Genomic DNA, 231,738 nt, shown 5'->3' with positions numbered 1-231,738 from the left:
GTGGTGTAAATATTCTTTTCAAATTGGCACAAATATACTTTCAAAATTCTGATAAATATTGTATAAGCTTTCATTCAGAATGAATACTGTAACTAGTATAATAAATGAATGCTGTAACCGGTATTGTCCTGGATTTAATATGAAATTGGGCTGAAAAAGTGGGATGTATATTTCATGTAAGATCATTTGTTAAAATCTGACAAATACAGGGTAGTAATAATATAATAATAATAATAATAATAATAATAATAATAATAATAATAATAATAATAAGTTGCACAACATTTAATTCTAAATGTGATATTAACCCTATTTTCTAATTTAATGCATGTAAAGGGTGATATTATAAAAAAAAATCTAACTCCAGAGCAACACCTGCTGCAGTAGCTTGTGAAGTTACAGCAGTGCCGTCCTGGCTGTCCGAGCAGATCTACACCCTATCGACAGCGTTTATAATTTGCATGACAAATTATTCTGTCATATGGCTCTTCCCTTCCAAAAGTGTCCCATAGTAAAAGCATAGCTAAGTGTAAACTTAGTGAAAGCATGGCAGAGCACAGAGAATTATGGTAAACCATATTTAAAAACATGGCAAAGCATGGTAAGCTATGGTAGATGCAAAGTATAACTATAGGAAAGCATAGGCAACTGCCAAAATAGTTTGCAAGGTTACTGTGGTAAACTTTTATAAGGGACTAATCCCCCAGTAGGATGTGGGTAGTCTCTCAGTCTGCTGGCACTTTGTTTATTTAAAAGATATTCTGAAGTTGCTAATAGCTGCCTTTACCAGCATGGGGTCTCCCCAGTCTCATTGTTAATGTAAATATTTCGTTTTGTTTATGCTTTGTGAGAGAAGGTTTTGTCACTCCTGTAAGCTGTAGGAACAGTTTGTGAAGCAGGCTGTGCAGCCTTGAGACAAGTGCTCAAAGCACTGACTCAAAATGACAGCATATGGACATCTAAAGAGAGTCCCATGAGAGAGAGCTCACTTAGTGAGCACAAACCTCATGGTTGATTATTGAGACGCGTACAAACAGATTCATCGCCACGTCCATACAACGAGTCAGTCGGTAATTTAGAGGCTGCAAAAAATCTTAACTGGCAGCTACAGTGCTTACAGTGGGTTCAATCTTAATGTTAATTACACCATGTGGGTACTTGATCCAGAAAATCAACTAAGCAGATTGCTTTCAGTGTGCCCTCACCCGGCTGTGTGCAGTCCTTTGTCATGGGTCAGGACAAAATCCTTGTTAACAAGAAAGAAGGAAAATGAAGTGGACATGTTAAATATTTGCATTGCTGTTTTATGTTTTAGTTAATTTCTCAATAAAAGGGCATAAATCTAAAAATTGTTTTTTTGGTGTCAACAAATGTATTTATTTCATTTGGCGAGCGGGAAAAAAACATTTTGCACCACAGCTTTTTTCCAGTGGTGTCCCAGATTCAGTACTGATGCCATGCTATTGCTAATACTATGGCAGGTATAGTGCAATGATTTGATCTGGGCTTCAGCAGAGAACTCTCTTGGAATCTGCTTGGTGTTTGCAGTAAACATTAGCAATCAGACTAGTTACTGCATGTTCTTGCTGCCAAGGAAGGACCACATGGCCTTACTAATTCAGCGTAACAAATGAAAAAGGTAGAATTTGATTGTCGATTAGTTTAGCTGATTTATTGGCCTTAATATTGAATACAGGAGTTCACAGATGCATACTAGGACTGTAAACAGTGGCTTTAATTGTGTGCTGGTCTTTATACTGATCTTAATTGTGAGATGGTCTTTATACTGATCTTAATTGTGTGGTAGTCGTTATACTGATCTTAATTGTAAGGTGGTCGTTATACTGATCTTAATTGTGAGGCAGTCTTTATACTGATCTTGTATCTTGCTGTGAGTCAATTTCTCCATTGGTGGTGTGTTTCTGAAAGCTTCACAACCACCACAGGTATAAAAACACATGGGGATTACATCAGGTTCTAGAGCCACCTGCAAACAACGAATGCCTCAAAACCCTCACATTTTCAAAACTATTTTGTGCTGTGCTAATTATTAGCTAGCAACAACAAAAAAATCCCTACAGTCTGATCTGTGGGTCTGGCTAAACATTTTATTCAGTTTTCCATGGGGGTTTTTTGTACTAATTTCTTATTTCTTATTTTGTTCTGGCATTGCTTCTGTGACACGTCTACTGTATACAGTATATGGACAGTGTTTGCATATGAATCAAGTTGCAAAACGATATACCCAGTTAAAAAATGAAGAAGCCTCGCAAAATACACTCAAGTTTGTCTAATAGTTTCAATTAATTACTATCAATTATTATGATCAAACATTATTTAAGGGCTCTTTAAAATGTTCATATGTCTCTGTACATTTTTTGGTAACACTTTATATTAAGGTGCTGCTTATTAATGTTTTATAAATATATAATATATACTTAATAACTGTGTTATAGAGTGTTAATAAGGCATTATAGACTGTTTATAACCATACAATAGCCATAGATGGGATTACGTTTACACATCCCAAAGTACAATTAGTGGCTAAAAACTGTCCCCTTTATAACACTGTCATTCTGTCTATGGGTATTACATGGTTATAAACCATCTATAATGCTTTATTAACACTATATAATATAGTTATTAAGCATATATTATATATTTATAAAACAATAATAAAACATTAATAATCAGCTCCTTAATATAAAGTGTTACTACAATTTACCCTTTTTTCCATATATCTGGAGAACTGCTTATCCATTTGTGATGAAACTTTGAACCAATAGAAATAAGTTATTGAGAGTACTCTCATAATATGGATTATATATATATATATATATATATATATATATATATATATATATATGGAGGTGTGTGTCTGTGTGTCACAATTACCTTTTTACTTGTATCTTGAGAACACAAGAATGCACAGACTTTAAATCAGACATTTTAACACACTTTACCATGATACTAAAAGCTCACTTCATTACCTAATGACATCTAGATCCTGACTACCACTTATCCATATTTTCAACAAACATTTCATTGCTAATTCTTATTCTATACTATTCTGTAATATAGAATATTCTGTACACACTGTTGATATACAACACCGTCATTAACTTGTTCATCACACTGAGAGCTCAGATTTTGAATTGAATGTTGAAACGTCTTGAATCAATACAATGCCATTAATAAAGGCAACATTCTACCTTAACTGTATCATAGATAGTGGTAATGGTAGTATGGGTTAGTGGTTTAGGAGATATTGCAAACAGCTGACTGCTGGTGTAGTCCTGTTAATGAGTTGGGGGTAATTGGCAGTTTTTAATTTCTTTCTTGCTAACTGGTCCTTTGAGAGAAAGAGATAGGTTTGTGTGAGAAACTGGAATCCCCTTTTCTCTGTACACAGCAGCTGTGCACACCTGCTGACACAAGGTTAACAGCTTTTTAACACACAATGCCAGCTTTTATTGTACAATGCAAAACAAAAAAACCCCAACATAAATCTACCTTTAAATTCCAAGAAACATTTACATGAAGAAAACACGCAAATTATCTTGTAGTTATACAGTTAGGGCTAGATTGAGTCTGTTCCAGACACTTATAAATGTGTTTTAATTTGTAATGTTTTTTATATATATACTTGATTACATTGGGGTGCTTGAATCTAAGCCACTGTTACACTTGTATGTTTGAAGATTGTAAGTCAGTCAACCAGTTTATTAATGAATCTCTTGATTGGCGGGTTCATGAGGTTTATAGCCTAAAATTTGCTTTTCTTTAAGAACTTGGACTTGAGTATGTGCTTACATGCATCTCAGATGTATTTTAATTTTAAAATATTGAACTGAATGCAATTGTAGCTTACATAATACTTCCATTAATCATAAGAACATAAGAACATAAGAACATAAGAAAGTTTACAAACGAGAGGAGGCCATTCGGCCCATCTTGCTCGTTTGGTTGTTAGTAGCTTATTGATCCCAGAATCTCATCAAGCAGCTTCTTGAAGGATCCCAGGGTGTCAGCTTCAACAACATTACTGGGGAGTTGATTCCAGACCCTCACAATTCTCTGTGTAAAAAAGTGTCTCCTATTTTCTGTTCTGAATGCCCCTTTTTCTAAACTCCATTTGTGACCCCTGGTCCTTGTTTCTTTTTTCAGGCTGAAAAAGTCCCTTGCGTCGACACTGTCAATACCTTTTAGAATTTTGAATGCTTGAATTAGGTCGCCACGTAGTCTTCTTTGTTCAAGACTGAACAGATTCAATTCTTTTAGCCTGTCTGCATATGACATGCCTTTTAAGCCCGGAATAATTCTGGTCGCTCTTCTTTGCACTCTTTCTAGAGCAGCAATATCTTTTTTATAGCGAGGTGACCAGAACTGCACACAATATTCAAGATGAGGTCTTACAAGTGCATTGTACAGTTTTAACATTACTTCCCTTGATTTAAATTCAACACTTTTCACAATGTATCCGAGTATCTTGTTAGCCTTTTTTATAGCTTCCCCACATTGCCTAGATGAAGACATTTCTGAGTCAACAAAAACTCCTAGGTCTTTTTCATAGATTCCTTCTCCAATTTCAATATCTCCCATATGATATTTATAATGTACATTTTTATTTCCTGCGTGCAGTACCTTACACTTTTCTCTATTAAATGTCATTTGCCATGTATCTGCCCAGTTCTGAATCTTGTCTAGATCATTTTGAATGACCTTTGCTGCTGCAACAGTGTTTGCCACTCCTCCTACTTTTGTGTCGTCTGCAAATTTAACAAGTTTGCTTACTATACCAGAATCTAAATCATTAATGTAGATTAGGAATAGCAGAGGACCTAATACTGATCCCTGTGGTACACCGCTGGTTACCACACTCCATTCTGAGGTTTTTCCTCTAATCAGTACTTTCTGTTTTCTACATGTTAACCACTCCCTAATCCATGTACATGTGTTTCCTTGAATCCCAACTGCGTTCAGTTTGAGAATTAATCTTTTGTGCGGGACTTTGTCAAAAGCTTTCTGGAAATCTAAATAAACCATGTCATATGCTTTGCAATTATCCATTATCGATGTTGCATCCTCAAAAAAATCAAGCAAGTTAGTTAGGCACGATCTCCCTTTCCTAAAACCATGTTGACTGTCTCCCAGTACCCTGTTACCATATAGGTAATTTTCCATTTTGGCTCTTATTATAGTTTCCATAAGTTTGCATATAATAGAAGTCAGGCTTACTGGTCTGTAGTTACCTGGTTCAGTTTTGTTTCCCTTTTTGTGGATCGGTATTACGTTTGCAATTTTCCAGTCTGTCGGTACCACCCCTGTGTCAAGAGACTGCTGCATGATCTTGGTTAGCGGTTTGTAAATTACTTCTTTCATTTCTTTGAGTACTACTGGGAGGATCTCATCCGGCCCAGGGGATTTGTTTATTTTAAGAGCTCCTAGTCCCTTTAACACTTCTGCCTCAGTTATGCTAAAGTTATTTAAAACTGGATAGGAACTGGATGACATGTGGGGCATGTTGTCAGTATCTTCCTTTGTAAAAACTTGTGAAAAGTAATCATTTAACATATTTGCTATTTTTTTTTCTTCCTCTACGATTTTGCCATTTGTATCTCTTAAACATTTAATCTCCTCTTTGAATGTTCTCTTGCTGTTGTAATATTGGAAAAACATTTTGGAATTGGTTTTAGCTCCCTTAGCAATGTTCATTTCTATTTCTCTCTTGGCCTTTCTAACTTCCTTTTTGACTTGCATTTGCAGTTCCGTGTACTCTTTCTGTGTACTTTCTTTTTGGTCCTTTTTTAATGCTCTGTAAAGTGCCTTTTTTCGCTGAATATTTTTTTTAATTGATCTATTAAACCATTTTGGCAATTTAGTTTTACATTTAGATTTGTCTACTTTAGGGATATAATTGTTTTGCGCCTCTAGTACTACGTTTTTGAAGAACAACCATCCTTCTTCTGTGGGTGTTTTCTCTATTTTACTCCAATCTACTTCTGTTAGTCTCTGTTTCATGCCTTCATAGTTTGCTTTTCTAAAATTGTAAACCTTAGCTTTAGTCTTTACTTTTGAGGATTTAAAAAACACTTCAAATGAGACCATGTTGTGGTCTGAGTTTGCCAGTGGTTCTCTGACCTCTGTTTTAGTTATTCTATCTTCGTTATTTGAAAAGACTAAATCAAGGCATGCCTCCCCTCTAGTGGGTGCCTTCACAAATTGTGTTAGGAAGCAGTCATTTGTCATTTCCACCATTTCTATTTCATCCTTCGCGCTACCCACCGGGTTTTCCCATTTTATTTGGGGGAAGTTGAAATCCCCCATTAGTATGGCTTCTCCTTTGCTACACACATTTCTAATGTCATTGTATAACAGATTATTGTGCTCACCGTCTGAATCTGGCGGTCTATAGCATGCTCCTATTATTATGCCTTTTGAATTTTTGTCTGTTATTCTGACCCATATTGATTCGGTTTTATTTTCTTTGTCCAGGTTTAACACCTGGGCTTCAAGACTGTTTCTTATGTATAGCGCTACCCCTCCTCCTCTTCTGTCCTGCCTGTCTTTCCTATACAGTGTATACCCACAAATATTATATTCGTCCCCATCACTCTCAGATAACCACGTTTCTGTAACACCTATCACATCATAGTTACCTGTTAGTGCAGTAGCTTCAAGTTCATACCCGTTTTGCACTTCCATGATCTCAGATGTGCAGTTTTTGAAAGAAACACATGTTATAGCACACATGCATTTACATTTATAAACATCTGGTACTACACTAAGATCTCAGTTTGCTTTCCTTGCCTTCCAGGAAGTTTGTTTTACTTCCTTTTCCATTTCACTCCTGCAGTGTCTTCTGCATCAAGTTACTGGCTGAAAGCAATAGTCTAAGCAGATGATTGGCTATTGAGAGGAAAGAAGCCAGTAAAGGGGTGGGGACAGTCCCCCTCCCCTCAGGATGGCATGACCCAGGAAGTGCAAGACAGTCTAAAAGCATGCCTTGCAAACAGAGATTTCTTAATTTCTCTAAAAACAGAAACGTTTTTAAAATCAAAACTGCACATTTGGAAGAGAAAACTGGAACTCTTTTGTTAGCTACAGTTATGTTAAAGGCTAGGTAGTTTTTATTCATTTATTTTTCATCTGCCTCTTCCCTTTTTATGGTTTGAAACCATTGGTGGTTCAGGTGTAATGAATGAAAATCCCAGCCTATCTAATTGAATGGAGAGGCATTCAAAGACAAATGTTTTACTATGCAACTGAAGAGCAAGCTGTGTAGTGGAGGGGCAAGTACAGGTCTTCTACTAATGTCAGCGTTATTAACTCTGCTAGCAGGAGATCCATTCCCTTGGGTGCTGATGAGTTAGTACCATTGTGCTCTCTATCTCTCTTTGCCTGTCTGTAAGCCTGTCTGAATCTGCCTAGGACTAAACATGCTTCCTCATTCTATTCAAATCAAGTGACAAAAGGGCCTTCCAACTTGGCTGGTCCCACTTACTATACAGTATAGGGAGTAGGTTGTATTTGATCAGATCAGACTGATGGAATACATTCAGAACACATTCAAGATGTAAAAGATTTTAGAAGGCAATCGTCAAAACAAGTAACTGTGTGTGTTTATTTTGCGCCCCCTGCAGGTCACCCCTCGTGCCTGCAGTTCACAGTGAACATGACGGCGGCTGTGCGGACGTACCGCTGGCAGTGCATTGAGTGCAAGTCCTGCAGCCTGTGCGGCACCTCCGAGAACGACGTGAGTAACACAGCACACCCCACACTGCCATTCACAAACCCACGCTCCACCTCCTCCGAGAACGACGTGAGTAACACAGCACACCCCACACTGCCATTCACAAACCCACGCTCCACCTCCTCCGAGAACGACGTGAGTAACACAGCACACCCCACACTGCCATTCACAAACCCACGCTCCACCTCCTCCGAGAACGACGTGAGTAACACAGCACACACCACACTGCCATTCACAAACCCCCGCTCCACCTCCTCCGAGAACGACGTGAGTAACACAGCACACACCACACTGCCATTCACAAACCCACGCTCCACCTCCTCCGAGAACGACATGAGTAACACAGCACACACCACACTGCCATTCACAAACCCACGCTCCACCACCTCCGAGAACGACGTGAGTAACACAGCACACCCCACACTGCCATTCACAAACCCCCGCTCCACCTCCTCCGAGAACGACGTGAGTAACACAGCACACAAGAAGCCGTAATAGTAGTACAGTATTTCATGTTAGATTTTGAAATGTCACATTTTTCAATTTTTGACAGTTTTTTGTTAAGTATATGGAAAACTACAAAGCAATATGTTTCGTTAGACATTATGAAGCAAAATTAGTTATTTTTACAGGGTGATTGAAAGCTTTTGTCTGCAGCAGTGTGTATCCCATGTGTGCTACTGCTTGTGCTGGTGTTGCACAGTATGAAGGAGGGGTAAGAGCTGAGCCTTGTTGTTGTGTACAGGATCAGCTGCTGTTCTGTGATGACTGTGACCGGGGATACCACATGTACTGCCTGAGCCCCCCCATGGCCGAGCCCCCGGAAGGTGAGTGCTTCGGTAGAGTTCATCATCTTCACTGAGACAAACAGGAGGGCTGTCTGAAAAGAGCACTGAGACAAAACATCAAAGGGGGAAAAAGAATAAGCATTTAGGAACAGAGCAAGATGTGCACTAATACACGAACGTCATAAAACGATGCATACCGCAAAACACAGACACAGTGCGAGATGAATCAACATGTGATGGTCATGACGGGCTTGTATGAGAAGAGATCCTTCACTAAGGGGCTCATTAAAAAACTGACCCCAAAATATAATAGTAAGAGTAGGTATTCATACCAACTGTGAAACACATCACCATTTGGGCTGCAATGAGCTATGTTGCAATCCAAGGAAATTAAGACATGATTTAAGATAATTGTGATTATTTTTAGGTGCATAGGTAACTGAAAATGTCATTGTCATCCCTATAAACTTATACGACCATCAAATTCTTTGGAGGTTGACCAAACAAGACCAGATTTAAATACTTGATTTTAAAATTGACTTTTTATCGAATTGTGAAATTGCTTTCACCTCTGGACCCCAAGAGTATTCAACCTCAAGTGGAACTGACCCGCCACACCAGCATGGGGAATTAGAAGGCTTCGTTGTCCAATCAAATTAAATAAAGATTTTTATTATTGACGAAGCTATTGTGGGGACTTATACAAGACTTCGCGCTTACCAATTTGTGATGAAACTTCGGTATAAACATTAATAAGAGTACATAAGAACTTAACAAGATTTACTAACAAGAGGAGGCCATTCTGCCCATCTAAGCTTGTCCGGTACCTAGTAGCTGATCTTAGGACTTTGTCAAGTCCGGTCTTAAAGGATCCAAAAGTGATTCTGCCTCAACAACATGACTAGGCAGCCCATTCCATCCCCTCACCACTGTTTGTGTGAAGAAGAGTCTCCTTCCCTCTGTCCTGAGAATATCACCACTTAATTTCCAAGGGTCTCCTCTTGTCCTGGTTTCTGTATTGCACTTAAAGTATTAGTTTGGGATAACAATATCAACTCCTTTGAAGATGTTAAAGACTTCGATCATGTCTCTCCTGATTCTTCTTTGCTCCAGGCTAACAGATTCACGTCTCATCTTCGTAGCTCAGTCCTTTAATCCTGGCATTAGCCTGGTTGCTCTTCTTTGCTCTCTCCAGGGCCACAATGCCCCTTTGGTGCTGTGGTTGAACAGTTTTGGACTTGGGGCTATATAGGGGTGTCTGTCTGTCTGTCTGTACATTGTCCATCTATATGTCAGGCTTACATTTATCTGAAGCATTGTTTTGGGGAGTATCAAATTATTCTGGAGTTGTCTCTCTGAAAATCTGTCCATCTGAATGTCAGATTTTTACATGCATCTTCAGCGCACAAGTTATTCTACATACTAAACCAGTCATTTTATTATACCATGATACTAACATCTCATTCGCTTACCTAATGACATCTCGGTCTTACCACTTATCCAATATGCATTATTCATTGGCGATTCTTATTTTATATTATTCTCTACACACTGTGGCTATGTGTCACGGTCACCACCTAGTTCATCACACTGATAGCTCTGATCTTTGATCCACAGCTATGGCGAGCGATGGCTGGATGTTACTGACTCACCTGTATCTTTTCCCTGCTTGTAGGTAGCTGGAGTTGCCACCTCTGTCTGCGGCAGCTAAAGGAAAAGGCATCGGCTTACATCACCCTGACTTAAGCCCCGCACACACCGCATCACTGCCATCAGACATGCGTGTTTTCCTGGGTCTTTTTAAACAAACAAACATTCTAACAGGTTATTCACATTCCAAAATTGCAAGACAGAGGTACAGATTTACTGATGTTCCAGTGGAAAGTTTGCAGGCCTTTTTATAAACACAAGAAGTGTTATTCCAAGCGTGCTAGAGACAAACTTTGTGCAAACTTCACTGGAGTAACGGAAATCTGGTTTAGAAAGGGCTGTATTCAAAAAGCAAGAATAGGCTGGTAAATACATGGGACATTTTAAGTTAATGCAATGTACTTATTACCCATGCTCTACTGCTTTGTGAATACAGCTCTGTACACTTCCAGAGTTTTTTCCATTTAATAAAATAAAACATTTCTCAGCATTGGAACAATTTGTAGATATAAGTTCATTTGTCTTGGCATGGGTTTCTCGTAGCCATACCCAGAGAATCCTATTTGCTGCTTTCACATGCTCTGTTTAACCATTAGCCTGGCTTATCCAATGCAACATTAGTCAATCCAAGATTAATGCTAATCAGGGTCTGTGAAACCAGCCTTTGTAAAAAGTTGAAAACTGGCATCCGAGTGAAATTTCAGACTTTTTTCATAATCCTCAGATATAACCGCTAGGCTAGATTGACCATCTTTCTGTCCCTAAAACACTTGTGTACAAATTACTCTTCATTTTTTATATCTACCATTAAACAGACTATATTTGCTGAGAAAAAAAAAAACCACACACACACTACACCAATCACTATGGATGAGCAGTGACATTGTCACACACTTTAAAGTGGTAACTGGTTATCTTTGATTCTGATGGGAATCCCAATAATTTATATCTTTGAATCCTCCCCTCCCCCTGGTCCCTGCACATACTGCCCATTCAAATGCATACACTCTTGCACAAACCAAGGGAAGTTAGATGCAGGAAGTTTTGCAAATTGATGACATTTTAGTGATGCTGGACAGCTTTGTCAGAAAGGGTTAGGTACAGCAAACTTCTCATCAAATAACAATCCACACATGCAGTTAAGCTGAAACTACTTATCCTATCTTTACTAGTCTCTAGGGGTTGATTTGATCAATCACAAACCAGTCAGTTGAAATCACAGTTGGATTTTTTAAAGATAATTTTACAGCACTAGTGAATCGCACTGTATTGCAACAACTCTGGTGCTGGAAAATACTCTGTAAACTTGTTATTATTATTCATTTAAAAAATGTCTGTTTCTTCTAATTAATCTACAAATAAATAATAAATAATAAATGGGGAAAGATTGACACTTTTTATTAATAAAGTCCTGAGTTTATTACTTCCCATTTCAGCTTATTACAGTGAAGAATTATATAATCCTCCTTGAGACTCAGTGCCTGTGTTTAACATAAAGCGTTCAGGAAGACGCCAACGTACAAGATGCCACGTTGTATTGTTTTGTTTTGCCAGCTGACACAACACACGCTTAGCTAGACGAGTGGATTAGCACACACGTGATGATCCATTTAGAATTGAATTTCCAGGGTAACCAGTAACACCTTAAAGAGAAGTGTTCAGATTTGTGCACATTCCTGGCTGTCATAGCTAGTATTATAATCAGTATTATCCGTCTATGTGCTGTAGTACAACATTATATAGCCAATATTGCAGTGCTGAGAAGTGGGTTGAAATTGATGTTCTGTAAATGTATTTCTGTACATAAGAACTTAATTATGCTTGGTTTTAAAAACTGAGTTCATTTCTGTATGTTGCTTTGCATGTTGTTTCTAAAGAAGAAAAGCACACTTAATTTGCAATAATTTATTTATACACACCCAAGATTTTTGTACCTTTTTTTATTTTTTATTATAAAATGTAAATTATAAAATGATCTTCAGAAAAAAAAAAGAAGAGAAAGTTTACATGGACTGCCAGTACAGTATGCTCGCTGCAAGCTGATGAAGAATATTTGTGTTGTACAGGTCAAGGTTTAAACTAGCTTGCAGTTAGTTTGCAATCCTATAAGAGATTATTTCTGTGTGTGCATCGTGTGCTGATCTGAGGAATGAAAGGAAGCATGCATTGAGTGCTGGCCAGAACCACACCATCCTTGTTGTGTTTCACATCTCTGAGAAATCTGGTCCCTTTACACATTCTCAGAAAGTAGGGTGGATCAAGGTATTCTGGCATTGCAACTGGCCCCCTTTTCACCCCAAAAACACCCCTATTCACAATGGTTTACCCAAGGCCTGTGCAGCGGCTGTCTCTTGCTGTCTCACTGAGCTCCACAATGCGGCTCTCTTGCTGTAGAAATGAAGGCTGGACATTCAGTAGTTTTAGATGCAAAAACAAATGATCTGAAAATGTTTAAACATGTACTGTAGCCTGTTTAATGAACAGAAAAATATTGAAACGGTGTGCAGTCAAGTTGAACGTTTGGGATTTTTATTGCTTTGAATGGTTCTTTCAGGTAAAAAAGGCTGGACAGTTCTAGTTTTCCCCAATTAAAAATGACATTTGGAAGTTGCTGTTCTCATTACATGCCAGAATATTTTGGTCTGAATTTTTTTTGATCAGGCACTTGAAGGAGGCAGCTATAGGACAGATGCCAGGCCTCGTTAGAGGGACGGCGGTTTGTAAGATGTGTTCTCTTAATTATCTAGGGTTTTGTTAATATTCAAAGTGTCCATGTTAGAGTTTGATCTTCTATTTTGTTTTGGTTAAAGCCAATTCTGAAAGCTGGAAAGGGAGAGGGGTGTAGCTTGTCGTTCGATTTAAGCTGAATTTCCAGACACATGTAAAAATTGGTTCATTAAGTCTTGCAACTGTATTTGGAGATATCTGTAATGCTCTTCTGTTTGAGTATTGCTGGTAAGACAAGGCAGTACGATATCTCTCTTAAAGTTCCTGAGAACAGGATGCTTGCTTGGGAATGGCTGCTGGCCTCAGTGTGAGATATAAGCACAGGTCCTTTATAGTCACCTCTTTATAGTCATCTCTTTTCATACTAAATTTGGCCGACTCAAGTCAACATGCTGTATGAGATGATAGATTCAAACATCAGGGGGCCTGGTGCCATTTAGGCAGCCACACTTCTGACGTTGTACGGTATAGCTCCATTTGTTCTCTCCATTTGTACTTTTGAAGGCAAATATTGTAGTATATTAGACCTGTTTAATAACACTCCTGCTAATGTCCTCTTATCACCATATTAAAATGTCCCAGACATTAATGGGGGTCAATTGGTACAATGGGGGTAAATTGGTCCAATGGGGGTCAATGGGTCCAATGGGAGTCAGTGGGTACAAGCTCCTGATAGTATCACTTCGGTTATTAATCACACTCTGCTTAATATCAATCACATTTAGTTACCATACAGCTAATTTCCAGGCCACTTGATGTTACTTAATGAAAGCATACTATTAGAAAGCTTATGAAATTGCAGTTCAGAACTGAAATGTTGCAAATATAAAGTGTGATAGCGTATCAATAGCAATGCGTGTGTTTATAGCTTTCATTTGTTTTTATATTAAAACGTTGTAAATTTAGTGTAGACTGCATGTAGAATAAAAAATATGAAACAGCACCTAGTACTATATTTTGCATTTCACAGCAAAAGAGGAATCTTTGTTGTATTTGTTAGAGTTAGGGTTTGTACAATAGGATTCTGTTCATTTGGGTTAGAGATTACGTTAGCGTTACTGTTTGTACATTAAAGTTAGGGTTAAGGTTAGTGTTTGCATGTTAGGATTAGAGTTATAGTTATAGTTATGGTTAGTGTTTGCATGTTAGAGATAGAGTTAGGATTAAGGTTAGTGTTTGCATGTTAGAGTTAGAGACAGAGTTAGGGTTAAGGTTAGTTTTTGCATGTTAGGCTTAGAGATAGAGTTAGGGTTATGTTTGCACGTTAGGGTTGTGTGCTAGATTGTGGAGCGTGCATTAAGGTTAGAGTTAGGGATGTGTGCATTAGGGTTAGGATTTGCATATTGTGGATAGGGTTAGGGTTAATTGCATTTTCTTTGGTTATTGGTGAACTCCTGATAAAGTGTGTATTGTCACAATTTTGCAGTGACATTAAAAGGACTGTAGATGGTTATCTGTATGGTACCTACATGATATATACAAACTATGTGGCAATTAACCTGTTTGCACTGATTGTCACGTGGGCATTCTAACATTCACAGGCCTAATAAGGTATATTTGCTAGCCTTTTATTTCTGACTCCTTTTAAAGGGGTCAAATGCCATATTAATGTGATTGTATTACCTTAGCGTCTGACCTTTGAGGATCTCTGAAGTAATTTGGTTTGCTTTTCTTGTTTCTCCAATGCTTAGTTCTGTTTGTGTTTCCCTATATCTATTCAAACTGTAGCCTGGTGTTGATGTAAAATCCAAAATATTCCTGGTCTTTGATAGCATCATTCCAGAATTGTGGGGCTGCTTTCTGGGTGAGGACTTCAAAGACCAAAGACACCTAACTTTCCACTGCAGCACAGAATTCACTGAACGTTGATGTCTATTTAGCTCAATATTGGAGAATTAGAAATACTCTGAAAGGTAGCAAACATCATGAAACAGTAGCAGTATTAAATATCTAAGTATGCTGCCAGCAGATATTACGAAGGGTTAGCTGTGGCTCTTTTACAAGTACTAACTTTTCAAGACATTGAAAAAGAATTCTAGTGGAAATGTTTGTCATGGAACAATGTATTTTAGTCTTTGAATTGAGCATAGTTGAGTGTTTAATAGTTTTGGATGATAGCTACAGCCCTTTACTCATTACCCCTTTACCACCCTGAGCTTTCTTATTTCATACCAAAGTGTTTTCTCATCACTGTTGTAAATAGTATAATAGGCTTTTTTTTATTGGCATTGCTAAAATAATACCCAGTATAGGAATACTGTTATTTATTCTCATGAGCTGAATCTTTAATCACACAAAGGTTTTTACCAACAGTATTGTAGGGAGAACGCAGTTTTTTTTTTAAATCTCAGCATTGTCATTGAGCATAATAAATATAGCACCTAGCAAAAATTGATTCAGAGATCCTGAGGTGCTATTGATGTAATTATGATCCTTAATTTTTCATAAAAGCCCCCCCCCCCCCCCCCCCCCCCCCCCCCCCCCCCCCCCCCCCCGTAAATGAATTAAAACATTATGATTTGCACTACAATGTATTGTAATGTAATAGGTGTTAGGGAATCTTGCTTAAGCTGCCATGTTTTGCACCACACATACCTCTTCTTGTCAACTGGATCCTCCTCCCTTATAAAAGTTCACCGCAGTAAATGTGCACAATATTTCTGCAGTTCCCATGCTTTTCCTGTGATTATATTCTGCATTTACCATAGTGTACCCTGGTCTGCAATGTTCTTTAATATGCTTTACCATACCTCTCTGTGCTTTACAATGCACTTAGCTGTATTAAATGTCAGCACCCACCAAGCATGATTACAAACAGCATGACAGAGTAAGGGAAAAATGTAAGAAAGCAATTTCCATTTGAAACGCTAAACAGTCTTTCCCTGTATTACTCATGAGCTTTGTGAAGAGGTCTCACGGCACCTTCCCCATGTGTCTCTTGAGTTAGCTCTCATGGTGTGTGTATCTGAAGCAGGTGGATCTGTGCATACTGGGTTACTATGTGCTGTTCTATTATTCTAATTTTAAAGCTGGTGCTTCCCCAATCTCTCTCCCTTTTTTGCATTCTGAGTCTTTTTTTTAAGACTTTGCACAGAGAGTATTTGGTTTTAAAAGGTTCTGTAACAATTGTGAGTGCAAAAAAAAAAAAAACTGTTTATACTGTGGGACCTAAAAATATTCAACCGTCATGTGTGGCGGTTTATGTAAAGTCTAGAGCGATATAGCATGACCTTGTAATGGAATTGAGTCCACGGTTAGTATGAACCCTTAATGACCGTTATTAGCCAAACAAACCAGCACTACTACAGTCAAGCTCAGCACAGTGGATTCTTTGAAGGATCCACCTCTTACAGCAGCCTGGCATGGCCTTGGAATTCTGTTTAACACATTATCAAGGGGATGTCTTTCTGAAATAGCACTCTGAAAGTCTGTTGGAGTGCTGTTCTTCTTGTGTTAATGCATTGATTTATGATGTAACAAGTTTTCAATTTCTAAATGTGATTTTAGAGAGATACAGTTGAGTGACTATTAAAACATCATGCCCACGTTCGTTATGTGTGCCACTTCCTACATTTTGGGGTTATTCCTGGCTTACAGCAGGCAAATCCTCATGAAGTGGTGCTGATGTCCTGGTATTGTTGGAGCTCACAGTAGCGGTAATACTCAAACCCTGAGTGTATGTCTGCTGATTGGAGGATTAGTGTGAGAGGCAGTCCATTTCGCTGGATCAAGTAATCCTGGATTAAAGGCTCAGTTTTCAAGTTTGCACACCACTTTTAGCTCACAGTTGTCAACTGAAAATTATTTTACCGATAAGCCAGTAAAAATCATAGAGTAATTATAAAGCAGGAAAAAATAGCATGTCTTTTTTCTATGTTGGTGATTGACTGCTGGCACACACAGTAGCTGCCACACATAGTACCAACTCATTGTGGTTCCAAATGACTACTGCAAATTTTGCTTTGTACTAACTAAATCAAACCTGTTACCCACAGATACAGAACTATTAGACACTAAAACAGTAAATTATACTATTTGCATTGACGAAAACTAAAATAAATACTGTAAAAACCTTTGTATAAGTCTATTTTCTAGGTATTTTTAGGAGGTCCTAAAAAGGGGGAGTGACTTATACACCGGTGTGACCGATAGGCTTTTTCCTGAAATTGTTGTCGCAAAAAGAAGGGGGAGGGCAACTTATACACCGGTGTGACGTATACACAGGTTTTTACGGTAGCTTCATAGTAAAATTCTTACTGTTTAACTTTAATAATGCCACCTCCCTATTAAGGCCACAGTTTGTTGGTCCCTGGACTGCCGTTAATATTGAGGTTGTACTGTATTCCCAAACACCCCAGATTTCATGTAGTCCTGCAACATTTCACCCTCCTCAGCCAATCTGGACTGCCTTGAATTCTTGCTTTTCTATTTAGACCTTTGTATTGAGGACTGAAACGCGATGCCTGTAACATACGCTTTTGTATTTAATCAATTCTGTTCTTTCCTCTGTGGTCTCCCAGCCAGTGCGGTTCAATAGGGGGACGCCTTGTTATTGCAAACAAGGTTCTTCTTGTATATTAGCGTGCTGTCTTCTTGCTTGCAATGTGTATGTTTTTTTTTGTTTGTTTCTTTTTGTAATTGTGTGTTGGAAAACGAAGTGAATCTGTTTAAGAGATCAAATCTCTTTAATTTGTCCTTAATGGAATGAAGAAAAAAATGATAATAAGCATAATAATAATATATAAAAACTTTCAACTTTTAAGGTTAGGTTTTAATGATTCTTTGTGTTCATTTCAGAGAAATAAAAGTTGCTCCCTTCTTTTGGGTGTTGTTTTCTTCTTGTGTGTCTGAACCGCTTAATAAAACTATTTTTTCTGTTTTGTATTATAACCCAGCATTCATCAATTAATCAATCAATCAATCAATCAATATTTATTTATTTTATATAGCACCTTTCAAAGTGGCCCACCATTACAAAGCGCTTTAAAGGGATGATGCACAATACATTAAATAAAGTGAAATACAGGGCAAAGTACATTAAATACAAGCATAATACATTAAATAAAAGGCTAGGATGTGAATTCTAAACATTGTGAATGTGTGTGTAGCTGAAGGTGCGGGAACATTAACATTGGCAGATATTAAGAAACGATCAGAGATATATACATCTGAGATACATATCTGAGAATGAGAGCTATCAAGACCCCAGGTGTGAGTAGGAACGTTGATAGATTGAGAGTCCAAGACAGTCCAGGAGAGTGACAAAGTCGGTCACTAGAAGGGAAGAAACCCAACCGACATGTATGTTGAAAAATCACCTAGAAATATAAGGAAACATGTTTATTCAATTTGTTTTCAACCAGCCCTTGCTTTTTCCCCATCGTTGAGATCTATTGAAGGGTAGTGTTGTGATGGACTAGGCTGGCAAGGGGCATTGTTGAACAGGCTTCACAATACAAAAGGAAAGCCATCACAGTGAAAAGGTCCAAGAGCACAAGCACCTGTGAGTCCTGAGTCCTGAACTGAATTAGGAGACGGGGTGCTCTTATACACATATACACACGCGGTCAGACCTAACTGCCAATCAGGTATCAGCCTGACCACATTTTCACCAGGTGTTGAAGTGCCCCTCCATGCAGGTGAGGCTTCTAACTTGAGGGAAGTGATGCAGTGCTAGGAAAGTGGCGTAGCCCTGAGACTGCTTCTCCTCCCAAACTGTGCTTAACAACCCCCATGTAAAATACCCCAAATTGGAGCCTGTACTCAGTAGGTGCCAGCATTGAACTTAACTACTAAATCTCTATTCTTTTTACAGTTGGCAAAATCATGTATTTTTATAGCTGACTAATTCATTCGTTTACTACCTAGCAACACATTAGAAAGCCAGCTGTTGGATCAATTCTTATGGAGCAGCACTGTACTTGACATTACATTTCCTCCCTGCTGGCTGCTCGCTATCCTTGAAAGTTAATAAGCACTACTTTCATAACAACACACCTTTATTATAATGAAATGCAGGATGATGCCAGGGAAAACAAACTCAATAAGGCCATTATGGTACACCTCCCCTTGGAGACCGGAGTCTCCATGGCAACCCAGTAGTGACATTAGCACCCTGCTTCCACGCACTTGAACCATCACGACTCCCTGGCCACGCGCTGAGAACTGGATGTTTTTTTTTTTCAGGGCTGCTCTCAAGATGATTACGGGAAGTCCTTCTCAGCCTGTGGCAGCTTGGATGTTGGATAACACATTGTTTTCTGCTTTGTGTGGTCTAAAGAGCTTCATTTCCTTCTGAAACAGTTCAGTGCAGTTGTGTTGTTTCAGTTAGCTGGGACTCTGCTTCTGAGCGCATTCTACAACCCTCCCATTGGTATAGCCTGGCGTTGGCCCTGGTTTGATGAACTTGGTGGTTGCAGCTTAGAAATTATTTTCATAAATGTCACATTCGGTCCACTTCCATTATCTGTATAGGTCTCAAATGTGCTGTTTCAAAGAAACCTACAGTACGCTATTGTGTATTTCCATTCTAAAGCATCTGGGACTACACAAGGTGAAATATAGTTCTCATTTTGCTTGCATTGTCTTCCTGATAACTCAATATTAGAACCCCACGCAGAAATATTACAAATATCTTTCAATAGTAAAGGCATGTAAAACCAACAATGCAATTCAGAAAGAGGACATCCATTCAGTAGTAAAACTAGCAGTTGGTTGTGAAAGATATGTCTGATGGCACATGAACAATTGGCAAACAGATATACCCGACATGAACATGATACCCAAAAGATACAGAATACATTCACATTACAATTGGCCCATGGCTTTATCTATTGGAGCTTGATAGCCGCCCCTATGCTGGCCGAGCTGAGATGAATGCAATACAGTGATTAAGAATGGCTCGGCCAGTGGGCAGGACAAGTGGCACTTGGGGCCACCTTCCCCCTAGACAAGGCACGCTTCAGGGTGGAGGTAGGGAGGAAGAGGACCAAACAAAGAAACGACAGGGGTTTGTGGGCAGTGAGACCTATTTAACTGGTCAAACTGGTAATGTATGAGATTGATGGGTGGGGTCTCCTTTCGGAAAGACAAGAAGTTTCCAGTTCTACTTTGTTATGAACTAAATAGAAAAAGGGTTGAACCGCTTGCTCAACTAACCTTAGGGCAGTTAGCTGGTAACACAACAATCTGGACAAAAACATAACAGAAACACAACCATCTGGACAAAAAATTGTTTCAGTAAACAAGACAAGTTTGAGGCAAACTTTTCCCTGGTGAAGTTCATCTCAACCCCCACAGAACTGGCGAGTTTCACATCATCAACAAAGAGAACAATCACTTTTTGCCTGCCTGTCTCTCTCGCTGTTGAAGGCATTAAAAAAACTTCTTTCAGTATTTCTAAAACAGTGCCTAGGAATATATGCAGGTTGATTTTTACCAAAGGACCCAACTTTGTAATAAACTGACAACACCCTGTAGATACTTGTGTGTGTGTGTGTGTGTGTGTAAAAATGTGACACTTAGAGAGACCTACAGTATGTCACCACACATGGATAGGAATTCCAATAGAATGGTATTAATAATAATTGAGAATCATTTTAAATATTTAATCATAGGGGATCCCTTAATGGCTCACCTGTTAAAAGCATGGCTGTATGTATGGTGTGCAGAAGGAATCATACAGCCAGGGGAGTTCACATCCTGGCTGTGCAAAGTCACCAGTCTTCGCTGGGGATTTTGAAGGGAGAGTCGCATTGGCTCTGGCGCTCCTTTCCCCCATTTCCCTCCCTGTTTCCCCTCATCACAGCAGACCCTACCGGCCAGGCACCTAGTGAGCTCAGAGCAGACACCTGCAGAGCTGGCCTTTATCCTGCAGGGGGCGGTAACTTGCTGACATTTTCTCTTGAGTTCCTGGGTGTAGAAGAGGAAGCTGGCTCTGTTGTTGGATCAGAGGACATACACTGAACCTTCAGTTCTCCTTAGCTGTGTCAGGCATTGCTGTGGTGCGTAGAAAAAAAACTGGACATTCTAAATTGGGGAGAAAATCAGGCGTAAAATAATTAATAAATAAACTACTTAGCCATTATTTGAAAGACACCATTACAATTCAGAAACTAATTATTTTAGTGTTACAGAATACAGCTTCCAATTTTATAATGATGATCCCCTGTGGGGATGAAACATTGCATCATCCTAGATGTTGTTATATTATTAACCCTCTATAGTGGGGGCTGTTTTGTCGCACTAGGGAAAATGAACACAGTTCAGGTTCTGTCAAAAATGGTTCCCTTCCTTTACAGAGGAAGACTCTCAGGGACCCCCTATGGCCAACACAAGAATTCATTGTGCTCCCAGGGTGCACGTCTTGTTGTCTCTGAGAATTTTATTCTGAAATGATTAGACATTGTAAACACAAAAGCAGGGAAAATGCACTCAAGTTCTATATCTTCCAATACTTGGGTGGTAATTAGAAACACAGAGAATAATTTTAGAGTTCGGGAATGGTTTGGAATGGTTAATGACTTATAACCTGCGCCTCTCTTGCCTGACTGGTGACTTTCAATGTATGGCCTGCTTCTTCTTTCCTCTTAAAGAGTAGTCACACCCCATATATTTCAATATCAACAATCAAATAAATACAGGCCTCAACCAGCCCTCTAACAATTCAAATAATATAAGTCTGCCCGCCAGGCCTCCACCGCTCTCTGCAATCATCTGGAGTGTTCATTACTGTGACCTTAGACGGCCCTTCATCCCCAAAGCAGGGAAATCAGATGAAAAAGGCACAGAAATCTAAGCAAAACGAGATGAGTACATTAAACCATCTGCCAGACAGAGCCAATCACAGAGAAGCAGCGCTCTCGGCTGGAAAGGGTTGCCGTGACAACAAGGTTGTTAATCTGTGTGAAGCGCCAGAAATGATAACTGTTGACCGACAACAGATCAGGAAACCAGAGAACATAAGAAGAGAATAAGATTTGGAGTTTTGTGACAAAAATATTCCGGCAAGGAAAAATAAAAAAGTTATATTTTGGGGGCTGGAAGCGTAATATAATTCTCTCATCGAAGTGGAAGAAATGGAAGTTATTTAAAAAAAAAAAAAAAAAAATTATTATAGGATAATATCTTCAGGAACCTGCGTTGGGTACTGTCTTGAAATGCATGATAAATAGAGCTATTCATTCTAAGACCAGACCATGAAGATGGAAATGAAGGTTTCATTTAAATATGTATCCCTAAGGTTTCCCATTTCCTCCTATAATTAACTTCTTCCTTTCCACTCGCTGTACCAGGAGGATTTTATACGGAACCTCCTATTTCCACTGATGCTCTTATCGTTATTTATCCCTTGGATTGGGTGGTTGTGACGGAGGGCAGGGGGGTACCCGGGTTATGTAGTCCATGGAAACGTGGTATAAATTTGTCTGAAGCACAAATCTACGTCTCAGACAAATCTGTATAAACAGATTCAGGTCTTTAGACCTTCCCTTATAAAACCGTAATGGTAAAGCATATAAAAAACATTCAAAGGCATGCTAACTATGTTAAATACATAGTATAATCATGTGAATCAAATTGTAAAATTAGCATGAAAATATATTGTGTTAAACTTTTATAAGGGTTACTCAATAGGCAAAAGCAACGTGTACTGTACATTTCGTAATTTAGCATTTTAAAACCATAAAAAAGAAGGCATTGAAAAAGTGTTCTAATGTAAACGCTTGTCGTTGGACTATTCACTGTTAGAATAATGAATGCTGTCTTAAAGTGCTGACAGTCACTTGTTTTTAAATAATGGTACAACACATACTGTAGAATACTGACTGAAGTTGACTGACTCCTCTCCATGGATATTTTATTAAAATCTGGCATTCCTGTAAACATTTGTACTGTATGAAAGTACATTACTAGCAGGAGTCCTATTGAGATAACAGCAGTTTTTGAGACATCCAACTGCACAGACTGAACTGCTCCCCTCTCCTCCCTCACCCCCCTAAGAGAAAGGGGGATCCCTCCAGTCCAGGGCGGGCTTGAAGCATGGAGACTGAACAGCTGTCTCGCTCACCCCCCTAAGAGAAAGGGTGTTCCCTCCAGTCCAGGGCAGGCTGGAGGCATGGAGACTGAACTGCTCCCTCACCCCCTAAGAGAAAGGGGACTCCCTCCAGTCCAGGGCAGCTTGTGGAGTGGAGACTGAACTACTCCCTCACTCCCTAAGCAAAAGGGGGCTCTCTTCGGTCCAGGGCAACTTGCCTATGGGTGCTGAATCATTACATTACATTGCTACTGCTTGTGCGACCTTTGCTGTGTAATAATCTGCCAATCCTATATCTTAAATGGATGCCAAAATAAAAATAAATGAGTAAAAGAAGAAAAAAAGTATCTTTTAGAAATCTGTAAGACAAAGGCATTGCATTAAGCACCTCCACCCTCATAAGAAAAGGGAATGTGAAACAGTATGAGCCAATCTCAGATAGAGATTAATGAGGTCTGGGGCTCCACAGAGACACTATAACCCCGGCTTCATTCCAGATAGATATCCTCCTGTCTGCCCCGTCTCGTTTCCAATCCGGTGACATCGCTTTGTGTCTCCCTTCATTAGCCACCCCGACCCATCCTGCTGGGACGAGCCACACTCAGCTGAGACCTCCTAGTGGCAGCGGCACAGCACAATAAGAACTGTTACTGCTGCATGTATGCCAGCCTGCCAACTAGAAGAGGGGGTTTCATATCAAATATGCATTGTTTTTTTTTTTTTGTATTGCAAAATTGATGAAACTGAAACTAGCCACACATACAGATCTAACATCAGCACTGAGAGACATTAGAAACACAAAACACAGCATACTGTTTTATTATAACAGCATGCATAGAATCAGTGCAATTCTTGGTGCATGACTGGTTTGAAAAATGGAAATGTATTATATTTAGATCATTAAAGTAATACAATCAAAACAGACAAGCAAAACCCTGCCTTAAAATCCACAGGGGAACTTACTACAGAGACAGAGTATTTGTGTTGATATTATTATTATTTAAACAAGCTGTGGGAAAATGAGAAAAGGGGAAAACAAACCATAGGGTTTCAATGTATACATGAATGTATGTCTACACATATGTGTTCGCTTGTATCAGTACTGTTTTTGGTTACAGAATGTAGACGAATTTACAATTTATTAATTAGTTATTTTTTTCATCCACAAACAGAAGAAAATGTTTCTTTATCATAGTCCTAATAAATAAAACTGCATCTGCTTCCCATTGTAATATATTTCTATTAAATACAGCCAGCTTACAAAAGAAACCTTTACCATTGGTAATGAGAAAGTCCTTTACTTAACTACACAACATTAATGGAAGCATCTTCATAACTCAATTTATTCAACACATTTCTGGGTGAAATCGGGTTTAACTCTTTAATTTAAAAAATCAATCTTAATCATCCGAATCAGAACCTTTACTGATTGCAACAGAAAACAGGCAAGTTTGAAATGCAAAATGATTGAGTTTAATCGACTCCCCTCTAAAATAAACTAAGTGCAAAAATGGTGAGCTTTTTGAAAAGACAAGTGCTCACTTGAGCCTGTGCAATTATTAATTAATTACCTGCTGTTAACTTTGTTAGCATGGTATTCCCAGCTGAATTGTATGTGGAGTATCTGAATATCAGAGAGGTACTCTTTATACAAGACATACTCAGTCAGTCAGGCACTGACTCCAACAACTTCCATGAAAATACTTCAGAGAAGAATTCACAAAGTCCATGTAGAGGAGCAGATAAATAAGCTGTACAAAATTAAACCATTCTTCACCTAAGTATTAATTATATTTCGTTTCCAATTCTTGTTTTGTTTTTGTTTTAAGTTTGAGCACGGTTCATTGCAACATGTCCTCTACTGAAGACCAAGAGGATTCTAGTTAGTTTGCCACAAGGGCCTTTTGCATCATCAGTGTGAGAATAAAGGTAAAGGACTGATTATTAATCCCACTTTCAAAACCCGTGTGAGCTTCTCTGTAATGATAAAGAAAAACGGACTCATTGCCTCTTATTAGCAGCAACAATGAACTTAACCAGCACACCACAACGAACTGTCAGCAGAGAGGCTCAAACAAGGGGAGAACGCAAACTAATAATCCCACCTCCCACATTAATGACAAAAAAGTTCCTTGTGAGAGCTAATGGTCTTTAAATGGAGAAATTACTGCCGTGAACCTTCCTGAGCTCAAACTTTAAAAAAAAATTCAAGGATGTGATGAAAAAGAATTGGAACCCAAATGTCATGAATGACACGAGGGGGAGACTTTGTACACGTTGTTTATTCTACCTTTCAGAGTGCCTCGTTCCATTTTCTGTCTTTAGTGAAAATAAATCTCCCAACATTAGTAAAGTATACCCAGAACAGCAGTCAGGATGAAAGCAGACACAGATACCTGAGAATTGACTGAGACAAGTTACTGGCCAGCGGGACAGAAGTGATAGAAACACACACAGACTGGGAAGATCGCGGGAACGCTATTACAAAGAGAGGTGCAATAAAAACTGGACATGTTCAGTGCAAAGAACGTTAAACTGCTTGTCAGAGTGTTTAATGTCAAGATGTACGGGCACGGTGCCAAGAAGAATCTACTGCAAACATCCCGAGAGCCAATGCAGATGTGAGCCACAGCTTTGGGGATCAATGAGCAGGGCGGAGCTGTGGAGAGGATTCAAGATTACAAATGCTAAAACGGACTGCTTTGTATATTCCAAGACAACATTAAGAAAGACTTTTTTTGTCGAAACATTTCATTAGTTCTGATACTTGCTAGTTCACTAAATCCCACTCTGTTCAGCAGAAGGGCCTGGTCCTTCTCAAGGACTTCAGGGAAAGCCATGCAGTACACAGTAGGGGAGGCGATGACCCCCTGTTCTAACAGACATCTCTACACAGAGAGCCACTCGGATTATCCATGGAGGACAGTTGGAAATCTCCACCTGTTTTTCCCATATAACCAATTAAACTGAATGTAGCTGACTCCATTAATCCTGCCTGCCTTGCACTTCTATTGCTTATGTATCTAATGTGCAGTTTTGAACAAAGCACATGTCTAGTAGCACATGTATTTTTAAACATCATACCTCGCACTACACTACAGCCAAAAGTTTTGCGTCACCTAGAATTCTACGATTAAAAAACTGCATCTTTTGTTAAATACTGTTAATACAAAGTTTCATGACAATTAGAAAAGTGATTATACATAAATGACAGTGTGACATGCAGAGGGAAGGATGCTGTCAGGGATTTCATTACCCAGGTGGTATACATAAAGCTGATCTAATCAACAGCTGTATAGAAATCCCTGCCCAATATGAATTGACATAAAAAATAATTCAGAAATTGAATTTTTCAAACCAGCTGTGGGCCAAAAAAACTGACACTTATTCTTTGTCCCAGATCCTTCAAAGATGTTTAATTTCTTAGCCTGCGTGGACAAAAGCATGAATGACTAATGCAATCTGTACTGCAAGAGAAACATAATACACAATATGATAATGGAAATAAAAAGTATTCAAGCACATCTTATTATGCAATCTTTACAATGTTTCCTCTTTACAAATACAACAGCTGTACCATCCTATTAATCCAGTGTGCTTATACCGTGCGACACAGAGGCATCTATGGTGAAAGCAATACAGATATTCAATCTACACACTGCTGTGCGGAAATCTTCAAACACACAGGAGCTGATTCAAAATGCTGCAAAATCTTTTGAGATTAAAATAAGTTGTTTTGTTACTAATACGCTATTCTCCTTACCAATAGTCCTTTAACTAGCCTAGACTGTGAAGAAATCAGACATGTTCCAAACAGCAGCCCTGGTTGTTACAGTTTTCTCATTCTCATTCATATTGACTAGGAATTCAATTTAAGCCTGAAATTGCAAAATCAAGTGGTGTACTTGCAAACTATATTTGAGCTCCACTGAGTGATGTATCTTTTCCTTTGTATCAGATGTGTGGTGGAAATAAATTGGGATTACAGCCCTTTTCCTGCAGATTACAATTGAACAAATGAATTCCTGAACAACCACTGAGACAGAGAGGGCTGTGAACTAAGAGCTCAGATATCTGCCCTTCACAATTAGAGTAGTCAGAGCAATACTGCTGAAACTGTCTGGGGTGAAGACATTGCAGTATTTCGGGGCGCATAACAGCTGAAGCCCCTTTGTTAAGATGTGGTTAATAAGGAGATGAGGCTATACATGTCCATTACAAGACAAATGTTTACCATTCAACTAAAGAGCTTCTCTGCAGGGTCTTATGCTGATGTCAGTCTTATTAACTCATCAGCCACTAGGTGGGCATTCATTGCAACATGATAATTACATGTTATTTAGGTAGTGTGGATAGACTACATAAAAAATAAAAAAAATAAAAAAAATCTTAAATCTTGATTTAATCAAAACAATCTTGAACATGTCGGGAAAATGGCCTGTCCATTCAAATGTACAAGAATGTAAATTATGCAATGTCCTAATTTGTATTTAAGTTTTAGTGACCCAGGAATCTGTGTGGGTCTCTCTTTGAGTCAGACCTGGCTATAAGGGAGGATATTCTGGAATCACATTGTTATAATAATAAAAACACATTCCTACCAGCCCTTATATAGTGGACTGCCTAGTCTTACCTTAGGTAAGGTAGTGCAAGATTAGTGCTAATTAGGTCAGTGAAACCAGAAGATGAATAGGTCAACTCCAATTAAACACAGGTGATTAAAAAGCATGAAAATCAGACATTTCAGTTATTGTATCAGATGTTCTACCATTCATTTTATACTCAATATCTATCTATCTATCCTGTATAGATAGATAGCTAGATAGATAGATTTTATTGCCATGTTAATCAATGTGACTGTGATAATACATTTGAAGAGTTGATATTTTTAATTTAAATTAACCGTGTGATATACTAATGCTAATTTTAAAGACCTCAAAAGTCTATTTTTCAGGTCTACGTGGAAGTTTAAAGAAACAGGTGTTGTCAGACAATTAAACCCCACACCTGTTTCTTAAAAGGCCCACTTCTACCTGAATAAGAGACTGTGAAGTGGCACAGAGGACACAGCTGGAAACTAAGTGGAGACAGACTAACACAGGGAGGAGGAGACGCTTCTTTACACAGAGTGGGGAGGCTGTGCAATGGCTGATCTAGTCATGTTGTTGATACTGAATCACTGGGATCCTTTAAGACCCGACTTGACATATTTCTAAGATCAATCAGCTGCTAGGAACTGGATGAGCTTAGATCTGCGGAATGGCCGCCTCTCATTCAAAAATGTTCTTAAATTCTTATTGGAGGATAGTATTTATATATCACAGTGTCAGTTCTTCAAACCTGCTATTACACGTACATAGATTTACTCCCTTCCATTGACTGCACACAGCTGCACAGAAAAGCTTGATATAAATGACAAATGCAGTTTTCAGAGGGTTGCAGTGGAAATGTGGTCATTTACATTGAAAAGATTGCTGCATCACGTGTCCATGGTCAAAATGAAAACTCATTACTTTACAATAGGGCTGCATGTGGACATTATTTATAGCCAAACTTATTGTCTATACTAGAGAAAACCACAGTCATCCCAGAGAATGCACTGTTTCATATCAGCACACAAGTGAGTAAATACAGTGAACTACCCCATCTAGTGGCCAATTTGGAAACCCTTTCCTGTAGGTCACACGGTCTGTTGGCAGCTAGAACATTTGAACGACAACAAAGGGACTGATTAACCAAAGCAGCAGCAGCACCTGTTTCACCTGCAGCGCTGTCTTCTACCTGTATGGAAAATACAAGAACCCCCATCGTGAGAAATGGGAGACCAATGATACCATCACTAATGCCTGCAAGAGTTTAAAACCTTAGGCATGATCTGTGTAAGGTTCTATCCTGGTTGTTTAAATCAGACGTTACTAAATCAATGTCAAACTAACCAGACAGTCAAGGTGGTTTGCGATCTATACACAGGAGTTTAGTTTGAGTTACTCTGATAAATGCATGCTGGATATGTGTGACCATACTCACAGCACATTCCTCACTAGCCTATTTGCACCTCAGTTTGTAACAAGAACAACAAACTGCTAATGTTACAGAACCAGCAAGAAACAGAGTTTACGCTGAGATTCACTGATCGAGTAAGCCGATTTCTCTAAAGATGTCTGGAGAGCCATCGATCGAGTAAACGGATTTCTCCGAAAATGTCCGGAGCCCAGGAATGGGTAATTGGGTCAATAAACATATTCAACACAAGACACCGTTGAAAACCAAGAGCATGTGGCTTGTTAACCGAAGAAAGACAAAGTGAGCTTGCTAGTTGTATCGTTGCTATGGGCCACATTTACTGCAAATATTCGGGGGGGGCAAATATTCTATCTTCATGAGAGGCTGTGGCAGATTGTGGTTAGTGGATGGTGGCAGTGAGAAGGGCAATCTCCCTTGGAATACAAGCAGTCCTTCAGGGGGCTACGAAGACCAGATCTGGGGCCTCTGTATGTGCGCTGGAGGAATCCGTTTACCCGACATGAATCCCAAATACCACGTGAAAGAGGCAATGTGGGCACAGCACCCCAGCGCCTGGCTGCAGACCTGGACCTGCAGTACCAGCTGCATGGCATCAGTGGTGGCATCATGCAACACAAATAATCAGTGCAGACTCTGCAAGCCCGGATTGGAGTTTCCCACGCAGCAGGGCATCCCGTGCCACGAGGTTCTTACATTCACTGAGGGGCTCTGCAGTGTACCTGGCATAGGGTTGGCGTTTTAAGCATTTTCAGACAAATCCAACACTTACTGCAAGCCAAACTTTAAAGACTGTACAGCCCCGATTTTGAAGCTGTATCATCCTGGCTGCACATGGGGGCCCTACTGACACTGTTATGGCAGGTTTTGCCAAATCCTTGTGCAATGATCTCTTGTTAATACGTGGCCCTTTCTAATGCAGAACTGGTGGCCCTTTCTAATGCAGAACTGGCTTTAATGTGGTATAGTCACGGCTCCCATTAGCCCCACGATGCAACTCAGGTAGCACTTATATTCTTGAAAAAACATAGTGCAGGAGTCTCTTAGTTATTACTACAGCGTGGTAAAGGGGGCGCAGTGTTACAATGCACAGCTGAACACAGTGCATTAAAAACCATTTCAAACAAGACAAGCACGTTTGTAGGAAACATCTATTTTATTGTCCTCCTCCTTGTATTTGCCCATACAACTAAAGATGTGAAAAAACATTTTTTTTTTATTTATCAAACAGATAGAATCAAAACAAACACAAAATTAAATAGAGGCATGAATTTGTTTTTTATAAAGTACACTTTGACATGTTGTGTTACAGAGAATGCATAAAAAACAACTACTTTATACAACAAGGACAATGGTTTAAAATAACAACAAACTTAAATAGGATGACACGCCCCCTTTGTAAAAGTTGCCATTTTCAAATAAATAAAAAACTGTAATATTACACATTTTTCAGCATCAACTTCAATTGAATTGGTTCCTTTTAAACCACACTTTGCATGGTGAAGATGTAAGATTTGTTTAACACACTTTGCATGGTGAAGATGTAAGATTTGTTTAACACACTTTTAAAACAATGCAAACTTAATTTCCATTGATTGGCACCCAGTTGTAAAGGTTTTTTTTTTGTTTTTAAATCAGCGCATTAATGAATAGATTTATTTATTACTTGCTGATTAATAGTTCTGAAAGGCAATTAGGAGGATCAACACACCCCTAATTACTAGTGTAATCAATGCAGATAAATTACAAATAAAAACTGCTTTATTAGAGATTGGCCTGTCCGGGGTGTAGCCTACCCTTCCAATCTTCCTATTTTTGGGTCTGCTTACCCAGCATTATACAGGAGGGAATTATTAAGGAGCTCTGTAGCAAAATGTTACAGATTTGCATAGAGTTGCTACAAAATATATACATTGTCTCTCTCAAATATATCAAATGTGTAAATATTCAATTGTGGCAACTGGCTATTGCAAGTTTCCATTAATTCCAAACATCACCAAAATATTCACCTGAATCTGGTTGTTTCAGCGATACTGACACCAGGTATGTCATCATAAACTGATAAGGCCAGCAATAAGCAATGCATCATAACCGTGCTGTGCATGTGTCTGTTAGGTACTGTACATTTCTGGATAGTGTTTAACGTTAAATTTAGCGCAACACTGTCAAGCAAACTTTTAATTAAAATCATGCATGATGATTGGAATATGTAAGTAGTGCAATATCATAAAAGTACGCCTATATTAAGCCTGTGCTATGGAATGCAGGAATGCAGTTCAGTACCAGTCCTCTCCACAGCTGGCATGGCTCTTGTTTAGCAAAGGAAACCGGACTCTAATATCTGTGAGCCATACTGGAGAGGGCTGACCTGCTGCACTGCTGGGACACGTTGCTGGAACGATTGCTTTTTAAGAGATTACACCCTGGGTTTAGAGCACAAAACACTGGCTCACAGTGTAGTACACAGGTAATCGTGGATACAGAAGAGAAAACGGTTAAAGGCTGTACATACAGAGCAGATGTTCTTGGGTACTGCGTTTGCAGTGTCTGTTTTTTTTTTTTTTAACAGAATTTAGTTTGTAGAAATCCATGTGCTGTGGGTTATGGATTAACTGAGGGAACCCCCTAAACTATGACACTAGGTCAAAATGCCACATTTTTCTGTGAGCAGAAGCGAAAAGCTTTGCAGTTGTAGCAGGAGGTCTTTAAATGTTTAATAAGACAATGGGAAAATATTTACATGAAGAGAAGGCTGTCATTACTGAAGGTACAAATAAACATGATTTAAAAAAAAAGGGGGGACAGCAACTTCTACTAGAACCAAACTACCCAGGCTTCTACTTACAGAGCTTTAAGTCATGAGCGATTCAAATTCTGTTTTTATGAATACAAATCAAGTTTGATATTCCTGAAACCGTTCTGGACTACTGATGGTTTCATTAACATCCAACTAGTCAGGGTTCAAATAATATTAACTAAAAACAATAATAAGAAAAAAATATTAAGACAATAACAATGCAGCTTACGACAAAATAGTCATGTCACAGATTTATACAGAAACACACACACAGGATAGACGTTTAAGTGTGAGATCTATAGAGGTTTCCTATAAAAATTATTTCTCATTCTCTTTAAAATTCCAGTTTTTTTTTCCTTATTGTTATGATATTTTTATACAGCATAAATTATAATAATAATAGCAACAATGAAACGCTGTTGACAAAAACAGAAGGATCACATTCTTTGGAGAAAAAAATAAACCCAGTCCCAGAAGCACCCTTTGGCTTCCCTTTGTTCAGTGAGATTTCCCTGGATCCTGTATCGTCCTACAGATGCCCAGGACTGCATAGGCTGTGTATTACACTGCAGAAGAAAGCCTTACACATTTCACACCTCATGATTTCAAGCATTCATTTTAATCATGTCCAATATATATATATATATATATATATATATATATATATATATATATATATATATATATATATATATATATATATATATATATAGATATATATATATATATATATACACACATTTTTTTTTCTTTCTAATAAAATAGAATTGGAAAGCAGTTTGGAAGATACACATTATCTAAATAACAACAGATTATAAATACAGGCACAATGTCAAGCTGTCCAAACGTTTTTAGCTAACAGCCATGCCAATTACAAGAGTCTGAACGTATGAATCAGGTTGCAAACGGAAACAGGCGTAAGTTTACTAAAGCTAGAGATGCTGGTGATAACGGTAGCTAAAAAAATCAATAAAACACTTTCCCAGCCTTCATCAGGATAGCTGTAAATCATAAGATCCGTATTTCGGTTATCAATGGCCTGCATACGACTCAAGAGCCCCGAGCTGGACCCCACTGGGTCCGCTGTGGCGCAGTGACAGCGTGGTCCCCTCCCAAACCTGCAGAACCACAGCCAATGAAACGCTCCCTCTGGAATTAGAGGAATCTTTTAAGGAATGTTTTGTGAAGGACTGATTTGTTTTAAAGCCTGTTTTTATTGATTAAAGTTTGCTGTACATGAAAACCTTTTCAGTTTTTTTTTTCCCCCGAGTGGGTGTGAAGTTTATTACCATTTAAAACTATCCTTAAAGTTTTATGAAGAGGGGTGCAAAAGTATTCATATCTGCTGTTATTTGGAACCTTAGCAAATCGTGAACATCCTGTGAGAACCGGCCTTTACAAAACCAGATGGGCCAACCTTATCTCATTCATAAAAAAAAAAAAAAAACACTGACAGCATATTTACTGACTTTTGTTTTTTACACAGGACTCAAACAGGCCAATTAGACTAAGTGTGCATTACAACACAGGGATGATGAAAAGGCAACGCGAACGGGAACAGGGGGGAAGCCACAAGATGCGCCGCTGGTCTGCGACTGGTTTTAATTGAAAGATTTCAAACAAAAGCTCAAATAACTGGCTACCCTATAAACTGAATGACAAAAGTAGCACAATCATGAGAACAGCTCTTAGAGCGGCCACAATGTACACAAGCAACACGCACCAGCTTACTGCAATACATCCACTCCTCTCTGTCCCAGTCAGAGATGCGATGCACTGGGTACAGTAAACGCCTGCCGGTTTTATCAAAGTTTGTCCACCGCGTAATGACTATTGTACGTATTTCTAACATCTGCAGTACACCCCGCATGTAAAAATATACAAAAATATATCTAACCAGGGTTTTAATGAGTATCCGCAACACGTTTCTGACTGTGTGCAAGACACATGGTTAAGACTGAGGACGAGATTTTGTTTTCAGTAAATCCTTCCTAAATGTTTTGTGACTGTAACCATCATTTCTAATTTTTTTTTTTTTTTTTTTTTTAATCCCACAAAGTCCATTTTTAAAGTCGGTATAAAATCAAAACCACAAACAGTTGTTTCTGTGCTTTTACATTTTTTTTTCATGTGTTTTAAGGATATATTTTGGACTTGATCGCTTATGTAACTTGAAATTGATGTCTGCGTTTAAAATCGAGTTTCAGGTCCCGCTGGCTTTTAGAGGTCATCCACTGTAATAAGAATCTGTGAGGTTCAGAATCCTACCTGAAATCTTTAACAAACTCCACACTTAGCGGATTTAAAAAAAAAAAAAAGCATCTCACGTATATATTTTCTGTTGTTTGTTGCTTGTTATTCACTGCACTGCATTTCATTTCTGACGACTGCCTCCCAATTCTACACGTCTATTATTGATTTTTTTTTTTACATCTCTAAGTAGAGTCGAACATGTGCACGGTTTGTGGTGTCAATTTTGACTGGCATTCTTTTTTCACTTTCTCAAAAAAAAATCTTCAGAAATTCACCTAAAAAAAGGACGACAAACAATGAACCGTTTTATACAAATATAGTGTTTTCTAAAGAACATTTACAATTAAACATATACTTTTTGATTCTGTGTCTTCCTGAGCCATTCTCAATCACTGAACTAAGCCTCATGATAAGAATTTCAACCATGCAGGAGAAAGTGCAGATTTCACTGTCTGTTGGTTTAGTTTTAAAAGCAATTAGAAGTGAACTCATTATCGCTGTATACAAACTCTCCAGCCTCATCCCTGCCTATCGTAGCGAAGGGAAAAGGGGTCAGCTGTTAGAACTAACAGTCATTACATGACTATTTTGATATCAAACATACAAAAACTGGCTTTCTGCAGTTTTTAGCTCTTTTAGTGCAGTTTTGAAACTATTGCAATGTCATTTTTAAATGACATATAATGCTTTAGTTTTTGTATTATTATTATTCAAACCACCCTATTATACTATAGCCCAAGTCTAGACCACAGCATGACATATATATATATATATATATATATATATATATATATATATATATATATATATATATATATATATATATATAGTATTTTGGAAATGGATACATTGCTGCAGAAGCCAATGACTCTTATTGGGGTTACTGCATCTCAGAATACCTGAACTACCACGAAAATAAACTGAAATAAATAACTAATTCATCATAGACAACCAACTACTGAGAGTCCCAGCGATGCCTTGACTGAGTCTCAAGGTGTGCTACTGCTGTATGAGCTAACAGTGCCTCTCATTTAGAGCCCGCACAGCTGCACCAGTGCAATTCCAGAGAGTCCCACTGAGACGTCTCTGCGTGCCCTCCACTTGGCAATGAAGCTGGTTTTTTGCTTTAAACGGTACAGCAGTCAGTAGATCCTCCCTCGAGTCTGTGCGACCCGCTGGAATATACAGGTCTTTCAATTCCATTACAGGGTGTGACGGATTTCAAAAGCAGCTGCTGCAATTGAAATTATTTTGGATGCCGTTGTAACCTGCAAGCAAATAAGATCAGCGACTTCAAGCGGACCCTGCCGTACCCAGAAAAAGTCACGATCATAGTGAGTCGCAGTGTGGCTTTCTTTCAGCAAATCACCCTCATTCACTTGCCATAGCTTATTCAAGTTGTAGTGTTTTCTAAGGATCCTGGTACATGAATGGGTCAGGATCAGGCTTGTAGCTCAACAGTGGCATCTAGAGGTTACCCAGCTCTGACAGGAGTACAATGTGTGTATGCAATGTGTTAGAGCAATACCCTGTGAGGTTTACACTACAGTACCATTAAAAAAAAAAAAAAAACTGAAATTAAATATGCAAACATGAAGTAGTTATGATATTGGACTGTTTAGAAATGATGCACAAAACAACAAAAACACTCACGCTTCACTTGGAAGCAAATTTAAGGTTTCAAAAAAGAAAGAAAGTCTGTTTCACAGACTTAAGACTGACTATAAAAATAAAAGTCCCTGCTCCAAGAACACCTTACTGGGTATTTATTTTTTTCGTACTTCCTTGCTTTTTCAAATCCCAGATGCAAACTGTTTGACGTCAGGACACCACTCTGCTCCAAGTCAGTCTACAGCCTGCCGCTGCAAACCTGTTAACCACAATAGTCAAACCGGTCTTTCGAAATGCTGTTTTAAGAAGATTGATGAAAGCTGTCAATTTCCAGATTAAATCGGAGAAGTTTTTGAGGAGATCCGCACTCCATTCAAATTTTGATGCCCGTTCCTGAAGCTGCTTTTTCTGATTTTTTTCGAGCGATGACTTGGTACCTGTGGTGAGAGAACTGAACCACAAAATAAATCTTCTGTTATTCTCACCCGCTAATAAATATGTCGAGCTGCACAGATATTAAGAGGTTTAAACTTTAAGTTCTGAAGTTCAAATGTTAAACCGCCTTCCCCTCTCTTTTATTGTTTTATTTGTGACACTTGTCTCGTTATTAAGTGCTCTGACACTGTATTAAGACAGGAGCATCTCAGTGCAGTAAACCGGACTGGCTTCAAACACGAAGTAAAGAGCCGCTTCCTGTGTGTGGACTGACTCTCGCAGCTGCTGCTACTTCCTCTCCATGGAGTAGATGTGGCTGAACTTTTTCAGCTGCTCATTGGCCGACACAGATTCCTTCTGAAGACGCTGGTTGTTTTCTCTCAGGTTCGACACTTCTGTCAACAGGACGACCTTGTCTTGCTTCTCCTGAAGTACAAATACAAACAGAGATTGTGTCTGATGTAAAAGAAAAGCCTCAACCATATTTCCTGTCACAACAAAGAGAAGGGAGTCATGCTGGATACCAACAGCTCTCGCTGGATCGGGACACACGACTCTACTTTGTTCTGGGCGCAGTCCATTCACATTTGGTTGAATGAACTGAATCTATTTAGCCTTGAACAAAGAAGAAATATAACTGACTACTATAGATGGGAACCAGCTTGAACACCCATTTAATAAAATAAGTGTAGAGTGCAGTATGTCTGGACCAGCCTGTACACTAGATAGCAAACAGCTCCAGTAAAATAGGGTTCATAAAGTTAACCCAAGCCAATATTTTAATTGCAGCACAGAAACCAAGAACGGAGGAGCTGGAAATGAAGTGGAGATACATGTAGGACAGAGAGAAGGAGACACTTCTTCACACAGAGAGTGGTGAGGGGATGGAATGGGCTGCCTAGTCATGTTGTTGAAGGAGACTCTTCTTCACACAGAGAATGGGGAGGGGATGGAATGGGCTGCCTAGTCATGTTGTTGGAGGAGACTCTTCTTCACACAGAGAGTGGTGAGGGGATGGAATGGGCTGCCTAGTCATGTTGTTGAAGGAGACTCTTCTTCACACAGAGAGTGGTGAGGGGATGGAATGGGCTGCCTAGTCATGTTGTTGAAGGAGACTCTTCTTCACACAGAGAGTGGTGAGGGGATGGAATGGGCTGCCTAGTCATGTTGTTGAAGGAGACTCTTCTTCACACAGAGAGTGGTGAGGGGATGGAATGGGCTGCCTAGTCATGTTGTTGAAGGAGACTCTTCTTCACACAGAGAGTGGGGAGGGGATGGAATGGGCTGCCTAGTCATGTTGTTGAAGGAGACTCTTCTTCACACAGAGAGTGGGGAGGGGATGGAATGGGCTGCCTAGTCATGTTGTTGAAGGAGACTCTTCATACAGAGAGTGGTGAGGGGATGGAATGGGTTACCTGGCCATGCTGTTGCTGAATGATTTCCTCTTATTCAGAACATTTCTTATGTTAATTGGATCACAGTAATGGACCAGGAATTGATTATTGAGGACAGCAGTATTTTATTTCTAATGATCTCATAGCATTTACTATCACGTGCAAATCCTAACAGTTACAGTCGCTTACCTTCTCCAGGTCGCTATGGAGCTGTTTCAGCATGACCTCTAACTGATAAAGCCGCCCCTTCAGGTCACCTGGAATCTCCTCACTGAAGGAAACACAAAGATACAATTACTAGCCATGGAGAGAACTCATCTATATCACAGAGCAGAGTTTCCTGTCCTATCCCTTGTATAGTCAGGGTGAGTCTCCACATCAACCCTGTGAAGCTTCACAACTGTTACAGAAGAAACCCATTGCACGGACGGAAAGGAGACTCCTGCTGCAGAGCAGTTTCACCCATTCCAGGTTTTACTAAGCCACAGTGTACAGGTAACAAGCTCAGGTGTGTCTTTTTAAAACACAGAGTAAAACCAGGAAAAGGATCACACTGCTATTCAGTGGGAGTCTTATTTCCATCCCCGAATAACATATGCTATTTGCAGGTACCTGGCTAGTAGACTCCAGGATGACACTATTGCCGTAGTAGAATTAACTGGGACTGGACACATGAGCGCCCAGCAGACCTTTCATGGATACAACCCATAACCCAAAGTGTGTTTAGAAATGGCACTCCCATTGCATGCATAGCAAGAGACACGAACAAGTGTTACGAAAATGAACTGCTTTCACAGGACACAGAGCACGTGCATTAAAAAACCCAGCTGCTAGCTCTCCTTGCACCATCACTGGACCGATATCTGCCACAGGCTACATTTACCGATTCCTGCACATCACTGTCACTGACACCTAGACCCATCCTCTGACACACTGAGCTAGACTCCTTTATCCTTGTTTGAAAGGTGCAGTGTCTGGCTGGAAAGAACCCAGCTGGTACAGCAGATGTTACTTTTTACAAAAGACTGACCAGCTGTTCCACGCTTCTCGTTCAACTGAGCAGTGTGGAATCTTTGTTACATTGTGTCCGACATTATTACAGCTCCAATAAATATGAAACGATCAATTTTTTATTTATTTCGTTTTTTATACGACTTACAAAATACATCGTTACGCTAACCCCCCCCCCCCCCCCCCCCCCCCCCCGATGGCAACCCCCTTCCCACCCCAAGAAGGATCCCAGAGGCTGAATTCATTCAATAACAGGTGAAGGTCTGTCCAGTAAGGTCTTAATAGAATCTGAGAATGAATCAATCAAGTTAACATACACTTTCTGGTGTCTGTTAATGATTTGTTTTGTATAGCCATCAGAGGCAGGCTTAGTTCACTTTGTTCCCCAAAGGCAGTTTTAACAGACAGCATGCCCTTATAAAAGCTTCCCATAGCAAAAGCAAAGAGTAATAAAGCATAGAGAAAGCATGGTATAGATAAGCATTGTAAAGCATATTAATAAGCATACTATACTAAACTATGGTAAATGCATAGTAGTACACAGGGAAAGCAAAGGAGAACTGCAAACTTACTGTCGGAAACTTTAAATTGGGCATTTTAGTAAATAATGTTTTGCTCCCATTATCTATTCCCTTAAGGGTGACCGATCCCATGAGACCAAGCCCACTTGCTGTTTTGCATGTTTGTAAAGAGAACTGTCTGAACAAAACAAAAACAGCCACACAGCACTTATTACCCTGTGACAGATTATACCCAGTGATTCCTCTCACTACTGTGCCATGTGACACCAGCAACGATGAAGCTTAACTAATAAAAAGATATTCTGTTTAACGTTTCCTAAAACACTCAGATGTTTAGGGTTTGTACTTCTGTTTACAGGGTTAAAGACTTGGATCCTTAAATGCATTCTACTGCATTGAAATGCTTGCCTCGCCAATGTTTACTCAGTTCATCTTAGTAATAACAATCATAGTTTGTGAGCTGGGAATGGCTGGACAATGCAAGGCGATGCAGTATTTCTGGTCACCACTATGAACGAAGCTTTCTGCAGTGTGGTTGTTTGGTGTTGACAAAGCCTGAGGCGAGGATGGATAGGGCGAGGGGAGGAAAGCTAGACACACAGGAGGGGAACAGGATGAAAACCATCGCACCTTGAGGGGAGCTAATGGCAACTCTGCTTCAGGCAAGGACGAGGCCAGAGACTCCAGGGAACAGTGAAACAAACAGAGAGCTTGTTAAAAGCATGTCTGAGCTACAGACCATTTAACACGTTCTGTACTCTCTAACCCGGAAGGCTGCCAGATCCATGGTGTGTCATACATATTACATGGCTTTACATCTCTCAGTCATTACTAACTGGTATCCAACACCAAAAAACAGCCCAGCGGTTTCAATCACTTTCAAGCTGAGCAGAATAAGAAAGCAATCGATTCACCATCGCTGTCAGCAACCAGACAGTGTGAGGAGGTCAAACAGAATGCTAGCTTACACAGTCCAGCGTGCAAATCAAACAACGTTATAATGAGGCTGTATAACACACTCGCTCCACCACTCTTAAAATACATCCATTCTGGTCTCCACAGCACCAAAAGGACATTGTAGCCCTGGAAACAGTCCAGCGAAGAGCAAACACACTAATTAGGAGGGACTTGATTGAAGTCTTTAACACATTAAAAGGTGTTGACAGAGTTAGAAATAAAATAGTGTTTTAAGTTGATTCATTGACTCTTTTTTCCTGGATAACATCTGCTGTTGGACCTCCGCACAAAACCTCTGATCAATACAACAACAAAACAAGGCAACAGGGGGGTACAAAGACAACCCCGCGTTAATAATCCTAGTCTAAATGAACATTTGTTTGCTCCCTTGTTATTTGATGCTCTGATCGTTAAAAGCTAAGCCAAGTCAATTTCTACACTGTAAAAGGGCCCGCCGCTAAGTCACCGTGTTCAGTATTTTACAGGCTTTTGACGTGCAAGTCAGACAGATAGGGAGCGCTGCACTTTTCTCATCTCGCACACTAGTTACACGTTTCCATTTCTACAAACCAGCTTTTATATCTTAGTGTTTCAAATGTTACAATGAAAACCACATTTTTTTCACAATTTCTGTTTTATTAAATTCTATATTAGGCTGTCTTTAATGTAATGGTTTAATTGTTCATTTTGTGTGTGTGTGTGTGTGTGTGAAGCGCTGTGGGATCCCTGTGATGAAAGGCACTTTAGCAATGTAAGGGCTTCTTGTGGTGTTGTTTGTCAGTGCTGCCACAGTACCTGATGGGGGATGTGATCCTGGGAGTGGCCAGCCTCTCAGGGGCTGCGAGCGTGTGCACCGGGCTGAGCGATGACATCACCTCACATCCCAGGGAGGGATCATTGAGGGAAAACAGCGACACTGTCCTCTGAACTGCAAGACAACACAGGGAGTGCCATTATCATACAAGACAAGACAAGGGGTTCCACTATCATACAAGACAACATGGGGGGTGTCATTATCATACAAGACAACACAAGGGGTGCCATTATCATACAAGACAACACAGGGGGTGTCATTATCATACAAAACACACACAAAGGGAGGGGCGGGTCTATTGGGAACTTGGCCTCAGTTTACACATCCAACCTTTAGCCTTGCATCATGATGATGATGATGATGATGATGAGGATGATGATGATGATCATCATTTTTATTATTATTATAAACTCACAGTTTTAAAGTCGTACTATCTTTCAGCAAGGACTGTACTTCATTACTCTCTGATAATAAGGCAGCATGGGCCCCTTGTAGTTAATATGACTGGAAACCTCCAGTTATCTGATGTCTGCTTTTTTAAATTGTTCATCTCTTTGAAGAAACCATGGTCCCACCAGGGCAGGCTTGAGGCTCACAGTATAATATAGTGAGGCTCACATTAGTACCCTCGGAACAGAATGGATTTTAAAAGCTCCTGGAATTTAAAGAGCTCAGATTGAGTGTGCAAGGTAAATCAGGCAGCAGGGCCCCTCTCACAGACCGAGAGCTCCGATTGAGTGTGCAAGGTAAATCAGGCAGCAGGGTCCCTCTCACAGACCGAGAGCTCCGATTGAGTGTGCAAGGTAAATCAGGCAGCAGGGCCCCTCTCACAGACCGAGAGCTCCGATTGAGTGTGCAAGGTAAATCAGGCAGCAGGGTCCCTCTCACAGACCGAGAGCTCTGATTGAGTGTGCAAGGTAAATCAGGCAGCAGGGCCCCTCTCACAGACCGAGAGCTCCGATTGAGTGTGCAAGGTAAATCAGGCAGCAGGGTCCCTCTCACAGACCGAGAGCTCCGATTGAGTGTGCAAGGTAAATCAGGCAGCAGGGCCCCTCTCACAGACCGAGAGCTCCGATTGAGTGTGCAAGGTAAATCAGGCAGCAGGGCCCCTCTCACAGACCGAGAGCTCCGATTGAGTGTGCAAGGTAAATCAGGCAGCAGGGCCCCTCTCACAGACCGAGAGCTCCGATTGAGTGTGCAAGGTAAATCAGGCAGCAGGGTCCCTCTCACAGACCGAGAGCTCCGATTGAGTGTGCAAGGTAAATCAGGCAGCAGGGTCCCTCTCACAGACCGAGAGCTCCGATTGAGTGTGCAAGGTAAATCAGGCAGCAGGGTCCCTCTCACAGACCGAGAGCTCCGATTGAGTGTGCAAGGTAAATCAGGCAGCAGGGTCCCTCTCACAGACCGAGAGCTCCGATTGAGTGTGCAAGGTAAATCAGGCAGCAGGGTCCCTCTCACAGACCGAGAGCTCCGATTGAGTGTGCAAGGTAAATCAGGCAGCAGGGTCCCTCTCACAGACCGAGAGCTCCGATTGAGTGTGCAAGGTAAATCAGGCAGCAGGGTCCCTCTCACAGACCGAGAGCTCCGATTGAGTGTGCAAGGTAAATCAGGCAGCAGGGTCCCTCTCACAGACCGAGAGCTCCGATTGAGTGTGCAAGGTAAATCAGGCAGCAGGGTCCCTCTCACAGACCGAGAGCTCCGATTGAGTGTGCAAGGTAAATCAGGCAGCAGGGTCCCTCTCACAGACCGAGAGCTCCGATTGAGTGTGCAAGGTAAATCAGGCAGCAGGGTCCCTCTCACAGACCGAGAGCTCCGATTGAGTGTGCAAGGTAAAAATCAGGCAGCAGGGTCCCTCTCACAGACCGAGAGCTCCGATTGAGTGTGCAAGGTAAATCAGGCAGCAGGGTCCCTCTCACAGACCGAGAGCTCCGATTGAGTGTGCAAGGTAAATCAGGCAGCAGGGTCCCTCTCACAGACCGAGAGCTCCGATTGAGTGTGCAAGGTAAATCAGGCAGCAGGGTCCCTCTCACAGACCGAGAGCTCCGATTGAGTGTGCAAGGTAAAATCAGGCAGCAGGGTCCCTCTCACAGACCGAGAGCTCCGATTGAGTGTCAGCGCACCACAATCACACGACCCCTGGGTATCTCCTGGGATTCCAGAGACTCTGCATTGTAGGGAGAGAGGGACGCGGTTCAGGTGTCAAGAGTGTCAGGTGTTTGAGATGAGAGGAGCCTCTGTGTGCCTGACAATAGCTGCTTCATAGCATCTCTCCCAACCTCCAGCCTGCACTGACTGCAAGTCACAAACTGACCAGTAATCAAAAGCAAAGTTTTTCAATAGAGGGGACAAAGAGGTAATACAATACCAATCTGATCAAAAGATTACCCCCACCAAAATATTGTATTGTTTCTTACTAAAAAGTTTAAACACGTAAATGTTATCCAAACAGTAAAATGCATTTTGTTTAAACGTTTTCAGAAATATGGTTTATGACCTATATAGCAATACCTTCTTACAGAATGTAATGTTATTCAGAATTCATTCCTCGTCTATTCCATATGCCCATTAGTGTTGTACACACACATTATGATTGTATTGGAGGGCTTCTTGCTCTGGGTTATTTCAGTGGTTACCAGCAACCCAGGGATGTCAAAGTTTTAGCATTTAAACATGTTTAAAATGTTTAGGAAATTAAACAGATTATAACACACCTTTTAAAATGGGAAAGAATATTTGCAAAATACGTTTGTCAAATTTTATAACTTAAGTTTTTTTTGTTTACATATTTTTTTCCGAATCTCACTTCCACATCTAGCCTGACTATAGCAGATCTGCTGTGCAGGTACTCTGCGCACTGCAGCCTGTAGTTGTATTAATACAGCATGTCATTAACACACACCCTCTGCCAATGCAAAATTTAAGTAACAACATGACCTATATCAACAGCATGTACAGAAAAGTACAGAATAAGAAATGAAAATGGAAAATGTAATGAAAATTGGATAAATGGTATTGTCGCTGGGTGCCTGCTTGTTCACTGATCACTTTACAGAGCTGGCCCTATCCTGGGCGTCTCCTCCCTACCTTCATATGCTTTGGCGGCGTTGACCAGGCTGGACCACTCCAGGCCGGAGGCAGTGTCCGGAAGGGGCATCATGCCGGGGTCAGGGCGTCGGAGCGGGGTCTTGTCTCGCACCTCCGTCAGAGACAGCTCCGACGCGGAGATATTCACTGTGGGAAACCACCTGTCACCTTGGTGAACACCAGGAAACTTCCTGCAATGCTTAGTGCAGCCTGTGCAAAACATCTACACTCAATCTATTATCAGTTCGACTTACTGTCATCATGTTCTAACTGTGAATAAACCAAATTAGTGAAATATAAAATATTGCTGTATAAGGCTTAAATATACGCAGAAAACTTACGCATTGTCGTAGAAAACATAGGGGCAACAGCACTTAAAATATGCAACCTTCCTTATATTAATTTAGGATTTCAGCTTAAAACAAATGCTGTATGACTGTATGCAAGAATGTCCTAAAACCAAGCACCATTTAAGGACAATGACAACCGTGACAAAATGTGGTTTCTACTGGAAAAGAACACCCCTCCCCAACCCTAACGCTAACTCAACCCTAACCCTAACCCAGAACACACAACAGCAGGTGATGCATGCATTTCTAAAGTACGGTGCTTTTAGAAACAGCTGGCAGTCCTTACACTTCTTCTCGGGCAGGTTGGCAACCACTTGAGGCTGGTGCTGCCTGCGGCTGGGCAGAGTGCTGGTGAACAGGAAGTCGCTGGGCAGCGGCGGGTCAAACAGCTGGGCGCTGGCGTAGCTCGGGTCCCTGCGGCCGCTGCAAATACTCTCATCAGAGAACGTGCGCTGCAGAGGCTTTCTCTGGGACTGCAGACAACCAAACAGAACAGAAAACACGATCAGCATGACGAGAACTACAACACGCACCTCAGCACGGGCCTCTGGGTGCAACTGCAGAGTAGTGTTTAAAGTTATATAAACGTAATCTCATACCAAATGCGTTTAGGCAGCATTGCCCGAACCTAAAACATTTCTGTGACAATTTTTTCACTAAATTCATTTTTCAGTTGTGGCAAAATACAGAGAACTGTGAACTCACAATAAGAAACCCCAGTCTCTCTGAAAGTCCTTGCATGACTATCATCTGAAATGTTTTACGTGGAATGAACACAGGGTTTTCAGATCTGAATAGTTTCAAAATGTAAACTCATATTCCAACATTTCATTTTAGAATTAGCTACCAACATTTTTCATAGTTTATTGCTGTATTAAAAATCTGTCTGGAGTAAAATAATCCTGGCACCCAATCACCTGTTCAAGAAAGGCGAGAAACACTCTTCTGTACGGTACATTTCAAGCAGTGTTTGTTTGAATATCTGTCCCAGGCCTACTTGAAACGCACTGTTGTTTATCACTTACAGACAAACCTCAGAAATGGTCCCCTTATCAAGCAATAACCATACTATCATACCGTAATTACTATTTTTAAAAAGAAAGGATCATTTTTAATAAATAATGCCACTGCGTTAAAATGAACTATAGGAGTCAGCTTCTATGTATCTCAAACCAACAAGGTAAAAGACTGTTCTTGTCTCTATTGGCAGCATCATACAATAGTGTTATTGTCCCTGAGTTTACTCACAAACCAGTACTTCTGGCTCCAGTTATTCACGGGGTGTACTTGGCAGGCATACTGGCACATGATCAGACAGCCAAGAGAACCATTAAAGAATCATTAACCTCAGAGCTCCACACACAGGGAAGACATCACCAGGCCACCACACACAGCGCACCACTGCCAGCCCCTCCCGAACTGAACACAGCACAGAGCTGCACATGCAGAGAAGCCACTGCCAGCCCCCACCCCCCCCAAATAGAACACAGCGCAGCCACTGCCAGCCGCTCCCGAACTGAACACAGCACAGAGCTGCACATGCAGAGAAGCCACTGCCAGCCCCCACCCCCCCCCCCCCCCCCACAGCACAGCCACTGCCAGCCCCCCCCCCCCCCGAATCGAACGGGGGGGGGGGGGCTGCTTATCTTGTGCGTAAGAGAGTGCACTGGCATTAAAATGGTACCATAATACAAATGATTATTGCTGAGCAGTTCTGTTTGGCAGGGACTTTGGCACGACTTCATCTCATTTTCAGTCTGCAGTCCTGACTAAAAGTAAGCTCCTTGGCTTTTAGCGCCACTTTATTGTCATACTTCAATGTTTCTTGTTTTAAAGGTTCACTGTTACATAAGCTTGTTAGACAGTGCTCCATCACTATTTCACTCGTTCGCGGTTAGGCCATGTCGACTGTACACGGCCATGTACTATATCTTACAGTGTGAAGGCCTCCCACGAACTCACTGTTTTCAATATGATTTTTGATGTGCGCGTCATCCTGTAAAATAAAAGAGGGGGGCACTGTGGTTGACTTTTAAGTTTATTAAAGTAGTTAAAAGCTCACAAAATAATATCTGGAAACTTCCATCCACTCTACGGGTCTCCCATGTGCAGTTTAAAACAGTAAACACGCACATTTTCATTTTGAATTTCTGGTTAAAGAACGCACGTGTCCTTAGTTATTCCACCTGGAGAGAGAACATGTCCACGTCCCTTTAAACACCTTCTTTCCTGTCAATAACCAACCAGGGCAGGCTGTTTTTAAAATGATAATGCATGGCTTCTATAGCACATGTTTATTTTGAATTTCGCCACACACATTTACAATGGAAGTGCACCACAGATAATATTATGGCATTATTGGTTAGCTGCAACCCCTCGAACTAAGTGTGTCAGGGCAGAAACTCTGCATGTGGAACAGTGTGATTTTGGTGTTGGGTTTAGACTACAGATTTATTATCTTGAATTTAAGTTATGCAGGGAATGGGGTTAATGTCATCTCTGTCAGAATCCACGTGGGGAATGTAGCTCTGGCCTTGACTCAGTAACTGAAGGAAAACCAGTCTAGTCTACCCCCCCCCCCCCCCGGGAAACATGCTACAGAGTATTCCAGTTGATAGTATTAGTAGAATTACTTAGACAAACTGTGTAAAATGAAAAGGGAAAACAAACCACATGGTTTCAATCACACACATATACATATATATTTACATCTATTCATATCTATATCTGTATATGAGTGAGCATATGTATGCATAAACACACACACATGTAAAAACATAGCATCAAATGCAGGCCAGGTATACAGAATGGAAAAAAAAAAAACAACAACAACATTATAACTCCTGAGCTAAGATAAAAGTGTGACTCCTACCCTGTCCTGTAGCCTTGCTGGGAGTGTGACTCTTACCCTGTCCTGTAGCCTTGCTGGGAGTGTGACTCTAACCCTTGCTGTAGCCTTGCTGGGAGTGTGACTCTTACCCTCGCTGTAGCCTTGCTGGGAGTGTGACTCTTACCCTGTCCTGTAGCCTTGCTGGGAGTGTGACTCTTACCCTGTACTGTAGCCTTGCTGGGAGTGTGACTCTTACCCTGTCCTGTAGCCTTGCTGGGAGTGTGACTCTTACCCTCGCTGTAGCCTTGCTGGGAGTGTGACTCTTACCCTGTCCTGTAGCCTTGCTGGGAGTGTGACTCTTACCCTGTCCTGTAGCCTTGCTGGGAGTGTGACTCTTACCCTGTCCGGTAGCCTTGCTGGGAGTGTGACTCTTACCATGTCTCTGTCTTGATCAGATCCTGGACAGTCCATGACGATGAGCTTCTTCAGGTCGTCTTCGATGGTTGACTTGTAGGTTTTCCGTGGGGATCTCAAATCCCGCAGAGAAGCTCTCAACCTTGGCTGGCCAAAAACGTTCTTGGAGTTCACTTCAACTTTCCTGGAAAAAGAATACAAAATACGAAGACGTTTGTGGGGACAGAGGACCTGGACAACCACACTTCTTCTGCCACTCACTCCTGTGCCTCTGAGAAGAGAGGGTCTATGGAATCAACTGCAGAGCAGCAGTCCTTGTCAAATAACCCAGATTGAACAGAGACCTTCAGAGACTACAGCACTGACAGGCTCAGGTATTTTCAGCATTCATTACTGTTTGTAAAGATTTCTTTTTGTAGACCTACAGTAACATGCTGTTTCTCATTGCTTAGCTTCCTTCAGTGTCTGGCCACAAATACACACCCCTTTGTCTGTGACCCTGCACTTACTAAGATATGATCCCTTTCATTGCTTCAGGAAATGAAAGCCTTAAAAAAACAAATCCTTTGAAGAAGCAGCAGTATATAAAATTCAGAGCGACTTCTGCCGAGGTTCAGACAACAACAGGCCCTGCAGCTCAACCTCGGTCTGGTTTCAATTTGAATTATTTGAATTCAGACCCATAAAAGAGAAGAGGGATCTGGTTCAAATTCCTCTCTCAAGAACTGATTTTAATTTAGCAAATTGCAAACTGCAATCAAACTGCCTGAACTGACTCTGAAGCCACAGCTCCATGTCAGCTGTTACTAATTACTGATGGGCACATTCGCAGGCATGAATGGCTCCAATCGAGACTCAGAGCTGTTTACGAAAAGCTGGTCTTCACTGTAACTCAGCCATCCTCATGCAAAACTGGGATCTGTGTGAAAGGAGTTCTGCTCCTCATAACAGTTCCCTAAACCATCACAACTGGCACTAATGTACACCTTTCAGAAAGGGCTCCTTCACCCCCTAAGAGAGAGGGTGCTCCCTCCAGTCCAGGGCAGGCTTGAGGCATGGAGACTGAACTGCTCCCTCCCTCCTCAGAGAAAGGGTGCTCCCTCCAGTCCAGGGCAGCCTTGAGGCATGGAGACTGAACTGCTCCTTCCCTCACCCCCTAAGAGAAAGGGTGCTCCCTCCAGTCCAGGACAGACTTGAGGCATGGAGACTGAACTGCTCCCTCCCTCCTCAGAGAAAGGGTGCTCCCTCCAGTCCAGGGCAGGCTTGAGGCATGGAGACTGAACTGCTCCTTCCCTCACCCCCTAAGAGAAAGGGTGCTCCCTCCAGTCCAGGACAGACTTGAGGCATGGAGACTGAACTGCTCCCTCCCTCCTCAGAGAAAGGGTGCTCCCTCCAGTCCAGGACAGACTTGAGGCATGGAGACTGAACTGCTCCCTCCCTCCTCAGAGAAAGGGTGCTCCCTCCAGTCCAGTGTAGGTTTGAAGCATGGAGACTAAATCGCTCCCACTGACAGTGAAGTGTGGGATTGTTTTCTGTTGCTTTCTGAGGTTGTATTAGTCCTTAAAAGGACAAAAGTCTATAACTCTACAGGTGAGGGCCAAGAATGAAATCCAGTGGACCCTGTCCTATCCGATCCTGTAAGACACCACCCTCTACAACTGATGGACCTCTGGCACGTGCCATTGAACGATACAGATGGAAACTGATCAATGCACATTTTATTATGGATCTAAAACACTAAATTCAGATTCACTTTGTACATGCTGTCACTTCATGTAACTGCTCAGTTTAACAGCGTTCAATAAAAGGAAACAAGAAAGCAAGGGATTACAGTGCTTTGCTTTGTAATCATGTTCATTGATTTTCTTTGCATACGAGCAGCATTGTACTGTGGTGTTTTAGACACACTGACATTATTCATTTACAATGCCTTGAGGTTAATAAAGCAATGTAACGACTCTCTCCGAGATTCAATATAACACAGCCGGTTCACCACTGAAACCAATGAAATGAGAGAGAAGTGGCTTCACCTTTAATGGAACTACCACAGGGTCTATTTGGTCTTTAACAAGCTAACGAGTAAAGACGTTTTATTTCTACGAGTATAATCTATTCACTACTTCATCCTTTTGCCCGAAAAGTATCCTTCACTATTTGTTAAACAAATATACATGTATGGTGTTAATTAATAGGAAAGTCCTGAGGCTCGAGCATATATATATATATATATATATATATATATATATATATATATATATATATATATATATATATATATATATATATATATATATATATATATATATATATATATATATATTATCAGTAATAAGGAAAAAAAAAACGTACCTGATACATTAAGTTCATGAAATAGTATTTGCTTATGTCCACTAATTTCTTGATATTTTTAAATCTTGTAAAACCATACATATTAAAACACATAAAGACAGAATACATATTCTAATAAAGTTATAAGTGAGCGCATCAGTCCCTCCCCCATCCACTGATGTGTGTTTCAAGCCTGTACGGCAAAGTACAGTGGCTCTGCAAGTCAAAACTAAGTGCTTTTTTATCGTGTTCACACGATCACAGTCCTAGAAGCCCACTTCACTATGATCGTGTTAACATGATCCCAGGCCTTATAGTGTTAAAGGTAAAGCAACTTCCATAGCAAATGCTTTATTTTTGGCTGTCCCTTTTAGGAAAAATTCCCATCTTCTACACCCTTGTCCTTTAAATTTCATACAGCAATCTTAAACAAAGAGCACTACATTTGAAGCGTTACAAAACCCATGCATTTCAAAGCATGTTAGATTTAACTCAATCTTCAATCTAATGCAATAATTCACTTACTGCATCAGGATACGGTCTTCGATATCCACTACACCAACTATTCTGTCCAAGTCAGTTTCCTGACATTGTTTTTACTCCTCTGAATCATTCTAACCACATTTACATGATAAAACGTTTTGTTGAAACACAAATATGTCAAGAATAACTGGTAAATGTGAAGCGATTGCCCTTTGCTTCCTCTGCAGATAGCATCAGCAAGGATGAATTAGCAGGAGTTGAGGGCATTTTATCTTGATAGATTGTCAAATTAGTGTCAGACTCCAGGGACTGAGCGCTTTCACAACCGCACATAACTTTCCCTTTCTGGCTCATCTCCCCTGAGTGACTGTTTGGGCCCAGTTTCCTTGATGAGATTCCTGGCCAAAAAACATTCCTCACGGTTTTCCTGAGTTAGATGGGATGACAAAGCCTAACTCACTTCCTTAGGAAGTGTGCATAATATTGCTCAGGATTCCCAGACCACTGCATTGTATGATTCCCCTGCCCCACATGGACCAGAATCTGAATTTTATTAAATCAAGTATTTATTGCAACTCTTCCTTATAATCTAAAGAGTGAGTATCTTCAAATATTGAGGTGCTACGGCAGTTCAGGTCATACAAGCTTGTCCTGTTCCTAGTAGCCTTAGGAATGACCAAGGAATGATTCAGCATCAACATTGTGGCTAGATAACCCATTCCTCAGCCTCACCATTCTGTAAAGAAGTGTCTCCTTCAGTCTTAAACAAAGAAGAATTTAGAGGGACATAACAAGTCTTAAAAGGAATTCACATATTAAACCCGAACCAATACTTTAAGCACAACACAGAAACCAGGACCAGAGAAGAGACAGTTGGAAATGAAGTAGAGACAAACTTGGGACGGAGAGTAGGAGACAATTCTTCACACAGAATGGTAAGAGGATGGAATGGGTTGCCTAGTCATGTTGTTGAAGGAGACAATTCGTCACACAGAGAGTGGTGAATGGATGGAATCGGCTGCCTAGTCATGTTGTTGAAGGAGACGATTCTTCCCAGAGTGGTGAGGGGATGGATTGGGCTACCTAGTCATGTTGTTGAGGCAGAATTATTGGGATCAGCTCACCACTTTAAGATCAACTGCTAGGAACCGAAAGAGCTTAGATGGGCCAAATGGCCTCCTCTTGTTCATAAATTCTCTTGTGTTTTTATGTTCGATGTCTGTCTCCTCTAGTCCTATAATGCCATCGAGACTAGCCAGCTTGCCTATTACTAACATCAGTGCACTGCAGAGAATACCCAGCAAAACTAAAGGAAGCTTTGCAGTGGCAAATTACTAGGTGGCACTGACTTACTTCTGTAGACATTGTTTGATCTCAAATATGATTCACAAGTCAACGGCAGGCAACTCAAAAACTGCTCACGGACTCACCTCGCGGATGTGCCTTTACATAGACTAGAAACACAGGATTCCAAGTAATTGCAACTGGTACCACTCCTAAAACACACATCACGTTTTACCTAGACAGTGAAAAGGTTAGCCTAAACAATGTGAACACAAACGTGAAATACAAGTTCTTCCACTCTGGTGCCCACAGTAAGAAACTGAAACAGCAAGACTGTTTGCATGTGGGTACCAGTACTAGGGAAGTTTAGTAAGTGATGATCAGAGAATTAGTGATCTGCTTTAGTATTAGCTATTTATTACCTGGAAAAGATTGATAAGTGACAGTGAGTGCTCAAGCCTAGTGTCTAGGTTGCTTTCTTACTTCTTGTGGTCGGTGAACGTGATGGGCCGGGCCAGGGCGTCCTCACTCTTCTTCCAGCCTGTGACGTGCTTATTCTTGGAGTAGAAGGACTTGGGTATCGAGGTAGAGAGCTGGTGGCACCCAGACTGGGATCCCTTCGTGGGCTTGGGATTGTCCAGCACTGGCGTCTTGTAGCCTTGAGGGGTGAAGCCAACCCTGCAATTCACAACAGCGCCACACAGGGAACCGTTAAGCACGACCCCACATGAGGTGGTGAGTGCACATATCTTTCATGTGGAGCAGACTAAAGAACTGTGAGTAGCAGCATGCAGTGATGAGGGAAAGAAGCCCAGCATCTCGGCCGGACGCCTGATTAAAAAAGAAAAGCTTTTAATCTGCCTTTAAAGCTTTCTAATGATTCCCATTCCCGGTGTCACTTGCCAGCAGGACCCACAGGCACGGAGCAAAGCAAACAGACTCAGCACTCAGTATTGTAAAATGAAACAAAGAGATTCATACGAAAGAGGGCTTTAAGCATATTGTAATTATTCTTAATCATTTTGTAATTATATCACCTTGGGTTTTCTCCCCAATTTTGAATGTCCAATTATGTTCCCTCACCACAGCATCCCCTCCACCATCTGCAAAGTTCAGGGAAAATGAAGGTCAGAGGGCGCCTCCAATCCCATTGCATTAACACCCTGGAGGTCAGGCGATGGTGAGACCAGGCTACCTGGTCAATAGGGGCTGCTGTGGTGAGGTGAAACAGGCTAGGAGTGTTTTACACCAAGCTAAGATCTGCACCTAGCACAGCCGGGACCTGTGCTAACTGACTGACTTGTCCAGGAAACCATGCAGCAGTGCCCTGTTCCAGAAACATTCAATACATCTTAATAGAACTGGAGGTACAGATCAGCACCACACTGTACACTAACACGCTACATCACAGCTGATTAATCTGAAAATCAGATTAATCTGCACGGAAAATACAGCACTTGTTTGAATGGGGAAAATGTGTCAAATGTCCAGAGATACGGTCGGTATAGCGATTAAAGTTTGTCAGCAGTGTCAGCAATGGTCCTGCCTTTTTTTGTATTTGTTTTAAAACAGCATAATAAGTTTAACATGTTATAGTTACATTTCTTGCATTCCCCAGGCCTGGAAAATTGACAAAAAGCAGCAGGTTCTGCTGCTCTATAAACACACAGGCTTCACACAGAAAAATACAACCTGAACGTTACTTTCCATGACTGGTCACCACCATCCTCACACAGCACAGAGGAATTGTTTATAGGATTATTGGGGAAAACCGTACATACAAGAAAAATATAGGTCAATCCTTCCAAATATAGGGATTTATAGGGATTATAGTGAATTTATTTCAAGCGCAATGGCTGAGGACACATAAAATATCAGTTGGATGGTCTGGATCTATAATGGTATATGTGCATCAAGGTCCAAATTATCTCAGTGATAGTGGTTGATTAGGGGTATACTGCTAACATAAGAACATAAAAACATTTACGAAACAGCAGGCCATTCGGCCCATCAACACTCGTTCCAGTTCCCAGTAACTGATTGATCTCAGAACTTTGTCAAGTTGGGTCTTAAAGGATGTGTGTGTGTGTGTGTGTGTGTGTGTGTGTGTGTGTGTAGGTAGCCCATAGCCCATTTCAAACCCTTGATATGCAGGACACTAGCTCCTTGGAGACAGCCCCAATCTCTTAAAGGAGAGTTAAAGGTTAAAAAATTCATTTCTGTTTTGCTGGTCTGCCTCCCCAGCACTCATCCATGTGGCTTTTCCTTGTTTCTTTACATGTTTAAAATGCAGTGAATGCTGACTGGAGGGAAGAAAATTCACCTTTTAAGATTTTACAGACTTCAATCTTGTCCACCCTTCTAGTTATTTGATCTAGGCTAAACAAATTCAGGTTTACGTTACTTTAACTAGTCTCTCTTCATCCAATGGCAATGAATTGAGCCAAGTATTCTATATGCGGTCTCACCAGTGTGTTATACACGCTCATCATGACCTCACTTGGCTACATGACTCATGAATCAACAGGCAGGAATAAAATCACAGGCTGTAATAAACCCCTTTAGTGCCGGGTCTTGACTGCTTTACCTGGCCTGTTTAAATCCTTGGCTGGTGGTCAGGGCTGGGGTGCTGCTGGCGCCTGGAAGGGCGTAGGCCTGTGTCCGGTAGCCCTTGACCTGCGGGGAGATGCCGATAGCTGGGGACGACTCCCTCCTCTTGTCCCTCTCCGCAGCGCGAATGGCATGCTCCTCGAGACTGCTGTAGGTGGCCGAGGCCGGGATGGGTTTCTGGGGTTGGTCTCGCTGGTGTGTGGTTGGCAGGGGGCGGCTCGGCTTCACCCCTGTGGAGTTGGGGCTGGGCGTGTACAGGGTGCTGGCGTCGATCCCGCTGTCGCTAGAGCCCCCCTTGGCCATGGGGTCCTGGTCGGCCTCCACGGGGTCCCCCGAGTGGAACCAGCGCTCGTCACTGTGGCTGCTCGACGCGTTGCTGGACAGAGTGTTGCTGCTGGAATGGCTGGAGTACTGGGCTTCACCCTGGGAATCAGAAACGAGAAGCTCAGATACTGACCCCATGGCTGGGGTTTGAAAATATATACTGTACATTCAAACTGGGATCTTGACTGGGAAACTTTGTCAATTCAATGATAAGCACTTCTTCTAGTCAAAAAGTTTGTCACTGAATTTATTAGGTTTAATTTGGTATTTATAAATTTAACACTATACAGTGTTGGTTATGGATTGGTTATTAACGAACTGGAACAAATACAAATAAAAAAGATTTGTGGATGATGATGCAGAGACAGGCAGGACTTGCCAAACATAGCCTCAAGTGCTATTCTAAAAAGAACTGACCCAATTATGTGATTGAAATATTAATTATCAACCATGTGCCTGATCTTCTCTATGATGCATTCTAAGTCACTGTTGTTTTAAATGTACAGTATAAAAAAAAGAACAATGCGATAACAGTTTGACTCAAGCGCTTCTTTTTGTTCAAAGTCAGTTAAAAGGAAATAAAGATATATGACACATTCCGAAAATATGTGGGTAAAAGCAATGTTTGCAAAAAGCTGCTTCAGAAAAGATGACTAGATAATTAGTGAGTCGTTGTGGAGACGAGAACACTCTCGTTCAAAAAATCTAATATAATTTTATCAGCCAGAGAAAACTACATCATTATCCTCTTAACAATAACATACAGTCAGCACCAATTTTTATACTTTGCTAGGGAACTGGTAAATGATGACGACACTTGGTCAGGACATTCTTTGGCTGCGTTCTTCTAATGCTAAATAAAAGCCATCAAAAAACTTTCTGTTTGGCTTTTTGGAGTTTTTTTAAGCCCAGCTGCTGCATTGTGTGGGGTGGGGGTTGTTGGGTGTGGATTTGAAGAATAGCAGCTCCAAGTTTAATCTTCAAATCACAGCAAAATGGAGGCACGTCAATCAAAAAGCATTCATTCAAGATTCATTTTTTGCATTCAATTTGGATTCAAAATGAATGTGAAAGGGATTATTGCGGCATTCAAGAGAATGTTGGGGACTTGGTCCCAGTGTTTTAGACGGTGCTACTTCACCTGCTAAGCTATTCATTTTGAACTCACTCTGTAAAAATTGCTTCCTGCCTTGTGTTCTAAATGTATTTTTGTCTCCATCATCGCTCATGCTAAATCTGAAATAGCGACTTGGGTTACCTATTTATTTAATAGTCAACTTATATTACATTTAAGAATCTTCTCTGAATTGGATATTATTTTTTGCTAAATAATTTTCATTTTACACTAAATTTACAGTATAAGGTTTCACAAAGACTGTAAAAACACTGCCTCTAAGTTAATTCGCTGTGTGTAGGGTGTCTTATTATTACAAGGGGTGTCATCTTGTGCAGTTTGTTCAGTTCTGTCTGTTCAAACTGTGTGAAATGATTCTGTTATAATAAGAGTCACGCTGCACTATTATATTATTACAAATTATGAAGTACTCATGAACTACTATTAAACATGTTGGACTATGTTCTATGTATAGGATGAAATCTATACAGTGGAGAATGCTCGAGGGGAGTGACTCACTCTGGAATTTCTGCTGGGAGAGTCCTTGGCTGGCATCTCCTGTTTGTTGCCACATTTCGGGGCGCTGCTCATGCCCGGGACCCGTGACAGCGGTGGCACGTGCCACAGAGGCTCTGCAATTAAAGAAAGCATCGAACCGTCACGTTAAAGAAACTGAATCACCAGAAAACTCAAAACCACTTCAACACAGCTCTTATTGTCTGTGGCTGTGTGCTTCGCTTCCAAAAACACTGTAAAACAAACAGAAACACAGTAAATAATGCTGGCCTCCCTACGGCTAAAACAAAAAGGGAGGAGCTTTTAGATTCTGCAGCGCTGAGTCACTCAATGCTTTTACAGTTTCTGTGTCTAATTGTAATCTTCTTCTTCTTCTGCTTCTGCTTCTTCTTGTCTCATTCTTATTTCCTTTTATGACTGATTTTAGATAATAATTTGAAATAAAATGTACATTATTAAAAACAAAACAACAGCATATGCCCTGTACCCTATATAACAAGCACTTGTGACACAAATGATTCTGATCAGTTTCTAATAAAATGGGCTTGATAATTAGTGCCCTGTTATTATACCGCCTGTATCTAATTACACTCTGTCACCGCAGCACTTCCCCTACAACAGGCTGGGTGTGTCCGATGAGGAGAAACAGTTGCTTTGACTCCCCAACCAGCTAGAACGCCAAAACCAATGCGACGCTCCAATCACAGACTGGAGACTTTGCACAGCCAGCATGTGAATCTGGACTCCCTGACCACGACCCTGCACACCACAGCCATGACTTTACCAGGTCCTGGGCTTTACCGAGTTAATATGATAGCAGAAGATAAACCAGGTATTCTGAACAAGCAAAGAAGAAATAAATACAGTCTTCAAATTGTCAAGTTTAATTAATTTTACGCATGTATTATGAGGCTGCTTTGGTTTCGATGGAAGTACAATTTCTTGTGAGCTGAAGGTCATGCTTCCACAGGTGAAGGCTGGTTCAATAAAACACTGCATCGTCAAGCCTCAGCTTCACTGCAAAGTGCAAAGCCTCCCTTTTAATCCCCAGCTAGCTTGCACGGTCCAGTAGATAAACAGCTTTCCCTGTCTCGCTGCTTTTACCAGGTCAGCAGCATAGTCTAATTGCAGCTGTGTGCACAGTGTGCGCTTCTGTGGTGCAGTGTAAGATGATTCAACTTTGAACTTTTACAAAAACAAGATATGTTCTGGGAAATCGACACATGAAAATGATCAATAAAAAACAACATTTTCCATGAGCAAAGCATTGTAACACTAGTGCTATTGTTGGCCTCTAACTAGCCTGGTTTCATTAAAAAGAAAAAAATCATGCTATACCATTTTAAGCAACCAACTCATTCTATGCACAATAGGTTTGCTCTTATCTACTGTAGTATGATACCGATAGCACTACCCCATTAGTAACCAACTGTACTCCCCTATATGCCTGGGCTTTGAGGGTGCTGAATTCAACCCATTTGGAATGACAGAGAATTAAAGAAGTTCATAATTAGATTAATAGTAATAATAATAATAATAATAATAATAATAATAATAATAATAATAAATCACATTTTTTTTAAGCCTGGCAATGGTACCTTTAATTTCACATAATATTGTTTGATTTAAATATATATCTATAAATCAAAGATGACTACAGCATTGGGGTAAAGTTTCGCCCACTGAATGGTGTTCAGGGGTATACTGTTTTTCTTGCAATAGCATAGAATCTAATAACATTTGAAACACGTTTACTTGTTCTTTTGCAATACAAAAATGTTCTCAATGCATCGATTATCTATCGATTACGACCTTTCCCGTGTTTGATCAGGAAATGGACGTGCATTGGTGAAATGTTGTGTTATATTACTTTAAAAAAAGAAAAAGGCACAGTCTAGCACATGCCCCTCGGCATAAGAAAAGTTTGAGAACGAGAAAAGGCCATTTGGCCCATCGAGGCTCGTCTTTTGTTAGCAAACCATTTCACCCCACTGGAATGTAAAGTCATGAGCACTGAGCCCTGAGTGTCCTGTGCCTTCTTTAGTTCTCTTCATGAGTCTGTGGAGCCCTGCCTGCACTGTGCCTTCTTTAGTTCTCTTCATGAGTCTTTGGAGCCCTGCCTGCACTGTGCCTGCTTTAGTTCTCTTCATGAGTCTGTGGAGCCCTGCCTGCACAGTACCTGGTTTGGTCCTCTCCATGGTGCTCTCCTGGCTGGTAAAGCCAGATGAAGAGTCTCCACTTGACATCACTTCATGGCTGGTGTGCTGGTCATAGCCGATCACAGGCCGTTGTGGAGTGCCGTACCTGCAGACACACACAAAACAAGACACTCAGTCAAATACACCAACGACGTCTATAATATCAGTTGATCACTATTCCTAATGGTAATAGATAAATTAACATTGAAATGCAGGACTACATGCTTGTGACAGGGTGAGCGGACCCTGGCTCTGTATAGAAGCCAGCCCCAAACTAAGCCTGTGAATATTGCATGGTGTTGTCTTGCATTACATTGTTTTGTCTATATGGGGTACATTTCAGATGGGGATTGCTGGAAACAATAAACACAATAATCAAAAACATGAAGGCGAAAATACTGCTACTAAAAACTCATCTGAAAGCACCTTTAAGAATGAAGCCTACATTTTGAATACATGCAGGTTCAGACTGGAGTCTTTGTCTTGAAGAAACGGAGGTGCTTCACAACTATGATAAATGAGTCGAGTGGTGCACCATTAATATGCAAATCAACAGCGTTTCTTAAAACATGAATTAGCAATCCCCTTAAGAGTTAGGCTTCAATTATCTTTACTAAAGGATAAAATAGACGCTTCCAAATTGCCTGTTAACATTCGTAAATACAATTAACACACAGCGAGAAGCAATCTGCAACATTCAGAGACGATCCAGCACTGAAACCAGGACTAAGAAACTGACAGAGAAGAGGGGACACTTACACAGGTTGATGCTGAATCACTGGGATCCTTTACAACCCAAATTGGTTTTGAGATTAATCCTCTACGAGCCACAGCAGCAGCTCTGATGTGCTAAACTGCCTCCTTCTTGTTTGTAAATGTTCTTATGTTCTAACAGAGCTGCAGGTCTGCTCAGATCATTAAAACAGAGCCCAAGGTGTTGTGAACCATCTGTGTTACTTTACTCCCCCACGAAGAGAAAGCAGCTACGGAAGTGTGTATTTAAACTTGATCACAGTTACTATATGGTTTCATCCAGTCTTTGGATGTAATGCCACTGAAAAGCATGCTCTGTGTTTGAGAAAATACTCTGCAAGAACATAACCTGCAGCAATAGTTTTTGGTAGGTCACACAGTCCACTGATGAGTATACATGCTTTCAGTGCTGTACCTCTAGTGCCACATTCAAAAGAATCATTGCAAGGGAAAGAAAAATAGGATTCACAAACTGCCATGCTGACTTTACCATTTATTGAAAGTGACAGCAGCCTTTGTAAAGCATAAATATTACATAGAGTTTACTCCACTACATATTTAAATAAACGCACAAAAATTCTGGAGAAAAACAAGTGAACGAAAAAATTCTCTTTGCGTACAGAAGAGCTGCAGATGCCTTTCTCTAATATAATACGATCTTCCATTGGGGAGGTGCCCAGGCAGAGATAAGAGGACGGGCTAAAAGGACAGGATATTTGATCTGGGTATAAAAAAAGCCCTCAGAGGTCCATATGCAGGCTAGTAAATTATACAGTATGTTATTAGAATCATATTTAAAATCCTTTTAGTCAAATCTATAAAAATGATACACAGGGTAAATGCACAAGTCTTATTGGTTAAAAGAGATAATACAAAAAGATATATTACTTGCAGGAAAAAAAGAAAAATGTTTTTTTTTACCAAACCTAAATACTGATTGAATAGCAGCCATCATTTAAATTTTTTTTTAAAGAGATTAAAATAGGTATATTGGAGCCTATTAACCATGTTTAAACACTTCCATGTTGCTGTAGTTTGACAGGCTTCTGCCAAAGACAACCCTTAGTGGTTGCCTTTACAGACTTTTCAAACCCTTCAATTCAATACTCCACTTTAGAGGGCAGTCAGTCCTGGGCAGGACTGAGGCAGGATTTGGAGTTCCAGCCCACTCAACTACTGGTGCGTCACTATTCTGAGAATCAACAGAAAGGACTTGACAGTGCCCCTGAGCAGCATAGCTGATCGCTGTTCCCTTGTACAGATTATTTCTGAGACAGAAAACACCAGTTCTGTTACAGACAACAGCAGCACAGGTCATGAGTTGAAAAGCAGAGCAACCTGTTTTAAATTGTATACGCTACATAGTGTGCCACTGCAATACTAAGTTGTTTTTCACATACATATGCAGGAGGCGAGACTGAACTTGAACTGATGGAGGGAAATCTGCATTGACTAACCGGTCTGACTATGCTCAGAGCAATCTTGTGCAAAACAATAGGACGGCACACAAACACACACACAGTAAAAAGACACCGCAAATACAATCTGCTACATTAACACTACCCTAATTAGGGTAGTGTTAATGTAGGTGTGTTATAAGTGCGTGTACTGTAGTGGCTGTTCTGTATGAGTTTCAGAAGCACGTTGACAGTGAATGTGGCACTAGGACACAGTGCAATGCAAATATCAGGGGTCACCACAAGGAGCTCTAGCACTACTAAGGCGTCATCGGACCATGATATGCCTGCAAAATGCCATCTGAAATGGACTCAGATGCACCAATAGTGTACTAGTGCACCAGTGTGGAGCTCTGACAACACATAGTCCACACTTTACTGCAAATTTTCTATCACCTATATACAACTGTCATAGTACTGCTGGGGGTAATAAATATTGGTAATACTTTTATAAGTTCTCATAAATACTAACAGCTGCTTACTCTCAGAACTTTGTCATGTCGGGTCTTAAAGGATTGCAGTGATTCAGCATCGACAACATGACTAGGCAACCCATTCCAAACCCTCACCACTGAAGAAGTTTCACCTACCCAAAGTCTGTCGAACATTAAGATATACAACAAGTGCAAACATGGTTCCTGTTCATTTTCAAGCATATGCATTAAACAGTAGTCAGTCACGCCAGCTAGTTTTCACAAGACACTGCAAATGCTGGGATGATGTTGCAGTAACATGGTCTGATACTTGGACACAGTTATTTAAGTCTCTTATTTGCAAGATGAGACGCACTGCACGGATGGCTTCAATTGTGACATATTCCATAGTAACTTGGTTGAAACAAAAACGATACAGGGTTTGGTGAGCCAGTGGAAGTGCATCCCTAACACGCTGGAGTCTCTTTGCGATGCAGACACTATGTAAAGACACACCTGTCGGCAGACTGTTTGTAGCGGGTGACCGGTGCCCCTGCGCCAGAGCCCGGGGTCGAGAAGCTGCCCGAGGGGTTCCTGTAGGGCTGCCCTCTGTCGCCCCCTCCTGGGGATGTGTTGCTATAGGGGGTTTCAGGGAAACTCACAGGCCTGAAAGACAAGTCAGTCAGTTACCAGCTTGGACACAAATATCTTCAGGTAGAAAAGGAACGGCCACGTCTACTACAGCTGCTTTCACTTTTCTGAAAATTAGAATCCTAATCTGTTAATTTAGGTGCAAATTAAAACATTCCCATTTTACTGAGGTAAACAAAGACATTCACAATATAGTTCACTCTGGGGTCAGTTTCACAAAGCACTGCCAGCACTTAGCAGGTTGCTAGCTAATAAACTAACTTATTGTTTCCCTGTTTCAAAAAATATATTTTAAGATAGAAGGATAAAGTTTAGTAGAAATCCACTCAGCAAGTCTATATGATTAAAGGATTTTCAAACGTAATTTTTTCTTAATGGAAATAAATTGGATTTAGCATTAGAACTGCTTTGTTAAACTAGCCCCAGATGGACAACTTCATATGATTAATACTAATATAACAGGACTATACAGTAAAATGAATGCACATGACAAATCCGTTTTCAAGTTCCAAGACAGTATTTTAAAATTCAAAGCAAGAATGCTGGATTACAAAATTGAATTAGCTGCATTTTTGCATCACAATATAAGAGACGTCAGCCAAGAGGCAGAATTACACAAAAGCATACTCAAAACCCCATGAAGCTTGGTTCTTGCAGAAAGAGTATAATTCCAGAACTGCTAAAGGGTAAAACAGACAAATAGGATTTATTCTTCCAGTTTTTCAAAGTAAAAACACACTTCAGCGCTGTAAAGCTGGAATGACTAAATCCTTTCTTTGACCTTAATAATCAATCAATCAATCAATCAATCAATCTTTACATAGCACCTTTCATAGTGGACCGCTATCACAAAGCGCTTTGCAAGATAGTGAGGAACAATGCATAACACATTAAACACAGTGAAATACAGGGAACAGTACATTAAATACAAACAGGCTTTGTATGCACTGGACCGTACAGGACTTTCAGCTGATAGAGAATGGAAAGAGCAACAAACAAAAGCAACAGAACTCCAATACACTGTTTAGCAGACTGATCCTGTTTTCAGAAGAGACCCCTTTTGGCAAAGAGTCTTTAGGTAAGACTATTGAGAGGACTGCAGTCTTCCTGGCCGGGTCTCACACGTGAAGATTTAGTGCACCATGTTTAGAATTTAAAGCACTCTGCACCTTCCCGACAACAGAAGAATTGTATAAAAATGTAGGCCTCAAGTCTGCCCTGAGATAGAGGCACCATTCCTTTCCTTGAGGGGTGAGGGTCAGGTTACCATATGACTCAATGTACACTGGAACAGTTTGGGACAGTTCAGGCTTTCCAACTTACTTTCCAATGCATTCTGGTACGTCTTACCTGTCTCAGGTACCTTTCACAGAACTTATAAATAAACTATGTTTACTAGAATGCATTGTGATGCAAATTAAAAAGCCTGAACTGTCCCAAACTGTCTTAGCATAACCCTAGATGAAGGAGCAGTTCAGTCTCCACGCCTCAAGCCTGCCCTGGACTGGGGGGAGCACCGTTTTTCTTAGGGGGTGAGGTTCCTATGCCCATACAATCCTTGGAATGTTTGAGATGGTACACGAAGCTGATCTACGCCAGTAATGCTGAAGTGTGGGGTGGGCCAAATTGAGATTATATCCCTTATTTCACTTGTGACAGAGATGGAGGGCGGGTGAATTAACCAACTGCACCACTCTGCTTACCGTTTACTCTGCACTGGCTGTGGTTCTCTGTATGGGATCGGTGCCCCTGGCTTCTGCGGCCGGCCCATGGGCTGCTGTGGCCTCCCCGGCGACGCCCATCTCTGGGGCTGCAAGGCATTCTGGGAGGAGGGGCTTGACCACTGCCAGGCAGGGCTGCGGTACGCCACCCTGTACCCAGCGGGCACGCTCTCCGGCTCAGACTTCTGCTCCATCGTCTTCATCTCATACTCTTCACAGAAGCCCCTGGAACACACGACATCTCTGAGACCTGGGCTTAGTGTTGCACTCAACCGAACGAGATTCTATCGAGATCTGGAGTCCCACTAAAAGTCGTGTGATCTTCAGGGGCTACCTAACAATACGGCCGTACACAAGCGTAAAGGTTATTATTTTGTATTTAGAATCTGTATGTTCCCTCTATATTTAACACACGGTTAGGCCATGTTGACAATGCAATACTAGCATTATATTTTACTGTATAAGAGCCCATTATTAATTCAGTCCCTATTTTTTGAGGTGCAAGTCAGAAAATTAAAGTGTGTACTGTACTAGGATTGTATTAAGGGGAGTCCAGGCTTCAATGCTGCATTGCTTCACCACACTGGGGCGTGGAGAGCATGTGAAGCCACTGTGGTTCTTATCGAATACTGAGACTCTCTGGAAATCAACGGCATGGAACAGATCCCTAACACATCTAAATGAAAACATTGCAGTCTGAAACTGATTACATGAAAAACATTATATAAAATTGAAATGAAATTCAGTTTGTCAGTTGCACACAGTAACTATGTTTTGCACATGCATATACTTTCTGTTCCAGGTCTGGCCAGCTATTTGATTTGATTTGAATTGAAATGTTTAGAATCCATAAACTCTTTTTTGACTGTGTACAACTACTCAGAACTCGAAGATGCTACTCAGCCAGGTATTTCTTGCCAGTTGCACAGCTATCTACACTAACAGCTGTTTCAATTGCTTTTGCTAGAGTGTTAAACTAATTCTATAAAACCAGAGGCGACTCCCAACCGAATGAACTAGATACTCCTGCAAACAGATGCAATGATTTATATAATCTCAACAAAACCTTGGCTTGTGGGCATAGCCTGTGGTAAGTATCTCCCTGTTGCTGTCCGCTAGCCAGGATTGCTTATTATGGGCTGGTAAGTAAACAGTGGAGTGCCAGTCATGTCCTAGGATGGGGATCTCTGCTACTTCCATTCTAGGTTATTCTTGAAGGCAGCACACGTAACCATGGTTACTCGTATTGCTACAGCAGGTCGTGTTTGAAGGTGGCTATGGATAGACCAGTTCATTCTTACTAGTAGGCTGTACAACCATCCATGCTCACTTTAACAGTTAGACCCCGTTCACACTACTGTGGGATTTAGAATGCAGGAAATAGCAATTTGCTAGCGTTCACAGGTATAAATATTTATTTTTGGAACGAATACCTCACTCAGATTGCAAATGACTAACAGGCTGTACATACAAGGACTGACGTTCATAAGACAAGCTCAAGACTGACCACCTGATACGACTGGAATAAACAGTTACACCTGGAATCATTTTATACACAAGTGATTTAACATTCATTCCATTTACAATATGCATTCATCTGTTACATGTCTCTTATCATTTACACACAATTTGGTTAACCTGCATGAGTAAACATGATCGTTAAACTATTTTTTGCTTGTTACTATCATTACCGTCCTTCTATTCTCTATCCCTAACCATTACCAGTAAAGACTGAACATTAGCATTACCCCTTCTATTGGAAGATTACCGAACATATGGCTATAACAAAACCCTCACCCTAACCTAAATACAACAACACACCGTCATATATCAAATACACTGCTCAACAACGTGCACCATAGATAATAAAACACGGCTCTATCGCCAGTAGAATAACATTAACAATAATAAATCGCGATAACAGGCATTGAAATATTACAGTGAAAATACTAATTGCTACACTTCCAGATTCTAAGTAAGTTACAAGCTTGCCAGTGCCATTAATCAATAAAACAAACCATACGGTTTCTTCAAATATTACAAATAGTTCCCACATCGTTGAGACGCTGGCGTTGAGCACAAACAAGAATCCCGAGTCTGCTGCTGTTTACATTTTGTTTCATTCAATTTATATTTAGCACTTCCCATTAGTCAATGGTCTGTCTATGAGTGTAATCTACAGCCTTTCTGCTTGAAGTACAAAATGGCACATTACCATCAGCGTGAAATTCGTCCTTGCCAAACTAGCTGGTCCGATCTTTAGGGGTGACTCTTATTGTTTTCGGCATCTTTGAACAGCTCTGGATACTGATTGAAGTAAATTGAAGCAACACTGAACTTTTATTAGACAGGTATGTTTAGGTAAATTTAAAGCAAAGTTGCCTGTGTTATTATCAAACAGCCTTAGACTGTTCTAGAATCCTCCACTTAACTTTTTCTGAGCCTTAACACAAAGTTACAAAAAGAACAGCTCATCATTGTACTCATCATATAGAGGTCACCACTGAACCAGGCTACACAGCCGCTCACTGTGCTTAGCTTTAGGTTTAAAAAAAAAAAAAAACCTGCAGCTCAAAGCACATTTTTTCAGACATGCCTTGAATCTAATAAATGGTGATTTAAAAAAAAAAAAAGGAATAGCTCTCCTTCCACTCTTCATTAAAACTGCCCTTCACTGTTTTGGACAATGCAGCCCCAGGGTGCGACAAAAAATTCCATACTCTACATCACCAGACGAACATTCCCATAACTTGATTATAATACAGCACGCAATGGAGTTTCAAAACAACTTCCGGGGACATACATAATCCAGGACCGGTGTCAGATAAAGGAGGCCACCATGACCTACATCAACAGCATGTGGAGGAAACTAGCCTGACATGAAACAGGACAAGCAGTCACTGAGATGTATCCTACAGCAGATCAGGTGCAGCGTGGGTCCCCATGCCCTGCATTCTGTGGCAGTGGAATAACTCTTTGTAACAAATATCCATGCAAAGCTCCATCAAATTCAGAGGAGAAGATCTGCAGCTATATTGTAGACATCATAAGCCAACCAGAGTCTGGAAATCCTTTCTGAGAAAACGTTTAGAAGGAGGTCATTCGGCCCATCAGTGCTCGTCCGGTTCCCAGCAGCTGGTTGATCTCCAAACTTTGCCAATTCAGGTTTTAAAGCATTTCAGCGATTCAGAGGAAACATAAGGGTTCTGTCGCTCCAGCTCGGAGCTGTTACCATAGTTCTCTGCCTCTTCTTTGCCTGGAGAAAGGTCAGACTGTCACATGGTTTGAATGGAACATGGAAGGAAGTGCCTGCATTGAGGATTCTCCAGACAAGCTCAAATCCAAGTAGCGGAAGATTTAAAAAAAAAACAACATTGTAAGCACATACATAGGGTCCTCATAATAAGCACAAGGTTAGAGTGAAATGTATTGTGAAAGTTACCCGAATGTAACTCGAAGGACCTCTGACCACTCTCCAGTCTCTGCATTATGCTCCGCGTGTATCCAGCATGTAATGCTTTTGGACTGCTTAAAGAAAGAAAGTGAATGGGTGCATGTAGAGGTTAAAAATATTAATAGAAAAAGAAGATTATAGCCAAATGCAATATAGGAAGCTAGAATTGTTTGACGAAAGTTTGGTGGAGAAAGATGCTCCCCCTGTATGGTGTGACAGACAGATGACGACCGCAATTAGAGGAACAATAACAAGAATGATTGCACCTCTTAAGCAGCTAACTCTGAGGGAGAACGCTTTGGATGAAACACAACAGGGGTTCATATTTATTTTATAAAATGAAGAAACTATTTGTGGTTTAAACAGAGTAACATTTACTTGGCAGCTGACCCATTAAATAACAATTTTCAAACTAGAACTTCTGATAAGAACGCTTTAAGCCGTTGCCTTCTCACACCTCGCTTAGTGAAACATTTGACACTTATTCTTTATTTTAAATCTCTAGAGTGCCTTGGTTCCTTGCTTGACAGCCTGGTATGAGCACACAATACAACACTGGCCTACTTCTTCACCGAACCACATTAGCGTTGCTTGCACTGCCAATGAAGACAGACAATAATAGAATCGCATCAGGAGGTCTTGCACATATTCCAAGAAATGGAAAATCACAGAAAAAACAGAAAAACCACTTGGGTTTTATTATTAAATCTTTGCCACATTTCAGAAACAGAGCGCTCTTAAATTCCATCTTCTCCCAGTGACACAGTAACACATACTGTTATAGCAAAACAATAAACCGCAATACTATTCAGAGATCATCATGAATATATATATATACACACACACACAGCATATTGCAAACAAACAACTTAATAAGCAGCTGCTACTATACCTGAAAATCGCACTGTTCGATCACTAAAGCCAGACACTTGCAGAACCACAACACAGCATCTGACAGCAAAACTGAGTACATGCACTGCATCCACCTCTGAAATAAAACGCGCTCCCGTTTGTAGCTGCTACTTATACTCACAGCTCACACCTCAGAAATGTTCCAACATGTCCTCTACATTCAAGAAGAAGGCGTGTTCATGACAAAACAACAGCTCACCGCCTCAAAACACTCCTAGAACATTTAAAGAAGCACTTCTTCAGGCTCAATCTGTTCTGGCAGATTTTTTTTAAAACATGCAAGATTCCTAACGAGCGAAGCTGCTTGCAACCATTTCAGCTCAACGCGCTGGGATAACTCTTCTCTCATTAAGTGCGAGAATTAAAACCTTTTCCTCCAAGGAGATTTCGGACAGCATTCCAAGGTACACTTGAGCTCAGCTGTTTGTCTATTCGAAATAGGCGTGTTCCTTTTCAACACTCGCCTTTTATTATACTGTATTTATTACTGAGCTGACTTGACGGGTTGCAGGGGCTTTGCTAATGATATTCTTTGCTTGAGACTAGCAGCTGAAATGGGTGTCAGTCACACCGGACACTTTCCTATTGTTGACAAACAGCTGCTGTATAATTAACAGGTTTCACGGTGTTCCAATAAAGAACCTGGTCAAACACTACAAAATGTATCTGCCTATTATTAACCACCCATGTACCACCAAGCCCATTGAGTGAATACTCAAACCAGGACTTGAATTCTCCTCCTAAGGCACTACAGCTCACTACTCTGCCTGAGCTTCCGGGAGCCTGCAGCCTGGGAGCATCAGTCCACATGAACTCTAACTTCTGAATGACTCTCTGCTGGAGTTCTACAAAGAAACCTGGTATTCTTCCTGGAAACAATGACATGGATGGTGGTTTTTGACCGCTGGATCCCATCAGTTCATCAGTACCAATTTAGTTATCTTCTGCAAGTAGGAGTATCACATTTATCATACAGATTTTATTTATTTTTTTTTTTTTTAAAGAATAGAAGAGGTGTCACTACTCCAGTTGGTCATGTTGTGCGTGGTCAAGTGGGAACTGCCTGGGTTTGAATCCCAGTTTGGTTTCTCACACTGGAGCCTGCTTTTCAAGGATGAGGGAATCAAGGGGGGCATTTAACAGTTCTGCACACCTGTGTTCCAACATTTATTTGGGAGACAACAGTACGTCTGCACAACATGTATGTGTATATGGAAAAGACGCTGAATAAATATTAGAGCAATAACCTGACACTGCACACATCCCACATGTATAAACACTACAGCTGACCGATATTTGACATTTAGATATTTCACAACGATAAAAGATTAAAAAACTGAAACTTAGAAATGTGCTGGCAGTACATGTTGTTCTTTAAAAATATATAAAAAATGAATATCTAAAAACATTAATAATACATTACGTAATATTGTACTGGGTCTAATTTTTCTCCCATTGAAACCATAAAGAATACAGAATCTGCACAGATGCCAACACAGTATGCTAGTTTTATCTTTTTGATATATGTAAGATATTTCAGTTGGCTTCCATTATGAAGGTTATCCTAGCAACAACATAGCAAAGTGTAATAAAGCACAGTGCAAGCATGGTAAAGCACAGTTAAGCACTGTAAAGCACATAAAAATCATGGAAAACCACAATAAACTACAGTATGCACAGTATAACCATGGGCCAAGCATGGGAGAACCACAAAATTTCCATACCGTCGTGGTAAACTTTTCTAAGGGTTATACCAAACAAATCAGTAAGAGACCAGTAAACCCCAAAGCTACCTGCGTGGCGTGCCGTCGTCAAGGGGCGGGATGATAACCACCTTGACGGTGACGGAGGTCCTCAGGAGGTCGATCATCTGGTCGTGTGTCAGCGTCACCACGGCGACCTTGCAGATTTCCACCAATCGGCTGCCCTGCCGCAGCCCGGCCTGCCAGGCGAACCCGTACTCCTCCACCTCGGCCACCGTGCCGTCGAACTTCACGTGGAAGCCCAGCTGGCCCAGCCCGTTCCGCCGCAGCGTCATGTCCACCGTCTCGCAACCAGTCGTCATGACCTGCGCAACACGAGCAGAGTGAGGGGCGGGAATCAACATGAGCACGTACAGTCACAGCAACCTGAGCACGTACAGTCACAGCAACCTGAGCACGTACAGTCAGAGCAACCTGAGCACGTACAGCCAGAGCAACCTGAGCACGTACAGCCAGAGCAACCTGAGCACGTACAGCCAGAGCAACCTGAGCACGTACAGTCAGAGCAACCTGAGCACGTACAGTCAGAGCAACCTGAGCACGTACAGCAACCTGAGCACGAGCAACCTGAGCACGTACAGCACAGCAACCTACAGCAACCTGAGCAGAGCAACCTGAGCACGTACAGTACAGCCACAGCAACCTGTACAGCCACAGCAACCTGAGCACGTACAGCCACAGCAACCTGAGCACGTACAGTCACAGCAACCTGAGCACGTACAGTCACAGCAACCTGAGCACGTACAGTCACAGCAACCTGAGCACGTACAGTCACAGCAACCTGAGCACGTACAGCCACAGCAACCTGAGCACGTACAGCCACAGCAACCTGAGCACGTACAGTCACAGCAACCTGAGCACGTACAGCCACAGCAACCTGAGCACGTACACCAGCAACCTGAGCACGTACAGTCACAGCAACCTGAGCACGTACAGTCACAGCAACCTGAGCACGTACAGTCACAGCAACCTGAGCACGTACAGTCACAGCAACCTGAGCACGTACAGTCACAGCAACCTGAGCACATTCATGAATTTCCTTATGTTCTCTTGTTCCTGAAATGGTTTTCATACATATGTACATGAGTTTGGTTTGGTTATGAAAAAGCCTTCTCACCTTGAGCCTCTGCACCATCTCCCTGATGTCCTCTGCTTTGTCCTCGGGCACTCTGATGAAGATGTGGTCTCCGCGGCCGTAGAAGATCTTGATGGCGAGTCGATCAGGGGTCCAGCCGATGACGTCTCCGCAGAAGCAGTTGAAGACCACCTCCTTGGTGTCCTGGTCGATCAGCACCACAAACTCATTGGAGATGCCCAGGGTGCAGTCAATCTCCTCCGCGCGGCTGAAGTCCTGAGAGGAGACGCGCCAGGTGATGGCGGCCAGACTGCCCAGCTCTGCACCCTCCCGCGCCCGGGTCTTCTCCTTTTTCTTGGAGGTCAGAGAGATGAGGTTGAACTTCCCTGTTGAGTCAATGGGGGTGTTGGAGACACAGTTCTCTGCCAGGTCTTTGAGGTACTCCTGGCGCGTGCGAGTCGCCATGGTGTGGAACTTCTCCGACTTGTGCGCTGCGTTCTCAGCGTTAATCACCTTGGCCAGCAGAAAGTCCCTGAATACCTCGGAACTGCGGAACATCACTCCGCATGGGATCGGGGGCCCAAACGGGGGCACATCTTTCGATCTTGTTACCGCGACACTGCGGGGAAAAAAAAAAGGAAAAGTGCAGTATTTTTTATTTTTATTTTTATAAATGTAGTCATCGGCAATGGTTTTTACCCCAATTTGGAATGCCCAATTATTATTGTTATCCCAGTTCACCACTGCAACCCCTTGGCGACTCAGGAAACAGAGGGCAAAAAGAGATTCTGCCAATCCATCTGGTGCGAGGTGAACTGTGGATTGTCCTGCCGACCTAAGTCCTCCCTACCCAGGCAGTGCTCAGCCCCTAGGAACCCAAGGTCACGGTCGGCAATGGCATAGCCTGGATTCGAACCTGTGCCATTCAGGAGCCCTGAAGTGCAGTATTTTTAAATCAGATAACTAGAGGACACACAACGTGCATTCGCTGAGTACTGTCGTTATTTCCAGAATGAGCAGTGACTGGGGAAGAGTGGGTTGTTTACAGCCATCCTCACAGCATAACTGCATTCCATAAACGTTCAGAGAGTACTTGGTTTACAGAGATGGCCCCACCTGTAGCAGACGTTCTCCGTGCAAGGGCTGTGCACTCGCACGATGACAAACACGTGCTGGAAGTGGGAGCGGATGTTCTGGGGTGTGAAAGGCAGGGCGCCGGGCTCCTGGAAGATGATCGTGACAATGTCGTTCCCTATGTGCCTTTTACGGAGGAGCTGAAATACAAAACAGGGGTGCTCCACTTAACTTCCTAAACTTTGAAAAAAGTGAAGTTTAATTTCAGGACCCAAAGTTTTACCTACATCATGTGAGACTAGTAATATTATATAATATATATTATTATATATAATGGCTTAAACATGGCGTTGCTGTGACATGCTCCGAATTAAATTCTTGGCTGCTACTGTCACCTCAATAAACTGGCCAACAAAGGTGAAAAATAAACATGCCTTGGAACACCCTCACACATAAATGCCCTGGACATAGTGGATAAGATTTACTAGGATTGCTTGGTTAAATCTATGGACTTTATTTATGTAGAGTATAGCCTAGATTAAAGAACAAATTAGGGAAGGACAAGATTGAAGTTTTTTTTTTTAATCTTAAAGTTAACCTGACCAAAAAATGTAAGCACAGTACATACACTAGACAGACTTAGGACAGAGGGTAGGAGACACTTGTTCACACAGAGATGAGGGGATGGAACGGGCTGCCTCCTGTCCTCATGTTGTTAAGGCAGAACCGCTGGTGTCTTTTAAAACCCGACTTGACCACTTTCGAGAGAAATCAGCAGTAAGGAACCAGAGTAGCTCAGATGACCTCATCTCATTCGTACACTTTCTTCTGTTCTTATATTCTTAACATAAGTTACGAAGCTAAATCAACCCCAAAATTTACAATAAACTAATTTCAATAGCGGTGAAAGGTTAGTGCATTAGCCCACTGTGCCATCTACAGTATCTTTCATTTACTAAATAGCCTTTAAAAGAAAGGGACAAAGTGAAGGAAACAAATATCCTTGGGAAACAGAACATACTGAAGCTGAACTATCATCCAGATCTACTCATTTAAAAGAGTACTAGCCCATCTGTTTTGTCTGGCACTTTTAATATGTGAATACCTACTGTACTAATATGTATAAGGATGACTTCTTATCTGTAAAGTCTGATGGACTATACAAACAGCATGTCATCTGTCCCTGTGTCAAAGCTGTTCTTTGGTGGCGTTGCAGCACTGCAATGAAAAGAGGCTGAGTTCTCCGTTTCAATTTCACTGACTACAGGGAAAACACAGGCAGGTATGATTTTGTTCCCAACAACAAGTGATTAGTGTGGCTGACAGTCTGGTTTATTAATGTTTGATGATGGAGGATTGATGACAGCTATGCCGTTTCTCACCCTGCCTCAGCTGAGTCCCCTCTCTCATTAGCACAGCAGCCTCAAACAAGCACGAGGCGACACTAAGAGACGGCTATTAATAGCAGGTTAGCAACCAAAGCCTACAGCATGCAAGCTAGCCCCAGAGAGTACGCAGAGTGGATCAAGTCATACTGTGACAAAGTCTTCCTGAAATCTGCAGCTGTGAGCCTCCCCAGCTTCTCACATGCAGCCAGGAATGGCATCAGTGACATCTGCAGTGGGGTGTCTTCTAAATGATGAGCCAATTTCAGCTTAAAAACATATACTTTCAAATAGCAGTTAGAATTATTTTGCACTCAGTAGTGGATAACCTTTAATTTTCCAACAATCCCTAACATTTTACTCCTTTTCACTCTGCAGGCTTACCATGCAGTCACCTCACAGCTACAGCGTCGGAGGACCACGCAGCTCTGGGCAGCTTACAGGCAGGCCCAAAGGCGCCCAGCCAGTCTGCAGGGGTCGCTGGTGCGCGGTGAGCCAAGGACACCCTGGCCGACCTAAGCCCTCCCCATCCGGACAATTGTGCGCCGCCCCCTGGGAGCTCCTGTCCACAGTCGGCAGTGGAATAGCCTGGACTCAAACCTGCAATCTCCAGGACGTAGGGCGCATCCTGCACTCCACGCGGAGCACCTTTACCGGATGCACCACTGGAGAGCCCAGCACCAGAGAATTCTGGCGAGTTACAGATTGATCATATCACCCCTTAGCCTTATCAGCTCAATCGTACAGCTACGATCTTCATTTGCAATGCCCATGCCAACAGTGTGTACAGTTATATAAGAAAAGGGGAGGGATGCTCGGAGAGCAAAATGTCCCACTGGGGTTGGGAATGGGTGGGGGTCCTCTGGTGTCAGGATGCCTAATGTGAGTCATGAAAGTTGGGGAACCCCTGGAACTGAACACTGCAGCTGTGTTACATTCTCACAGCCGGAGCTACGTCTCCTGTCCTGCATTACTATCGCAATGGACAAGGGTCTGTAAGATGGTCAAACAGCCAACAATATACATGTCCTATGTTGTTAGGAACTACTATAGGGTATATTATCAGAAATGAACTTGTCTTTTATCACATTCTTATTTTGTCCATGTGTATCTAATCCTATGCAGGCCTGTGCAGACTCGTTTTAAGGTCATTTTTCCTTCTTTAAATCCATTTTTATGGGGGTTTCACTAATTCAATCTCACAACGCTAAGCAGCATAATGAAGACTAAATTTGTTTGAAGATGGCGCTCATGTCAAGACAATGGATGCAAAGAAGGAAAGATTGCACAAGTGGGTTGACACAGGATTTGATAAACAGGGAAAAAAGACGACCGCTTAGTTACAAAGCAGCATGCAGAAACATTCAGACAGAGAAACCAGCAGGACACCAACACAAGTAACAGACAAACACAAAGTCTATAAAACACTCCGATTCACACGACAAGCCTGTGAGCAAGCAGGGGAACACGCGGCTGTCATTGGAGCAGGAGGTCTGCAGACAGAGACTATTCCTTCAATTCTGCAGCAATTCCTTCTACACTTGTATGGGAATATGGGAACGTCATGCTAAGCTTCAGGTCACAATGTGACACTTGTTTGACGTAAAATACAAGAGAATGAAAGGCTGTAATTTTATGAATATATATATATATATATATATATATATATATATATATATATATATATATATATATATATATATATATATATATATATATATATATTATATATATAGTATATATATATATATATTTAAATAAATATATATATATATATAAAAAAAAAAAAAAAAAAAAATAAAAAAAAAAAAAAAATTAAATTAAATCCTTTAAAACAATCCTCACAGTTTTGGTAAGGGCTTAAATGGTGACTTCTGGTATCATTAAAAGCTGATGAAAGCAAAGCAAAAAATGCGTGATATTTACCCTGGGTGTCACATTTCGTTGCATAGTTCTCTGAAACATTGCATTTCAACTATACCTGCAGTGCTTTAGGTATTCAAATAGGACATGCTGCAGCATTACTCACTGGCATGAGTTCACTGCTAATATGGCTGGGACACACCTCCTGTTTAATGTGGGTGAGGGAGGGAGGAATCAGAGTGTAAATTAGCCAGAAGCTACTGATTTAGATGCAGCAGTGCTCTCTACACTACCTTATTGTACATTGCTCAGCATGTAGAGATACAACAGTTCAGTGATTAATCGATTACAGATTACCATGGCTTTTATTTTGCGAGCCTCAATGACACACCAACAGCTGGATGACTGGCCCTGGAGCTCCCAGCCTCACACATGCATTATTTTATCAGCACAGGCAGTGCTCAGTTACATACTGGAATGCTCACATAACGTTTTTGCTCACCATGCATATATAAACCATAACTATTAAACACTAATACTAGAAATACCAAATGAAGTAATGACACCTGTCTTGAGACATTGCAAAAGAAACACTGATCACTGAATGAATAAGGTTTCTTTTTGTAGTTTTCAATGCCTGTACTGTATTACTAGGTATACTAATATGCACATGAATGCTTTCAGTTACATTTGAAGGATTTTGTACATTATGTTTGCTTCATGCTTTTCAAAGCTAGAGAGCGTTCTAATGCTCTGATTGTTATCTGTGTGATATTCAATTAGACTGCACCTATTCAGCTGGTTCATATTCACAGCCTCAGAGCTATTCTGAGAATTCAGTGATAAGCATTCAGAATAAAGCCATACAGTGCTGCTTTAGGGTACAATGTCAAGAGATTCCGCTGTGCTTACCTGCTGACGGTTGTTTGGCGTGTACGGAAGCATTGTGGAGACGTGAAACATGATCTCGTAATCCTGATAGGATGTGTACAGAGAGTGAGTCCCAGTCGAATCCGCTAAAAAAAAATATATATATACGCATTTCAAACAGTGTTTGAAAACTGTTCAGTAAATATCCAAACAAATATATTCCTTTTGTTTAGAATCACTTTGCATTTAATGTCCTGCTTCAGTCAAAACACCCCTGTTGCCTCCACACAGCTATCAGCAGACTTGTCTAGCTTGTAAACACACCTCAGTTTACTTTCAAATGAACTAAAAGCATTTTATAATTTTGCACATTTTACATGAAATTCCCACTCTGTTTTCAGCCCCGTGCTGTACCAGACTTCCTGGTAACCAAAGTACATAAAGCTAATAAAATTATTCCAGTAAATCTCATCTAATAAGTGTGACCATCCCTCCGTAGATATCAGTTTCTTATATGAAAGAAGAGGCACACATTATGTCCAACGTGTATTGGATTTTTAATGGAATTTTATCGCATTTGTAAATGATAAAACTGGTGAACGTCTCCTGCACTCTCTTCCACACAGCACCTCCTGTTGAAGGAATGCATCCGACACACCAGCAACGAAGATGCATCCTCACACGTGCGTTGCTTCTAGAGTTTGAGCCCTCGCAGAAAAGTCTTCGAAAGTTTCCGTTATGCAAATGAACTCTACGTGAAAAATTTTTTTTTTATACGAATGAAAAAAATATTTATAATATATATATATATATGTTTCTTTCCCATATATATATATATATATATATATATACATAGAAATCCCATAATGTTCTTTCCCATAATGTGTGCGCTTTTCATTCAGGCAGACCTACGAAATGACGGTGATACACATTAGTTAAGATTCACTTGATTGTTTTGTTAGCAGCGTGTACTTTAACAGACACAGAGGTAGCTCCAGGGGCAGGATTCAATGGGTTGAAATGCCCCTGAGCCAGGGCTGTGCACAGCATGTCTAATGGAAAGGGAAGCCCAGGTGTTTAATGACAGCAGGGGAGCGTGATGCACTCACTCTTGGTATCCAGCTGGGCAGCATACTTGGGGAAGCCCTTCAGGCACACCTTCTCCCCCAGCAGGGACAGGAAATCCTCAAAGCCAGGACTCGCCTCCTCGTTACTGTACATCTCCTCCTCTGTGCTCTGAGCGGCTTTGCAGAACAGGATCCCCACTTTGTGCTTCTTACTGAGCTGTAACCCACAGACAAGGGTCAGAAGAGCCCAACCTGGCCCTCTTACAGCAACTGCAGCTAACAAAACAGTACCACACGCTGTCTCCACCATGCACATCCACTGCCAACATGAGCTCAAGTGTGCAGTTTGGAAAGAAACACATGTATTTTCATTTTAACTACAGTGCTCCCTCGCTATAGCGCGGGTCTCAGGGGACACACAAAATGAGCGCTGTAACCGAAGAGCGTTATAAAAGGGGGAAGGGGTGGGGGGGGGGGCACAACACACATCTGACTAAAATACAAAATAAAATAACTCTCTATAATGCACATATAGTGAAGCAAAAATGTGAATTTCCATGAATTAACCCTGCATAAAGCACCATGTAATCAACGCTACATTTTTTACAAAAAATAAAGGTGACATTCCCACTCGTGGATCATTACAATGAGCAGTTTTTAAACTATAAATAGCCTGGCTAAAGGGCGGTCGGGAGTTCAGTTCAAAGCGATAGACAAGCAAGTGTGAGGAGGAGAGCGGGTCAGGAGAGGGGAAGAGGGAATGGGCTCGCCCCAGGTTTGGCTGCCAGAGCGGGGATGAAGCGATATAAAACGAATGCTATGTTATAAAGTGCCAGCGCAGCTTTTCCTCAGATAATGTATCAAAAGGGAGAGACAGACACAGAAGTTAGACGAGAAGTTTGAACACCAGTAGTGGATTAACTGTAAAAATACTGCATGAATCACTAGTATAGAGAATTGTGGGACATGTTGTACGAGCATTATATCTGAGGTGCGTTATAGCAAGGGAGCACTGTACTTATATCTGGTGCTACACTAAAAGGAATTTCTACTTACAAGCCATACTTTTACTGTCTTGCACTTCCTAGGGAATTTGACCTGTCAATAACCAATCACTTGCCATTCCTACTGACTGACATGCGTTCAGTTAGAAGACACTGCTGAGGTGAAATGAGCCTGGGGCTGCAAGAACAAACATAACCCAAGAATAAGGCGCAGATACTGAGAGCTTTCTCTAAGCTGAAGTAGCACCAGGGATCATGTTTTTCAATGAAAATGCATGTGTGCAATAGCATGCATTTATTAACAAATTGCACACCTGGGACCTAATTACAGTAGCTCACGCAAGTGCAAAATGGCTAAGATTCATGGAATTCTTTTGTTAGCTACAATTATAGTAAAAGGTTATAGCTATTAGAATAAATATACAATTTTATGTGCAGGTAGTTTTTAAAGAAACACATGTTATTACATCTCCCTGTTTATAAGGAGCCCTTTTATGTTGCAGGATCGGTTAGGAGATGGCATTCTCCTGGCGCCCGTTTGCCCCACAGTGCCGTTACAGGGGCACTTTCATAATCGTTGTAAGGCAGAACACTAAGAGCTCAGTCTTTCAGCGCTATAAAGGAGCACTTTAAAAGCATGCATTTATATATTTTTTAAAAACTGATCAAGGTTAAAGAAAGTTGTTGTCTTCTGAAGTCTTTTCACCTGGAGAAAGAAACTCTCTCAGTGCCGCGTTCCTGTCCTTAACCAACATGCTTTGAACCCAAAGCCAAGGTGACATGATCTTAAGGCAAGCAAATTGAGAACTTTCTTTTAACCAGCGTAATAGTGTAGAGATGTTTTAAAATGAAGACTATATATAGCAAAACAGATGGGCATGGCAGGTACACTTTATTGGATCATTCCATTAGCTAGAACTCCTCTAATTAAAGTGATTCACATTTTCATTCCCTGTTTCGTTATCACGCAGTTGACTTATTCTTTGCTAATAGATTTTCCTGTACAGTACAGACCCCAGGTGCCCCTCACCCCTTGCTCGTCGAGTTTCAGCAGCTGCTCCGTCACTTTGGGAGTGTTGAGTGCCAGCCGCAGGCAGGGGGTGCTCAGCTCAGGGATGACGTACTCCAGCACATCCTTGAGGGGCAGCCCCCTCACTGTGCCATGCTTCGAGGTGGAGGGCACTGCGTCCTCCAGGATCGCCCCTCGAAGAGTCAGCAGCTGCAAAGCACACTTGTTACTGGATATTTAAAAAGGTCAAACTACTAAAAGTTATACAATTCCATTCAATAACAATAAAACCAATAAACTAAACATTGGTGTTATGTTTCACTAGACAGGAGGAGTCACGCAGTTAAGTGATAGTAATCGACAGCGACAACGATAGCTGATAGACCACAGCGATTAAGCTAATAGACACAAAGCATGATGATGCATAACCTTTACAGACTGGAGTATACAATTGTAAGTCGCCCTTGGTAAGTGCGCCTGCTAAGAAATAAATAATAAATTTACACAGGTATATAGTTATGTGTTTTATTTAAAGACTAAGTAACGGGGTTCCGATGAATAAAGCATTACACGACCCCCACATGTCGCTACAACTGTTTAAATAACGTTCCTGTCAACTTTTTTACACTTACAACTTTAAAAGTCCGTTTCAAAGCTCTTTTCAAAACGGCTGCTCTAGTGCACTGATAGCATAAGGATTATTGCCCACGTTGTCAAACAGTTAACATGGCGATAACGATCCGTGATGTGGTATGGGACAGAAAAGCCGGAGCACTTGTTATGTTTTTTTCCTGCGGCGATTTAGAGGACAGATCTCAAACCTCAGTGCACTAAAGCGGACATTTTGAAAAGAGCTTTGAAACAGACTTTAAAGTGTAAAAAAGTTGTCCAGATATTAATGATATAAAGAAAAACTACAGATACATTATTTAAACAGTTATAGCAACACATGGGGATGTGTCACTTTATATTTTTTTGGAACCCTTCTACTTACCCTAACATTAAAAAGAATGACAATCGTGTTGTTTAGTTGTAAAACTCTTAAACAAAAATATTGTAAATGACTGGAGTTTTTATCATGGCACTAAGAATCAGACTACAGCTGTGTACGAAATATGAAGACACCATCTGAAAGTGTTCCATCTTACAGAAACCTATAAAGTAATACGATATCCTTATTCGGCATGCCAAGCTCAGAAAGGTGAAACGTTCATTCATCTTTGTTTCAAGTTGAATTCTGCAAGAATAACTGTTTGTTTCACTCTGCACATCTGTGATGTACGGTCGGCAAGACAGCGACTTGTCTAGCAATGTTGCAGACAGCAGGCCCCCTAACTTTAACAGTGTACTACTGCATCACACTTGGGTGCTGGAAAATGAAGATGTTTTTAAAGCGGCTTTTAAGGTTACCGTGTGGAATACAGGCAGCTGTACTCACAGTCGAATTGGAAATGAATAACCTAGCTTTATGACTTTGTGATTCAATCCTAACAAAACAGGACATTCAATTAAACACTGAACAACTCATTACCTTTGGCTTGCCACAGATCAGTTTAAACCCTTTTTGTCCCCAGATACTTGCTAAACTTACTGAATTACCCACTGCCTCCAGATTTCTGTTGCAACTGCATGCTAAGACCTAAGCAGGAAATGTGTAGTCTCAGTGGTGTCAAACCACAATTTTCCAAACTAACAAAAGAGTGAGTGTGTGAGAATGGGCCTGGGTAATACCCTGGGTTTAGTGGAATAACAACACGCCCTGCCACGGTATTAGCAGCAGCAGCAAAAAATACCTTCAATATTGCATTCCACACATGTCTGAAATGAACTAGCTCCCCTCAGATATAGAGTGGCAGGGTTTATGTTTCTTTCCGGGGAATTACTTTTCTAGTCCTGTAAGACTGATACTACCTTCATTAGCTCAACCCAGCTGAATGCTCCCTCACCTCGCTAGTTCTGAAGATGAGAAGGTATTGATCTGGGATGTGTGTCCTCTCACCTCGCTAGTTCTGAAGATGAGTTGGTATTGATCTGGGATGTGTGTCCTCTCTCACCTCGCTAGTTCTGAAGATGAGCCGTTATTGATCTGGGATGTGTGTCCTCTCACCTCGCTAGTTCTGAAGATGAGCTGTTATTGATCTGGGATGTGTGTCCTCTCTCACCTCGCTAGTTCTGAAGATGAGTCGTTATTGATTTGGGATGTGTGTCCTCTCTTACCTCGCTAGTTCTAAAGATGAGCCGGTATTGATACTGGTCCTTGTGCTCCTTCGTATCCTCCAGTTTCTCCCTCTTAATGCTGATCGCTACGGGACCCAGCTTCTCATCCGTTCCAAAATAGTTAAAATGCTCTGAAAACAATAAGAGCAACTGATGAGCTGGGTGAAAAAATAAAGCAATTTATCACACTGTACTGCAGAGGAATGGGCATTTTCTTTAAGCAAAAAACACCTCCAAACTTCATGAAGCCAATGCATTTCAATATTAATGGACTGTAGAGGACCTTGTGCAGTATGTTTCCATACAACACTTAAGTAAGGAAAGTTAACATATGCATGTACATTTACAACTGGTTAACTGAAAAATGATTAATAAAAATATATACTGAGGAACGAGACAAGCACTAGTGGGCCTAATGGAGTCTCCGTTTGTACATTTTCTTTTGTTCCTGTTCTTATGGTAATGATTCAGGTAGTTTTGAACAGCTCCACGTTCCTTAGCAAATGTCATTTTACCATGTTAATGGTACAGACTTGGAGGCTATGTTAGCTATATTGTGATCACTCTGATTAATAAGGTCACTTGGCTGTGAAACAACCATTCCTAACCAATTTGAAGGATGCAGCTGTTCAGAGCATGTACTGACCCTGCTGTAATGCTCTCTTGATAATGGAACAATTCCTTAAGACAAGCTAAAACTTGACAAGGTTCCAGTTTCTTATTGCTCCCACAAAATCAAGCCATAGTAGTACAGTAGTACTACACCCCTATGTGCTCTTACCCTTGCTGTGGAAGTAGCCCTGGTAGTACTGCGCTCCCATGTCCACGTGCTCCATGCTGTAGTGCTTCAGCCTCTCCTGCCGGCAGCTCTGCAGCTCGCTGGGAATTTCCAGCACGCAGATGCTGGCATTGGTGCAGCGCATGTTGAGAGATGGCTCGATGAAGCCCCTGTCGCTGCCTCTGGAGAATCCTGCCGACGACTTCAAAAAGCTGACGTTGCGTTCCCCCGCCCCGCCGATCTCGTTTCGGAAGTGAGGGCAGCTGAGCAGGAGGTCGTTGCTTTGACAGTCCCCCAGATCAGGCTCCAGGTTCTCCTTATAGCTCAAGTCCTCCGTGCTCATGAATGTGGGCTCCAGGCCCCCTAGTCCAAGAGCTCTGTTGACAGCCAGGGAAACAGCAGAAGCAGCCGAGGCTCCTGTTGTGGTATTCCTCCTCTGAGCCACACAGTCGCGGTTTGCTGCCACTTGAAGCACGTCAAAGAGGATGCTCTGTACGTCGTAGTGGGCAAAGCTTTTTGGGCACACCCAGGGTTTGCACGCAGGCTCCTGGATCCTGCCTTCTTCCTGGTCAAAGCCAGCTTTACCTGGTGAGTCTGTCTCGCCACGGCTAAGCAGTTTCCTGAAGATTGAGGAATCGTTGCTGCCACTCCCGTCAGACTTCCCGCTTCTCTTCCTTGCCCGCTCGCGCTCTGTCTTCTGCAGGGGCCTGGCTTCCTCTTTGGGTTGGCCGTTCCTCAGGTCAGTTTTGGAGGCAGTGCTGCTAAGATTAAGGCTGGAGTCTGCTGCAATGGCATCTGCCTGCAGAAGCTCGTGGAGTTTGTCCGGCGCGGCACTCCGCTGGTCCGGCAGTTCCTGGCGGAATTCATTGAGCATCTCGAAGAAGCTCTGCTCTGAGAGTCCCTGCACGTCGATGGAGGAGGTGCTGCCGTACTCCCTGAACAGAGGCATTCCTGTCGTCATGTGCTTGGTCCCCCTGGCTGGCTCAGGGGCCTCTGTGTCGTGTTCACTGAGAGTGATCTCACTGTTACTCCGATTCCACAGAGGGGCAAATCGCTTCCCAGGGGAACGCGGACAGCCATCCTGAAACTCCACGTCTTTAGATCGGTGCCGGGGAAGCCTCTGGAGACCCCTAAACGCTCCGGACGTGGGGTCCCCCAAAGGGCTCTGTCTGTTGTGGCTGCGGGGAGCAAGGTCCCAGACCCGCTGCAACCCTTGGTCCGCTTCATGTAAGGGACTGGACAGAAGAGACTCTTTGGAGAGCTCTCTCCTGGGGGGCCAGTCTTTAATCCGGGCCCGCACCCCCATTTTGGGCACGGCCGGAGTGCCACTGCTGAGCCGCGGCAGTCCAGCGTCATGTTGCATCTGTGGAGCGTTTCCATTACGGAAATGAGGCGGGCAGTAATCGCCCCCCGAAATCTCCACACACCCTCCTAATGCTGGGCCCACCATGAGGTCATTCTGAACAGCTCGATAACTGGTCATAGTCTGCATGAATTCAAAAGCTCTGCTAGTGCCGAGAAAGTGCCACTCATCTCTGTTTAAACGCCCCCTCAACGTGCTCTGCTTTCAAGGAACGTGAAGAACTGATTGTGTTGAAGAAACAGCAGCTGCAAAACACAATATCTGGGAGTGAAGTCTCTCCTTCTACTGCCCAGGATGATATTAACCCTTTAATCCTTGGGTCGCATCGTCCAGCTGCTAACCCACAGTTTAAGAGGTATTTTGTAAAGTCCTGTAAAAAAAAACAAACAAAAAAAAAAAAAACATTAATAAATACAGTATCTTGAGAAAAGCACAGCTGACAAAATATATGCGTTGTAGATGCCAACATACAAGAAACACAAGCTCAAAGGCAGGGCGTGGCAACACTCCTGCCAGATAAAACTGTTAGAAATGCTGTAATTGACACAATGGTGTTCCATGTCATACACTCCTCAGTCAGTAAGACGTATGCATTTTATAAGCGTTACAACTCGAGGCACCAATACAAATCATAACTGCACTTAAATCAAAGGTAGTATGTAGGTTCCTGGAGGACAGCAACTCAATAACAGCCATGATACTCATGTATATTTTTTCTTAGGCATGTTACGAAGACAAATCTGGCAGTGCTGTTAATATATATTAAAGAAGCAGTAAGATGACTATTTGAATATTTTTAGTAGCATTTCATACACAAGCCATTGCGTAGTGGGGGTTGGTTTTGTCATGTACAGTGTTTAGCAGCTGGGACTGCCAGAACTCCACTGGATGGGTAAATTTGAACACAGGCCTCCTGAGGTGAAGACAGTCAGACCCCCAGTCTTGAGATACCCATCAGGACCCCAGACGCCCTTAACAACCTCTCTCTATCGCACTGGGTGATAATACAAGAATTATGTTTCTACCAGGAAAATGCCACTGAGAATGAACATCTCCTTTCCAAGGGTCTACCGGTTTTCAATAGAGTCATTCCAGCCCAAGACACCACCTGAATTTATCCTAGGAGAACTCTCCAAACATGCTTCAAGATTAGTCAAGGTTACCGCTGTCAAATGGGCATTTTTACCATCTCCTTCGCATGCGCACACCACCTGCCTGGCACCATTTTATCAATCAAATATGATTTGGAGTACCATTAATCACTTGTGCTGGGATGACCCAACCTAAAGAATGAAAAGAAAGGAGAAACTTACAGGAAAAAAAGAAATGAACCACAAACACTTAGAAAACAGCAGCATTGATGAGTGCCTAATAAAAAGAAAAGCAAACTCGACTCACACTTCAGTTCAAAGCAGCACAACTGTGTCACAAGGGAATGAAGCCAAGTTGACATGTCTGTGTGCATTCCACTAGTGTGGGGTAGAACAGCAATTCAGTCTTTGCTTGTTTGCCTGATTGATTGTTTCTGCTCATCCCTTGAGATTTTGCATGCCAATTGGGGGGGAGGCATTGGGAGATGTCGGTACGCACACACACACACACACACACACACACACACACACACACACACACACACACACACACACACACACAGTTTGAGTGGTCTTAATGGCTCAGCTGATCTTTTTGTGGAGTTACCCATGATCAGTGGGTTTGCTGTATGACAAAAATACAATAACAAAGAATTGTATTACTTTCCATGTGAAAATGGAAAATAAAAATCCACACCATGTGTAGCTTCTAGGCCTGGGAAATTCTAGTACTCTACTTTGTGTGGGCATGGCTTGCTGCCAAATCAAGTGAATGAGTGGGTGGAGCACCCTCTGCTGTGACTCTCCGGTGAGAGACAAGTTACATCACGTGCATCTTTGCATAGAAATCCTGCAGTTTCAATACACCGTGAACAAGTTCCTGACTCACCCTCGTCATGTCAGGAATACAACAACACTGATTAACTGCAACTGCCAAAACCAAACAGCTTTATAGAAACCAGGACGCTTTCATGTGTGGTTTCAAAGTGTTTGTGGAGAGTTGAAAAGCATAGTAAATACACATTGCATATGGGAGCACAATGTTTTTCAATTTCACAACTTGTTAAATTCACTTGAGCCAAGCTAGGATTTGCTAGGATTCCTTTTCTGAAAAACAGCTTTGAAAATAAGTGCCCCAGGCTCCCTTGCTCAGTCATGGATCGCTGTGGAGTGTTTCACTGGCTGTAAATGTCCCAGGCTCTCTTGCTCAGTCATGGATCACTGCAGAGTGTTTCACTGGCACAGGAGACCTCTGTCAAGCTTCCCTGGAGGCATGAGTTTGAATCTGCTTCAAGTCTGGTAGTCTAGCTGAGAGGATGGATGGGCATGGAGAATTAACTGCTCTCACACTGCCTAGGAGAAAGACTGGGCCCTCCAGGACTGGCTTGTAAAATACTCAAAATTACAACATATACGACAAGTCTACGCTACCAATGTAGCACCTTTCAGGAGTGCTCCTTAAACACACACACAAAGCACCTCTTCCCAGGCTTGTGCAAGCTAAAACAAGGCCCCGAAAGGCTGGGTGTTGGGAATGCACACAGCAGCTGTGCAAGAAAATCATTAAAACAATATTCCGACACACTAGAGCAGAAACATGACCCTGACTGGAGACCAACACTGCAAGGGTCTTCCTGTGCTCACTGGGCACTTAGCCAGTAGGGGCCGCTGTAGCACAGTGAGGGGACAGTCCTGTGGATTTGGGCCACAGCCAATACAGTGCTCCATTTGGAATTTCTAGAGAAGACCGGCAACTTCCCCAAACCAGAACGCAAACCTGCACACCCCTGCCTGTACGACTCTCCCTGCTCCCCACAAGGCTTTACCAGGTGAGCCACTCAGGAAACACAACCAATATTTTTTTTTAACAGTGTTGGATCTCTTTCACTCAGCTCTATTAATACCAGCAATCGATCTGTACGTTATCACCTGTACAGTATTTGCAACATTTTATGAAAATAAATGATGGATGCCCCGTTCTAAAAATTGCAACAGTAACAATGTGGGTGATCCTCTACCAAAACCTAAAATCCAGGGTTTCCATATAAAGGGGTTATTTGTCGACTTTTGACACGATGTCATTTAATCAATGCAATAATATTTAATAATTTAGTAGCTGCTCAGTATCTTATCAGTAGCTCTAAATGTGTTACTCCTGCTAGTTTCGATGACTTTTTTTCCCCCAAGGACATCGATGTACCGGCTGTTTTGGATGTACTGTGTGAGTAGTTGTACAGTGTTTCCCAGCTTGTCTTCTTCTCTTGTTAATGCCTCCCTATCCCTGCGGAGAGGATATAAGCCCCCCTGGTTAATGACTAGCTCGCTCACATCCTGTCTCTGCCAGACAGACTTGGCCCTGAAGGACGGTTTCAATGCACACAGCTGCAGGTGCAGGACAAGGACACCCTCTCTGCTCTGTAGAACAGGGGGTTCTGTTCTTGGGGGACGGAAGGGGGAGGTCGTTTTTTTAAATATCATTTTTGGTGCCCCACATAAAAGGTGCTGCTCTACCAATTAATGTGTTGAATATGTCTACAGATCTATCTTCACTGACAACTTACAATCATTGTGTGAATAAAGAGGACATTTAAATATAAACATTTCAATATATACTTTGGTGAGAATGTGTTTTTTATTTTTTTTTAAGCTTTGTGGTTAAGTCTTTGCGATGTTAAAATGTTATTTGCTTATTTAAGGTTTTTTTTGCTTAGAAAACACTAACTAGGGCTGTCAGTATACATCAGATTGCAATACAAAGAGTGTGCGTATGTAGAGATGGTTTAAACGCTGATGCTGCACAGCATTTAAACGTTCATACAATTGTACCTAAATGCACATCTACAATCCAAACACACAGAGACAAGGACAGCTGTCCAGTGTGATCCAAACACACAGACACAAGGACAGCTGACCAGTGTGATCCAAACACACAGAGACAAGGACAGCTGACCAGTGTGATCCAAACACACAGACACAAGGACAGCTGATCAGTATGATCCAAACACACAGAGACAAGGACAGCTGACCAGTGTGATCCAAACACACAGAGACAAGGACAGCTGACCAGTGTGATCCAAACACACAAAGACAAGGACACCTGATCAGTATGATCCAAACATACAAAATACTATTTCTGTAGCTGTTCATTGCACTAGCAGAGTCCTAAACGGAGTCAAATAAAGATCAATCAATTGAGTCGTCATTCAGTAAAACATAACAGAAAACTATAATGCAATCATAACACCAAAGCCACACAGCTGGTAATGCATTCACTGTAAATAGTGCTGAGATAGTTTTGTAACACTTACACATGGAGCAAACCTAAACCCATTTTTTTCCCCAATCCAAATGATTGCCTTCCTTCTTCAAAAAGCAAAAACAAATAGCTATACTGGCAGTTACTATCTTACAAGCACAGGAAAAGCTTTTAGAAACGAGGTCTATGTTTGAATACTATCAATCCTGGCACTTACTTTTAAAGACTAAAATGTGTTCGATATTCACACGCACTGTTTCTCACATGTTCCCCTTTAAGATGAATAGACTCCATTCTCCAAATCGGAAAACATTATCTAACACAGGAAGCCTATAAAAGAAATCTGCTTCAACATGGGAACTCTGCCAGAAAAAAGGCTAATCTTCCAAGAAAGCAAATTTCCAAATGTTTTGATTGCGCTCGTGACCCCAGTGCAGTGTGAACTCAGCTCTGTGTGTGTGTTTGTGTGTGTGTGTGCGTTCGGGTCGATGTCGAGAGTCACAGCAAAGCTGCTTTAAATTTTATCCCTTTCTGACAAGTAGATTAAAAGCTCATGTAAACAGATCTACTCAATCATAGTCGCTGCTTAGCACTAATTTGGGACACGGTAACATTAGGTACTGTAGTGCTTCCAGGGTGGAACCAGCCAGCAGTGTACTACTGCAGTTTCCTGTTTTACTGCTCAGCTGGCACTGGTTCATTTTGTGAGCATGACCCCCGTGTACAGCACAGCAAGGCTTGCCAAGACATACGACATCTTGAGTTTGCATTTTAAACCCATGTTCTCGTGTCATCCTGCAAGCCTGGACATACTCGGAACCGTGGACGACACTGCAGCCACAGAACCACAACAAGAGGTGTCCTCCAAGTTCAGGACTCTGTTGTGGAATTCGCCTGCAAATCGTGCCAATAAAAATCGGCAATTATCAAACTGAGCAAGAACTGGAGAAATGACTGAGATACATGTAAAAAGAAAGTGTGACTGCCAAACAGAAAGACACAGCCAGCCCATACTGTAATAAGCACGACCAAGATTGTAGTGCTCCACAGTACACAAGAACATACTGTAAGAGTATTAATGAAAGACAGGAGGCCATTTGGCAAGCTCATCCAGTTCCTACTGTATGTAAAACCCCAGAGTGTAAGATACATACTGTACAGTACGTACACTCCACCATACCATTAGGGAAATAATACGTTTAACAAAACATAGGTGTACGAAAGACCAAGCTGCTGCTACTGAAGCACGAGCAATACAGCCATATACACAGCGTGCCATCGTCAATACCTTCAGTAGAGAAAAGGAAGCTGTGATATCAGCTATGCAGACTGCATACTGCCTCGCCAATAACAGGCTTTGGGGATTTAATTCTGTTCCAGCGAAGTCAGGCAGGAAACATTCAATTCATGCATATAAAGTAAGATCTCACTTAACAGCCATGTCAGAGGTTACCGTGAAATCAAAAAGCCGGATTAGCCCCGATTTGCTTTCATTGACTTCATAGCTCTCCAATAAAGTCAACATTACTTGCAGCCCCAAACCAAAACCTGTTAATTAGTACCAGTGCCACACGCATAACTAGAGTTGCCTCCGTTGTAAATGTAGTAACGCTGTGAACAGTCGACTGCAAGCCTGGTTTCAGCCGCTACAGCGTAAGAAAAACAGATCCAGTCAGTCAGTTCAAAGTGACAAGTGCAAACCTGCAGATGTCTGTGGAGACGCCCAATCTTGAGAACATTTCAGAATTTGCCTTTGAGAAGGCTTTTCAATACCAGTGCACAGACAAAGAGCGCAGGGTTATGGTTTGAATGGATCGCATTGCTGCTGAAAATCCTCTTCAGTGTTGATGTTCAAGTGCAGTGTTCAAAACTAACGTTACTGAAATTTTAATTGTATCAATTGAAGTGTCTTGTTTCTAGATTTTTTTTTATTATTGGAAAGAAATTAGAAAGGAATGGAATGTTAGTCTATACCACTCGCCTATATATATATATTTTTAAATAGGATTTTGAGTTACTGCCTGTAATATATTGCACTACACCTTTTATTTAGAGAAAAAAACCTAAAATAAATAGGATTTATTTTGGCTTTACAAACGATACTGGAATCGTTCTGTTTAAATGCAATGTTGTGTGTTTTATTGCCATGTTATAGTGCAAAACAATTGCGAAAGTTGCAAAATAAACAAGGAAGCAAAATACATTCTTTTTATGATGCACAAGTAATGCATTACACAATGGTTTATAAAACTGTCTAACTATATTATAGCCATTTAATGTACAGGTGAAATAAAAACAAGATGTGTAACACCCCTGCAGGACTGGAGTTTTGTACCAGTAGTGACTACTGACTTTCTCCAGTGACTAGTTTAATGAAAGAATTAGTCACTTGTAACTAAAACAACAGAAAAGCCAGGGAAACCCTGAGTACATGTAAACTATGCTAAAAGACGTTAGCTTGTTATAATGTAACTTTCAAGTATTTGTTACAAAAAAAAGTCAAATATTATACTACAGCATAAAATACATTAACACTGCAAGCATTACAGAACGCGCAGTTAAGTCCCATAAAAGAATGAAGCTAAAACTCTAGTACTGTATTACACTAAACCGACACAGTGGCTCCACTTCAACACCTACCAAACTGCTTTCAAATCGTTGGAACATTCCAGAAGTGAATTCTATTTTATTAGTTCTGTGGGGTTTACTGAAAAAACGTCATCAGCACAGTCAGCACTGGGATATGTTACCTAGATACACGTCAGTCGCGTTTTACCGCCCTTGTGTTAAGAATAAATCTTTTTTTAATTATCTGACGCTAAATCAGTCTGTATATATTGTGCAGTTTCACAGGGCTTCCTCCAGTTTCACCTGACGAAAATGCAGCCAAAACAAAGTGAACGAGACAAGCTATAGGTGTAACAGTGAACCATTAAACAGTTTGAGATACTGTGATGTATTTAAATTTTTTATTAGTTGTTTTGTGCATTTTCATTCGCAAGTGAACTGTGACATTAGGAGCCTTATCGAGCACTATATTCTGCAATTTTGAATACTGACTTGGGATTCTGTTAATTTTGGAAACAGTTTTTTTTTTTTTTTTTTTTTTTTTTTTTTTTAATCTTTTGGTTTTGCTAAATTGCATTGCCTTTTATGTTTCAAGCAGTTCTGTGCAAGGATAACATTTAGATTTAATTTCGCTATTGGGTCGTTCATGGGAAATTTAACATACCACTACAATGGATTTAAAAGTATGCACTGTATTACAGTTAACATGTCTTCTCTTTAGTTTTGGCAAGTGATATTTTCAGAATCCGATAGTTCTGAATTAAAATACCTTGTGTTGAAAATATAGTACTGAACCAACAAAACCAACAGTACATCTAAATGGAAGACTACTTATTTTTAAACACAGTTTAAAATAAAGTTAAATTCAAGTCTTCAGCACAACTTTAAGGAATCATTTAAGGACTGTTTTTTGGAGAATCGAGGTCCATATTTTCAAAGCCTTTCCACCAACTCCTGTTGTTTTTCAAAGGGGTAAAACGCTAAAACTAGAACCAAACCACAGAGTAATACAGTCCAAGTTCTCTTCAGCATTCAAAAGGCGTGTGTGTTCCTCATTTTGTTACACTGATTTTTTTTCTCCTTTCAGAAAAAGTTTAAGACTGGAGGAAACACTTTGAAACTATGGCCCTACATCTCAGGTTCAACAGTGCTTTGAATCTTGTGAATAAACTATAAACCCTCTCTATAACAGCTGAAAAGAGTAAACAGAAACATTTATTTAATAAAAAAACAAAACAGTCCTTAACACTTTGGGAATAAACAGTAAGACCGCTATTACTAAAATAAATAGTTGCAGTGTCTATTTATTTGATTAACTGGACATTTCATAGGTAGTGTACCTTGAATCAAATAAAATCATTTTCCATAATCATTTAAAAAAAGAAAGAAAAAACAAAAAAGGCATTTTTTGTGTTTTACTGCAGAACTGGTCTTCATTATGCGATACTGCCTGCACTGCACTGAAAAGTAATCAAGAGAGTTGAAAAGAAGAAATGGTCCCAGTGCTAGTCTATAGATGCGTGTGCCCCAGGCCACTCTGCTGTGAATAGACAGACGGCTTCAAGAGAAGACTGAAGCATAAACAGCTCCACTGTACTGCACTGTAATGAAAGCACTGGATAACTGACTATTGGAATTATTCATGCACATCCTGCAATTCCCTTCTTTGTGTCTGCAAATGGAAATTACCCCCGGAGGAAAAAAATAAAAAAACAGTAACGATTTCATTTTTTTTTGGAATTTTTGGAATTTCTGAAATGTATGCTTGAGCAGCATGACAACCGGCAGTCTTTTGAGTTTAGAAGAAAAAGTATATCGCCAAGTTTACATTTCTAGTGGGTGCCCAAAGAACACAAGTATAAAAATATACCTATTATAATTTGTATATTAATTTAATACATCTAAAGGATCCTTATCTCTTAAATTATATATATATATATAGATAATGTTAGTTTTATCTTGGGGTAGTCACTGAAATAATTTATTATAATTCACGGGACCAAGACTCTGGCCCTTGGAAGAGCCACTCTCTCTATGTCATTATGAGTCTCCATTAGCCTCCCCTGGACTGGAAGGAGCACCCTTTTCTCTTAGGGGGGTGAGGGAGGGAGCATTTCAGTCTCCATGCCTCAAGCCTGCCCTGGACTGGACTGGAGGGAGCACCCTTTCTCTTAGGGGGGTGAGAGAGATACAGGTGCAGTTCAGTCTCCATGCCTCAAGCCTGCCCTGGACTGGAGGGAGCACCCTTTCTCTTAGGGGGTGAGAGAGATACAGGTGCAGTTCAGTCTCCATGCCTCAAGCCTGCCCTGGACTGGAGGGAGCACCCTTTCTCTTAGGGGGTGAGAGAGATACAGGTGCAGTTCAGTCTCCATGCCTCAAGCCTGCCCTGGACTGGAGGGAGCACCCTTTCTCTTAGGGGGTGAGAGAGATACAGGTGCAGTTCAGTCTCCATGCCTCAAGCCTGCCCTGGACTGGAGGGAGCACCCTTTCTCTTAGGGGGTGAGAGAGGGAGCAGTGCAGTCTCCATGACTCAAGCCTGCCCTGGACTGGAGGGAGCACCCTTTCTCTTAGGGGGGGTGAGGGACAGGTGCAGTTCAGTCTCCATGACTCAAGCCTGCCCTGGACTGGAGGGAGCACCCTTTCTCTTAGGGGGTGAGAGAGATACAGGAGCAGTGCAGTCTCCATGCCTCAAGCCTGCCCTGGACTGGAGGGAGCACCCTTTCTCTTAGGGGGTGAGAGAGATACAGGTGCAGTTCAGTCTCCATGCCTCAAGCCTGCCCTGGACTGGAGGGAGCACCCTTTCTCTTAGGGGGTGAGAGAGATACAGGTGCAGTTCAGTCTCCATGCCTCAAGCCTGCCCTGGACTGGAGGGAGCACCCTTTCTCTTAGGGGGTGAGGGAGGGAGCAGTGCAGTCTCCATGACTCAAGCCTGCCCTGGACTGGAGGGAGCACCCTTTCTCTTAGGGGGTGTGAGGGAGCAGTTCAGTCTCCATGCCTCAAGCCTGCCCTGGACTGGAGGGAGCACCCTTTCTCTTAGGGGGTGAGAGAGAGGGAGGGAGCAGTTCAGTCTCCATGCCTCAAGCCTGCCCTGGACTGGAGGGAGCACCCTTTCTCTTAGGGGGTGAGAGAGGGAGGGAGCAGTTCAGTCTCCATGCCTCAAGCCTGCCCTGGACTGGAGGGAGCACCCTTTCTCTTAGGGGGTGAGGGAGATACGGTGCAGTTCAGTCTCCATGCCTCAAGCCTGCCCTGGACTGGAGGGAGCACCCTTTCTCTTAGGGGGTGAGGGAGGAGGGAGCAGTGCAGTCTCCATGACTCAAGCCTGCCCTGGACTGGAGGGAGCACCCTTTCTCTTAGGGGGTGAGGGAGGGAGGGAGCAGTGCAGTCTCCATGACTCAAGCCTGCCCTGGACTGGAGGGAGCACCCTTTCTCTTAGGGGGTGAGAGGAGGGAGCAGTGCAGTCTCCATGACTCAAGCCTGCCCTGGACTGGAGGGAGCACCCTTTCTCTTAGGGGGTGAGAGAGATACAGGTGCAGTTCAGTCTCCATGCCTCAAGCCTGCCCTGGACTGGAGGGAGCACCCTTTCTCTTAGGGGGTGAGTGAGGGAGCAGTGCAGTCTCCATGCCTCAAGCCTGCCCTGGACTGGAGGGAGCACCCTTTCTCTTAGGGGGTGAGAGAGGAGGGAGCAGTGCAGTCTCCATGACTCAAGCCTGCCCTGGACTGGAGGGAGCACCCTTTCTCTTAGGGGGTGAGAGAGGTACAGGTGCAGTTCAGTCTCCATGCCTCAAGCCTGCCCTGGACTGGGGGGAGCACCCTTTCTCTTAGGGGGTGAGAGAGGGAGCAGTGCAGTCTCCATGACTCAAGCCTGCCCTGGACTGGAGGGAGCACCCTTTCTCTTAGGGGGGTGAGGGAGGGAGCAGTGCAGTCTCCATGACTCAAGCCTGCCCTGGACTGGAGGGAGCACCCTTTCTCTTAGGGGGTGAGAGAGATACAGGTGCAGTTCAGTCTCCATGCCTCAAGCCTGCCCTGGACTGGAGGGAGCACCCTTTCTCTTAGGGGGGTGAGAGGGGAGCAGTTCAGTCTCCATGCCTCAAGCCTGCCCTGGACTGGAGGGAGCACCCTTTCTCTTAGGGGGGTGAGAGAGATACAGGTGCAGTTCAGTCTCCATGCCTCAAGCCTGCCCTGGACTGGAGGGAGCACCCTTTCTCTTAGGGGGTGTGAGGGGGCAGTTCAGTTCCAGCCTCAAGCCTGCCCTGGACTGGAGGGAGCACCCTTTCTCTTAGGGGGGTGAGGGAGCAGTTCAGTCTCCATGCCTCAAGCCTGCCCTGGACTGGAGGGAGCACCCTTTCTCTTAGGGGGTGAGAGAGATACAGGTGCAGTTCAGTCTCCATGCCTCAAGCCTGCCCTGGACTGGAGGGAGCACCCTTTCTCTTAGGGGGTGGTGAGGGAGGGAGCAGTTCAGTCTCCATGCCTCAAGCCTGCCCTGGACTGGAGGGAGCACCCTTTCTCTTAGGGGGTGAGAGAGATACAGGTGCAGTTCAGTCTCCATGCCTCAAGCCTGCCCTGGACTGGAGGGAGCACCCTTTCTCTTAGGGGGTGAGAGATACAGGAGCAGTTCAGTCTCCATGCCTCAAGCCTGCCCTGGACTGGAGGGAGCACCCTTTCTCTTAGGGGGTGAGGGAGACCCTTTACAGGAGCAGTTCAGTCTCCATGCCTCAAGCCTGCCCTGGACTGGAGGGAGCACCCTTTCTCTTAGGGGGTGAGAGAGATACAGGTGCAGTTCAGTCTCCATGCCTCAAGCCTGCCCTGGACTGGAGGGAGCACCCTTTCTCTTAGGGGGGGAGAGAGCAGTTCAGGAGCAGTTCAGTCTCCATGCCTCAAGCCTGCCCTGGACTGGAGGGCAGTTCAGTCTCCATGCCTTTCTCTGGAGGGAGCACCCTTTCTCTTAGGGGGTGAGAGAGAGGGAGCAGTTCAGTCTCCATGCCTCAAGCCTGCCCTGGACTGGAGGGAGCACCCTTTCTCTTAGGGGGTGAGAGAGAGGGAGGTGCAGTTCAGTCTCCATGCCTCAAGCCTGCCCTGGACTGGAGGGAGCACCCTTTCTCTTAGGGGGTGAGAGAGGGACAGGAGCAGTTCAGTCTCCATGCCTCAAGCCTGCCCTGGACTGGAGGGAGCACCCTTTCTCTTAGGGGGTGAGGGAGGGAGCAGTTCAGTCTCCATGCCTCAAGCCTGCCCTGGACTGGAGGGAGCACCCTTTCTCTTAGGGGGTGAGAGAGATAGGGAGCAGTTCAGTCTCCATGCCTCAAGCCTGCCCTGGACTGGAGGGAGCACCCTTTCTCTTAGGGGGGAGCAGTTCAGTCTCCATGCCTCAAGCCTGCCCTGGACTGGAGGGAGCACCCTTTCTCTTAGGGGGTGAGAGAGAGGGAGCAGTGCAGTCTCCATGCCTCAAGCCTGCCCTGGACTGGAGGGAGCACCCTTTCTCTTAGGGGGTGAGGGAGCAGTTCAGTCTCCATGCCTCAAGCCTGCCCTGGACTGGAGGGAGCACCCTTTCTCTTAGGGGGTGAGGGACAGGTGCAGTTCAGTCTCCATGCCTCAAGCCTGCCCTGGACTGGAGGGAGCACCCTTTCTCTTAGGGGGTGAGAGAGATACAGGTGCAGTTCAGTCTCCATGCCTCAAGCCTGCCCTGGACTGGAGGGAGCACCCTTTCTCTTAGGGGGTGAGGGGAGGGAGCAGTGCAGTCTCCATGACTCAAGCCTGCCCTGGACTGGAGGGAGCACCCTTTCTCTTAGGGGGTGAGAGAGATACAGGTGCAGTTCAGTCTCCATGCCTCAAGCCTGCCCTGGACTGGAGGGAGCACCCTTTCTCTTAGGGGGTGAGGAGGGAGCAGTGCAGTCTCCATGCCTCAAGCCTGCCCTGGACTGGAGGGAGCACCCTTTCTCTTAGGGGGTGAGGAGGGAGCAGTGCAGTCTCCATGACTCAAGCCTGCCCTGGACTGGAGGGAGCACCCTTTCTCTTAGGGGGTGAGGGAGGGAGCAGTGCAGTCTCCATGCCTCTGGCCTGCCCTGGACTGGAGATCGCTACTGAGTTCAGTCTCCATGACTCAAGCCTGCCCTGCCCTGGACTGGAGGGAGCACCCTTTCTCTTAGGGGTGAGGGAGGGAGCAGTGCAGTCTCCGTGCTCATCAAATAACTGATCGCTACTGAGTGGAATTACCTTCACAGGTGCCCAGTGCGTAGTGTGCTAAATTAGATGGTTGTTCTGTAATGTCAATGACACTTGCCCAGGCGGCCAAGGGAAGTGAATTAGCCTAACACCACCACTTAGAACTCTTGTGCCATAAATTAAAGAGAATTACAAGAAGCTTCATTCAGCTAAAAATAAAAGCTAATTAACAAATAAAGCCACTTGCTAATTAAAGTACAAGCTGCCTTTTTACGAGCAGGGCCCACTGTCACTCATTACAAAGTGTTGAGCTTTGTTTTATAAATCGGACGACTTCCTCCCTTGTCTGCTCCTGTACTAATTAAACGCTTCTTGATTGATGCGTTTCAGACAAGGTGTTTGCTAACAGTTTTCCAAACGTCCGCTCAGAGGATTCCGGATTCATTCCAGAGCTTTTACAGCCACCCTGGAGGGTGATTGGTCTTCATAAATGAAGAAAGGAGTAACACTTCCAATACCATCTCTTACTGAATAGGAGACTGCACACTCATTTGCAGATTTCAAGGCAAAATGCCTCAGCAACAGATAAGAATTAAGGAACTGAATTTCACTGTTATAAGATGTCACTGACCACTTCATGTACAGTTAGCATGCAGAAAATGAAAATAAATTTAAAAAAAAATGTTAATGAAACGTTTGGTCCTCATTGGTTTATAGCAGGGGTGGCCAACCATGGTCCTGGAGAGCCTCAGGGTGTCCTGGTTTTTGTTTTACCCCAGCTGCTTAATGATGTAATTGACTTAATGATTGGGCTTAATTTGTCAGAATTACTGTTTGTTCCAGGTATTTAGCGATTGATGAATTGGAGCTACCTACAAAACCTGCAGGATTGAGGCTCTCCAGGAACATTGGTTGGCTACTCCTGGTTTATAGTATACAGCTTTGCTGCTTCTCTTGGAATCAAAAAACGTGGGGTGGAACAATAAACAATTATTGTGATATTAATCGATAACACTGTGTAACAAATTTTATTTATTTTTTTGTTCCTGGGCAGTAAGTTTTATTTCCGAATTGCTTATGCCTCAAAAGTATAGAAAATGGCTATTATTCCCCACAAACTTTTGTGACCAGGACAGTGATATTTCAAAATATCACTATTTCCAATGGGAAAACGGGCAAATGTGTGCTTTTCGTTCACATAAAGTCAGAAAAAAACAACATATGAATCCAAATTAACATGTATTTATACTAAAGTAATACAAAAATGACTACAAAAGATTAAGAAGTGAGTAGTTTTTTGAGATTTACGATTATACTGTAAATACACAATACGATTCCCTTATGAATTTACTGCAGGCAAAGCACGGAATTGCAGGACTGCAAGTCTGTTCTTTGCTAGCAACTGAGAAACACAAAACATAGGGTAAAAAAGAATTAGCTGAAGAGAAAGCCTGATAATTGAAGATGCCTGTGAAGGCCTGTGATTTAGTGTTAGACCATGCAGATAATTTAATGTTCACACAGTCCTGTGATCTTCTCAGAACTGCAGGGTTTCGCAGCCAGGTCTCACTCAAGCTCTTTAAAGGGCAAAGAGTCAAAAGGCATACATCAAAATGGAAACCTCTGTACCTGAAATGCCTATAGCAGCTTGAGTGCATAGTGAAGAGGCTGAGGATCAAGGCAGTTACTGTAATGTGTTCACCGTGTACTAACTGATAGACAAGGCATTTTTTCGACGAGGACTATAACAACATGTCAGAAAGCTTACGACATTAAAAATAAGAAAAACGTTCAAGATCACAATATAAATTAAGAAAAGTTTACAGCCAGACTTCAAATGGTTCCAGAACGCGTGTGACATCATGATATCAATCCTGTTTTGTGTTAATTTGCTTGATCTATAATCCACTGCACTGCTTCTGGTGCCCAGATGACACAGATGCAACTGCCTGAGTGATGCACTATATATTACACGGGCTATACCAGGGCGCCTCAAAGCCACGGCCACAGTTGTATATGACACTGAAATGACATTAAAACCCAGATTTAGACTGAGAGCACAGGCCAGTAAATTGCAATGTCTTAATTTCTCACCAGAGCGCCAGCGTTGCAGTGTTAATGTTAGCTGCAATGGCAAGCATTCCCTGCTTTCACGACTACACTGTACACACAGTGTATTACACGACTCTGCACAGCTGTGTTTAATTTAAGGAAAACCCATCCCTAGTTTTAAATTCTACAGTAACATACTCCACTTGAGGTAACTTTTAGTATCAATATGTTAATTAATTACTCTAGACACACAGATACATTTACAAAGAGTTTTATTACTGAAGGGCCGTGAATCTCAGCCTAGCATCTGTCCAACTGCAGTGGTTAAAGAAAGGGGCTTATTACCAGAAGGTTGCCGGTTCAGTCCTAGCTACTGACTGTGTGTGACTCTGAGCGAGTCACTGAACCTCCTCGTGCTCCGTCCTTCAGATAAGATGGAAAACAAACAAGGTCCTATTGGAAGTGAATCTGCAGCAGCAGCAGTTGAGGGGCTCTTGAGATGTGTGACAAACTGCAGCGAGGACAGCTTGGTTAAGCAGGTTCACGGGTTAACACTTAATCACAAACCGCTTCCCTCTCAAACCGTTTAACAACAAAGATCAGAGGAGTGGAACAGGACCCCCCTATGAAAGTGGAGCAGTGAGAGAGCCAGCACGCTAAGCAGGTAATTAAGGCTTTAACACCTGGAGAAACCCACGGTCTGCGTGGCACCTGCAGCAAAGGGAGGAGAGCTGCTGGGCTCCACTCAATCAGCACTGCCACAGCTACACCCTTCACATTACTGTACAATTACCACGGTGCCTTTCTTTCTGTATATTAGTAGGGTTGTGCTGATTCATTCTGTACCGTGACACTTACATAATATCCTAATAGAGCTACTGTACGTACCGTCTGCAATAATGATACCCAAAGCACAACATAGATCACTGTAGTTTAGAAATGGTCCATCACTAAATGATCATCAGATATTATGATGCACCATACAAGTAACCCATCAGGACCCTCACATGCATTGTCATACATGCATTTGCATGTGGTTTGCATGTGGTTTCCAGGGGCAACCAAATATGTAAAATTCTGTAAAACAATGCACGTATGTTTGTCTAAAATCCTTCAAATGCAGACAAATGCATTCATGTCTGTAAAATATGAAATGGATGTCATCCTTTCAACAGAAGGATTGTGTCAGCTAGGAGATGTCTTGATGCAACAGTGGCAGATCTTAAGACCTACGCTCCTTAACTCTGTGCAAATCCTTCCCGTGCCACAAAACAGACATTTAGATAGCAAGACTAAAACTAAAAATAGAGACTCCAAATTAAAAAAACGACCCCAGAAGCTCAGCTTGTATATCTCCATCTCTTTTATTTTAATTTTTAAAAATGTTTTTAAAACTGTTTGTGTGATCTCTATAGGGTTTGAGAAGGACTTTGAAAAAAAAAAACAAAAAAAAAACAGCAAGGCAATAGACACAGACAGGAAAATGAACACACAGTGACCGAAGGAGTTTTTGTTGGAATATTAAACACAAACTTTTGACACTACCACCAGGAATTTTCAGAGGATTTTCACTGGATTCTAAAGGTTAAACTACCAATGACAGCATGAAACTCTCTGGTGAAAGTCCACACTGTTTTTACAAAGGGCAGTATCACTGTTTGCTTTGCATTCTCTGCTTATTTAAACAAACCAGTACAGAATTCACAGGGGAAATCTGCAGTACTGTACAAGCGTTTATTCAGTGATCAGAGGCAGAATACTTGTCAAACTGGTTTATTCAGTTGATCAGAGGCAGTTGCATCAGGTTCACATCAATTGAATAAACCCCACATATTCTAGAATATATTTCTTACTGGACACTGTAAATGAACGGTATAATGAAAAAGACGCATCTCTATATTTTGCATGCTCATAATTGTAAATGTAAAGATTGTACATAAAGTCATACTTCATGACGCTGCCCTATGGGCAGATGGCTGCTATAACAAGCACAGTACAGGAGAAGAACACATTAAAAAATAAGCAAATAACATGCATGCAAGCTGCAATCCAAAATAAGAGCCGCCGGAAACTAGAGCAACAGTACACGGTACAGAATTAAAAAATGCCAATGCAATGTTAATCACAATTTAATAAGTGGTTCTCTACATGAGTGGAAAAATGTCAGCGTGACATACAGATAGCTGGATGTATCCCCAGATTGCACAGGCATGAGAAAGGGTTTTAAGAGCAAGAAAAGGAAAACAATTATAATTTGCTGATATACAAGGCTTAAGCTAATCCTCACAAATGTGTGTCTGCAAACATCATAAAAATGTGAAGGGCACTTCTGTCCCACTCTGGCACCCCCTGTGGCAGGATAGCATCACTGGCAATGGTGTTTAGACCAAGAAGGGAGACTGGCACAGAAGAGCTGCAGTAAGGCACAAATGTGCATGTTTATTTACAAACACAAAACATTGAACAAAACACAGGAACAAAACAGAAAGGCACAGTGGCCAAAAGAAACAGATTCAACAAAAACGTAAATAAACTCAGACTGGCGTAAAAACAACATGGATATAGAACACAAACCTCCACCTCTAACACAGACATCAATCTTATCCTTACTGGCTAACAACCATGACCACCCTATTTATACACCTGGGGCGGCATCCTTAATTAATCATTAATTAATCATTAATTAATTCATTATTCTCCACACCAATCTGGACATAACATTACCACAAGAAACAGCGTGCACGATCCGTTAATCCGAATGTGCGTCAATCCATTCCAGCAGCCATTCCAGGGGGCCACTCAGCCCTACATATTGTAAAGATCCTCCAGGATATATGAAAACTGTTTAATGTACCATAGTAGAGGATCCAGGGAATACAGTCAACTGCCATTCAAGAAGGTTTTGTGGTCCAGAACAAACTACAGTAGCATTTGTTTGTTTGTTTTTAAATGTCAAGCATAAGCCTGGCACACCCGGGATCTGCTCTGCACACTCACCTGAGAGCCCTGCCAGCCGCGGGGGAGGCAAGCGGGGCGTTGGCCAACTCCTTACTGGCAAAGAGACCCGTGATACAAAACAAGCACAGCGATCAAAAACAACAAATCCATTCTCAAAGAGAGAGACTGTGCGGTCCATCCAGTTGGGAGTCACAACGAAGCCTGTCTCTCAAGAGCACCGACTGTGCTGTAGCACCACACAGCAAGACGATCCCCTGGACACTTGAATGACTGCGAGTGAATGCAATCAGTGAGGAGCTGGAGGATCATGGTTGTAAATGATTTCTGGCTAAGAAGCATGAAGGGTTAAACTGATCTCATGCAACTTTCAAAAGATGTGCAGAGCTTCAAATGACCTCTTCATATCTAATAATCACCCCATAAGACACAGAATGACATCACCTACATCCCAACATTCAACAGACACGGTTAATGCAAACAGGACTAATGGATGCTCCGTTCTTTTTGGAATTTAAGCAAATACCCTAAAGAGCCAGGCACACACTCTGTCAACCTTCTCTTTCTCTGTGTAAAGCTTTCGTTGGTACGTGGTAATCATTGCGAGTTCATGATACTGTTTTGTTTAAAGTGGTTTATTGTGTATCGATGAATCAGTATATATTTACATTATATATTGTATTGTAATAGAGGTACCGGTACAGTATGTATCATCAACTGATACAAGATCAAAAGCACAGCTCAAAGCAATCAACCTTTTTTTTTATTCAGAAAGAAAGCAGCAATGTGTAGACACTTCAAAAGCACCTTCAAATCCAAATGGAAAACAGCAGGTGTGTAAACGTGCATTGAGAAAACTTGAAATCAAGCAGATGCCTCACCACAAGACCTATCCAAAGGGAAGAGGTGTTTAACCCTCCCTTTATGTTCAGAATTTATGTACATCTGTTTTGGATCATATTGATGCAATTTCAAACTAATTTAAACAGCCTTAAATTGATTAACTGTTTTTATTTGCAAAGATGTTACTCTTTTATGCTCTTTTAGTCCAGGAGCTGTGATAAAACTTATTTGACTGCCAACCTGGGAGCTCCGCATTTTGGAATGTCTTTACCAGTGAGATGCTGTTGTAATGCTGACAGAGAAAATTAGGCTCTGCCTTGTAGATATATATTGTTTGTTTTTATAAATATCTCCAGGGACAGGTGCAGCCATTTCCAGAGATAATAATACAAACATAACAATAATAAAATAACAAATTGAAGAAGTTTATTTTATTCCTGCACACAAATCCACATTGACGAACGCCACGGGTCACAGTGACCCGAAACATCTTATTTGCACACATGACCGGTTCTAAAAAAAATAAACATCTCAAAGGTTCTGTTTTCCGTCTATAAGTTCATGACCAAAACTTAGGAAAAGTCATAAAATATTTTACAGAAAATGAAAAGAAAAATAGCATTTCATAGACCCAAAACCTAATAGGAGGCTTAATGTAGTAATATCCCTGGGTAGCTGGCTGCGGGAGGCTGGAATAGGGCATCAGGGTGATTAATAGAGCAAAGAATGTTTAATCGACACCCATGCTGATCAATAATGGAATAGTCAAATAACTGATGCATCTCCAAATACTGTGTTTTACTATTACTACCTAATCTAACACAATGTCTAGAGTTCTGGATGATATCAAGCTGACGTCGTGGTTTGACTCCAGTGAAAACTAGAAGCTGCCTCTCAGCCGTCTGGATAATGAAGGGTTTACAGTCAAGTCAGACAGCACTCTGCACAGAGCTCTGGAGACAGTACAATAATTAGTGGGCTTGTGGACTCTCCTATTCTATAGACTGAATGACAGAAGAAATCCGTTTTACTCAGTTCGCCTGCCCAGATTGAAAACCAACCAAGCTTATGACCGACATGCATAACAGCACAGTGAAGAGCGTCATTCAAATGGACAGTCGTTCAGCGTGCTGCTCGGAACTCAGTTTCAGGTTGTTTCGCTATGGTTAACATGCCTGTCTCAAGGGAGGGTGTGCTTGAAAGCAAACAGTGGAAGCAAGTAGATGTTATGGAAAAAGGGTTTCCCAAGATAAGGAAGGAATGCATGTTCATATTTTATTACAGTGACTTTTGTACTGAACTATCGGTTGTCTTGTTTGAGTAGACATTTAATTAATTAAATAATTCATTAGACAATGGGGCAGAGGGTCTTTACTCCAAAGTCGTTTTTTTTTGTGTGTGTGTGTGTGTGTGTGAGGAAATTCAACCTGTAATGTACGAAAAATAGCAACAAGTGGATACTTAGGACCGAGAGCAGGAAATACTTCTTCACACAGAAGGGCGAGGGTGTGGAATGGGTTACTGATATCACTAGGATCCTCAAAAGACACACCTTGACAACGTTCTGAGATCAATCAGCTACTAGGAACCGGACGAGCACTGATGGGCCGAATGACCTCTTGTTTCATTTTTAAATTGCAAAATTGTAAAAACCTTCACAAACCTGTCTGAAGAAAAGCGCTCCGGCATCTCTCTATGAAGAATGTGCTCATCTACAGAAACAACACTGGTGACAGCAGTGGCGCGGACCCTTTGAGCTTTATACCCCTTTCACACAGACAAGTCATGACAGCTCAGAACCTCACTGATTCAGCATTTTAGTCTGTGTGAACTGCCTATGCCATCAGAGAGTCCTATTTTATGTTGTCTCTGGACCACCTCGTCTTAACTTCTGTGTGAAATGCTTTTTTTTTGTAGCTGTTGACAGTATATACAACAGGTATGCATTTTCTTTGTAGCTGTTTACAGTATACACAAAGGCACCTTTTTGTTTTGTGATTGTGTTTGGTTTCTGTTGCCATGAAAACGATCTGTTGATTGACAGGTTTGAAAGTTGTGCTCGCGTGATCTCTTTGGCTGTGTGAAAGGGTGATGACGGTACCACAGGAGAAGCATAGCAATGTGGAACAAAGCATTGCAAAGACCAGCAAGGTATGGGAAAGCATAGCTTGCTGTAGTGTGCCGTGGTTTGCAATGTTGATTAATATGTTTTACCATTCCTCTCTGCATATTACAATATTTATCTATGGTTTAACATGCTTCCACTATACTTGTTATATTAGATTGCCCAATCATATTACCCTGATTCTCTCCCCAGTTTAGGAGGTACAGTTATGATCCCTCACCTCAGCAATTCCCCACACAGCTGAGGAGAATTGAAGGTCCAGCGGGCGTCCTCCAATCCCACGACTGAGCTAGGTTCCTCTTTTACACCACGGAACCGGAGAGCGGATGTCAGAAAGCTACCGGACAAAGGCCAGCCCTGCAGGTGTCCATCTGAGCTTATTAGGCGCCTGGATGGTAGGGTCCACTACAGCGAGATGAGGAGAAACAGTCCTGCTGGTGTTGACTCCCTAACCAATGACAGGAGCTCCAGAGCCAATGCAACACTCCCTCTGAAAATCCCCCGCAAAGAACATCGACTTTGCACAGTCAGGACAGGAACCTGCGCTCCCCTGACTGACTCCCCCTGCACACCGCGCGGCCGTGGCTTTAACAGATGAGACACTCGGAAACACCAGCTGACCTCGTTGAATGGACGGTACTGTGGTGAGGACAATCATAGAGCTAAAACTGCACCTTACAAGCAATAACTGGAATTCAAATGGTCTGGAAATCCCAAGAGGAACATTATTCTTTTCAGTTGGTTTCACACTGCCGCCTTAAACATATGCAGATTTCTAAATGAAAATGGCCAATGTACTGTGACCAACACCAGAAATATTATTTCCAATTAATATGTATAACTGCTGCTGCCTAATATGTTTAATTACCAGCAATGTTATTGAATCTGCTGTAGTAGCAAAGGCTTGTATTAACCAAAATAAGAACATAATGAAAGTTTGGGAACGCAAAGAGCCCATCAACACCATTCACCCACATGCCCTAGGGGATCCTACATCTCTAATGCAATAGGACAGAATAGACTTGTTTTTTTATTGCCCTAGCGTTCACTTAGGCTATTCCATACAAATACAACTGTGTAAAGTGGGTTAAACTTCCTTTCCCCATGTCCTCCTCTCTGTGCTAGATCTGAAAGGTTAACTATCAAAACCATTTAGGTTTTGATTACACATTAAAGTGACTGTAGCTTACAAAACAGTTCCATACATTGTCTCTGTCATGCGCATCCACTCACTGTATAGGCCTCAAATGTGCAGCTTTGAAAGAAACACATAGATTATCTACGTTAAAGAAATCTGCTTACAAGCCATGCTTTTAGACTGTCTTGCACTCCCTGGTTCATTTCCCTTCCCTCCCCTCCCCTGCACCTGTCTTCTTTCCTGTCAATAACCAATCAGCTGCTTCCCCTGTTGACTGACAGGCATTAAACCAGTAACATGCTTTGACCCACCGCTGAGGTGAAATGACCCACTGCAGATACCCTGAGAAGAAGGCATAGAAACTGAGAGCTTCCTTTAACTGAAAGTGCTACCAGGTTTCTCAGGAGAGACTGAATTCTTGTAACCATCTCTCCTGGCTCATGCCATTGAGTCCCGTGATCAGCCTAGTCGACCTCTCTGTACCTTCAAGTATAATAATGATGCAAACTGGGCACAATGTGTTGCAGTGCAGCACAATCACATTTACAAAAAATAGAATTCCTAGGCACCTGTTTCCAACACACTTGTCACAATAGACTTCAAACTGTCACAACAGGACTGCGTAGCGAGATTGCGGTTCTGCCAGTCTTTCTAGATTTTTGTTCCATTTCGAACAACCACAACACATACAATCCCTGCCTGTTAGTGTGTGTGTGTGCCATGCATTTCTCTTTAGGTTTGCAATACCTGTTTAAATGGATTTAGTGTTTTATTCTGCACTTCAGGAGGAGGACGAATGGAAATCTGGCATGTGAAACGGACTCGTGTTTCCCTGCAGATGAATGATAACAGACAGTGAAATGTGATGTCCTTCGCTCTTTCTGGGCATGCAAGAAGAGCTGGAGCAGTCTTATTACTGCAGTGCAGCCTGGAATCTGTAGTTTTTATAGCAATTTTAAACAGTACAGATTTCAACAAATGACTACTGCTCCCATAATGCAAGGTGAAACATCTGATCACCCACTAACCCTTTTTTTTTTTTTTTTAAACAAATATATTTTAAAACAGCAGAATCTGCTTTCTGTATCGTTCTAATTTATACAAATAGAAAGGGAATGTACACTGGACATTTACTAAATGTTTGAACTTTAACTGAAACTGCCCAGGAAGGTCCCACAATGCTGGTTTGAACCAGGGACACCAGAGGTAAAAGGCTATGCATGAATCCACTCTTGTTCTTCTTCCTCGCTATGTAGTTTAATCCTTACTTGCAAAGAGGTCTAATTACTTGGCATAAAAGTCAATACTCTACGTTGGCTACAATTACCCCCAGTGTCCTTTGTGCATTGTGCTGTGCAGTGTAACATCACTAGGCTTTCGAATCAACAGCTCTTATTGTGGCAGTTCCCTTTGAAGAGGGATTTGTTAATCTCATGTAAATAAGCCACTATACTAAAACATGCAAACAGCTCCTGAATAAAGAACAAACCTCTTTCTCTCAGAGAAAACCCACAGTTGAAGTTTACGACAATTTTTTGCGTTCATTTTTCAATGCAAGCGCTACGCAAACAAGGCTAAAAACCACTGCTGATGTTTTTACGCTCCAGATACATTTAGAAATATTTTCGATAATGCAGTTGAGACAGGAGGAGGAAAGAACATTCAGTTTAAAGTATAAGGAGCTGCCATTGGTCAATGGGTTTTAAAACTTGTATTTCCCCCACTGAGCACCGTAGACAAGGAGAGAAAACAGACAGACAGAGCCTAGGTTTTGGTGCGCTGAGGTCTCTAATTATATGGAAATGTAAAAGTGTGGCATGACTGTATCCCTAGAAAGGGAGAGGAGCTGTTCTAAATATTACACTGGGTTTTAGAAATACAGACAAAGACAGAAGAGAAGACCATTAATCCCATTAATCGCTGTTACTACGACAAAGCTAGCCGGTCCCCCAATCCAGATCATCTGTTGTTTCTGGAGAATGAATCTAATGCTCCCTGCAGCTGTGCTTGCCCACGTTGTGTTCAGCCCAGACTGAGAGGCTGGCTTGTACGGGCCATGGAATCGCAAACAAAACACGTTTTTTCTTGCTCCTTTGTTTCACTTTACATAACAAAACGTTCCCCAAGACTACCATGCTGTCCAAGCTGATGAAGATCCAGTGATGCTCCAGCATGCTGTCTGCTGTATGGGTGGATCTGCCCCAGATGAGCTGCTACACTGAGGTCCTGGTAGCTCTGTGGACAGAGTGCCTCTGGCCTTGCCGAATACCCCCTGAGTGCAACTCCTCCATCACTCGAAGTAAGGATTGTCATCCTTGTAAAAAATATGTTGCAAAATAAATTAATCTTCAGCTTTTTCAAGTTCCAACAGAGGAGCACACAGACACACACAACTTCAGTTTTAGGATCAGCACAAAAAAAAATAAATACCATCAGAAAGCCACCAGCAACCCAACCTTCATGCCATCTCTACCAGTGCCACCTCTACACCAGCGAGGTTTGCTTTGATGCACTGGTACATTACCCTTGGTTACTGTTAATTTGCTTACCAGTTTTCAGTGCAGTCATTCTTCTCTAGTGATGTATACAACTCTGACAGCATTTTGCACAACCTAAACAAAGCATAAGAGAGAGGGTCAGCTTTGGCACCTCACAAGATCAATTCATATTGGACCTTTATCACAGTGCTGATCTCATAACACTGCAATGGAAACTGCATTTTTCTACAGTCATTAAACTTTACATTTTAAACATTTGAAATCTTTGGAAAGTCTGTTTTAAGATTACCGCTGTGACAAATATTCAAACAAACATTGCCTAAAATGTACTCGTTGGCAAAGACCTTGTTATAAAATGTGTCAAATTTATCATGCAAACCATCACTGATATTGAAAATTAAGATTTCTTTTTTTTTTATTCATACATCATAAGTAAATAAACTAGGCAGCTGCTTTTCTCAAGTTTCTCTGCAACACTCGCCAAAATAAATCGATTTTTCTTCTAAAGATTGCACTGTATCCAGTTCCACGCTCCCTCCTACAACAATGCTGGCGATTCAAATGAGTGGCGTATTGTGTGAACAGAAAACCAGCATTATTGCAGGAGGGAGCATGATCTGGGTACACTGTGATCCTTAGAAGACACTGTAGGATTTGATACACTTGGAAAGCATAAGAATGTGGCAATAAATATGGTCATTTCTGTAAATCGACAAACTGACTGCCACGTGTAGGCAAAATTCCCATTTAATAAACCCTTGTCCTTAGGTTTAAGGCTGAAAAGTGCCCGGTTCAGCCTCTGGGGTGAACATCGGCGGGCAGTGATGTGGATTAATGCTGCTGAAAGAGAGCCTGTGTGTGTCTGCCTCGACCCTGACTAAGACAAAGCAGAGAGCCACGAGTATGAGAACACAGTGGAGTCACTGCAGGGCCGGCAACGTGATGAGAGCTGACCTGACACATTGGCACCTGCCTTCAGACTGTTAAAATAACACATCCAGCACTGCACTGCCCAGAGACCTGAACTCTCCTACACACATCCAGCACTGCACTGCCCAGAGACCTGAACTCTCCTACACACACCCAACACTGCACTGCCCACAGACCTGAACTCTCCTACACACACCCACATAAACACCAAGCACTGCATTGCCCACAGACCTGAACTCTCCTACACACACCCAGCACTGCACAGCCCACAGACCTGAACTCTCCTACACACACCCAACACTGCACTGCCCACAGATCTGGACTCTCCTATACACACCCAGCACTGCACTGCCCACAGACCTGAACTCTCCTACACACACCCAACACTGCACTGCCCACAGACCTGAACTCTCCTACACACACCCAACACTGCACTGCCCACAGACCTGAACTCTCCTACACACACCCAGCACTGCACTGCCCACAGACTTGGACTCTCCTACACACACCCAGCACCGCACTGCCCACAGACCTGAACTCTCCTACACACACCCAACAGACCTGGACTCTCCTACACACACACACACCCACACACACCCACACCCCCCCACACACACACACACACACACACACACCCAGCACTGCACTGCCCACAGACCTGGACTCTCCTACACACACACACACACACACACACACACACAGCACTGCACTGCCCACAGACCCGGACTCTCCTACACACACCCCTACACTTTTGATAATAAGAATGATTACCGTATTTAAATCGACTGGTCACCCTGGTGGTCGTTTTGGAGCCTCGCTGATATATGACATTATAAGCATGGGCGTGCTTGCAGCTGTATTAGAAAGCTTTCATGCAAAGCTTATTGTTTTGTGCTTCTTGCTTTGACAATAACAGGTTGTCAATGCACTGTTGTGAAGAGTCTACACATTTTGCTTTTCAATACTAAAGAGTTCTCGATGCATCAGTTCTTTACAATTACAACCTGTCCAATATTCAATTAGGGAAATTACTGTACAGTACCTCTACATTTATCCGATCTTCTCTTTACTATATGACAACTTTATATTTTAAAATGTATTTTAGTATCTCATTACACACACGCACGCTATGTCAATATACATCTCATCAATCTCTAAGAAAGTGCTATGCTTCCTACAGTGCTTATAAAAACAACTTTGTATTAGTTACTGTAATGTGATGTTCCTTATTTCAAACTGGAAAGCTGCGCTTAATATAAGAGAGAACCAATAGAGAACTAAGGTTCTGTTTTGGGCCACATTTTAACCTTGCACAGTTATAAAAAAAAAAATCATTGCTGTAGTTAGCACAACAGCACTGCAAATGTTTTGCAAAGGTGTATGTTTTTCCCCGTAATATTCGTATATCTCTGGCACAAGAAGAATCTATAGGCTATACTGAAGGATACTTACTGCATGAGCTTGTCCTCGAAACCTGCCCTTCAGTCCTGAGCCTCCCCCTGCCCTTTGCAGGTGATCTTTGAGATGTGAGTTATATGACTGAAGAAGAGCTCTAAACCTCAACGTCCAGCATGAGAACCAAAGTGAAGTGCGTAAAAACTGGGTTCAAATAAAAATACTACATGAAACGCGCGCCATAAAGTAATTCAAGAATATGTTTGCTGTAGCTCGCTCTACCCATCATTTACACCCCTACCCAAATATGTTCACCCTGTAGTTATTCTCAGGTTTTTAATACAATAAAGGTTAATACACAAGCCTACTTTGGAGACCCGATACACAAAACATGACCTTTCTGCCAGCAAACTTGAATTAAATATTTTTTTTAAAAAAAAAACCTACCTACCTACTTTATCTACCCTGAAACAGGTTACAGCAAACCAACACTAAGGGGGGGCTGAGTAAAATCCTTTGACAAATGTAAAGATTTCTAGCCAACAAGTCTGCACAGTAGTCAAAAATGTTTTCACATTTCACTGGTACCATACAACAGACAGTAACTGTTTGATAAAAACACATTCATATATTGATGACTGAATCACTAATAAACTTGATAAGACCATGGCAGGATGCGAGTGGTGAGGGTAACTATCTAATGTCCACAACGACAACAGGTGCACTTATAAAAAAGTCCTTAATTAAATATAACACTCCCCTCTTCCCAGCGATGGTACTGGAGAACCTGCAGTTAGTTTGAGGTCCCAGAACCAATAAAACAATAAATATAGTTCAAGTGTGCAGTGCAGGTGCTCCCAGTGCTGGGGCAGGCTGCAGTGCAGGTGCTCCCAGTGCTGGGGCAGGCTGCAGTGCAGGTGCTCCCAGTGCTGGGGCAGGCTGCAGTGCAGGTGCATCTCCGTCCGCTCACACAAACATAGTGCTCCGCTTTGGTAACGTCAGCGTAAGAGGCCATACTCCCTGTGAAGGCGTACCACCAACCTTACATAGCGCCCTCCCAGGTTGAGAGTTAGATTTACAGTGGGGATTCAATCTATCCCGTTCACAGACCATTCCAGTACACGTTGATGAAATCCCAGGTGGCTATACTCCAAGCAGTCTTCAAAACTCTTAAAACCAAACCCATCCAAAACACCCCAAGATAAGTAACTATATTTTAAACTAACGTTTCGTTCCTGACTTGCTGTCTTCAAGTATGCAGTGCAGCATCAGCAGCAGCAGCAGACACAGGCACAGTCAGCAAGGGCAGGCCATGTCGTTGCGCTTCGGGTCAGGTGTCGTCATTCTCAGTATCGGAGCTTACGAAGATCAGGCTGCTGAACCAGTTTATTCTAAACCATGACTGGTTTTACTTCAATAACAGGGTTAGGAAAGAAAGCTTAGCTGCTTGAAGAATATGCCGCTGCATGAACTGAACGAACCCAAGAGTTCTCTCTTTTCACCCGGCTGGAAGCAGACTTGCTTGCTTGTATCCTTGCATTTTAAACTTTGTTGCTTAATGTTGATTAATCAGCACTGCAGACTAAGAAAAGCCCTGCCTATCTTTCCACAGAGTAACACAAGCAGAGTCTTATACCCCTTCTCCACTTGCACATCTAACCCGCGAGAGCTCGGTATGGCACATGGATGGGTGGTTCTCCACTGGCTATTTTCGCCGAGCGAATAAAGTCTGCACTTTGGGAGCGAAGCAAACGACACGAATACAAAAAAAAAATACTGTAGCTAGTCATGAAAAAAAAAAAGATGGTCTCCTTTTGTGAAGACTAAGTAAAATTAATAAAACACAGAAACAGCGTATGGGTACACCACACACTAAAAAAAGAAAACCGTTCGGGGAATACCACCGGCTTTGTGTCAGCTGTGTCATTTTACAGAAATACAAAACCAGTGTGGCGTTCACCCCTCACTTTGACTGAAACTAAATTAAAGTGAAATACAAGAGAGATGATGTGCCATCAATTTCCAATTGTTCTGCTATTTCTTGCCAAGTGGCGTCCTTCTTTGTATTGTCTTTATAACCACAGACACTGGCATCATAAAGAACATTATATGTTTCTACTTTAATAAGTGGTTTCTAAATTCTCATTGATGTCCTTTTTTTTCCCCAGTCACAGCCTGACTGGCACTACCTTATTCCTCTAGCTCTGATTGGTCCATTGCAACGCAAATAGCTTGTGGCAATTTGGCAATTTACAAAACAGCACTCTAGTTTTTACTGTGCTTTCTCACCGAGACAAAACGGTGTTTAAAAAAAATATAAAAGAGCACGCAAAAACACAAACTGTCTTTGAAACCACCGGCTGTGCACATTTTACAAAAATAAATACCAATCTTGTTTCAGCTCACTTTGACATGAAATGAAATGTTTTTAAGAGATGATTACATTTCCAATTGTTCTGCTATTTCTAGACAGGGCTTTTAGTTTATTGTCTTTTTATTAACCCTTAAAGAACATTAATAGTTGTTAATAAGTAAATTCTCATTGATGTCCTTTTTTTTCCCCAGTCACAGCCTGACTGGCACTACCTTATTTCTGATTGGTCCATTGCAACGCAAATAGCTTGTGGCAATTTGGCAATTTACAAAACAGCACTCTAGTTTTTACTGTGCTTTCTCACCGAGACAAAACGGTGTTTAAAAAAAATATAAAAGAGCACGCAAAAACACAAACTGTCTTTGAAAACTGGCACAAAAAAATAAATAAATCTTGTTTCAGCTTTTTGACATGTGTGAAATGTTTTTAAGCACTTACATGCAATGTTGTTATTTATAGACAGGGCTTTTAGTTTTTGTTTTTTATTAACCCTTAATTAATAGTTGTTAAGCCTTAACTGAATACCAGATGGTTTAAATTAGCGGCTGTCACAAAGACGGCTGCAGCGGGTGACGTCAGACCAGAGCCAGAAACCAACACAGAATAAACAGAGAGGTGGAGTTTGGCGAAGCTGAGCGATTGTTTGCGCTCAGCATTTAATTACGAAACAAACAAAAGGTTGTAAAGACAAACAAAACCCAAGACACGGCACTTGGATCCAAAACAATGAGGCAAACAAAATGTGCAATCCTCGCGCCTAAATACAAATATGCATTTTAAACAAGTCGTGTTCCACAGAACTATTTATATCCCGTGTACCAATGACTATACACCAACATTAACACACTACACATAACATACAACACAGAAATACACACAGGGGCGGGGCAACATTGCCATAGCGACGCACTACTAGAAACTAACGCAGTGGAAATCAATAAGCTGAATTTGGCAATCAGAGCCAGAACGAAATTCAGGTTCAAATAGAATCAGATGAGATCAACGCACGTCGTTTGTGAATCACGTGATCAAAAATAAAACCCAAAAACTAGAAGCCCTAATTATAAAAATAAATGACATGAAAACGAAACAAAACAAAAACTAAACTCACACAAGTTAAGTTCTAACTACACTTTTTTTCCCCAATCCCTGACCAGCACATCGGACAGCTAAACCGTTTACCAATTTAAACAAAATAATCTTAAACACACACAAACAAAATGGTTTTACACACTGCAACTAACAGCCTCTCCCCCTCTCTTCACACAGACTGGAGACTACCCAGAACAGAGCTACTCAACCCTGGTCCTGGAGGGACGCTGTCCCTCCTGGTTTCTGATCCAGCCGTACCCTAAATTACTTAATTGAACCAATTAAGTGCTTTAGAAGCTTAATTGGTCAAATTAATCAATTTAGTGTACAGTTAGAACAAAACCCAGGAGGGACAGCGGCCCTCCAGGACAAGGGTTGAGTAGCCCTGACCTAGAACAAACTTTTTGTCCTACCTAGACACACCCTAGTCTCATATCTTGTAAAGCACTTTGTGATGGTGGTCCACTATGAAAGGCACTGTATAAAATAAATATTAAAAATAAATATTATCATTAAATATTATCATTATCATCATCATCATTTCCAGGCAGGTGACACTAATTAAATCAATTAGAATAAATAACTACACCTGTGGCAGCGCAAACACAACATCACACACACACATCTCTGGCAGGGACAATGGGTCAATGACAGCTTCATATTCTACTTTACTACAGTAACTTAGAGAAGCCCTCGGTTCCACCCTTGTACTGACACACAATGCACCCCCACGTGCTGCACCCCTGTCCTCTCGTGACAAAACCTGCAAATAGAAACAGACAGAGGAAGAAAACAGCTGTGGAATATTTATGGAGTCTCGCGGTCAGGGTGAAATGAATGCTGAAACAACTCACAGAAGTTTTACTTTACTCCTGGTCTCCTGAATACCAGCATTCAAGGCAGATCCATAAGAAACAAAGTCCTGCATGGCCGGCATCACAGCCCTATATCTGAAACCCCTCCCAGCCCAAGCATGCTCACCGCAGCCTGCACTTCCAGCCTGCACGAGGATAGCTCTGGGTAACTGATCTGTGAGCAGCACACCGGCTTCAAGCAATCAGCCACTCTGCCAGAGAAGTCAGAAAAATTACTGTTAATGAATCATTAAAAACAGGACAATCAGCAATGAATTTCCTAATCGAATATCTAACAGGCATTAAAATCAACAACAACCGAAGCTTTGGGAATGCTTTAGCAATAAGAAAAATACACACACAACGAAAAAACAAGCATGTGCATATTAATATTAGTATGACTATAACAGATGCATTAGGACAATGTTATTATTAAAAAGCAAGAAGAAAAATATAGTAATATTAGTAATTATTAGTAATACAACAGTGGTCTTTGATTTTTATAGTGCCTGTAACCGTCATGGCCATCTCAATATGCTTTACATGTTAGAAGAGCGAAATTAAAAGAAATTCCTTCTCAGTTTGGACTGCAGGGAGCCCCCTTTCTCTTAGGGGTGAGGGAGGAAGGGAGCAGTTCAGTCTCCGTGCCTCAAGCCTGCCCTGGACTGCAGGGAGCCCCCTTTCTCTTAGGGGTGAGGGAGGAAGGGAGCAGTTCAGTCTCCGTGCCTCAAGCCTGCCCTGGACTGGAGGGAGCCCCCTTTCTCTTGGGGGGGTGAGGAAGCAGTTCTGTCTCAATGCCTCAAGCCTGCCCTGGACTGGAGGGAGCCCCCTTTCTCTTGGGGGGTGAGGAAGCAGTTCTGTCTCAATGCCTCAAGCCTGCCCTGGACTGAAGGGAGCCCCCGTTCTCTAGGGGGGTGAGGGAGCAGTTCAGTCTCAATGTCTCAAGCCTGTCCTGTTATTTCTGTAAAGCTGACTGCAAGCCCATGACAGGGTTAGCAGGGTCCGCTAATCATTGACATTAAAGAGAGTAATTGCACAGGCAGAGCAGTCTGTTACAGTGACACTGTGACCTGCAGAACAAGCACAAGTTGAATGAAGATTCATCTTCATTGGACACGTTAAGCCCTGCCTCATCAAAGGGTTCAGCGGTCAAATAAGCAACATGCTGCCTGGTTTTCCGTGCTGTCTGAGGACCGTGTGGACTGCTTCCTAAATCATGTGGCAGTGAACAGATTCTCCTTCAGAGCAGACCTAAATTACACTGCATTGAAATTGAGTATTTCACTCTTCTCAGTCCTATTAGTGACAACACAGGGACATTAACGTGACCCGTTTGATAAACAAACTCACACCAGTTTGAACTGAGGCTGTAATTGGAGACGAGTTAGATGCTAGATGGTTAGAGACCCGGCACACAGTCTGTACGCAACTCTATTGTTAAGCAGAGACATTTCCGGCAAATAAAAAATAAATCCGTATTATTATTTATTTATTTATTTTTTTTACAAGTTATTTTTAATAAGTCAATTTGAATTAAAAGTTGTAAGTATTCAGAATGGATTTTAGATGTTGTTACAATCAAACCAGATTAAACGCAATGGGTTGCGTTCTGATCACAACGCGAGGACGCTTGCCCCCGATTCTGTGACATGTAAATGGCCGAAGATGTAAAAAAAAAAACCAACCAACTGCGCTGAGATGGTATTCTGAAGACATACATGTCTTGCCCCGTTATAGAGCGCTTTCCCCATCAATAACATATTCACCGAAGCGATTCTGATGACAATGGGGTCCCAAATAGACAACCCCTCTGAGGGGTCCTGAGTGGCGCATCCAGCCAGTAAATGCGCTCAGCGGCGACATGCCCTATAGCCTGGAGGTCGCAACTGGCCCAGCGTCACCTGGAGGGAGAGGGAGCTAGGTCAGCCAGCTTGTCCTCGGCTCACCGCGCACCAGCGACCCGTGTGCCCAGAGCTGCGCTGTCCTCCGACGCTGCAGCTCCGAGGTGGCCGCACGGTGAGTCCGCAGGGTGTAAAGAAGCGGGCGGCTGGACGGCACACGCTTCAGAGGACAGCGAGTGTTCGTCTTCACCCCTCCCGAGTCAGCGCAGGGGTGGCAGCGGTGACCTGTGCCTAAAAATAATTGGGCACAACTAAACTGGGGAGAAAATAATACAAAAAAAAATAATAATGGGCGACGACTAAATTTATATATATATAAAAAAAAAGCCTCTGAAACCAGGTTTATTTAGTGGCGCAATCAGTATCACACTATAAAAAGCAGAGTAGTCCTGAATTCATTAATAATAAACAAATACATTAATTAAAATCTATTCTGGAGATACATTAGAGTACTACATGGACTTTCACGGCAAGTTTTCACGGCAATTATTACAAGTGAAAATATTTACGTGCAGTATATGGAGTGCAGCATAACATGTATGTGCATGTCTGTCCTCCCTTTCACTGGTTGCTGCTAGTGCTGTGTGTGTGTGTGTGTGTGTGTGTGTGTGTGTGTGTGTGTGTGTGTGTGTGTGCAGTGTGTGTGTGTGTGTGTGTGTGTGTGTGTGTGTGTGTGCTGTGTGTGTGTGTGTGTGTGTGTGTGTGTGTGTGTGTGTGTGTGTGTGTGTGTGTGTGTGTGTGTGTGTGTGTGTGTGTGTGTGTGTGTGTGTGTGTGTGTGTGTGTGTGTGTGTGTGTGTGTGTGTGTGTGTGTGTGTGTGTGTGTGTGTGTGTGTGTGTGTGCAGTGTGTGTGTGTGTGTGTGTGTGTGTGTGTGTGTGTGTGTGTGTGTGTGTGTGTGTGTGTGTGTGTGTGTGTGTGACACAATGTATTTGCTTTGTTTCCGTGATGTCCGTCACTACTAGCCTCAGACCTGAAACAAGACATCGGTTTCGCTGCCTGATAAGATATGATCTTAACTCATTTGAAACATTATAACGAAGTAGAAAATGGATCGGAGATTTCCTTTAACCTGATTGGTCGATACGAGGGCTTAAATCTCTGATGACGGAACTCAAATGTCACCTTTCAAACTATGTTTTATCTCTGTTCCAAATCAAGTCCGTCCGAAAATACGTAAATGAGTTATTCGTGTATTTTGCTGCACTCTGAATGTTGTCTGTCAATGTCAGATACTCTGCTTCCTCGCTGTCCTATCTATTTATTTAAATTTACAATAGCTAATTAAGATAATAAAATAAATCGAGAAAGTGTTTGCTGTCAACGGCAACAGAGTAACCACAACACTATAGCAACGTGTCTCCATTTTGAGTTACCTGTTGAAATCAAACAACTGCACGCAGGCTTGTTAGCGGGGTTGAAAGCTGTATTACAGCTGTGTACAAAAAATGCCTCCACACAAAAACCCCAGAAGAACGTGCCCGTGACCAGGGGGGTTTCACTGTGGAAGGCAGCAAAGTACAACTAAGTGTGCGAGTACTGTCCAGTTACTACTATACATATTTTGAAAGAAAAAAATCGCTCAAGCATTTTGGAAAGTAACCGAAAACACTAAAATTGCATACAGTATATCAAAATCGAAAGCCCCGAAAAAAACAGATTTACATAAAACACGGAAAAAACTACCTGAAAAACAGAAGCCCTAAATATAAGGTTGAATATAAACACAAATAAGCCCAGAATTGATTAACTGGTGTTTTTTTGTTTTTGTTTTTTTTTCGCTCTACATCCCCCTCAAGCACAGCTGGTGTTGAAAGAAAGGACACAGCCACGTACTGGAGATGAATTACACAGAAGCATGCTTCAGGAGGAAATCGGCATAAAGGACAGCACCACTCTCAGAGCAGCCCCCAGGTGATTAATGATCCAGCAAGGCGTGGTTATGAATGAGGTAACTGAATCTGTTCAGCCTAGACCACAGAGGAACTGACAGCAACACTGAGCACAGAAACCAGGGACAGAGGACACAGTAAGTGGACAGACAGGACAGAGGGCATGCCATGTTCTTAGATGTCACATTACAGGATGCATATTTATCCTTTCAGTGAGTTTCTGAGCAAGTCTGAGCAAGGTAGAATTTCTGTTTGGATGTCTGTATTAAAATATAAAGCCACTAGGAAGTGCACTGGTAATTTCTTCCCACCTGTAATGCAGAAATAACAGGTGCACACCCCCAGTGTTTCCCTGCTGGTCATTTGTATAGAAGCCCTTGGTTGTGCATTGACTCTGAGGTAAAATATGCTGGTGACTTTATAAAATATGCACAAGTGCTGACAGAGTATTCAATAATGAATAAGAGGACAGGGGATCAAGGGATGATAAACGCTACAAAATGAAATACAATAACAGCACGTGGGATATAAAGAATTCTCTTAAAAGCTCAGCAGATAAAAAAAAAAGGTAAATCTGTCCTGCACAAAGTAGTTGGTTACAATCACTTCACTGATAAAATCACAAAACCAACTGCATTACGATTCAAGCAATCTACTTCTATTTTCACGTTCCGTTTTATCTAAAAGGTCAAACCTTTCAATGAATACTCCCTTGTTTTGGGCCACTCCTAGATTTATTTCATGTTAGTAACAATAACGAAGGATAAGTTACCTTTCAGTGGAGGGATACATGTGTGTTTAACTCAAATCTCTGTACAGCAGGTTCATTCCCTAGCATTTCACAGGACAACTACATCTGATCTGATTTAGGTCTTCAGTGCCACATGCTCTTTTTATTATATGTGTTTATATAGTGCAAATACAGTATGCAATCATTGTAGTACATTGACTGGAGCCTTCATTAGTTGAACTGCTTTGATCAGCCTATACCCCCAATGCTGGGGAATCACCCAGGACTGCATCAGTCATCTATCCTTGACAATACTCAGTTCAACCCCTTGGTTTTATATAAGGCTTCCCTTACAATTTATAATTGCCAGTGTTTGAAGTTATGGATGAAATATATTTGGTACGCCTTGCTAAACAGTCCAGGCTGATACAGCAGTCCTATTTGAAGTGACCAGGCCAGACAACAGCAGTGTGGGGGCAAAAACGATGACACTAACCTGGAACAGGAGCCCCTCTGAAGAGCTTTTGGGAATCACATGCAATCTTTTTAGCTACATCATCATGTTTACTGTACAGCCTTGACGCTTAAGTCATTAATTCATAAAATACTAATCATTTTACCATTTTGTGATCCGAGTTTTTGTAACAATATAAAACCAGTTAATTTTCTCTACCGTGGCAAGGAATATTTATAACATGTTAAGGACTTAAAAAAGGGTACAGATAATGACAGTTTCATCTTGTTATGAAGATGATGTGCATTAACTCTGCAGCACGTGTGACATGGCTCTGTACTGTCTTGTATCATGAATGCTTTTACATGTGTGACCCCGAAGGAGGATTTTACAATTAAACAGATTATCAAAACAATTTATGATGCAAGTTGGGTGGTCTGTAATCCCCGCTCTGCTTCTGTATTCAGAGCGTTCAATCCCGACACTGCAATATATCAGCTCAAAGCTGCCGAGCTGAGTGAAGGGTGTAGGCTTGCTTGATCTTTGATGCACTGAGCCCAACACAGCAGATAATGTGAGTGGCAATCATATCGTGCCTGAGGATGCAATTATGTATTGCAGGGATCAGAAACAGCATTCATTTTAATGCCCAGCTTTAAAGTGGCTTCCTCAAAACAAAGCTAACCCCGTCCTCTTTGAAACTCCCCTTCACCTTCTTTAGATATTAGATAGCACCACCTGAAAGAGTTCAAAGCAAAATTATACTTTGAAATGAAACTGTAAATAGCCTCCTAACATCACAAGCCATACAGACACCTGGATACAGGTTGTAAAAGCCTCATTTTACCCCAGTGAATGAACTACAATACAAAGGATCAGTTCATTAAGTAGACAATGCATTTTTATATAATCCCTGCCAGTGTTGTATCTTCACAATAAGCAAAGTGGCCATTGACACATTCTCGTGAAGTAATAACCTTTAACTTGAATAAACACATACAATAGAAGTGTTGCTTGTGCATCCTCAGCTGGGTACGTTATACATTTCTTCACTTCCCTCAACAGTTTCTCTCATTGTAAAATAACCCCGCAGCCCTCTATTCTGGCTTCCGTTTTTGTTCCAGAGTCAAGAGGAATTAGGAGGACTTTATTGAAGTCTAAAAAATATTAATGGAGTTATAAGCCTAGCCTGGCACAGCACAGAAACCAGGACGACACTTCTTCCACAGAGAGTGGTGAGGGGATGGAATGGGTTACCTAGTCATGCTGCTGATGCTGAATCACTGGGATTCAGGAAAGTTCTTACCAGGAAAGTTTTAAGATTATCCAGCTACTACAGTAAGTACCGGTCAAGTACAGATGGTTCGAATGGCTTCCTCTCGTTTGTATGTTCTAGTTTAACACGCGTCTAGCTTCCTCTAGAACAGACTATCAGATCAGTGTCCTACAGTATTGAGCCCCAGTGGCTGATGGGAACAGACATATCCGGGACACCCAACAAACCCAGGTGGGCGTTTACTAGGGCACAAAATTCAGGAGGTAAAAAAGTTTAACGATCATTGCCAGCGAACAATTATTGGAGATTGTGTCTGCCTGTGTCAGCCTCCATGCAGCTAATAAAAGAAGAAAACTTCAATGCTTGGGCTCCATAATCAGATGAATCTGATCCAGGTCACGCTCTCTGTTACAGCAGCACAGAAGGAAGGCTTCTCTCCAAACCACACGCAAGAGCAACCAGGGCCGAGCAGAAGCAGCAGGGAGACCAGGGTACCATTCATCAAGCAGAGTCTGGGCACTCTTTACAAAGAGGTAGGCTAGTGCCCACGTGCACCGGGCACGTTGCCCTAACAGCTATGCTCAACACTGTAGCGCAATACACATTACGGTACAAGGCCTAGATTAATAATGCATGGGGTGCATGTATTGTCAGGGGTTCTCAAACTGAGGTTCAGGACACCCTGGTGGGGGGCTCAGTCTATTGCAGTGAATATTTGGTAATGTTATGAAAGACTATCTGCTTAAAATAATTTAAATGTACATGCATTTCCAGAATAAAAGGTGTAGAAGAAAAAAACGGACCAACCACAAATGGAGGAAACTCTCCAGATTTCATAAGAACATAAGAACATAAGAAAGTTTACAAACGAGAGGAGGCCATTCGGCCCATCTTGCTCGTTTGGTTGTTAGTAGCTTATTGATCCCAAAATCTGTCCACTTGAGAGGAGTTACCCATTGTTAAAACAGGTGCTCCACATTTTGTTAGTAGAATGTACTAACATAACAGAAAAGCAAATGAATAATGTGTGATTAAATCAAATGACTACTGCTTGATTTACCAAGGAAGCTGGGGGGGTTAAGCAGAAAGCCTTTCATGCTGTTCAGGTGAAAATGAAGTGCAGACTAATCAACAACACAGCTGTGGAATGCAAGACTTCCAACACAATTCTCAGAATCCAGTACAAGGTTCAGCATTCCCCGAGGCACAGTGAGGAGGGTGAGATGTTTCTCATTCATTCTCCCGCAATCAGACTCATATGAATTCTGTTGGTTTACAGGACCACATCCTTGCACAGTGTAGCCTTCTGTGCACCATCTCAGAGAAAGCTTGACGGCGACCCATTCTGTTTATTACAAAAGCAGCTTCCATCACATCTTGAACTCTGCTTCTCGCGACTAACCAAACAGTTTGTTATTTAGCACCGCTTGCAGCAGCAGGCGGTTATTATGACACACTCAAGCTAGGCTGCGCTGTTCAGCTCAGGAGGACAAACAGAATTTAAAGTTACTTTTGCCCCCTCAGACATTTTTCATGGCAGTGAATCAGAGCTGACATTTTAAACATGGATAAGAGGTTGCCTTTATAAACCCTGTGTTATTGTCTTTATACTGTGTGAAAAGTACAGCTAAATATTTCTAAAAAGGAGATGTATAATGACCTCAGACTGACACCTTTCCTCTCCAACCCACTATACTCACAAATGCTGCTCCCCGTCTGAGACACCGTCCTTCAATCAAACAAAATGAAGCTGGCCCCGCCCTTCAAACAGATGTACGGTAAATTGTCCTCTAAAGTAAGTTAGCGTTGAAAGAGTTAATATACAGTTTACCTCAATGCGTATGGTCCTTTCCAACAAAAGGAATCATGTTACAGTATACACTTAGGACCAGTGCTGGGACAAATATCCGAATATTCGAAAGAATAATTTTTGACATGTATTCGCATACTAAAATCAGATGTGCCCAACTTGCTGGAAATACAGATTGTACACATTTTGTTGCAACTTTCTGTTATGTGGAATGTAATGTAAACAAGAACCAAAAACGGTGAGTTTTTTCCCCCCCCCTTCATTTTACAACGCCATTTCCACATTTGTTTTTTATTTGAAGTGTTTTGTGTTTGCTTGTTCAGCTACAAAAAGGCACAAGTAAATCTCATGTTATTACTTTATAAAATGTGTCTACAGCCACTGCTTACTGTGAAGAAACGGCAATGGCAAGGCATGAAAAAAAAAAAGTAAAAAATAAATTAAATGTGTCGTCAAAATGATGTGCTATTTATTTCGGGAATAAACAAAGCAATGTTTAACTTGAACTGCTATTTGGCATCATTTGTTTTGTAGTTAATTCACTGGGGTAAAGTAAGACCTACACAATGTATTCTTTACTCCTGGGGTGTTGTTTTACTTTAATGTGTTATACATTGTAACGTCTTGCTGTAAAATAATGGCACACACACACAGGGGCCACGCCCCCCCTGCTGTTATGCTCTGTCTGCCTGTGTACTGAGCAAATATCCGAGCGAATATTTAAATGATCAAAATCCCGTTCGTCCCAATACTACTTAGCATGAATCATCACAGGGGAATAAACAAACTGGGGTGTTCACAAGGGCTGCTTCCCGATAAAGTAGCACACAAAGGGAAACGGTGATAGACTGTGGTGAGGAGGCAACAAAACAGAATTAGGATTCAATGCAAAATGAAATCTGATTGTGTAAATCTGACTGCTGATTTGAAAACGGACCCAGCCCCAAGGTCACTGAATGTGCTTTCGTGGTGTAAATGATTAGCCAAGCGAACAGCGGGCCAAGTGCACCAAGGCTACACAGAGAGTGGAGAGCACGTTACATTTCATGGCATTTAATTCAGCAACAGGCTAAAAAATGTTTTAAAAACTATTCATCAAGGCAAAGCACACATTATCCCCCCAGCAGAAAGAAGATTTACCCAGACTTGCTGTGACAGGACGACGGGAATAAACTAGACTATGATCTTGTCATCAAGAGCTCAGTTGTGGAGTAATTTAAGAGAATTCTAGGGCTCATAAAGGTTGACGGACAATGTCAACGATCCCCCACAATGCATCTGAGTAATCCTCACCTGAACAGCCACTCCTCTCTGCCATTCAGTCCTGGCCGCAGTCATCTGTCAAGGTGTCAGACTGTGACCATTAAAGAATTAGCAAGAGCCCATCTGATCAATGCTCGTCCGCTTCTTCGTAGGTGATTGATCCAAAAACATAGTCAACTCAGGTCTTCAAGAAAGTCATTGATTCAGCATCAGCACTGGGGCTTGGTAGCCCATTCCTCATCACTCTCTCTGGGTTTCCTGCCCTGTCTATCTCCACTTGACTTCCAGCTGGTCCTGAGTTGTGCGATTCCCTGCTCTGGACTAATCTACTGTAGGGTCAGAGCACGCTATCCCAATGTATGCATGAAACTGCTGTGCCAAGAGCTGTCAATACAGCAAACTAGCAGATCAAGATGCAGTCTGTCCCAATAGCTTTTTAAATACTGAAGTTGACAATTGGAGGAAGTAACTGAAACAAATCTAAACACATTGAGGCTTGTTGGCAACAAACCTGTCGACTAATTTCGCAGCTTACTTGCATTAAAAATCCATCAGGCAGACTACTCAAGCAAGTGCTATTGTATTTGTGTTAGTAAACTTTATTTGAAGCAGACATTGTTCTGCAAACACAAGCAGACGGTCCTTTATTTGTTACATGCTTGCTGATAGAAACTTTACAGTCTCAGTTTGGTTCTGGTGTATTGCTAAAGGCTCTTCTGCTTTCAGAGCAGATAACAATGCCTACCAAGACAGATGAAGTGGAAATTAAGCCCTGCAGTGTACGCTTATCAGACGAGAAGACGATGAAACTAGTCTGGACTCAGCTGTGTAACAACCAATCCCTTTTGAACCTCAGACTGTGGTAGCAGAACAGGAGATAGAAATGATCCAGTCACACCAGATTAGAAATTATTAGACGACAAACCAACTGTTAAGAGTCTTTCATAATCCCACTATATAGATCTTGCGGATTGATGTAATAGAACATATAAAAAAAAAAAACACACACACGTTTATGTCCCACAGAGCAAACTGTTTTTTTTCTGTGATTTATAAATAGCTCAAACGTAGCGTGTAGCTTTCTCTTATAACAGAAATCTTATTGAGCTTCACTTTGCAGTCACCCAAACTGCACGAGATGACTTCTAACAGTAAGCAGAGACCCTGCACACAATTTATAGCACAGATAGAATTGAACTGATTAACCTGACATTGACTTCTTACCAAATAAGTAGGATTAATAACACCAAACACTCACTCAATCAGTACAGCTGTATTTCAATGAGTCCGGTTGTATTCTAGAGATAGGAGACCATGGGTATCGGGTGGTTTTCGGTTTGAGAAAGTCAGAACCACTGCATGTTTCATAACATGTTTCAACATGTTAGAAAAGGGAGTCGTTCAGCTGCTGAGTCACCAAGTGCTGGTGACTCATTCAGAAAATATGGTATTGACGAAAATTTCCTTTCAGATGATTTCCATACCACATAATTACAGTCTCCCAAAATAAAACGTGCTATTCTTGTTTTACAAGACCAGGCCAGACAAACACTAGTACATCGGCCAGCGCACTGGATCAGGCCTCGCATCACACTGCAATGTGTTTCTAAGAGTTAGCAGGAAGCCCTGAGGCACTGAAGAGCATCTCAAACTACAGGTCCGACATGCTGGCTTGGAGATACACAAACAAAGGCTGATTTGTACTATGAACCATGTCTTCAGGCACAGAGATAAGAAATGCAAGCCTGCCAATTCAGAGATTCTTTACATTTTAGTGCAATTACTGTACTATTCCTCAATTCATTTTTCATGGTTGGGTTTTTCAACAGACCGCCCCCTCCCCATTTAATCTTTGGGGGTGGGGGGGGGGGGGGGGGGGGGTAACACGGCTCCACTGTGATTGGGTAACTTGCAGGTAAGGTGGCACAGTTTGCAGACTGTTTCCATGTCCTAACCATTTCATCACAACAAAACTCAGACACACAGGGACTATACTGTAACAGCTGGGTGTATGCTGTACATCTTCCAACATGCAACAGGTATTGATTAATCGATTGATCACCACTGTTGATTGTTGATTGATTAACTTGTCCTGGTGCCCTATTTGGAGTCTTAGAAGTATAATATAACTAGCACGTGCACATTTATATTTGAAGGCTTTCGTGACCAGTCTACATATTATTGCCGAGCATTTTAACATTTTAAGGCAAGTATTTCATTACTATTTACAATAACACACACAAGCATATTTTAAGTTTATTTAGCTTTTGTATTTTTTCTTCCTGCCGATGAAGAATACAGCACGTAGGGCATTGATTATAGCCGATTACTACCTGTCTGATATGCCAGCAGGGCATTTCTGAGAACACCTCTGATAATTAGTACCTGGATTAGTCAATAAAATTAGATAAAAACCCCAAAAGGACCCACAATGATGAAGAAAATGAGACAAAAAGAAAACATCGGCTTACTTCTGTGCTATCTGGACCGAGCAGCTGGCAACACAGGGTTAAACTTCCAGTCTGAACGGGTATCAGGTTGTGAAAACATGAAAGTGATGATTTCCTTCAATGCCTAGTACTTTGTAAGCAGCCAGCGACTGTGGAAACATGCCTGTACAGCCATGGCAGTCACATGGTGCTTTGCTGCCTGGCTGGATCTCATTCTTTCCCTGAGAACAGAAGCAGACTACAGAGAGAGACACAGTCCCCTGCTGTACCACAGGCATTCATAACCCCGCCGTGCATGGTGTAGACTTGCAGCCCCAATCAGGCCTGAGAAAGCCAGGCAGGGTTTCAGAGAGGCATGGGGCTTGTACTGTGAGCTGGTTACAAGAACAAGCATATTCATTACTGGTTGAGTCGTACAAATTACCATAACGCAAACTCTAGCATGCCTTCTCCTTTGAGCTAAAGAGGAAGCTTTGCATTCTGGGTTTACATACATTTGGTGTTCGTGACGAATGTTGGTGCTCAGGAAAGTTGCTGAGGGTGCAGCTTAGTCTGACATTATACTGCACTCTCCTTTCCTAATAGGTATTTTACTGGGGTGCCAGATTTATTTTACTCAGGATATAATTATACGTTCGTCTTCCATCTAATTCAAAATATTGGAATATCCATTTAAATTCTAAAAGAATGTTCAAGCTCGTTCATCCCAACGCTATCCAGTAAAGTGTCTTTGGATTGTTGAATGATTTCGCCTGCACAGTGTTGTACAAACAGCTGTTAAAAGCGTAGGCTGAAATTCGGGGGAGGGATTACTGAATGATTGCTCTCATCAGATCACTTCCTTGCATGCTTTATAAATCACAGCTACACTCACCTGGGTGTGAATCCCAGTTATAATCCTACCATCCACCTCCCCAACTTCCATCTTAATGCATGCAGACACCCTTGAGGGTGGAGTGACTTCATCACGGTCCACCCTGCTGACCTGGTATCGCCAGATCAGTGCCTCGTTCAGGGGGTAGCGGCTGCTTCTTCTCCCCTTAACAGGCAGAATCAGTGGCCAAATAGTCCATGATCCCTACTCTCACCATACCCATACAAGCAGTTGTGATCCTGACATTGAATTCTCAATGGCATTTAGCCTGGTCAAACAAAGGATGCAATAAATCCTGCTTGCTGTAGGGCGGCGTTCTCAGCAGGATCAATGAGTGCTGCTCTACACCCACAGCTCAGACAGCCGTCCCTCCCATTCACAAGCAGCAAGCAGCACCCTTTTTTCCGGGCCACAGCCAGGTGCATGATCAACTGCTGGACTGCTCTACGGGAGGCAGAAACCAGCGTGGAAACACAGGAATACACTGTGCCCCGCCACGCTGTACACGCAAAACAGTACAATCAAAAAGCTGACACATACCAGCAACAGTATTGTATGAAGAACTGGCAACCAAATATTTGCAATTTAATAATTCCCCAAATATATGCAGACGCCTGGATGTACAGACCTACAAACGCCTACATACATCCCCAGAATCTGATGCTCTCAATAACTTAAGCTAATGACTGTTAATACCAGGTTTCATGACAACTGGATAAGTGGTTCACCAGATATATAACTGTGTGACACACTGAGCGATCCTGATCTCCTATTTACTTCTGGCTGTGAAAAAACATTTTAGAGTCCAGATTAGGCTGAGCATGCACTAGCTGCCAAACAGTGATCTCTACAGGCATGTGAAGCTGCCGGTACTGCTTCAGATTCGGGGTCAATCAGGGTCTGGTTCTGTCTGCTGCTAGATGATACAGAAGGAGGCACAATGCTTCACATTTTCCAACACTGGCCCAACTTGCAAAAGAAACGTCTTGCATAGCGATCAACGTTTTGTTTAGCTTTTTTCATATGTTGCGATCCTAGTTCTTGTTATGTGGAATGTAAGAAGAGAATTAAAATAGCAGGGGTTATTAAAAAAAAGAATAACCTAAAATACACTCAAGAGAACCATGTTTAACCGTAACTACTGTATGTCATCCTTGGTGCTGTAGTTAACTGAAGGGTAAAGGAAGGTCTTTCTTACTTCTGGAATATTTTTCACATATCAGGGATTTGAGAATGTTTTGCAAATGAACGACCACTGGAATTCTTGTCTGAATCTACTGTCGTTTGTACAAAGCTGACATGGCTAACCGTTTCTCTCCAGGTTTGGTTCTGTGTTGGTTTGTTGTTGGTAGACAAGCTTCTTTCCTACCTTGCTTGACAACTAAACCACACGGCTGGGTTCCAACAGACTGCTGTGCGAGGAGAAATACAAATACGCCTTCTGTGCTGTTAATGGGGAAGGAAGATCACTCCGATTACCGCTTAGCACGTCCAAACGCTAGGACTGTAATGTCACTGAACTGCTGGAGAAAAAAAATAAAAACCTGCAACACCTTAATCTTTAACCAATACTAGCAACCAAGTTCTCAAGCAGACAGTATCACTATAATTGCATTGCTCTGTGTGCAGAGCTGCTTCAGCTACAGCCTCTACCAGACCAAACGACTCCCCACGCTCAAGAAAGCCTCTAAATTGAAAACAGCACCAAATGGGAAAATGCAAGCCATCTTGACTGTCTTTCTAAACAGGTTTTTGAAATTAAACTATTTTCTCACAAAGCAGAGGGCAAGCCCGCTTCATTTTTTCCCAGGTAGTTAATGCGTCAGATGTGGCCACCCAGAAAACCACAATATCTGCTGTTCCCAGTTTACTTCTGAGATTAGTAGATAGAGATTATTTCTTGTAACCCTTGCAGTGTATCCAGTTCGTGCTCCCTCCTGCAACAATTGCGTATTTTGTGGTTACAGAAAACCGGCACTGTTGCAGGAGGGAGCGTGATCTGCACACACCAAGGTCTTTAATCAGAGAAATTATTTTTCAATGTTGAGAAATGTATTCCCCAGTTTGATTCAAAATATCAAAAGAGCCTGCAATGTGTTTAACAATATAACCCTACAATATAAACAGCACAGGACATGGCAAAGGTAACGCAGTGAGTTTCTTGTAAACACTGGAGGGGTTCTGGAACACCTGCAACCATGTTTGCAATCCCTTCCACTGCGACTTCCCCCCTAGTTAGCACCATATACTCTTTCTTTTGTTGCACTTTCTCATCTTGAGACTGTGTGCCCAGCCGAATGCACAGACGAGTCAGACTGCAGCATCTGCTCGATATGCCTGGGAGAGCCTGGGCCACACACACACACACACACACACACACAACACCTGGGGTAGGAATGAGACACATGCTCCAAACCGCTTCAATCAAATCAAAAAGGCAAAACAATAATAATACAGGTACACCGAAAGAACGGCCATGGAAGCTGGCGCTGTGCCGAAAAACAAAACAGAATTCCAATTCCAATGTTCTAATCTGAAGCTCCTTTGGTGCAGTGTTGGCCAATACAGTGTCCGTGCCCCTCCCAAGGACAGAGGCCAGCCAGCCCCAAGTTAAACCATTACAGACTCGAGGGAGGCCAGCATTCAGGCTCCCGGAGCAGGCAGGCACGGAGACAGAGTAGTTACACTCTGCAGCAATCACAATGCAATCGTTTAAAAATACAGCGCAAGTACCTCCCATATCACAGAACCCATGTTTTCATCGTCCTGCTTGAATTGAATGTCTATGGAAAAGAATCACTAATGGGCATATTCAAACAATACAGTATTACATTGACCACCAAGTTTGCACCCTTTTTTTAAAACAAGAACTACCTTTCCCATCATCCTCTGCTCACTGGTAAACATAATTAAATTGAAACAATACACACACACCTTACGTAAACAGTTTAAAAAGCTTTGCGTGTATTATACCAAAACAGAAAACAAACCAAAAAAAAAAAAAACTGCCTTTGGATATCCTGTTTGTCTGAGAAACGTTTCACAGGGCTTCTGTTTGATTTCTGCTTACTCTGAGAATAAGCCAAATGCTTTAAAAATCACTACTTAAAAGTCGCTGTCAAAAATAACCCAAATTTTTACAGTTTTTTTTTTTTGTGGTTATAAATAAATAAAGAATAAATCACACACACTAGCAGATGGTTATGCTTTCAGGTTGAACGCGTCCCAGTTTCAAACAGCGCCCAAGCCAGCAAACGGTGCCAAACACCTACTGCTTCTCACAAAACAAGCGTGGTCTGGGCACCAACAATCAAACCCTTTTATTTTCATTTATTTTAGACTTCACAGCAATACAATGAACTCCTTGCTGTATTGTTTTGCAGTCAGTTGGAAGGACAGCACTGCGTAAACTGTCCCCCTCAGCTGCAACAACCACATGAAATGTTAAATGTGATCTGAATTTATTATGATTTGAACATGGAGGAAACTCCTGCGCCTCACCGGAGGGGAGGCATCGCATTGCGTCAGTCTGCTTAAAGGGTTACTTATTAATCTTTCTGTTTTTACAACAGAGCCTGCAGCTGAGCCACTGAGATGTGAGACATGTTCAGGAGGGAGTCATGTGCTCTGGAAAGACAAACAGAAAGAAAATGGATGCAGGAGTGTGTTGAAGCCCGCACGGATACCAATCTAGATTCTGATGTCACTGCGCTGTGATGTCATAGCCACTCTCCCTGTGGGTGGTTCTGCTTTTCAAACTACTGTACATTAAGTTCAGTGCGTCAACCTGTTGAAGCGTTTCTACTGCAAGTGCTGTTTATGGAGAAAATCATTCCGATTCATTACTTGACTTTGGTTACAGCTAGAAAAAAAGGCACACATACAAAAATCAGTAAAGCCAGTATTAATCCAGTTAAAAAAAAAAAAAAAGAAAAAGGTTTTGCTTGGTATTTAAAACCGTAAACCTGTGCAGGCTTAAGCATTATTCATTTTGTTTTGATTAATAAACCACTGATCGGGTTTTTAAGCTGTCTGCTGCTTCCCCCCTCCCCCCCCCCACTCCCCCCCCCCCACTCCCCCCCCCAACAATTTCTCACGGTCCCGTCTTGTCTGGTTAATCCTACACAAACAAACAGAGACCTTGCAATATGTGGGCTGTGCTGTATTGCTGCTGCAGAGGGGTGTTTCTAGAGAATGGCTGGGACTGGAATCGTTTTAAGGGGGTTCACATGTACTTTAAACAATGGTGGCACAGTACTGTGAGGCCGTGGTCAAAAAACAAGAAATTCAGTAGTGAAAACAAACATTTTTATTGCTAATGGAAACTGACAATATCACTGATCTTTAAGCACGGTTCAGTCAGAGGATTAAGAATAGTAACCCTTAGCAAACGTCCCAGATATGTGGTTTCATTTGGTTAAAGTCTGCCCTGCTTTAGTCTTCTGTTAGTGGACAGAGTCTCACATGTCTTATTATTAGTGCTACTGTACTCTGAACACGTCATCGCCCTGGAGGCGTGACTCAGTGAAATCCTCTACTGTGTTTCCTGTATGGCAAAACCTTTGTACCCAGGGTTAAGCATTATTGTTATTCAGATGGCTTCTAACTGCCAAAAATAATATGTAACACGGTAATCACACCCCTCAATTGATCCATAGAATTCTACAGAGACTGGTGAGGCTTTAATATTTAAAATGTAAACTAATAGCATTTAATTTTGAATTAGCTGGAAAACAATCATTTATACCAAAAATAAATAAATAAATAAAGCAAATGAGGCTGGTCATTTAATCACAATCAAATGACATGTAAAACATCTTTCTGTCATTGATGGATTCTGTTATGTGAACGAATGTGAGCGTGGTCATTTTTGCCACCATATACATTTCAAACAGTGTTTGTTTAACATTCGAATAGGAGAGACGGACGTGTTTCACAGATCAGGTTAACAGTGAAAACTGTGTTTTTACTAAGTGTTCCAGAACCTCCAGCGGTGTTTTAAGAAACGCACTACATTACCTTTGTTTTATCCTGTGTTGTCACACAAACATAGACTTTTACAAAACTTCTGCAAGAGGATTGCAGAGATGAAATAAAAAAAAAAAGTATAGCTTAACAGCACAGCGAGAGAGGCTTCAGGGTAATCTCGCACAAAACTAAGCTTGCCCGAGTTTAACACAGGGGCTAGCTGGCTAGCACCCGCAAGTGTTCACCATGTGCTGTGGTCTAAGGAGCGATCTGCAGCTTAAAAGATCAGCAAAACTAAAGAAACTTTGAACTGTAAGGTAACCAGTGGTACAGAAAAGAACGCAGTATATTGAACTGGAAAGGCCCATTTTGATGACAAAGTCAATATTTACCTTAAATATGTACGCCTAATACTTTCACATGAGAATTAGTCACTATTTAAAGGTAAAAACATAAATTAAAAAGTGCAATACTGTATTGTCAGAAGGACGGTTTCCAATACAATTATAGCGAAGAGCCCATGCAGTATCTCCTCCAGCAGTTAAATGTTTTGTCTTAAACATTTAGAGGTTTTCCTAAACCTTTAACCATTGTTAATGATATGCGTGTCTAGAGGCCAGCTGTAGTGTTGATGCCATAGGTAAGACGATGTCATTTCTTCTGTCTTTTTGCCACATGAATGTTGTACACGTGCAGTATTATTCACATCATGCATTAACAAAGCCACTCTACTGATAGGCTTCTAACAATGCTATTTAATGTGTTTAACCCTGAAGTTGAACCGTTTTGGAAATGAAACAGAATCTATCCTTCCTTCTCTGCTTCTAGCGCTCATGCTGCAGTGCAGTGTTAGGTAACCTGCCCGTGTCAGATCTGCATGGGAGGGCAGAGGCTCCAGGCTTCCAACACAGCTTGGATCACTTTCAGGTCATTCAGATAGCCTGCCTTGCCACTCGCCGAGTGCTTCCTTCATCAGTGTTGTTTAAAATGAGTAAGTCAGTCTCCGTTTTCTAGCAGGTGACCTGGCATATGAAACGATGCATGGAGTAGACATGCAAGTTCAACAGTGGGAGGAATTCCACCAATGCTGCTAAGTTAGTGAGCACTGTTGATTCAACAGCACATCATATGCCAGGTGAACAATGCCTGCTCCGGCGAAGATCAGACCAATTGGAGGCATTCCACTTACCCGCTGGGTAAAGGAGATCAGAATGCTACGTTTTAAAAAAGAGCTTCCCTGGCAGTGAGGTTTAACCTGACAAACTCATTTCAAGTACCTGGAGCCCCCTGGTAGGGGAGCAGATAGTTCAGAGTTTTAACACAATCTAGATATTGAATCGTTGTCAGACCTGACAAAACCACAAACCCTTCTAAAAGAAACTACAAGTCACGAAATCTAAATAGGAAACATTTAAACATACACTGGATGCTTATAGGTTATCCGAGTGGTAAGCAACATTCAAAATGTAAATCTTTTCAATGTGTTTAATCTTTCAGTTTCAACATTATTAAATTAATCTAACCCCCGACCCTCCTGCACTTGTATAAGAGTGTGACCATGTGATGTAGCTGCTGTGAAGGAGGACCGAGACATTGCATTCTCTGTGAGACTCCGCCTCCTCGCGTTCTCTGCGACTCCGCCTCCTCTGTATGACTCCGCCACCTGCAACTCCAAGGTGGGTACAGGTCTTCTTCTCACAGTGAAGCCGGCTGCAGCACAGCACCTGGCTCCAATCTGTTCTCTTAATGGGGAGGGTGACAGGGGCTAAGGACAGCAATGAATATGTCAGCACCCTCTCTTCCCCTCTCTCTCTCTCTCTCTCTCTCAGCATTGAACAGCTCCTCTCCACACGAAGGGAATTGGTTAGGCGATTATCCGACAGGCTCTCCTGCCCCCAACGCTGTAAATAACCCCACCTCTTGCCTTTCGGAGCTCCCTGCTACCCAGCTGTCGTTCACTCAGAGCCAGCATTTCTTCCAGGCAAGTGAACGTGCCAGCGCGCCAACGTCTTCCTGCCATGTCCGCAGGCACAGCTGCAGTAGAGCGTCTTTCATTAAAACCTTCCCTTTCATCAGGAGGTGCCGCCGCTAACAAGATAGACCTGCCCATTATTAGTACATCTTTATAGAAACGTTCCCAGCATTGCAGGGTTGTACAACGATGGTAAACACGGAGAGACATTTCCAAAACTAAATCATCAATATGAATATCACAAACTAGCGTTTCCACATTGAACGATAACTACAGGAAACCCCTTAGAAACATTTGGCACAGTAAAGGCACAGTGTAATAAAGCACAGCGAAGGCATTGTAAAGTATATGCATTGTAAAGCCCAGAGGGGTATGGTAAAGCACATTTAAAAAAAAAAAAAAACATGGCAAACTAGGGTACACTCTGGGAAATGCACAGTATAATCATGGGAAAATTGCAAAACTACAAAGCAACTTACCGGAGTCAACTTGCGTAAAGGAAGAAACATCACAGAAAACTCAATTAAAACTTCCTAATTAGGCAGTAGATCCAACCCGTTTGTAACCAATACAGAATGCAGTAAAATAAACTGGGAACAGCAAAGCAAGTTAATGGCATACTGAACGAGTTTAGTGGTTGGTATCTCTGAGTTTAGTGTAAAGGTTCAGTGAACAGCTAGTTAGCAAAGCTAGCTGAAGCATGCACCCAGCACCTAGGACAGGATTATAAAATGCACTAGGGCTGGAATGTTGCGATATGTATCGCGATAGTTCTGATGGCCTACTTGTATGATGCATCATGATTGCATGATGCATCATGTATGTATCATAACAACCACATACACCTCAATTACGATATGATATATGTTGCAAAGATGGTATCACGATTCATCGATACATGAATTGTGACACCACTAGTGAACACCTAATCACCAAGCACTGACACTGGCTAACACTCAATTAGATACTAACATACGGACTCAAAGTTATAACTAAACCTGCATTTCTCCTTGTGCTAGGGACCTTTCTTCAAATACCCCATCACTCATATTCTGCCAACACTTCACTGTTTAGCCAGGGGCTTGTTCATTATGGTAATGAAATGTGTCTAGCTAAACCAACAGATTACACTTACAGTAAATATTGTATGTGTGTTAGACAGAGGTTTAAAAAAATAAAAATAAAAAAATTGTTGAATCTTTCCACCTTTCATAAATCGTTCTGTCCCAAAAGAGAAACTCGATCCCCACACCCAGTAGAGTCAATTCAACTGCAAACTCTGGAATGTAAAGTTATAACAATCTAATCTGGTCATTAAAGTACAGGGCTGATAGAATTACCATGGGGGCACAGAAACTGTACTGGAATTAGAGACAAGCACGCGTAGCCTGGCGACATACACATTGTTAACGCTGGCATTTTTTAATACGAATTCTGCTGGCTATTATGGATCAGACATTCATTTTGTAATCATCTAGTCAGACTTTATTGGAGTTCTTCTTGCTATAGGATATGTGTACTGAAAGGCATTCCCGGCTCAATGCACACAGGTTTCCAAGAGGAAATTAATCATTCCAAGCACCACGGGAGCTCAAATTAACGTAAACAAATTAAGTAACTGTTTCAAAGTGTTTTAGTTTGTTTTTTTAAATTATTATTGAATTGTCAACGCCCTGTGACGGTCATTTGAACACTTGCTTAAAAAAAAGTTGAACTCTGTTATACGTGTCTGTACCGTTTCATCCCTGTTAAAATGTCTTATAAGAACATAAGAACATAAGAAAGTTTACAAACGAGAGGAGGCCATTCGGCCCATCTTGCTCGTTTGGTTGTTAGTAGCTTATTGATCCCAAAATCTCATCAAGCAGCTTCTTGAAGGATCCCAGGGTGTCAGCTTCAACAACATTACTGGGGAGTTGATTCCAGACCCTCACAATTCTCTGTGTAAAAACGTGTCTCCTATTTTCTGTTCTGAATGCCCCTTTTTCTAAACTCCATTTGTGACCCCTGGTCCTTGTTTCTTTTTTCAGGCTGAAAAAGTCCCTTGGGTCGACACTGTCAATACCTTTTAGAATTTTGAATGCTTGAATTAGGTCGCCACGTAGTCTTCTTTGTTCAAGACTGAACAGATTCAATTCTTTTAGCCTGTCTGCATATGACATGCCTTTTAAGCCCGGAATAATTCTGGTCGCTCTTCTTTGCACTCTTTCTAGAGCAGCAATATCTTTTTTTTGTAGCGAGGTGACCAGAACTGAACACAATATTCAAGATGAGGTCTTACTAGTGCATTGTACAGTTTTAACATTACTTCCCTTGATTTAAATTCAACACTTTTCACAATGTATCCGAGCATCTTGTTAGCCTTTTTTATAGCTTCCCCACATTGTCTAGATGAAGACATTTCTGAGTCAACAAAAACTCCTAGGTCTTTTTCATAGATTCCTTCTCCAATTTCAATCTCCCATATGATATTTATAATGTACATTTTTATTTCCTGCGTGCAGTACCTTACACTTTTCTCTATTAAATGTCATTTGCCATGTGTCTGCCCAGTTCTGAATCTTGTCAAGATCATTTTGAATGACCTTTGCTGCTGCAACAGTGTTTGCCACTCCTCCTACTTTTGTGTCGTCTGCAAATTTAACAAGTTTGCTTACTATACCAGAATCTAAATCATTAATGTAGATTAGGAATAGCAGAGGACCTAATACTGATCCCTGTGGTACACCGCTGGTTACCATACTCCATTCTGAGGTTTTTCCTCTAATCAGTACTTTCTGTTTTCTACATGTTAACCACTCCCTAATCCATGTACATGTGTTTCCTTGAATCCCAACTGCGTTCAGTTTGAGAATTAATCTTTTGTGCGGGACTTTGTCAAAAGCTTTCTGGAAATCTAAATAAACCATGTCATATGCTTTGCAATTATCCATTATCGATGTTGCATCCTCAAAAAAATCAAGCAAGTTAGTTAGGCACGATCTCCCTTTCCTAAAACCATGTTGACTGACTATACTGTAGACTCAAAATATAATTTAGCTGCACAGTTTGTTTAGCAAAAAATACACACAGATTTACCCCCAAACAAACTGAAAAAAAAAAAAAAAACACAATACCGATAAGCAACGTGAAATTCCCCACATGTAAACACTGTTAGAAAAAGGCAGCTATATTTATACATGCTTAACTAGCTGTGACCAGATCTCTATACTCGGAACCCCGAACCTCAACGCTTGCAGTTTGATGATGACAGTTGTGTTTGGTTGGGGAGGAAGGTCTTCGTTTTTTTACCATTAAATTATGACATAATTTCACTTTTTTTTATTTTCAATACATGGGATTAAGAGTCTTTAAAATTCACAGCGCTTACAATGTAGTTTGTATATTGGATCTTTACAGTGTTAACATTATTAACGCTTTGTAATAAAACTAGTACCAGCTGAATTACTACTAGCAACCAGCCGATCGCCTGTAGCATGTTGCTATATCAACCACATGAAATATGAAAATCCGGCTTCTGTGATTTCAGTTCGGCATACACTGCAATGATCTGTATTAATTATAACTGGAAAGTATTCCTGGCTTCTCGGGCAGTGAATGCACAACTTTCTCGAACACGGGGTGTTTCTCCTCAAACTGCTCTCCAACTGGGCACAATCCCACAAGTAGTTATTTACTTTGCTATTTGGAATGACATCTGGCAAGCCAATGCAATGATCACTGGGACCTCCTGTAGTATTATTGGGGGGCTCGGCTAATTGAACGCAATGTTGCACCTGCCTTTGGAAAACTCAAAACCCCACAGTGCCGTGCAAAGTTCGAGTCTGCGCACTGTGATAAAACAGATCAGGAAGGGCTTTCGTATATTGTAATAAAACACACATACAAAAAGAACCGACAATTGAAATCGAATGAAACTAAGAAAAAAGGAGACCACAAAGAAACGATTATGCAAGCATGCGATTACTTTGTGCCAAGCCTAACGTGAAAGACACATCCGAGCCTGAAACATATTCATGGTTTAACAGTGCTACAGTAACTAGTAATTATACTGGCTGTGCTATCGTATCAGTTAAAAAGCTACATTTACCAAGTTTGAAAGCGCTCCGATTTCTCAGTGCTTACCTGTTTCGTTTCCCATAGTCACAACATATGTAGATCGTTGCAGTGCAGGTGAATTGTGCAGAACAGAATTCCGATTCCTCGGGTTAAACGAGACGGTGCACCGCAGCGCACACAGCTGCTCTCTCGGTCGAGCCAGCTAGCCTCCTCTCTCCAGCAAGACAGCGGCAGCGCGGCCCCGATCCGCGGTCACACGGCGCGGCCCCGGTGCCTCGGCGAACGCGCATTTCGGCCGCCTTCGGTGTCCGCTAGGGGGCGACACTTTCGCTCTTCGTTTCACTTCATAGGCCCAGGAACAATTAAGAATGTCCCTTTGCACCCTCAAGGTTTTATGAAACTAAATAGAGGAGAGTGAGTTCTCAGCGTAACTGGCTGGTTTGTCTGTGAAATATTTTACTGCAATGTAATGTTTTAATACAGCTTAATGACTATTGATCACAATCTGTACCATACTAAAATGTCTCGTCTAGTCTGTCTATCTATCTATCTATTTAAATAAACAAATATAAACTAATCTGGATCCTTGTGTCGACGTGAAAATGATTTAATTCTGAAAATAAAGTGTGACGTTGGGGGTGAGGGGGTGTCGGTTTTGACAACAGATCTGTGCTTGTTAACTGTACAGGTTTCTAACATCCATAAATCCACAAAACACTTAACACTCTTGTCCCATTAGGATGAAACTTCCCAAGGATCTTCCTCACAGACTGAGTGCCTCGTATCGTCTGGGTATTTGTCCCTATAGGGACGTGAGTATCCGGCGACAGACAGGAGCGAGACTGGCGGTTGTGGTCTACAAGGGGCGCAGGTTTTAGTTAAATATTCCAAAACATTCACAAATAAAACACTAAGCAAACACATCTAGTAAAACAAAAGTTGGTCTAAAAAGCGGCCGAGCGCTGCTCCCGCTGCAGGAAACTTCTCCCAACCTCAGACTTTGAGTCGGATCGGAACCTGCTCTGCACACGGTGGGAACACCCCACCCCTTCACACATCCATCTCCAGAGGCAAAATAAAAAAAAAAGAAAAAACAAAGAAACTGGCTCTCAGCTCCTCTTCTAGCAGGTGGCCAGGGTTAATTGGCACTCCATAAATCAGTTAGCACCTGGCCACCTTCCACAGCTTTTCCATTATACAGGGATTCTAACTCTCAGCCCTGCCATATCTAGCACACACTTAAATATAAATACAAATTCCCAGGTCCCGTGTGCAGGGCTTCTGCCCTGTCACAGTCACACACACACACATTTGAATCGCTTATCCAGTCACTGTGAAACCTGCTCAAAACATTTGTTAGAATGTGGGGGTCAACAGAGGGTCACACTTGTGTTTAGCACCGTTAATAAATACAAGATCTAGTGTATTACTACACTTCTGCTGTTTCTAAGCTAGTCTTACCAGGTTGTTGGTGACCTGATAAAGTCAAACTCCACTTGTTGTCACATGATCAGTCCCTATTAAAGTAATTGAAGCCAACAAAATATTTGCATAAAATGTCTCTGTCATGCACATCCATTCTATAGAGTCTCGGACGTGCAGTTTTGAAAGAAACGCATGCTATGTATTTTCATTTCAGTGGTACTACACTGGGTTAAGGAAATCTCTGTTTGCAAGCCATGCTTTTAGACTGCCTTGCACTTCCTGGGTCATTTCACCTGGAGAATGAAATTGTCCCCACCCCTTCACTGGGTTCTTTCCTGTCAATAACCAATCAGCTGCTTCCCCTGTTGACTGACAAGATTTCAGCCAGTAACGTGATCCAAAAGACACTGTGGGTTGAAATTACCCTGGGAGTGCAAACAGGTAACCCAAAAATAAGGCAGAGAGACTAAGAGCTTCCTTTAACCTAGAGCAGCACAACAGTTATTAAATGTGTGCTCTAACGTGCTTATTTTAAAACTGCACAATTCAGACCTAAGTAGCTCATGGAAGTGCAAAATAGCTATGATTGATGGAATTGTTCTGCTAGCTACAATGACTTTAAGTGATATTAAAACAGGTTCAAACAAATTCCAGTCAGTTATTTTAACAAACTTGTTGTCAAATTTATTTTTGCCTACATCCAAAATGAGGTTTCTGAGCAAGAGAGCACAGAGGCACAAAAGGTCACAAGACACAGCAGCTGTCAGCTCGATTCGACTCTTTTCTTTTTTAATCTAAAATAAACATGGCTTTGTCATGACAGTGAAAAGCACTTCTACCCAAAATGGAAGATCTAATGGCAGCAATTAGCATCAGTGCATGGAGCGTAGCTGACGCTGTATTCCCTGGATAATTACCCCCAGCTTTGAGAATGCTGCTTTATTTGAAGTTTACTCGATGCATTTAGGAGACCTGCTTGGTTATGCTGCAGCTCTGACAGATCCACCTGCTCTATATTATTCAATTAGAGATTTTGTTCCCTTTTCAGTTTGTTTCAACATTTATTCTATGAAGCTAATCTGAGTCCAAGTGCTGCACTATTAACACTGTAAACCCTGCAGCACCCTCTCGCATACATTAAACCTGAGACAATTTTCACAATGCTCACAAACTACTGAATCTCTATCTGGTATACAGGACGTCCCTCTTGTTTGCAATCACTGTGCCCTTCGTTTTCATTGCCAGTCATCACCCCCTTGGTTTTTATTAAGCTCTCAGGCATGTCTTTCCTCTTAGCTGGTACAGTGTAAGAGTGTCGCACTCTGCCCCTAGTGGAAATAAGAAATACTGCACAGTGCTGTGGTATTTATCCACAGCCTGCAAAGTGAGGTGAAGAATGAAAAAACGATGCTGTCCATCCATCCATCTTTCACGCTCCATAACTCAAACCAAGTAGGTTATGGAAGTCATTGTCACACAGGTAGACTACAGCATTTACAAAGATTGTAGGAATCAACCTTTGACTTTTGACTCAGGTGAAATTCACAGAATAGCAAGCAGAGTCTCTGTTTTTGACTTTCTCACTATAGGAGTAAAAACAATGGTCCGATTTGGACCATCGATCAAGAACCATTGATCAAGAACCAAAAACCACTGATCGAACAATGTCCAGCTAAGGATTCAGATATTTTGGACAGGAGTTCATTGTCAAAATGTTTTTATTTGTTGGATGTTGGTGGGGGGCAGACTCCAGCTGCTTTTGTACCAGAAAAGCACCTTCCTGATCAGACTCGAGCTGCTCCTCAGAGAAGCACCCTCCTGATCAGACTTGAGATGCTTCTGTACCAGAGAAGCACCCTCCTGATCAGACTTGAGATGCTTCTGTACCAGAGAAGCACCCTCCTGATCAGACTCGAGCTGCTTCTGTACCAGAGAAGCACCCTCCTGATCAGACTCGAGCTGCTTCTGTACCAGAGAAGCACCCTCCTGATCAGACTTGAGATGCTTCTGTACCAGAGAAGCACCCTCCTGATCAGACTCGAGCTGCTTCTGTACCAGAGAAGCACCCTCCTGATCAGACTTGAGATGCTTCTGTACCAGAGAAGCACTTGAGCTGCCCTACCAGAGAAGCACCCTCCTGATCAGACTCCTGAGCTGCTTCTGTACCAGAGAAGCACCCTCCTGATCAGACTTGAGATGCTTCTGTACCAGAAAAGCACCCTCCTGGTCAGACTCAAGCTGCTTCTGTACCGCAGAAGCACCCTCCTGATTAGACTCGAGCTGCTTTTGTACCAGGATGCCACGTGTAGCAACAACACGCCTGGGGCAGCCACAAAGAGGTGTGAAGGTCAGTCACTCCCAGCTTATTATCAGACTGCTGTTTATAGATTCCATATGGCCAAGCTGCACATCCAGCTGTTCTGAACATGTGCGTAATGCAGGAGCAGGCTGCCTCAAGGGGTCAGACTGACTAAGCTGCTAAGCTGTTTCACCTCCAGCGGAAACCCTGCTTAAATTAAACTGCAAAGCTACAGACGCTCGATGCTCAATATTTAAGAAGAAAAATGACTTTTTTTTCTATCACCTTATCTTAGTATGGCTTTTGTGATCATTTTGAATACATCTTGCTGATATTATTCAGTTACTGCATTTCTTTTAATTTTTTGATAAGTCACCTGTGTTGAGGAGCTCCTCTTTGACACATGCAAGTGAAAAGGTGGCGATGGCTTTTACTGTTATAAAGACACCCTCCCCTAGTAAAAGCATAGTAAAGTGTGATCGAGCTGTTAAAGCACAGTTAAGCATAGGCAAGCATTGAAAAGCCCAGAAAAGGCAAAGCATATTAAAAGATGTGGCAAACCAAGGTGAACTATAGTGAAAGCAAAGAATAACCGCAGGTAAAGCATGGGACAGCAGCAGATTTCTGCAGTGAACGTTTATTAGGTCACACACGGGTGGGTTTGATAGCTGGATCTTCAAAGAATATTTTGATCCGCAGCCAAACCAAAATGAAAACTGTGCCTCAGAAGTAACTATCTGTAATAAGTTACATTTTTTTTGTTTAAGTAACTGCAAATATGGATATTATCGAAAAGAACACATTCACAGAGCTTTTTTTTTTAAGTTTCCACCTGTTTCTCTAAAATATGCATCTAAGTTTGTTTCCCGCAAGAAAAAACTTTTAACAACAACAAAAAAAGAAAAGATGGCAACTTTGCTTGGGAGCAAAACATTTTGTAAATCTGACCCAACTCCTTCAATATTTCGCTTTCTTGCTCTTTCTTGAATCTCGTGTGCAGAGCGCACGACGTTTGTGAGGATACAGTTATCCATTTTGAGCTGTGCTTTTCTTACTTCTTTATGCCTAGTGCCAGAGGAAGAGGTCATTTAAACTCCCCCCCTGCCACATTCTGCACAGCAAGACCATCCTTGAAAACCTCAGTTGCTGGGGAAGATGCTGCCTTGTGCCTTTCAAGTTTCTAAGTGCCCTGGGACTAAAGTTCATATCTAACTCCTGGTACTTTGCTCTTAATAAGCAGACACAGAGAAGCCTTCAGCAGTGGAAGCTCGTATTTCAGCTTCATGGTCACACTAAAGAATTTTGGAGTGACCCTTCTGAAAGTTTGAACTTTTATTAACGTTTTGTTAAATAAATTAAGCTGCTAATATTGATCACATCTCATAATGACAAATCCTTACAATGAGTGCTGGAGATGCACGCAGAGTAGGAAAAATGACCCCTGTGATTGTGCCATTAAAAGTGAAACAATAAATCATTCATTTGCAGAAGTCAGAACAGAAAATCAGAACAGAAAATAGGAGACACTTTTTTACACAGAGAATTGTGAGGGTCTGGAATCAACTCCCCAGTAATGTTGTTGAAGCTGACACCCTGGGATCCTTCAAGAAGCTGCTTGATGAGATTTTGGGATCAATAAGCTACTAACAACCAAACGAGCAAGATGGGCCGAATGGCCTCCTCTCGTTTGTAAACTTTCTTATGTTCTTATGTTCTTATTTGCATCACTCGATTTTAATATAAGCTTGACAGAAACCAGCTAGCGGGAAAGTGCAGGGCGTATTGTTCTGAGGAGTTGCTGGCTAATCTACTGTTCGAATTATTTGTATTCGTCTTGCTTTGTGTTTTTCTCTTAATTTTGTTTTCATAAATAAATATAGTTTTAAATTCATCAAGCTGTGTTTTCGGCTCCTCTAAGCATGCTCTAAAACTAGCAGTACCATCGCTATAGAAATGACTGTGCAAATATACAAATGTGCAGTTCTACTATGGTAATAGTATGCATGTACCACAGTTTATCCTGATTAATTATGCGCTTTACCATACCTGCTAAAATGCTTACCTTTGCTTTATTACATGCTTGAATTATCACTGGACCATTGTGCAGCTCTATATGAATAATGACCACACCCTGATCACTATGAAACCGAGACACGCCTAGAGCTAAACCCTTTCCCCACACGTGAAAGAGCACGCCGTCCCAGCAATGGGCGCCCGAGACAAGAAGGCACACCAAGACTGTTCATTGTTACACACTGGCACCACAACAGGAGCTCCCTGTCTAGTAGAGCACAACTAAGTCAGCTGATGAACAATAGTACACATACAGCTGGCTGCAAAAGGAACATATTACTCTAGTCCACTTTACTACAAAAACAATGTCTACATAAGATAGAATCTGCATTTTATATAGAGGGCAATGACCATTAGTTATGTTACTTTTAAACACTTTGCTCTTCCTTTTTTTTAAACCAATAAACGTGAAAACCAAATTCTAAATGTATTTTTTAGTTTAAATATTAATCTGCACAGATAAAACTGGTGCAGGGCGCCCTCTTGTGGTTGATTTGTGTAACTGTGGCAATTGCATTTAGCATATCGGTAATCTTATTACAGTACCTAGTTCGTATAGCTGTTGTCCTAGTTAACATAGTAATCCACACCAGTATCTTTATTCCCATCTTTTTGACTGAAAATTTTCATCCATTGACAAACGGTTACCTGGAATTTGTATAAATACACAGATAGATAGATAGATAGATAGATAGCTATATTTCATTTCTATAACTCGCTTCTGAATTTGATTATATTCAACTGACTGTTTTTATTTTCTTATAGTTGTGCAACTAAATGTCATCATATTTTAATATTTGGTGTGTTTTCATCTTTCCAGTATTGCAGATGACAATGCAATTCTAAGTTGTGTCTCTAAATAGATATTTGTAGTTGCTCTCGTTATAATGCTAATTAAGGACATGGTGTTATTTAAACGTTAATAATATTTGAAATATGCGTGACAGGACAGAAACTAGACAATTAACCCACCAAATGGAAACAATTTTTAAAAATGTCAGTAATGTAAACTATTTATGTTTTGACAACCATCCCTCTTGAGATAGCCTAATGAGAGATAATGAAATACATCGAAGGCGTGTCACTTTTATTTTGAACGGGTGAAAATAATTGCAGAAACTGCTGACTGGCAATTGTAGAGGTGATTTACACACATAGCGGCGTTATCTTTGTATCAAACGAGAAACACCGATGCAGTGGTATACTGTACTGTGATAATATAGCAGATACGAGCGGGATAGAATTAGTGCAGTTGTCCGGTGATTTTGCCTGCCTGCCTGAGGTTTCAGTTACGATGGGAAAGACAGCAGGTCTGCTAAAGCGCTGGTAATGAAACTGTAAGATCGCATTTTTGTTTCAACAGGAACCTGCGGACTGTTCGGGAGAACAAACCCAGGGGTTCAACATTATCGAGGAACATAAAAAAAAAACATAAAACGAGATTTAAAGCTGTATTACAGCACTACGGGTAGTATTTACACGCTCCTGGGATTTAAAACAGAAATGACAATTGTGGCGAAATGTCAAGAAAATGCCTACACACACAAAAACCCCATATGTGCCAGTGACCAGAAGGATTTCGTTGTGGAAGACAGCGAAGGAAAGAAGGTACAGTTGAAGGGTGCAGGTACTGTCGACTTACTGTTCATAGGCCTATTGTAACACAAATAAAAACAGAAGTAACCGAAAACAATCATTTCAGACAGTAAATAGCGAAATACAAGAAAAAAAAAAAAAACACATTTACATAAAACTCGAAAATATCTATAAAAAAGCACCGAAAAATTAAATTAATAGAAACAGAACAACAGAAACCCTAATTATATGCAACCCACAATGATAATGTTTTTTTGTTTGTTTGTTTGTTTGTTTTTAAACCTATGAATTGCTCCCGCCTCGTTTTATGACAGTTGTTGTGCTTTTGTTTCTAGCAATACGGTAATGGTTTTAATCTCCTGCACTGAATTCAGAACACAATGCCAAGCGACAGGTGGCACACAGGACTATGTGGCTGCCTTATTTCTGTGCAAATAAGCATGTATTTATTTATTTCTGCGTCCCCCGCTATCTGATCAACGGCTTCTCACGTGCAATTTAAGCAATACTGCTGCGTTTCTTTAAAATAGTGTTTATATTTGTTATATGTTGATCATTAAAAAAAAACTATTCATATAATAAATTATATGGGTAGTGCACAGGGGAAGCAGGGATGGTAAGCTCCTCTTTTGTACAGCGGTACTGGCAGTGATCCAGTATTCAAGGTCCATTCTTCTTAAGGTGTAAAATTGAATCACACAGACAACCGACTTGGATGTTGAGGAATGTATAATATAGTTATATATATATATATATATATATATATATATATATATATATATATATATATATATATATATAGATATAGATATATATATAGATATATAACTTGTCAGGATGTTAACAATGAAAAGAGAAATTACAGGTACGTTATTTAAACAGTTGTAATAACACATGGGGACCTAGAGCCCCTCTCATTAAATATTGTTGTTAATACCAGGTTGACTCATGTGTACCATACATGTGTACTGTATGGTTCAAGTTCTTTTGAAACAGAAAAAAATCATAAAACAAAGACATCAGATGAAAGTGGATATAAGAAAAAAAGAGCTTTAGTGACATTTATATAATAATAAAATATTTAATATGTTATAGAATATTTATAAAAGTTATAGAATAAAACATCACAATGGACTAAATGCTAGGAAACATCTAACAAAACTCAAATAAAACTGAAGCAATGGTGCTGCCCTGTTTTTTTTTTGTTTTGTTTTGTTTTTTTTTTTACCATTGTAAATTTGCACAGTAATTTTGCAGTTTAACTCTGTGTTGGCGAACAAAAAAGTCCTCGAAGGGTTAAGCTAACCAAATACTTTCTGATTAGCTGTAACTTTGACAAACACAAAACCACTACCTCCTCTTGTTTAATCCACCGTGTCCTCTCTGCTTCCCTGTGTACCCACAGATGAAAGCTCTTTGTGTGCTCATAATACCTGTCCTCATCTCTACAAGATCACTTCCATTGGCATCTGCCAGGCACCTATCCAACAACAGCCTTTGAATATGTTAGCCTCCCTGTGACAGATGGCTGACAATGGGAGGTTTAGCACCTGTCAATATTATACTGTATAAAACCCGTCATCACACTCAGCTGCCTGGAGAAAGAATCTCCCTAATTGATTTTAGCACCTTTTTTTTTTTAAGCACCTTTCAGGCTATTTATTTTTTGGTGAAGTGTATTCTGGGAGTTGTAGTTTCCTTCTGGGCATCTTATTTTAAAAAAAAATATTTACTGCAGTCCTTGTTCATCAAAAGTCACTGATATATTTAGATTCTTGTCTTGGCAATGCACTAAGCAGAAACAAAATGACGGATTTGAACTAATCATATCTACTGACCGCCCAGCGTAACAATGGTGGTACTTTTTTGCTAAGCAATAGAAAAGCAAGACTCATTTAAGTAACTTCAAAAGACACCTTGCTGCTTTATTGAACACAGAGAATAGCTGTCAACATGTCTATCAGAACCGGATACTTTCCCCTCTTGTACATATCATAAGGTCCTGTTACGCAGCTCAGTCTGGTTCAAGCTCTCAGGAGCGGGATACAGACAGCCAGACCTAGCTATCAATGGCAGCTCTTTCATCTAGAACTATAGAAATGTATGCAAGGAAAGTGATGTCACTATCATGGGGGATAACTTACAGCCCTTCCCAAGGTGTGTACTGTGAAAACCACACTTATTTTGGAGTACCAGAATTAGAAATGTCAATTTGTGAATGCCCCTAGTAAGTCCTTGTCTTGACGTAGTATTCAAACAAGACATGGTGCTGAAGGTGGAAATAGTGGAACCACCGGGACCAAGTAATCACCACAAGATGCAATTTAAAAGTCTTACTGAAAGGTTTGTTGCGGTACAGGATGAATAGCACATTTATTGAATTAATATTTTATACTGGTTTTCACCAGTGAGGATGTGAAGAACATCATGAAGACAGCCCAAACGATATACTAGCAGCATTCAGTATAAATCAAGACCACCAGACCCCCTGGACTGGACAGCATCCATAAGAACATACATAAGAAAATGTACGAATGAGAGGAAGCCATTCAGCCCATCAGAGCTCGTCCAGTTAATAGCAGATGATTGACCTCAGAACTTTTGTCGAAATTGGGTGTTAAAAGATAAAAGAGGCAAGTGATTCTACCACAACAGCATGACTAGATAACCAATCCCTATATCTCTATTGTGTGACACCTAGCATGGATTCAGAAACGATCCTAACAACATTCTTAAGACTTTTTTGAGAAACTGCAAGGGTCTATACAAACAGATGTAATAGATATTATGACATAATCTGGGCTTTAACAAAATGCTACACAAAAGATAATCCTTAAACTAAAAGGGGACACCTGGTCACACAGGGAGTGGTGACGGTATGAAATGGACGGGTTAGGGCTAGGGCTAGGGTCATCAGCAAGGTTCTGGCTTCAATCAGCTACAAGGGCTGGATAAATAGGTCCCAAGAACAAAGCAGTGACATTATAATTGTGAAACTTATTCGCTAGACTCCGAGAAATGAACGAAAAACAAACCGAGCGAGAGACTTCGCAGAGCCTTCCTGTTGCGTCTCTCTCACCTGCCGGCTTTCCCCCAGGCTAGACGCCAGCCAATGAGAGGCCGCGGACTGACAGCACCTCGGCCAACCAGAGCTCGCATCGCCCTCAGAAAATGGAGCAAACACCGCGCCCTCCTTTATCAGCTCTGAAAGACAAGCATCTTTGCAGATTTTCTTTCATGAAGTATTTAAGTGATGCCTTTCCTAAATATCAGACACAGCAATACTATTGCCAATAACCGAGCAGCCACGGGAAGCTTGCGCACCACGGGCCATTAGGACCACGGCTATCCCGTTTCATTTTCGGAAATGCTTGATGGGCTACAGCAGGTGCTCCGACATCCGGGAAAGCAGGAAATTGACAGGAGAGCGAGCATATGCAGCAGGTGTAGCGCATGCCTGCACATCAAAACACTGTCAGAGTGCAACGCGCGAATTGCATTGTACATTGCATGCATAGGGTTGGGCATTGAGCTACTGTATTAGGGCATTGAGCTATTGTATTCGAGCCCCGCCTGTCACTTTCCAGCTGTACGCTTTTCTTCACGACCACGGCATCCAGGAAGCGTGTGTTTGCTTGTTTCTCTCCCCTGGTCCCTTGTTGGCTTGGTCTGCACTGCTAGCATGCATTGCGAGAGCCGGTGTATTTGGATACACGGTGCCAGCGGCAGCCGCTGACAGTGTAGAGTGAGTGGAGCATTGGAATAACGCTGCGCCCAGTCCAGGAGGCTGCTTGTAAACGAACTACAGCACACACATACACAGAAAGCATCGTATTGAAAACTGCAAGTACAAGTGTGCGATAGGCAGGTGTAAGAACGTGAGTGCGCGATAGGAGGTTTTATTTATTTTTTTCTTGCAACAACAGCGTTGCTAATCGAAGCAGCGGGGGACCTGGCGACAGAGCCAGCGGTAATTAGTTGAATTATTGTCATGAAGATGGTGGAGTCGTGGCATGCCTGCTGGTTAACGCAAGGAATAAACACGCCGCTGCCGATGGGTTGTATTTTAACTTCGCCAAGGAAACAAACGGTCCACCTTTCGGATTCCTGTCTGGGTTGCGGCAACCAATAAACGGGCAATACGGACTGCAGATTTCCGTGTAGCGAAAGGCGTTTGGGAAGGAAAATGCTATTTTAATCTTATCATAATCCTACAGTATAGGAATGCTTAGCTGTAGTGAAGTGAGGGGAAGGAAAGCCGGTAACATACTGCAGAAACACTGGTATGGTGATATACTGTATATAGATGTATTTATTTATTTATTTATTTATTTTATCTTCCACGCCAGGACCAAATGAAGCAGGTACGCGATCTCAGGGACAGATTGGAGGTATGAAAAAAAAACTGAAAATGGCAATATTTCTTCTTGTAGTTGCAACGCACAAAACATAAAAAAAGGGCAATGCAGGGAAGGTATATCTACAGTTTTGAGTAGGGCTGCTTTTATTTTTATTTTTAAAAGAAATTTCGCTAAAATAACAATAATTCATTATTGCATTAACCCATTGAAGCAATGACGTAGCAGGGAGAAATCTTTTGAATTGAGAATTTGTAGATGGCTGCTGCAGTTAATATTATAGAATGCTGTGGACATCGGATAGCTTTGTACAGCGCAAAGGCAAACTGAAGACCGCATTAGCTTCTTAATGTTGTTTTTTAAGACTAGATGATTATGTCTGGCCTCATCCTGCCAGAGAAGGTACTGTTAGTAAACTGCTGAATATTGTAAGCTTGTATTTGTAGTACATTATAGATTGTAATTTAGTATTTGTAAACAATTGTATCTGTCAATAAGTCCAGTATCATATTGTTTTCCTTTGTGTAAAGAGTAGCTTTAAACATCTGCTTTTAAATACAGCCTAACATATGTAATTTCTTTTTGAACAATACACCAAGGATTGAGCCTGCAGGCATGAATGGAATACTGTGTGTTCCTTGTTTAACCCCTTGAGTTCGTCCTGCAGATGGCAGAAGGGAACCTAGTGGATACTTTCAGTTGATACCAACCACACCAAAGACAACTGAACACAAAACAAACTTCAATAGGAACTTGTGAACATAGAACGATTTCTAACGTGCGTCTGTTATTTCTGCTGAAATCCCCTCGCTGGATTCTCAAAGACATGAGCAATCTAATTTATTTGCACCCTAACCCAGCAGGCTCATTGTCACGATGGCTAATAAAATGAGCTGCCCGTACTCTCTATCGCCTTCCTGTAATAGCGGGGGGAGCATTAAAGGGCACGATCAACAGCATGGGGATGGGACTTTGAGTACGACGGAAAATGGCAGTTGTAATTCGTCCACGTTTTCCTCCAGTTCACCAGACCACCCCCTGCACACCGGCCCCACCCCGCTCTGGACTGCGGTGTTCGACTACGAAGCAACTGCCGATGAAGAGCTAACCCTCTGCAGAGGGGACCTGCTGGAGGTCCTGTCCAGAGACTCCAATGTGTCCGGGGACGAGGGCTGGTGGACGGGCAAAATCAAGGACAAAGTCGGCATCTTCCCCAGCAACTACGTCATCTGGGACCCCAACTACACCAAAATCCATGGCAGTTTAATGAAAGAGTGCCCCTTACCTCTGGAGATTGATTTCCAAGAGCTGCGGTTGGAAGAGATTATCGGGGCTGGCGGCTTTGGGAAGGTTTATAAAGGCGTCTGGCGAAGTGAGGAGGTGGCGGTGAAAGCAGCCAGGCAAGATCCCGACGAGGACATCAGTGTCACCGCGGAGAACGTCCGGCAGGAGGCCAAGCTGTTCTGGATGCTCCGGCACCCCAACATCATTGCGCTGAAAGGGGTGTGCCTGAAGGAACCCAATCTGTGCCTGGTGATGGAGTATGCCCGTGGAGGGGGCCTTAACCGAGCCCTCTCTGGCAAGAAGGTGCCCCCGCGGGTGTTGGTGAACTGGGCTGTGCAGATAGCCAAAGGGATGAGCTACCTTCACAATGAGACCATCGTGCCCATCATTCACAGAGACCTCAAGTCCAGCAACAGTAAGTACATAATAATCATCATTCATTAAATGGCAACTGTTTTATTTATTCTCTGGCCTTGGGAGAGGACAGCCATTGGGTGCCAATGGAGATTATCCATGAAAACCCTATCTTGACCTGTTCCGTGATGTTGAAAGATCTTGATCTCCAAATACAGGGCCTGACCTTTCCTCTTGGGGACTTTTTAAGGCAATGCTATGTTTGGAAAAGCAAGGTTGTGGTGTGACAGGCCTTTAAAAGGCTGTAGGTCCTGAATAAATTCAGTTCTGATGGTGTTTTCTGAGATGTGTCCACCACGATGTCATTTCACATCGTCACCAGGGCAGCCACCACATTGAAATGACCTTTGATCCCTTTCCTAAGTGTTTCTTAAGTGAGCAAGAAAGTGGGAATGGACAGCTCCTAAAATGTTCTTTCAACACCATTGCTCCGATAGAAGCGAAGGGTGTGTTAGCTTGTCTGGTTTTATTGTTTGCATACAGTAGTGGTATTCTGCTGTGATCCCAACCACCCTGTAAAAAGGACACTGATAATCTGTAACAGGATTGGTGTCTGTGAGATCTCACGCATCATATAAACATAAAAATCCCCCCCCCCCCCCCCCCCCCCCCCCTTATATCCTATTTCCTTTTCAGGCTGGGGATGTATTGGAGGCGTCCAAGCAGCCATGGGTCACAGTTCCATTTCTGTATCCGGAGAGCCCTTCTCTAAAAGCAGCTGGTAGAGACTTGAAATAGGTCTGTTATAGGCCTGCTGTGTAGGCAGGGTGCACAAGCAAGCCCTATTACTGTGTGGGCTTCCACATCTCTTCCAATGCATCTCAGCACTGCAACTTATTCCTGCTGTTCACCACTGCAGTGTGATTATTCTTACATGCCTGTGAATTGTATTTATCGGAGTAACAGCTGTTGTATGAACCTGTTAATGTCATTATGAATTATTCTGAAAACCTGTACAGAATTAGTCCTCTGTGGTTAACTTATTCGTTGTGTTTCATTTCTTTCAAAGATTCTGACGACGGATTCCAACGTTGCATAAAACAGCAAGAACAATGTATTGGCAAACTTGTTGATGTCATTGAAGCTGTGTTACACTAAAGACATTTCTGGGGCGGATTTTGTTTGGTTTTACAATTTGACTTTTTCTTTTGATGGTCTGAAGGATCTGAAAAGTGAATTGCAGAGCAAGGTGCAGTTTAATTAAACAAATATTTAAAGCAATTGATTGTTCAAGTTTCATAGAAATTCAAACTTTGGTGATAATGGGAACAAAACTAGCACTAGCAGGGCTAGTGATGGGAGTGTTTACTCTAGCCGTGCCCTAGAAACATGAAACACAGTCTCAGATTGCAATGGTAATGCATTCCACATCTCCTTCTAGGCTGTAACCAAACATGGCGAATGATGTGGGACACGTGACACAATAAGAAAACAGCAATTACTGTAAAGGTCCTAAGAATCACCTGAGCCACTAAAATACTTTCGTAATAGACACCTTGGCTAGCCACAGCCCTCCCTGTTCCTGTTTTGTTTCCAGTACATTTCTACAGAAACTGGATTTCAAATATATGGAGCAGTATTCCACGAAGGACCTCTGAAGGATGGGTGTACAGGTTTTCATGGTTCTTCCAGTACTGTATACCACTTTGGAATTCATTTTGCAATAATGCACACTGGTCTCTTTCAAAGCAAAGGCATGCTGCCTGTCGTTACTCTGAAACGCGGCGTAGTGCAGCGCTTTGGAGACTGGCATGAAGTTCTGTTGTAACAGATACTGTAAGACTCTCGCTGCGTGGAAGTTTCAGCACAGAATTTTTGAGATTTCTAAGTGAACACATTGCAGAGGCACAAGCTCAGGTAAACAGTCCATACAGTACACTCGAATAAGGGTAATGTAAAGCTAACACTGTAGGTGCCAGTCTTTTTCCACCTTATTGCTCCCTTTTCCTGGGTTTTTCCATCACTGTCCTTTTTAGTACAGTAATCCGTTGCATGTCCGACTGTCACATATCCTCCCTAACCGTTTATCCGCAATGTTCAGTCTCTTCTGCAGCGTTAGTTTATTACTGAACAGAGAAGAGATCCTAGCAAAGTTTCCATACACTGTGTTGCATGTGCTCCGTGCGCTGCCGTTGCTGGTAGAGTCATATGAACTGTTCAGTGTGTTAATATTGGAGCACGGGGATAGCTGATTTGCAAGACAATGTGGGAGTGGACCTGATTATGGACTTGGAGTGCTCTGTAAATAATGTGTTTGTAAACTGTGTTATTCTTCAGATCTGTTGGCGTTCTCTGTGTTTTGGTGCTTGTGTGACTGACAGCTGTGAGACTGCCTGTGTGTGAGTGTGTCACTCAGGGGGGTGGGAGCAGGTCTGACACCACCACTCAGAGCTAGGGAGTGTTGGAGCAATGAGTGAGGAAGGGGGAGGGACTTGGTTGTGTGTGAGGAGATGACAGTTTGAAAGAGAGAAGCGGGATCTGGCGGCGGGAGAATGGAGAGAGAGCTAAGAGAGGTTGAGTTTGAAAGTGAGAGGAGAGGAATGAGAGCCATTGTTCACTAAAAGCAAAATAAATAAATAAATACAGTGGTTTCCTACTGCTCTGAACCCCAACTTGTCTGTCTCATTATATCCTGGAAACCACACAGCCCAGCGCTACAATATGTAAATGAATCCTGTTCGCCTGCAGGGGGCGTAACAACTCCAACCTCCATCTCGATCTCCTGCCTGTCACTCAGCAGTGAACGCACGCACCCACGCGGCAGACGCCTAGCCTGTCACAAGCATTAATACCCTGTATCTTTCTAAACAAGGGATTTAGGGGAGCTCCCTAATAAAAGCTGAATCACAAAACAATAATAATGTAGTGCAGTAACTGTTACAGCTGTGTGTAATGGGATTTAAAACAAGATTAATTGATCTACCTTTTTACATATCCACATAGTCACATCGCGTTCGGATACCTGACGGATTACTACATACAACCTGTAATATAAAAAGCATGTTCATTAAGCAACATGAATCAGAAATGGAGACTACACCACAGCCCAAACTCCTCTGGGACACAGCTTGCCAATAGCCAGCTGTGGTTTGTGGGTCAGCGGGGAGGACAGTAATATACAGCACTGTGAAAGAATCACCTCCCAGCACTGCTCAAGTGCATCTCAGACATTCTCTAGCAGCTGTGCTCATGTGTGCTGAGGAGACCTGCTAGTTTTGTTATATTTGGTTACTCTCCTCTAGGCCGTAGCCACACTTTCCCAGATGCGGGAATACCTAGTCTAGTGCAGTTACCCACTAGCCTCTCCAGGATGGTTGCTAAACCTGAGTCTGCGGTTTTTATGTCCCTCAAACAGGGTAGCGCTCCAGGCGTGCCATCCTGGATGGGGTGTAAAGGTGCTTTGTACTCCTGAGGTTGGCACTGGGGGTGTGTGGAGAGCTCCTGTAGATCACCTGCTGAAGGCAGCAGTTATATTGTTTAAGACAAGGCAGGTGCAGATTTTGCTCTGGCTGTGAAAGTGAGGTTTGGCAAGATCAGTCAATGCCTGTTTGCAAGACGGTTTCCCCTTCGCATTTAGGAATTATCGTCCAGATCACGGGACCCCCGCACATGGAATTTCTGCCGCAGACTGCAAACCAAACGGTTACAGCTCCACCGACTACAGCTCCACTGTTTCTACAGACAGCACCATGTGTTTCAGTTCTAGCAATGATTGATTAATTGTGGAATGAGAAATATGTCATTGTCTCTTACACTGAAAAACAGTAAGATGTTGTTCGGATGCACAGAGCTTGTTTGTTGGCACCATTGTCATTGTTTCTTGTTAACAAGGCTAACATGGCCCTCATGTATCTGCTTTATGTGTGATGGCATGCCTGCCCTGGCTCAATGCCACCACTCAGGCCTCTGCCCTCAAGTGGTGTATATATATATATATATATATATATATATATATATATATATATATATATATATATATATCATATTTGTCCATAATTGGGGAGAAGATCTTTTGCTCACTGGGTTTAGCAATGCTGGTATTTATTTATTTTAGTCCCTGTGAGGTTCTAGCAGACAGTACAGTCTCAGAACACTGAGTCTCTGAAAATACCAGCTTTGCAAGCTGTGTTGTCCGAGTCAATTCTAAATATTGGTCTGGGTTTGAAAATATGAAGCAGATGACTATAGTGTTTGGTTGCAATCAAAGCAAATAATCAATAAGAGGCTTTCACGTTATAGACAGGTTCATTGATTTTTCTCGTACTTCAGTACTTTGCAACTTAAAATGCATTATGAAATAATCATTCTAGTTTCAAACTGATTACACCTCTGATCCTTATTTGAGCCATTTGCTCAGATTGATTTTTCATTATTGTTACCTCTGCAGGATTTTAGCTCTGTATGTGTGTGACTCTGAGCATGTGACTGTTTGTTTGTGTCTGTATGTTTATTTGTCTTCCGCTTCTTGAAGATTTTCTTTTGGATGGTATCCTGTGACAGGGCAGGCAGTAGTGGTGAAGTCAGGCCAGAAGCAGGAACATAAACAAGCAGGCAGGTAGTGAGGGGGACAGGAAGTGGCGTGCGCCGTTTGTTTAAATACAAAAAAATAAAAGAAAATATCTTAACAAAGACACTGCTGACAGAGCGAAATAAAAGTTTAAACAAAATAATCACGAACACAAACAAAAATGCAATCCTAGGCCACGCTGGGCTGTTGCTGCCACTGTTCCTAGAGTGTTTGCTTTATTTTTGACTTCCTTCCTCCTCTCGCTCTCCCATACTCTCCTCTGTACTCCCATCCTGAGTGCAGAGAGCTGCAGGCTTTTATGAAGGTAACCACCTCCCGATTATCAACAAATTAAATCACTTAATTCAAGAGATGGCCACTTTCTGCACAAGTTTTTTTTTTTAAATTTGTGGATGGGGCTTCCCATCCACGCTACCAAACATAAAATATCCAGGGCTCTTTTACATAATAAATCATAACAATAATAATAATACAAAACAAATATACTTTCTAGGAGCTGGGCTTTGCCCTGCCCCCTTCTCCTGTACAGGGCTCCTAGCCCTGTTACAGACCCTTATAAAAGTTTGGTGGTAAAGTAATACAAAAGGTCTGTAAGAGAACGCTCCTTGTCATAGTTTCATTGTATGGTTTTAGCTTGAAGCAGTTTCTATCAGTTAACCAGGGTTTCAGATCAGCCAGCAACTGCTTCTGATATTGTGATCATGGTTTCATAGTTTCTCACTGGTTTAAACTCACACTAGTCCTGCACTCAGGTCAGGGTTTCAGAACTGTCCTCAATGAACTGTATTATTTCCTTGATCAATCATTTTCATGCAGTCAGACCCTGTTCAATAATTAGCTCCTCTCTATCTGCATGAACAACTCCTGTTAGTAAAGTGACTCACGCAGGACTTGTTCATCTGTGATGAGAAGTGTGATTGTACCTTCATTTCACTAACATACCTAAACAAGGGGTTCTGAAATCCAGGACTGGGTGAAGGTCAACTGTGAGTTTCTAACCCTGTTGTGCGATGGAAGTGCAGTGCTGTAAAAATCCATTGCAAGTCCATTATACTGTGATGAGGCTGGCTGTAATTTGGGTTCGTGCCCCTTTAAAAATGTGACCCAGAGATTAAAAAAAAACAAAACTTTGATTTTAGCGCTTTTGCGCACCTTTATTCAAATTACGAATCAAACAAACAAACACCTAGCTCACATTGAGCACTAACTAACCCTATGCAGGTCTCTGACTAACGCGCTGGACAGCTAAGCTGTTTACCTGACCTATAACATGAAACAAAACACTAACTTCTAAACAACCTTTAAACATTCCTTACGACTTCCAGTCGGGCTCCCTACTCCACAGCAGCAGCAGCAGCAGCACAGAACAACCTGGCTGCACGCTTTAAATACCCTGCACCTGGTTCTAATTTACACTTACCTCCAGGTGCAGGGGATAGTTAGCACTTAACAAAAGCAATTCAATTAAACAAAATGTGCATTTTCGCATGTTTCTTTTAGGCAGGGAGGATTCCTCCCCCTGCCACCTTACAATACCCAGAGCTGAGCATATTACTGCAAAAAAGTGACTTATCACTCACCATTCGTTTGTTAAATATATATATATATATATATAGAGAGAGAGAGAGAGAGAGAGAGAGAGAGAGTAGCATGTTATCTTATTTTATTTTTTAACTACTGTATGCATCTGGTAATTCATTTATTAAATGTTTTACAATTTTCGTAGCATAAATGCATTTCATTTTTGGCATATTTGGGAGCAACAGATCCCAGAACCCCTCAGAAAAATTGCACACACTTTATAAAAAAGTGCGTGCACATTTCCAGCAGACTGTCGCCTCTATATCCCTAGAGTCTCATATTCTTAGTAGCTTTGTGCTAAATAATATTAATATCAAGGTTAATGACACTTTGGATATAAGTGGTTATCCAGATATATGGAAAAATTTTAAACTTCAGGCATATCTTCTATTTTGTTGGCTGTCTCCACATTGCCGGATTACCAGTTACTTAGTTGTCTCCTGAAGTATTGTAGCCATTCAGATCTTCTCCAAACATGCGCACACACACACAAACAAATGCTGGGTAGCTGACCCTAACAATGACAGCAAAGCTGCTGGCAGCGTCTGTGGCTGAACCCATTGTCCATGCTGCAGCTGCACATTGTCACTGCCTGTCCCTCAGAGCTTTCACTGAAGTCTGCAGAGCAGTTTCTCACACCAGCAAGGCTTGTCAGCTGGGTACTCCTGCCTGTACAGAAACACAAACACTGGACCAGTGGAGACCCCGCGCTCGCGAGCGCAGCTGTCTCTGGGAAGGGAAAGCCAGGGGGCAGCTCTGTTTCGTACAGAGCTGTCCAGCCTTGTTGGTAAAGATGCATATCAATGGCCAGAGTGTTCTTAATGAGCTATACAAGAATGTATATATTACCACAGTGCTGCCCCTTATAAGGCATCCTTTTATACTGCTGAACAGGATGTAAGTCGTTCATGGCTCCCATAATGCCATTACACTAGCACTTATAAGGAAGAACAGAAAGCACAGTCTCTTAACTGTGGCTCCTGACTGCAGCATTATAATAAAGAGGGATCACTGTGACAGGGCAAAAAAGAAAGATTATAACAAAGTACATCTAATTTGCTATTAATGAGTTGTTTAGCAGACACGTTCACTCAAACTGACTTGCAGAGACTAGGGAGTGAACTATACATCGCTTACTGCTGCTGCAGTCTCTTGCAATAGGACCTCGGATTTACATCTCATCTGAAAGACAGACTAAAAGCTGATAGCTTCCTCGATAGTCGAGAGTTTATTTTATGAAAAGAGACTCAATAATATAGATACGGTTTAAATATTAATTTTAGCAGAAGATGGTCTGTTGATATAACATGCCATCAGCTAGTTCATCACGCTGATCATTTTGAATTTACAGCTGTGGCAGGGGATTTATCTTACTGTACTTGTTAGATGTGAAATCTTGAACTGAGCTTTGCTGAAGGGGACAGAAAAAAGGGACTGCACCTTTAAGAGGTTTAGCAGCCTAGCGCTGCGTGTTGGAGTTCCTTCCCCTCCAGTTTGCCTGCGTGACCTCACCTGAGAGGGTCGCTCAGCCTGGCTGTGTCTCAGTCAAGTCTGCCTGCCGCTGGGACGCGTTTCCCACATGATTGAGTATCACACTGATAGGCACCTCCGGGGATACATCTCCCTCTGAAGCACAGCGATTAGGAAAAGACTTAGTGAGCCTGTTTAGCCAAGCCTAGAAACTCCCACTAAATTACTGCCCAGTGAACTACTTTACTACTTTATACAGTCAATAAAATGCATAGTAAGTAAATCAAACAGGGCATTTTTAGTACCCATTATTATCTGGAGCTGCCCATAAGTACATACTGTACATATATTTAGAGAACCGATAAGGCTATTGTGATTACAACAACATTCTGCAGAGTGCACTGACATTAATAGGTGTGCAAACTGGGGGGGTCCTGTACTGTAGTGCAGTAGATCTTTGTCTTCATGATGTTAATAGCTGTGTATTCACAGCCCTGGCTGAGTGGTACTACTGCAGCACACTGCTGTCTTGTGGCTTAGGTGCCATGAAGGCACTTTGGTGCAGCTGAATGACGTTGGCTTATTATTGAAGTACTGCTAATAAATAATTGACTTCTTGGTGTTTGGCTGTCTGGTAACCTCAGTTGGGAGAAGTAGTAACAAGGACCACGCTACGTCATAAAGTAGAACTCCGAACAACCGTATGTCCAATCAGCTGTGCAGATCCTCACGTGGTTTTCTTTGTCCATGGTTACCGTTTTCACGGCAACAATACAAGCATAAATAAAGCACTGGAGTCAAACAAGTGCAGGAGAAAACGAATTGTTCTTTATGTTGATACAAAGAAAAATATAATACAAAGTCTTGAGAAGGGAGAACAAGCAGCAAAACTGGCCCATGAATATAATATGGGCATCCACACGATCTGCGACATCAAGAAATCCAAGAATAATCTGTGCACACTTACAGGAACGCAGGCAGTAATGCACCATCCAAAGTCAAGATAATTAGCTTGTTTACATTTGCCCTAAATGACCCAAAACATTATTATTTCTAACATCAGAAAATAACACTGTGCTGTATTGAATCTTTTGAGTTTTTTGTTATAAAAAACGTTTGCATTCATTTACATGCACAGGTGACTTTTTAAAACCCATGTGACCAATAAAATGATCTCCTACACCAACGCTCTGCCTCTAGCTCTAATTTATACATTCGTAAAAATACCACATAGAACGAATGCAGTGTACGTTACATACACTTGCAATATGTTAATGGCAGGGGGGCAGGTTAATGGTTATACAGTTCCACCTGGACTGAGAGAGAAGACATGTTTGAGAGCTCTAAAGAGATACAAGGAGGATGAGAGTAAAAGAAAATATTAGCAGAGTGATTGTGAGCGACAAGAATGCGTTAGTTAGGATACAGTAATTGCGATATTTCATGCTACTCCATTATTCATGGTGGAGGGGTCATTGCTGGAACATTGCAAAGAGCTGCAGCAGCTTTTTCAGAGTGACGCACAGCACAGTATTGGAACTGTTCAGATCGATAAAAGAGGACTTCCCCGAAAAAGCCTGTTTATGACACAAGTGTTTACATTTCCTAGATATAAGATATCAGTAAGAATATACTATAGCGATTTGTGAAGTGCTGTCCAGTACTCTTTTTACAAGGCAGTATGAAGCTTGTCTCTTTTGACTGGTGAACTGGGTTTAGAGAAGTGTATTCTTTAGACATGGGCTTCTATTTTCCTCTATAGGAAACTTGCAAACTGTCCCCTCCATTGTGAACGGATTACACACGCAATACACCCACAGCGGAAAATCAGGCCCGCAATGCCTTATCTTTTTAGAATACCCGTGTAAACAATATCCAAGTCAAAATGAAGAAAAAAAGTTTACTTCCATAAAAATGTTAATATTTGGTATTCTGTGAATATCATCGTTTTGTAAATCGAGTGTGCTTCGTAATAGAATGTATTGTCTGTCACGATAATAAAAAAAAAAAAAAAAAAAAAGATCTGGTGACTGATTTGTCATGACATACAGTAGCATGAAAATAACTAAAAAGAAATGTTAAAGAAGCAGGCTTGTAACCAGTCGGTCCCTGGTTCAAATCCCAGCTCAGCCACTGACTCGCTGTGTGACCCCGAGCGAGTCACTTCACCTCCTTGTGCTGCGTCTTTGGGGTGAGACGTTGTTGTAAGTGACTCTGCAGCTGATGCATAGTTCACACACCCCAGGCTTGTATCTTGTAAAGTGCTTTGTGATGGTGGTCCATCAATAAAGAAGCTATATAAAAATAAAAAGATAAAGAACTTAACCACATGAGTGGTGTAAAGAATATGTTTCTAATAATGCAAATGATGTTATTGGAACCATGCGCGTATATCACAGTCCATTCAACTGTGGCATCGCTGTCAGCAATATACCCTGAATCTAATTCTGTGTTAATTTACTTTCACACAATCTCTGTCAAGCACACACATGCTAATTGGAAAAGTTCCCTTAGCTACTGAAGAAAGTAATAATGTAGGCAAATTATAATATTCGTCAGGGAATCCAGAAATAATCCCGTATTTGAACTGACTGCATGACTGAGTGACGTGTTTCCGGACAACATGAAGTGAGCTGGCCATTTGTTTTCAGAGCATGGAAATGTTTGGACTAAAAATATGCAGAGTGCTTTTGAAGTGTGGCTAATTTGTTTAGCTTTCAGTCTGTGCAAATTGAGGGAGAGGATGCAGGGTGAAGAAGCTGTCGTTACTCACAGGAGTATTTCAGGTGACATTAGCGTTCTCAAACCCTTCCCAGTATTCGCTGTCTCCCCAGCCCTTATTTATAGACCGAAGGGGGGAATCTACTTAGTCTGAGACAAAGAATTAAAGGGGACATAATTGATGTGTTTAAAATCAGTAGAGAAGTTCACATAGTTAACCTGGACCAATTCTTGAAGCGCACCACAGAAACCAGGACCGGAAGACACAGCTGGAAATTAAGTGCAGGTAGACTTAGGACAAAGAGAAGGAGACACTTCTTCACACACAGAGTGGGGAGGGGATGGAATGGGCTGCCTAGTCATGTTGCTGAAGGAGACTCTTCTTCACACACAGAGTGGTGAGGGGATGGAATGGGCTGCCTAGTCATGTTGTGGATGCTGAATCATTAGAATCCTTTAAAACATGACAACATTTTTAGATCAGCTACTAGGAGCAGAACAAGCGTAGCTGGGCTGAATGGCCTCCTCTCGTTTGTAAATTTTCTTATGAATTCTCACAACTGTATTCTCAGTGAAAACTGTGTGCAGCCTGAAGGGCCCTGTTCCAAAAGTGTTAACTTTCTGTTTTTCTTTCAACATTCTTTCATTATGAGTTTAAAAATATATAATTAGTACCATCAGTAATGAAATCTCTCAGAAATACTAAAAAAAAAAGCTGACACTGCATTACGTTATCTGCAGAGAGAAATAGTCTTCTGTCCAGCATACTCTCACAGTATGTATGAATGAATGTCATTAGATTCTTTACAGTCTAGAGCTGTTCTAAGTGTTAACCTTTCCTTTCCCTTTGTATGTTGTTTGCAATTATGTGCTTCTGAGTTTTGATTCATCAATCAGGGTCAGATGGCAATTCCTTTTCTTCAATTCCAGTTCCATTTCCCGTTCCTTTTTAAAATAAATTCCCAGTTCCGGTTCTAATTCCCATTGCCTTTTAAAGAATTCCCAATTCCAAGTCCTAGTCCACATTTACATTCCATCTTAACAGGGCAAACCTGTAAAGAACTGTTTTGTAGATATCACATCTTTATATGGCTGGTCCCTTATGTTAGCTTTTTATTTATTTTTTTGTAACTGTGAAATGTTTTTAGACAGATTTAGAATTTGCAACTGTGAATAAATGAATGACGCTCTCATGCTTGTTGGTGTGTGTGTGATCCTTGAAGATCTTGCTTGCACAGGAAATAACGGAAACACTTACAGAGTGAGCATCTGTCTGAGGATCTCGCATCTTTGTGTTTGGGATGGAACGGGACTGCAAATAATATACTTATAATTTAGCATCCCCTTGAGGGGAGACTGTACGAGTTTACAGTAGAAACCTGCCACTTCATCTTCTATTGCTACAATCTCCAAAACCATTTCAGCTGCAACTTAAGATTCACAGTGTTGTGGAAACTGCTGCATGCTTCCCAGACCATAAAGAACGCTTTGAGATATTGGCTTCATATGCCGTAGTCAGCAATACATTGCATGCTAAATTGACATGTGGTTTTGAAGCTTGAGCAGCATAAAGACAGTACACTTTAAGTTTTGTGTTAACTTTAAGTTTCTGGTCACATCGGTGATACAGACAACGTGCTGAGACATTGCTCAACAGTTTTATTATTATTGTCTCAATACGCTTCCATTACTAGTGGTGTCCAGTAGAAATGAATTATTTCACTGCCACATTGTTTTGAAAACTCTGGATGTACTCCTTAACACATTGTAAATGAAAGCCATGCCAATACAAAGTCAATGAATTTAATAATTTTTACCCTATTGATCATGTTTAGTCTGACATGAGCCGTCCTTGAGACCCAGGGCTGGCAGCAGCTGTACTGAATATTAAGATATTCAGAATATGAAGAACAGCAGTACAATATTGCATATAGAATGTTTGCATCTTCCTTATGATTTTAATTATTACAATGTATTCCCTTATAGAAGTTTATCACAGTCATTTTGCAGTTTTGCTATTCTCTAGCCATAGTTACTGTCAGGGGTGAAATTCTGCCCGTACTTATTTAATCTAAATTCCATCTGCTTGCATTCTGTTTTCTCACACTGCTTCTGTTTTACAGGACTTGCCTTCACTGTGCTTTATTACACTTTTCTATGCTGTTACTATGGTAAACTTGTATCAGGGTTGTACATTGTAAATTATTGCACTGTCACCTAGCACTATATTTTGTTACACAGCAAAAACACCCAGAGCTGTTGTATTTTTGCTGTGTTTTAACGCTCATTTTGACATTTTTTCTTTTCCCTCCCTACACCATACTTCTGCCTATTTTGCCTCTAGTCTATCACATGGCTGTGAATAGTAATCTAAAATTACCGAAGACCGGTTAATCTCCTCTCAAGTTGGTCTGGTCGTACTTCTCTACAACAGTGAGGAAGTACACACAGAAGCACACACACACACACACACACACACAAGCACTTAAATAAACACATAGACACGCACGCACACACAGGCAGATAGATGTGACTTACGCACACATGAAGCCAACAGTCCTGATGCAAGAGGCATGTGGCGGCTGCTATCTAAGCTAAGAATGTGCTGTCCTTGCAGAGTGCAGCTCTGCAGATTATGAAACACACTGGGACCGAGGGGGGGTGACCTGATAACACAGCGCTGACATGGTTCTCAAAGCGGGGCCTGTTTTCGTTATTCACAGGACGTTTCTGACGTTGAGATGTTGTTTCAGGCTTGGTTGAAACTGGACAGTACAAATTTGGAGAGCGGCAGTAGAGGAGTTGTTATCACGTCATCTCGCCTGCTTTGTATTTCCATTACAAACGTATGGAGGTTGTAAATATTAGGAGTGGTTCTGGGTTATGTTGCTCTAATACTGACGTCATTTATCATTTTTCCCTAAATCTACCTTTATCTGGCTTTGAGTTACTTAGAGTGTTCCTTCCTCATTCCATTCAAATGATGTTCTGTACTGTATTATTTAAATAGACAGGGAGTGGGCGGGGCTGGCAGAGTTCAAAGTTTGTCACGTGATTTGAATGAGCAAGGTGGTCCACAAGCCAGCTCAAAGCCAGGTAAAGGTAGATTTTGCAATTTCAGGTCTATACCTTAGTTTCGGATGATGAAAATGTAGATTACAAATTAGAAACTCAGGTATTTCTTCACTATGTTGGCAGCCTGCCCATTGGAAACACCCAGCCTCTGTTAATACAGATTCTCCTGGTTTTATGAGAGGAGCACTAATTAAAAGGTTTTGGAAAGATGTTAACTTGTATTCCCATGTAAAAAAAAACATCTTCTCTGTATGTGTGAAATCTAATCGGTGTAGCCCTGGGATACGTCATTTGCATCTACATCTTTGAGCTGCTTGCTGCTGTAGATTTCAGCAGGACCACTGCCATTGACATATTTACAGTAGAGACGAATTCAGTCCGGGGAACTTCCATTATTTCTACATGGCTACATTGAACGAAAAGGATGTGTTTTTTAAAAGATTATTACATTTTTAATTTATTCATTGCTATTATTAGGTAGATCAGGACAACCCCCAAACGACACAGAAATCTGAATAATTCATGTTGTCAGTGTCATGAATCTTTTGGTGAACATACCATTGACCATTCTGCTGTGTTCCGGTGTAGCAAACATGGTAAAACCAGAGTGAAGCAATACAGGCAGTCATGGGAAAGCACATACAAGAATGGTAAAATGCTAAATTACAGTGCAAATTTGCCATGCATTATTGGTAGAACTCTGTTTGCTGTAGGCCCAATGCTATGGGATGAGCGTTGCTCCTGTCTCAGAGCTATGGGATGAGCGTTGCTCCTGTCTAAATGCTATGGGATGAGCGTTGCTCCTGTCTCAGAGCTATGGGATGAGCGTTGCTCCTGTCTAAATGCTATGGGATGAGCGTTGCTCCTGTCTCAGTGCTATGGGATGAGCGTTGCTCCTGTCTAAATGCTATGGGATGAGCGTTGCTCCTGTCTCAGAGCTATGGGATGAGCGTTGCTCCTGTCTAAGTGCTATGGGATGAGCGTTGCTCCTGTCTAAATGCTATGGGATGAGCGTTGCTCCTGTCTCAGAGCTATGGGATGAGCGTTGCTCCTGTCTCAGTGCTATGGGATGAGCGTTGCTCCTGTCTCAGTGCTATGGGATGAGCGTTGCTCCTGTCTAAGTGCTATGGGATGAGCGTTGCTCCTGTCTAAGTGCTATGGGATGAGCGTTGCTCCTGTCTAAATGCTATGGGATGAGCGTTGCTCCTGTCTCAGTGCTATGGGATGAGCGTTGCTCCTGTCTAAATGCTATGGGATGAGCGTTGCTCCTGTCTCAGTGCTATGGGATGAGCGTTGCTCCTGTCTAAGTGCTATGGGATGAGCGTTGCTCCTGTCTAAATGCTATGGGATGAGCGTTGCTCCTGTCTCAGTGCTATGGGATGAGCGTTGCTCCTGTCTCAGTGCTATGGGATGAGCGTTGCTCCTGTCTAAATGCTATGGGATGAGCGTTGCTCCTGTCTCAGTGCTATGGGATGAGCGTTGCTCCTGTCTCAGTGCTATGGGATGAGCGTTGCTCCTGTCTCAGAGACAGCAATCCTGTCCTCATTATCTGTGTAAATGATCAGAAGGAGGAAGCTCACGCCGGTACATGCCTCTTTGTGCAGCTTCCTGCTAACATTAAAATGAAAGGCAAATGAAGCAGTGGTCACATGCCTGCTCACAAGGAAGGGGCCAAACAATAATATGTGGCCACATAGGTCTTAACCTAGTCTGGGCAGTGATGCAGTGAGAGTGCCCCTTTTCTGTTGAAGTGGTTCAGATTCTTCAGCAGGTAAGAGACTCAAGCAGCACTGCAGCCCTGTCTACAGGTCTAGGGAAGGGAACTCAAAGCAGCATGCCGCTCCAGCACAGGATCACGGCACTCATGTAATATACTCATGACAAGTGAAATAACCACAGCACTACAAGCACTTTCACAGAGTCTGCTGTTTAGAAACCGAAATGAAAAACAAGTGAGTTTGGAGATTACTTTCCTTTCATCAAGCTCCACATCTGCTTAGCAACATGGTATCATTTGAAACAGTGCGATTCATCCGGTCGTACTATTGTAGGATTTGAATGAATTCAAGACAGATTCCAAAAAGAGATAATTAAGGCTGTACAGATTCTCAGATTTTCAGTGTTTAAGTCGGCAGCTATTCATTAAAAAAGAAAGAAACATGTTAAGCACAAAACACATTATTGAGTAGCAATGAAGGATCATAAAACATTTGCTCCTAGTGTTGTTCAATATAAAATTACTGATGTTTTCCCAGATGGTTACTGAGTAGTTGCACAAAGCTCTTGCACAGCTTACAAAGTGACATAAATGTGCCTACAAAAACTATTTAGTGTCCAGAAGTTGCACAAATCTAAGCACGCAATTCAGTTTTCATGGAGTTGCGGGGTCCTTTTGTGAAAGGTGTGTAAAGCGTGGTTAAGACACAATTCTGGGCAAACGTGTGCCAACTTGTAACTAATAGGTTTCAATAATGGAGACTTCTTGACATACTTTTTAAAAGTACTCTAGTCATTTTAATTATTAAATGAATCCAGCTTTGGATTACATCTGGCATATCAAAATACAGAGACACTCTGCAATCCCTTTACCAGCCAGTAACCTGGGAGCAGAATTCCTTTTGTCAATACAAGGGGGATCTGTAAGAAACAGGGGGGTCTCAGGAGTCCTTGCTCGCTGACATGGGTAGCAGTGTAAGGAGGGCTCTAAGAAAGGGGGGTCTGTAAGAAACAGGGGGGTGTCAGGACTCCCTGCTCACTGACATGGGTAGGAGTGTACGGACACCCTGACAGACAAAAAAAATAGACTTATATATTTTGAAAAAATAGACTTAATTAGGTTTTTGTGGGATCTGATTCCACTGCATCACCTCTTGCACACAGGTGAGCTTAAAAGCAGACCTTTAAATCACAGTAAAACAACAGATAGCAATCAAACTAACAATACCAGTAGCTGTATATTAGTTAGATGCTGCCCATGTGCTTCACTATCTGGTGCCAGTGCCTCTCCTCCCCTCCCTGTCACATAACAACAGAACAATAGGGTTTTTAAATCAAACATCTGCAAAGTATTTTTCCATTTGTAGAGACCATATTTATTCTTTTCACTACAAACTAAATAATACATATTCCAATGATAATTCAATCTGAACAGTCATCTTGCTTTTGTTTTAAACTGGTCATGTGAGCACAGGTGCCATAAATCCTTGACTGCAACTAGAAAAACACAGGACTTAAAGGAAATGACATTTAAACTGAAACACATAAGGCTATTATTGGATAAAATTGATGGAATAACGGCATTTATGAAGTGAGGAATGAAAAACAGGTACCAGTACAAAACAAATCAGTTTTTCAGACAAAAACCTACCAGAACAGACACTATTTAAATGTGAGGGGTTTTCATCCCATCTTAAAGAGCTCTCTGCTTTTCCTTCTCAGAATCCTACTGGAAAATTAAGTCGAGAAATAAGTGCTGGAAATACGTGCAAACTACCCCAAACCACACTGAACACCGGCCAAAATAAAATCAGTACCCCAAACCACGAGCAACCACCGGACAAAATAAAATCAATACCCCAAACCACGACTGACCACTGGCCAAAATAAAATCAGTACCCCAAACCACTACTGAACACCGGCCAAAATCAAATCTGTACCCCAAACCACGACCGAACACCGGCCAAAATCAAGAGGGTTTTAAACTAGTTTCTTTGACCTCTGTTTCAGAGACCCTGAAGTTGAGAGATTAATAGAAGACAATTGCTGGCTGCCCCACAGGACAGAACAGCCTATTGGAAAGAATTGGACTGCACATGAAACAAGGTGCTTTGGTCACAGTTCAATGCCAACACTGATTTACAAAATACAAATATGTGTTTATTACTTTCGTTTATTCACTTTGTGCCCTCTTAATCCGAAGAGAGACCTAAATAGCCCATACTCAATCAAATATAATAACAATACAACGATAGCGTAATTCCACACAGTTAATGTACACTCAGATATGCTTGCTAACTGCAGCACCACGGCAGCCAGAACAAGCTGATAGTTATTCCCTCAAAAAGACATTAGCTGGAATAGTTATAGAACATTTGATTTTTAGAAGCACAAATGTCAGTCCCTTTGGCGATCTGTTATTGCAGTTTCAATGCATAACTACTTTGAATATGTGAAGCTGCTCAAGCCACATAGACAGTGTCAGAATACACAGCATGCAGTAATTATAAGGACAGAGCTCTTCCTAGTGGATAGCACTTGAACACCATTCATACTGTACAGGCTGTGCTGGTTATTGGGTCTTGAGCATATATGGTTTCAATTGACTACAATCTATAATTTAAACGTTGAACCTCATGCTGTCGATGTGTTTTGTGTAATTCGATGCATATTGCACCATGCTCCTCCACTGAGCAACACTTCAGAAACAGACATGACTCCAGCAGTATCACATAGAAACTGAGCCTCAGTAAAGGGTGTGACTGTAAGCTTTCGGTTGCTGCTTCATTATTGCTGTGAGCCTCATTATTGGAGCTCCCGTCTGGGCTGGGAGTGTATTTAATTTTCATTCACTTTAATTTCAATGCCTTTTTGAGTTTCAGGTCATTTTTGTAGTTTTGCTTATGGGTTCACTTATTACCATCAGGGCTGAAGAAAATGAAATATTTATGTTTTATTAGCCTTAAGTTGCTCCATGCAACCTTTAGAATTTGACCAGAAGTGTAGCATTGAGTGCAGCAAGGAGATATCGATGCAGTTTCTTCACAGAGTTTTAATTAGCGACAGTCACAGCGGCTCCGTGGTTGTGTTCAGTCTGTGTGGTTCCCACACTCCCCACAATGAAGGGAGATTTGATCAGTCTGTGGTTCCCTCTCTCCCCTCAATGAAGGGAGATGTGATACCTTCTGCTCATTTCCATAGCTCTGTGTATCTCAGGCATTGTACACCTTTTTTGAAAGACAAAGGTGCTCCCAGGGTTCCCAGCTGCTTTTTGGTGCCCCAGCTCGACTCCTATTGCACAGCCTGCAATAAGAGAGCTCGACTCCTATTGCACAGCCTGCAGTAAGAGAGCTCGACTCCTATTGCACAGCCTGCAGTAAGAGAGCTCGACTCCTATTGCACAGCCTGCAGTAAGAGAGCTCGACTCCTATTGCACAGCCTGCAGTAAGAGAGCTCGACTGCTATTGCACAGCCTGCAGTAAGAGAGCTCGACTCCTATTGCACACCCTGCAGCAAAAGAGACTCCTCCTGCCTTCACAGGATTGTAGCCACTTTTACAGCTTCCCTGCAGCTTGCAGGATAGCGAAGCGGATGGCTGATTCTAGACACATTTGGGGCTTGTTTTTTATTTTAATTACTGCTCACATACAGCATCTACTGTAGTAACGTGTTTAAAAGTTTACCACAGTAATGTTGCGTTGCTTTTCTAACAGTTATACTATGCATTTGCCATAGTTTGATATGTTTTTTTTAATGATTTACTATGCCTTTCTGGGTTTTACAATGTTAGCTAATCTATGCTTTATCAAGTTTTTACTATACGTAAAACACTTTGCCATGCTTTGCATGTGAAATAATATATACTGTGTACAGATGTGGAGACACTGCATAAGGAATAGATTATTTTCCACAGACTAGAACTCGAATGCAAATACAGTGCAGATCTTTATCAGGCTGGAGAGGGGCCTGTGGTTAAATATTTGGTTGTTCTGCAGACTGGACGGCATGTGCAGACTGGATGGCACTGTGTACTATGGGTTAGCTGGGGAGAGAAAACATCTACTGTACAGAGTGTAGGGAGACTAGAAAAGACAGAGCAAGTGCACGCATCCCTATACCCCCTTAGAAAAGTTTACCATAGTAAAAGTGTAATAAAGCACAGTGAAAGCAGGGTAAAGCAGAGGTAAGCATTGTAAAACCCTGAGCGGTAAAGTAAAGAATATAAAAAAGCATGACAGATGGTAAATGCGTAGTTTAGCCTAGCCATGGGAAAACTGCAAAAAAGCTAACGTACCCGGGGCCAGTACTACAGCTTTTGCTTAAGGTGATTTGTAACAAAATAATTCCAGAAATCGTACCTGTTGGGAGCTTCCATTCATTATCTCAGATGTGCAGTTTTGAAACATTGTATTTTCGAGCATCATATCTGGTGCTTCACACACCTCAACACCTTCTTCCCTCGCAGTAACCAATCAGCTGCTTCGCCTGTCGACTGACAATGCTTTCAGCCAGTCGCATGCTTTGACCCCGAAGACACTGCCGAGGTGAAATGACCTAGGAAGTGTTCGTGTAACAGATTTCCTGCGAGTAAGACATGGAAACTGCTCATTTTCTTTACCCTAATAACACGAGTGTAAGGTTGCGATGCAGTGCTGCTGTAAGGCTGTCAGGGCAGTATTGCCCTGTGTCACCCTTAGGACAGGAGGTGTAGTGTAACGATCAGAGACTTTGGGTAAAGTAATGTTGCCGCCTGGTTTATTAAACATTAGTAAACTGTTCAGGTTTGCATCCAAAGCATTTCATAAAAAAGTAATTTAAACACAGGTTGCAATGTGTGATAACAAAGCAAAAGCCTCGCTCCACTGGAGCCCTAAACATATACAAACCAGAAGTTACTGTATACTGCCTGTTTCTAAAACTAAATACAAGCATACAACATTTGATGTTTCAACAAGAAGTCATATCGGTGTCTTCATGAATGTGGTTTGTTCAAAACTAGTGTGATGGTAAAGTTTATGATCATGACAGATGTCAACAGTACAGAAAATTCTAGATTTAACAATGACATGTCCAGTCATATCTGTGAAGTGATTCTCCAGATATATGAGCAAATGTAAGTGTGACAGACAGATGACTTTATGTATGGACAGACAAACAGCCCTCTATGCCTCCAGAATCTGAGACTGTCAATATCAAGAATAGCATCTGCTTAGCAATGCTCCATAATGTTGAACAGTGTGATTCTGAGCAGCTGTCCTGCATAGTAATCCTTCAAAAATCAACAGAGTCTAAAATAAAAAAAATAAGCCCAATGGGAATTGAGTCTTTTTAAAAGCATTTATATTATTATTATTTTTCACTTACAATGTCTGAGTGACAGGCAGGAGATCGAGATGGAGGTTGGAGTTGTTACGCCCCCTGCAGGCGAACAGGATTCATTTACATATTGTAGCGCTGGGCTGTGTGGTTTCCAGGATGTAATGAGACAGACAAGTTGGGGTTCAAAGCAGTAGGAAACCACTGTATTTATTTATTTATTTTGCTTTTAGTGAACAATGGCTCTCATTCCTCTCCTCTCACTTTCAAACTCAACCTCTCTTAGCTCTCTCTCCATTCTCCCGCCGCCAGATCCCGCTTCTCTCTTTCAAACTGTCATCTCCTCACACACAACCAAGTCCCTCCCCCTTCCTCACTCATTGGTCCAACACTCCTTAGCTCTGAGTGGTCGTGGCAGACCTGCTCCCACCCCCCTGAGTGACACACTCACACACAGGCAGTCTCTCAGCTGTCAGTCACACAAGCACCAAAACACACAGAGAACGCCAACAGATCTGAAGAATAACACTGTTTACAAACGCACATTATTTACAGAGCACTCCCATCCCCTTCCCCAGTCCATAATCAGGTTCATTCCCACACTGTCTTGCAAATCAGCTAGCCCCGAGCTCCAATATTAACACACTGAACAGCTCATGTGACTCTGCCAGCTGTGGTGTTGTCAGAGTTCCAGTTGTATTTTCGTCAGCACTCTCCTCCTCAGCTACAGAAACCCCAGCTTTTTGAAGCAACGTAGCATTGTTTGCTTACTGAAATTTTCTTTTTATTTACACAGCCAAGGTACAGTACAGGGGTAATCGCTCAGTAACCAGGTCCAAACACCTGATTGATTGATCTGTCAAGCTTTTACTACAGTAAAGTGCTGCCTTTTGTATTGAAATCTATGTGAATGGCAGGTAACGAGGTGAAAGCCTTGCAGCGCCAGGGTCCTGGGTTCGGTTCCGGCCTAGCGGTCTCTCTGTGTGGAGTTTGCATGTTCTCGCCGTGTCTACGTGGTTTTTCTCCAGGTACTCCGGTTTCCTCCCACAGTCCTAAGACATGCTGTTCAGGTTGATTGGTCACTTTAAATTGTCCTCGATGTAAGTGTGTGTGTGTGTGGTGCTGGCTCACCACGACCCTGTAAAGGACTAAGCAGTTATTGATAATCGATGGATGGGTGAATATTCACCCAGCAGAATGAAAGACGAATAAGTTATTTCATGCTACACTTGTCGTTTATTAGTCGATTATAGCTAAGGTTGTCTGTATCCCCGTGTGCAATACTGAAATGAGATTTTTCTGGTGATCAAGTTTACTAAAATAAAGTGCTTACCCCTTAAAGCAGTGCGGCTGAGCGTCCTGGTGTGGCTGTTGTTGTCTTGCAGTTCTCATTCTGGAGCAGCTGGAGAATGACGAGCTCTCCAATAAGACCCTGAAGATCACTGATTTTGGCCTGGCCCGCGAGTGGCACAGGACCACCAGGATGAGCGCCGCGGGAACCTATGCCTGGATGGCCCCCGAGGTCATCAAGCTGTCCCTCTTCTCCAAGAGCAGCGACATCTGGAGGTAAAGGAAGCGTGCGCACAGTGAGACCAGAACCCCCTGCAAAGTGCACAAGACACACATTGCATTACCTTTGCTGGGTCCCGTGTGGTCTGTAATGCAGCGTTATATTTTTAAACACGTTTTTAATCACACATCGTGGGTCTCAAATCAGCTGGGCAGCACATTTCTCAACATTTACCAGGGAGCATTTATATGGAGAAAGAGAACGACTCTTATAATCTTTCCAGTGTGTCCAGATCTTTGTTCTGTGCCTTTATTATAGCTGTAGCAAATAGAATATGCTGGTTTGCAAGACACGTCTCTTGCAGTTCATGTCCAGCCCTTGCCTTTCCATTCAGTTCAATGCACTGAGATGCCTCTTCATTAAGGACCAATTTACCAAACAATATAATTATGCCCTCTAGAAGAAAATTTCCCCTTACATTTCGTAACTAACACTAACGAAAAGGTTTGCTGTTGAGGTCAGAGCAGATTGTTGATTTTTTACCTTGTTCTGTTTTTGTCACCCCAGTTTCGGGGTGCTGCTGTGGGAGCTCTTGACTGGGGAGGTTCCCTATCGTGAGATCGATGCCCTGGCCGTGGCCTATGGAGTGGCCATTAATAAGCTGACCCTGCCCATCCCTTCCACCTGCCCAGAGCCCTTTGCCAGACTGCTGGAAGGTACGACACCAGGGACTCAAGTTACTCCTCATCTCACTCAGAGGGTCCCAACTCGCTAGCCCTGGTCCATCACAATCAATTCTAAATGAGCGACAGTCAGCCTGTTCAGTGAACTCATTGAGGGCCTGGTTAGAAACAATATATGGACTGGAACAGATCTTGAGGGCTGGAGTTAGAAACCACTAATTTGAGTCTGAAACAACCACTGCACAGTCACGTTACGTGCAACTAGTGCGCTACCAGATTCTGAGGCCGACTGTCGCTTTTCTATTTGACCGTCATTTCTAACACACTGTAGCTGGCCCAAACAATTAGTTGCAAAGGCCAAAATACATTTCAAACGAAGACATCATAATGCACAGCCCTATACATCAGCAAAGGCCAAACTATGCAAAATAAGTCATGTTCATTTTGAAGGATTAAACAGATTTCACTGATACGTTTTGGAGTCGAGAGTTTAGGTACACAGTTTAAAAAAAGCAGAATAAGCAAATACATTTAATCAAATCTGCCAGGCCGGTATATAACTAGTTATGTTGGCTTTAAAGTGCAGTGCAGTTTTAGAAACAGGCCTTTATTCCTGATATAGGAGACATGCTGAAGGTACTGTATTGGGAATAGACTCCAGAGAAGGGTTACCGTGTGACTCTGTGCACTCTAGGACAGTTTGGGACAGTTCAAACTTTTTAACTCACTTCGCAATGCATTCTGGTATGTTTTACTTGTCTCAGGTGCCTTTCACAGCAGGACTACATTTACCAGAATGCATTGGGGTACAAGTTGAAAAGCCTGAGCTGTCCCCCTCTGTCCCAGTGTACATGAAATCATATGGTAACCCTACTGCAGAGATAACGGTTAATTTGCTCTCTGCTCAAAGCCGGCTGAAGAGCTGTCCTCTTCCCTCGTGATACTCTGTGCTGCTGTCAGCTTGCACTGTACTGTACTATGTGTGTTTTTCATAACACTGCCAAGCAGTTAAATATGAGAACCATTGTGTGTTGAACTGCAGAGTCTCCTGCTGACGGGTTTGTCTGTCTGTGTGTTTTTTCAGAGTGCTGGAGCCCAGACCCACACCACAGACCCTCCTTCAGCACCATCCTGGAGCAGCTGCTGTGCATCGAGCAGTCGGCCATGTTCCAGATGCCCCTGGAGTCCTTCCACTCTCTGCAGGAGGACTGGAGGCTCGAGATCCAGCAGATGTTCGATGAGCTGCGCACCAAAGAGAAGGTGCTCAGAGATACAACAGGAATCCCTTCAAAAGAGTTACTTTTCCCAATGAGATCACAGTTTAGAGGATGTAGAACACCACTCAATCCGTGTTGAAAACTCTGCTGCCTCTCATTCTGTGTTTCCATGTTAATTTAGACAACCCCGCATTGGCTGCTGAGCTAACCTGCCCCAATTTTTGTAACATAATCACAATCGTTTTTGTATTTTAATTCACAAACCATGGGAATCATAGTGTATCCCGATCGTGCATTCTCCTGTAACATCACTTTTGTGTTACCTCAATAGTTATTGCAAGAGGTGTATGATCAGGAGGTGTATGATCTCAAAGGACCCCAAATGGGAGACTGTTTTCTTTGTTAGTCGCAAGCTGATTTTGTGGTATTCAGGAATGATTGCCCCTGGTTTATTCCCAGAAAGTTCTATTCTACAAGCAGATTGATTTGAAACGTAGTCTGTAACACAGATTGTTTCTAGGATTCTTCAGACAAGCTCAAAGATGATCAAAAAGTAGATTTAGAGAAAAAATATTCGATATCAATATGGGAGCAACAGAACCCAGGAACATTCTGAGACAGCACCATAAAATAGTGAGGGGGAATGTTTAAATGAAAATAAAGCCGCATGCTCTTAAAGTAAATGCCTCCATCTCTCGGTGGGTCGCAGGAGCTGCGCAGCTGGGAGGAGGAGCTGGCGCGCGCCGCTCTGGAGCAGAAGGAGCAGGAGGAGGTGCTGCGCAGACGAGAGCAGGAGCTGGCTGAGCGTGAGATCGACATCGTGGAGCGGGAGCTCCACATCATCATCCACCAGATGTACCAGGAGAAGCCCAAGGTGAAGAAACGCAAGGGCAACTTCAAGAAGAGCCGGCTGAAGCTGGGCAAGGACGGCAACCGCATCAGCCTGCCCTCAGGTACCGCACCAGGACGCCTTCATGTTAACTGAACTAAGTGGAGATAGATTTAGGACAGAGAGAAGGATCACTTCTTCACACAGAGAGTGGTGAGGGGATGGAATGGGCTGCCTAGTCTTCTTCACACAGAGAGTGGTGAGGGGATGGAATGGGTTGCCTAGTCATGTTGTTGAAGGAGACTCTTCTTCACACAGAGAGTGGTGAGGGGATGGAATGGGTTGCCTAGTCATGTTGTTGAAGGAGACTCTTCTTCACACAGAGAGTGGTGAGGGGATGGAATGGGCTGCCTAGTCATGTTGTTGAAGGAGACTCTTCTTCACACAGAGAGTGGTGAGGGGATGGAATGGGTTGCCTAGTCATGTTGTTGAAGGAGACTCTTCTTCACACAGAGAGTGGTGAGGGGATGGAATGGGCTGCCTAGTCATGCTGTTGAAGGAGACTCTTCTTCACACAGAGAGTGGTGAGGGGATGGAATGGGCTGCCTAGTCATGTTGTTGAAGGAGACTCTTCTTCACACAGAGAGTGGTGAGGGGGTGGAATGGGCAAAATCATCAGTGAAGGTTTCTCCTTGTCCTGCTACCGAGGACTCTATTGGCCAGAGGCCCAGTGAGTTTAAAGAGGACATCTGCAGGGCTGGCCATTGTCCTCCAGGCGCTCACTGACATACGCTCTATTCCTCCTGGGTATAAAGAGGAATTGGATCGGGGATCGGAGGATGCCTGCTCACCTTCACCTGAGCTGTTGTGAGGGGATGTAATTAGATGGTCTACATTGGGGAGAAAAATGTGGGTAAAGATAAAAAATAACAAGAAAAACTGAACGGCCTCGTGACTTCAAATCTTTGGCTCTGTCTGTCTTCCCTGTCCAGGTTTTGAACACAAGATCACCGTGCAGGCGTCTCCCAGCGTTGACAAGTGGAAAGGCCAGGGCCCGGACCGCTGCAGCCCCCCAGGCAGCCCTGTCGTCATCCCCAGGCTGCGAGCAATCCGCTGTGAGTACAGGCCACCGTGATTCAGCTTGGGGTGGAAATCTGATCACTTAATATGGAAACTGATGTCAATACCGTGGCTTGATACACTAGCCCCGCCCTCTTTCCTGGGTCTCAGAGACACCCTCAATACAGTTTATTTTTTTAATAATCAGGAGCCAGGAGTTTGATGGTAAGTAGATTGCCCTCCCTTACAGCTGCATGAACAACTCCTATTGGTAAACCTACAGACTCAGACTTATTCCTGCTGTGATGAGAAATGTGATCAGTTCATTCAGAGCAGATTTATCAAGGACCTGATTGTTCAGACTCCTGGAACCTTGTCATTTCAATAGTAGATCTCTCATTTCAAACTCAGGACTGGGTGCAGGGCTACTGCAAGGATCAAGCCCTGCGCTGCTAATCTAGACGTCATGAGAAATGTCTGCTTGACCTAAATGAATACTTTGTATAGCCTACAAATTCCTGTCCGTTTGATGATGATGTGATGTCTTTACGGCAGTGACCCCCAGCGACGGCAGCAAGACGTGGGGGCGCAGTGCGGTGTGTAAGAAGGAGGACCTGGCTGCCAACAAGAAGAAGGTTCGCACCTGGAGCCCCAGCTCCACACATCAGAGAGAGCGCATCGGAGGAGAAGACAGGTACAGACTACCTCATATCAGTCACCTGAGGACATGTATTCCACCCACCACTCACCACACATCCCACCCTGCTCAGGCTTGGTGACATTATAGACGTGCCAAATTATAATGAATGATGATTAAGAGCAATATAGTGGGACACAAATAGAGGCGTAATCAGCTGTCCTGATCGAATACAGGACAGGCAACAGTCAACAATGTACTGGTGGAAAATAAAAATAGAGCCTATTTTCAGTTTGTAGGCTAAACTAGATCTCTATTAGCATCATGATTGGCTCACAATTCGAAGGGATTTCATGGGGCACAGACTCCTAAAACATGCTCTGGTTTTCTCCTCGCTGCTGTGTCTGTCCAGGTTGAAGTCCCTGGGGGAGGGGTGCAAGCAGTGGTCGTCCAGCGCCCCCAACTTGGGCAAATCCCCCAAGCATGTCCCAATCTCCGGGGGATTCGCCAGCCTCAACGAGATGGGTAAGGAAGCACGCCAGGCTGCGTGCCGTCAGGAACCCGGCACAGGGCGTGCTGAGAAGCTCACGCTGCTGTTGCTATCCCTTCTCCGTCTCCAGCCCTGTGCTGTGCATGAACAAACCCCAAACACTGTAAAACACTTCCTCCCTGAGGCTGGTATCAACACTAGAGCAGCCGCAGGGAGGAAGTGTTTTAGAGTGAATGGGGTTGTTTCTTTTCTTTGAGCGGATCAAAGTGTGGCTTTGAGATGTGCTCTCACTATTATAAACCCAACATGACGCATGTGCCAATCCCAGTCTTTACCTTAGAAATACCCTTTCATTTAAAAAAAGGCCTATACAAAATTGGAAGCAGCATAGAGTCCAACAATTTCCATAAACCAAAATGTTATAAAACCCCTGTGTTTCCTTATAAAAGTTTCCCACAGTAAAAGCTTTGCGAAGCGCAAGCACAGTGAATGTGTGGTAAAGGATAGGTAAGCATTTAAAACACAGAGAGATATGGTAAAGCATATAAAGCATACATGGCATGCCATAGTAGACTATGGGAAATATTACAGTGCAAATGTAGTACAGTACACTTTTAAAAGGGTGTACAGTAAGTGTGTGTGTGGTTGTTTTTAAACCTCTGTACATATAATAAAAGCATCCTTATGGATTTACTAAATTATATAGATTTGTATAGATTGTTTAGATATGTCTGTTTTGCCTATTAGTCTTTCTCAATGTCTTTGTACAGAGTGTGTATTCATTTGAAAGTGTAGTGCAGCAGAGGAAACAGACCTGGTTCCTGGTTCACACTGTCTGTTCTTTCGTATAGAAGAGGACTATGATGTCAGCTCCCCTCAGACGAACCCCCCAGACGTAACACGAAGTGGACAAACAACCCCGTACACTTCTCCTCTCGACAAACGGTCGGATGGAGTCTGCCGTGCGGAGGTGGTCTGACAATCCCTCCAACACGTGCAACCTCCACAACTTGGGGCCTCTGCACTGGAGACGTCCGCGGTCGACGGCCAGCGTCAAGAAACACAAAGTGCCTCAGTAAACCGTGCACCGACGCATTGAGGTAATACTGGAGGCTGTGCCCGCCCCTCCGCTGCAAGGACCTCCTCCAGCGTGGCCGCACCCAGGGTTGGGGGGTTGGGGGGGTGGGGGGGGGTAAAGTGGTGTAACTACAAAATAGTATCATCAATCTTAGCTGATATTTGATCGGCTGCTTTTATATTGTGAATGAATATATATTTGTAATGTTTAGTAAGAACAGAGTTTTTTCTGGTGATACCTTTTTAATAGGATCAGCTGAAATATTTCCAAAAATATAGAAACACTAGCTTTCCACAAAAGTCTCCTCTTCAAGTGAAAAGTGGAAACTGAAGGCATGTTTAGTGTGCACACTGGACTGCGTGTGGCTGCGCCCACAAGATCGTGCATCTCAAGGGTTAGAACCGCGAGAGCAAAAGATTGAAATAAAATACAATGTGGTAATGTGCATGCCACCTCCTTGAAGTGAAAGTAATTTGGTTAATTTTCCACACCATGCACGCTCATTCATTGTATAGATCTCAGATGTGAAGTTTTGAAAGAAACACGCATTACAGCAAGCATTTTTATTTTAAAACATGACTTATGGTATGACCCTAAGTTAAAGAAAGCTGGACCCTCTAAATGACTAGGTGAAAGGTTCTTCCTGATCTCTGACCCTGTGCACAATGCTGTCTTCAAGATGTCCCAGGACGAGTTCGAAGCCAAGGAGGAGAAGAAGAAGAAGGAGGGTCTTTTCCAGCGGACAGGGCGCTTCCGCCGCAGCACCAGCCCCGCCAGCAGGAGAGAGGAGTCCGTCCTGCCTTCCCTGGAGCTGTCCAGCTCGGTCACCCTGCTCTCCCTGTCCTCCCTCTCCGACTGCAACTCCACCAAGTCACTGCTGCCCTTCGAGAGCGAGGACTGCTCTGCCACCAACCCCCTGCTGGACCTGAAAACTGAGAGCTTCAAGAGAGACCCCAGGCAGTCCCTGACCCCCACGCACGTGAGCGCCACCCTGGCCGTGTCGCGAGGGCACCGGCGCACCCCCTCGGACGGGGCGATTCAGCCTCAGGCCCAGACTCCCACTCACCACAGGACTCCGTCTGATGGCAGCGTGCAGGCCCTCCCTGACACAAGTACACCGTGTTTATTGTTATTATTATTGATGGGTTCTGATTTGATGCAAATGTGCTCCAGTATGTAGAAATCACAAACAGATGTTGTAGCAAATGTTTTGCTTAAATTTTTTTTTAAAAAAACATGTTATCTGATATTACACTAGGTTAAAGAAAGTTCTCTGGTTACTTGCCTTATTTTTAGGAAGGCTGTTACACTTTCAGCAGTGTTTTCAGGGTTATGTTAACTGGTTGGAAGCATGTCAGTGTATTGGGAAGGGTGCAGGAAAATGGTACCAGTCCAGGCAGCATCTTTATTGCAACACTCAGACTAGACAGTCTTCTGACAAACCTGTCTGACAAAAATATAAAAATCTTTTCAGCTCGACTTTGACAAGCACGTCCTTTTTCTTCCTGTGTCCCTGATATTTGTTTGATTTCTAAATCACTGCCCTGCCTTCACCCTTCCTCTCCAGGCTCCAGGGATGTGGAGGTCCCATGCTTGCCTGACCCCTCTCTGCTGTTCCCTCCCATCCTGCGGCGAAAGCCCGCACTCGAGAAGGACACTGCGGCGATCGAGAGACCCAAGACGCTGGAGTTTGCACCGCGGCCGCGCCCCTCCTCCGGCCGGGCCAGGATCGACCCCTGGAAGTTGGTGTCATTCAGACGGACGCACAGTTCCTCTCCCAACAGCAGCTGTGACAGCCCGCAGGCCACAGAGGAGCCAGTCCCGGCCAGACAGACCCTGCTGGACATAGACATGGATGGACAGAGTCAGGACAGCACTGTCCCGCTGTGCGAGACCGCCCAAGCGCTGAGCTAACTGAGCCTTAACCCTGGAGCCTGGAGAAAACAGTGACAGCTGCAGCGTGGATAAATGATGTCTTTAAGCTAGCATCCAGCTGGTCTTCAGTGAAATCACTATTAAAATCATTGTGCTGGGATGCATGGGGGGTTTTTAAGTACTTTAAATTTTAACCTAATATTAGAAAATTCTTACATTTTACCTTTGAAACTATAATTCATACCATATTACAGTAAAATAAACCTGGCACAGAAAATTACTCATTACAAAAAGAGAAAAACATAGTGTTATTTGTTTTATTTATATGTTAATGTTCATTTTAAGCCTTCAATATCTTTTGATACAGTCTTTTATAGATTCTGGTATATAAACTAATGCAAATATGGAAATTTTTGCCACAGAATACATTCCAAGTTTGTTAAAACATTCAAATAGAAATACGGGTGTTTGTTTTTGAGTAAGGTGAACATAATTCTTCCCGGGCAACAGAAGCATAACTTTATCTTACCCGCTGAACTGCGAGGGTTAGGCTGGAGACATTAGTGATGCGCTGTCCTGTTTTCATCCTCTTGAGATTATATGGGTGAAAATCCGCTTGGCTGACTAATGGGATATCACTCACTGGTAATGGAAAAGGAATTCACTTTGAAACACTCATTCAAGATAAACTCTGTGAAAAACATTTTGGTATCTCTATGCTGCTCAAGATTACAGTAGAAATGTTAGTTAAAGTTGTTGAAGCACAATTCGATTTTAATGACAAGAAAAAGGTCCTTAGCCTGTAAACTTCCAACTGTCTTTGACCTGTCGAGAAATGAGCAACAGCTGAATTTATGATGCCTCCTTCATCGTCCTCAATTAATGGTGTGAAGTTTAAGGACAGTGTCTCATTATAGAAAGGGCAGTTGTTCCTCTGCCCTGCAGGATGCATCAGAAATGGACAATTCCAAAGTGCTGGTCTTCAGTATTCATTTGATTTTAAGACTTCATAGTGACCAACATCACTGCCACACACTGTACAAACCAATGCTTCCCACTGCAATGATGGAATGTGTTTATTTATTGAAAGGGGTGTCCGTCTGCTATACAGTGCTTGCCCAAAAGAGTGTGTGAGTGGGTCTTGGTTTGAGTGTTTATATGCATGTGGAAATATGGAGAAACCATCAAGACCCATTATTGTACAAGAGCAAAGATAAAGGAATACACTCACCCAGCATCCTGCCCTGTGTCTGGAATCGCAGAAATTATCATGACTGTGTCAGAAATGAAACAGACTCCTGCTCTATAACGATCGGACTCATTCCAGCAGTCGAACCAGTACTAAGCTTCATGTCAGTCGAGTCTTTTAACAGCAAGGTGAGACGGGGACTGTGTTTGAAGACATGCCTTGCAATAACTTCTGTGCAAGCAACGCATACTGTGACCACCCTCCCTCAAATGCAATATTCATTTTAAACGCTGATCTTGCAGCAGCTGTCTCATGAATTAGACCGTTTTGGGGTCTCTATGTTGCTTTCACAGAAGGTATGTCCCTATACTAAGAGAGCACCAGACACAGCCATGGCTGAAAGGCTTTTGATAAGGCCTGGGTGTGGCTAAAATGTCAATGTGGTAAAGTTACCAGGATGTAAACATTAAAACACAGCTTAGATCGTGAGTACCCTAAAATGCAGTTAAAATGTTCTACTGTTCCCTACAGTGCTATTATTGTGAGTGTTTCTCATTGAGATTACTTACCGTATTCCTTCGAATTTAAGAAGCAATTTTTTAAACATTTTTTGCTTCTCAAAAATAGCCTGTGTCTTAAATTTGAGTACAGTAGTGATGTGTTTATCACCAACAAAAGATATCCCTGTACGAATACACAAGCAGCAACATGACTGACTGCCAAGAAAAGAGGAACAGACATCCCTGTCTGAATACACAAGCAGCAACGTGACTTACTGCTGAGAAAAGACGAACCAAAATGTTACTGCCCGATCTTGAATCACCCATGACATACAAGCAGCCATTCTCAACGAAGCGTCATTCGCTTCCTGAGGAATTCAAAGAGAAGCTTTTACCATTTCAACGTTTCTAACAAACAGTACCATGCTTGGATGTATCTTTGTAAATACATCTTTGATGTTTAGTTTTTTTTTTTCAAATTGAGGGTGGTAAATTTGGGCTGTATCTTAAATTCGAAGGAATATAGTAAATATGGTGTTGCCTCAGTTCCATAGACATATGTGGGCCACATTAGCCAAAGAGTTTTATTAGAGCAGTCTGTGCCATCCAGTGTTCTTTCTTTAGTTTCTGTGCAATACACAGCTGTGCTCTAGATGGCGCTGGTGCTTACTAATATAAAGAGCTGTTTGCTGATCTAGTAGAGCAGCTCATTATATCAAAGCACCTGAGCACAGAAAATACTAATGTAGTCATAGCAATAAGAATGATTGCAAACATAAAAAGGCAAGAGAACAAAAAATAAATAAAGGCAACATGGAATCTGACACGACATAAGCGTAGAAGATTTGAAACTACACACCAGTACAAATATCGCTGTGTTTTTGTAACCCTACCAACTTACTGACGTTGACACAGACTGTAGTGAACAGAAAACAGTTTACTAGTCTCAGCCCTGGCTTTTAATAGTTCTAGAAACACTATGAGCGAGGTTGCCCTAAGAAGCAGGGATGACTTCGGAGAGAGAGCTAAGAATGCTGTTTAACAATCCCATGTCCTTCCTGTATCCAAAACAAGGAGGGGTCAAAGACAGCTCTTTAGGTGCGTTCCTCTGAGCTGCAGAACTGACTGATCCCCCCTGGTTTCGATGCGTTCCTCTGAGCTGCAGAACTTATGTGCTGAGGATATGCCAAGCATCAACCCCAAGCATTGCAGCAAGCCCAGAAGAGGATCAGCGTGGTAAAAACACTGCAAAACAGCACAGAAAGAATTTCCAAAAAGTATGGGTTACTCAGAGATAAACATTTATGATACTACTCACATCAATAACCAATTCTAAAAATTTGGAAACAACGCCTTCCGAATCTAAATTATTTTATTAAAAAATTCAAACATGTTACTATACAAGAAAGAGAAATTGTAAATTTTTTGTTGTATTGTACGTGCTCTCAATGCATCCCAATGATGTATATATTTGTAAATATATAGATATATATATATAGATAAACCTTTGTTGAGGATGACTGATTTTAATAAATAACTTAATTTAAATGATAAAGTTTGAAAACTGAAAACCTGTTGAAATAAAACAACACATATATAAATACATGTATAAATAAATAAATATGTATCTGTACTGTCTTTACAGATATTAAATCTGCTTGATTGAAATGCAATCTCCCCACGAAGGCTGAACAAGCCAAAACGTACAGATTGTTATATTGCTGTTGTGATAAAAAAAATAATAATAATAAAATAAGTTACTGTATACATAAATAATGAATAAAGTAACTGTCTACCTGTCTACAGGTTTTTCCTGTTTTCCCAATTATTTTCTCCCTAATTTAGAATGCCCAATTACACTCCCCCAACACATCCAATTACCTCTTTATACCCAGGCACTTTACCGTGGATGTCGGCAAGCTGCCAGCCTCTGGAGGACAAAGACCAGCCCTGCATGAGCTCACCAGGCACCTGGCTGATAGGCTCCACTGCAGCACAGTGAGGAGAAACAGTCCCTGAAGGTTTTGGCTCCCTAACCCCATGCAGTCCCACAGCCAATGCAGTGCTCCCTCCAGAATCCTCAGCGAAGCCCGTGGACTTTGCACAAGGCGCGAACTCCCCCCTGGCTGTACGATTCACCCTGCACACCACACGTTCGTGTCTTTACCAGGTCATCACTCCGGGACCCTTGCACATCGATTACTGAGCTGCTTGGAAAAATTCACATGCCACCTTTTAACATCTTGCAGTCAACCTCTTTTTAAGACAACAAAAATTCAAACATCCTCTATCTACTGAAGAAACCAGCCAGTTAGAACACAGGTTACCTTTACTCCCTGGACCTAAAATGGGGTCAGGTCACGGTTTGTCCTGATCAGAGCTGGATATGCCATGGCATGGACTCCACAGGGTGCTGAAAGCTGTCTTGAGGGATGTTGGTCCATTCAGTCTTTCATATTTCAGGGTTAGGGTTAGGGTTAGGGTTAGGGTTAGGGTTAGGGTTAAATGTCTTTTCTGTTTGCGGCCACAGCCGTCTCACTAGCTGATCCCTTTGTTTTCCACTGCTGATTCACTCTGGTGTCTTGGAGCAATCTAACAGCACGGCTGCACTTGCTGCTGTGGCAGCTGCTCGAAGGGCACCCATTCTCAAGCCTCTGCAGAAATGAACTTAAAAGAAAAATCACCTTAAAATTAGCACAATTACACAAGTGCGCTGCTGTACACACTGTAGGAAAAAAGAAGTTTAGTATGGAAGTTTAACCATATGGTAGCTCCATTTCAGAGTATAACAACTTCCATATTGTCACACCAGAGGGCAGCACCGTGCACTAGCCACAAATATTTTTGGTTACATGTCCCTTTAACAGTTATAGTGCGCCAACTCCGTTTCTTAACTAAAAGCGATGATTCTGAAAAAAATCACTTTTTTTTTCCCGTAACTTTAATGCGACTGTGGTTCTGTTACATTGATAATGTAAAAAATAAAAATTAAATTAAATAGAAAGGCAGCTCCTTTTAATGAGGACAATGTCTCCCTCCAGGCGTAATAATCAAGGAAGTCCAACATGATCTGAAAGCAATTTAACCTCATCGTCAACATCAAATTTTGTTTATATAGCACCTTTCATACAATAAGTATCTGAAAGCACAGTGCAAGACAAAAAAATAGAATCACAATAAAATAAATAGAATTCTAAGCTACAATCACCTTGAATGGGATATATCTGTCTCTCTGCCTCATTACTCCCGGATTCCCCAAAACGCTCAAGGTCCTTACATGCTCCAAATCCAAGCACGACCCTGGCTCAGAGAGAGAGAGGAGCAGGACTGGGGTAGAGCCAGAGGTGAGACTTTACAATCTACCAAACATTCTTCACTCTGTTCGTTTCCAGACAGTGGCACTGGAACAATTTTTAAAGTGGGGGGTGCTGAAAGCCATTGGACAAAACTGTAACCCCTGCATATGATGGAAGCCATGCAAAGCCAGGGGGGTGCTGCTGCACCCCCAGCACCCCTAGTTCCGGCGCCCTTGTTTCCAGATGAACGAAACTGACCCATGCACATGTGTGACTTGTTACATTAGTGTCAGCTTTTCTTTAGATGCCTTTACGAGTCAGATGAACAGTTCTCAATACATGCAAGAGTCCCACAAAATCTTGTAATAAAGAGTCCCAATGGACCTGCGCACTAATACATTAAGAGTCAGGTCAAAGACGTATCAGTTTGAAATTTGAACATGTATTAACAGATGTGCAGAATAAAGTGCACAAGTGCAAACCAAACAGACAATTCAGTCACTCATAAAACAATATTACTCATATAGCCAATAGATCACACAAGCAAATTAGCTCAAATGGCGCATTACCACACAGAGAGTGGTGAGGAGATGGAATTGGTTACCTAGTTATGTTGTTGAGGCAGACTCACTTGGATCAGTTTGAGATCAATCACCTACAAGGAAATGGACAGAATTTTCATAACATCAATCTGCCAATTCCAGGCATGGTCCTCCTACTCCTCTTTGCAGCAGTAGAGGATAAATACTGTATAACAATCAGTTTGATATTTTGAGGTCATTAATCAACAAGAGGATTGCTTTAGGAGCAGTTTCACAACTCAGAATGTTTCAGGAAGTGGCCGTGGAATGCGTCCTGAATCTGTCCTCAGTGTCGTGCTAGAGATCTTGCTTCAGGAGCAGTTGTGGATTTTAAAATAACTGCCAGAGACCTGGAACAATGATCTCAGGGAAACAGACTGTAGATTGCACTATATCAGCATGTCCACTAGATGTCAGTAAAGCGCTTTTCAACCCTATTGCAGTGCAATAGCAACCTTTTGTGTGTGGTGGCAGTGGATGCTGTACAGTATTTTTTTTTTTTTTAAATGTTGCTGTGAACAGGTTAGCGTTACGGCCCAGGCTGTTACCAGCCGGAGGAAGACTCAAACACAGATAAACTAGGTTTCAGTGGTATTGCAGACTTTAAATAAACACACAAATCACAAAAACAGTAAGAAAGGAACAGGCACAAGGGCCAACATAAACAGTAAAACGAATCGCTAATATCATGCTGGCTGGGACCAGGCCAAAACAGAGATACCAACAACACAGTGTAACCCTTTCTCCCAGCAAAGGATTGCAGCTGGAGCCTAATTAATCATGACGTTTTCAAGAAAGGCTCCAGTCACATTCTCACATGTATTTTGTCAGGGAGGGATTCAACCCCCTCCCTGCCAAACTTAAATACAAAATAAAAAACACTCATTTTACCCAGGCACAGTTGCTCACAAAATAGATATAATTTTCTGATAGCAGCCACTGCAACAGAGTACGTATCTTCAAATCAAATAGCATCATTTAAATTTCCCTTGTCTACATTTCCTTAACTGTTTGATGTTGTTTGCAGTTATGCTGAGAGGTTCTGGGTCCTATTGTTCCACTTTGATACGTCTGAAGAACTCTAAGTGCCAGAGCTGGAAAGCGTTCCTCAGTCTATGCATCACGTGACAAAGTGACTCTTAAACGCTACATTTATACCTTGATCTGGGCATGTTCCCCTGGTCTACCCTGGTGTGGGGTGTGTTGTCTTGGTATACCCTGGTGTGGGCGTGTTGTCCTGGCATATCCTGGTGTGGGTGTGTTCTCCTGGTATACCCTGGTGTGGGCATGTTCTCCTGGTATACCCTGGTGTGGGCATGTTCTCCTGGTATACCCTGGTGTGGGCGTGTTCTCCTGGTGTGGGCATGTTCTCCTGGTATACCCTGGTGTGGGCATGTTCTCCTGGTATACCCTGGTGTGGGCGTGTTCTCCTGGTATACCCTGGTGTGGGCATGTTCTCCTGGTATACCCTGGTGTGGGCATGTTCTCCTGGTATACCCTGGTGTGGGCGTGTTCTCCTGGTATACCCTGGTGTGGGCGTGTTCTCCTGGTATACCCTGGTGTGGGCATGTTCTCCTGGTATACCCTGGTGTGGGCATGTTCTCCTGGTATACCCTGGTGTGGGCGTGTTCTCCTGGTATACCCTGGTGTGGGGTGTGTTCTCCTGGTATACCCTGGTGTGGGGCGTGTTCTCCTTGTATACCCTGGTGTGGGCATTTTCTCCTGGTATACCCTGGTGTGGGCGTGTTCTCCTGGTATACCCTGGTGTGGGCGTGTTCTCCTGGTATACCCTGGTGTGGGCATGTTCTCCTGGTATACACTGGTGTGGGCATGTTCTCCTGGTATACCTTGTGGGTCCCTTGATTTCTCTGGAAGTCTGAACAGACATTGTAATTTACTGAAGCCTCGTTCCAAATCAAGTCCACTTAACAATGCTAAACCCTGATGGCAAGGGCTACTTTCAAGATGATAAGGCACCCATCCACCGTGACAGAATTGTGCGTGAATGGTTTGAAGAGCAGAATTGAGCTATATACATATCTATTCAAAACTATTCAATAAACAACAATGAGAAATATAAGGCTGTAATTGCAAGCTTTTAGCTTTTTGTTAATATAGCATCAGTGTACACTTAGGTGTAGATTATTCCCAACGGTAACAGTAATAATCTCCCCTAAGCCCCCTGGTATCGCCCCCCCTCCCCATCTTATATGAGACAGACAGCCTGTCAGACTGCGCTGTGCCTGGTGTCTCTTGACTGAGTCTGCCTTGAGAAAATGCCCGTCAGGCGACACTCAAGCATGCAGACGTTTGTCTGTTGCCTAGCAACCCCCCCTCCCTTGAGAGCAGCAGATACAAAAAAGCTAAATCATTTACCTGCCAGTGTCAAACTAAACATGAAAAAGCCTCTCCTGTTTTTTGGTGTTTGTGAATTCAATACTCATGAAAGCAGGGATAACAGCTCTGCACCTCAGTCTTGACCTGTACATCCTTATGCCTGAAACCCATTACCCAGTCATCCAGTCAACCAGTCACCCAGTCACCCAGTCAACCAGTCACCCAGTCACACCAGTCACCCAGTCACCCAGCACCCAGTCATCCAGCCACCAAGTCACCCAGTCAACCAGTCACCCAGTCACACAGTCACACAGTCACACAGTCACCCAGTCACCCAGTCATCCAGTCAACCAGTCAACCAGTCACCCAGTCACCCAGTCACCCAGTCACCCAGTCACACAGTCACACAGTCATCCAGCCACCAAGTCACCCAGTCAACCAGTCACCCAGTCACCCAGTCATCTAGTCACCCAGTCACACAGTCACACAGTCACACAGTCATCCAGCCACCAAGTCACCCAGTCAACCAGTCACCCAGTGACACAGTCACACAGTCACCAAGTCATCCAGTCAACCAGTCACCCAGTCACCCAGTTACCCAGTCAACCAGTCACCCAGTCACCCCAGTCATCCAGTCACCCAGTCACCCAGGACACAGTCATCCAGCCACCAAGTCACCCAGTCAACCAGTCACCCAGTCACCCAGTCATCTAGTCACCCAGTCACCCAGTCAACCAGTCATGCAGTCACCCAGTCATCCAGTCACCAAGTCAACCAGAAACCCACTCATCCAGTCATCCAGTCATCCAGTCACCCAGTCATCCAGTCACCAAGTCAACCAGAAACCCACTCATCCAGTCATCCAGTCACCCAGTCACCCAGTCAACCAGTCATGCAGTCATCCAGTCACCCAGTCATCCAGTCACCAAGTCAACCAGAAACCCACTCATCCAGTCACCCAGTCACCAAATTATCCAGTCACCCAGTCATCCAGTCACCAGGTCACCCAGTCACCCACTCATCCAGTCACCCAGTTACCCAGCACTGAACAGTCAAATAGTCGACTAGCAGGCTTCAATTTCAAAGCAGCAGCAGCAACATCTTAATGTTTTGTGTGTTACAAATGTATACTAGCAGCGAACTAGCAATGCCTAGTTTTAATATTTGAATTACGTTCAGCTGTTTGAAATGAAATGGAAAGTACTTGTGAAGTGTGCATTTTCAGATGGACAGAAGTATAAATGATCACGTACACGTCAACCCTGTATGGCACGCCAGAAGCTAATGCAGCCTTTTTAAGATGGGGGTCATGTGCTGTCCAGCCCTAGCGTTTGTTCAAATGCAAACTGCAGAGTTCTGCACAAGCTGCAGCCTACCGATAACCCCACTAGTCAGGCCAGTGAAAAGAACATTGCAATGATCAATCACGTCCTGGACTAATCTCACAGCATCCGTCATTCAAGATATGCACTGAGGATGTCTGTCTGTCTCAAAATCTACAGTGTATGGTGAACACAATGGTTTCAGCATCTCCAAACTCTAATCCTAGACTCCGCGCTGCCTATAGGCTTTTCTCGTTGCATTTCTCTATAATCTGATATTGTTGTTTTTATAGACTTCTCTAATAGATGCTGATCGGCACATATGCTTCGCCTATTGGGTGGAGGAAAAAACAGCACTAATGAATTAATTACAAGCTGAGCTGCAGTGTTTGCTAAAGTTAGTCAAACAGATAATTAGAGACGTGTCAGCAGCCTCTCGTTAAACAGGGGGTGCTGAGGGGGCAGGAGTAACAGTCTGCTGCTTTCTGCTACTGTACAAATACAGCAGGGATGACGATACTTCAGAATTCATTGTGGACCCCAAATGGCTCTGTGATCAATAAGCAATCAAGTGAATTGACTATTGGTCAATTATTGAGAGCTCCTGGCTTCACGTCACTAATTAAACAGGTAACCAGAAAACTAGCTTATATAGTCAAAAGTGTAGAAATCAAAGGAGGGTATGATGAGGTTGTATAACGCACTGGGGAGACCGCATTTTAACTGACCACAGCACCACAAGGGACATCGTGGCCCTGAAGTGTCCAGCAAAGAACAGCCAGACTAATCCCTGGGCTTAAAGGAAGGAGCCAGGAAGACTGAGACAACTTCATTTATTTAGCAGAGAGGAATTTATACTCAATACACAATAGCAAGGCATGATACATGAATCCAAAAGAGTAAATGCATTTATTCAATAAAAGAATAACAGTTTTTGAAAGCTGCAGTTTTTGACACAATTTGTAGCTGATGCTAAAGAAAGGCTACATTGCACAAGGAAGACTTTGTGTATGGAGCTTTCCCTATAGCCTGACACATCACTACAGCCAATAACATAACGAACCAGTAAAAAGCAACCCCAGCATTTAATTGAGGGGCTTGGAAACAGTGGTATTTATTTTACTGTAGTTGATGTTTTTCTTTCAGAAGGAAAATGTGCCAGTGATCTGGAGATTCAAGTTCATTAGCACGATTTTTACAATATTTGACAAAATATACTGCCAGGGAGAAAAACATACAAAAATGTTAAACCAGTTCAATAAAAGCACAAGTAGAATAATTGAGGCTTACGTGATCGGAAAGATAAAGCATTTGCAAAAATGCATGGAATGAAATATGATAAATAATTTACCAAGGTAAAATAGAGTAGTTAAGGGTTGGTTGCACGTGAATGGAGTAACAGCTAAAGGGCGAATTATATTGATAATTAGGAAGATCACAAAAACAAACTGTAGTCACTTATGATCTAACCCCATATGGTAGCAATACCGGGCATGGAGGCGAGAGAGAATACCTCCAGCATCATTATGGACCATCAGTGAATCAGTCTGAAGGCTCTCTCCAGGACTTCAAGGTAATCTGATCAATTGCCTGTTAATACCAGTGGAACGAATTGTATCTAAACAATAACGTTCCTTGTAGAATGTAATGTGGGCATCTGGACGTAATAAATGGTAAACATGGTCTGGTCTAATCTTTATAGCGTGGCAAAGTAGTTCAATTTTTACCTCAATTCATAAATCTTACACTGGCAACTCTGACACCTTACACAAGGCAAGCTTGTTTTCCCCAACAAAGCAGCAATTGTCTTACCTTTGTGCAGCTTACCCACCTGGGGATCCACCTTCCCAGCACAGAACCACAAGACCAGCACGAACCGTGCGTGCGTGCGTGTGTGTGTGTGTGTGTGTGTGTGTGTGTAAAACAAGTAGCTTTCAATTTAAGTTGAATGAAAACAATATATTTAAAAACAATGGGTTGTAGGGAAATATGCAAATAAAGCATTACAAGAGCCAATCAAATCACGTGAAAGTTGTCTAACGGCTTCATTCCAGCTTTCTCACCCAGGGATTGAAGAACCGTTGCACGGCCACAGAGGAGGCAGGGAAGTGAAGGTCGCATGAAACAAAAACACAAGAGACGGGCAAGATCTGCAGGGGAAAACAACCAGAACTGAAAGAGGAGAAGATGTTGTCCTAGTGCCTCTCAGAAACACAGTCCAGCAATAATGATCAAGATCAATAATGATCTAGTTCACCTCCTGGATAGAGGTTGATTCAAGAATGGCCACCTTTGTCCAGCTCTGTTTTTTCAAACCCACTTTGACGTGAAGTGACATCAAGCCACAAGCCATGCCTTGACAAACTGTCAATTACTGGGGGAGCTTCTTAGAGCATGTGAAAAAAAACTAAACAGTACTGATGGCTTTAAATGTCCCTTGCCATGTCATGCAGTCATTCAAGCGGTTTAAAATGCTGCCTTTCGATTGTATTGTTCTCTTTGTACAGCTTTAGGCTTTGAGCTTACAGCTTTCATCCATGGCTGTCACAGCACCATTAAGAGTTGAATCAACACTCATCTTCAATACGTTGGTTTTGTTTTTATTCTAGGGGGTAAATACCAGATCCACCCCCTCCCTTTGTGTAATACAATTTGTCTTTAAAAGCTTTTGCCTGTCTAGTGCAGGAGCCTTCCTCCTCCTCTCTCATTCCCTCTTTCTGTCTCCTTCTGCACCTCTATTTTTCTCCACTCATTCTCTCCTCCTACCCCTTCTCTCACTCTCTTTCTCTTCCGCACCTGCCCCTCTCTTCTCTTTCTCTCTTCCTCCCTCCTCCTCTCTTTTTATCCCTCCACTCTCACCGTTTCCCCTCCTCCTCTCACTAGCTCTTTCTCTCCCCCTCCTCTCTCTCTCTTTGCCAATCCCCCTCCCTCTCTCTTCCTGTCGGACAGCTGCAGAGGGAGCCATTATGCCAAGCAGCCATTGGTGACAGTTAAATTATTACCTTTGTAGAGAAACTCAACCATTAGCAACGAACAGATTGATGCTTTCAAAGGGAGAAAAAACTCATGCGAGTGTAAAATAAGGATGGCTGTGTGTGCAGTGAAAAGATCGGAGCTATGCTGAGGTTGAAAATTCAGAGATTGGACAAATCATTACAAATACCTGTGCAGCACTTTTCTGCAATATAATTAAATTACTATTTTATGTCCCTGTATTCTCTAGAATTGAATCTTCCTGTTTCAGGTCAGTTTCAGTCGCAATGGGCCTGACAGCCGGTAGGTGCTCAGTTGGCGGGTGCTTCTGTATCCAAAGACTGCGCTATCAGACCAAAAGGGATGACTCTCCCTTTATAAAAGTGCCCTATAGTAAAAGCATAGCAAAGAGTAACGAAGCACAGTGACGTCATGGTAAAGCATAGGCAAGCATTGTAAAGCACAGAGAGGTCTGGTAAAGCATAGGCAAGCATTGTAAACCACAGAGAGGTATGGTAAAGCATAGAGAAGCATTGCAAAGCACAGAGAGGGATGGTAAAGCACAGGCAAGCATTGTACAGCACAGAGAGGGATGGTAAAGCATAGGGAAGCATTGTAAAGCACAGAGAGATATGGTAAAGCATAGGCAAGCATTGTAAAGCACAGAGAGGTGTAGTAAAGCATAGGCAAGCATTGTAAAGCACAGAGAAGTGTAGTAAAGCATAGGCAAGCATTGTAAAGTGCAGAGAGGTGTGGTAAAGCATAGGCAAGCATTGTACAGCACAGAGAGATATGATAAAGCATATTTAAAAACATGCCAATCCATGGTATACGGTGGTAGTGGCATAATAAAAGCAGGGGAAAACTGCAAAAATACCCTGCAAATGTACCATGGCATCAGGGTCTTTATGGCATGTAAACACCTGGCTGACCAGGATGGACCCTATAACCTATTGGCAGTGTTCTGATTTGTGTTTCTAACTGAAATCATATCATGCTGCTAATGCTGATCAGTGTCTATCATACTGTATTTATTTATTATATATGGTTGCGCGTTGCTAGTAACAGAACACAAGAGGCATTAGCTCTGCAGGCTGGAAATGCCTGAATTAGGGCTAGCATAACTGGGAACCCCTAAACCAGCCAGATGGTTCTGTAGGGGCTCCAGGACCGCTACGGTGGAATTCGGTCTTATAAAGCCTGCCTTGGCGATCAAGCACTTTTCCTTTGCTTCTGCTGCTCTAGAGCTCTTTGCTTTGAATGTTTGCTTTTCAGTGTGTTAACCATGCTATTCAATGGCTGCCTCATCCTATTGTGTCAGCCCTTGTGCTGCTGTTGACACTTATTATCCCCACTTGTGATGAAATCCCCTGAAAAAGATCTAGTGGATGGAGTTCAGCACACGCATGTCGCAATTCTTCCATATATCTGGAGAGCCGCTCACCCCATTGCCATGAACCTTGGTGTTAACATTATTTTGTAAATTGAGAAAATCAGGCTCTGGGGAAAAGTTTCTGCCTGCCCATTCGCCTGTCCATCTTTATGTCACACTGACATTTCTGCATGCAGCCTACATATTGCTCTTCAAATTGTGATTAAACATTTCATTGTCGTTTCTTATTCTGTACGTTTCTGTACATACTGTTGTTATATGTCATAGCGGTCAGCGTTTTCCTCATACTAATTTTGCCTTTACATGGGGATGTATGTAACTGATATACTTGTTATAAATCATCCAATCACAGTTATGGGTTTGTTAAAGTTACAGTACATCTTATTACCTGTTCGCAGTGATGTCATCCTGGGAATAGAATATACAGCACAATTCTAATGAAAAGAAACCACAACAGGTTCTGACAAAATAAAACAATGCAGTTTTATTATCTTGCCCAAACTGCACAAGATGATATACAACATGAAACACCTTATCCTTATAAGTTTACCACAGGCAGCTCCCATGGTTATCGATCATTGACAATGGTTTGCACTTGTTTTAAATATGCTTCACCATACCTCTCTGTGCTGCCTTGCCTATGCGTTACTATGTTTCACTTAGCTTTATTAAACTTTGCAAAGCTTTTAATATGGTAAACCTTTATAAGGGCACACACGCCATATGAACTTGTAGTACAGAATCATAAAAATAGGGATTGTAGTGTTAGAATATCAATCTTAAGAAATCCTACAATCGCAACAGGTCTGTGAAGTGAAGATGGATTATCACACAATGAAGTATGGAGCGAAGCAGACTGCAGGCTGAGACACTGCACACAATGATTCAGTCTCTGCAGTACTATTAATCTTTCACTCAGGTTCTGCAGTCTGCCTAGCCCAGCCACGCACGCCCCAAAAGTTTCTACAAATAAGAGAAACCTGCAGTACTGCTGGCGCAGTGGGTTACTGCACTGGCCTTTTAACTCTGGAGGCTGGGGTTTAAATCTGGTTTCTTTGATGGGAAATTCAGTTTTACAGGTCAGTAAAGAAAGTGACAAGATGATACTGTACTGATGAAGCAGCTCTGGTCTATCCTGAAACATATTGCATTGTTTTCAGCCCTGGAATTCATTCTTCATTCAGTCAGGCAGAGCAACACCGAGGACCCTGACAGAAGTCAGTGGATGCACTTACTCATTATTTTCACTCGAGCGTTCCCCTGAGATAACATTTCCAGACAGTACAAGTTTGCTCAGGTCACCCTAATGGAGACAGATCTCTTCAATACTGGAAAACAAAAGAACGCCAAAACACAGCATGCATTATACTGGATCTTTACATTTCCCATTACCTCATCTCTTCCCCTACAATAAAAACATAATTCTGTGTTATATAGTGTGGTGCAGCGGTCCCATGGTCAAGGCTGGTGAACGACAAGAATAGCAACCCAGACGGGAAAACTGCAATTCAGGCCTTTTATTCTTTCACAAAACAAATAAAAAAAAAGGTTTAAACAAACAAATCCAAACAAAAACCTTCATTAACAGCATCCAAGCTTCTCGGATCATAAACCGGGGGGACAACCCACTGCTCCCAGACTCACTCTCTCTCTCTCGCTCGCTCTCTCGCTCATAAATCCATATATCTAACTTTGCAGGGCTTCTGCCCTGTCACATTAGTCAAGCGTTGAGTACAATTCCAGGGAGGTTATGATGAGGTTGTATAACGCCCTGGCAAGACCACACCAAAGCGTTTCAATCACTTTCAACTGGGACTCTTTGAGCACCAGTTAGAAATGCAGGCTGGCAGAACTCGATCTCTCCAGCTCGCGCTGTTGGTGGAAATCACCTAAAGACTGTCCAACGTGAGAGACACTAAAGAGAGGAGGGTTTGAAGTTTGCAGCAAAAGAAGGCTGTGAATACAATAAACTGTCAGGAAAATGTGCAGTTGGTGAATTTTTTTATAAATAAAATTAGATAAAAACATGATACATAAGGTGATCTTTGACTTGTCTGTAAAGTCTAGTCACAGATGGAACCGGCCTAGCCCCAGATTGATATTGCTCAGCTGGATTAATTCCCTTTGGATGGTCCCTTGGTAAAAGCACAGCGGCCTGGTGTGCAGGGAGAGTCATACAGTCAGTGGAGTGCAGGTTTGCATCCTGGCTGTGTGAAGCCATCGGTCTTCACTGGATATTCCAGAGGGAGCGGTGTGCTGTCCCTAGGGCTCCTGTGGGTTAGGGAGACAAATCCAGCAGGTACTGCTTCTCCTCATCACACTACAGCGGATTCTACTGGCCAGACATACCTAAGCTCTAGCAGAAACCTGCAGGACTGGCCTTTGTCGCACAGAGGTCGGTAGCTCTCTGACAACCGCACAAGAGTTCCTGAGTGTACGAGGCAATTGACTTGGTCATAGGATTACTGCCGTGTTTGAGGGAGCGTAATGGGACATTCTAACTGTGTAGAACATTGGGGGTAAAATAATTGACCCTAAAACACTCCACCAGCGTTTTATAAGGAAACTGATAATTCAACTGCTTTGCAAGTGCACTGCACAAAAATAATCACACAGACGGGACAAAATGATTCCTTTTATTAATAATAAATGCTGTATATAAAGACAAGCTCTCCACACAGTTACCCACATGTACAAAATACTTTACACAGATCCACCTACGAGAGTGACAAGTCTAACACACACACAGCGGGTTCCTTGTATGGAAAACACACTATAGGGAGACAGTATCACACAGCAAACTGAAACAACAAGTTGGTTTCTGTGGCTAATTGAGCCTATTGACGACCCAGGCTTTATATTCATATACTTACTCTCTTTAGTGGAATAATTAGCATACAGTCTCCGGTCACTATGTGCTCCCTGTGTTGCAGCAGTGAGTCTCACGCTTGCTGTGAGATGCGTGGCACTTGCCCTGTGTTGCTGTTCTCAGCTGCATGCTTAGATGTGTTCTGAGCCCCGTTCCCTTGAGGCTTGTAATTGTTTCCACTGACAGTAATGCTTATAACTAAAGTAACTGCATTTCATAAATCAGCCTGCTTGCAGAGGGAGGGGAGGAACAGCACAGTGCTCTTGGGGAACAGTATTCAGAGCAGGGTTTGAGGCCGTGGAAACACAGCTTAAGATCGCTAGAGGGTTACTGTGCTTTTTACACTTTGCTCAGTTCTTCAGTTGAATCCTACGTGGAAATCGTTTGCTCTATTGCAATGGTGTGTCATACTGTTGTGCCTTAAAGCTGTGGTAGGAGAGAGCAGAGATAACAAAGAGACAGCAACGAGAATGTCAAGAGCTAAACCCTCCAGCAGCCCCCCACAGAGACTGTGTCTGGCATTTCACTGATGTGCTTACATGACCATGTGCTGTTTGAAGTCACACGCAAGAGCCCTAGATTCTGTTGTCTTAAACGATGTAACGACCAATATAACGTACCTCGTGTGAGCAACGAAAGGTACAATGGCTGCCATTGTTAGAATGGTACGACAACAAGAAGGGCATATATCTTCAATGGTATTATAATGCAATAACCAATACACACTCCTGGTAATACATGATAGACTCATGATACCATGCCAGAACTAGATCACATGTAACCATATCACACGCAAATCCATTGTGGTAATGTTGGGGTCTGTATACTGTATAGTTCTGCTCTTTAGGGCAATGCACAGGGTTTATAATGAGACCCCAATATGTTTTTTTTCAGATTTTCTATAGCAGTTTTATTGTATTAGTTGCGGAGATCATGTAGTGAGGAAAATAAAATAAAAAACTGAACTTGTTTGTTTCAGCTTGCCTGATATCACATCACTTTATTATAAATCAAGAAATAAAAAAAAAAACCTACAAAGGAATGGACATCATGTCATTATTTATATTTATTGTTTTCCAATCACAGTGTATTGATTCACAAGCAGTTCTAGGACACCACGGTGCATTGATTCATGTTGTCTAATGATGCATGGTGTTCCTGTCTACTTCATATTTGATAATACATATAGTAGCTATTAATATTATTACATAGACTTCATTCACAGGGCCTGTATTTTAAAGCAAATGCAAAGAATATAATAATAACAGACCATTCAGCCCATCTGTGCTCATTCAGTTCATAGTAGGTGATTGATTACAGAATTGTGTCAAGTTGGTTCTTAGGGTCTGATTGGCTGCAAAGCCTGTCAGTCATTAAAGGAAACAGCAGATTGGTTACTGACTGGAAAGAAGGCCCTGATGGGGTGAGGACAATTTTACTCTCCTGGTAAAAAGACTAAGAAATTGCAAGAATATCAAAAGTCTGCAAGCAGAGGGCATGTTAAGCCAGTCCAGTACCAGATCATATGCTTTAATATGAAAATACATGTATGTTCTTTACAAAATTCTCTGTTATAAAAGTTTACCACAGTATATCTGCATGGTAATTTTGTAGGTTTGTACTATCCATGTGTTTTGTTTTTTTTAAATACCAGACCTCTCTAGGATTTACAATGCTCACCTATGTGTTATCATGCTTTCATTTTTACAGTTTGCTATGTTTTTACTGTGGCAAACTATTCTAATGGTCGTAGACTATTATAACGGTCATAATGGCATGGAAATGAAGTGGAGCAGTTCAGTTAGCTACAATCACATTCTAAAGCACCACGTTAATACAGTACTTTGTGTGTTGGGTTAAGGACCAATTCATTTTGTTGGGTTTTATTCAGTTTATTTCAAAATTGAACATTGGAAAATGGGTGCGACCTTGTTAAATAACGGCAAGGGTGACTATTTTGTCTATATGAGAAAAAAATACCAGGCTGTTCATATAGCGGTAAAAGCTGGAGTATAGCAGTTTATTTTTTTATTGAAAATCAAAGGGCTTCTCTTACTGTGGGTCACTTCACATAGTTTGCCAAGTAGGCACAATACAAATGCCATGTGCATTTGCGCTCGAACAATACTCTTCTAAAATGTTTCATTCAGGAAAACGGTATTATTGCCACAGAGATGGCTCATTTGTATGGTTAACTGACCGCAAAGCACTGTCCAGGGTTCAAACGTCGACAGTCTGAGTAAGACATCAGCTTCAGTAGACTCACCCTGCACATCGCACACAAAAAGAGGTCAACTCCAGCCTTGTTACAGGCAGCTATTGCTGAGAGACAGCCAGACAACTACTGCTGCTGAATAGAAGACAAGACCGTCTCACAAACTGGGGCTGACAGTCTGAGAAGGGCAGACATCCACATTGAATTGCAAAGTTAAAACAGAGGAGGGCAGACATCCACATTGAATTGCAAAGTTAAAACAGAGGAGTGCAGACATCCACATTGAATTACAGACAAAGTTAAAACAGAGGAGTGCAGACATCCACATTGATTTACAGATAAAGTTAAAATAGAGAAGGGCAGACATCCACATTGAATTGCAAAGTTAAAACAGAGGAGTGCAGACATCCACATTGAATTACAGACAAAGTTAAAACAGGGGAGTGCAGACATCCACATTGATTTACAGATAAAGTTAAAATAGAGAAGGGCAGACATCCACATTGAATTGCAAAGTTAAAACAGAGGAGTGCAGACATCCACATTGAATTACAGATAAAGTTAAAACAGAGGAGTGCAGACAGCCACATTGATTTACAGATAAAGTTAAAACAGAGGAGGGCAGACATCCACATTGAATTACAGATAAAGTTAAAATAGAGAAGGGCAGACATCCACATTGAATTGCAAAGTTAAAACAGAGGAGTGCAGACATCCACATTGAATTACAGATAAAGTTAAAATAGAGAAGGGCAGACATCCACACTGAATTAAATACACTAGTTTGGAAGTAGGACAAAAATATACAGGTGATTCATAATTCACACAAAATGTTTTGCACTGTTTTCAATTCTACTTAAATACTGATATTATTGAACAACCCTCTGCTGGCCAAACAGTGCACCATGGAGTAGACTGTTTTACACTGTTCTGTTCTCTGTTCTACATTGTACCAGAAAAAATACATATCAGCAAGGTGATTTTGAAAGTCACTGGTATGTAACTAAATAGCAGAACACTGGCTATGTTGACACGATGGATAACAATTCAAATACATTTTAAATGTTGTATGCATCCCTAACACAGCATCTCGTTCTATTAACAGCATCTCTTAGACTGTGTTCCTAAGATAGATGTGGGAACCTACATAGGAAGTGGTTATAAAACTGTTACAGTACCTTATGTAGTAAGTTAGCTTAGCAGTATCATACAAAAGCTAAAGCAGCTTCTAGTGTCATCTGAGTTATTCATTCCACCTGTCCCTTCTTTTTGTGAAGTTGGTGGGTGGCTGGCCAGCACTGAACTGCCTTCCTCATTCAGCTTAACCCTTCAACTCTGCTGGCTCAGCCTGTGCTACATATAAAAAGGGTGAGTAGGTGGGACCAGCTTAAAAGGCCATTTTTGTCATATGGTTAGAATGGAGTGAGGAAGTTGGCCCAGTCCTAGGCAGAGCGCTCTTACAACTACCTGCAGCGACTGGAGGTTATGGATGTCATGTGCAAGCTCTGTAGCAAAAATGTAAAAACATATCTGAAGTTCTGATGAAAAGTAAAACAACAATACTGTTAAGGGCACTGCACGCTCTCTTTAATGTTGTTATAACAGCAGTAGAACGTGCCAGTTCTGCTAAGCAAGGCTTTTAAATCCACTTCTTTATCTCTGGATCCTGTGGCTCCTCTCTTGTTAATTTTAGATTATCACCAACTATGCTTAAGGGCAGATTTACTCCAGTGGTCTATGTGCAACCTGTAAGCTACACTATAGGATTGGGTGCATTTCAGTCTATATTGCTGTACTGTTAACACTAATAGACATCAGAGACTGGACTAAACAATTTTCTATCTACTTCAGATCTCCTTCATGTTCCCAGTTTAAAGGGCTAATTATGGCTAATTAAACGATTCCATAATTATCACCGGTTGTGCACGTTGGCCGCTATGTAGAACAATTTTGAAAGAAGCAAACATGACTCATGACTCTTTGAAGACCATGGCATACCCTTCCATGTGATTCAACTTCAATAGCTTACCTTCATTGTGATACCAAGAATGTCCCTGTCCGACCGGGAAAACAGGAGTAATCCTTCAAGGCTCACAAGATCATTTTTGGGGTGCGTTCGCACCCCTTTCTGCAATCTGAGGTTTATGTATACATTTTTCACATACCTCAATCACAGCTCCTACATACTGGCAGAGTAGATTGCTGAGCGATGCAGGAGAGCCAAGGGAGATGTAAAAACGGTTCACTGCTTCTAAAATTATTGATTTAGCTCTGATTATTTATTTGCCTAGCCAATAGTTGTCATGAAAGTGACCGTCTATGTTTAATGCATGCATTTTCAGTATGCATTTCATAACTACAGCAACCTGCTAATGACCTGATACAGAATATATACTATATAGGTTGCTACGCATAACTCCTGTTTCCTTGTAGAATAGTGTTGAGAGCTGAGGGAGATGTAGTAACTGTATTACTTCTGAAATGATTGATTTAGCCCTACATATTCATCTTTTATCCCTCTGTTGACTTGTGGAATCGATGCACTGAGAGAGACGACAGGCAGTTGAGTTAATGTGCCCCTCTTTACAGGACTCTGATAACGGTGTTATTTGGGCTGGAGTTCTCGTTTTATTTTTCAAGGTATGCAAGCTCTCTTTCTTCACTGCTTTTTTATTTTGGCCAAAAAGACTGACGTCCGTTTTTTTTTTATGCGCAATGCAACTTCATATTGAAGCACAGTATGTGTAGACAAATTGCTTGTTTGTTTTCTTTTTTTTGTTTGTTTTACTAGGTTTTGTACATGTTAAGTTTCCAACTAATGATTTATATTCAATATAAACACCGTAAGATGGCATTTTATTTTTCGTACTGCTGACTATCTAAAAATAATTTAAATAAAATATTTAATAAATAGTTTATCAAAACAGTTTAACAGAACAGTTATATATATATATATATATATATATATATATATATATATATATATATATATATATATATATATATATGTGTGTGTGTGTACATGTGGTTTAATTAAAATGCATGTTTGCTAGAACATGTGTTTCAATCACATATGAACTGTTTATAGTGAATGAAACAGGTATTTTTTTATGGATTTATTTTGTTAACTGCCACTTGACTCAAGAAGCAATAACACACCTGTGAGCAGGCTGTAATTATAATACAGGGCAATAACATTTTTAAAGCCTTGGGTTTTATAACTTAAAGTAATACCATAGATCCTACCTGTTGTGCACTGTCATTAGCTGTGCAGGTCTCAAATGTGCAGCTATGAAAGAAACAGAACCATCTGGTTAACGAAATGTCTGTTTGCAAGCCCTGCTTTTAAATGGCATCGCACTTCCTGGGCTGGCAAGTGGAACAGACTTCCAGAGAAAGGCGTGGAACATGAAAACTTACCGGAATCGAGTCTCGTACCGAGTCTCGTCTCATAAATCCAAGTTTGATATAGCATGTGTTTCTTTTAAAATTGTCACTTCAGGTATATTAAATTATTCTGTTAGACACAAACACTTTAAGTGAACTGCATACGCACATAAATAACTAGGCTGCAAGCGAACGGGACCTGAACACCCTCTGTCTGAGATTTCACCCTGGGCCTTTCTAAGCAGAGAATAAAAAATGGAGCAGCTGGATTCCCACCCAGTTCTCCAAATGTGAAAGGCGTGAGAGGATAATGAATTAGCCTGCAGTTCGCACCCCTTAGCCCCAAAGAAATTACAATTTTAAGCTTGTTTAATAAAAGGCGCAGGAAAATAAACCCCATTTGGCCCACAACAGTTCCCAATTGCATTCCATTTTGCATTTTGAATTATAGATCAATAAACTTTTCGTTAACACCAGACAACTAAATAAATTGCTATTTGAAAATCTTAGTGCACTAGAAATATAACATTACTTGACTTATTTCTAGAGTACAGATGTGTACTGCATTTGTCCCAAGGTGTCCCAGTTGATAAGCGGTCTAGTTTAAAAAATAAAAAAAAGCAACATACATGATTTGTATAATGGGATGCGGTGTTCCTATATTTAGTTTCTTTTATTTGGCTCCTGTTGTGAAGGTTTTGTTGATCTGCCAAGAAGAGGGTCCTGACTTTCCCCCCATGGCTGTAGCAACATGAGGTCATGTGCCAGAGTCCTCGCAAAAACAGTGAAACAGTCTGGAAGTCATGGGTAATGGGTCTGGCACCTAGCCCAGTGCTTCTTTACTGCACTCTCTCTCCCTCTGATTACACTTGTTCATCTTCATCTCGGTCAACTGGATGTATCGCAACACATTCGTATCTGCAGAGAAAACAGAAGCAGCAAAGGTAAGTGGTGTATTCTTTGTGTCGTCTGGATTCATATGATTTTCATAAGAAAACTAAGAATGAAATCTATGAACGAGCCAATTTGATCCATCTAAGCTGGTCCAGTACCTAGTAGCTGTTCTCAATGGTTCTGTCTCAACAACGTGACTAGGCAGCCCATTCCATCCCCTCACCACTCTCTGTGTGAAGAAGAGTATCCTTCAACAACATGACTAGGCAGCCCATTCCATCCCCTCACCACTCTCTGTGTGAAGAAGAGTCTCCTTCAGCAACATGACTAGGCAGCCCATTCCATCCCCTCACCACTCTCTGTGTGAAGAAGAGTCTCCTTCAGCAACATGACTAGGCAGCCCATTCCATCCCCTCACCACTCTCTGTGTGAAGAAGAGTCTCCTTCAACAACATGACTAGGCAGCCCATTCCATCCCCTCACCACTCTCTGTGTGAAGAAGAGTCTCCTTCAACAACATGACTAGGCAGCCCATTCCATCCCCTCACCACTCTTTGTGTGAAGAAGAGTCTCCTCCAACAACATGACTAGGTAACCCATTCCATCCCCTCCCCACTCTTTGTGTGAAGAAGTGTCTCCTACCCTCTGTTTAGTCTGTCTCCATTTAATTTCCAACGATGGTCCTGGTTTCTGTGCTGCTCTTAATCTATTGGTTAGGGTTCACTTCGTCAACTTTTTTTAAAATTGTAACCAAGTCTCCCCTGATTCCTTTTTGTTCCTGGTTAAATAGATTCAGTTCTTTCAGACTATCTTCATAGCTCAGAACTATAAACCCTGGCATTAGTCTAATTGCTCTTCACTGGACTCTCTCCAGGGTCACAATGCCCCTTTGGTAATGTGACCAGAATTGGGCATAGTCCTCTAAATGTGGTCTCACCAGTGCATTATACAACCTCATTATAACCTCCTTGGACTTGTACTGTACTCTTTTGGATATATACCAATATATAAGCTGTGCTGGTATCGGTCGGGCCTCAATCTTACCCGTGGGCTCTCGTCTCTTTGCTTCTTTCAGGTAGAGCAGGGCGTTGTCGTAGTCTCCCAGGTGGTAGAAGGCGATGCCCGCTCGGTACATGGCTTTGAAGTTATCCTTCTGTTTTCCCAGGACCTTCAGACAGTACTCCTTCACGCGCTCGTAGTTCACCAGCTCCGACTGCAGTAAACATGCTGGGGAGGAGAAAGCAGAGGGAGGAACTCTACACACCGTGTACATTAATGTTACATATTGAACAAATGTCATTAAGAGAGGGGAGTGAGTCTTTGACGGAAAAAGACTCACTTCATCTTGTTATTGTGAGGAGGGAAGCTCGCACAGGTGTTGAAAGTGAGACCAGTAATCCAAGTAGTCTCACTCTGTAACCATGAGCTATGAACCCTGTTGAGCTTATTTTTCAATGATGCGATGAAAAACAGATAAAGAATTGGAAACCAGATAACACGAATAACACGCTGGTAAGAGAGGAAACATTGTTTTAAGCCACATAACTGATTTCTTTGTTTTACAAGTGACCTCCCCAACACGTATTCTGTACTCTGTGCTGAAATGTGATATTTGTAGCCCGATTGGAATTTAGTGATGAAATAAGCATCCAATCCATATCAGTTATATCAATACATGTAAGATGTATTGGACCTTGCTGTGCTGTTTCCTATCTACCCAGATCGCTTGAAATAACTTTCAGCACTTTGTTGGCATTATGAGCTGTGTCTGGCATCTCCCATCTATCCCAAAGCCTTGGGCTTTCGACTGCAGTCCTGGAATTAGCATCTTCTTTCTTAAACATAACACAAAATTGGTTTTAGACATGTTTTATGTCTGTATCTTTGAACACCATTATCGCTAAACCGAATAGAAATGAAAGACAGAACTATCCGACACAACTCAAAAGTGTTATTGAAGCACGTCATATCAAACATCTGCCTTTAAATGCATTTAAATGAACAATTAAACATAAGGGGGGTTTATTTTCTAACTTAACACATATAAAGCACTACTTCAAAAAAAGAAAAACTATAATAAAATAAACATTTCAAAAGAAACTGGTGTGTATGTGTACATACAAAACTGTAAAAATTTATAACGAAAGTAACATGCTTTCTCTTGCGTGTGTCACTCGGTGCAGGGCTGAATCCAGCTTGAGCTGCAGCAGCACTCTGCTGCTTTGTAGTTTTCTGATCAAAATGTTTCTGTTGAAGCGCTATGGCTAGCTTCAAGATGAAATCTCTCCTACTGGTATTTTTCTCATTGTACAAAACAAAAGAATTGATGGCTGCCAGGTCCAGTAGAGATAAGCGCAGAATCGTATTTACAAATACAACAGAATATTGTAGGTTATAGCCTAAATAAAAATGTGTTGTAAAAGCAGTCAAAATGACTGGTGGTTCTAGGCAGAGGGGATTATATTTTTATTTTTTGTGATTCTGCCTTTCAAACACCATCAGGGTATTTAATAGAAGCCAAGAGCGGACAACCGCGTATTTTTCACACACACACAGTCATTTGCAGTTTAAAAGTGAATACCGTCAAAATCACTGTCGTGGTGGTTCTAGTGTTAAAACGTTTTATTTTTATTTATTTTTATTTTTTTGAGAAGCCTACTGCAAGGGTAGCTGTGTATAGAAAATGAAATACCAAGAGGCCCTCTGATTGTGAAGAAAATAAATATGAACACAATTTAGATATTTTATAATCATTTAAGAAAGTACACGATGTTATCGCAAAGTCTACAAGAAGCTGTAACAGCAGTACAGTATTTCGTGTTGGATTTCGAAATGTTACAGTTTTCAGTTTTTGTCTGTTTTTTGTTTAGTATAGGGAAAACTACAAAGCGGTATGCAATTCAATGTGTTGTTGTAACATTATTAAGAAAGTTTTATTCGACTTTATGAAGCAAAATTAGTTAATGTTATAGGTTGATGCAAAAGTTTTGGCAATTGCTGTATATTGTATCATTTTACATTTTTTTCCTAAACATTTATTAATAGTATTATTACTAGTGTTATAACATTATAAGAACTGTCGTTTTCACAAACGTATGTATAGACCACAATTTATTTATTTATTTGTGACAATATTTATCCTTTTATTCTAAACTGTGGTCAAGACCACAGATCCTGAAAACGTACCTTCAAATACATAATTTGCCGATGTTTATAACAAACAGGATTTTAATAACTAATGTTGTTAGTTTAAAAAAAGCTAACCTGGGTGTGGTGAGCAGATAAATCTGATTCCCGCAGTCTTTTAAAAACAAGTCGTGATATTTTTAATTAGCACTTTGATGGCTGGACCCAAAAATCTAACAATTAATTTACTCAGGTAATCAAGCAGAAGGCCGGTATCTCTGAAATGGGTAACCAAGGAAACACCAAAACACAGGCCAAGAGCGTTTCAGATAAGGTCAAATTGTTTATAATTGAAAAAGTACAGTATAGTACATCATGAAGAATAAAGTATGATGTTTATACACTTTCCTTTCCCTTTAAAAGAGAGTGTAGGAATGCTCATTTTGTGTGTTGATTACCCTGATATTCCAAGAATCCTTTTCACCGGACAGACAGACAACCTGCCAGTCAATCACAGAACCAGTTTCTTTGTTTTTGCAGATGACCTCCATGACATCTGTTCTGCAATATGTTAAAAACTATTGAAAGTATTAATCTAATCTATTTTCCCAGGGCTTTTTTAGTGTTCAGATAATCAAGGCTCTTTTAGTTTAGTGCAATTAATTGGAAATTAATGTAGTTCTAAAAAGGTAAAACTATTCTAAGTCAAATAAATTGATTGACAAAAAAATAAGTATTTACGCTAACTGCAGAACAAATTCAGCACATTTGTAGATTAGCAGTAACTGATCAAAATATAGTATTCAAAATAGCATGTATTAATATATCAATGTCATTTTGTATTTTTCCCAAGGTTATACTATAAATTTAACAAAGCTTACCATGGTTTGCTGTATTTTTTAATATGCTTTCCTTTACTTCTCTGCTTTGCTGTGCTTACCTAGGCTTTGCTTTCACTAGCTTTAGTAAACTTTGCTGTGCTTTTACTATTGTAAACTTTTATAAAAGTTGATGGGAGCTAAACATGTAATGTTTTCAGTGGACAACCATTTTTTAAAAAAAAAGCAATAATCCCAAATTAGATGGTGGCCAATGATGCCATTAATATAGAAGATGTCAACTTCAGGACTGTAGAAAATGAACATATCAATGGACAGACCCTCCCCAATATATATATATATATATATATATATATATATATATATATATATATATATATATATATATATATGGGGGGTTAATTCCTGTCCCTGCCAAAAGCATGTGAGAGTGTGACTGTTCCAACATTATTACATTAGGTGAAAGAAAGTATTTTTTGTTTTCTAGTCATTTCCTCTTAAAAATCACAATATCTTATTGGCTGCAAAGCATGTCAGTCACTAAGGGAAGCCGCTGTTTGGTTACTGACAGAAAGAAGGCCTTCAAAGGGTGGGGAGAGTTTCAGTCTATAGGTGAAATGACTCAGGAAGCGCAAGACAATCTGAGAAGGCGGCCTTCAAACAGATATTTTTTTAGCCCAGCGTAATACCAGATACATCATGTTTTAAAATATATGTTAGCTAAAACATGTGTTTCTTTGCAATCTGTGCATTTAAGACCTATACAGTGAACTGATGTACATGGCAGGAAAATGTATGTATTTTATTTTGTTAGCTGCATCACTTTCTATCACTGTAGCTTTCTGTGTTCTCTGCTACTTGAGGTTCATTTTCCCTGTGTGAATATCGAAACACGAATAAAGGGATGCATGATTAGATCAGCACCATTACAGAAGCTGGCAAGGACATTCAAATGTAAATCTTCAAATTGAAAAGAAACAAAAGATACACTGGTAAATTCAAACTAAACAAATCAGCAGCTAATTTAACTCTGGTTTCATGTGTTTAAAAAAACATTGTAAATGAAGCGCAAAGCATGTTCAATTTAGGAGGGTTTTAAATACAGAATACTAATCTGAAAGTAGCATCAGAGTTCCTTTTACAATGTATTTAATGTGTGGGAGAGACATGCTTTAAAATAAAAGCTTACTATATTAACGTAATATTTTACACAATGGAATATGTATTCTGTCTGGAAGTTTGACTTAATCTTCTTTATATATATATATATATATATATATATATATATATATGATATATTTATATATTATATATATATATATATATATATATATATATATATATATATAACACCTTTCATAGTGGACCACCATCACAAAGCACTTTACAAGATACAAGATTAGGGTGTGTGGACTATGCATCAGCTGCAGAGTCACTTACAAGAACTTCTCACCCGAAGGATAGAGTACAAGGAAGTGACTTGACTCAGGGGGTGCACAGTGAGTCAGTGGCTGAACTGGGATTTGAACTGGATATTTCCTGGTTATAAGTCCATTTCTTTAATCACTGGACCACACTTTAGCTTGACATCTTTGACAAGCCTGGAACTGCCTCTCCACAGAGCCAGTTAATAATGTTAGAAATATCTGTTTCCAACTAAATACATGATTAAATAACCCACAATATAGATTGCAGTGCCACCAAAGCAGGCAGTCAGTTTAATAGCCATAGTTTGATATTGCTTATTAATGTTTCTGTACTCATGCATATTTGGCATGTTTAATAAAGTCACCTGCATAGTTGACCTTTGGTGCACAGTAAGCCTGAGGACGGTATAAAAGTGTAATGCACCTCTAATCACATCTCTCCTGAAAAAATAGAGTAGAGGTGTGCTGATACTCATAGTTCCAGAGTAATTACCTTTAAGAAATACTTGATGGCAGGTATTAATAAATCAAAACACATCTGCTTATTAATGTGTTGATTGCCAAACAAGAAAAGCTGCCCTTCCCTCACTTTTACAACTGAGTACCCGTCAGTGGCAATTAACTTCCACCCTGACTGTTTTAAAAGCAATCTGGAAGCTAATTATCAATGCAACACAACGCACACCCTGTCGTGTGTTATCCATTACTTTACAAGCTGCTGTGTTATAAGTGTGCGTGAGTGCGATATATGAGAACTCCCTGGTAAAGAATACATTTTAAACACCCCAAAACTTTATAAGAGGAATGGGCCTGGGGGAATCCATCGAAGAGAATCCTCACAGAAACACACCCACAACAACAAAATAAAGGCAGGACCAGGAAACCACAGACCCATCAGCCTCACCTCCAGAACATGTTGTGTCTCACACAACACTGCCGTCTACACCTGCAATGTGTCTAAATTGTTCTTCTGGGGTATTCCAGAGAAAGTTGTCACTTTTGAGGCTGTTTCTTGTGAAACCAGTAATGTGTCCAGCCTTAGATATGGGGGTACTTGCCTGCGCCTGATCAGCTATTCTGCTATCCCAAAGTGCCTCAAAGTGAGAATACATGTGCAGAATGCATCTGCAGTACAAGTAAATCCTGTGAGCCCATTTAACATCTTACAAGATGAGAAACCTTAGCCAATATTTGCACAGAAAGGACCAGCGACATAGCTGGAAGAGGAGACAGACTTCCAACACTTCTTTACACAGAGAGTGGTGAGGGTATGGAATGGGTCTAGCCATGTTGTTGATATGAAACCAACCTTGAAGAATGGCCGGTCTCTCTCATAAAGCCTTATGTTCTTATGTTCTACAGTGAATGTAAGGTGTGCCATGTCACGCATGTGTATCTAGTGTTTTTCCCGCAGCTGGTCCTCCTCTATAATAAGAAACCTCTCCCACAGCATTGCAGACTCTCAGTGAAGGCCTGCTGCCCCTGCTCTCTAGAAGTGTCAGCACTACAGAACCACCTTGGTATTCCTGCGTCCTTCCAATGCTGTACAGATCAGCTTCAAACAAGCTTGGTGTCTGGTCACTAAAGACGCTTTATAAAGAGGTGGAATGGTTCCTTAGAAAAAAATCGAAATGATTAGCTGTTAGGAGCTCAGTAATCTATCAACTTGAGAAATTGAGTGTGAGGCACACAAGTTAATTGAGTTGTAGTACATGGCTTTGGTCTCTCTCTCTCTCTCTCTCTCTCTCTCTCTCTCTCTCTCTCTCTCTCTCTCTCTCTCTCTCTCAGAAAAGAATGAGTCATTGCTGATTAGCTTTCAGCTTTAGTGAGTAAACCAGGAGTCGTCACTGGGGACCTCAGCACTAACTATAACTGAATTATACAAACTTGAATTATAAGAATACATTTATCATTGTTTTTTAAAGGGTAACTGGAAATACAGGGTTTTCTTTTCAGTGTATATTAAATGAAGTGGTTTATGTAGACCAGTGTTTATGAAAGTCTGTGTTAACAGTTCACACTACAATGAACAAGACCACACCATGTTATCTTTTTGGGTGAGGCATGATAATGTCAAAGCAATGTACCTGATGCAGTACGTAGGTATCAATGATAATAATAAAGGAAGCTTATAGGAAGTGTCATATTGTTGTACACTGCGATTTTTTTTATCAGTGACCTGTGTGCCAATCAGACCATTTTAATAGCTTAAAGCACTTTAGATCATTAAATGTGCATTATTAATAATAATAATGTTTATATTGCACCTTTCATAGTGGACTACAGTCACAGCGCTTGACAAGATACAAGACTAGGGTGTGTGTACTATGCATCAGCTGCAGAGTCACTTACAAGAACATCTCACCCCAAAGATAGAACACAAGGAGGTTAAGTGACTTGCTCAGGGTCACTCGGTGAGTCTGAGCTGGGATTTGAACCAGGTACCTGGTTATAAGCCTGTTTCTTCAACCACTGAACCACACAGCCTTTATCTACTGTATGTGCTTCTGTGCCCAGGGCATTAGTGATTTTAGTGATTTTTGTCCATATTTTTCCTTTCGTGGAATATTCCGCTTTACTGCTGTTCTTTCCTAATAGCATCTGTTTTTTTTGGCTTCCTCGTCTAACAAAATGTGCAGCTGGGCTTTTGTAAAACATTCGTCCTCCTTTCTTTCTGTTTTGTGAGCCTCCCTTTCCTCTTGCTCCATTCTTTCTCCGATGTACCTCAGCAGAATTGCTGTACTGCAGGTCCCCTGAATCACTGTTATCAAGTAAGGGCTTTCCGCACCCGAAATAAACACTAATTCAGTAGACAGAGACTGAATTCTGACATGATAGTAAGACAATTAAAGGGAATGTAAAACAACTAATATTAAAAAGTAATATTACTCCATTATGTTTTGAAAATAGATATGTTACTAGGTAACAGATTCTTTCATGCATGGTTAGTCCCACTTATACAATGAAAAGTGTGGTCTCACCAGTGCATTGTACAACCCCATCAGAACCTCCTTTGATTTATACTCTACACTTTCACTATAGTATCCTACAATATACTATAGTATATAGAGTATAGTTGTGTTATCCTGATGAAGGCTTTGTCTACTGCTAATATGAAGAAAGGTAAGAAGTGTAAGTGTCTATATCAGCAGTATCAGAAATGTCAACACAAGCTAATAACACATATTCCAGTGTTCTTGTTACACTAGCACAAAACATGTGTGCCCGTTCAGGAACCAGTCTACCAACAGCAGCCTCGTCCCATAGCAGCCCTATAGTTACACTACCATTGCACCTTTGTACAGAACCACAGTAGTGCTGCTGTCTGCATAGTTGTTGAAGATCATTTGGGAAGGGCATGGTGTACATGCTGTGGTATCACTCTACCAATGGCAACCTCATCCCATTGTAGCTAACCTAGTGATACCACTACTGCTCAGTACAGAATCACTGCCATTGCAGTGCCCCTGTCTGCCGTGCTTGTGGAAACAGAACAGTGCCAATTAGAAGAGAGATGAGCAGCCGAGTGCTCACTCTAGCCCTGGGAACTGGCTCTCTCAGGCTGTCACCAGCTGTGCAGAGAATCACCGCGTCTCCCATCCAGCTCACTCCTCAATCCACACATGCACAGGGCTGGGACAGAGACTCACCACACCTCCACCCCTCCCTCCTCAACCTGCACATTCACAGAGCTGGCACAGAGAATCACCACATCTTCACCCCTCCCTCCTCAGCCTGCACATGCACAGAGCTGGCACAGAGAATCACCACGTCTTCACCCCTCCCTCCTCAGCCTGCACATGCACAGGGCTGGCACAGAGAATCACCACGTCTCCACCCCTCCCTCCTCAGCCTGCACATGCACAGGGCTGGCACAGAGAATCACCACGTCTCCACCCCTCCCTCCTCAGCCTGCACATGCACTGGGCAGGCACAGAGAATCACTATTGTTAATCTCTATAGCTGTGCAATATCAAAAATGCCAAGTGAAATCCCTAATAATGTAATGTTACAGTATATAGAGGATATGAACATTCATGGAGTAGCTATTCCACTCATGAGACAGAGAATAACCTGGGCAAGCCCCCGACAGGGTCGACCGGGATGTTTATAGCCATCCTCATGAGTGAAGAAAGCACATGCAGGGTTTATATTACTAAGTCCAATGCATGGGAATAAAAGCACATTTATACCTAAAGGTAAGAGCTGAATTCGCAAAACGATTTTCCTTGGATCAAGCTGTGCTTCCTCTCAGCAGCCCCTCATAATTTGGAACCGTGCGACTCCCCCGTTCATTCTGTCGTTGGATTTGAATCACACCACAGTTATTGGATGCTAGGTCTCTCAACACTTACTGTATAAATAGAGAATGTACAAGGTGCTGTACAGCACAAGCTGATCTCAACCCTCATCATTTCCACCTGATACAAGCCATCTGGTGCAAACTATCTGATCCAAAGAGGGGTGGGATACTACAGCAACCTGAGGGTGGGCGTTCAATTCTCCTATCACACACTACCCCATGCAGTATTTTTTATAATCTCTGGTGAGCAATTTTTTCCTGCTAAAGTTTTGTGGAATTCCTTTCAGTTTGATGGCTTGCACTGGGTCGCACTGTTGCTGGTGTTAATGAGCGTGTGTTTCCTGTAATAACAGTTATTGCAGGGAATATCAGCTGGATGAGTCTGTTGAAAACCAGTTATTATAGAGCCATATCCATAGTTCTATATATATATATATTGGACGAACATTAAAAAAGGTAAAGACGATATAAACCAACAATTCTTTGAGCTAAAATTGTTCTAACAGTTTAGATGTCAAACTTTGATTGGTGTTCAAGGACACATTGTGCTAATTAAGTGAATTTTTGTTAATTAATCTGTCCAACTATTTATGAAGCAAGTTCATGGGATGATTTGTCAATGACAATAAAAATATATTACATAGCAACTCGAAATGTTTGTCAAATGTGTAGTATTTCTACATATTCAGCAATTGAATATTTTATATCTATGGATGTACCACTATATAAATACATGTATAATTATTTTTAATTGTCTGGAGGACCTGCCTACAGTTGATTATTTTTGTTTGGTCAGCTTGTGCAAACCTTGGGATCTTAATCTGAATTTATAAAGAAGTACAACTCTGTTGAACTACAACACCCATAATGCTTCACCTCTGCACCTGCCATAGCCGCTATATCCTTTTCTCGGGAAGCTTTTATCTCTGCAAAACACACTGATACTTCGCATCTAAAAGGCTCTAAGTAAGTATGATGGGAACTCCCACACCCTTGGGGCTGCTGTATTAGTCTCTCTCTCTCTCTCTCTCTCTCTCTCTCTCTCTCTCTCTCTCTCTCTCTCTCTCTCTCTCTCTCTCTCTCTCTCTCTCTCTCTCAAATCAGAAAGCTCAGGTAAAACTTAGAAGAAACTCTGTCAAGCAAGCGTCTTTTTCAGCTATTGCAACTTTCAGTGTACTGATTAGCCACTGTATGGGGGGGGTGGGGGGGGTATAACTGTATCAGTGAGAGGTGGCATCACTGCACTTCAGATTATTCTAAACAACATGGGCCATAAATCAACTAAGGAATACATTTCTCAAGAATATCTCTTTTGAGGGTCGTGATCCCTCCTGCACCGATTCTAGTGTTCTGATTGAAATTAGTGGCATATTGCAGGAACAGAAAATGAGCACTCTTGCAGGAGGGAGCATGGGTAGGACATCATGTTTCGAAGTTCGGGGTCCTCGAGGGGTTTATCCAGTTAAAGCACTGCCACTGGGAGCTCAGGATGAGTCCAACAGCTTGGACAGCGTTGGTTCACATCCGGGCTGTGCAAAGAGGCCAACTTTGCTGGGGACTGCGAGGGGGGCGGCGCATTGGCTCTGATGCTACCTGGGTGGGGGATGAGAAACTGGCAGGGATTGCTTCTCCTATTAAAAAATAAATGAAAAAGTTATCTTTCTCCTTGTGAGTGCACATGAGAGTTGAGAAATGTATCCCCTTGGCAATGTATGATCCCTGACGTGTGAGTACAAAATAATAACAATATAAAAAAAACCAATCAGGGTGCTGTTGCTGCAATACGGAAACATGTGATATTTCTATTTTAAGATGAAAAGGTGCTAATGACACTTTGGAAGTCTTAAACGTCTTGTCGCTCACACAATAATTATATAATAAATGTTACCTGTGGGTGCTTCCATTCTCTATAGGTCTCAAATGTGCAGTTTTAAAATAAACACAAGTTACAAAAATTTTACATGAAATTAAAAACCATGGTCACTATACGAACTAGGTCTTTGATCCCAGAGACTCACTCCTTATTTGAAATATATCTGAAATAAGCCTATATATAACGTATTCCTTTAAAGTTATATTGCCGACCTTTCAACGGCTAGCCTGTAGTCTCTCTCTCTCCTCTCAAAGAGATCGACTCCCTCCTCTCTAAAAAGCCTCTCTCCTCCTCCTCCCTCGATCCTGTCCTCTATATATTATATATTCTATATATATATAATATAGATTATATAAATCCATTATATATGCTGCTTGCATCATTAAAATCCATTTGATGCTGCTTGCTCTCTCAATGCACAGTGAGCCTGGTGCTAGGTGTGCTGGCTGTGATTGATGCAGATTGCCTCTGCATCGCTATGTGTGTGTGTTCCGGGTCAGTGTCTCCTGCACAGAGCCACAGATCAGCACACAGAAAGATATTTCCTCTTCTCCACACAGAGGGCAGGGCTGGAGTTCTGCTTCGTCAGCCTGGTTCTATTGATGAGCTCAGAGTGGAACACATGAACAGCGCTCATTAACCCTGGGCCATAACAGTTCAATGCCATGCACATCCATTCATGGTACACTGAAATCTCTGTTCATAGTCCTTGCTTGGTCCTTTCACCTGGAGAGTAAAGGGTTTTCTTTCATGTCGTTAACCAACCAGCTGCTTCCTCCAATGACTGACATGTTTTGCAGCCAGTAAGATCCTTGACCCTGTAGACACTGCTGATCCAGGAAGTGAAGCAATACCAGACTACCTGGTAGGTAAGCCAAGCAAACTGAGATCTTTAAGTTTGCACATTTGAATTATACAGTATAGAATGTCTACAAGTGCACAACAGGTAAGATTTATTAAATTTTTTTGTAAGCTATAGTAACTTTGTGATTCCCTCAATTCTGATCTGAGCCTCCCTGAATCCAGCAAGGTGATTTGAATTATACAGTATAGAATGTCTACAAGTGCACAACAGGTAAGATTTATTAAATTTTTTTGTAAGCTATAGTAACTTTGTGATTCCCTCAATTCTGATCTGAGCCTCCCTGAATCCAGCAAGGTGGGATTGGAGGCTGTGGGGTCCAGAGGTTAAAGAAACAGGCTTGGTCCCCAGTTCAATTCCCAGCTCACTCACTGACTCAATGTGACCCTGAGCAAGTCACTGAACCTCCTTGTGCTCCGTCTTTGGGGTGAGACGTTGTTGTAAGTGACTCTGCAGCTGATGCATAGTTCACACACCCTAGTCTCGTATCTTGTAAAGCGCTTTGTGATGGTGGTCCACTATGAAAGGCGCTATATAAAGATTATTATTATTGACGCAGCAACGTGACCAGCAAACTCATTGCAGGAGAGACAAGCCCCCTTACAGTAATATCTTGAAAAGTCCATGCAAAATTAAGGGTAGAAAAAATAGACCTTTAAACTGCCTCTTTCTTTTTGTGTTGATCACATTCATTCAAAGTCTATTTTGAAAACACCACTCACATCATGCAAAAGTAAGGGAATAGAAAAAAAAAGAAACAAAGTAAATTAAATTTAAACTTCCTCTTTATTGATTTTACAGCATCACAACTTTTCTAACCAATCAGATGACTCTGTTCCAGTAGTTTATGTCACTATATACTACAGTTTTTGGTTTTAATAGTTTAGGAATTAGCAAAAATAAATAAATAAATATAAATAAATAATAATAATAATAATAATAATAATAATAATAATAATAATAATAATAATAATAATAATAATAGAGAGCAACCAGAGTTTATTTAGACCAAAAAAGAATCAGGGGGACATGACTGAAGATTTATAATCTTAAAAGGAGTTGAGGAGAGTTATCCCAAACCAATACTTTAAGCATGACACAGAAATCAAGACCAGAGAACACAGTTGGAGACAGACTTAGGACAGAGGGAAGGAGACACTTTTTCTTACAGAGAGTGATGAGTGTATGAAATGGACTTCCAAGTCATATTGTTGAGACAGAAACACTTGGATCAATTACTAGGAACCAGCCAAGCTTAGACAGGTCGAATGGCCTCCTCTTGTTTATAAATGTTCTTGTGTTCTAATAGGGTGCAGGGTCACCACAGGAGAACTGATTCAATGTGCCAGCCCTGCAAGGTGTTTAAATTGATCTGCAGGGATAAGGCAGAGAAAGGGGAGAGACACGGAATAGGAGACACAGAGAGTGGTGAGGGGAATTGGTTACCTAGCCAAATAGTTGAGGCTGAAGCATTAAGATTTTTTAAGACCAGACCTGACAACATTTTGATATGAATCTATACTAGGAACCAGACCAGCACTGATGGGTCCAATGGTCTCCTCTGATTCTTAAATGTGCTCATGTTCATGCCATCTGCATTGCCAGTAACCTTTCTGCTCTCGTCTTCTCTTCACATTTCCAAGTATCTGTTGTGTGTGCTGTGTCACAGCAAAGCCTGTTATAAGCAGAATGCTTTGTAGCCCAGGAGCCAGGAGGAAACATTTCACATTTCAATAGGCAATCTGGAAATATGGCCAGCACAGCCCAGGGGAGTTCATTGAATCATTGAATAATGATCGAAAACAGCAACTTGAACTAATTGGAATCCAGGACTGTTTGAATATGCTGTACTCAAAAATGTGGCTTTTGTTAAACGGTAGTCTGAAGCTAGAGGTGACGTTGTCATTTTTGTGGCTATTAATGTTTCATTTTTTATTAAATGGCTACATACCATCTACATTTTATAAGCCGTGCAACAGTTAATTGATTAATCGATTATTGATTGCCATGGCTTTCCCTAATTGTTTATTTGTTGCAGTTTTTTGTTTGTTGTTTTGTGAATTAAATGTGTGCAACAGCGCTTCACTGGAGACAGCTGGTGTCAGCGGTGGGATAGAGCCCCTTGGAGACTCAGAGACATGAAAGCTGCAGTGAAGCGCTGCTGCACAGATTTTATTCACAAAACAACAAACAAAACACAGGAACAAATAAAGAGGCACAATGGCCAAAAATAAAGATTCAAACAAAACTAAACAAAAAAATATTAGGTAGGCTGGATATTCGCCTTCACTAGAGATCAAAACGCAGGTCAAAACTCACCAAATTCCCTCCAACAAAGAAAGGATTTCTCCTTCTTTATATACAAGTGGCTAACTAGAGAACAGCCACACCTGTGATTGTTAGCAGGGACAGATTTAAACCCATCTCAGCCAACCTTACATTCCCACATCTACACTATGTACAGTAGCAGGGCTTCTGCCCTGCCACACAGTGACTTTTCACATCTAGGATTACTACTTGTTTGTTTGGAAACCACCTGCAAAGGAAGAAGAGGATCTACAGGACACCTGTGGGAAATCACATCTTAATTGGGACTTGGATACTTTCCTAATTAAGTCAGCTATATTTTTAGCAATTGTTCCTATATATTAATAATAATAATATATAATGTAGTGAACATTGTCGATAATTACCCCTCCACTATATACATCACTACCTTGTATTAATATTTCATTTCTTACCAGTTTTGTATCGATATGATCGGTGGCACTGGAACCATTTTTAAAGTGGGGGTGCTGAAAGCCATTGAACAAAACTGTAACCCCTGTATATGATGGAAGCCTAGCAAAGCCAGGGGGGTGCTGCTGCACCCCCAGCACCCCCAGTTCCAACTGCCTTGGTTATGATTGCTGTTTATCATTCTCATTGTGCTTATAACCAGTCATTTATTTTTGTGTTCATTAATGGAGAGAGAGAGAGAGAGAGAGAGAGAGAGAGAGAGAGAGAGAGAGAGAGAGAGATTCAGAGAGAGAGCTTGCTGTGCTTTTACAGTGTGAGGCGGCGGGGGGGGGGGGGGGGGGGGGGGGGGGGGGGGGGGGGGGGGGGGGGGGGGGGTAATTACACTAGAAATGATTCGAACTTGCTGTAAATGGTTTTAAATAATAGTAAGTAAACTCTGTGCTTTATTACACTGTGCTGTGCTTTTACCGCTGGGTAATGTAGTAAAGTTTTCGAAGGGGCTGGTTCATTATTTTCTTTGTGCTTTGCTACACTGTGCTCCAATGACTTTTAGAAGAGACTGGCTCATTTCTGTTTCTGCTTTGCTACACTGTGCTGTGCTTTTACCGCTGGGTACTGTAGTAAACTTTAAAGGGGCTGGTTCATTATCCTCTCTGAGCTTTGCCACCCCTTTAGATCCTGCACTATTTTGTAGATCTTAGTGGGTATTCTTTTAACAGATCGCGATTGAGACAGTTTGAATGGCATCGCTGTATCTTGCACTAACGCGAGTAGTATTTAGTTTCCCCTTCGGGAAACAGGATGCCAGTTTTTCCAGAAAACAAAAATAATTACGTAATACTCAATGGAGAGAGAAAAACGTTCAGCTTGAGTGAAGACTACACGAGATGACAATACGAGTTCAACTTCCGTGCCAGTATTTAGATACGAGGCTGACGCTGTAAGATATATTTAATGTATTGTGGCGAACTGCGGTTATTTGTGGGGTTCCACGTTTAATTTTCAGAAGCAGTTATGAAAGGTAACAGCCTCTGACGCTGAAGGGTATAACGGTTTATTATTATCATTATTGTTTGATTATTTAGCAGCCGCTTTTATACAAAGCATTAAATTAAACAAAAAGAAATTAAACAAGATATAAAAATACTGCATTAAAAATGCTCTTAAAGGAAGGGAAAATAAAATGGAAAATGAAAAATAAAGGGTACGGAGAGATGAAAAGACAAAACATCCAGCAAATGGCTCTGAATAGCAACCAACATTGAAAAGAAAGGCATTTTGATGCATGAAAAATAAAATAATTATAACTATCTGAAAAATTAAGCTACGTATAAAATATTCAATAGAATGTTTGAGTTAACAAAATGAAACGGTGATATCAAAAGGCAATGTTGCTGATATTATTACTTGTAATCAATATTTTAAATTTCATTATTTAATTTAATTTCAACCTGTATCCTCTTTGTAATTGTAACACAGATATAATAATGTTAAAATTGTTACATGATATAAACAATTATCAATTTTTTAAAAATAAAAATGCCACTATCCAACTTCCATATTTGCAAGTTGGATAGATAGATAGATAGATAGATAGATAGATAGATAGATAGATAGATAGATAGATAGATAGATAGATAGATAGCTACCAGAAACTCTTAAAATGTTTTTTTTATTGATATCAGAAATAGAATCCTTTATATATATGTAAGCAGCAAGAAAGTAAAAATATTTTCTGTGATGGTGTAAAGATGAGGCAGCAACAGCGAGACACAAGAGTACCGCTAAAGTATATATATATATATATATATATATATATATATATATATATATATATATATATATATATATATATACACTTTACACGATATTGTTATTTTTGGTAACACTTGTGTTTTTTGTGTGTTCTATATTCACAATCTTAAAATAAACACCAATAACTGTTTTTAAATTTTACCATAAAAAAATCTACATTTCAATGTCACTCGTTTTCACAGTGTAGCGTCGAGTTCGTCTTTAGCGGTACTCTTGTGTCTCGCTGTTGCTGCCTCATCTTTACACCATCACAGAAAATATTTTTACTTTCTTGCTGGTTACATACTCGTTATATAATTAATTTGCTGAATTGTTATTAAAAGTGTGAGTCTATCTGGCCCGCTGCAGCCTAGCCAGTTAGAATAAACGCGCCAAATCTTGTCCTCGTATTCAGATTACAAATTCCAGCAGTGAATTGCGGTTTTGTGAGATGGTACGATCAGCTGTTTCTCTTCAACGAGTCTCGTATAAAACACAACGGGGAAAATAAACACTACTCGCGTTAGTGCAAGATATAGCGATGCCATTCAAACTGTCTCAATCGCGATCTGTTAAAAGAATGCCCACTAAGATCTGCAAAATAGTGCAGGATCTAAAGGGGTGGCAACAGTGTATTTTCTCTGTCAACAGCTTGCCCTAAGCAAAGGGCTACATACGCCACATAATGGCGTCTGCATAACAAACAAAAAAGGAATGTGTGTTGACTTTCATGTAAACAAACGTCATTAACCTGACACAGTAACTAACGTGAACTTGTTTGACATAATTTTAAGAATACTAAACATGCAGCGACCTCCAAATTGACACACAAAGACGGATAGGTGGGTCATTGTCCTTTTACCTCAGGGGTGAGTTTGAATCTAAGAAGCCTTGAATCTAGCATATGGGCTATAGATGTATCGCAGAGGTTAGCGTGAATGGCACCGAGAATCACAGAGAGAGAGAGAGAGAGAGAGACCTGAGATCTGTGAGGAAATTAACTAGCCCTATACTCACTATGCACAGACAAAGAAAACAAAGAAAACAAATATAGTCTGCAATACTATAGCCTCCTGTAGTTTTCTTTTTTGGGGTTCTTAAATTTGACAGCGATTACGCGCTGTCTAGGTTTTTAAAAGGTAGGTTTGGTGTTACACTGTAACAAAAGAAAGGGTGTGACCAACACTATAATTTTCATTAAGCATCCACAGGTCTTCACTATATTTATTGCCGACACATATTTTCACTTCGCTGTATAGCCTTTCTGCTATTTAACTCGTAAGATCTGGGTTCAAGTCTGTCTCATGAGTGAATGGTGTTCTGTGGTCGCACAATTCCTCTCGGTATCCGATACAGCCAATATCACAGTCGCGCATTTCTCATTGGCACTACCGACACACATGCCTCTCTGCATGACTGCGTTACCCCTATAACATGGCACATCGAGGTTGTAAGTCATGTTATTAACACCAGCTTGTGCTGTCCTGTAAATACGGTGTTTCGGGGTGTTAAACAAACAAGCCACATTGTTTTCATGTTAAAATCACAGGTGATCAGACGGTACTTTGTAAACAGAAGCTGACGCAAGCATTTGTCTTTCAAGCCTGGAATACATTTCACCATAGGTAACTAAACAAAGATTTTTTTAGGGTTAAGCTTCACCTGACATACACCTGTGCCGAACGATAAATAATAAACTTCAGTCAGCAAATCTGTTCAAACGACGTGTCGTCGATTAACCAAAGGTACAATGTTTGTCCTTTACTGTTTGGTTTTTTTTAAAGCTATGATTTAAAATGTAAAACCATTTCAATCAATATGAACGTGTAACACAATACAAATAATTGCCGGGAAGCAAAGCAAAACGCACTGCAATATAATTGCCAAGGGGCGAAAGAAAGAAACAATGGAACCAACTAGAACTTCTTACGGTTTTTGCATATTGCATCGTAATTACATCGCTATGGGGTTTGTCCTTGCTATCATGACCGTGTTTTTTTTTTTTTTTTCTACAGCGAGACATTGCTGGTGTTGTGGGTTTAATTGCTTTGAAAATACAGTACAGCCGAGCGAACAACGGTGTGTCAGCGTCACGGACCACACAAAACAGTGAACAGTGAGTGGAATCTGCACCGGTCCCTTACCAGTCAAGCTGTCATAACACTCCATCTCCGTGCTTTCAACCAGCCTCTGCTGATCCTCGGTCAGCTTGCTGTTGGCTTTGCTGAGCAGATTCACATCGGATCCAGTCGTCCCTTCCCCGGCGTGCACCCCTTTGAGCTGCAGCAGAGCCCGGTGGTACTTCCCAATCGCCTCCCGGAATTTTTTCTCCTTGTAGCAGCGGTTGCCCTCCACCTTAAACTCTACCGCTTTTTGGATTTTGGACTCCATTTCCACCTCTGCTTTTGCACAGAGGCCGTCCCCACCCGCGGCCGCGGCCAGGCTCCTGCCCCCAGCCTCCGGGTAGCTTTTCAAGCTCTTTATGGTATACTGTTTCGCTTCCATGCCTTTCACTGGCAGCGGCAGGCCATGCTTTTTAAATTCAAATGCCTGTTTTCTCTGAATGAGCTGGAACAATGTACTGTGCATAAAGGATGCGAGACACCCCGTTTCACCCTCCAAAAAAAATCCCAAAAACGAACAAAAGCAATCACCGCGGCAGCCCTCCCTTCTCCCGTTCTGTTGGCTGTGCTTTCCGCTTCTCCCTTGTTAATGATGATAGATGCGATGTGGCTCTGGCGCTCACTCCTCTAGCAGCACCAGGACAAGACGACTGGCAGCTACAGTCACATCAGCACCACGGACAGCGACACAATGCTGGCTGCTGAGCGCACTGCATTGTGGGTACCTGATACTGCATCGCACAATACAATACAGAGAACACGGCGTGTATTACAAAACCTTTACAGTGCCGTCGTCCCTGGGGGGGGGGATAATTAAACATATCCCATGTATTTACCGACCTACCTGCAACAACACATTGAAACAGACAGGCTTACCAAGGCAAGCAAACAAAACTCTACAACAGAACATTTCAATTCGCTCTGACCCAGAACATTGCCATTCGATTACGTAACGCCAGTCTAGTTTCTTCCTCTCCTATCGCTGAAAGGAAAAAAAAAATATCGGTCGCTCACATTCTTACAGTAGTCGCATTGTAACATCAACGATCTTTGCTTGAACACGTGTAACATTTTACATTCCTTTTCAATAATGCTGATTATTTTAAAATGTGCTGCTACATACACATAAGTGTCTGATGAATATACAGCTTTCCCAGTTGCATAACAAATCACGCGTCGGGTCTTCACAGAACGTTTAATGCACAGTGTACAAAGGGCTGATGAAATCGGCCTATTCCAACACGTTAGTGTTAAAAAAAACAAGACAACCATTGCGAGGTAATCAAATATGATATCCATATAGGTTGGAGTATGAAACTCAAATCATGGTTGTTTTTTTTTTGATGAGGCAACACAAAACTACACGCTTTGTTATGTAAGAAACTACATGGGCTGCAGAGTTCAGCGTGACTATTGGAATCTGAGTGTTCCATCATACAGCTGAATGAGTGCAACTCAACTGAAAACGGGTCGAATAAAAAGTATGACTCATTAATGAAATAGTGTGAATATAAAACGCACATAAAAACAAGGCATTCTGTGTCGGCACATAGCTGTGATTTATTATGGTATTCTCTCCAAAAAAAATCATTCAGTTAGACAAATGCAGCAACAATACCCATTCATTACATTTTCACATGCGCGGAAGAGACTCTTCGAACTGATTTTCTATCATAGCTATTTAAACAAAAAATAAAAATATACTCCATCCTCAAACTAAGCCAGCAATTATAGAGTTTGTGTTTTGGATGTAGTGGGTGGAACGATACATGTTATTTAGTTATTTCTTAAAGTTTCTAATCAACAGTCAGTTTAATTATGTCCAGTTTAAAGTTTCTATCATTCAGTAATTTTTAATCTAGAAGCCGCTGACTCGTGGGGTGGGGGTGTGTGTGTGTGTGTGGGGGGGGGGGGGGGGGGGGGGGGGGGCGGTCTGACCCACAGGGCCATGGTGGTGTAATTAATTGTATCGTCACTGCTGAACCGTCTATATTCCTGTACAACTAATCAATACAGAAACAGTTGTACAGCTAAGCGCCGCATTACATCTCTTGTTTAAAATCCCATTATGTGTGTTCTATGTCATTCTCCAGCGTTTCTTCTCATGTCATTATGTGTCATGCTGACTAACTATTCCAGAGGGACTTCCCTTAAATAGTTTCCAATAGTAAAACCATTGCAAAAGCAGAAAGCAAGCTAAGGCATTGGTGAGCATTATAAAGCACAGAGCGGTCGGTATTGGTAAAGCATATTAATTTACACCCCAGGGAATTATGCACAGATAAAAAATAATAATAATAATAATGATGCAAAATTACTGCAATTATTATTATTAATCACTTTATTATTATTATTATTATTTTTTACAAATTAATGAAATAACACTATTTGAAACTTCTTTAGAAGGTATTTTGTATTTACAAAAAAAGACATACCGCACATTGTATCATAGAATCAATTGCTTTATAATTCCTTAAACCAAAAAAGCGACCCAGCAGGTTTTTAAAACTGCATAAAGTTGTTGAATAAGGAAAATAAGGACTTTTCACTAAAACAGACGATCACTAAACAAGAAACAAACAACAGTACTGCGTAATGTATCAGCAATGAGGTGCAGTTATACTGGGTGCTTCTCATACTACCACAGGTAAAAAAAATAAATAAATAAATAACATAAACCATCAAAGACTGAACAACATGATTTTATGTTAAGTCTTTTAAATCGCAAGATTGAAATAAAGGAAAGCCAGCTCTTTGAGTTTGTCCTCCGAAAAAGAACGCCTCCAGTCAGAGAAAACAAGATTGTACAGCGAGTTGCTGCGCTCAGCATCAGCTGTGTTCGTTACAGCGTTGATGTATCTGAAAGCTAATGTTTTTATGTTCGGGAGTCGGTCGGATGTTGCTGACCAAAACATGGCGATGTCAATTTCCCCTGACTGTTTAGCGCTCTGGACCGCGTCGGGTGCAACCTTCCTGGTGTACAAAGCAAATTCCTCTTCTGGAAGGTCACTGAAACCAGGGATTGAAGCGTAATCCTCCTTGACATGAGACATAACAGGTACTCTTCTGGGGTTGAAAATCCTTACGCATTTCAGGAACTTAATGGCGGGCTGCCCACTCTCAGTGTCACTGATGTACTTCTTCAGCTGTTCAGCTGAGCTGTAGACAGCCGAGCGAAACAGGTGCACCAACTTGCTACTTTGGTCCGCTGTTACAGTGTTGACATCTTCAGCCCTGAGAAACCTTTGAATGCTTTCCTCCGAAAACGGAATATGTGTCTCAAAAAAACCCAGCAGTTCTTTCATTTTGCACGGTCTCTGGCTTTCAAATGTATCGATTAGGTCAGTGATTGGCTTGCACATTTCATCGATGAAACGCAAGGTAATCTTCAGCATTAAACACTGGCTTTCATCCGACAGCATTCTTTCAAGTTCCCGCAACGAGGGTGGTGCCGCTTTGCCACACACAACCATTTCTCCTTCAACAAACCCGTGACAGTATTGAAAGTAGTTTGCATGGTACTGAACTGCATCAAACCAGCTGTTCCGTGGAGCTGCTACTGGGTCTGATGCCATTGTTTCACTGGGAACTTTTTGCATCAGGTAATTTAAGTACCTCATCTTCCTGCCCCCTGCCATATAGAACATTTGTGAGAAAGCTCTTACCATTGCATTGACATCCTCGAATGGCTTACGAAAACTTTCCCCCACCAGGCTGATTACGCGAGCAAGGCAAGTTACGTGGATGCTATCGGGAAACAGTACGGACAGTACTGTTTTGTAAGCTTTTCTTATATACGCGGCATTATCCGTGTCCAAGACAACCACGTTGCTGTAAGCGATTTCGTAACTTCGCACAGTCTGAATGACCGCTTGAGACACGGTGCTGTGGTTTGTTTTCTGCATGAAGTGCGTGTCAGCCAGATAAGAGGACAACTTCCCAGTACCGTCTTTCACTAGTGGGGTGAGTAAAATGTTAAGTACATAGCGGCCTTCATCGTCAGTCATTTCATCGAGTATAACTGACACGTTGTTATCCTTCAATTGGTCCTTAAGTTTATTTCTCTCCGTTTTGTAGACACCTGTAAGATATGCATCTTGAAGCTGGTCAACTCCTGGAATTGCACCACCATTCTCGACTCGAGTGTTTAGAAACTGGCGTATGAAAGGATGGTCCGTTATAGATAACTGTATGTTTGCAGCGGCACAAGTTAAGACCCAGTCACGGACAACATCCAAGCGCTAACGTTGTGCTATTGCGGTTGTGTTGAAACACGCGGAAAGTGTGCGCTGCATTTGTGAGTCTCCCTGCGATGAAGCTTTTCTTTTTAAATGCTTCTGCGATTTGGTGAGGTGGTTCATAATGGTCGATTTTCTCTGATGGTCGAGAACAACGCTGCATGTTTGGCAAAAGAGTTTTCCGCCATCTTCAAAAACCTGTCCAGGAAAATCTTGTACTCTCTGTTTTGCTTTTATATTTGCAACGTGTGACTTTTGTCGTGGCGTTTTCTGGCAAAATCGAGCAATGTGACATTCGCCCTCAGCGTGATCCTCCATTTTTAAGTCTTATTATGCAATATTATGCGGCAATGTCTGATTATACGTTTTATACGTAAAAATACGCGGGCGCGTAATTGTGTAACGCGCTGGTGTAAAATAAGCATGACAAACTATAGTAAATGCATAGCAGAGCTATCGAAAAAGCATAGGGCAAACTGCAAGATTACACAGCAAAAACACCATGGTAAACTTTTAAGAGGGCTCCTTCTGAAAAGACTTCACGGTGCTTATGTCCTGGAGTAAGGTGGGTATTGCATTGCACACAGACCTCCATATCTGAAGCGTTCTGCAATGAAGCCTGTGCGATACTAGTATACCTCCACGGCTCATTTCCCCTCAGTCAGCCTGGTTAGTATTTTTAGAAGCATTTTTTAATTGGAAAAGAAACAACAAAGAATCATACTGAACACATATGAGCAGAAATGCAAGGAATTAAGTCATCTAACATGTTTAACTCCCAATGAAGCTCAGGGAGAAACTCTTAACACACCCAAGTAGCACAATCAAACCTGCATGGAAATGAAATATCGGATATATTGAGTTACATTACGTCACTCAAAACAAACTATATATATGCTCCGTGTGGCTCAGCTGAGTTTTACACTGTCTAATCAGTTATGTTTTCCAAGCATGCAATCAAATGCATCAACCCTTATTAAAGTGTCCCATATTAAAAGCACAGCAAAGTGTAATAAAGCATAGTGAAAGCATGGTAAAGCATAAACAACATTGCAAATCCCAAAGAGGTATGAAAAACACGGACAGTCATGGTAAACTGTGGTAAACACATTGATGAACCATAGGAAAAACTTGGGAAAGCTGCAAAATGACCATGCAAATTTACTGCGGTAAACTTTTGTAAATGAAGTGTTAGATCTGAATTCTTGCTTTTGGGGTTAGATCTCTTGACGTGCTTGTAGCTAACAAAGTAATCCCAGACATTTTCCACACTGCACATGCATTCACGATATCAAGCTGGATCTATTTAGATAAATTAGGGGGCATGGGGCATGATTGAAGTTATTTTATATCTTAAAAGGAATTGATCTACTTTTAGCACAGCTGAACCAGGAGACACAGCTGGAAATGAAGATAGAATTAGGACAGAGTGGGGAGGGTATGGTTTGGGTTACCCATGGTGTTGATGCTGAATCACTGCGGTCAGGTGAGGACAAGCACTAGATTGTAGCACCAGGGTACCCCATATAGCGCCAGTGACATTTAATTTAATTTTGGTATTTTGTATTTTAGCAAGCATAGATGATGATAGTTTCTCATTGGGTCTGGACTACTCACAAGACCCTACCAAACTCATCCACACTCACAGGAGGTTTGTGTCATGTGGGAAGTTGTGAGAGGGGCTTGACTATTAGGCTAAATGATTTGCACCCCCGTAATATAAAAACACATGAGGCTCCAAGGCACCAGTTCAATCAATCAATCAATCAATCAGTGTTTAAGTGAGGCTGGCAAAGTAAAATAAAAGATCGATGCCTGAATCGATTAAATGTCGCTTCTCTACTGGTTTTGATGTCCTCATTCCACATGTGAGAAAGTGACCTGTCGTTGGCACCATCTCTTATATCGTGCATAGAAGCTAAACAAGGAGAAAATAAACTGCATTATTATTCCCAATCACGAAGCCAACACATTAGCACAACAAAAGCACTGCTGTCTGCTTGAAGAAAAGTGGCTGCTCTGTGTCAAAAGCCATCGTCACATAAACCCCAAGGAAATCCTTGTTTATGGAGACCAGGGGAGTTGAATAAAAAGGATTTCTTTCTAATGCTGAAGAGAACTGGCATGTCGCGACTGGCACATTAGTGTCAGCGCGAGCAGAAACTGCTTAGGATTGTGCCAGTCATGGATGTCAGCCTCGGACTGTGGAAACGGTTACCTAGCAACAGACACTTGCGACGAGGCAACCCAAGATGAAATCCTGAGCCCGCCCTACTCAAACAAAACCCATTTTAATCTGCAAAAAAAAAAAAATCTGGACGTAACTATCCCACCACCCCCTTCGCCAGTATAAAAACCTTGATTCCAAGTTTGATCCCGTCGGGCAACCCTTGTACTGGGCTTTGTTTAAATATATTACAATGTATAATCACTACACATTACTCCCTACTATGCAGTGAAAAGCAATATATTGTTTTTTTGAGTGTAAATGTAGATGTAAAGCTGTTGATGTAACTGACTAACCCTGCCAAGCATGCAGTAAAAGCACAGCAGTGTACTAAACCAAAGTGACAGCATGATAAAGCACAGGCAAGCACTGTGAAGACCTAAGAGGTGTGGTAAAGCATATTAATAAACATTGCAAACTAGCATAAACTACGTTGAATGCACTGTAAAACAACAGGGAAAGCATTGTACAACTGCCAGTATACTGTGGCAACATTTTATTACAAGGGAATCTATTTATCTCAACAACATTAGAGGCTGTGACTCAAGTGTATAAGTTCATTTTCACTGCTTATGAAACATCCACTCCACAAGTGTAGGTCAGTATCCAGTGTAGGTGAGGAGCACTGTGTACAATGTGCAATATGTCCAGAGTGCTGATATGGCACAGTAATGGATTAATTCTTTAGATCAGTGGATAAATGTAAAAATGAAAACGTCCCATTGGGGTACCATTCTACCAATTGTAGCTGCCATTGCTTCCCAGGACAGGTCCATTATAGTGTCACTGCCTGTATCGTTAGCGTCCTGTGGTAGTCTACCAGTGGATCTTATGATCTGTAGATATTTCACTGCTAAATCCATCTCAGTCACATATGTGAGCAGGAGGATGATGGGAAATGTAGTTCTGAGAGGTCCGTGCAGGTACATGGGAAGCCACCTTGAGGCAGGGAATGCAATTTAAAAGTTTTTTTAAAAAGTGGTCAAAATCTAAAAAAAAAAAAGAAAAACAAAAAAGAAAAAAAAAAGGTCCTTATGTATCCTTTAAGTAAAATCTAGGGTAGAAATATGTATATAATTTTTGAAATTGTGTTGTGAATAACAGCAAACGTATTTCTGGTTATTTTTGTCAGTTTCATAGGTACAGTATTTTTTTGCATGTTTCATGGGTACAGTACTATCTAGACTAGAAATATAAGATTTGTGAAGTGTGTGTGTGTGTTTTTATTGTTCAAACACATTTTATGTTACTTGGTTTTATATACATAGCGCCTGGTGCATTGCATGTTTGTGTGCTTTGAAGGCTGTTTGAAAACATGCTCCTTCTGATGCAATTATTTTAGATGAAAGGTAGCTCTGAGGATAGGAGAAAATGAGAAGTCAAGAGATAAGTCTGTGATACAACCCCTACATTCCAGATGAGCAACGCACAAGACAGGCACGACACATGCTGGTTGCTAGCACCTCAAGGCATTGCGCTGCATGCAGTACAAAGGAAACCCCTCACAGATCCTGGGGGATGTGCTCACAATGCAAAGTGGGCTTGTGATTGAGCTCAGAGAATTTTTTTTTTGCTGTATTCAACCAGAAATAGAGGATTTAGTGTTTATTAGTGGATTGACTATGAAGGTCTCTAACGTCACAGTGGTTTTAATAAGTGACCACCTGAACTTTTTTGGACAAGTACTGTAGGTTCCTGTGTCTCAAAGGGGTAATAGTTATGGGTGATTATTTATTGTAAAAGAAATAATGTGCAGCTTTGTATATTAACAAAGCTAGCATAACATAAATATGACCTGGAGTCTAAACACACTCCAGCCTTGTTGCACTTTAATCAACATGATTTCAAACAACACGCATGCATCTCATTCAGAATTATCACACTACCAAAAACAA

The 231,738-nt window shown here is 41.8% G+C and overlaps 4 protein-coding genes across 6 annotated transcripts in view; 2 read left to right on the top strand and 2 right to left on the bottom strand.

Moving 5' to 3' along the window:
* The window catches only part of LOC121304858 (zinc finger protein neuro-d4-like), a 15,931-nt gene extending 5,603 nt beyond the window's left edge, over positions 1 to 10,328 (top strand). Inside the window, exons 3-5 of the mRNA XM_041236269.1 lie at positions 7,644 to 7,756; positions 8,499 to 8,580; positions 10,217 to 10,328. Coding sequence (XP_041092203.1) covers positions 7,644 to 7,756; positions 8,499 to 8,580; positions 10,217 to 10,287 — 266 coding nt within the window. The 3' untranslated portion in view covers positions 10,288 to 10,328. The remainder of the gene's footprint in view (positions 1 to 7,643; positions 7,757 to 8,498; positions 8,581 to 10,216) is intronic.
* Positions 10,329 to 34,851: 24,523 nt separating this feature from the next.
* Positions 34,852 to 138,307, bottom strand: LOC121304913 (signal-induced proliferation-associated 1-like protein 3). 3 transcript variants are annotated; one of them, XM_041236340.1, is made up of 23 exons: positions 138,169 to 138,307; positions 114,584 to 114,668; positions 107,863 to 107,925; positions 81,770 to 83,499; positions 80,989 to 81,119; positions 78,793 to 78,981; positions 76,801 to 76,975; positions 75,734 to 75,837; positions 71,616 to 71,773; positions 70,542 to 71,118; positions 69,455 to 69,729; positions 63,278 to 63,520; positions 61,440 to 61,589; positions 58,282 to 58,406; positions 56,106 to 56,218; positions 54,126 to 54,571; positions 52,022 to 52,216; positions 47,465 to 47,627; positions 44,486 to 44,672; positions 43,850 to 43,996; positions 40,747 to 40,879; positions 37,652 to 37,733; positions 34,852 to 36,494 (listed from the first exon to the last, which is right to left on the bottom strand). In XM_041236340.1, exons 4-23 carry the CDS (start codon positions 83,256 to 83,258, stop codon positions 36,357 to 36,359), a joined length of 5,220 nt encoding a protein of 1,739 aa, XP_041092274.1. In that variant the 5' UTR covers positions 83,259 to 83,499; positions 107,863 to 107,925; positions 114,584 to 114,668; positions 138,169 to 138,307; the 3' UTR covers positions 34,852 to 36,356. The 3 variants fall into 3 exon arrangements, with proteins under 3 accessions (XP_041092274.1, XP_041092276.1, XP_041092275.1); XM_041236342.1 differs by lacking the exon at positions 63,278 to 63,520; XM_041236341.1 differs by lacking the exon at positions 114,584 to 114,668.
* Positions 138,308 to 148,696: 10,389 nt separating this feature from the next.
* LOC121304857 (mitogen-activated protein kinase kinase kinase 10-like) lies at positions 148,697 to 183,455 on the top strand. Its single transcript, XM_041236267.1, has 11 exons — positions 148,697 to 151,552; positions 173,344 to 173,524; positions 174,036 to 174,184; positions 175,236 to 175,411; positions 176,078 to 176,321; positions 177,190 to 177,312; positions 177,812 to 177,950; positions 178,306 to 178,418; positions 179,235 to 179,278; positions 180,141 to 180,573; positions 181,029 to 183,455. The coding sequence occupies exons 1-11, from the start codon at positions 150,730 to 150,732 to the stop codon at positions 181,373 to 181,375; spliced, it is 2,772 nt and encodes a 923-aa protein (XP_041092201.1). The 5' UTR covers positions 148,697 to 150,729; the 3' UTR covers positions 181,376 to 183,455.
* A 19,571-nt stretch (positions 183,456 to 203,026) lies between these two features.
* Positions 203,027 to 224,443, bottom strand: LOC121304871 (tetratricopeptide repeat protein 9A-like). Its single transcript, XM_041236284.1, has 3 exons — positions 223,400 to 224,443; positions 205,337 to 205,519; positions 203,027 to 204,316 (listed from the first exon to the last, which is right to left on the bottom strand). The coding sequence occupies exons 1-3, from the start codon at positions 223,842 to 223,844 to the stop codon at positions 204,222 to 204,224; spliced, it is 723 nt and encodes a 240-aa protein (XP_041092218.1). The 5' UTR covers positions 223,845 to 224,443; the 3' UTR covers positions 203,027 to 204,221.
* Between the last annotated feature and the right edge of the window lie 7,295 nt (positions 224,444 to 231,738).

The sequence above is a fragment of the Polyodon spathula genome, chromosome 40 (assembly GCF_017654505.1).
Source record: "Polyodon spathula isolate WHYD16114869_AA chromosome 40, ASM1765450v1, whole genome shotgun sequence".
NCBI classification, from domain to species: domain Eukaryota; kingdom Metazoa; phylum Chordata; class Actinopteri; order Acipenseriformes; family Polyodontidae; genus Polyodon; species Polyodon spathula.
This window is presented reverse-complemented; position numbering and strand designations above follow the sequence as displayed.

Bases quoted from the DNA above. Each gene is read 5' to 3' on its own strand.
- LOC121304913 (XM_041236340.1), bottom strand. From the start codon at position 83,258: ATGCAGACTATGACCAGTTATCGAGCTGTTCAGAATGACCTCATGGTG. The intron at 56,219-58,281 runs GTACTGTGCAGG...CTTTAATTGCAG, and splicing joins CATGGAGAGGACCAAACCAG to AGCCTCTGTGGCACGTGCCA. The intron at 44,673-47,464 runs GTAAGAGTCACA...GGTTGTCTGCAG, and splicing joins CTGATCAAGACAGAGACATG to TCCCAGAGAAAGCCTCTGCA.
- LOC121304857 (XM_041236267.1), top strand. From the start codon at position 150,730: ATGGCTAATAAAATGAGCTGCCCGTACTCTCTATCGCCTTCCTGTAAT. The intron at 177,313-177,811 runs GTGAGTACAGGC...TCTTTACGGCAG, and splicing joins CAGGCTGCGAGCAATCCGCT to TGACCCCCAGCGACGGCAGC. The intron at 179,279-180,140 runs GTAACACGAAGT...GCTGTCTTCAAG, and splicing joins CTCAGACGAACCCCCCAGAC to ATGTCCCAGGACGAGTTCGA.
- LOC121304871 (XM_041236284.1), bottom strand. From the start codon at position 223,844: ATGCACAGTACATTGTTCCAGCTCATTCAGAGAAAACAGGCATTTGAA. The intron at 205,520-223,399 runs GTAAGGGACCGG...TCTCCTCCCCAG, and splicing joins GTGTTATGACAGCTTGACTG to CATGTTTACTGCAGTCGGAG. The intron at 204,317-205,336 runs GTAAGATTGAGG...TTTTCTCTGCAG, and splicing joins AAAGAGACGAGAGCCCACGG to ATACGAATGTGTTGCGATAC.